This window comes from Xiphophorus hellerii, chromosome 12 (assembly GCF_003331165.1).
Source record: "Xiphophorus hellerii strain 12219 chromosome 12, Xiphophorus_hellerii-4.1, whole genome shotgun sequence".
NCBI classification, from domain to species: domain Eukaryota; kingdom Metazoa; phylum Chordata; class Actinopteri; order Cyprinodontiformes; family Poeciliidae; genus Xiphophorus; species Xiphophorus hellerii.
Window position 1 is genome coordinate 30,098,310 of NC_045683.1, and position 228,035 is coordinate 30,326,344.

Here is a 228,035-nt window from a genome sequence, read left to right on the forward strand (position 1 = left end):
TTCCATCATAACACTCCATTTTGTGTTGATCTATCCCACAAAACCTCAATAGATGTTTCTGACATTTGTGGCTGTATCAGGGTAAAAATGTCAAAAGACTTAAAATTTTTGCAACTACTGTGAACTACTACTACTACTCAACTACTCATGAACTACTGTGTTGTTTGTAGCTTAAACTCAATGATTCACTGTTACAAACATGGAAGATTTACACCTGGTAAGGAACAAGTGATTTTTACTCTTTCTTTTTATTTTTAAGTATTTGTAAACAGATAGATACATTTTTTGTGTAATGTTGACATTTGTGGATTAAGATGGAAAAAGATGGGAAAAAAACCCTTAAAAAATCTAATAAAGTTCTTTTCACGTGAAACTTCAAAGTAATTTGTTATTAGCAGCTGTATTTTAAACATTAATCGTTATTATTAGGCAAAGTTATTAAAAGCCATTGTGGCAGGTCCAAAGAGACTCATAGAACCTTCAAGCTATCAGTTATGTTTTTAAATATTGTTTTATCAATTAAATAAAGCCATTTTTATCTGTGTTACATCAATGTGAAACGGTCTTGAGTATTATTTAACTTTAAGAAGTTCTGATCAGATGCAGAGGCAGCTATTTATTCAGTTAACAGGCTGCTTTATCAATACTTTCCGGCCCTTTGAGGACATTTGTGATCTTGATGTGGCACAAAATGAAAATGAGATTGACACCCCCGGTCCAAAACGAAGAGCTAAAAAGCAGAAATGACATATAATGAGGCGAATAGTAAAGTGAATAATGTTCCCAGCTAACGTTTCCCACAGTGCAGCATGCTGTTTATGACCTGGTGTTATTGGGGCTCAGCGAGCTTTAGCTAACAGTTCCGTTTAGTGGGCTACTCAGAAGCAGAGCCTCTCCCGGGTCCATTGCGGACCACTAACAGGACAGACAGCTGGATGATGGACCCCATCAAGTGCAGCTGTCAGTCACAAAACACAACTGTCCTTCCCAGGCCAGAGCTATGTCCTGTTGTTATTCTGGGGCCTCAGTAATGGGGGTATGTGCGTTTGGCTATTATCCCTAAATCTCATGAACTCAGACAATGGAGGCCGATGGCAGGGAGAGAATAGTCCTCTTTACCTGCGCCGCTGCCTAAACAAGGCATGGAGTATTTATAGTGCATAAGCATGCACCGTTATATATCAGAGGGGAAAGCGGTCAGCATATCTATCCATTGTTTCGTGTGCTGCTCCGTCACAGAGCAGCAAGGACACCGCTTGGTCGTCGGCTAGCCACAAGGCAACATGGTGAGTAGATGCACATTTAGTTAGCATCGCTTCGCAGGCTGTCTGGGGGAAGTGGCCAGATCTGCTAGATCAGTGCTACCTCAAACAAAAGACAGGAGGAATTTGGAGACAGGAAAAGAAAAGAAAAAAACCCCAGAAGACACAGACAAAAGATGGGAGATGACAAGATGGGAAAACACATTGAAAAGAGAGAACACTGGTGTTAAAAGAAGACATTGATATATAAAAAAATTACTTAACCAAAATATTTGTTGGTATTACAACTGCCATGCTTTTTGTGTAGCTAGATTACAATCGGTAGAAGCTTAAGTAAGAAAATACTCAAATCCTGAAGTCATATTCGAAGAATTAAGGCTATTTTACTCTTTTAATGTGTCATTTATGTTTAAAAGAAACAAAAAAATAAGTTGTGGTTAGGGAATGAAGCATTCCTGAAAACATTTTATCCAAAGATTTTTTAAAAAGTGGTATATAAAGTTTTCCCCCTGATAACAAAGGTGGCAATTTGCCATCCGTTAGCAATGTCTGGCTCAGGGCTAAAAACCAGAGTTTGACTTCTATCACCAAACCACTGAAAACTGAAGATAAATTTTAATTCTTGCTTCGACGTGGAAACTTTATCAAGTCTTATGACAGTTCTTTACAGTTATAATCAAAGGTTCAGCAGTATTTAACACTGTAAAAAAAATAAGCATTTTTAATCAACACATTATCAAACTAGTATATTCGGTCAGAAATTTAATTAACTTAACTGCAAGAATTTAATGTCCTTCAAAATTCAATTACAGTGTTGTAGAGAGGACACTTAGGAGAAGAGATAAATAGGCAAGCGCCAATTTTGACCAACAAAATTGGTGCTCAGCAGCAAACTGTATCATTTCATGTTTAACCATCTTAAGAAAAAAGACAAGGCAACAATTTTGGGGCGCCAGTGGTCCTGTCTGAGGGATATCCGAGCGCCCCAGAGCTGATCCACAGTAAGCATTAGACCTCAGCTGTCGAAAGGCATGCGAATCCAAAATTATGTCATGGCGCTGCATTCCCTCACAACGTTTTTTTTTTTTTTTTAACAGTTCCTTGGCAGTCATGTAAATAGCTCAACATAATCCCTCCCTGTGAGGGTTTTCTGATCAAACAGGACTCAGAGTAGCATCCTGTCATCGTCCAGGCCCTGTGGAATAATCCCTCGTGTGATCCTGGAACTATGGAAGTGCAGGCAGGGCACTAGACCCCCGCCACCTCCTTCCTCACAAAACAGTAAATAATATTTCCACGACCAACTGACAGAGTCCGTAATCCTTCTTAAGTAAATGTCTGCCCCACTGGAAGTGCCCCTACGGCCTCTCACTCATCTTTGGCTTGTCTTAAAGGCACAGTTGACAGCAAAAAAAACAACAGTGAGTCAAGTTAAAGAAGGCAACCTGGTGCAGGGGCAAATCTAGAAAGTTTTTAAAAGGGAGGTCTTGATGGGGGCCTGCTAGTAATCCTGGGATGGAACACAAAAACCAAAAGCAATGAGCAAATTTGCTCATATAGCCCAGAATTGACATATATAGTCCAGTGGTGAAAGGTTAAGTGATAGGATAGAAATATCCTTTACCACTGTGGAGAAATTCAGGTTTATCAGCAGCAAGTTTAAAGCAAACGGATAAATACATAAACTAAGGTAAGAAAAAAAAGAGGACGAAAGTAATAAGAGGCTTTACAGTAAGGGGAAAAAGTTGTTAAAAGTAGCATACTCAAATTATAAGAAATCTCCTCAATGCATAGATGTAAACATGAGTTTGTTGGGAGCAGGGATGCTTAGGACGTCTATCCTGGGAGGAAGGATCTGTGTTAACGCTCCTTTTGGTAGGATTGTCAGCAATAATTAATCCTTTAAAAAAGTGGCACTAACTTCACCATTTAAAACATTTAAATTGCAAACAGGCACATTAGTTTGCGAGCGTAAATTTGGATAGTCAATCATGTTTTTGTTTCGTTTTTTTTACTTTTGATCCTCTAAGCTAGAATTTAACTAAATTTGGTTGTTCTCTTTCACAGTGTGCTGTCAGGAGGCTGCTGTGTTTATGTTGGCTCTACAGTGAATAAAAGAATCAACTTGAACTGTGATAAGACTTTTGGTAGAGAAAGTTTCTGTGTTGGGCCGACAATTTAAGCCTGTAACCATATCCAGCTTTAGCTAGCTTAGCGAGAGTGCTAATGCGAAAGTCCAAACTTGCTAGCCTGAGCCTGTTAGCCACACCTTAGTTGCGGGCGTGAAAGGTTTACCACTGACCTGCTGCTGCTGGTAGTAGGAGGTAGTTTTGGGTTTAATCTCGGTGTTGTGGTGAAACCCTGCAGTCTCCAAAGAAAGCCAAGAAGAGAGCGGATGGAGCGAGCTCCAACGTGTTCTCCATGTTCGAGCAGGCCCAGATCCAGGAGTTCAAAGAGGTGAGCAAACCCGAACCCGGGCTCTGCACCCCGCAGGGACCGCTTGCTGTGCCCACTCGAGTCACGCAGGGTGTTTTTGAATCCCCTGCAGGCTTTCACCATCATGGATCAAAACAGAGACGGATTCATAGACAAGAACGACCTGAGGGACACGTTTGCAGCTTTAGGTGAGAGAAAACGGGGTGTTGTGGGGCGCCTTTTGTAAAGTTACAGAGTTAAAAAAAATAATAATAACAGTAACATTTAGGGTTATTGAACCTGTCATCGAGAGAAATAAAGTGCATGAGTTCATTTTTCAAAGTCATGTTTTCACAATGTTATTCATAAATGTCAGAATTAAATTCACAGGCTTAATATTTAGTTTGAAACACAAATTCTTAATTTGAAAATTTAAAAGTTCAGTTTAGAAATAAATATTTTGTTTGGGAAATACATTTTTGGTTTGGAACTGACTAAGTCTGGAAAATAAATATTTAGTGTGAAACCAAATATTTAGTTAGCAAAATAAATATTTCATTTGGAACCACACATAGTTTGACAGTAAACTATGTACATTAGTTCAGACTTAATGTATTTGGGAACTGCATATAGTTTGCGAGCTAAATAGTTTCCTAGCTAAATATATACAGTAGTTTGTAAACTAAATATTTAGCTAATAAATATTTCATTTGGAACCACACATAGTTTGAAAACTAAATATTTAGTTCAGACTTAACAATTTATTTGGGAACTAAATATAGTTTGCAAGCTAAATAGTTTCCTAGCTAAATATATATAGTTTGTAAACTAAATATGTAGCTAATAAATAATTCCATTTGGAACGCTGACATCTACAAATGTATGACTAACATTTGTTACTCATACAAAGTGATGAATATAAAATTTTGAAAAATTAACACTCATAATTTTTTCTTTATGACACACTAAACAAACTAAATAGCCAGAGCCCCACGCTTCACTCCACCCTGACCTCTGACCTCCTTCCTCCCTCAGGTCGGCTAAACGTCAAACAGGAAGAGATTGACGATATGCTGAAGGAGGCTCCGGGTCCGGTCAACTTTACAGTCTTTCTCACCATGTTTGGGGAAAAACTAAAAGGTAATCCAGGATCATTATCATCATCATCATTCATGCAAATAAAGTTGTGTTTTTTTTGAATCCTAAAACAAAAAAACTATTTACATTTTCATCAGGTGCTGACCCAGAGGAGACCATCCTGAATGCTTTCAAAGTCTTTGACCCTGAGGGAACAGGAACACTAAAGAAAGATTAGTGAGTATTAATATGAAGCCAACATTTTAGACGAAGCGGCCGGCTGATTTTCTCACCTTCCCTGCTCGCTTTCGCAGCGTGACGGAGATGTTGACGACCCAGGCGGACAGATTCTCGGCTGAAGAGGTCAGTGCTCTACCTCGGACGATCATCCTGTGACTTTTTGAGCAGTTTGAACTCGACTGAACTTTAAAGGAGAAAATAAATAAATTTTGAATCTCATTTTCTGTCCACAGATGGAACAGATGTTTGTAGCGTTTCCTCCTGATGTAGCGGGGAACCTGGACTACAAGAACCTGGTCCACATCATAACACACGGTGAAGAGAAGGACCAGGAATAGATGGAGTCAGCCTCACGGGTCCAGCTGGTGTCCAGTTACGTCGGCACACAAACCATCGTCTGAATAAAAAAGTTGAAAAAGAAATTTGGTCTCGGTTTCGCTAACTGTCCTAATTAAAGTTCAGTCACGTGCTAAGGGTGGGCATTTATCACATTGTTTATCATTTATTGCGATACATTTCTTGTCATGATAAGAATTTTGATTTATCATTGTCACTATAAATTCTAATTAATGTTTAAAAAAAATGTCCATATTGTCTGCATTGTTATTTTTGCTATTTTCTCCAGTGTTTTCTCAATGAAACCACCCATAAATATCAATAAATGAGAAAATATGATAATATGCAGTTAATGTGATACATACAAATCACACTTTTCTATGCGAGTAGTGTCCTAAAGAAGCATATTGCAAAGGGGTGAGTTTTTCAAGAACTCTATTTGTGGGGCTATGATTCCTGTGTAAACCATACAGTTACCTAAAAAAAAGTAGCAATTGTCACTTTTATCATTATTACAAAATATTGTGATAAAACTAAGTCGCCCGCACCTGTCATATTGCCTGCCTATCTACTTATGTATTGTAATTTTTACCAGTAAAATAATTGTTCTGCAGCTGATAGGGCACCAAAACCGACTCTAACCCCGGAGCCCACATATTTTGTAAATTCGGCCCTGTGTGCACAGAAAGACTATTCATGAGGTTACTTTAGAAAGAAGCTGCTTACACTGGATTTTATTCATAGGTATGGGAGTACAAAGGGTTGCATTGTACTGTACATCATCATTTTCCCACTTTTAAATTTAAACAGATATTTGATGTGCATCATTTCCCATCCACTTTAAAAATGTGCAACTCTCTGTGTTGGTCTTTAACATAAAATCATGTGTGGTCTGTGTTTGTGTCATTATTTCACATAAGTATTCCTATAGGCATTTAAATACATCTGAAAGGTTCGTGTTTGTATTGTTCCTATGTATATTTTTAACTCCTATTCATGAATTGTGACTATAGAACAACATCCATGTAAAAAATATATATATCTTTTAAGTGAATGAATAAAGAGGGAGGGTTTGATATGCATCAACACAACAACAGAATAGAAAGCATGCACGAGGGTCCAACTAACACCAAATATAACTGCGACATGCACCATGCCAGCCCCACAAATCCCTGTGTCCTGTTTTAGAGACGTATGTGTGGTTCGGCCTCCTATTGTTGCAGCTGGAACACATTGCCAGTGATGATATCTAATCTATAATTAGATATGTATCTAATTATAGCCGCGTGTAGTCATTTAACTTTTAATCCCGTGCTGACAGTGGGGCAGTAAAAAGAGGCAGTGGGACCACCGGCAGCATCCCGAATCCTAATGTCACTGCAAGCTTCTTTTGAGCTCCTAAATATAACGGAGGGCTGAGCTATGTATCCTTAAAAGGTTTCTGTCAGAAGGTTTATTAGCTAGAATGAGAAGCTTCAGCTCATTAAACAGGAAGTGGCCGCCGGCTGCTTTAAGCTGAGTTCTTACAGAGCTCATTTCAGAGACAATAAAATGTCTGTTCAGGGGATTCTTCCTTAAGCTTTCAAACTCCCAACATTAAGCTACATACAGGCCCGTCTGCAGCCGACAGGACGTAATAAACTAGGCAGTCTGAAGCAGTCTGGACTAGAAATGATTATTTATGACATTTGCTATTGGAAGGAATACAGGTCCGTTTATGTTTTAGCTTCTTTTCAGCTACTGCTTTTGATTGTGATTCCTCCAATAGAGGAATCTAGAATAATTGCAAAAATATTTGCTATTTCAGTTGCTTATGAGAACTACCAAAAATAGTTGGCATATGAATCACGGAAAAGAAATATAACCTTTGGAACTTTGTATGTGATCTGATTCTGCTGTCTGTATTTCCTCTGTGGGATAATAATGCTATTTCTATTCTATTCTATTCTATTCTATTTACCCCCTATGGCTATAATTTCCTGTTGAAAATATCAATGAGTCAAGTCAAAGTTTTCATTAATATGAGCATGATAAACACATTTTAGGAATCCGTTTGATTTTTTATCATCCCAGTTGAAAATTAATAGTTTGGGGTTTTCTTCAAACTCCATTTCTTCCAAAGGCCACATAAATAAACTAGAAAGCATTAAGAATAGTCCTGACCCAAACACAAAATTTAATGTTGTTTTGTAGGGATTTTATGTGATAGACTAACATAAAGTGGTGCAGAAGGTTATTTTTTTAAAATGTTGCTTGAAATAAAACAAAATGAGGAAGAAAAAAAATCAAGGAGTATAAAATGATTTCACAAGGCACTGTAAATGTCTGAAAATCCCAAAAGACTCAGTCTAGGTATAACTGCACTTTTGAAGCTAAAGATTTTCTCATCTTGAAAAGGGGAAATTAAAAATGGAGACGTCAGTTTTAGTCGATGTAAATTCAAAAATGTAAAAAGAATTTGTCTCAAGTTGTCCAGTTCGTAACTCCGGATGCTTTTTCCTCCACCCGGAGCGGTAGAGGGCAGCAGTGGCGCAGCAGCGGCCCCATCCTCCCAGGAGCTTGGCTGGTTAGCTCTTCAAGGTGCGGCAGAGCGAAAACAGAGACACCATCGCTAGCTAACAGCTAGTTCGATTGGCGTTTTTTTTTTTATGCCCCGGTTTTTTAAAACAAAGGCCGTGACTGTGTTTCGTGTTTTTTTTTTTTTATGAAAACGGGGATGTAAGGTAGCTGATAAATTTTCACCAAAAAAATCGTCAGCGAGCCTACAAGCCGAACTGGGGCTCAGTAACATTCTTTTTACGCTCAGTCGGAAAATTCACGGAGCTAAGCTAAGCTAATAGGCTGTAGCTAATGCTAGGGTAGCTAGCGAGCTAGCTTTCGCAAGTGTACTAACGCCGAGATCTTACCGAATCGATTTTTTTTTATATAGAAACAGAAAATGGCTGATGTTGACAAGCTCAACATAGACAGTATTATTCAACGTCTTTTAGAAGGTAAGTACGATCTCAAATAAAATACAATGGCAATTTCGATGCTGTTGTGACAATAACAGATGTAAATGGAAAGCTAGCTTCATTTTCTCATCTTTAGTTATCATTTCCTTGCATTTATTCCTCCTAGGGGATAACCACAGGTTATCACTAAACGTGTTTAATGATTAGTTATCTCAGTATTCCCAAAGGTAAAGAAAACCACACTGTTCCTCTACACAGACATTGCGCATACCGGTGTAACGTCACTTTCTGTCACCCTTAGATGTGTGACCTGATTAGATTGTCAGCGGCCGCTAAGCGTATTGTCTGTATTGAGTTACTGTTCGCAAAGAAGAATGCACAGTACCCATCTTTATGAGGTGCCATAAAGTGATTTATGCTCAATTTGCGAACTTTACCCCCAGTTAGTTTCAATGTCGCTAAAATAACATTAGTCTGACAAACAGACTAATGTTATACCTGCTTTTCTTTTACGTTAATTCTTAAAATTAGCCACTCTTTATAAATACTACTATGAATTCTTCCTTACGTTTGGGTACACGGGTTGCTGCTCTCCTGTTCCACCCAACCTGCCCATCCAGATTCTGCGCTAGGTGTTGCTGACTTGGCAGCCAGTGTGCTAAGTTGTCACCTTTGCTTATGGTTGTTTGTTGCAGTCCGAGGAGCAAAGCCTGGCAAGAATGTGCAACTGCAGGAGAACGAGATCCGTGGACTGTGCCTGAAGTCCAGGGAGATCTTTCTCAGTCAACCCATTCTGTTGGAGCTTGAGGCCCCCCTCAAAATTTGTGGTGAGCGAAAATTGTGTGTCGCTAATTCTGAATCTTAAAACGGCTACGAAATCACAGGGCAGAATACGATTCAGAGGCCAAAACATTAATTATATCCAGTAATCCCTCCCCCACACACCTCTGTCTGGCAGGTGACATCCATGGGCAATACTATGACCTCCTGAGGCTTTTTGAGTATGGGGGCTTCCCTCCAGAGAGCAACTACCTGTTCCTGGGTGACTATGTGGACAGGGGGAAGCAGTCTCTTGAAACAATCTGTCTTCTTCTGGCCTACAAAATCAAATACCCGGAGAACTTCTTCCTGCTGAGGGGAAACCACGAATGTGCTTCAATCAACAGAATATATGGTTTCTACGATGAGTGTGAGTATTTTTTAGTTGACCCGAATTTGAGATGTGTTTTGTGTTCAAAGAGAATTTAGCAGCTAAATAGGATTCAGGCGTTGACACACGATTTCTCTGGCAGGGTATAGGCTGTTTGAAGGACACTGACTCGTGTAAGATTACAAAAGGAGGAAATCTAAAATAGAGGGGAGAAAAAAAGTAAATGAGCGCTGGGTTCTGAAGAACTACATAAACTCCAAAATTATGCAAAGGTTTTAATAAGGTTTAATAACAAAAATCAAGACGAAAGCTTGCGATGACGTGAAGCCAAAACACATTTTCACAACTTTGATTATTCCCATTTTTTTGTCATACTATAAAAGCATCTCTTATATTTTAGCTACATGAAAGAGGTGCACTAATCTGGCTTTTACAGACCAATCCATCCATCTTCTTACACCCTTATCCCATTGGGTCGGCAGGGGTGCTGGTGCCTATCTCCAGCTGTCAACGAGCGAAAGGCGGGGTCACCCTGGACAGGTCGCCAGTCCATCGCAGAACGATTATAACCCATAAAAGAGAAAATGTGCCACAAGTACCAGCAGACAATGAAGGCGTTTCATTGTCTGTCCCTGTTTTTTATTTTGATTTACTTCTTTTTTTCTAACTGAAATGAAAAAATAGGCCATTTGTTGAATAGGTTGTGATTGAAACTAGTGGGAGAAATTAGTTTTGATGCATTTAATAAGCATGGGGGAAAAAATCGGATTTTTCTGTGTTCAACCTGTCGTCATAGTTTAGTCCGAACCCAAGGAAACATCTGGTAGGTTTCCGCCTCTGGCTATTTCTCTAGTGTATGTTTATCACACAATGACAAATTAAAGCATCCTTTGTTGTTGTCATAATTTAGGTAAACGAAGGTACAACATCAAGCTCTGGAAGACCTTCACAGATTGTTTTAACTGCCTCCCTATTGCTGCGATTGTGGACGAGAAGATCTTTTGCTGCCATGGAGGTAGGTTCTTGTTTTCACTAGTTCTCTGTACACAGTGTTATGTTTTTTTGTGTGTATTATTTTCACAACTGTGGCTTATTAGAAAACTTGATGCGTCTTTGACGTGTGCTGCTCTTATTTGTCTTTGTCAAACGCTTCCTCTGCAGTTTGTCGTTCCGTTTGGACTGACCCACATGTAACAGGTCGTGTCCCCTGTATTTGTTTGTTTATTGGTATCGGTGCCTTGTTTTTGCATCAAGGACTGTCACCCGACCTTCAGTCCATGGAGCAGATCAGACGCATCATGCGTCCCACTGACGTGCCCGACCAGGGCCTGCTGTGCGACTTGCTGTGGTCCGACCCGGACAAGGACGTTTTGGGCTGGGGGGAGAACGACAGGGGCGTCTCCTTTACCTTCGGCTCCGAAGTGGTAGCCAAGTTCCTGCACAAGCATGACCTGGATCTGATCTGCCGCGCCCACCAGGTAACTCCAGCGTCCCAAGTCTTTAGCAAACAGAAACGAGAGCGCATTTGTACAAGGACATCGCATCTAGCGCAGGGAGTTGGCAGGCTTACTGCACAGACTGACGTCGTGTTCCCAGTCGTTTTGTTTTCGTATACCTTTTTCCTATTTTTTTGTATGTTAACGTTTGTGCCCAGTACAGCAAAATGTTTTTTTTTCTTTCTTGGTTTTAAAATAACATCAATTAAAAATACTGAAATGTGTAGGTTTCAGGAAAACCTCAAAAAACGAAATCCCCCCCCCCCAAAAAAAAACAAGGTTTTTGTTGGTCACCATCTAAAGATAGAAGTCAATAAATAACTATTCATAATTTACTAGAGCTGCATGATATTAGCAAGACATGCAATAATGCTTAATGTTGGTGAATGTCACATGGCTAAATGACTTGCCGTAAATAAACAGTAGCTGTGTTTCTATTAACCGTATAATTGCAGAACTTAACATTTTCAAAATAAATTTGCTGAACAGAAACACGATAATTAAAAAAAAAACATTTTTGATGAGGTGGATTTTTTTTTTATATCGAAATTGGTTTATTTCGCAAAACTGCAATGCAAACACTTTTTTCACATCACGCGAGTCACATGATCAACGAGCTGCTGCCACTGATGCAAACCATGAAGAAGACAACAGGAAGTAGTTGGAGGATGATGGCGCGGCAGGATTTTTAATAACTTGTCACGTGAATAAACGTATTCACGTGTGATTTTAATTGTGTTTCTTATTTAATGGAAACAACGCAATTGTGAAATTGTGTTCTTTTGACATTAGCGTCAGAACACAATTGGCGGAATATGGACAAAGTTTTGTGCACATTTGTAATGGAGACGCAGCTTGTGTTAATGTTGTTTTACTTTGGGCTCATTGCCACCTTAGACCTCATATAGTGATTTTTCTTACAGGAAAAAAAAAAATTTACCGTTATTTATTTTTTATTTTCTTGCAGGTTGTTGAGGATGGCTACGAATTCTTCGCAAAGAGGCAACTCGTCACATTGTTCTCGGCGCCGAATTATTGCGGGGAGTTCGACAACGCCGGTGCCATGATGAGCGTTGATGAGACTCTCATGTGCTCCTTTCAGGTATCCGGCTATTTTCTGCATAAACCATCAAAGCCAAATGACTTTTTTTTTTCTCTCTCCTTTCGGACTTCAGCAGTAAAAGCGTGTTCATATGAACAACAACAAAAAAATGGATTCATAATATTTACTGACATTGAGCTGTGCTCCATCCTACTTCAATCAGAATTCCTTGTTGGGAGGGAAAAATAAACAGGATGGCATTTTGAAGTCAGGATACCAATCAAAATCCAATATGGCCGTCAAACATTGAACTGTGACGTCATAATGTTTTATGTGAAATTGGATGGTTTTTGTCTCATTAGTCACACACTGTATTGTATCACATATTTAACGTATTTGATTCATGTTTGCATAAACTGAAAAAAAATTAATAGAATCTTATTGTTGTCGCCTCAGTAAAGCTGCAGTATGTAAATTTTTTTAATTGTTTTTTACACATTTGTTGAAACTGTCAATGCCATGACAGTACTGAATGAGACAAATAATCTATGAAAAAAATCAATCTTCTCTGCCTTCTCACAGTTCCAACTAGAAATAACCAATCAGAGCTAGGAGGAGGATCTTAGCGCTGTTAATCAAGCCCATGTGTGTGCTGAACCTAGGGAACTCTGGGAGTAGTATTGAAATGGTGATTTGCAGAGTTACTTTCTGAAAAGGTTTCTGCGTTGTGCTTCTCCTGCAGATTTTAAAACCAGCTGAGAAGAAAAAGCCCAACGGCAGCCGTCCTGTGACTCCCCCCCGCAACATGGTCACCAAGCAAGCCAAGAAATGAGGGGCCACACTGCTGGGGGGGACCAAATGGCCAGAGATGCATTCTTCCTGGTCTGCTTTCATGTTCTGCAGTCAAAGGATTGGTTATTTTTCACGCTGCCAATACCGCAAAGATATCCACTCCTACCTGATGAAAGCAAAGATATTTTATTGTTTTCCTGTCCACAGGGGTAAATTGATATGTCACCACGGAAAAACCTCAGGTGTTTTGCACTCCATTTTGCAGCTAGTCTTTGCCACATATGACTGTTCAATCAGGAAAATGTAATAATATGGCTACTTATGCACAGGAATGCCTTGTTTGAAGCTGTGCACACTTTGTTTTTATTCCAAGTTTATTTTATGTCTTTCCTTTGTCATTTCATTCACCTGTAATTGTTAATGGCTTATAAAAAGTTTGAGGAAAGCCACAGACACAAGTTTATGTCTGTAACCTTTATTTACAGTTAATTTACTCATAATTTCATAGAGAATTGACTACACTGCATCACATTTTTAAATAAGTCTTGTGCTAAATTAAAAACAATAAACAAGCACTATTGTAATGTCTAAATCTTTCTAATAAACTCCGGTGTGTTTTAGGATGGAAATTGATACCTGAATGTTGTTTGTTTCTAAGGCTTTTATTCCTCTTAAACCTAATAAACAGAAAATACAAAGAGAAGTTGTATACTGTAACGTACTGTGACCATCAAACTACGTTTTGCGGGTTTTCGCAAGGAGACAAATATTCTGCCAAATTATTTTAATTAGAAAAAAAGATTAAGTTTTTCTAAATTCTTTTTAATTGAACTTTTTATGCTTAAATTACCTTTCTTCAAAAAGTCTTATCGATTTCCAGTGTTATATTTGGTGTACATTTCGTCCAACAGAAGGACAGGACGTTGTGTTTCCGTATTAGGGAACGTTGATTTGGTAATAACCTCTGACGTCAGAGCAGTCACAAGACCGCGCGCTCTGAGGCCACAGCAGCAGCTGCTGCTCCACAGTCTCTCTTACGCAGTGAGGCAAAGCGGCAGCATGGCCGTTCACAACCAACCCTCGCAGGACTTCAACAGAGGAAGAAACCAATTTCTTTGAATTTCTTTCTGCTTAAAACACCAAAAAAAAGGAAAGAAAACACCTTCGGGAGACTACTACCGTCGGCGACAATTCGTCTTTATGCGCGGCGGCTGTTTTCGGCGGCGGCGGCACTTCTCCAGCCTGGTTCGCCTGTCAAACATTGCGTGCTCACATCGACGCTAAGCTAGCTCAGCTGCTAGCTTGGCCGGTTTGTTTCGTACGGAGCTGGTGCGTAGGTGATGTTGTCCGTGCTGTCTTACGGTAGACTTGTTGCCAGAGCTGTCATCGGCGGGCTTTCTCAGACAGACGGCCGCGACTACAGCCTGGTGACGGCGAGCTGCGGCTTCGGCAAAGACTTCCGCAGAGGCATCCTGAAGAAAGGGATGTGTTATGGGGACGACGCGTGCTTCATCGCCCGGCACAGGTCCGCCGATGTTTTGGGTAAGTGTCTGCTCTTTTGTTTGCTCCAGAAATTATATTGCTACGCACGCAGCATCATTCTTCACTTAACAGCTTGTAGCTACAGGTTGAAATGTGCAGGGCCACTGTTCTTATTGATAAAGACTGGGTTAATTTGTGTAAAACCTGAACAGCATGAAAATCCAAACCTGCTGTTTGTGGAATCAGCACTGAGACACAGAAACCTTGATCTGTGTGGACAACCTGTCATTTAAGTCTCGTGGGACTCCCACCACCTAAGCTGATTGTATGTGCTGACACCCGCAGAGTAGATCAGGTTGCCAGATTTAACTTGCAAATTGGAACACCTTCAACACAAAATCGCATTGTTTTTGGACCCGCTTGCTTCATTTTTAAATTTTTTTTTTTTTAGGTTGCAGGCTGGTCTCTATTGTCTGACTCTGGGTGGGATGATGCAGTGGGACTGTCCTTGTATGGTCAGCAGAACAGATTCTGGCTTCTTGAGCCCAGGAACTTTCCTTTCTAGGCAAATCTTGGATTAAAGCTCTTATAAGGCAAAACTATAAAACCCAATAAACACAACATCTTCAGGTCTTAATAAACAAACTAAAATTTGAGTAATTTAATTGGATCTCTGCTCAAACGTTCAGGCCTGTTGAACTTTTTTCACCTTACTACCACAAGCCGAGATGTTTTGATTTTCATTTTTATGTGATCGCACAACACAAACCGAGTGAAGTAGAGGTAAAACGATGGTTTCGATTTTATAATGTGTGTCGCAAAACTGTATACATCGCAATGACCACACATGATGAAACATGGTGGTGGCAGAATGATGCTGCGAGTGCTTGATATGAACGCGGGTGGAGATTGGGTTGGAATGGGCCAATGTCTTTAGATGTGCAAAGCTAATAGACGCGCAACAAAAAACTTGCAGTATTTTCAGTAAACACTGTATAACCTAGCCACAGCTGTGGACTTTAACTGAGCCTGAGCAGAAATAATTTAAAAATGTTATAAATATTCACTGCTTCACAAATCTGTCTCCATCCAAACATCCATTTTTATTTCCTTGCATTTCAGTTCTTACATAACCGTCTCACCTGTTTGCTTTTTTGTTTGTAGGTGTAGCGGATGGAGTTGGTGGCTGGAGAGACTACGGTGTGGACCCGTCGCAGTTTTCCAGTACGCTGATGAAGACGTGCGAGAGGCTGGTGAAGGAAGGACGCTTTGTTCCCAGCAGCCCGGTGGGAGTCCTTACGACCAGCTACTACGAGCTACTACAGAACAAAGTGCCTCTACTGGGTAAACAGAAAAAACATTTATTTTGGTATCCTGCACATTATGTTATCTTGTATTGGCGCTTTTATTATTCTACAGAATAAGGACAAACCCCACCACGTAGAAGCAGGAAACCATTGGCATCAGTTGACAGGGGTTTAGACTGCTGTGTGCAGACATGCTGCGCCTTACAGTGAAAACGGCACATTTCCATGTGGTTTAGATCTGAGCTACATTATCCGGGCCTGGGCGGTTTTCATCTATTTGGTTTATTGCTGCCTGGGCTGGGATTTTTGCATTATGACTCACAACAGCCAGATCCCATTAAGAAGTCCTAGGAATGTCCCAACCAGTATCCCTTTCCTCCTGCGTGGTGTTGCCTCAAAACAAACCCAGCTCACGCGATCTAACATCGGCGAAGGAGCGTGACAAGGGAACGGATCTTTGTCTCAGCAAACTTCGGTAGTTTTCCACTGAGAACCCGGCAGCAGAGCCGGGGAAAACAAAAGTTTGGATTGTACCATCCTTTACACGGCCGGAGGAATGCCGTTGAGGCAGGCGGCGTGTGTAATTGTTTAGCTGCAGAGAAAAGTGAGAGGCAGAGGACTGAGTCACAGCGTGTACAGGCTGGGGAAGTTTGAAGGTTGATCCCAGAGAGAATATTTTGGTGCTCCGGATGAATCACCAGCAGGGTGTGGCCCCTCGTTGTCAGCCTGCTCCAACAGCTCCAGTTTCCTCCTTTTCATCTCTTCTGCTTAGGGGAGTTTACCAAAATGTGTCTAATATGAAAAAAAAAATTGTAAATTTTAGGGTGATTTAATTTGTCTCCTAAATGTATACATTGAGTAAGTTATTGTGGTACAGTTCAATTGTCAGGAAATTGTGCTGGAAAAAAAATGTTTGTATTCATCTTTGATGAGGAAAAAAGCTTTTGATAACTTTTGGTCTCAATGCCTCAAGACGGCTCCGTATGATTCTGTAGTGATGGTCAAACTTTTTGCCCCCGAGACCAAAACTGGCAAATGTAAACTACTTGCGGGATACAAAATTCATTCAATCTACAATGCAAAGATAAGTTTATCGTGATGTCTCTTTTTTTAGTTTCAACACTATTTCTTATGAAATCTAGAAGATCCAAAATGTGCAAAAACACTTCAGACTGTTTCATCATTTTCTATTTTCTTGCCCCATTTTACCAATCTTGATTTGTGGTCAGAGGGCCGAGCAAAGATAATTTCAAGGGCCACAGTTTGGACAGACCTGACCTGCAGCCAATAGAGTTTATTTTCATCTCGTTTTAGGAGCGGTCGCAATGCTGGTCAACATTTTGGTTTGTAAATTCTAAAGAAGTGAATTTGTGTGCGATTATGTCTGTAGGTAGCAGCACCGCCTGCATTGTGGTGTTGGACAGGCAGAGTCACCAGCTTCACACAGCCAACCTGGGAGACTCGGGTTTCCTGGTGGTCCGGGGCGGGGAGGTGGTCCACCGCTCAGACGAACAGCAGCACTACTTTAACACACCCTTCCAGCTGTCCATCGCTCCTCCCGGGGCGGAGGGAGCCGTGCTCAGCGACAGGTGAGCCGCCCAGCAGAACCTGCACTTCACCTGTGTCCATTATGTGCTGCTCAAAAAGATCTACAGTCAGATTGACTGATAAAGAATTCTTAGCTTTTTGTTTTGTTTTGTAAAAATAAACTGGATAAAAGATTATTGCATATTGCTTCATGATTTTTTTTTTTTTTCGTCAATCATAATTTAACCATAGTTTCACTTACATAAAAACGGTTAAACACAGTCAGCACAGATTTTCTCTGCACTAATATTAATAGTAGCACTGACAATTGAGATTCCTTCTATGTCTCTGATCTGTATTTTGGGGACTGATGAGGAATCATTTGCACATGTTACTCTGGATTTTGGTTTACTTGGAGGACCGAAACTTCAGCTTAGCAGTTTTGCTAACAAGAAAATCGCTCTGCTCAGTGAATAATGCCGTGGGGAATATTTTTGCAAAACGGTGTGTTTTCCTTTAGTTTTTAACTCCTGGTTTTCTCCTTTCTTACTGGTTGCAGCACCATGTTGTTTTTATGCTGCGTTTTAACATGGATTTGTAAAAAGTGAGAACTGTAAGGCGTTGGCACTTTTTCAAGACTTGTTGGGACTTTTCTGCACAGCTGCTGCAGCGCGGCCTTCGACACCCTGCTAACTAATAGGCGGTCTGCGTTACAAACGCGACAAAAGAGATTATCTGAACGGAACCGCTCTGCAGAGCTTTTCAGTCTGGCCTGCGCGTCCCACATGTAGCGCCGTAGCGGCGGGTCAGGGGCCACGTGCTGCCGGGTCTCGTTGCTGTGGCGTGCCAAGCAGCAGCGCTGCAGACGTCAGCGGAGATCAGGATGTTTGCCAAGCTTTCCCTCTTACCCAGGTCAAAGTCTGTGTGGGCTGATGAGGGGCAAAACGAAGAGTCCAGAGTCGGTCCTGCTGCCAGCGGATTCGGCTCCCGTTTCACTTGTTCATCTTTGATCCACCAGATTATTTTTAAGACTCTTAAAAGGTGATTCTTAGAAAACTGGCAAAACATGAAGCACGGATAGAGGTGGGCTGCATGGCTCTACTGGAGCTGAATTTAGTTTCTGCCAGTCTGCTTTTTGTTCTGCTAGGGCTGGATGATACGGCTGAAAAGCTGATATAAGCGTTTCATATCAGTCCATCAATATTTGTTGATTAGTTTGTTTTAAATATTTGAAATATTCCCAAACTTTCCAGTTTTCACTCCATGCTGTTTTTAATTATTTTATTATTATTATTATTATTTTTAAGCAGTTTTGAAACTGTTGGACTGCTGCCGTGCATGTTACTTAACAAGTTGTTGCTAGGTAACCAGAGAGTAAGTAAGTTGATGTCACTCACCTTGCTTGTCTGTTAATGAGAGGTTCAGTGGCTCAAGTCTTTCCTCCGCCTACATCCCCCAGAATGCTATGCGGTTCTGGATCGGAGTTCAGTGAATATTGTATATATATCATCACCTTCCTAAAATAATGGTCCAAGTCATTTATTGCCAATATCTTCTTTTTATTTGTTTTTTTGACCACAATCACTTCGGGGAAGGACAGGAGGGGATTGTCCTATGATCTGGAAATTTCAGTCTTACTGAAGATTTAATCAGCAGCTTACAGAATACAACAGCAGATCAAACCTCTAGTTGAGTAACAGCAGCAGCTCGAAGAAGACAAACGTCAAAGCTGAAATACATAAACATGAAGATCCGCTGAATTAAAGTCAGACTTGACATTAAACCGTGACGTTTATATCAACCATTTTTCCTTCGATGAGGAAACGGTGCACACTGCTCTCTGAATGTCGCAGGTTTGCGGTTACAGTTTCTGCTTCATGATGATTTTATCTGCATGAGGATCGAGTTAATGTGGTTTGTTCTTCCTGGCTTCATGAAAACTGGCTTGCCCTTAAAGAGTATTTGTAAAATGAGAATAATCAGGTTGGTTTTTTTTTTCATATCCATCCATTGCTGCCAACACTGAATATCCCAACATCTCCTTCTGAGCCTATTTTTCCAGCCACTTCATAGATAATACAGCACAAGGCAGGTTGTTCCTGGGAGCCATGTCTCACTGTGTCCTGACGCAGTCCAGACACCTTTTATATTGAATCATATTCATAACTGTGGGGCGGGTTTGCAGCAGAGTGGAGGCATCTTCCAAGAAGCAAACATGAGACCACTCTGGCAACCGAAGCACTTAATGTTGTACTAGACCACACTGTTCTTTCTAAGATCCTTGAATACACTTTACTTTTAAAGTGAGATTATGTTTTCATAACCGAGGTGAATCTGTGTAATTCCATATGATGCAACTGGATTTATTTATTTTTTCCAGGATAGAAGACAAGCTATGTTGCAGGTGTAAATAAACTAAAACTAGTTTGCGGTACTCTTTATGAAACTCAGTTTTTCATCAAGGACTAAACTGACAGTGCTCCTTATCTGAATCTGTGTGTTTACAGCCCAGAATCTGCTGACAGCTCCTCCTTTGACGTGCAGCTGGGTGACATAATCCTCACCGCCACCGATGGGCTGTTCGACAACATGCCTGATTATATGATCCTCCAAGAGCTGAAAAAACTGAAGGTAAGTGACAAACATTACTGCTGCTGCTGAGTCTGAATCCAAAAGAAAAACATAACGTTCACTTCTTCTTCTTTTTTTTCCCCCCTTTCTTTTTGTTTGTTTTTTTTGCTTCCTCAGAACTCAAACTATGAGAGCATTCAGCAGACCGCCCGCAGCATCGCAGAGCAAGCTCATGTACTGGCATATGACCCCAACTACATGTCACCTTTTGCACAGTTTGCATGCGACAACGGACTGAATGTCAGAGGTAGGTTTCTTTGTACCTAGTTTAAAGCTACACTACATACAGCATTGCAACCGACTACACAGTGTAACAGGAAGACTGCTTGGAGACAGTGTTGGTTGGGTTATTATATTTCATGAGTCAGGCAATAAAACTCATGTCAACCAATCAGATTGCTTCAAAACAACCTCACCTTCCTGTAAGGAATAAAAAATAGAATGAGAAGATCAAATGAAAGTTGGTGAATTGCCTACAGACTAGATGAAGAAGAAAAATGGGAGCGGTACAGGAGTCATTTTACCAGGAGTAGGATGAGACAGGAATTTTTGTTTTTACTTTGGACCGGGATTTAAATGGGACAGGTGTTGTTTTTTGGTTTTTTTTCTGTAGGAGTGGGATTGGACAGGAATCTCTCTGCCAAAAATGCATCTAAAAGTTAAATAATACTGGCCGTTGAGGCCTGGAGTTTGAGGCCCTCTGATCTAGATTACTACATTAACTGAGATGTCCAATCACTGCTGGCGTTTCCAAACCATTCATAACAAAAGCTCGAAAGCACCTTTGCTACACTCCGTACAGCCTTCCTGTTGTCTGCTAAACTCTGTAGCTCCTCCAGTCTAAATGAACTACAGTTGTTTCGCTACGTCGTAGAAAACAGTTACTTACTTAAAACATCTTGCCAAATCTAAAAATAAAATTTTTCACATTCACACTGAAGAGTGTTGTTGACACTGCTTAGTATTGCACGTTTACTTTCACCAGTCAGGTCAAACTGAAATTGGCCGATTTCGGTCCTCTGCTGATTTCTGCGTGCAACATGATTCGTGTCTTTTCCAGAGAAATGACACAACGTTAACCTTTGCTCTTTGTGATGGCTTAGACATATTTTTTTCTACCACCATCCTAGCTGTTTTTTTTGTTTTGTTTATTTTTGCAGGAGGGAAGCCAGACGACATCACAGTACTATTGTCCATCGTGGCAGAATACACAGACTAGAACCTGCTTGCCGGGACGTCGCTAATCTGCCTCTGGAAGTAATGAACTGCTTCAATTCCTGCTGGCCAGGATGTAGGTTTGACATCTGATGCTTCCTCCACATCTACAGGATCCACTCTGCTGAAGAACCGCCCCAACGCCCTTTCTGTTCTCCCTACCGCCAGCGAGAGGTCAAAATATGCAAACGAGAGGCCTAAAACACACTTCTGTCTCAGTTGGACTTTTGGCATCTTTGTAGTTTTCCACTGCTCACTTGCTAATCCCATTGCCAAGGATCAGTAGTCACTGGTTGGAGATGAAGCATCCAGTTTGAGGTCAAGTCCCTCTCTTTCCTGATGGGAGGCTGGGGTGAGGAGAAAGTCAAGGCCCGAGTCTCCATAAGGGAATAAAAAGTTCTTAGGCATACAGAAGAGACTGGCGGCTTTAGGGCTCAATAACCAAGCTGCAGTTTGTAGATGTTTCAAGACCTTCAAGGAAAGTTTTGGAGTGTTTTCCAGGAGCATGGAGCAAAAGTTAAACAAGACGGTGTGTTCAGAGTCTACCAAAAAAAATAAAAAAAGACCCAGCTAATGTGACGATGGCACACCTGTCGGCAGGCTTGTCTTTAAAGATTTCACATCGACGAGCGGCAGCTGCCTTTTTCTCACTGGTGCGATTGGAGTCCAGCGCATGTTTTGTTACTGAGCGGGACGGAGTATTTACAGTCGGAAAGCCTCTTTGGATGTATGCGACGCACATTATTTATCAAACCGATGTTCTCCCTTTAATCTTAGAGCTGCTGGTGAAGTTTTGACAGTAATTTTGTGTGAAGCGTGTATGGATGCGAGTGTGACGAATGACTGGTGTTGTTGAGTTGGATGTCAAGGCGCTGGACTGACTCCACATCCACTGGACTTAATGGGTCTGGCAGCCTTAAACGCACACAGCTAAAAAAAAAGAAAAGCTGAAGTTGGTCGGGTGACCAAAACGTATTTTTGTAACTTTGTTCGGTGTGATTGTTTGCTGCTTCAGGGTAGCTTAAGCTGTCGTTCAGTTTCCCCCTCCTCCCTTCTGCTGTAGGTTTTAATAGTGATGGTCGTTGTGTTTCCATTACACCACAAAGATTTGCACTAGGTGTGTTTCTGCGACTTTCTACCTACACTTAGTAAGATGTCACTGTAAGGTTGAGATGTTATTATGACGTGCCTTGTATCAGGAGATGTTGATACTGGCAGACATGTCCTCTGTTAGTCACCCAACTGAGCACAGAGCCCTAAAACTGTAAAGTAGCCATAGAGATGAAACAGCTCTGCTGTCTAAAGATATTCTTTTTTGTTTTGTTTCCTTAAAATCGACCACTGTGTTTAGGTCAGGACGTTGGGACTAGTGGTGATCCCTGCTTCAGAAAACCGTCCCTGTGAATTTCTTTGTCATTGTTTACAATCTGCACTAATGAAACAAATTTTTTTTATTTCTCCTCCCCATACGCTGGGGCTGACGATAAGGGCTGCAGAGTCGGGTGTATTAAGATGGCGACAGAGGTGGATCCAAGTGTGAAAGTATAAATGTTGGACAATCTCAGCAGCATCGGCTCAAGCTGTTCAGTTCTCCCAGTCATCTGGCTCATGACTCACACCTGCACCATCGCTTTTCCTCTTAGTCTCATATTTCAAACACACTTGGGCTACCGGAGCGTGTATATACGGCGTACAGTTAAATGCAGATCTGAGTTCTGTGCGGAAAATTTGAAATCTGTAAAATATTTAAATAAAGATGATATTTATTTATAATGTTTCCGACTGCATTCTGTTTACAAAAGTTGTTTGTTTACTAGTATTTCTGTTTTTTGTAAACCTGCTGGCTGATGCTGTGGCTCAACAGGATAACATCAAATTCAGGAAACATTTTGTACAACACGCATCCTCCCCAACAGTCCACAGGTGGCTGGTTTTTCAATGTGTGGCAGCTTCATGTTGGCATGTTTTCACAGACAAAGCTAAGAGCAGCTGCCATGTCGACGACATCAGGTACCAGAAAAGAATCTTAGTAGAAACTGTTAATATAACACTAAATATCTTAGATTAATACTCAGTCTAGCATTCTGATTCTGTGAAAATATTGCCTTGTTTCAAACAGAAATCACAAGTTCAGAAGAATGACTTGTGTAATCTCTCACAGTGAAGGGCTTCTCAGGTGGTTGTTGTCAGTGTCTTCCTCATCGCTGTAACATGCCAGGACAGGCAGCTGGGCAGCACAACCATCTTCATCTTGCTGAGAGGACAAGGCGTTGAACAGCAGGGAACAGACCTGACGGCGGGGGGGAGGGGGATAAAACCATTAGCTGGTAACATGTTGGAGAATGTCCTCAAAATGCTTCTAAAACTGCAAAACGAATTCTGCCACTTGCATTACAAAAACACTCAAAAGTGACAAAAAAAAAAAAAAAGATCCAGGCTTTTACCACATTTTGCCAGTCAGTGTAGCAGTTTGATTTTATCGTAGATTGTTTAAATGTATTGACAGCCACAGTCTACATATGGGAGCTGCAGAGAGTACGTTCAGAAGACGAGAGGCATGTAAAAATGGCTCCTAGCCACAACTTTACATAAGAGCACAAGAGGGAAGTCGGTGGTTTGGGCCTTGCATGTCTCTAAATGATCCTGATTTGCATCTGTCAGAGCTTTGACGTTTTAGGACCAGAAAAGCTACAAATTCTGATTTTGGGTTATTAAAGTTTGGAAACGTGAAGAAGCCTCTCCGACTTCCTTCTCTGATCTTCCAAACAAATTAGCTGCAAATGCAGCTTTTCATAAGCCTCAGGTTGAGCTCTGCACATTAAAAGTTGTTGATCAGCCATTGTTTAGTGACTAAGTTTACTTAACTTGTAACAATTATATAATTACGAAAGAAACTTTTTTTTTTAAATGGGTGTGTGGATTAATACTGAAATTGTGATAGAGCATGTTAAACAAAAAAAAGCTTTTTTGTAGTACTCTACAAATAGAACCTTATAATAGAATCGAATCACCACAGTTTTATCTGTAAACGGCCAAATTACATGAAGATGAAAATATGTTATTCAATTCCAAATAAGTTCTCTTTGAATGCAGGGACGTATTCATACTTTTTCATATTTTAACAGTTTTATGAATAGTTTTTTTTTATTTTTTAATCAACACATTATGCCACAGCCGGCCCTTTAAAGGGGCAGTTTCATGTCAAAATCTTTTTTGAGCTTTACATCATGTTATACAGTTATTCCCTCATCGAAAACACGCTGGGGAGTGTCGCTTTGAGTCTTTCATGCATATTTAAGAAATCCTTTAATCCCCATGGCAACTGTTCAGCTGTTCAAAACGCCTTGGTGGACCTAGTGAGACGCAGCTCCTCAGAGCTGCAGCAATTAGCAAAAACCTGGTAGAACTGAGCCTCTGCTGAGCTGATTATAGGAACGACAGTACTTCTCAGTGAAACACAGAGCAGGAGTTTCTTAAAGGGACAGAGGCCCAATTTCAAGGTGTTAAATCAGGAATGCCTCTTTTAAGTTATATTTGACATAAACAGCATTTTTGTAACAACTGAAGGTAACAGTTACTTGACTATGTTATAAAATAGCACTATGTGGCTGGACAACACATAGTGCTGCCCCTTTAAAGACTTTCTTGATCTTGATGTGGCCCATGACAAAAAAAGAGTTTGACTTCTCCAGGACAGAGGAATAAAGCAAGGCATCAGAGTAAATGTAGGAGAGAAAATTGGACAGAGGTGAGGTGAGGAATTACAGCCATAGGTACAGGAAGAGCTCGTCACCTTAGTGGATGCAGGGCTTGAGGCGGAGCTGGTACATTCCTGGCTGTCTACACTGAGGCAGGTCGACTCCCTGATCTCAGGGAGGCGCGTTGCACCGGGACAGCTGATTACAGGACGGCGCTGGCTGGATGGAATCAGCTCATCAGGAACGGTGTAACTCCTGCTGCCTGGTCCCTGAGACACGGCCACAGGTTGAGCTGGGGAGCTTACGCACCTGAAAACACCACAGGATACATTTAACTCTCACTAAACAGTCTGTCTCGCTGCGGAACTGCTAAATCACTGCTTTTACGGAGAACAGTCGTGTGTCAGTGAAGTCTGACTCGTGAGCATGTGGATCATCACTGAGCCCGGTGAGGACAGGCGCTTGTTAAACTGGGAAAGTGTGACGAGGTATGTGGAAAATAAAGAAGATGTCCAACAAGTTAATGACAGAGTAGAGCCGACAAGAAACCACTGACCTCTGACTGTGTTGAAGTACAGCAGTTTAAATAGTGCAAGAAATAAAACAACCCTCCGCATAGTGAAACTTGTAACTGCGATATTGTTGCTGAATAATCTGACATCAATACTGATTTAGCCACATTCACCCAAATTTGCTAGAAAAACTGAAGAAATTTTGAGATTAACCTTAAGTTTCATGGTTTGGAAAGTCGAAAGTTTCCTAAAAAAAAATAAATAAATTTTGAGATTAATCTCTGAAATTTCCTAGAAAAAAAATTACTATCTGGAAATTTCCAAGTCAAAAAAAAATTATAGCAAATTTTCTACTGTTCAAACTCAGAAATGTTCTTTTTTTTTTTGAAAAATTTCTGAAGTTGACCTCAAAACTTCTACGTTTTTTGGCAGAAATTTACTCTTAAATTTTTTTTTCTATCTCCAATGGCCCAAATTCGCTATCGTAGAAGACCTGAATTAGATGTTGCGTAATAACAACCAGCTGGAGTTAGAAAAGACTGAGGCGGCTGCCGGCAGAGCGGGCTAGCGTAGAGGAGCTGAGCGGATTACAGAGCATCTCACTGGCAGGCTTCTAACCTACGCTTTGCCCTAGTTTCTCACTCACTGACACTAGACCGGCTGCAGTAACGCCACACCCTATTAGGGGGCTAAAAACAGCCAATGAGGGCAACGAGACTTGGTGGAACGCCAAGAGGGAAGGTCAGATACAAAGAGTGAAGACTGATTTACAGAATCTGGCAAAAGTGTTCAAACCCCTTCAAAGTCACATTTTATCCCTTTGCAGTCACAAATTTGAACATAATTTTATTGTTACATCAATATAGGGTTGTAGTAATGATGAAGTAGACAGAAAAAAAGTTCTTAAAATATTCTGGAACATGTGGCATCCATTTGTATTCAGCCCCTTTTTGCTCTTATACCCTAAAAAATAAATTTCAAGGTGTGAGATTAGTTTTGCGACTACTGTATGTTCTCTAGGACGTACAGATTTTGAAAACCAGCAAGCGGCGCAGATGTGATGAGGACAGAATCTGGCCAGAATAATGTCAAAAACACAAATCTGATGGATACTGATGGAGTTCAGTCAGTGGTTTTACTGACACTATTAGAACCTGGAGCTTGTTACCTGGATATTTTTGGGGTCAGGGATTCGGTTGGTTGAGAATGGTCCCTGCTGTCAGAGTCCGTCACAGTTGCCAGCAGCACAGTGGCCTCAAGGACCACGTCCTCCACAGAGAAGCACACAGGTCTGCAGACAGGGACAACTTTACCACAGCAAATAGTGAGAAAACCGCTGAAACGCCCACATTCAGCAGTCAGAGAGAAAGAGGTTTTTGAAATGGCCTAGTAGTATATGGTAATACCTATAGTAATAGGTATTACTATTCCACCTAGTAATACCTAGAAGATACAATACAGGTGTCGTATCTTCAGATATGGTTGGAAATTAATCTAAACAGCATGATGAGACTTACTTTCCTGCTGCATCGAGGAAAACCGACACTGGAAGGCTGCGAGACTCAGCAAAGGACAGTATCCCCTGAAAAACAGAACGATCGACTCAGACACGCTCCTCTGTGCTTGAAATTGTGATTAACTCAGACTCAAAGCTTAGTTTTCCAGATTCCAGAAGATGTTGAGGCTGGATAACGAGGAGAGACTCCCAGCGGGGGGGTTCAGCAAACATTCCAAGACATTAGGGGTCAAGAGTGGTGAAGGGTAATGCAGGTCAGGCCTCACTAACTGGACCAGAACAAAGAATGTCCCTTCAAATTCTCAGATGAAACATGAACAGTTACTCATTCATAAAAAATAAAAAAAACCCAACTATGACAGACCAAGCCATGTTTTTAGATTTTCCTGTTTAGGAAATCTAGAAATTTCCTAGATTCTGTGTTTTATAGTTAACTCAAATTACTGAGACAACAGTTTGAGTTTAGTCGGTTTGGATTGAAGAACTGGATCGTGCAACTGATTGCTTTTGTCAATGTTCAGTGAGGTGGTGCGTCACTATAGCATCTCTGTTTGAGCTAAAACTACAGTGAATGGAACATTTTGCTACTTGATTACCGTCTATGTCCTGAAGCAAGAACTACTGCCACCTGCAGGTGTGAGTCAGTATCTCTTAAGCCGACTGTTTTTGATCATTTTTGAGAAAAATTTGCAATAAATTCACAATTATGCCTTAGCGCAAGGGACACTAGAAATATCACCTCTGACACAGAGAAGCCCCTGATGAGCCAGACACACACATGCTGTAACTATGCAGCACATAAACACACAGATCCAAGCTACACACGATATACTCAGGTGACAAAATAAAACCGTACTAAAATAGCTCAGTTACCCTCAGCTCCTTCAGACAGAACGTTATGTCAGAGTCCAGCCCGATCTGGAAGTAGTCAAACTCGTTTGGGTGTAAGGACATCTCTGTGTACGTCGTCTTCATTGGACCTGTCACACAAACACATCCAAGTCCTCCAGTTGCACATTAAAGAAACTGGAAGAGGCAAGCCCTTCCTGTCTGTGGAACAGCTTGCACATGTAACTTTGTCTCGATGATCCTATGGATGCTTATAAAAAACTATTTAAAACTTAAAGGAGCAGCTTTTTTTTTTTAAGATTTACATCACATTGTAAAGTTATTCCCTCATCACAGACATTCCTGGAGTGATTTTTTTCATGCATGTTGGAGAAATCCTATAATCTCCCATGGCAACCATTCAGTTGTGCAAAACAACCTAGGTCCGCCTTCAAGAATGAAGTTCCTCCTCCAAGCTGCAGTTTCCAAACTTCCGGGCTTCTGCCTCACGGAGCAGCCCTCCCCCACTCAGCTCCTTCAGACTAGCCAGCAGCAATTAGCAAACACCTGGTGGAACTGCGTATTTGCTGAGCTCATCATAAGAGCTACTTCTGAGGGAAACACTGGTAAAAACTCTGTTAAATAGTTAATAGGAGGAGCCATGTTGTGATGACTTCCTAAGGCAGAGCTTCAGAAAGAGAAGGAGATTCTTAAAGAGACAGAGGCCCAATTTGAAGGTGTTAAATGACAAAGTCAAATTTCTTTTAAGTCATATTTGACATATAGCATTTTTATAACAACTGAAGCTAACTACTTGATTGTACTATAAAAATTACACTATTTAGCTAGAAAGCACATTGTACTGCCTCTTTAAACTGCTCTTTCATTTCAGTAGCATAATCCTACACTGAACATTTCTGATCAGAATCATCCCTGACAACTATTGCTACCACTTGCTGTCAATCGTTACTTCATTTAACCCACAACTTCATCCTTCGTTTCACATCAAACCCACTTGGAGTGTTTGTTACAGTCATATTTTCTTTTGACCAAAGCACATGATTCCTGCTAAGAGAAGGCCAAATGTTAATGTTTGTCATGGTAGGACTGAAAAGCCCTCTTCCCGGTGAGCCTCCCAAAACAACCAGCTGGCATGTAAATAGAGTCTAATGGTCGTCATGGAGATGTGGTAACCCAAGATGCCAGTCCTTGCTGTGGTTCTCTTAACAGTGAACTTAGGTGAACTTTGGTAATTTTACATCCTTTACTGTCCTTCTCACTCTGGGTGGTGGCGAGAAAAACACGGATCTTCATTTAGGCTAAGAGAAATTAGCTTCTTTTTCCAAGACATATTTCTTCTACAATGAAAAAGAAAATTATAAATTAGTAAGTAGAAGTTCACAGAAAGTCTGAATAACTTAAAAAATTAATTCAATTTTTAAAAAAAAGCTAGATGAATTTATTATGGGGGGGGGAGCAATTGTCCATGTTTGTATATATATATATATATATATATATATATATATATATATATATATATATATATATATATATATATATTAAATCATCATGCCAAAACTGTTGCAACTTTTATCACATTCTGTCATTTTTTGAATTTAAAGTAAACGACATGACAAAGTCAGCACACCTTTTCCGTCCTGCTGGTAATTTCTGACAGTGACTTTCAATGGAGTGATGGACAGAGTGATTTCTTCCTGAAACAGGGGAAAGTGCACCACCATGTCCGCAAGAAGCCTGCAGGAGCAAAGAGCAAAGCAGATGCAAAAATCACACAGCTTCTGTTCAATTGATTTATTGCCAATTTCCATATTGTGTGTACTTTAAGCAGTTTCAAGTGTATTTTAGGACATATTCAGATTACCAACAGGTGGTAATAGACCTATATTTTTTCTATTACACTGACCAATAAAAGGGTCTAATGAAAAAAAAAAATCTTTGGAACCTAATGAAAATGAGAGGATTAAAACTAATTTTAATGGTTTTGAATTAGTTTAGTCACAGATTTATTAATGTCAACTCTTCTGTGCTGATTTCAAAGTAAAAAGTAGCATAAACTGTGTAATAGAGAGCTAGGTATAAACGTGGCCTGCAGCCATTGACTGATGAATGGATCCAAAGGGATAGACTGATAAATGATCCAGTGCTAACCTGGCAGGAGCCTTCAGCACATTGGGACAGAGATGTGAGTCAAACACAGCCTGCAGAGCCTCACTTTCCTGGAAATGTATGTTGTGGGTTTTAATGATACCTAGAACAGCAGACACAAGGTGAAAGGAGCACACTGCCACCAGGCGTCCACAACATGCAACACGTCATGTGCAGCAAAAGGAAGAGGTTCAGCACACCTTTTGAATTCTCTTAATAGCAATTAAACAAATACAGATAGGTTTTCTTTTATTTGAGTAGAATTGGATTATTGTCCCCAAACGCAGTGTTTCCTACCATGTCTGCAGAAAAACTGGATTATCACTCGGTCGGTGGCAGTGCTGACTGATATGTGACATCGTTCCACACTGCGTTCAATGGAGGTCAAACACCGAAACAGTGGCAGCACCGACTTCAAAACAAACAAGAGGAGTTCAAATTTTCATCTTCTTGATCATAGAACTACAAAATTGTTATGACATTTACAGAATAAACCCCATTTAAAGTGCTGGTTATCCTAAAGAGACTATGACATTTTTGTATTCACACAATTTTATGGGTAAAAAGCTACACAAATTAAAAAAAACAAAACATTACAAAGGTGTTGTCAAATAATACAGTCCTCGTTTGACTTGTCTAAGAACAACAGCTTCTTTTAAAGTTGTGGAAATGGTAATGAAACATTAAAATAGCTCGTTTAGTACTTTCACAAATCACAATTATTAAGCAGACTGGATTTACCTTCATAACCAGTTTGCATTTGATTGCTTTGCTGCCCTGCTTTGATCCTGACTCCAAGCTGTACTGCTTGAAGAACATGGGTGAGAACAGGAAGCAGCCATAAGCCGAATGAGCAGCATTGACTGATCTCAGTGCCAGCTTTGGAAAGAGAGACAAAGACAACATGATGAGGACAAAATGTGAAACTCATCTAAAATAACCTGAAAGGAAAACTGGTCAGAAATGGTCCAGGGAATGTACAATGCGTTATGTGAAGCTTCCCCATACTACACTTTTTAGGAATAGCTTAAGTAAAACCTCTAAAGTTTGAGCCTAGTTTTAGTATTTCTCACCCCTTTGACCATGGGGTCCAGCCAAAGCTCATTTCCAATCCGTGACAGCGCATGAATAGCCTTACCAAGGGCTGTGAAACAAACACAGTTTATAGTTAGCACTATACTCCCATACAGTTTTAGAAAGAAAAATAAAATCACAATTTTAATGCTTTTTTTTTTTCTTTAACGACCCCCGGCAACTGCGATGTTAAAATACGTGATTAAGATATAACTTTAGCAAAGTTAAGTTCAACTTCGCCAGGCTAATGCTTCAATAAAATTTATGAAAATTCCTGTTGAAATAAGTAATTTTTTTTTTTTTTTATTAAATTTACATATATTTTTCCGTGTTATTACGACCTTTCACAGAGTTCCTTTCAATGACGCAGTTCATATTTACGAACAGATAAGCTAACTGGCTAACTATTTCTAAAAGCGTGAAGACGTAAAGAACTCCTGAGGCGCGTGAACCACAGACTGTGCTTCGTAGACATCCTAAATCTGAAACACAAACTAAAAATGTACTTAATGTAGTCACAAACCAAATAATGACAGTCAATGCAGAAGACGCACATATTTTAGATTAACACACACGTCATCATTAACTCTATATCTTAGCATTATTTCAACACATTCGGTCAGTTTAAAATTAGCCCGTAGCATAAATTTATATGAATAACATTGAAAGAGACCAGGAGAATCTGTGGCATAAATTTAGGGGTTTTAGTAACACAAATCAATAACAACACCCACTACTATATATCATAAACAGCGTGTTAAATTCTAGTATTTGCCATTTGTTCATAATTTTTGGAACAGAAGAATGGAGACAGCTCTGAATCAACAATACAGCTGATAAAGCAAAGGCAGTTATAAGTGTATAAGAAGTGTAGTTTAATTTCTCAAGACATCAAAATGAAGGATTGTCATAATATTCTTCGTATCCGAAAACAGCACCTTTCACATCACAACAACTTTTTCACATCACAACAAATTTTATTGTATTTTATTGGGATTTTACCCTATACAATTTTGAAGTGAAAGAAAAAGATGTTTTTCAGTTTCTTTGAGTAAAACCCTGAAATGTAGGCCGTCCATGTACAGGTAAATCTCAAAAATATTAGAATGTCCTGAAAAATTACATTATGGAAATATATTCATACATATATAATTCTATACACAAATATAATGAATCATTTAGATATACCATAATTTAAATCAAATCTATTAAAAAATAATTTAAGCACCGTTTTAAGCGATTCTAACTTTAATAAAAATCTAAATATATCAGTAGACCAGTTAAACTCTTCCATTTTTTATCTAAGCAGTGGTTAACATGTGGGGATACAGCAGACTAGTCCTTTGTAACTTGGAGGTCTGAGCGTTACATTTTAAGTCAGTCTACAAATACATATTTGACTCACCCTCTGCACATCTGTTATATTCAGCAGACATGCAAATGAGCTTAATGAGAAATCGGTTTCAAATAGTAGAGAACTTACATCAACTCAGGGAAGATGCTGCTGGGTCACCTTATCAAAATGCCACCAGACTTGTTTTTTAACAGATGATTCTTTTTCCAGGTGCTTCATAAGTGCAACTTGCTTCCTCAACATAAGAAACAATCCCAACGGTTCCCGTCAGAGGTCGTCGATATCTGCTCCTGAAACGTGACTCTTTTTAACCAGCTTCTAATTACCAAGCAGCTTTCACCCCCCCCCCCCGATGTGTTGGCATTCCTAATGTGAAGCAAAAAGTACCACAAGGGCCACTCGGTTTACACACTTTATTGAGCAACATGTCCAATATACATTGCATTGACACAAAATGGAACAAAACACTAAAAAAGAAAAAGAAAGATAGAAGAAGAAAAAAAAAAAAACGGCAACCTACAAGAAACAAATAGCGGCGCCCTTGGTGGCTTACCTGGACACATTACCATTTTCAGAGGGTATTGCTTAATGAATGACGTTTCAAAACGCACCGCATCTGTGCCAATACAGTGAACACCGGTCAGAGGAGGTCATGGTGGGTCGGAAAGGTTCTCAAGTGAAAATGGTAATGTCGACATCAGTGACGTGACCATTATGTCTGCATAAATGTATGAACTATACATGTCATGAGCGGCCAGAGCGCACCAACGGAGGTTCCCTATTTTAAACATAACCTTAACTGCTTGACATCTGGTCAGCTGTCTGAAGTGTTCCTCACAACTGATGTTAATCATGTTACCAACCAGAATATGCTTTTTGAAGTCTTTTTTCTAGGTTGTGCTCAGTGAAATATGGAGAACGTGTCTAAACTTTACCGGATTTTAACGTCTCCAATCGTGGAACCCAACAATGTTCCATGATGACAATAGAAACTTTAGACAGAAGAAAGGAAAAGAGATTTATTCAAGAATCTAAATCCAGATGTGAATGCAATTTAATCTGAACACTAATAAAACCAAAAGCGCCATGGAAAAACACAACCACTAATCCAACGGAACAATGGAGCCTCTAAAAGCACGAGCCTTTCATCAACAGATCAAGAACTCGACCATAAACCCGCTCAAATTAGCTGTGTGTCAAGCATGAGGTAAGAACCAGTTCACCACATGTGGAATATTCACAATCTAAGCTACTTCTTTTTTCAAATCTGGCCATGATTTATTCCAAATCTGAGTTTATACTCACGGACGACTCTAGGGATCCACAAACTGATGTGTGATGTGGTCATCACCGCATCAGTTTGCTGATGTGGTGATGACACCACATCAGCAAACTTGATGTGGTGTCATCAAGTTTGCTGATGACACCACAGTGGTGGGGCTCATCTCAGGAGGCGACGAGTCCGCCTACAGGGGTGAGGTGGAGCGGCTGTTGCAGTGGTTCAGGGAGAACAATCTGCTCCTCAACAACTCAAAGACAAAAGAACTCATAATAGATTACAGGAGGAATAAAACAGACATTACACCACTAACCATTGGGGGAAAATGTGTGGAGAGGGTAGCTGATTTCCGTTTCCTGGGGGTCCACATTGAGCAGGGCCTCACATGGAACATGAACACCTTCGAGCTGATAAAAAAGGCCCAGCAAAGACTGCACTTCCTGAGGGTTCTCAGGAGGAACAACATCAAGGAGAAGCTGCTGGTGTCCTTCTACAAGTGCTCCATAGAGAGCATACTGACCTACTGTATCTGCGTATGGTACAACAGCAGCACTACGGCTCAAAGGAAAGCTCTCCAAAGGGTTGTGAATACAGCCCAAAAAAATCACTGGCTGCCCTCTCCCCTCACTGGAGGACCTGCACAGCGACCGCTGTCTAAGAAAAGCACAACACATCACAAAGGACACTTCTCACCCCGGACATTCTCTGTTCACACTGCTGCCTTCAGGCAGAAGATACAGAGCAACCAGAACAAGAACCAACCGTCTCAGAGACAGTTTCTACCCGATAGCAAAAACAAAACTAAATGCAATCAAAAACAACCATTAATCATCATAAATGATGTATGTGAGAATGTGGCTGCTCTTACTTATTAGTTTTTTTTTGTTTTTTTTTAACCAGTTATTTGTTAATTCTTACATTGTGTGTGAATTGTGAGACAGTTATTTTTTGTTTTTAAGCATATGCACTGACTGATGGCACCTTTTAAATTTCGTTGTCCTTGTGACAATGACAATAAAGATTTATCTTATCTTATCTTATCCACCTTACTGACCGCCTATCGACACCTTCATGAAGCCTGATCCTGAGAAGTTGGCACAAACCTTCCTGTACCATCTGCTACACCTCACCGAGTTAACATATCATTAAAAAGAAGAACTCAAATTAATGTGTAGGTTGTACAAAAAAAAAAAAGATCCCAACAAAGAATGAACAACAATAGAGCTATCTAAATGGACTATGCACATTGGAGGGGCATGGCTTTGAACATCTCTAACATGCGCCGGTATTAGAAGAAAAACACCATCGGGAGGCAGTTTCTCAGGAAACACGTACAAACCCCTAAGGTCGCACTAAAACTTCTCCTGTTTCTTTAAACAAAGAGCCAACTGTGAAAAAGTGACGCCAACAAAAAGGCAACGGTGATTCGATGACAGGTTGGAAAAAAAATAAACCACACCCACTGACAAAACGTGTCGGATCGACGACAATCGGGGCGGGGTTGGTGAAAGGAGGACGGACGGGCGACCTAATGAGGACAGGCTTTTGTTTTCGGTCTACACAATCTAAATTGCATAAGAAACCTGGTATAAAGTAGAAACTGTTCAGCAGCAGATAAAAAAGCAAGTTCATTTACAGTAGTGACATATCTTACATCATTCTTTTTTTGTTTTTCCAAAAATAAATTAAATTAAATATACAATTCCAGGTAGGAAACAGGATAATTTCGCTGGTAGTGTTCTCAAATTGGCTCATCTGGCAGACCGTTCACAGAAACGTGGTTGGGGTCCAACCGAATCCTTTGACTGGCAAAACAAAGGGTGCAAAAGCCTTTTTGCTGAAGTTTTCCCGCTGAAGGCATTTCCTTTAACTGCACAGAAGCAATTGTTAAGAGATTATTATTACTTTTTGATGTCATGATTTATGCAAGACTCTTGCTAAACAGTTTGCTCACCCTGGAATTTACAGCAGACCCCCTAATCAAACGCCATCTCTTGACTTTTCCTTACGCAGCGAGCCACCTTCTTCTTGAATTCTCCGTTAGGATCCTCCCTCCATTCTTTCTGTGGGAGCAACATTGCATTATTGAGACGACAACGCATCAGTTCTCCTTGATGACAGAGATTGTGAGATTTTGAAGACGAATACCGATGCGGGGGTAAGGGGAAGGAAATGTAGCGCGACTCACCGCAGCATCCACGTTAGCTGGTGAATCACTGTTTGGGTCTGCGAGCATGGAGATAACGCTGATCATGATTGTCTCTACAGTGTGGATCGGAAGCCAGCGCTCCTCTGGCTTTTCGTAACCAAACTTGTCTTCTCCTGGCTCGTGCAGAATTGAGATGCAAACGTCCCCGTTCTTTGCAACTGTGAGGGAGCAAGAGATGAGAACTGTTAAAGCTGTAGTATATATATATATATCTTTTTTATGCATTTGTTAAAACTGTCACCATGTCGTGACAGTATATGAGATGGACAATCTGTGAAAACGTCGATCTCCTCCACCTCCTCCCTGAGTTATTACTGCCGTCTAAAGAAATGCACCGCTCCCGACCAAAAACAACCAATAAAAGCCAGGAGGAGGGTCTCAGCACTGTCAATGTACCTTGTGCACTCGCTGCTAAATGTGCTGATGGTACAGAAACAACTTACAGTTACACGAAAACCGTTTATTCCGCCGTCATTGGTAGTCGTGCTACCTAACCTAAGGATTCACAACAGGATCTGCTAACTGTAAAGCAGCAGAGAGCAAAGGGGGGGTGAGCAGAGCTAAGTCCCGCCTCCTGGCTCTCATTGGTTGTTTCTATCTAGACCTGGTAGAAGACTGAGGAGCTAGAATTTTTTTAACAGATTACTTGTTTAATACCATACTGTCACAACATGGTGACAGTCTCAACAAATATGAAATAAAAAAAGTAAGCGTTACACACTGCAGCTTTAAATAAGGAAAATTGTTTGGATCCACAAACCACACAATGATATCTTGAGAGATGTGTTTACCATTTGGATGCCAAATTTCTGTGATGAATTTCATCTTTGGTGGCCGTAGCGGATAATCATAGGGAAAGGTTAGGTATGCCTTGAAAAATCCTCCTTCACTGCAAAACGAAAGGAAAAAAAGCAAAGTAAAATAAATAATTCTGTCAGATCCTCTCCCCCCCCCATTTCAATATTTTCTCACTTACAAAAGAGTATCTTGTGGACCAATTATCACAACTTCCCACTTGTATATGTCGTCATCGTCTATCAGACCAGCTGAAAAGCCCTCCACTGGGTTCTTGTTGAGCTCTGGCAGGACATGGAAAAGTTTAGTTATGAAAAGAGTCCGCAAAAAGATAACAGCAAACTTGTATGGCTTTACTGTGAAAGTTTAAAAAGAGGATTTTATCGCAGCCAAGTATTAACTTCACACCACACCAAACTCTTTCAAAATGATAGTCAGCTTGTGAATGCTAAATATGGATGCTGTGATTAATTGACTAAAGACTTAAGACTCTGCTAGATTATCAGTAGGTCAGATAAGGACAAAACAGATTTTTTTTCCCCCTCATTAAATGCATCAAAACTACTTAAAATTAAATTTGGTAAGTCAGATCTCAAAGGCAACCTTGAAGGATGAGTATGAGCATAAAACATCAGCCAAATATTTAAAAAAAATTAAAATGGTAATCAGTGTTGAGGTGATATACAGATGTGCACAATAGTGAAGAGATCTACGTCAACTCACTGATTAATACAGTAAAATTTAGGGGTGCACTCATTGCAGTTCTCTTACCGATTCCGATTTTGGTCGATACCAGCTTTTTGTTTGAAATATTGCGCCAATATATCAAGTTGCTGAATTGGCAACAATGGGGTGACTATTGTTAACTGTAAATGTGCAGACATGACCTGGTCGGCCGGTTTGTCAGTCAAACCTCTCTCACAGGAGAAAAGAAACCACAGTGGTTGGTTTTTAGGCCTTTGCCAAGGTTGATGACATTGGTGGATAAGATCGGCTTCACATGTAAAAATCGGCCGATCACCGATCTCCCAAAATTAAGAAAATCGGCGCACCCCTAGTAAAATTATAATAAAAGTATATCTTAACATACTGGGCAATGAGGGGAAAAATACATCAATCCTTAAAACCGATGATTCTAGCTTGAATTAAAACCCATTTCTATAATCTCTGCAAAAATATAGCAAAAATAACCCCCAGCCCAAAACAGAAATTAAATCAGTATGCTATTGATCTATAAACCTTGCCCTGGGTACCCTATATTTGAAACAGAGTTTAAACAGCCTGCTAACTCATGAGAAATATAGATGTTTTTCTATAGATGTTACCCAGCTCCATTCCAGTAGAGATCCAAATGTTCGGCATCATCATGAAAAATCACATGCCCTTCCAAATAAACTGGTTACAAGAATACCAAGCGTCAAACTAATACATTTAACAGCATCATAGCTCCAGACTAGTACATGGAATAACCTTAAATATGTAAAATAAGAGTCTGTATGGATTTCTATTAATTGTTTACAGAAGTAGTAACGTGGGCCCCGATAGAAGAATCGGACTGCTTGCAACTATAATTAGCCTTATTAGTGATCAAGGCATGAGATGTTCTTGGATTGGTTATTCCTTTGTTCTATCTGACAACTAATACCAAACTAGCTAGCAGCTAGCAGGGTTCTCGGTACGACTATGTACTAGTGTAGGTGGTTATCTTTTCATTTTTAGTTCTAAATTGATGTGATGAATCGTAAAAGTGATTAGCTAACCAAAGCAGCTTAGCAACACGCTGAGGTGTATTGATAAAGGCACCCTTCATGCTGCTGTGTTAGCTCCCCGAGCTCAGTCCTATGGCGTAAACAGCGTTCCTTGTAGCTTACAGAAAAAAAGCTAACGTTAGCGCAGCGGTTACACACATAACCTTTGTTTCGTCGACTAGACTAATGGGAATATTACCTGCTAATTGTTTTCGAAGAAGTAATGCTGATTGTTCGGTCATGGTACGCGAACGGAACCGAGGGAAAACACTGTCTGTAGACAAACACCTTCGGAAAACCAGAGCTAAAACTGGGACAGGAACGAGGAGCTGCGCTGCCAACTGCTGGCTATTTAGACACAACATTCATCTGCTGGATGGGAAGTGTGCGCATGCGCATCTTTATACGCCCAGAAAATGTTTTCTGAAAAAATGTACAAGTTTTTGTCTGAAAGCGTGTTTTCTACACATCCTAAACCAGCTCTCTTAAACCGTTCCGACTCCTGATTCGTATGCAGGTTTGGGCAAAGTCATTAGCATTGTTCATCGTGTTCATATTTTTGGCTGTTTGCATTTACTGCTGGGTACAAAAATAAATGACTTTCAACTCAACACGAGATAAAATGTACATAGTAGAACATATAATTATTTTCTCGCGAGGAGATAAAATTCACTTATTTTTGTACTCACAACTAAACGTGTACTTTGAAATTAAAAAATAAAAAATTAGACATGTCACCAAATAAACATAGATATCATACATAATAAAAATAGGATAGAAAAAAATTGAATTTCTTTCGGAGCATTTTACATTTTATTAGCCTTTAAGATGCGTTCAAATATATCGGAAAGATCACACAAAACCTCAACTCAAATACTAAAGCATTAATAAAAACACAAAACCTTAAAACTTTAAGAAAACGGTAGTAAAATGCAGTCAATAAAAATAGTTTGCACTGCAGTCAACAAAATACTTAGGACGTTATATGTATATTTTGCGGCTGTAGAAAAAGACGAGCTACTGAGGTGTACCAGAAGGCAGCAGTAAACGGAAGGAAGGCTGTGCGGCGCCATATTTAATACATCCGATGCTAGCCACCTTTAGCTGTTTACTGACAGAAACTTTAAACTGCACACGGAAAGGTTCAACAAGCCCTTGTTTTTCTCCAAAATGAATGCAGTGGATCATGTTCGGGATATGGCTGCAGCCGGCCTTTACTCCAATGTCCGCATATTGAGCAGTTTGTTGCTGACGATGAGTAATAATAACCCGTGAGTAATGTCAGTGTGGGGCCCGTCTAGTTCCTGATGAGTGTACTTCAACACTAATATCACCATGTTTTCTCTCCCTGGTGGTGACAGTCTAACGCCAACTAGTCAACAACGGTTAACAGTAATGATTGTGTCGTTCACAGAGTTGTGTTTTTATTATAACCTCACAAAATTAGGTCGGAAAATGATTCTAAATCACGGAGGCGCATGTAGGTCCCAAGATATAGTCGTATGTAGGTTCTGAAACGTAACGACGTTTCCAGCAGTTAAAACAACCGTGGTCGTTTAACATTTATTCTGTTGATATTTTTCCATCTTCCTCCTTTAGTCCTTATATTTTACGGTGGATTATTTTAACGCCAACTGATTTGAACAATTATTTACCAAGACAGACAGTAGTAAAACAATAAAAATAACTTTTACTCTCTGCTACTGTATTTATTATGCTGGCAGCATCTTCCATAGACCTAATTGGTTGCTTTTCTCCTATGTCATATAAATATATAGTCGGTTTTAATTGTTTAAAATGTATTCTAGTATATTGTTTTGATCCATTGCTAAAATAATCTGTGTGTGTATAATTCCAGAGAGCTGTTCTCACCGGCCCAGAAGTACCAGCTGCTGGTTTACCATGCTGATGCCATCTTCCATGACAAGGAATACCGCAATGCTGCCTGTAAATACAGCATGGCTCTGCAGCAGAAGAAGGTGCTCAACAAAACATCCAAAGTTCGAACCTCAACTGGTGGAGCTGCTGCCAACATCCAGGCACAGGTTAGTTTAGTTTTGTTGGCACCTTATCGTGTATTGTTCAGGGTTTCCCCCCAGTGTATTATAAGCCTGGCGGGCCACCAGGCTTTACTTGTGTCCCACCAGACTAGGCATTATTTATTTACCTAAGTCTTTTTAAAACATTTGCACTTTTTAAGACTTTATAGTTGTTGTTCAGGTATTACTATTCTAATCTTTCAGTAGCACATAATTATCAAGTGATATTTTCAAATTTCCTGTCAACTGAAAAACACGGCGGACCGCTGGATGAATGAATGTACAACCTTTGGGCTTAGCAAGTTTTCTGGGGGGGGAACCTTGTTGTTACCACATCTGATGTCCAGGATGTTGTTATAATTATGGGTAAAAGATGTAATGTACGAGTTAGTCACTGAAATTTGCCATTTTTATGTCAGCTTGATCCTCCATCAGGCCAAATTGGAAGGTCAAAAAATCTATTGTTTTTCATACCAGTCAATGTATTTGAAATGGAATAAGAAGGATTAATTATTTTAAATAAATGAAATATGTTATTTTGAAAGAAATTGTATTTTCCGTGGAGGCATTCTGACACGGAGCAAAACGTTCACATAACAGGAATGGTGAAAGGAGTTCAGTGGATTTGCGCCGTTTTATTCTTTTGAGCTTTTAAATGAACCTCTCTGTCATGGAACATGCTGCATTTATACATCTCATCTTAAACCTCTTAATTAAATTATTACAGCTGTATCGGGTGCTGTGACCTTCAGCAGACACTTATTAGTTGCATTTTTTTTTTTTCCCCTTTCAGAGTTTGCCGTCAGAAATCGAGGTAAAGTACAAGATAGCTGAATGCTACACCATACTGAAACTGGATAAAGACGCTATCGCTGTTCTGGACGGGATCCCATCAAGACAAAGGACTCCAAAGGTGGAGTTTTTCCTTCATGAATGGAGAAGCGACTGTGAACAAGCAGAATCCCAACAAGGATACGTCTTTGTGTCTTTTAATCGAGCTTCTTATTTAACGGAAGCATCGCAATTGTGAAATTGTTTTTATTTTCTTGGCATTTGTGGAATGTCGACAAGCATCGACACGTTTGTAACGGAAACGCAGCGACGGGCAGAGCAGTGTGACTCCAGGCTTGGAAAGTTTGCGCGGCAGAAACCCAGACTTGAACTTATAATCTAAAGTTCAGCTGGATCTACTGACAAAAGCAGCGTTTTATCTAAACACCGTTGTTGTCAGAAATGCAGTCGCATAACAGGAAATGCTGCAGAGCTCATGATATGAACGATTAATAAATTGAGTGTATTTTTTGCCTTAACGTTTTTGTGGAGTACTGTCTAATATTGTTGTGATTCTGTTGTTTTTTGGGGGGTTTTTCTGTCCTCAGATCAACATGATGCTGGCTAACCTGTACAGGAAAGCCGGTCAGGAACGTTCGGCCGTGACCAGCTACAAAGAGGTGCTCAGACAGTGTCCGCTCGCCTTGGACGCCATAATCGGTACGCACAGACATTCACGTGCACAGGCTCGGCTTCATGTCAGTGACATTTCCAGTTTGGTCAGGATGATAAAAATCATTCTTATTGGCTGTAAACATACCACAACAAGGAGCAGTTTTTATTCATTCATTTTTCTCTCTCTCATTACTTTGTTAAAACGTAATGCGATTCTACTGTCGGCCACATGGAGGAATACTTGTGGACAGATTTTAAGGCAACAGCTGGAACACACCAGCTGTGTGAGCTCCACACGTTTCCAAATCCAAACAAAACTGTTGATGTTAAAAAGTTGTGTCTACAGTGTTGTGTGAAGGTTTTTCTGTAAAGGAGACAAACCTTTGTTTCATATTTACTTCTCTACGCTCAAAGTTTTCACCCTGATCCAACTGCTTGGATTTAGTCGAGTTGATGTTGAAAATCAAATCAAAGCGTCTCTCTCTCTCTCTCTCTCTCTCCAGGTCTTCTCTCTCTGTCGGTGAAAGGAGCGGAGGTCTCCTCCATGACCATGGATGTGATCCAGAATCTCCCCAACCTGGACTGGCTCTCTGTGTGGATCAAAGCGTACGCCTTCATCCACGCCGGGGACAACCAGAGAGCCATCAACACCATCTGGTGAGAACGGGTTTGATGTTTCCTCCCAGCTGGCCGCCTTCCCTCCGCTTCCCTAAAATAAACCGTTCCCCTTCAGCTCTCTGGAGAAGAAGTCGCTGCTGCGGGACAACGTGGACCTCCTGGTGAGCCTGGCCGACGTCTATTTCAGGGCAGGCGACACCAAGAACGCCATTCTGAAATTTGAACAAGCTCAGATGCTGGACCCGTACCTCATCAAAGGTGTGAAACGTTCCATCTTGATTTTATTCACAATCAGCTCAAACAATTAATCGACTATTGAAATAATTGTCAACTAATTTAGTAATTGATTAATCACTAACTGGAGTATGCCAAAAAAAAAAAAAAGCCAAAAATGTCTGAAAATATCTACATTTTGCATTTAAGATGAAAAAAAGACACTTTTTCTATAAATACGTTCTACCCAAAATTCCTCAATGACAACGTTATAGCAACACCTGGTTCAAATTCTGTGGGAAACAAAAACACCTTTTGCTATCCATTTATTAATTGGTTAATTCAAAAATAGTCCAAATCTAGCCCTACGTTGCATTCATGTTAAGCAAAGTAGAAATATTGGTTTTTTTAGCTGCATCCTTTTGCTATAAATGATCAACGGTTCACTACTGGAATGCTGCGTTGCTGCACTTTAGGCAATAAGATGTTTATTTTCTTATTTAAAAATGAATTGAATTGTTTATTTGCATCTATTAATGCCTTTCTAATATTCCATTTAAAAAAAGGCTTAAATAAAAAATCTGCAGAATGTGGCAATTTCTTTTTTTTACCCGATTAATCGTCAGAATAATCGATTAATTGAAACGATCGTTAGTTGCAGTCCTAAGCAGCTGCTTCTTCGGACTTGCAGGTATGGATGTTTACGGCTACCTGATGGCCCGGGAGGGACACCTGGAAGACGTGGAGGTCCTGGGAGGACGGTTGTTTAATATTTCCGACCAACACGCTGAACCCTGGGTGATCTCTGGGTGAGTCTTTGAACGCACCGTCTTCTCTTATATCAACATAAGTGTTTTCTGCTTGACTGGTGTAGGTTTTCACATGTGTATGTGTTGTTCAGCTGCCACAGCTTTTACAGCAAGCGCTACTCCAGAGCCCTCTACCTGGGGGCCAAAGCCATCCAGCTGAACAGCAACAGCGTCCAGGCCCTCCTCCTGAAGGGGGCAGCACTGAGGAACATGGGCCGAGTTCAGGAGGCCATCATCCACTTCAGAGAGGCCATGCGGTTAGCGCCTTGCAGGCTGGACTGCTATGAAGGTACGGCTCGTTTGTCTTAACTACCATCAGACGGTCGGGTGTTTTGGGAGGAAAGTATTTCTGATCTGCTTTCGTTCAACACCTTCAGGTCTGATCGACTGCTACCTGGCGTCCAATGGGATTCGAGAAGCGATGGGGATGGCGAACAATATCTATAAGACTCTGGGGGCCAACGCACAGACTCTGACCATCCTGGCCACGGTGTGCCTGGAAGACCCGGTGACTCAGGAGAAAGCCAAAGCTCTGCTGGACAAGGCCCTCGCTCAGAGGCCCGACTACACCAAGGCTGTGGTGAAGAAGGCTGAGCTGCTCAGTGCGTACCGGTTGCTACACAAACCTTAGATCGCACGTAGGACGCTAAATCAGTTTAGAACACGACAGCATCGTCTGCACACTAATGGAATGAATCTCTGTTTGTGAAGATCGGGAACAGAAATACGAAGAAGGGATCGCGCTCCTGCGGAATGCGCTGGCCAATCAAAGCGACTGCGTCCTGCACAGAATGCTGGGAGATTTCCTGGTGGCAGTCAATGATTATCAAGAGGCTATGGACCAGTACAGCATCGCTTTGAGGTAAATTATTTATTTATTTTTTTTATCCCTCGCAAAATGTTTAATTGTGTAGCACATTTCATCAACAAGACAGTTCAAAGTGCTTCACACCATTAAAGACATAATATAGTAACCTACTAGAACATTTTTGAAGAAATTTAAAGGGGCCTGACGAAGTGTGTGTGGTTCTCCGACCCGAATCTCAAGCTGTGTTGAAGAGTTTGGTCTAGCAGGCCTCAACTTTGAGCTTTAAATGATAAAAAGCAAAAACATTTTTGCAGAATTGGGTAAAAACGTATGGTTAGCTAACATGCAGTCAGTAGCATGTGGGCTATCATTAACATCTTGACTTGCAGTAATGCCCTCCGTGTAGCCTTTAGACAGTAGTGTATGAGCTAAAATTACCCCCAAAAATGCTAACATTAGCTAAAATGATGTAATAACATGGGGGCTATTGCTATCATTTGGCTAATCTCAGTTAGCTCAAATGCTATCATTAGCATGCTTACCTTCATTAATGTTCTCCATCCAGACATTACAGATATTAAAACTCAGAGCTGTGTATTTTTAACTCTTAATGTTGTTCTTCCAGCTTGGATCCTAATGACCAGAAGTCGTTGGAAGGCATGCAGAAAATGGAGAAGGAGGAGAGCCCCACGGACGCCACGGTGGAGCTGGACGGCGACGACATGGAGGGCAGCGGGGAGGACGGCGATCTGGAGGGCAGCGACAGCGAAGCGGCTCAGTGGGCCGACCAGGAACAGTGGTTCGGGATGCAGTGACCCCCGGGGCACAGAGAAGGGGCCCTCAGTTAGCACACCAGAAGCCTTCAGCCGCTGCAGCAGTTAAACTCCCACCCCGCCCCCTGGTGGTACCCTGGAGGTGGTGCAGCTGCTGGTTTGAAGCAGTTTGCAGAGAATAAAACACTGAGCAACCTTTAAACTCTGGGGTTTCTGTTGCTGTACTTTACTTTATAGAGCTGCTACTCACTTCTATTGAGATTCTGCTTAATGCAGAGCTGAAGCCAAAACCGTTTCCCCATCATTCTGCCAACGTCACCAGCTTCAGTCAGAGGCTATTTGAGCTTTATTTACCCGTTCCAGTCACTGCAGCGGTTTCATAAAAGCACCCGGCCTCCAACCGCACAGAAAATCAGCACATCCTTCAGTTTGTAGCGAGAAATGTAAAGAAAAAAAAAGAGTGACATCATGTCTTTAGTCTCTAAATGATTATCTGTACTGTACAAAACAAAAGCTAACTATTAAACTGCAGTCTGCTCTACTCAGCAGTGTTTTCAGGTCGTTAAGCGAAAGACATGTATGTTCTAAAAAGATGAATTTGTTTCATCATCTGACCTGATGTCCACAGTGCCACACCAAGACATGTGAATATGCCTGGACTTTGTGACAGTTAATATTTTGGCTGCTTTTTATACATTTTTTTTGTGACTAATATTCATTTTAGATATTTTATGGGTTTTGCCATAATGAACATGCTTTGTGTGTTTTGACTGTACTAAGAATAAAAAGGAAAATAAACCCATAGTCAGCTGATTACATTGTAAAGTTTCCCTTAGCAAGCATATAAGTGAACTGTTTATATTTTTGTACATATTTTAATAAATGTATAATAAACCTTGTAAAGATTCTGGCATGCACTTAACCGTCTTGTTTCTTGTGTTGGCTCTCATGAAATCTAAAATCTGTCTGGAGCCTAAAGCTATAAGTAAAACCTAGCAGGAGTTTTTGATTCAGCTCAAAGATCTTTTCTCCTTTTTGTCAGTTTGAGATCTCAGTCCAGCCGAGGTTAGCAAAGCAGCACAGAGAGCGTAGACACGGAGATTCTCACAGCGGGGTTAAGAGGGAACGATAGTCTGAAAGACTCTGAACCAGGCTCCAAATGGACCCGATCCATGAAGCTCACTGTACTGTTGCTTGCCAGATGAAACGGCTCCTGTAACTATTCATTCTATAAGTAACCAGTTCAAATTGAACGACTGAATTGGGACTGAGGCGTTAATCTTAGCTCTCATTCCTTCCTCTTAATTATGCTTTTATTTAATCAGAGGCACATAGTAACTACTGACGAGCAACTATTTTGAAAAAAATAGCACTTTTAGGAATATTTTCACTGTGCTGGACTTTTTATGTTTGAGTAAAATTTCTGGCTGCTCGACCCACTGTGACTAACTTCACTGAATGAAAACTGAATGAAAATCAAGCTTGTTTTGACCAAAAACAAACCAGATACGGACACAAATTTAGAATTTATGTAGAAGTGAGACCTCATATATATATATATATAATCTACTGTAGCAAAAGATAAATTGAGATTTTTTTTTTCTGGTTGAATTTGACATTTTGTAATTATTTGTATGTCTTTTTTTATCTTAGTCTTGCACATAAAATGACGTTTTTCCATCTGATGACATCATCAGTTACTCAGTACTTAAGCAGCCTTTCCAGGAATGCTTTTTTACTGGACGGCTACTTTTTTACTCGAGTAAAAATATGTTGAAGCAGTGCTACTCTTCAGTATAATTTCTGGCGTCTCTCCCCACCTGTGAATTTCAGGATTCTGATATCAGATGGTTGCGTTGCTGCTGTGCTGGGTTCAAATCCCAGCCTGGAGTCTTTCTGTGTGAAGCTGTAATTCGTTGATCCTCATTAACGGAAAGCAAAGTTTCAAAGTAACCAGGACAAACGTGAGTAAATTCCTCATGTATGACAGTAATTTTTTTTTATTTACCTGAAACGGTCCATGTGATACATCGTACAATTATCTGAAAATACAGTACAGCAGTTTGGCAACGAAACGCCAGTGCCTGACGTACTTACAGTAAAACATTATGCATCACTGCACAGCCGCCCTTTCCAGATATGGCACAAAAAAAAAAATCCTCCCAACATGTTGCACGTCTCAGTGCAAAGCAAACAAAAACGCCCCAAAAAATGCAAGGTTTTTGTTTTGCTAAATGTCCCATCAAAGTATTTCCTTAGAAAAAAAAAAAATCTTTTAAGCTTTATAACATTTGTAGTAATCTGACGAATGTCTAATCGATTGTTTTACTACTACTACACACTGTTGATTAGAAGGTTCTGATGAAGCAGCTGACATGCAGCATGAAGAAATGAATGACCTGTACAGTGTTTTCTATCAGCTTCCAAAGATGGAGGGAGAAATCTTTCATCTGAGGCTCCTCATGCAGGAAGACGGGGCCGACTGCTTTCTGACCGACGTTCGTTTATAGCCACGGACTTCACGTCGCAGCTGCAGGCAGCTCTTTGTAAAGACGCGCTACCCCAAAACACACATGCACACTACAAAAACCAAACCCAAAGTTTCTGGAAAGATAAAACAAAAAAAAATAAAATAATAAAAGCGTAGAGGAGGGCTTATTGGGCCTTTCCTGTGAAAGGAAACAAGAAGAAAAGGAGGAATCAGACGGCAGAAATCATGTGTGGGAAGCTCAGATAGGATGGGACCCAATGCAGGTCACGACAAAAACACACACACAAAAAAAGTGTATCAAAGTTATATCCTGTATTAATATATGGGCACTTGTTTCTGCCAGTCTACAATCAAAAACAACCAGCACCAGCGACACTGAGCCTGGAAACAGAAAAGGTTTCCAGTCAGTGTGGCGCTGGCACTTGGTGGCACTGATGGCATTTCACAATACAATCTCAGTTTTCACTCTCCCTCTGTACTTGTTGAACCTTAATATACATACAGCAGTAACGAACAGACAGGTTTTTTTTCTGAAGATGAGCTGGTAGTCGGCATGCTGATTAGAGAGTTCTCACTCTGCGGGTAAAACTCCCGACGGTTGATCTAAAAAAAAAAACAAAACAAAACAAAACCACAACCAGCGCTGGAGTGAAGCAGGCATGCAGAGAGGCGCTAACCGTCCCCACCGGAAGGAGACTCTAGTGTCGCTGCTTTATGACATCGACAAATAAAATATACATACACTCTACTTTGTATGTTATGTACAGATATACATCAACTGTTTCAGTCTTACGAGTCCTTTTTTTTTTTTTTTTGGTCTTTTTTTCTTAAAATGTTCATGTTGTGCTATGGTCATAAGACTAACAGCTTCTTGGTGCTTTTTTTTCCTTTTACATATTCAAGTACAGTATGTGCGGGATACTCACATATTAAAATCATAACAGTAGGATTAAAGGAAGAATCTAAAGAAAAGCTGAAGATGACAAAAAGTTTTCTTCAGGTATATACAGACAGAATAATGTGTTGGTACTTTGGTGAGGAGGTGTGGAAAAACATTCTAATGCAGTGGTTCCCAAAGTGGGTCCTGGAGGGCCGGCATCCTGCACGTTCTAGTTCTCTCCCTGGTTGTAGTAACAACCTTTTCAGCATGTCAGTGTTCTTCTTAGGTCTTTAATGAGCCATCATTTGAGCCAGGTGTGTTAAACCAGGGAGAGAACTGAAACATGTAGGATGCCGGCCCTCCAGGAGCCACTTTGGGAACCACTGATGAATTTTACTTTTACTGTAGCAACGTGGGAGGTGTTGGGCATTTTTGAAAATTCTAACCTTTAATTTGAGTACATTTGTTCAGCAGGAAGTTCTTTAACGCTCCTGAGGTCTTAGCGCAACGCTCAGGAGGAATGCGGCAGATGTCACGGTTGGACCGTCGGTTCCCAAAACGACACACAAAAGAAAAAAGTTTGTAAGAAGGTACGTGGGGGCAGTGTGACCCCGCCGGGCCGCACACAACTTCAACAGTCCACGTGTTAGCTCTTAACCATCCTGCTCACCGTTTGTGGTGGCCAGTCAAAGCAAGTATCCTCATTCAGCCTATTGGCTAAAAGAAATACGCCACTTTGTTGCTATATTTAGCAACAATGCAGAAAAAAAATTGGTATCAGCCAAAACCGGCACCGTCAGGTCAGTCTTTTTAAAGATCGCTGATTGGCCAAAAAACTGCAAAGCGGTGCACCTCTAATTAATTTATGTACAAAACTAAAATAAAGTGTAAATTCACATCAAGTGTAAATTAAAATAATGCCTCAGATAGATTTATTCTGAAGGGATTGGTAAGCGGAACTTTGCCCAAAAATATTTCTTAACATGATATCCCACTGAATAAATGTACTCAAATGAAATGAATTCATTTTAAGGCTTTTCAAAGGGGCAGTGTTATATACTTTCCAGACATACAGCATCATTTCATAGGAATGACATTTCACAAAATTTGACTTCGCCAATTAACACCTTGAAAATGGGCCTATGTCTCTTTAAGAAGCTCCAGCTCTTTCCGGCACTACGCATTCAGGAAGTCATCAAAACAATGTTTCTCTATTAACCCTTTATGAACCCCTTAACATTTTTTTTTCAGTGCTAGCTCCTATGATGAGCTTAGCAGACGTGCAGTTCTGCCAGGTGTTTGCTAATTGCTGCTGGCTAGTCTGAAGGAGCCGAGATGAGACTAGGCATTTTGCAAACCAGAATGGTTGCCACGGGAGATTAAAGTATTCTTCAAAACATGCATGAAAGAATTAAAGCAACACTCCAGGTGTGTTTTTGAATAATATTGTAACATGATGTAAAGCTCAAAAAAGTTGATTTCACATCATACTGGCCCTTTAAACATCTTTACCACGGGTACCAACTATATTGTCTGCGTCTGTATATTTAACAACAGGCTGTATCAAAAGTTGCTGTGTAATAAACTTGTAACACGTTTTTGTCCTTTTCTCCATAAAATAGAACAGAAAAATAAATTTAAACAAATATATATATATATAAAAAAAGATTAAGTTGTGTGAGCATGTGCGCCGCAAAACAAAGTGGTACGTACCTCAACACTTTTAGTGATAACCTTTGAAATGGTGTTTAGACAAAACGGGTACTTCTGGTCATAATAACAGCATTGAGGTAGCTGCGCTCTGCCTGGTGCAGAAAAATAATGAAGGTGTACAGAGTTCAATAATAACTGAGATTCATATATTGCAAGACTTTGCCCTCCTTTCAGCTCTGCACTTTTCAGGTGTTACAATCACACGTCCTCTTCACACACCGAGACTCTTTGTTCCCTCCCTAAAAATTACAAAACATTAATAGAAAATAGTGTAAATTCTCTGTACAGCTAAAACACAAAGCTCCAACATCACAGGCTTCTCTAACTGGTCACTATGGCGCTCGAAGATGGGAGAAGCCTGGTAGGAAAATAGCAGATGTAATATCAGTCATTAAAATATGACTAAATACCAACCCCTCGCCCCGCAAAAAAAACAAAACAAAAAAATTATCAGTGGAAATGTAAATAGAACATATCTGACAGTGGTCAGAGCAGGTGCAGATGTCTACGATGAGTTATTCAGAGTTAATGTAACTGTTAGGTGTGTGTTAACGTCCACTTCACACTGGTGTGCAGGAGGGGTAGTGTGCCGGAGTCAGTCAGGGCCACAACATGGCGGACACGTTAGTGTCTGTGCTGTAGATCCACAGCACCAGGGGCAGGGCGACGGCCACGAAGGGCCAGGAAACGCCCTCAGCGCATGCAGACAGGGGGCAGCCTCCCTGGGACGGCTTCTCCAGCTGTTTACCCAGCTCCAGGTAGTTCCGGGCGGCGAACTTCAGCAGCTCGTCCAGCAGGATGACAGGAAGTGAGATCTTCAGCACCATCATCCACTGGGTGGTGTCCAGAGGGGTGATCTGGAAGATGACCTGGGCGCAGTACAGAAACAATGGTTGGCAAGAAATCACGTAGTCGTCGTGGGATGACTGCACGGTGGTGGCCAACAGGGGCGTAGCGGTACACAACTACATAAGGGAGCTTCCACTTCTCATTTTATTTTGAAAATGTCTTACAAACTGGCCAAACATGTCAGCATTGGTGTAGGGCTGAAACAATTAATCGAACCAACCGTGATTAATTGATTTCTGAAATAATCGTAATCCTACTCCTGACTTAATCAATACTTTAGTAATTAAGTAACTATGCAGACTGAAAGAAGCACATTTACTGAAAGAACAAGAGACAGAGCAATAACAAAGCCTAAAATGTATAAGAAATAAAGACATTTTGCATTTAAGGTACATAAAACACCCAGTACAAACTCGGTTTTAAGTATGTTACATAGAAAGTAATTAACTAACCAACTAACCTGGATTTATGCTAATTATCGACAGAAGTTAGATTCTAAACAATCCCTTTAAACTAAAGAGGAATAGGGCCACAAAAAAAGAAGAAATTCTGACTTTTGAGCTCAGAAAATTTAAGTCAATTCTATGAAAAAGAGTCAGAATTAATTTTTTTCAGTGGCTCTAATTCTCTTCTGTATAAAGTTCCTTTTTCTTTAGCTTAAAATTGAATTAACTTTACTGTAACAACAGCATATGACCACTAGAGGGTCCCACAATGACTCCACCTGTGTTTGGGAATAAACTGCTTGCTTAAAATGTCGACACAAGGAGAAGTTTATCACAGAATAATCTCACGGGAAGAGGCTCCACGTAGAGGATGAGGAAGTGGAGGGACATGGAGAGACAGATGGCCCCCAGCAGCCAAATGTTCTCCCAGGGAGGCATCCGCAGCAGGGACTGGTTCTCTGACAGACTGCAGTGAGGACAGAATGCAAATGGTTTGTTTCAGTGACACAGCAGGTACTCGTCCTCCTCCTCCTCCTCCTGACAGCAAATGCTCCTTCTCTAATGACAAAGAAAAAAGTGGAGCCACCTGTTCAGAGCGTTGCACATCTCGATGGTGACGAGCACGGAGAGAGCCATGGTCATCGGATAAGGCGACTCGAACACGTGGCAGTCCAAGCCTTCGAATTCGGGGTTATCAGGGCTGCACTGCAGGAAGTGGCTCTGTGGAGAGAGGAAAAATAAGACGAAGGTGAGAGAACCTGAAAACTTTGCCAGAGCAGCTGCGTTTCCATTACAAATGTGTGTAAATCTTTGTCAATATTTTGCTGTCAAAAGACCCCACAATTTAGCAATTGCTGTGTGTCTATTAGGAAATTACATAAAAAAATCACATCTGAGTAAGCTTGTTCACACGACAACTCATTAAAAGTCAATGGCAGTGATGGATGTAAACAGCTACATGATATACTATATATTCATAATTCAGCTAGTGCTCATCATCTATCAGAGGAGGCGTCTTAGGGTGTGTTCACACCAGTCTTGTTTAGACCGCTTTAATCGAACTCCAGTTCGTTTAGGGAGGTGTGAACACGCAATCAACTAAAAATGCAAACTCTGCCACGCCTGAAAACCGCATTTAGGTTTTCAGGCGTGGCAGAGATCATCTCTGAAAAAATCCTACAGCTGCTAAAATGTGACAATGCTCCATTTTTGTTTACATTTTGCAAAGACGGAAGTTGCGCTCGGTGTCTTCTTCAGAGATTTTTGTGTAATGTCCTTCAGTTGTTCTTGGTGCAGCGCCACCACAGGCGAGACGGGAAACAAAAGGGTTGGTTGGTTTGACTCAGCACAGTGTGAAAGAGAACAGCATCGGCTGGAAATGTAACAAACGTTGCAATTTTGGTCCCAAACAAACCTGGCGCAACAAGACCCTTATACTTGGGAGCAGCAACGTATGCAGCATTTTGAGTTTTACAAAATGATACACAGCTTTTTATGAACTGTGTGATACTGTGTAGCAACATCCTGTTGATCAGGTGACTCGTTTAATGCATAAAAATTATTTCGATGTAGTTGAAAAACCACCTCGTCCTAGCGCAAAAACCTTTTACTGATAATATGAGGGTTTTTTTCAAAATTGGCATGTTTCCTTTCAGCAAATTTATTTTCATAATTTCAATTTGCACAATTTTATGGTGAGTGGAAACAGCTATTGTTGGGACATTTACCAGCTGGTAGAGAGTGAGCTGTGGGCCGTCCTCTGAGACTGTAAACCACCAGGCAGCAGCTCCCACAGTGGCAGCGCCCACATAACCTGGGAGCAGAGACAGAAAAAAACATTCCCTTCACACAGAACATAAAGATTAATAAAGCTAAAAGAAGGTAGCAGCAGTGGTGACTGGTGCAGCTTTTCTCTGGTTTAATCAGCTAACCTCCAATAGCCAGGTATCTGAAGAAGAGCCAGCCAGAGATCAGCGGCTCCTTGGCGTTACGGGGCGGCTTTTCCATGATGTCCAGATCCGGGGGGTTGAAGCCCAGCGCGGTGGCGGGGAGGCCGTCTGTCACCAGATTGACCCACAGCAGCTGAACTGGGATCAGAGCCTCGGGGAAACCCAGAGCGGCGGTCAGGAAGATGCTGACAGGAGGAGAAACGCTGTCAGAAACAAGCCGGAACTACTCTGCACTCAAGGATGAATCGCTACCATTGCTTCTCGGGATGCACCAATAAACTTTTTTTACTTCTTATACCGTTGTCTGAGATTTAGTATCGCCCAATACCGAGCTGAACTGACATAAAACGTTTCTTTTTTTTAAACAGACATAAATGTGACAACTCAATTACAAATTTATTTTTATTTTATTTACCAGAACAGCATACTTAAACATGCCAGTAGCTTCACAGGCTTGGATAAACGTAAAAATAACTTTAATTTGTGCAATTAGGAGTAGAACAGCCAACGTAAAATTAGTCATAAAGAAATTGAAACTGACTGACTGACCTGTCAAACATGTCAAAATAAACCTCAACAAATCTTCTTTCAAATGGTTCTGAAAGTGCAATAAGAAATTCTAAATATAATGTAAAATAAATAATGAACTCCGTGCATAAAACATAGAAGTAGACTGAATAGATCTGCCCTTGTTGATTGAGCACATTGTCACTAATACCAGCTCTAGAATTTTTTTCAACATCAAGACCGATACAGATATTGATATCAGATTGGTGCGTCTCTACTTACTTCACATTTACCCTGATTCACTGCACCTTGCAACAGCATTTGGTCAAGTTACAAAAAAAACAAACTTCAATGTATTATGTTACAATTTTATGTGATAACCAACACAAAGTAGTGCATATTAGAGGTAGTGGCTGTAAAGAAAATGATACATGGCTTTTTATGTGATTTGAACAAAAAAAAAAAAAAAAAAGAATCTAAAAATGTGGAATGTATTTGTTTCCAGTACCCTTTACTCTGATACCCCTCATCCAGTGTGTAAAAACAGCCACCAGGAGTCCTGTTCAAAGTTTGCCACAAGATAAAAAAGACAAGCTGGTATATTTTGAGGGTAATCCTGATTGAAAACCTGTGAGGGAATGCAAAAGATTTCAAATTGGGTGGGGCTTCTCCTTCTAGTAGAGCAATGGATCTAAACACACAGAGTTAACAAGGAATGATTCAAACCAAAGTACATCCATGTGTTAATAAAACGACTTGGAGAAGGTTCAGCACTAAATCCTATTGAAAATCTGTGACAACACTAGCAAAAATACTCTTAAAGCTGCTATGGTAACTTTAATAAAAATATGCATTTGTTAAACATATTTTCACACATTATCTGTCTTGTATATTTTGTCAGGACATAGTGACAGTTTTAACAAATATGGAAAAAACATATTTTTCATAAAATGTACCAACTGGAGCTTTAACAGAAGCTCCAGTTGAATCTTTATGAAAGAGGAATGAGAAAAACTTTCAGCCTGAAAAAGGCAAAAATGGGCTAGAACAGTAAACCATGTACAAAATTCCCTCTAGCTCACAATTCTGCACTACAATGTTTTGGATTATGACATAACATGCATTGAAGTGTATGGTTGTAGCATAACAAAATATGAGGAGGTACGAGAGGGATTAATTTGTTTCCAAAGCAACACATAGTTTTTATTTAATAGAAGCTATTTCTCTTTCTAAACAGAGCACTGAAAAATGAGAAAACATCAGTAGCTGCCAGAGGAAACTCACCAGACAACCTCACCCACGTTGGAGGAGATAAGGTATCTGATAAACTGCTTCATGTTATTGTAGATGGCTCGGCCCTCTTCCACAGCAGCCACTATGGAGGAGAAGTTGTCGTCTGCCAGGACCATCTCTGAGGCCGACTTGGCCACGGCCGTGCCGGACCCCATGGCGATGCCGATCTCTGCCTTCTTCAGAGCGGGTGCGTCGTTCACTCCATCCCCCGTCTGGAGGTAAACACGTCACAGTGAGGTACTGCAACGCCAGCAGGAGCTGCGTTTCCATTCACCATGTAATTCCTCAATTTGACATTTCGAAAATAAATCTACTTAATGGAAACGTGCCACTTTCAAAAACTCTGGTTTTTCGATAAAAAGTTTTGACGCTCAGATGAGGTGTTTTTCGGCCGTATCAAAATTGGTTTATTTCACAAAGCTTCAATGGAAACACTTTTTTCACATCACACGAGACGCGTGATCAAGAAGAAGATGCTGCCACTGGTACAAACAGGAAATAGTTGGAGGATAATGGAGTGGCGTGTTTTTTAATGACTTATCATGTGAGCTAACTTATTCAAGAGTAGGTCTGTCACAGTAAGCAATAAATCAATTAATTGCATGATAAATTAAAATAAGCTCAATAATTTTCATTTGTATGATTTAGCATTTTTCTCTTTCTACCAGAAGTCTGGCGTTTTGGTCTCAACTAGCCCTTTTTGTTGAAGGACAATTTTGCAGAGACTTCATAGCTCTTTATTTGTGGTTTCTGTTATTTTATTTATCTATTTTAGATATTTAAAATATCTTCCAGTGTTGGATGTTGATTAGAATTTAAAGTTTATTGATCTTTGAGAATGTGTTATTGCACTATGATATCATTTCCATTATGTTACATGAAAATGCTCTCAAAACGACAATATCATTGCAATAAATTCTGGAACAATTTATCGTCCAGCAAACTTTGTTATCGTGGCAGGCCCATTCACGTACGATTTTAATTGTGTGTTTTATATAATCGAAACACCGCAATTGCAAAAAATTTTTTTTTTGACATCAGCAGAATATCAACAAAGCTGGTGACTTCCTTCCTATGGCTGCTTACCATGGCGGTTATTTCATCGAATCCTTGCAGGAACTCGACGATCTTGGACTTGTGGGAGGGCTCGACGCGGGCGAAGCACCGAGCCTTGGTCACGGCCTCCCGCTGGGCGTAGGGGGTCAGTTCGTCAAACTCCCGCCCGGTGAAGGCCATGTGCTCTATGTCGTCGTCTTCCATCAGGATGCCGATGCGCCGGCAAATGGCCACGGCTGTGCCCTTGTTGTCACCCGTGATCATGATGACCCGGATGCCGGCCTGGCGGCACAGCTTGATGGAAGCGGCCACCTCCTGCCTGGGCGGGTCCAACATGCCCACACAGCCAACGAAGGTGAGGTCGGACTGGGGAGGCGGGAAGGGACACGAGTGTCAAGAGGATTTAGTTTCACCCCACTGTTCAAGTTTGCTTTTAAAAATGGAGCAATGCGCATCAATGAACACTGACATGTAAATACATGAGATTATAGCCAGGTGGCTAATTTCCATCTCCAGTCCTATTGGCAGGTTGATGTTAAAGCACAAAACATCCACAAAATAACACCTTAAAATCCATACATCTTTGCTTAAAATCACAATAGGGCAACAACTAATGATTATTTTAGTACACATATGTATGAAGACAGCTGACCCATTCATTATTAACTAATGGGCCTCCCAGCGGGACACAGGCGCTGCTGGATAGAAATACTGGGGTGGACTAAATGCTGGAGGGGAGCGCTTCTATTTTTTTGAGTACTAGAATTACTGTCAGTATTTTTAAGTTTTGGATGAATTAAGACATAAATGAGATCTCTGCAACCAATCATTAACTTTACACATAGCCGCTGTCCATTTTTTTATATGGTAAACAAGACAACACTTTCTGCGTATATCTGGCAGGTTACATTTGATGGGCAACATTCTGGAAAATCATCATTGAATAAGCTAAAAAGCAAAAGGTCCCAACACAGAACAATTATTTTCAATCGCCCCATTCAAAGCTACTGAGTGAAAATGACAAATATTCACCTCATACTCTGAGAATTTAGTGGTGTCGGACAGGAGCATGTCCTCTGTTTTAGGGGGGCTGTCTCGTGTGGCCAGAGCCAGACACCTCAGCGTGTCCCGACCTGTCCCATACTCGCGAATAACGGACATGATCTTTTCCTTGATGCCTTGAGTGAGGGGGACTTTAGTGTTGCCCACTCGGACGTGAGTGCATCTGTCGATGACGCCCTCCGGGGCCCCCTGGGAAGCACAACGGGGATGTTAATTATTCCCACTGAACCAAACGCCGCAGACCGATTCTCAGCACTTTTTCCCTTCCTCTCTACCTTCACGAACATCTTGCCGACGGAGGAGCGGGACTTGTTGGGGGTGCAGTAGACGGACATGGACTTTCTGTCCCGGGAGAACTCGAGGGTGAACTCCTTCCTCATCAGCTGTTTGATCACCTGAGGCGATGAAAGGCACGGTCAGTGAGAAAAACCTGCTGAGTGGCAGCAACTCAGTGAGTGGGCGGCTGCCACTCACCGAGTTGCAAGCGTTGGCTCTGTCGATCTTGGACAGGTTGTGGACTTCTGTGTCGAAGACGTTCATCTTCTCCACCAGACATGTCAGCGCCGTCTCTGTGGCCTCGCCCACCTTCTCGTACACACCCTTCACCTGATCGATCAAACACAATCCAGGTTACTCATTTCCCTCTTTGTCATCCTGAAAATGAAATGTGTTTATCATTGTTTTTTGATCATCTCAAAAAGCAAGCTGTTCCGACCTCATTGAAGTCCAGAGAGGAGTCATTACACAGCGCGCAGATGGTGGCCAGTTCCACCAGAGCCTCATACTGGGAGCATTTCACTGGTTTGCTATCGTGGTAACTGTGAAGAGGTGTATTAGTCTGAAGTGTGCTTTTTTTTACACTGTAAAAAGTTGATTTGTCTCCTGTATTTGTCCGTTATACTCACACTTCTCCTTCAGGTGCGTAGGTTGAACCTGTGATGGTGAATTCTGACAGAGAGCAGCTTTCTCCTTCTGCTTTGTTGAGTATGAACATCTGAGAATCAAAGAAGTTGAAATCATGAAGACTGATCAGAGTCTGTTTCTTCACTGGGACAGCAGGGGGCAGCATCGTTCGAACAGCGAGCTGCCTGCAGTGCTACAAAGTGTGTCTTTGGTAGCTCCAGGCTGGGAGGCAGAAATAAGTGTTTCTTTGCAGAAGTAAACAAAAGAGACTGCCAGGAGGCCTGAGTAAAGAGTAAAGCTGTGTCCAAAAGGAAGAAGTCACAGTGCCAGGCAGACCTGGCGGTTTGTAACTCAAGCAGATCAGATATTCCTTCTTATTGCATCAACTAAACACGGAATCCAAAAACTATCTTAACCTAGTCCAAGCCTTTGACCAAGTCAACCTATTTTTTAGTCAGTTTCAGTTTCTCCACATTTGTTCTCTTTAATGTGTTTATAGTTCTTAGGAAAAGAGAAAAAATGAATTCCATCAAAATCATAATCTGAAGGTTCAGAACTAGCGTCTTTCTAATTTGATCATGTAATTCCCAGCTAAACTTGTCACAATAAGCAATTACAAATTTCATGCTAAATTAAAATGAGCTCAATAATTTCTGTTCTGATGATTAATATGTTTTGAAGGGCACTTTTGTTTACAAAGACTTCATAATCCATTTTTCTATGGTTTTGATTGTTTCATTTTGGATATTTATAACATGTTTCACTGTTAAGGTTTATCAGTCTGAGAGAGAAAATTTGCACTGTTATGCCATTATTGATACAGTATTTGAAAAATGGTCTCAAAACAAGAATATTATCGTTTACTGAAATAATTTCTGGGACAAATTTTTTATTGTGACAGGCCAACAGCAACCTACAGAACAAAAGTGTGATATAAAAAATGTAAAGAAAAGGATTAAACATTACTGACAGCCAAAATGTCCTTTTCCATAAAGCATGGTCAAGGAGCTGCGTGGTGCTGATTAATACAGAGAGATAAACAGCAACCACAGACTGGCTGGCTTGCTGCTTTGTGACGCAAGGTCAGTTATGCAACAGCAGCTCTGCAAGTCGTCAGCTGCGTGTAGATAAGAGGAGCAGCAGCACATTATCCGCTTGTTAAAACCCTGGATACCTGATCATAAGGAAAACAGTCTTAATTCTGACAACATCCTCAGGCTGCAGGCAGGAAGTAAAAAGATGAAAAGACACCGATCACAGAGCTGCTTAGTAATGCACCAAGAGAGGGAGTGTGTGAGTGTGTGTGTTTCTGTGAGCCTCACCCTGCAGACAGACATCTGGTTGGTGGTCAAAGTGCCGGTTTTGTCCGAACAGATGACGGAGGTGCAGCCCAGGGTCTCCACAGAGGGCAGGCTGCGGACGATGGCGTTCTTTTTGGCCATGCGGCGGGTGCCCAGGGCGAGGCAGGTGGTGATCACGGCAGGCAGGCCCTCAGGGATGGCGGCGACGGCTAGCGCCACAGCAATCTTGAAGTAGTAGACCGCCCCGCGGATCCAGGAGCCACCGTGGACGGGATCGTTGAAGTGGCCGATGTTGATGATCCACACGGCGATGCAGATGAGGGAGATGACCTTGGATAGCTGCTCGCCGAACTCGTCCAGCTTCTGCTGCAGCGGCGTCTTCTCCTGCTCCGTGGCCGCCATCTCGTCGCGGATCTTCCCGATCTCCGTGTTGACGCCCGTGGCCACGACAACGCCCACGGCCTTCCCGGCGGCGATGTTGGTGCCCTAAAACGGCGGGTCACACACACACCTGATAGCATTACACACACCTTGAAACGACCAAACAATCTATATATGTACTACAACGTTTTTACGAATATGTTTGAAAGAAAGTAAGACTTGACAATAAATCAACGTATGTGATAGACACATGACCAATATCAATAGATAATACGTCTGAACCACACTGCATTCTGGGGGATGTATGCAGAGAAAAGGCTTCAGCCGCTCAAGCTCTCATGACAAACTAAACTAACTCGCTCGCTCTTTGGTTACCTAGCAACAACCTGTAACATGCGCAGCAGCAAATTCATGTTTGCCATTGAGCCTCATAACAACGGAAAACTGTGGCTAAAACAGGAAAGGCCACTGCTGAATTCCAGATATTTAAAACTAAAAACAAAAAAAATAATTATCAATATCGGCTGATATGAATGCTTTTAACATGTTTTCAGCTGCATCGTCCAGCCCTAGAAGAAAGTAGTGTAGATTTTCTCTTACAGAGAAGAGCATGTTCTTTTTGTCTTGATTGACGGCTCGAGGGTCCGGGACGGGGTCGGTGTGCTTGATGACAGACACAGATTCACCTACGAGGAAAACACAGAACAAAAAAGGGTTTCTTCAATTGAAAATGTTGCTTACTTTGTTGACACATGGTTTTTGATCAGAATGTGATTAACTCAACAAAAAAAAAATGGATCGTCACTAGATTTTATATATTTGTTTTAAATTCTTGTGCTAATATCACAAGAATGTGGCGTTTTTCCTAAAGGTTGTCATACCAGGAGAATCTTATACTGATCCCTGCCTAGTTGTCAGGGAACTGTTCTGTCGCCAAGCAGACAGTGAACTACTCTTTAATCACTTCATAGTGATGCAAAAGGTCAAACAAAACAGAGTAAAAGCAATAGTGCTGTGAGATAGAACTGAATAAAAAACCTCCAGGACAGTGTTTGGCATCTGCCTTGTTGTGGGCCTCACCTGTCAGGATGGACTGGTCTACCCTCAGAGTCGTTGACTTGATTGAACAGATGCGGATGTCGGCAGGCACTTTGTCTCCAACTACAAACAAACATGGCCCAGTTAGAGAGAGTACACAAACAAATAAGACAGGAGACAGAAACATAATCAGAACAATGGCATTAAACTGATTCATAGAGGACTGCGGCTGTAGCATTTGCATATCAGTGATAAATTTTTATCACCAGTTGAGTAGCTCCTCATCGCGTGACTGTCTTTGTCTGTCTTGGCCAAATGAAGGCTGAACAAATGAGACGCCTGCGCTGTGTAGGCAGTTACTTAGCTTCACTGTAAACTGGAATGATAAAGTGCCGCTCATTACAAAATGTTTGCTGTACCACCCAACAGGAAAACAGTGCAGCAATCACTGTCAGGAGAAGAAAGGGAGAACCAAAGAGAGAGAAAAAAGGAGGAAATGAAGAACTTGTGAGCCATAAACGGCCAATCTCAAAGGAAAAGGCTCATCTTGATGGACAGAATTGCTGTGACCCAATTCAACATCCTAATGGTACATAAAAGGTGTGGAAACTGGGGAAATGGTTCACGGTACGGCACAGTTCCACAGGCAAAATCCACATATAGACCTAGGAACTGTGTCAGAGTATCACAAAACATCCTACAACAATAGCGGAGTAAGAATCAAGGAAACAGCAGGAGCTTGCCAAATATCTAATTTTCTAAAAAATATCAAAACAAAGTGAGTTGAAATTCTCGCCTCTAACTCATTTGTCATCACGACAGCACATCATTCCTTGTGTTTTCTTCAGGTTAACTTTTTTAAAGGGGCAGTGGTTTTTAAAAAAATGTTCTTTTAATCTCCATGGCAAAACACCTGGTTGCACCTAGCAGCTAGACGCAGCTTCTTCTCAGAGTTGCAGTTTCCAAGCTTTCACCTCACAGAGCAGCCTTCCCCACTCAGCTCCTTCAGACTAGCCAGAAGCAATTAGTAAACACCTGGTAGAAATGAGTTCATTATACAAGCTACTTCTAAGTGCAATGCTGGTAAAAATGTTAATGGGTTAAAAGAGGAGCCAAAATAAAGCAGCACTACATTATTTTTACTCAAGTAAAAATAAAAAGTATCTTTCCATGAAATTACTCAAGTAAGAGTAAAAAGGTACTTGGTAAAAAGATTACTCAAGTTCTAATCATAACATCTGATTCAATGCTTTAAAATGCTGACATCAAACGGACAAAATATGTGCAAATTTTGTCATTTTATAGACTAAAATAATTTTAAAATTACTATAAATACAACACACTTTCAGGCAGAACACTTTTTCAAACCAGGTTTTCGCCACATAAAATGAATATTTACAGTAGGTAATTTAGAACAGACCAATGTTTTTAAATGGCAATATGTAGTGTTTGCTCTATCTTAGTCCTCAAATGCTACTACAGGCTGAGCTGATAGAAAACAACATTAGAACAACAAGCTGGTGTTAAAGCAACACTGAGTATGAACACAGTCTGGAACAAATGTTTAGTTAGGTCAGCATTCCTTTCTTCAGTGCCACTTTTAACGATTGTGACTAGACTGTGCCTTCAAATCGATCAACATATACTATTCATTGCCAGGAGGCAGAGAGGGTAATATTTAAAATCAAACTGCAAGTCACTCATTTTTTTAGCCTTACATTTGTTTGCTGTGTGTGCCATCCTTAACAACCAGGTTCTACCACTGTATTTAAAGTGGCGGTATTATATGTTTTCCAGTCACATAGCGTCATTTTATAGCACGATTAAGCAACTAGTTACCTGTAGTCATTGTAAAAATGCAATATATATCAAATACAACTTAAAAGAAATTTGACTTTGTAATTTAATGCCTTGAAATTGGGCCTCTGTCTCTTTAAGAACCTCCTGCTCTTTCTGAAAAGCTGCCATCAGGAAGTCATCACCACATGTTTATTCTTTAACGTTTTTACCACTAATGAGCTCAGCAGATGCACAGTTCCACCAGGTGTTTGCTAATTGCTGCTGGCTAGTCCGAAGGAGCTGAGAGGAGGCATCTCTTGTGACCACCAGCTGAATGGTTGCCATGGGAGATTAGAGGATTTCTCAAACACACATGAAAGAATCAAGGCAACACTCCAGCTATATTTTTACATCATAACATGATATAAAGCTCTAAAAAAGTTGATTTTATTTAATATAGTACCTTTAAAAAGAAAAAGCTAACTTGAGGGACACAAAAGGAATGATGTGCAGTTTTGATGGAGCGAGTGAACAGAATGAGTGGAAAGGAAAAGAGTCATACAGTGAAACAGGCTTTAACTGTGGTTATTGTTTCATTTTTAATGTTTTATATCACAGGAACAAAATGTACAAATACATCTCACACAGATGACCAAAGAAGTAGAAAGTGACACATCCTACTTCTTTTTTTTTGTTGTAGTTTTTGATTGCATGCACCTTGTTAAAAATCTGCAACTCTATTAAAAGCCAGAAGTGTTCAGATCGTCCCACTGCAGACCTGCATTCATGACGCATGTGTATATCCTCTGTCCTTCTATGTCAACATCCTCTTTGGTTGCTGTCCAAGCATCTTGTGCTGGTTTATGTCTACTTGCCAACGCATCTCTGACTCCAGCAATCGCAGATACGCTGAACTGAGTTCACACCTGGTGATGCATTAAGCCCGCTGCGACTCCCCAAGGTGCTTTTTAAACAGACCTTTAAATAGCAGGTGAGGCTGGGACTGAACGCATCCAGCTTTGAGTGACAGCTGCACCTGCTGTATGTTAGGGGCGACAGCGGTCCAGGCTTCGTCAGAGACAGCCTGGAGGCTCCATGTGCCGATGGCGGCAGAACAAAGGCTGTCACGTTGAGTGGGCCGTTTCACATCAACAGGCTTCCCGACACATCTCCCACTGACTAAGTCATCAGCTCCATTTACTGTATGTGTGTGTGCAAAAGGCACGATTCAAATTCAGAAATCAACAGTGTTTGAGAAATGCAAATGACAAGTCAATACAGCGAAGAAACCTAAACGTGTTGTTTTGCAAGTTGGTTTCACTGTGACCGTTCAGCCTCGACTCCGGACGCCAGTGTTCGTTTCCCCTGGCAACAGCGCTAGCAGAAGCGTGATGTTTAGTTAACAGTTTGCTGATGGGAAAGATAAATCAATATTTAACAGGTCGCTGGTTTCTTGGCTCCCTATTTCTAATGTAAACATGTCAGCTTTAACAAGGGGTTAGTTCTCTTATAAAAGCGTTGTCTCTACATTGTTTTCTCAGGATTTCAGAGTTTTCTGTCTTAAAACAGCAGCAGATAGCTGCCACATGATGCAACATAATGCTGTTTCCGTTACCTAGGGCAACCGCAAGAGACACAGGAGGAGATTCATCTTTTTCGAGAGCAGATTGGTTACTTTTGTATTGCTTAGCCCCTAGCTATTAAAATTCTTCGCACATTTTTATTTAAATACGTTATAATTGATTGTACTAATTTTTCATGAGAATGATTTTCTGGCGCCCTCATGGGTGCTGCTTGTCTGAAATCAAAAATACATTTTACACAGTACACACACTTTGTCACTGATCTCCACTACACTGGTTTCTTCAAAAGCACATCATCTTTCAAAAGTATTCATGCACCTCAAACTGATTTTACTTTTTGTAACACAGCAACGACAAATTTCAATGTGTTTTACTGGGATTTGAAGTAATAGACCAACACATATCAGTGCATAATTGTAGGGCTCCGACTAACGATTATTTTAGTAATGGATTATTCTGGCGGTAAATTGATTAATCGGATGAAATAATTGGCACAGTCTGCAGATTTTTCATTTAAGTCTTCTTTTATACAATAGATATTAAAAGACATAAATCATAAAAAATAAACAATACAATTATTTTCTTTAAGTATGAAAAAACATGTTATTGCCTAAAATGTAACAACACAGCATTCCTTTAGTGAACGTTTGATCATTTGTAGCAAAAGATGCATCTGCAGCTAAAGAAATGCTTCGAACATCAACATGTGAAAAGCTCAGCGCTTTCTGCTTGACTTGGCATCAACACACTGATCCATTCACTCATTTTTACCTTAACTGATAAAAAAGCTAAATGTGATTTATGAGACTTTTTTTTCTTTTACAGAATTTGAACCAGGTGAAGCTGTAACTATGTCATTGACGAGTTTTTGTAATTGTAACGTCTACAGGGTTTTTTTATCTTAAATGCAAAATGTATATATTTTTTTGCACATTGTTGGTGCGTGTGTTGTTTCATCAAATTGCTTTTTTTCGGTCTGTACACTCCAATTAACGGTTAATTTATTATTAAATTAGTTGATGATTACTTCAATAATCGATTCGTCATGATTGATCCAATTAATCGGTTATGTCCTACACAATTATGATGCAATAAATTACACTTGGGTAGAGTATTTCCTAATTAGGTGATTTCTGAAGGAATCTGGATGTTATTAAGGGTATCTACGTGAAAGGGGCTGAATAGCAAACAATCCACACTTTAGATTTTTGTTTGCAAAAACACTCAAATTTGCATAAAATCCCTACTAATAATTTAAAGTGGTGTGTGGAAGATGAATTAGCTGCAGCTGCATTAAAATGCCAATGTGAAGACGCTTCTATCGGTTGAAGTACAGACGCACCAACAGCAGGCATTCCTCTCATGTGCCTAGTGTGTGCCTCCTCTCTTCAGACTGACATCTCAGCGTCTCGCCTGTCACTGGAGACCATAGCACGGATACCAAGCAGTCACCACAGTAAGAAGAGCTAACGAGGCTCGTGCGGTCGGCGGACCGTTCGTGGTAAAGAATCTGTATACATCTTTGCCAGAATATTACTGCTGTTAACGACATAACATTCCTGTAACACTTTGCATTTAGAGTAAATGTAAAAACACAAAATGAAAATTTCTATCCAGACTATATACAGTCCTACTGAAACAAGCTGCGGTTCTGCAGATCGGTCAGAGCCAGATGAGAAGCTCCGCCTCGCCTCCGTCTGCACCTCTGACCCCCTGAGGTTGTGTTTCTGTCCGTCTCCCCGGTCGGGCTAAATGAGAGCGCTTCTATCTTGCTGACAAGTGAGAACCTTTGGCCAAAAGACCGTCCCTCGGTGACAACGGACACTTGCCAGACCCCAGTAAATGCCACATACTCTCCATGGTGTCTGGAATCTCAGCGGCGGGTGCTGATGGGTACAGTAGCTGCAGAGCACAGAGCCCAGCGGGGTGGGACGGTTATCTGCAGTAGTGCTTCCCTATAAGGTCATCGCTCTCTCTCCAACTCTCTGTCCGGTAGAATAGGAGCGCTCCTCTCTCACACGCATACACACAAGCAGACTCCACAACAAGAACATCCAAACTAGCAAACCCTCAAAACCAAACAGCAAACTGGCAGCTGACAGAGTGCACTGTTATGACAAGGACTTAAATCCAAACAAAGCTTGTAAACTAACTTTATTAGCCGTGTCATAAAACCATAAACTATTATTTATGGCAAATCTTTAAATAATCACACGTACTGATATATAAAAAAATAAATGCAGAGAATGAAATGGGCTGACGTTGATGAAGGTCCGAATTAAAACTGTAACAGTGAGGCTGTGTTCAGGCATGAGAAAATGGAAACACTGAAAGCAGCAGCTGGGAGATGCAGGACAGGCTTTCTGGCTGTTCTTCCTCAGTGGAGGAAACCACGGAGGACTCATCTCTGCATCCTCCATCTCAGCCACCCGGCCAGCTTCTGCATCATCATCATCACACTCCGCCTCCACATGGCACGGGTCACTTTGAAGCTCGGGTAGGAGAGGGCAGGGGGGAATAGTAGGACGGGAGCCATTGTAAGAGATATGAGGAGGATTTAGAATGCATGCACAGCTGACGAGTTTGTCCCGACCACGGGATAAAACGTCCGCTCTTTGCTGCCTGCTGGGATGCTCTTTTTAAGAAAGCCTCATGCTGCTGACAGGGCGGCATCCGGCTGCTTTCATCAAGAGCTTTCTGCAGGAGGGGAGTGCGCATCTCACTACTAGCTACAAATGTCCGCAAAACATTGTAAATATTAAGCTAATGTTTTAAAAAAAAAAAACAACCAAAATTTTCCACGTGCAGTGTTTCCATTTAATAAGAAATGCAAAACAAAGTGTTTCGGGCGTGTCGTGGTGGCGTAGGGCGTAGCGCGACCCGTATTTGGAGGCCTTGAGTCCTCGACACGGCCGTCGCGGGTTTGACTCCCGGACCCGACGACATTTGCCGCATGTCTTCCCCCCTCTCCTTCCCTGTTTCCTGTCAGCCCACTATCACATAAGGGACACTAGAGCCCACAAAAAGTCCCCCTGGAGGGGTAAAAAAAAAAAAGTGTTTCCACTAAAGTTTTGCGAAATACATACATTTCGATACTGCTGGAAAACCACCTAATTTTACCACAACAACAAAAAAGTTTGATTTTTTTTCCGAAATTGGCGTGTTATGCAAATATATTTATTTTCATAATTCTGGTTTGTGCAATTTTATGGTCAACAGCTACTAGTTCTCATCAATGTTTTTACGCACATTTTGAAGTATCGCATTAGAAAAGATTGACAGAAAGGGCAAAATTCGAAAGACTTTACATTTAGGGTTAGGTTTCAGGTCGTTTTTGGATTTTCCAAAAAGAAAATTAATGCAGAAAACGGGAGATGGAAATACATTTGCCAAAAAGCGAATAGTGGGTTTGTGCCTTACCAGAGGCAGGAAACTCAAGAGAAATTTCTACATTGATTTTATTTAAGATCCCCTTCATATCTCAGGCTGAAATCTCAAAGGGAACATTCACACACTGATGATGGAAAACTACTGGATTATAGCTACAGCTGCCCTGGGGCAGGCAGACAGAAGGCAGACTGCCATTTTGCCCCATGGGCCTTTCTGACCAACACAAGCAGGTAAGGTCGGTGAATTGTCTTCTCCAGGGACTGAAACGATGAGGGCTGACAGATCGAACCAGTGATCCACCGATTGCTGGGCAAACTCTTACAGTCGTTGATGGTTGATTCGCTTCAAACCCGTAGATGGAAATGCTAAATCACCTGTACTTGTATAGCGCTCCATCAAGTCCAGAGGAGTCCAACGCCCTTCTCACATTTAGTCACCAACATCGTTGACACCATTGACTATTCTCTATGTCTCTGTTTAAGTTTGAACCAAACATTTAAGCAGTCAGTTTCTTTTTGAAAGAGAAAATCCCAAACATTAAGACTAAATCTATTTGTCCGTGTCAAGGTTAGCATGAAGTCCCTCTGTAGCTATGTTCCATGATCAGGAGAGGCTCGAGGTGGGACCAGGCACCTGTCATTTTCATGACTGTCAGTGCCTCTATGAATACAGCATTCCATAATCTAAACAGCCAATGAAGGCTAAAAATAAAACCTTCCGTTATCCACACAAACTCTGACCATCGCTTCATCGACTTGGGTGATACTGAGCACGAGATGGAGCCGCTGTTTCTGAGGACATTCCTCGGCATGCCGGTTTCCACTCATCCCTCTGCAGAATTATATAAGTGAGTGGGCACTTTCAAAACCAGAGCTGTACATCCTGAGGATTTTCTAGCTGCTGAAATACGCTGACTGGCCCTTGCCAGGAAGAATTACTCCCTCGCTACTCACTCAATTCATTGACAGCACAGTGGGAAAAACGTCATAGCGGATCGGGAGGATGCAGGAGATGAATTTAAAGTAGGCGTGTGTGTGTGGAGAAGTACAAACAAAAAGGACAAGTGAGTGTTACTTTTTTTGTTTTACCCATCCCTTAAAGACAATGGGTTAATAGGAACATCTCAAAGTACCGGTACATCACTTTTGGAGGGTGAGTCACCTCTGCAGTAGCTCTTAGCGTTGGACAGACGTGAGCTTGTTGCTAAATGTAAATCGTGACCTTCGAGCAATTATAGGATTTATCTGCAGCAGACAAATACGTTCACAAACTCTCCCAAGAAAACAAAAGGTTTCTGTCTAAATATCCAGAAAAGGTTTATAATATGAAATATTTAAAAGTGGTTTTGGTCTCAAGTAGTTTTAAAGGGGCAGAATTATGTGTTTTCCACCCACACAGTGTCATTTTGTAGCACAATCAAGTCACTATGTTACCAAGAGAGATTCAAGGATTTCTCAAACATGCATAAAAGAATCAAGGCAACACTGCAGGTGTGTTTTTGACGAGGGAATAAAAGTATCACATCATGTAAAGCTCAAAAAAGTTGATTTTACATAGTAATGCTCCTTTAAATTTTTTCCATATTATATCAATATATGGGCTTTTGCAAGACAGGAAGTCAAATGAGTTAAAGTAAAAAGTGGAATGCAGGGAAACCTACCAGCCACTTCCACAATGTCGCCCGGTACGATATCTCTGGCCTTGATCCTCTGCACGGTCTTCCTGTCCTGCCGGTACACCTTCCCCATCTCTGGCTCGTACTCTTTCAGAGCCTCGATGGCGTCCTCGGCATTGCGTTCCTGATGAGGAAGACCAGAGTTTGGTCCAACATCTGTATTCGCTACTGATGCGAGCCACATCAGCAGCTGAGGTGCCAAGCAAAAGCATTCATATCTGTAGGACTTCTTCAGTTTATTTCACTGGGATTTAGTGTAATAGACCAACATGGTAGTTCATAATTGTGAAGTTTTTAAACATTTTTACCACTTAGACATCTGAATACTGGGTCAGTACAATCTTTTTTAGTTTTTGCTAGATGAGTAAACAGAGTCCACACTGTATGTAACTCAATTTTAGTATTAATCCAGATGTTTTGTGAAGGCCCCAGAGGTTTGTTAGAGAATATTGGTGAACAAACAGCATCATGAAGACCACGAAATCTGGTCAGAGTTGATGGATGGAGCTAAACACAGGAACATTTCTTGAAGAAGACTTGCAAAAAACCAGATGCTGAGTAGGAGGTTCAACTAAACATGGAGCCAGAGCTGAAATGGTTTAGATTAAAGCAGATTTGTCTGTCAGAAACTTTAGCAAACCTTGAAAACTGATGTTCACAGAAGCTTCCCCTCCACTATGAGTAAATGTAAATGTGCAAAACTGAGAATAGGTTTTTACTCAGTTTTATTTTTTTCATTTTTATTTGAGATAAAATTTGAATAACCATCCATATTATTAATCTCACTTAAAAAATATTCACTGCTCTGTGTCGGTCTCCCACATAAAATCCGAATGTAACGTGAAATAAATCTGGAGAAGTTCTTGGGAATATGAATACATTTGCGAGCTACAGCATGTTTGTGTTCAGTATGTTGGTCACATTTAAGTTGTCTATAAACCTTTTCCTTTAGTCTTTTCCCAGTTTCCCTTCACCAGAATGTTCATCATTATCTAGCCAGGAGGCAAACATCACTCAGAATGGCCAGCCCACACAGATTTTTTTTATTATTCTTCAATGTGAAGCTTTTCTTTGAGACGAAAATAACTTCCAGTACACAGTGTTAATCTACAGTGCTGGCAAAATCTAACTAAAGGATGTAGACTATCATTTCTTACGTTAAAATGTTCTGCAACAGAATTATATTTGCACCCTTGATCATATAAACCTTTAATTACTTTCACCAGATTAGAATTTGGCTGATTATGATAACTCCATTTCACACAGATACACCTGACTTTTCAATATGTTTGAAGTTAGACAGTAAACTCTCAGGCAGCCCTGCAAAATGCCCAAGTGTTGCTGATTCTGAAACCACACAGACAAGACATGAGCTGTGTTACCATTACAAACTTGCGCAAAAACTTTATCAATATCCTGCTAATGTCAAAAATGCATCATTTTGCAATTGCATATGAGACGCATACAAGTCATTAAAAATCATGCCGCTGATACCATCCTCCAACTACTTCCTGTCGTCTTTTTCTTTGTGTTTTGCGGCAGTGGCAGCATTATTTGACTCGTGTGATGTGAAAAAAGTGTTTGTTTTTTTGCAGTTTTGCAAAGTTAGCCAGTTTCAAAAACACCACCTCATCCGACTCTTAAAATTTTTTTATCGACAAACATGCTTTTTTTCAAACTGGCATGTTTCCATTAAGCAAACTTATTTTCGAAATAATGCAATCATGTGGTCAGTGGAAACGCAGCTATTTAAAGTACGAGAGCTTCCCAGTGTCTGACACGCCGTCTCACCTGCCACACTCCCACGATGGCGTTGGCGATGAGAATAAGTAAAATTACAAAAGGCTCCACAAACGCTGTGATTGTTTCTTCTCCCTCCTCGAACCAAGCCAGGACCTGAAAACACAATTATCTGAAATTAGCTGAAAAGGTTTTTGGAGACTTTCACCAAAGTACATTTAAGAAATGCATTAATTCTGACCCTTATACTACGGGCTTTATACACGGTACAGACATAAATCTGCCTGAAAAGAACAAAAAAAAAAAAGCCCAAGTGTGTTGACCTGCAAGCTCATAAAGCCCATTAAAACCTGCAGCAGAGTGTTGTGTGTCATCAGGTCGTAATGACTTAATTAGGTGTTCCTGCAAAAGAAATGGTTCTAAAAGTATCCTGTGCGTCACAAGCTATTAGCTCATTTTCCATAATGTAATGAAACAATCAATTTTACAAAGAGCTATGTATCTTACTGCTCAGGAAGTGAAAATTTAGAGCCTAAAAGTTGACAAAAGATGTCTGTGTCTTCGCCACGCCCAACAGAGAACAGCCGGCAATGAAACTAGACATGAGCCCGTTTCCTCCATCCAGGTGGAAGAAGGCAGTGAAACGTTTTGCTTTCGAAACTGGCACAGTTTGCTACAATAGTGTTGACAGAGATGCTAGAAGAACTGCTGGAATGAGTCATGTTTTTTCCCCCAGCTGGTGCTGTGCACTGCTTGTCAGCTGGCTGAGTGAAGGCTCTTACACTTTCCTTTCTGTACCATTATGTAATCTCCCCAAGACTCTACATGAGCGTGTAACTATCCTGTCTGGGCATTAAAAGCAGCTTATCCAGCTGTGTAGCTGTATAGTCAGTAACTAGATAATCAGAATATTGAAATACAATATCATACCAAATGTAGCATCCAGTCAGCCCATTGTAATTTCATTATGTCCTGAAACTTAAGATGATGCATTAGGTGAGTTTTTGTACTTTTAAATTGGCTTTTTGCGATTTTAAAAATATCACATAATGGTCTTAGTTCATCATCCAGGCCAGCAGGATCAGCGTTACGTTACTATTTAACCTGAGGTTTAGCCAATACTTTAGAGCAAACCTTAAACTTATTTATAAGTCTGGCTTTGAGTTGACGTTTACTAAGCTGTTGCCATATTGCATTGCCTGTTTAATTTATTTAATAATTTGATCAAATTTCATATTCTTATGCATTTGATTTACATATATCTTTTGCTATTAATTTACATTTCATACATTTCTGTGTTTACAGTTTGTATTATCCTGGAAAGCTGGATTTCTGATATGGTTTTATCTGGTTCTAATGTTTCCTCTGCATTTCCTCAGTTCTCTGTACTCTATCATTTTACAAAGTATTTCACATTTTTTCCACTTATTTTGATCAAACTGAGAATTTTTTATTTCCGATTGTTCTTAATCTCTGTTCAGCAGTTTGTGTTACATTTCTGAAAAAGGCCAAATAAAGTTTGACTGATTCAATCTTTTATTGATTCTACCAGCAATAATTGGTAGAATTATTAATTAATTCTGTCCCATTAAAGCTATTAGGTCATGTAATATATACTTTATGCATTAAACCAGTGAAACTGTGCAATTTTTATCTGTAAATGCCTGAAACAAATACGTTTGTTGTAGCTCAGTGGATATATAACTATAACTACTATATAAATATAAAACAGAAACCGTTGAGGAGACTGTTGTAGTCAGTCTTCCAAAACAATCAGCAACCATCTCCTGATCAACAAATCCACAAAGTAACTATCCGATTAATCCCCGAACATACGAACTATTCATAGAATATCTAATCGCTTCCAGCTATCCTTCATTTTCACAGCAAAATAAAGTCATCGTAAAACGACTGAAAACGTTTCGAGGGACGATTCAGGGAAGCTGCTACAGGAGTGAGCTGACGACGGTGAAAGTGTCTAAACTGGTCTGAGATGAAGTGCATGTGGAGCTGGGCATTAGCTGAATGGAGAGCCCTCCCTGGGTAGTGAGAGCCCAAATTTGGTCTGGAGTGATGCTCTGTTCCCCTGTCAGACAACAGCCACCAACACCTCTGTATCACTTGACAGACACGGCGAACTGCATATCAGCCCACAGGCAGACGCAGAGGGAGGTCCGCCTATCGCTGCACAGCTCTGCTAATTGTTCATCTGGACAAATAATCACTGCGGTATTAAAGGGGCAATATTATGTAAAATTGACATTTTTTAGCTTTGTTATGTTATTCCCTCATGAAAAATATACCTGGACTGTTGCTCTGATTCTTTCATGCATGTTTGAGAAATCTTTTAAATCTCCCGTGGCAACCATTCAGCTGTGCAAAATGCCTGGATGTACCTAGCTCCGCCTTCAAGGATGAATCTCCCCCCTTGAGCTGCTGTTTCAGAGCAGCCCTCCCCTCTGCCTCCCCTACTCAGCTCCTTCAGACTAGCCAGCAGTAATTAGCAACCACCTGGAGGGACTGCACATCAGCTGAGTTCAGTATAGGAGCTACTTCTCAGTGCAATGCTGGTAAAATCGTTGTGAAAGGGTTAACAGAGGAGCCGTGCTGTGATGACTTCCTGAAGGTGGAGTTTCAGAAAGAGCAGGAGTTTTTAAAGAGACAGAGGTCCAATTTCAATTTATTTTGTAAATTTCGAAGTAAAATGTCTTTCAAGTCATATTTCTATATAGCATTTTTGTAACAACTTAAGTTAACATATTCATTTGATTATGCTATAAAGTGGCAAAATGTGCCTGGAAAATACATAATTCTGCCCCTTAAACAGTTCATTTCTGCTTGGGAAAACATTCCTTTATACAATCTAAGTTCCTTCGAAAGTACTAAAAGGAAAAATAATAAAGAGGATTGAACCGGTTTTTACACTTTGTGAAGATGTCATTACATAATTACTGTTCACTCGCTATTAAACACTGAAAGTCAGCAGCAGCCCAGACGAGATCAGCTTGAGTCATTCCAAAGCGGTTCTGCTTGGCGTCTCATCAGTCTTACGGATCAGAGGAGCAGGGTGATAGTGACTCAGTGCTGCTACCGCTGTTGTCGCCATTCCTCAGATGAGCTGCGAGCCATCTCAGCTATTTAGCTCCTTCCTAAGTAAGCGTAAGCCCCGGCACAGCTATGCAAACCGAAGACATTCACACTTCAGCGCCATGCGCCACACTTGCATTCATCACCCCGGATTTATTCAAACCCGCACCAGTAGCTGGAGCTAAATGTAAACATTTGGTTGAAGGATGAAGTTAGTGAATCAGTTTTTTGAAATTCAGAGGAGACGGTATGAAGGAAGTGTTACATCTGATTTAAAATGTGTGATGAAACCAACGTGTAGACTTACAAAAGATATGCACGCAGCTAAGAGGAGGATTCGAACGAGCAGATCTTCAAACTGTTCCAGGACGAGCTCCCATAAAGATTTCCCTGCAGACAAGAGAGTACGGTTAAAAGAAATAACATCGTAGGAACTTATCAGGAACAAACGTCAGAGACAAGAGCGAGTACCTTCTTCTGCGGGTAACTCTGTGTGCAGAGATGTGCAGGTTGATCCAAGCAGGGGGAAAAAAGGAGAGAGGAGTTGTTTTATTAATTTTTGGGTCAAAAAATACCCGTACAGCCAGGTTTACTGCAGTCATTTCTAACTTTCTAGTAATTTCTGATTTTAAATCACTTAGTGTTAAACATTAAGGTAAAAGGCATTCAGGTTTTCCATTTGCGTAAAGGTCAGGAGGGATTTAGGAGAAGGGGAGAATGCTCTATGTGGCCCCCAGGTGATATTATTATAAGGCAGCTGTTAAAGTCTGGAACAACAGAGATTAACTCTGACACATGAGGGTTGCTTCAGTGACCCTGGGCCCATTTGCATGCCAGATCTCCGGGCACAAGAGATGAGGTGTTGTCTTTAGATAGAAACTTTCTTAAACTACTTTGAATAATTAACTGTACTGTTATATGACGTATGTGTTAATAAATTTAAATTATGTTTTTTGTAAAATGCCCCAAGGCGACATTTGTTGTGAATTGAAACTGTGTAAATAAATCAAACTGACTTTAACCATGCCACCAACACCATAATTTGGCCCTAGTTAACAGGCGCAACCTATTTACACACCACACACAAAAAAATTTGACACCTTACATAAGCCACACTCTCAGTAATGACCAATTTGTTACTATGGAAATGATGGGAAACCCTGGAGGTCAGCACTGGTGACGTCAGCCAAAATCCCTTTACAGAGCACCGGGTATCACCGATGATGTAGCTGACTTTTACCCCTGTACAGAACACGGAGCACGCCGCGTTCACGTTACAGTAGCATGCATGAAACGCGTCTCATTCACGGCACCAACCAGCCTCAGCGCCAGGCTGTGGGAACTAACGCTGTTCCTACCGTTTAGGCCCCATTTCTCCTTCTGCCGCTTCACATCGTCCAGAGAAAGTCCTGTGCTCTCATTGACACAGAAATAACTGTAAACTTCTTCTACAGTCTTCGTGTGAGTGTTCTCCATGGCGGACGGCTCCTTCCCACTGAGCTTCACCTGAATTAGTCTGAAGAAACCCGGTGGCTCTTGAAAGCTGTCAGTATTTTTCGGAGGAGTAATGAGTGTGCCAACTGAGAGCCGTACATTCACTCTCGCTTAGCTACCGTCGGCAGTGTTCCTCAAGATTATCTGCACGCGAATGACGCTTTCTTTCTTTCTTTCTTTCTTTCTTTCTTTCTTTCTTTCTTTCTTTCCTTTTTTCTTTTTCTTTCTAGCAAAGGTGAGCCGAACTTCTCCTTCTTGTCCGGGTGAAGGTTAGTGTGAGGCTCCGCTGGTCTCCGCTGTTGGTGGGGACGTGTCTGCGGCAGTGCTCTGTGTTCGGGACTGCATTCGGTCCAGTCCTCCCGGTGCCGCTTCCTGCCTCACCGTGGCGCAGCTCTCTGTGCTCCCACTCGGTCTTCTCAGTCTGCTTTTATGAAAGCGAAGCGCCTCTCTGCTGCCTCTCTTCCCTGTGCTGCATGTGGACTCCTATCATTGGAGGAACGCTGGCAGCTGCGTTCAAACCAGGGCAGATGAAAGAACCCAGGAAGTCGCTGGGAAGCGCGAGGCTGGAATATTGTGTTTATCTGCTCTGCCGACTCAAATTGTTAGGATTACACGCCAAGGCTCGAGGGTTTTGTAACTGCTTGGATTTGCATGGAAGTAATAAAAAGCAAATAAACAAATCATGATCAACAAAACCCAGTTGAACAACTGTATGCAAATACTTAAGCCAAACAAATCAAATGCAAGCGTTTGTTTTTTTTGTATCATCTTTATCATGATCTGGTAGAAAACACTTTGCAGAAAATCCTGTTCTTTTCCGCATTTTTCTGACTTTTGATTTGATCTAATAGACCAATGCGGCATCACAAAACTGAATCGACAGCAAAATGATACATTGCTGACATTTTTCTGTACATGTCATACGTCAAATTGAGAATCTTACCATGACTTCTCGGTTGGATTTAGGTCTCTACTTTGACTAGGCCAGTGGTCTAAACCTGCATATAAACTACTCCCATTATTTTTGGACAATAAAAATAATGATACTTATACTTCCAACATTAATAGCAATATTATAAAAACTGAGAAGGATTCTGACATTAAATGGACCTAAGAAAGATTTTCATTAACTATTTGAAAAAGAAAAAAAAAGAAAAATAGAAGTGTTGATGGTAGCATCTTTTTTTTTTTTTTTTTTTGTCTTTTGGCTGTAAACAACTTATTTCCAGTGTCTTATTTTAAAAGTTTGACATTTTCTTTTAACTTTAAAATCTAAAATAAGTGACAGATTGTGGTTTCTAAATTGCACCACAAAAAACGAATTTTACATGCTGGCTTTTTATTCGATTAATTTCTCTACATTTAATAAATTCAACTGTATTTTTTTATTAAGCTATATATTTAAGGTATAAATTCTTAGTCCAAGCCATACTCATAGATTGAAAAGTGCCAAGCGAGATGTGTAGCATTTTGTATATTGTTAAATTAGAGACAGTCGCTGAACAGACGAACAGCAGCTCAGACCACAGAGAGATCATTAGCTCAGGATTACGTAACGTGATCTTAACAGAGTATTATTTTGCAGGCTCTATAAATCCAAATTATCAACAAAAACTGTTCAAGCTGTCAATTTGTTGAACAGGTAGCAGAGTATTATCTCAGCTTCGTCTCGGTTCTTCATTCAGCTGCTGGATGTTTCACAGGTCTGGCGTACATCAGCTGTTATCATGTCTTAATAAGGCGGCAAGAAGTTTCGATGTGGCGGAGCAACAACAGCGTGGCAATGCCCGGCCGCACACGAATGCACACCTCGTCTGTTGGATTGGAGAGCCTTGAACGCTGTCAGCAGCAGATTAAGTTTCTGTGGCAGGCAGAGTGCAACCCTGAAGCATCCGTGCAGATAGTTGGAGTGCTGTGAACACCGTGAGGCACTCAAACGCTCCAGAGGTTATAGGATTTCTCCAATAGTCATAGTAGAAGTTGGACAACAAAACACCAGATACTCGATCTCCCCACGTGAGTAAAAACTGTGGAAAGTGGGCAGACTTGTTCACAACTGCAAACTTTAATGCAATCAAACACATAGAAAACACAGTTAGGAACTGAGGATCGATCATTTGAATGTCGGTCAATGTTATCAACAATTAGAAATGGACAAAGGATTTAACAAGCACAGGAACCTCTTATCCCCCAGCGGTCCTGGTGGTCCCAGTGAAATCCAAAACTGGACCCCACAATCCCTGCACATGGTCATGCTTTGTGCTGCCAAAAATAGCTGACCGCTGTCACACCCCAAGTGCACCACTTTGTACGCCGATATGTTTGGACACGTTTGACTGGAAGAGTATCCTTAAAGGCGTGTAAAAAGGGATTGACAAAAGAGAAACCCCTTGACCAGAGACGTGTGTCCTTTAAGATGTGGTCATCGCCAGAGGTCAGAGGTCTCAAAATATAAGCTGTCAAGTGAAGCTCAATGTCTCCGGTCCAAGACACTTAAGAGAGGGAGAATTAACGCATTTTTTCTGGAAACAATCAAGTCTTCACAATGTTTTGGCCGTGTTACAGGAGGATGAAGAATGCAAAGTTTCATCTAGCGTAGTAAACAGACAGCGTGGGAGCATCACGTCTTCAGAGAACCAGCCTGTCCTCGCCTCCTTCCTGAATGACCTGACCAATAGAAACCTGGTTCTGAGCCTTTATGAAGCACTGCCTCTTGCACTCCATCAGCTGCTCCAGGTCCCGCCACATCTTCATCTGCTCCATGTTGGCGCTGTGGTTCTCCCTCACGACCTTCTGCTCCTCACGCAACTTCTGAAATACAAAGATACAAGTACAAAAATAAATAAAAGGCATAAAGTGACGCAAATTTAAGGTTTTAAAACCGGTGAGTAGATATCTTTTTCAAAAGTATATCATATCCAACATATCTTCACACACCTAATTAAACCTTAATAAAGTGTTCTATAATACAACTTTGTTTTTTTTTTATTGATGTTTTAATGAGAATATGGCTCCAGTGTATCATTTGTCTTCTTTTTCTCCAAAGGTGTAAGTGTTTGTTTAAAAAAAATCCACAAATAGATTTTCTCAATTGTAGGTTTGGTCCTTGCACCTTGATTTAAAGAACACCAACTAAAGTAGGGCTGGGCGATATGGCTTAAAAAATAAAATCTCAGATTTTTATTTCATACCAGATCCGATTTTATTTGATTTCTTTTCACTTTATTTTCTAAAAAAAAATTACAAGTGACAGAAAATATTTTCAAAAAGTGGCTTTTGTTCCAATCCCTTCTTCTGTCAGTCGTATGACGGATTTTTAGTGACAAGCTAAAATAATTTTTGCTTTATTACAAGAGTATGCTCATTATATTAGCAGAATGAAGACAGTTTTATCAGAAAAATGTCCTAAAATTATAAGAGAAAATAATTTTGATGAGAAAATAAAAAGCTTGTGGAGTTATCAGGATATGATATGACCAAACCATTGCATGTGGTTTTCTTCAAAATAAAGTCATAAATAAATGGCTTCAGAGTCCTGCAATCTGATGCAGATGTATTAGAAGATGAAGCATTTGCTTATATGTAAGATGGATCTCAAAATCTAATTTTACAAGATCCTCAGCAGTTTTCATTTTAATTTGGTGTTATTTGTTGTGTTGCAGTTATCATAAAATTACTACTTTATTCTTGTTAAATTATAACTTTGTTCTCATAACTAAAAAAAACAATCATAGCATTGGTGCTAATATTCTATCGTAGTGTTGACCTGAATTCATAGAAGCTGTAAAACACGCTTGTTAAACAAGATGGCCGCCCTGGACGGGCTGATGTCACTCTGAACTGTGGAAACCCAAAGAGTGCATTAACGGAAAAAAAAATATATCCAGATTTTCCAAAAGGTAAATCTTCAAAAATTCTATTAATTGATATAAAACAAAAGGTAAAATTCTAAACATGAGAATATCTGTAGCCTGAATCTGTAAGACTCCGGTGGCTGTGTGAGCTTCCCGTAAACCTTCGTTTCCAATCTGTCAGCCTTCAGACTGTTTTTGGCAGAATAAGGGAACATTTCCAAGTACAGATCCTCTGCTTCATCTTAGTCAGCGTTTAGATCGTCTCCTCTCACCTTGCCAAGTAATTCCTGTTCTGCAATGTTCTTCATGTACACTTCCCTGCAACAAAGTAGGAAAAAAAACCGGATGGGGTGAAAAAAGTAACTTTTCACCTGGTGATTTTTTGTTTAGAAAAGGTGTGGCACGTCAGCTTATCTTTATTCTGAAAGGTGTGGTAATCTGACTTTCTTCTGTACAGTCAGTAGGAAGTGTCAGCAGATTAATGCTTATATAATGAGAGTCTTGGGTAAAGAAAAACGGCGAGCAGCTGGCAGGCCAAGACCCACAGGCTCACCTGATGGTCTTCTTCTTCTCCTGTGGATCAGATGACACATAGGCCTTCATCTCTTCAGCAGCACGCTGAATTTGCATCTCAATGATCTGCAGATGACAGAGATGCAAAGATCACCGTTTTAATTGTGGTGTTTGGTAACCAAACACCCACCGCCACAGGTCTCTTGAAAAATGTTCCCACTGTAGATGGTACAATAACATTTTAATGGGGCAGTATTGTCTATTTTCCAGGCCGTTCTATAGCACAATCAAGTAACTATGTTAACTTCAGTTGTTATAAAAATGCTGTATATACCAAATATGACTTAAAAGAATTTTGACTTTGTAATTGAACACCTTAAAATTGGGCCTCTGTCTCTTTAAAAACGCCTGCTCTTTCTGAAACTCCGCCTTCAGGAAGTCAGCACAACATGGCTCCTGTATTAACCCTTTAACAGCATTTTACCAGCGTTTCACTGAGATGTAGATCCTATAATGAGCTCAGCTGGTGTTTGCTAATTGCTGCTGGCTAGTCTGAAGGAGCTGAGTGGGAGAGTCATGGGGGAGGACTGCTCTGTGAGGCTGCTCTGAAACTGCAGCTCTGAGGAGGAGCTTTGTTCTTGAAGGCGGAGCTAGGTTCACCCAGGTGTTTTGCACAACTAATAGTTGCCAAGGAGATTAAAGAATGCTCAAACATGCATGATAGAATCAAATCAACACTCCAGGTATGTTCATGATGAACGAATAACATTATACCATGATATAAAGCTAAAACAAATATTGATTTTACATAATACTGCCACTTTATATCTTTCTATATTTGTTTAAGGAATAACAAATCCAGTGTGGCAAACAGGTGCTTTTCTTCAGCAATAAACAATTATTTAGCAAAATCACTGGCCTCTGACATAGAGTTGATGTAATGGTATCGGTTTTCTTTCTGGGCCATCTCCTCCCTCAGCGCTTTCACCTCCTGTGATTTGACAAATGAGGACAATTTTCATCATAAGCAAAAAGGACGGAAAACATTTAATACTCTCATCAGCCATAAGAAGCGTGAAAAACAAAAAAGAACTAAAATGAACTTTACTTGTTCCAGTTTGGATCTGTTGCTCTCCAAACCAGCAGCGCAACTTTCATACTGGGCCTTCTTCTCCTCATACTCCTGATTCAGCTCCTGATGTGAATGCGTTCCCATGGATTGGGCAAAAGAAAAGAAGGAATAAAAACCAAAACAAAACATTACCAACAAGTAAATAGCAGGAAAACCAAGAAGCGCAGAAGTGCAGGATAATGTCTCAGCTGGTATTTTAGCGGTTTCATGTCCAACAGGCTCGAACTAAATCTATTTCTGTCTTCCTGTATTAGCAGACGTTAGCCATTAAGATGAAAGAGCAATTCTGGGAACACATGTAGGAAAATCTAATCCTCTACTCCCGCTCAGCAATGTGGGGGGTTGGGGAGGCTTTCCCATTGTGTATGTTATTCAAGGACTATGTAAATCGTCCCTAATGGACTTTATTCAAGATAACACACATTATGAGTTAAACCCCAATTTGTTTGCATGGGACGACGTTAAAATCCCTGCATTTGTTTTTACGTTAATGACAGATTTTGCTCCAAGACATTCCAGTGCACACTAAGAGCGTTAAGTGAAAAATCCTGATGTGTTATGGTTCTGGTATCTTGGTGGGATGAAATTATTACGTCCCATTCATATCCTGTTAGTCACCCAGGGGAGCTGTCAGCGACGGCCTGTTTTAGTTGAAGCTTTTTGTCGGAATCCGTTGCATATAAAGGAGTGACCGAATGGTTACGGCGGCAGAGCCTCGAGGTTTTGCTGACACTCACCGCTCGCCGCTGTCTCAGTGACCTCAGCTCTTTAATAATTGGTGCGAGAGCGGATTTCCTCTCCACAATCATCGAGTTCAACTTCTTCACCTGAAAAACCACATGGCAACAACGCAGACTGCATTACAGCAGGGAAAACGTGACAAATCTCAAAGTAAGACATCTTAAAAAATAGGCAAGGATAGAAGGGAGGTGGGGAAAAGGGCATAACTCAAATTGAAGGCCTTTTAAGACCCTTTAAAGATCATTATGAATGAAATTTAATTCCTATAACACGACAGAAACGTGCAAAAGAAAATTGCACAACTTATGTAGTAGTAGTCCAAGCTATTTAGCACAGAATGAGCATAGCATCATACGGATTGGCAGTTGAAGTGAGCCAGTGGCGAAGACGAACCACATCCAGCCAACTATCAATAAATTTACACTTAACCATACATGCAAAAAAAACTAGCTAGTAAGGGTATATTAGCAGCTGGTTAGCAGTAGCTTTTACTGCCTCAAGACACAGAACGCAGTGTGCAGCTCAAACGCTTGCCTGACAGAAAAGTAAACTACATAAAATATTCTAAATCAAATAGTCCTGCCATGACGAAAATGTAAGACCTGTGATTGACGTATTTAAGGTTAACTTACATTTTTCACATGAATTTAAGACATTTCAAAGCCTCAATTTTAGCCTGAATTTAAGACTTTTTAACGCTGTGCAGATGCCCTGTAGTCGCAAAGCCATACACTGCCAAATCAACATGTAAAAGGAGGATAATATGTTAATATGTTCAAAAGGTTCATTTGTAACAGTCCAAAGAACAAACTTCATAGTTAGATTGTTTTGTTAGCATAGCTACAATCTGATGCTATGAGTTTCATCTTTGAGTTTGAGCTCTGTTTGTTCACAAATACATCTCAGTAAATTGTAATGATAAATGATTGCTGTTGAGGTTGTATAATGAAACTCTCATAAATCTCTTAGATTTCTCTGAATCTACATTGAAATGCTGTTAGTGGTGCTGAAGGAAGAGAAGCCCCTAAATCAAACTCTCCCAGAAATAATTAGTGAAATGCTCAGTGCAGCAAAGACATTTTCAGTCGACTTATGTTAATAATAATTGAAAATTTTTTTTAAAAAGAAAACCAAGCAACAAAAGATTACTTTAAATCTGAATCAGTCAGGGTTCTGAATTAATTCGGACTCACTTTAAGAACCAAACACTTCTTCATAACTAAAGAAACTGCTGCTGAAGGTAAGTCCCGTTTCAATTAAAATAGGATTCTAAGTCAGTGTAGAAGCTTTTAATTGTCGATGTCTGTATCCAATGTGAGAAAAACTCCCGTGGTCTACATAAAAGTTGCCGTCTAGCTTGTTGTGACAAGTCGAAACGCGCCATGAGTCATGACACACTCACACAGTGAGCCAGCATGCACCTCTACACCACAGCTCTGAAACTGAAGCAGCCAAATATCCAGTTGTTCATTTTGTTAGGTCAACGTGTGCTACTCGCATGGTACCAATCCTATCTGCGCAGTAAAAAAAAAGAGAAGGAAAAATATAAAAAGAGTGACGATGATGATGTTGGCTCCAGTCTAGCAGGTTACAACCGTAGTAATAAAGTGAAACTGCTTATTGTGAGCAAAGCCCTCAGGCAGTACTAGTACCTTTTGAAAATGTTCCTTTCACAATTTTAATCCTGCACAACTTTGTATCACATGATACAACTTCACTATGTTAACATAACATAGTGAAGTTGAGAAAATGTGAACAAGTTCAAAGGCTATGAATACCTTTGTAACTGTGAGTAGGAGAATAAAAGAGGGTTGAAATAAACAATCCCCCACATTTACTTCCCCTTTATGTTAGCTATATTGTCTGTTTTAGTCTGGAGAAAATGGCAGCCAGAACTCAAAGCTCAAACATATGACAAGACATATGACATGTTTATTCTTATTCTTCCAAAGTGACAAACCTACACACTAATGATTTTGTTGCACCTCTGATTATCAACAGTAACTGTATCAGACTTTAAAATGTATAAGCTGTCCTTAAATTATGATAAAGTATTTATTTTGAATGACTTTTGATATTAATAAGGAAATAATGTTAGCTTTTGTGTCTAATGTAATTCAAAATTCCGTTATTTGGTTTAGGGAGGATGTTCTGGGAGTTTATGTGGAAATGTCTCCATTTTAATAAGACAGCCGAGGGTCACTCAAGAGTCCTTTGACAACATTAATGACTTTTTTTCTTCACCAAAGAGTGGAATCTGTACCGTAAAAAGAAACAAAACCAAAAAAAACCCCCATCATTCTCCAAATAAATAGAGAAGTCTTAGAAGCTGGCAGTCTCCATCAGTGTCCTCTCTTGTTTTGTTCTATAGTGAGCCAACTGGTTCCCACCGGTGAGCACTAGGCATACTCACCATTTCAGACATGTCATCCAGAGTGCGGCCCTTCTTCTCGTCTAGGTCGCTCTTGATGGCGGAGACCCTTTCCAGCTCCTCCTGAGTGTCGCTGTATCCAGAGATGCCCTTCTGGGCCTCCACGGTTTGCTGCGACACACAGAGTAGGGTAGCATTTTTAAAAAGGTCCTAATAAAATGACTCATATCCTGTATCGTACACAAACGCAGAAGGAACAGTCAGGAAAAGTGTCGCAACAAACAATAACAGATGGAATAATATATTATTCTATCGATGATTCTGACCATTTACCGGATTTGAAAGAATGGCACATTCTGCAGATTTTTCATTCAACCACTTAAGCCTTTTTATACAATATTAGAAGCAAGTTAAAAAATGCAAATAAACAAATAATTTAATTCATTTTATAAATAAGAAAATAAACATTGTATAAGCTAAAAAGCAATAGCGTAGCATTCCTTTAATATGTGCTTGATCATTCGTAGCTAAGGATGCTTTGTAGCTAAAAAATAATTTTAACATCTTTTAACAGAATTTGAACAGAGTGAAGCTAAAACTTTGTCACTTGAGGAGATCTGGGTAGAACATATCTACAGACAAGAAAAGATTTTTTTCTCTTAAATGTAAAATGTGTTTATATTTTGTACAGTTTTGCTTAATTACCGATTTGACTCTGTTGTTCTTTTAGCGAGTGGCCTTTTATTGAGTCTGTATGCCCCAGTTAACGATTAATTGATAACAAAATTAGTTGACAATAATTTCAATAATCGATTAATCATGACTAATCGTGACTAATCTGATTAATCGTTTCAGCCCTATGCAACTTAAATACTGAAAAACTAAAATATCGTTTTTTTAAATACAAAAGTTAAAACCTATTTTTTTTAAAAAGGAAGAACGCCATAATCAAGGGCAATAGAAGGTCATCTGTTACTTAATGTGGTGTCTAATTTAAAAAAGGCTGTGGAATGCAACAAGAATCCAGCTGAGGAAAAAAAAAGAAAAAGAAAAGCTAGCCCCTGTAAAGAAGAGGACGTGTTGCCAGCCTGCCATGTGATCAGAAGGGAAAATTTGCTTTAACAAATCCTAATGTGGGATGCAGACAGAGGAGGAGCAGCAGATGCAGCTGTCAGAAATAGCACCTTGGCCTGCGTCAGACAGGCCGTCAACAAGTCAGGTAATCTGACCGCGCGAAGGTGTGAAGCCATTTCCACGAAGCTTCTGTCACTTCACTGTAAAAACAAGCTGCAAATGGAGAGAAAACTGCGCATTTGGAGAAGCACACGGTCTGAATAATGCAAGGCAGAGGGATTGGTTGAGAAGGCTTTTCTGATCTAAAGGATCAAGGAAAGCAGTAGGGAGGACGCCATCTGGCTCTTTAGCATTTTGGCTAATTCAGCTGGTCAAACAAAGCAACAGTTCAAGGTTAGCGCTCAGTACAGAGTCAAAAACAATGAACACATCAAGAGAAATTTATAAGAGAGAATCCAAAAGTTTCTAATGAATTACAGATTTTTCCAAAGTGTGGGCCATTTCTAAAAGACAAAATATAGGTACTTATTCTCCTTTCTCCTCTTCACATACACATTTTTTATGAAGGCAGTTCTAGAATAAGTTTGGCCACCAGTGAGGATGAAACAATCAATCGGATTAATTGTGATTAATCAATTATTGAAATAATCATCAGCTAATTTAGTAATCCATTAATCGTTAACTGGAGTATATAAAATGAAAAAAAGTCATCTGCTGAAAGAACAACATACTCAGAAGCCAAAACTGCACAAAAAGTACAAAACCCTTAATCTGGAAATAGGCTCTACCGAAAACTCCTCAAGTGACAAGATTCAAATTCTGTGAAAAAAAATACATAAAAATGCGGTTATTAAATGGTTAATCTAAAAAATAATCAACCGATCAGCCCTACATTATTGATTCTAAGTTAGGCAGGAAGGCCTGAGTTTTTCACATGTTGATGTTAGTATATATTTTAGATGCAGATGCATTTTTTTTTCTACAAATGATCAAGCATTCACTGAAAGAATGCATGTTATTCTATTGTAGGCAACAAATGTTTATTTTCTTACATGAAATAAAGTCATTTAATTATTTGTTTGTTTGCATCTTTTGATGGCATTCTTATGTACAAAAAGCCTTAGGTAGTTACATGTAAAATCTGTAGAATGTGCCAATTCTTTTAAATCTGAAAAATCGATTAATCGTCAAAACAACCAATAGGGTAATGGATGACCACAGTAATCGTTAGCTACAGTCAGAGTTACCAGTTTCTGCTGGACGGCGTCGTGTCTCTGTCTGAGTATCTCCTCTGTCCGTTGGAGGACTCCATATTCTGCTCTCAGCTCAGCAATTTCCTGCCTCTTCTTCTTGTAGGTAGTTCCTTTGCTGCGCAATTTTGCCACTAAGCGTTTCAGCTAAACAAAAAAACAAAAGCAAAAAAAAAATAAAAGAAAAAATCTTAATAATTGTCTTAATGCAATGCAGTACATCAACAACATTTCAAAACTGTAGAAGAAAAGTGCACTTTAAGCAACAACAAATATTGCAGAAGGTTAAATTGTCTCAGAAATTATTGCAATAAATGATAATTTTGTCATTTTGAGAACATTTTCAACTAATATTAATAATAACAACAGTAATAATAATAGCATATTAATGCAAGAACACCCAGTCATAGATAAACACATAAACATTTTATTTCGGAAGAATATTTAACACTGGAACTGGAAAAACAACCAAAACAACAATAATTCAAACGGATTATGAAGTCTCTGCAACTAAAATTGCATTTCAAAATATATTAGGGGACGATTGTTGTTCAACTGGAAATTATCCAGCTCATTTTAATTTATTGTGCGGTTAATTGATTTATTGATTATTGTGACAGGCCCAACTGTGACCCTGTAAAACAATGAATATGGCAACAATACCAAAAACATCCACAGTTTGTATGGAAAATACAGGATGAAGTTGACAACAGCTGAGATAGTGAAAGGCCTCAGGAGGAACTGATGTGGGGAGCGAAGGGATTAGAGAACTACAGCGGGATAGTGGGAGCGAAGGGGATCCGTGTCACGATCCGGAAGTTTACGGTCGGCCGAGGACGGCAAAAAATCTCCATCGAACAAAACAACTTGTTTGGAGTGGATATTCGGTCAATCTCCACGCCGCAGTCTGCCGGGACGCGCTGAAACTCCTCCACAATGAAGAGCAGCTATAAATGACCACAGACACAGGAGAACAGCCCCAGAAATCACAGAATGTGCTTTGAGTCCCGCGGGCATCCATGAAGCCAGAACTCTGTGTGTGTGTGTGTGTGTGTGTAGGGGTGTGTGTGGGGGTGTGTGTGTAGGAGGAATGGCCGGCTGCGTGCAGTTGTGCATGCACGTTTTTTCTTTTGCGTATTTTGGGACGTCAAGGGCAGACGCGGGCGGTGAGAGGAGTTAACGCGGCAGACTAATCCAGCATGGCGTCCGCACGACATGGTGTCCCCAAACGCAACAACTGCTGTGAAACCGGACTGCAGCTCAGCCGGTGGTCGTAACTCGGACATGCAGCTCATTCACACCCAAGGTGTCCCGTGAAAACATTCACAGGAACGTCTACGCATGCTCGCATGTCTCCTGCAGCTTTGCTCTTTTTTGTTTTTTCTGTTTTTTGGGCTATTCTTTGTAAAATAGCTCAAGGTCAGTCACTTCCGCTGAACAGCTGTGAATGTCCTGCCACAGATTCTCTGTCGGCATTAGGTCAGGACTTTGACTGGGCCTTTGATCTAGGGTTGGGGGGAAAAAAAATCAATAACAATATGTGTCTTGATAGACACGTGATCAATATCAACACATAATACGTCCGAAAGAATGTTTAATCATTTCACTGAACTCCGAACCCCAACCGCACAGCATCCAGGAGGATGTAGGCAGAGGAAAGGGTTTAGCCGCAACTTCTCACAGCGAGCCACACAGGTGGCATCAACTAAATAACTCACTCTGGTTACCTAGCAACAACCTGTGTGTACAACACTCTGTACACACAGCTGAACCTTGTTAACTAATTAGGTGAATGGTAACAGTTATCGGAGTTAAGGGGCTAAATACAAATGCACACCACACCTTTAAGATTTTTATTTGTTCTCAATTTTGTACTACTGTGCAAAATTTTCCCTTTACATCAGATTAAAGGGGCGGTATTATGTGTTTTCCAGACATATATTGCCGTTTCACAGCACAATCAAGTAACTATGTTAACCACAGTTGTTACAAAAATGGTTTAAATATCAAATGTGATTTAAAAGAAACTCAAATTCATAATTTAACTCCTTGAAACTGGGCCTCTGTCTCTTTATAAAGCTCTGCTTTGAAAAACTCATCACAACATGGCTCCTCTGTAAACCATTAAACAATGTTGTTTTTTTTTTGTTGTTTTTTTACCAGCTTTGCACTGTGAAGTAGCTCATATGATGATCTCAGCATGCACAGTTCCAACAGGTGTTTGCTAATTGCTGCTGTCCAGTCAGAAGGAATCAAGGCAAGATCGCAAGTATATTTTTGATGAGGGAATAACTTTGTAACACGATGTAAAACAAAAAAAATAATTTATTTCACATAATACTGCCTCTTTAAAGAGAAAAAGTTAAGTGTGTGTTTGTAAAGTCAGAAGAGTGTGAAGAAGGCTTTAGCAAACCACTCCACTAATACAGAATAGTATATTTTTGATCAGATTGCATACCTTTCAGGTTCTCCACTTTACTATAAAAAACATTGTGACACAGATTTAAACAGCTGACGATGCATCTGATTTGAGACTTGCTTCCTGTTACCGGCCAAACATCGCCAAACAGATGCAGCGTTGGCCCTCAGAGGGTCCATGCAGTTGGCTGGAGGAATGCGATGACACACAGTCGTCAGAATGGAAAATACCTCTGATAAAGTGATCATCTCCCCTACGGCTGATGGCCCAAAATGACACAGCAGTCTGATAAGCAGAATCTGACCAAACATTTTCCACTAACTTCATTCATGCGACGCTTCCAAGGACATCTTTGTCTCTACAAACAGCTTCCACTTGTAGTTCAAGTTAGTTTTAGTCTGCCCATTTCAGTTTACTGACTAAAATATGAACGTGTGTCCTTGCAAAAGTTAGCTGACTTTTTAAAGCTGCAGGAAGTAACTTTTATGGAAACAATATTTTTCACATATTAGTTCTGAAAAAAGGTTAGGTTGTGAAAAAGGTTATTCACATATTACTCCTCTAATTTCTCCCAGCGCTAAGTAGAAACAACCAATCAGAGCCAGGAGGCGGGTCTTAACGCTACCAATCACAATCTGTGGCCAGGGGCGCGGTAGAAGGGGAAAAAGTTAGGACAATTCCAAAGGCCCCTGACCGACAGGGGGCCACCATAAATTATTATTTTTTTCTTCATAGAAATAAAAAAATGGGGCCCTGTCAACTACAAACTTAATGATATCATGTTTTGTAAATTGTTTTTCAAAGTAAAAAGTAAACGTTACCACCCCCAGACCAAAAAGCACATCCATATTTGTACTGAACCCCCCTGGATCTGCATGAAATGGTTCGTTACAGCTTAGCGGTGACGGTGCTCAGCAACAGTTAGAACAAAACAAGAACAACTGAAGTTACTAATGCTGCTAAGAAAAAAAATATAAAGTCAGGTTTTCAAAGAGAGAGAGAGAGAAAAGACAAGAGTGTCAATTTGGAGCCCAGTTTTTCTCCAAGCATAACCAGCATAACCCCACTCCTGTCCCAGTGAATAAGGTGAGCTGCATTGTGTTCAGTGATGAGCTAGTTAGCTTCATTCCAGGCAGTGATAGGGTTTTCTCTCACTTTGCCCTTTTTAGAATTACACAACAAAAATATATTTATTACTGACAGAAATTCAAATAATCTTTATAAAATAATTTTAAAAAAGCCTCCTGTCTGGACTGAAGCCAGTCCTGACAGTCCTACCTTAGCTTGCATTTAAATTACAGATATCTATTCCCACATAGATTACTATGCAGTTATCTACTGCATAGATAACTGCATAGTTATTTATGCTGCAGTTATATACGTCGCACTTGTCTATACGCCAAACTTTGGGGAATTTTTGTGACTGACACTTTTTCATAAGCTAAATATGCTTGTGCGGTGAGTAAAAATTATTTTTACAGACTTTTAAACAATTAGATTCAGTAAACAGCCAAGTATGAAACAGCCAGTTGAAGCCAATGGACCTTACCAAGCTCCGCCCACAACCGACCCACGTGACCGCAAGTCTCACAAACAAAGCCTCACAGCTCGTTGTTTCTACGTAAACATGACTCAATTAGTGCATCATTTCTACCGGATTTTCACAATATATCAGCTACTAAATGGACAGAGGAACTAACAAGTTCATGTCATCATCTGGGAGGAGGTTACTGGTTTCTCAGTCACAAGCTGGTTGCAAACCTGAGGCCAGCAGGTGTCAGTCAGTTATGGTAGATCTGACATTTGGTTTGATGACGTCAATATGAGAAGCTACAGACTGATAGGAGGAACCAAAGAGCTCTGTAAAGGTAAAGGCAAATCTTCTGAAGTTGGGATATAATTAATTTAATTTCACATAATTATCGCGGTAGAAGCCATTTGTTTGTTAAAATTTTATGAAATATATTTGTTCTATTTGATGTTTGTTATGAATGACGTAAACTCACAAAGGAACGAGGTAATTAGTCCAACGTTTAGAAACTACAGCGGCTGTAATGCGCCACAGCAAAGGTAAACAAAGGTAAAATAACCCGAACAGGTGATCAACTCAAAACCACTCCTACCTTTTTACTCTCTCTTTGTAGTTTAAGCACACCTGTTACCATGGCAACCGCCTGCGCCCCGCAAGACGAGCAAAGATTACGTTAAAAACATAACATTCGGTCCGTTACGATATCAAGTTTCCAGGCTTAATATTTATTTCTCGATTATTAATCAGCGCTTCTCTGAACACAGCGATGGTTGATTGACTAGCTGTACTTGGTGCTAGAGCGGCTAACACGAGTAACAGTTTAGTCCAAAGCCTTTTCTGCTAAAATAAAATCTTTAGTGTATGTTAGATACAGACACATTGCCTATTGATCTGTTTAGCTAACGTAAGACTGTGTAGCAGACAGGCTTCAAGGTGTAGAAGTTGTATCAGTTCTGCCATTACGCTGTACTTAGCTAACGGGAAGCTTGTGTTTGTGAGACGGCCACGCACGTGAAAAGTGGCTTTTCATTGGCTGATGCCCATTCTACGTGGTCACATGTGTGACCGTCTCACAAACACACTTAGCTACATACTGCAGCTTTAAGAAAAAGCTCTACATTTTCTAGACCATCTAATCTCATTTTTTCTGTCACAAGAGGATTTTTTGCTACGTGGTCAACTTTCCCCTCCTCTTCCTGAGCAGAATAAACATGCTCAAAGTAATTTTTCCACTGATATTTCACTGTTTCTATAACTGATGTGCAACAGTAAATGTTTTACTCTTGCTTTCCTCGTAAAGCCAAGTTTTGAAACTCACCTCTGCAGAAATCACAGTTCTCATCCCGCAGCCACGTACGTGTCAAACGCTGCCCCACTAAAAACCATCAGCATTTCTCCACTAACACAGAACCACGTACGGTCAGCTCTTTAACTGTGCGCAAAGACTTTCGGAGATACTTGTCAGGAAAGTTTAAAGGAGACCATGCTAGCAGGCTATGCAACAGGAGGGGTTAGCGGGTACATCCTCAACATAAAATATAAATAAAGACTAATGTTTCTGTAACCCAGCTCCACTTCACTAGTCAGAGATGACTTGGACAGAAGATTTGTTAGAGTGCAGATAAAGGAAAAAGGCCAACTCTCAGGAAGTTTGTCCAGCACAGTTCCTTGTTCTGGATATTCTCCCTTTTGTGTTCTATTTATGGCTTACATGAGAATGTGGGGGAAGAGTGGGAAAAAAGAAAGGGATAAGTAACGTTTGACAGTGAGCCTGTCTGTGTTTGGATAAGGGCAGAAATAGCCTCTCGAGTTTTCAGTGCTTTACTAATCTTCTTCAACGTACTTTGATAAAGCTGAAAGTGAAATGTCCTTTTCGCCTTTCGGTTGCCGACAGAAACATTCCCAGACGTCCAGCCTGGAAGCATCGATGCGGCTTCGCTGAAACTCGGGAGATGCCCCATCTTTGACTGATTGCGTCACCCTGTGACGGCTGCAACCGACGGAACCGTTTACCTCGTCACCGCGGATGACTTCTTCCCCGTTTGAGCCTTGTCCCTGGCTGCTCCTCTGCTTCAGCTCCCTCTCCGCGGCGGCCAGCTCCTCCCTCGCTTCCTGGAGCTCCTCTGCCTTTGACTCCTTCTTTCGAATGATGATAGAGGCCTACGAGAGACACGTTGCATCAGATAAACAAACATAACACGGAGTTTACATGGAGTCAAACAGAGGTTTTTGTTTAGAGACTTTTCAAACTCTGGGTCAATTTGTCCCCAAACAATCCCTGCATCCAAAAAAACCCCCTAAAAATAATGACAAAAATAAATAAAGTTAATTTTTCCATCGGTTTCCTTGGCAGATAAGTAATTCTGAAATAGACTTTTCAGAAATAAACAGAGCCTTCTGATGGTGACGCTGCGTTCAAGCCTGGCACTCTCTATTGCTGTTGTCAAAACCACCTTTGGGCAGTTAAATAGGTTGCATGATAGCTTGTGGTTGACACAAAAAAAAGGATATGGCTAGCTTGTTTTTTTTTTTTTATAACCAAAACATGAGCTACTCAGGAAACATGAGCTCAGTGGAAGTAAACACTGATATGGAAACAATCGAATTCTTGAATTTAAGGGAAAGGACAACCTGTGCAGGTCGAGCTGGGAGTAAACCGGCTACAAGTGTTGTTTCTAAGAATAATGTTCATCAGGTAAGAAAACACTTTCTGTAGCTTTAGCTTGACTGGACTTTCAGAAAACAACTTCTGGTGAGGAAATTAACCATAGATGAACTGGAAGAGTTCATGTGGTGAAACAGATTATATGTTTGGAGTTAAACACTGGCAATTTATGTGGAGAAAAAAACTGAGACCTACACAATCATGTCTATTGAGATCAGAATAACTATACAGGTCAGAGGCAGAGCAGAAATTGCAATATTGGAACCTGAATGTTAATAAAATATAAGTTTTATTAAATATAGTCTCTGTCGTACATTATGTTTTCCTGTTGTGAAAGGAGACTGGCACGTAGCGCTTTTAAATCCTTATGAAAGAAACCAGTTTGTTATGTTTCCAAACTAATAAGAAACATACGAATCAACCAAAACTGATTCGTATTGGTTGATGAAGGGGAAAAATTTACTGTATTGGATATTTTCATTCAGTAACGCTGTACTGACCATGACTGGAGGGAAAACAGGCCTACAATACAAGCTAGCTATAGCATAACACTACAGGTATAGCATAACACATAAGCTCTAACACTAAAAGAGTAGATTAAAGGCACGCTATAGGAAATGATTTTGTTGTGCTGTAACTCAAAAGAATATATTTAATTTTGAAATGATCTGATAGTCGTCACAACACTGAAAACAAAAAGAAACAATGAAATAAACATTATTAGAAATTTTACTAATAACACTGGTCAACAGCCAAAAAATTGTCTGGGTTTTTTTCAACTGTTTTACTGTCATTTTGATGAGCTAAATCCAACAATCCCATTGGTTTTACTCAATCAGGTCAACTTTCTGAACTATGGAGCAACATGAGCATCAAAACTCATGACTTGTTCTCACATCTGGATCGGTTTCCTGACAATCTGGATCAATGAGTGACGAGCAGGAGGAGAGACTCCATCAGGACAGAAAAGAGACATAATGTTCACTTCCCATGGACTTACCCTGATCAGTGTTTATTATTCAATTTATAGAAATCCAAGTTTGTAACATTTAATTATTAATACACTCTGTTAGAAAACAAGTTGTTTTTTTTTATCCTAAAACCTTTTTTGGGTGAGAAATATTAGTTTAGTCCAAAAATCAGATTTCTCTAAATCAAATTAGAATAAAAACCTGACCTGATTGAGAAAATTGGATGCCATTTTTGATTCAGTGGTGCAAAAATAGTCCTAATTCAATTAGTCCTGGGTTACAAAAAAATATTCTTTGTATAATATATCAAATTTTGAAAGCATATGAATGACTGATATTTGTCGGGAAGAGAACCTTTACAGATGGGATATTTTATAACATTTAACTGTGAAGGAACAATCCACTGGAACAAAATAGGCCCAAAATAAAAGACATCTAAAAAATGCACCTGTTGCCTATAGAGGGTCAGTTTGTCGTCCATGGGGTCATTTCTCATCATCTTCTTCTCAATCAGCTGGTTTATCTGAGAGTCGACTTCTTTAATCTGTGACAGTGAGCGTTAAAGAAAGTTGAACATTGACTACATCAGCACGTTGATGCATCAAAGCCATCAGACATCACATGCAGGTGCAGACCTTGCCCTCCATGTCCTGGAGGTCAGCCTGGCCCATTGCAGGCTCTGACGACACCTTCTGCATGTACTGCACTGTGCGCCGCAGGCCCTCCAGCTCTTTGGGGAGTTTTTCGGTGACCATGTAGGAGTTGATCTTTATTTCTTCTTCAAGTCGCTTCATCAAGCCTGAAAGAGACAGAGGTTTGATTTTTAACACTTTAGAGCCTTCACGGCATTTGGTTATTCGAAAAATAAAAGGCCTGCAACAAAACGACTATTTTAGTTATTGATTAATCATCAGAATAATCGTTAGAATAATCAAAAGATTAATCGATCATTAAAATAATTGTTCAGCTCTACATTATTTTTCGGATGTTAATATAATTTGTAACTCTTATACAGCATTAGAAATACAATACAATACTTTGCTTATTCTTTTGTAACACTGCGTTCAAATAAAGTCAAACTCAACTCAGCATTAAAAGATGTGAATAAATAGTTAATTTCCTTTCTAAATGAAGAAAATAAACATGTTATTGCCTAAAATTACATTCCTTTAGTGAACACTTGATCATTTGTAGCATGGGATGCATCTGAAACTAAAAAAAATAACTCTACTATCAACATGTAAAAAACTCAAGCCTTTCAGCTTGATTTAACATCAGCACAGGGTACAGCTAACCCATATTTTGGATTAGGGTTGGGGTCAAAGGGCGCTCAATAGGAGTTTTTGTTTTTACTGAATTTGGACCACATGAAGCTAAAGCTATGTTGCGAGAAGAGCTTTGGGTTTTTTTCATTTACAGAGAAAAGTTTTTCTAAATCAAATGCAAAATGTATAATTTTTTTGGTACAATTTTGGCTTAATTATTACTCTGAGTATATTGCTCTTTCAGCCAATTATAAGTCTGCATATTCCAGTTAACGATTAATCAATGACTAAATTCATTGACAAATGTTTCGTCAATGACAATTGTTTGTAAAGATGCACATGCAGGACTCCTGCTAAGCTATTTTAACAAAGCAGCCTGATCGCCGTCTGCAGAGCGAAGGTCAGCTTAGAAACTGAATGTGTAAATCTCTCCCGCCGCTTAAAAAGGCCAGAAAAAGTCAACATAGCAGCCAAATAGGATATATTATAGCACATCAAATTTCAATATTATCAGAGGATGAATGCATATGTTAGGTTAGAGATTCTGCGACAGACTGTCCAGGGTGTACCCCGCCTGTCGCCCGAAATGTTCGTTGGAGATAGGCACCAGCAGCCCTCCTGACCCCACTAGAGACAAGGGTGTTAGAAAATGGATGGATGGAAGGATGGATGTAGTTGAGAGATACCCGTCTGTCCTCATACACGCCGCCCAGCTCCCAGAGACAGCGGGATCACAGGGCTACTCACTCTCTGGGTGGGCGTCAGCCGCTGCTTGACGCAGATCCTTCAACTGTTGCTGTAACCTCAGGAGTCTCTGCTCGGCCTGAAACAGCTGATCACACAAAAGCAATGAGCAATAGCAACAGGTAGGACGCTGCTGAATGAACTGAATGCATTTTCCCCTTTCAAATTCCGATTAAATCAGTCCACTGCGAAGGCAAAACACAGCAGGCTCTCAGATAAACGATATTTTAAATATTATGACTTGCGTATAAATCTACTGCATAAGAGAAGAGAGCATGATTGGACCTCTATGATGGGACTATTATAGTTTATTTTACTTTAAGGGGAATATGTCATGTTTTGGAGCCAGATAACCCAAATATCTTCAGAGAATGAAACGTAAATAAATCTCAGCTGGCTTTTCCGCTGGTTTCTGAAGCATATATGTAATTTGTAAACAAATTTTTCTGAAGCAAAAAAAAAAAAAAAAGATTCCCACCCATTCAAACAGGAAGGATACAGATAACAATGTTAATGTTTTATCTGGAAATGCAATCTAAGTATAGATTGGATTAATGCACGGCTGCTTATTAGACACCCAGTGGAAGTGAACACAAGGAGAGACTTTTTCTTGCTTAATATTTTTACTGCTTAAATCACAAAGAAACTGTGGTTGCTGTTTATGAGGACATTTTATCTGGTACGAATTTGATTTTGTTGTTTGTTCTTCACGTCAAATTGTGAAGAGAACTTTGACTACAGGGACCCTATTACAAAGGATTCTGATGCTTTCAGAAAATGGTCAGAAACTGTAACATCTAACCTGAAAGTTGGCGGCATTAAATATTGTTGAATTGGAGTCGTTTTCACAACTGCGGACCACAGAGTGCTTTTAAACCCCTAAGTAGAGTGACAGTTTGTTAAGTCTCCGAGGTACCATGTTCCGTCATCTCTTTTTAGTTACATTTACGAAGGGCTTCTCCAGGACACCACTTACTTAAAAAGAAAAGTGAGATTTATATCACTAAACTGCAAGCACTTTATTGATATCAACTGAGGGTCTTGTGGAATAAACAGGGGAGAAAATAGCAAAAAATAACATTTGCGATAATACAAGAATCAACTTTGTTTTGTTTTTATTTACTACCAAAAACTGAAATTGATCATGACAGCGACAAATCAAAATTCCTGTCATGACATTTTTCAAAAGAAATGATAAACAATGCACCTCTAACCTCTATCAGATGTCCACTAAAAAAGGGAGCAGTTCCATTATACTTGTCACATATAAGCTTAAAAATGTCCTAAATGTACATACATATCTAAAAACGCATTAAAGACACGTTTAGATTTAAGAAGCGGATTAGAAGTGAATTTTTGGCTTAAAGAGAAGTTAAATTAAAAATCAGCAAATTCACTGCTAATAAATTCTCTCTCTCTCTTAACTGAAAGTAACTGATATAAGTTGCTCGGTTTGTAAAACTTGTAAACCTCTGGAATGGACATAGTTTCCGATGATTTAATCTTAAATTAGGCACATATGTGGTATGTATAATGTTCTTTTAGAGTAAAACTGCTGAAACAAACTCTATGCTGCACATCTGTGTTGTCCTATGCAGATATATTTAAAGTGTAGATAAACTTAAAGTGATCTGAAGGCTTCACCTGATTCTTCTGCTCTTGCTTCTGATGAGTGAGTGACTCCTCTCTCTCCTTCTCCACTCGCAGCTGCCTGGCCTGCTCCAACATTCGCTGATGGTTGGACACCGACTCCACCTAGAGGGAGCAGCAAGTTATAGAGGCGACGATGTTCATGACGCAAGGCGGCACCTCTGTCAGAGTCAGGTTTCGCCTTCCGGCAAGAGTCCATAAGTGAGACCCGTTAACTCAACACCTGGCTACTTCTCAGACGTGTTGAAGCAGCTGAGCAGCTTGTCAGAAGCCTCTCGAGTCCAATATGGAAGCTGATAATATACTATGTCTGAGGCGATGTTTTCATTCGGCGATTAATCTAAAGCCTTCCAGACTTTACTAAAGCAAACAGTCTGCCTTACCCTCCTCTTCAGCCTCTCCACACGTTTAAGGAGTTGATCTTTTTCTTCCTCCATGGCATTAATATCCTGTTGTAGCAGAAAAAAAAAATCATGTCAGTGAAGCAAGCATGAGGTGAATTGATGTCACTGATTCACAGTCTGTTTAAAAGTGTGGACACGAGTTGAACTTTTTTGTATTTCATGTTACAACAGCAAACTTCTATGCGGTAAAACGTTGCTTTACGAAATACCGACTTAGTGGGACTAAACGCAAATTCAAGCCACACATTTTAGATTTTTATCTCCAAAACATTTAAAAGACAGTGCACCTTTTCCCTTCTATTCCATAATTATGTAGGGACTAAAACGATTAATCAGATTAATCGTGATGAATTGATGATTGAAATAATTGTCAACCAATTTAGTAATATATTAATTGTTACCTGGAGTATACAAACTAAAAAAAAAGCCATTTGGTTGAAGAACAACACACTCAGAGCAGTAATCAAGCCCAAAACTGTACAAATATTTGAATTTAAGATAAAAGAAGCTTCATCTGTAAACATATTCAACCCAAAACTCCTCAAGTGGCACAGACTTAGATTCATCTGGTTTAAAAAAAAAAAAAAATATATATATATATATATATATATATATATATATATATATATTAGCACTCACTGAGAGCGTCTGTAATCAGAACTGTGACTATAATAATAATAATAATAATAATAATGGAGGAAGGGGGTTGCAGTCTAAGAGAGAAATTCAAAAGATTGACTTTTTTTTTTTTTTTTTACAATGCGATCAGCTTTATTGGAAGTGGATGGAAAACAGTGCACTAATGTACGATTTCCAGGCAAAACCAGAAATCTCAAAACAGAAAGAGAAGCGCTGGCACTTGTATTATATTAGCACCTTTTGCAATCCAGTGATTAAATGGTGAATCCAAAAATGAATCAACAGCTAGCCCTGCGCTGTTTTAATTCTAAGTCAAGCAGAAACGGCTGAGTTCCCAAATGTTGACATTAGAAGTATTTTTTTCCTGGTCCAGATGCATCCTTCACTACAAATGATCAAGTGTTCACTCGAGGAATGCTGCGTTGTTACATTTTAGTCTGTAAAATGTTATGTTTCTTGTTTAAAAAAAATAATTTCATTAATTCTTCAGAAATTTATCTTTTAATGCTTTTCTAATGCATAAAAAAAGACTTACATTAAAAAATCTGCATAACGTGCCGCTTTTCTCCGCTTAATTGATGAATCGTCAGAATAATCAACAGAGTAATCGATCACTAAAATAATTGTTAGTCGCAACCTTATATTTATATGCACTACTTTTTAGTGGGGAAATCACATGAGATCCCAACAAAATACATTGACGATTGGGATTGTCGTGTGTCAAAGTTCAACTGGTGTTAATACTTTACATTTAGCAGATAAAAAAACCACTCTTCTTTAACAATTTTTTTCACACAGCACAGCTTAACATCAAGCGCTATTAACAAACTGTCAACTTGATCTTTTTTTATTTTACCCTTCTGATTTCCGCCGTGGAGAAGCCTGAACTCCTCAGATGCTCACGCTCCTTATGGTACGTCTTAAATCCTTCCACCAGCTCTTCATACTGTGAACACAGACTGTTTGCTTTAGAACCTTTTGCGTCTACAAACACAAAAAATGACATGGCGACTGCTGCGTAGCTTCACAACACACCTGATGATAGGTGTCGTTGATGATATCATCCTGCAAAAACTCAGCGGGCACCTCCAGCTTCACCAGGAAACGGGCCAGGTAAGCCCTCTTCTTTAGCTCAGGGACTTTCTGCAGTAACCAGTGGAGGATTGGATGAACCACAGGTTTGCTGCCAGTCACCAGACCCTGTCTGAAGCTGCTTCTGTATAAGGAATGGAAAAGCCTTTCTGCATTAAATCAAAGACAAAACATGAAATAATAAAAACTATGGTCCGAATTCTGTCTATTGTAAAGACGCAAATACAAATGTGCTCAATATATACACGAGTGTGTAACTGTAACATGGATTATGAACAACTAAAGGGGACAAATTGCAAAGGCAGACATGGTAAAATAAGATTCTTATTATATCACACGCAAGGAAATTAAAATGTAGAATATGGGTTTGGATTTAATTGACAAAAAATAAATAAAAATAGACAAATAAGCACATAAACAACACCTGGTTCCCAATGTTATGGATTACTGAATTACTCGGGCAATAACAAAATTCTCTAATGTAAAATCATCACAGCAATAAGACCTGTTGACAGATTGTGATAAACAATAGTTATTCTAACTTGTTAGAATAATTGTTAGAAAACTTTTTTTTGTTTTGTTTTAGTTCAGTTTTTAGAAGGGCTGGACAATAAATCAATAACAGTTTACATCGCAATGTGATCAATAGAATATTCCATATGCTATTTATAGAATATTCACTGAACTCTGATCCAGAACTGCACTGCATTCTGGGGGATGCAGGCAGAGGAAAGGTTTTAGCTGCACAACTTCTCACAGCGAGCTAAGCAAGGTTGGTGGCATCGACTAATTTTCTGACTCCTTGGTTAAAGAGTGAGAGAACTGAGCAGGTGACTTGCGCAGCAGCAGTTTCATGTTGCCTCATAACTGCTTCAGAATAAATAATGTGGAGTAAAAACTGTGGATAAAACAGGAAAGTTCACACCACAAATTTGGCAGTATTTCAGATATTAACACACACACACACACAAAAATAATAGTTATCAATATCAACTGATATGAAATGCTTATATTGTGGTTTGTTTTCAGCCATATTGTTGAGCCGTAGTTCTTTTTTTATAGTACTATTAACATTTTAAGATAACACCAAATGAAAAAACATAAACGTGCCTTGCAAAAGGATTCACACCCTTGAACAAACATCTAGGTATTTTCTTGGGGTTTTTACATGGTAGACCAATAGAAAATGATGCTTCATTGGAAGGTGGAAGGAAAATGATACAAGATTTTAATTAAAAATGTGTTGTGTTTTTTATTTAGTCCACTGTGTTAGGACTTATGGCTGCACAGTGGCGCAGTTGGTAGCACTGTTGCCTTGCAGCAAGAAGGTCCTGGGTTCGATTCCCGGCCGGGGTCTTTCTGCATGGAGTTTGCATGTTCTCCCTGTGCATGCGTGGGTTCTCTCCGGGTACTCCGGCTTCCTCCCACAGTCCAAAAACATGACTGTCAGGTCAATTGGTTTCTCTAAATTCTCCCTAGGTGTGAGAGTGTGTGTGCATGGTTGTTTGTCCTGTATGTCTCTGTGTTGCCCTGCGACAGACTGGCGACCTGTCCAGGGTGTACCCCGCCTCTCGCCCGGAACGTAGCTGGAGATGGGCACCAGCAACCCTCCCGACCCCATTAGGGACAAGGGTGAACAGAAAATGGATGGATGGATGGATGGGTGTTAGGACTTTGTAGGACTACTTTTTTTTTGCAATTGCCTAAACATTTTCCCCAGTCTCATGTTCGTCTACGTAAAAGCAAGTCTTTGCACAAATTGAAACTGAAAATGTTGGGCATATTCACTCAAGTGAGTGTAGACTTTAACAATTTGATTGAATTTAATTAGAGCTATATCAGAGTAAAGCTAGTACTAATATATGCTATAGTTTCCAGATGTTTTTTTTTTGTGTAAATAAATAAATCTTATCTAAGAACCGCATATTCTTGTATTTACACTTCACAAATTACAAGTTGCAACTTGATTTTTAAAAAAAGTGTTAAGAAGTTCTAGAGGTATGAATAATTTTCCAAAATGCAAATAATGATTAACGTGGGTGTATTTGATGGATAACAACACTCACACGTCAGAGAGGTTCCCAGGAGGTTTGTATTTCAGCATCCCCAGCAGCGATGACATCCTCTTCACCGTTTGCTCAGGCATTTCTTCTCGGATATCCATGGCTTGCTACATGAATAATAAGACCAATCAAAGGTGTTAAATATAAACAATTAATTCACAAACGGACACAAACATTACACTGCCCATTTACCTTTGGGTCTATTTCAGCCAGAACATCGTTTAAAATCTGTAGTAGCTGCATAGGCTCTAGAGAATCAAACGTGATGAGGTTAAAGTTCTTCCTGAATGGCTCCATGTTCAGTTGTTGAACGATGAATTTCAGCTGTTCGCTCATAGTTGGAGTTTCGATGTGTGTTTCCTAGTTAGACGAGCTCTTCGTGTTGTGGATTAGCTAGCTAACCAGCTAACGCTAACGTTAAAAAAAAGCCCCCCTGTCGATAACAAAGTTAGCCTAGCTGGCCTGACCGACACAAAAGATTATTTAAAGGGTTTCTGGTAACGTCGGCACCGACTAACAAATCAGATTTTTTATGTCCTTTTCACGCGTTTCCGAATTGCTAAGTCAATTAAAAAAAGAGCAGAAACTGTTGTCATATACTCCATGGATACCGTACAGGCGTCATGACTTGGTTGCTAACAGGAAGTGCCATATTGGTTAGTTCAATAAAATTGGGTTTTCTATTATATCTTTGACTTAATACCAGAAGCAAAATGTATTTAAAAACATTCATTATTATTATTATTATTATTATTATTATTATTATTATTATTATTATTATTCATTCATTTACAAAATATTTAGTAAGGCACAGACATAGAATATTTCGAATGTATTTTAGTGCTGAAATTTACACTAAACATCAATATGACCCTGAAGTTAATATCGAAGTCGCAGCTACGTTTACATCGGACTATCTTTGACCTTCTTAAAACTTGTACTATTAATTCATAGTAAACCCGCTAAGTATTTACCTAAACGTGGTTTGTAATTTCGGAAGCAAAAATTAGGGTATCTTAAAGCTTTTTTCCCCAGGGCCCAGCTTGAATGCTCCAAAATCCAGAAAGCACAAACTTAATAGTGAGTTTGTACTTATTTATACATTTATCTAACTCCCGTTCACTTCTTTCATGACTTTTAGTTTTGTTGTGCTACCCCAAGAGAAAAAGAATCCCCCATTTGTCCACCCCATTGATAACTTTCTGGAGCTCACCTGACTAGACCAATTGAAAGGTTTTTCAGATTCACTGAGCAATGAAATGTCCCTTTTTTCGAGTGCCAAATTGGATGCCTGTAACCGTACAGCATTTTAAGCGTCGTTTATACATAAACGTGTGTACAAACCATTTCGAGCGTGAAAACTGAGAAGTTGGGATTGCATTTGAACGCAGCAGCTGACTCCGACTGAACCGTAAGGTGGCGATGTGTTCACGAGACAGCCACAGATGTAAACTGTAGCGCGGATTAAGCGGAGTTTGCAGAGCACACAACTGAAAGTGCACGGCTGCTGTGACTAAACTCACGTCTGGAGCTCCTGGAAAAGAGGAAAAAATTAGAACGACCCTGAGACATATTTAGTTTGAGGAACATGAAAGGTTCGTCTTTTTCTTTCTCTACCCACCTGACCTGGACTGTGGCCATTCGAAGCCACTTTTCACTTTAAGTGTTTCTCCTGTTTAACGCAAGCTGAGTCAAATTTACTATTTTAACTTGACTTGACATGTTTCGAAGGTGTGTTTCCCCTTTGGCTCTAACTGCTCACAGTTAGAAAACAGCCCATAGCGATTAAAGCTCGTCTTTTATGTATTTGAGGCATAAATCTGAACTGCATCCAGTGGCCCCTCCTCTTTGAGCTGCTACCAAACAGCAGAGAGCTGCGAGTCAGTCTGACACCAGACCCAGAGGCAGACAGAAGATCTCCAGAGACCGCACTGCCTCCTCTCGGGATCGAGCTGGAAAACTGGGAGAAACTCACATGTGTTGGACTTGGCGGTAATAAGATCGCACTCGTGATTTCTGCTTGACTTTATCTTTGTCTTAACCTGCTGCTAAACTATGGAAGTTGTGAGTTGTAAACACTCTGGTCCAGTAGAAGCTGTAGATCGGTGTATCCCTCTGTTATTGGTAGTTTGAGGCGTTTATATAGGAGTCTTCACAATGGTGGAACCGTTGGGGTTTGTGGAGGCATGGAGAGCCCAGTTCCCTGAGTCTGATCCGCCTAAAATGGACCTTGGCTCCCTGGGGCATATTGAACAGGAGTTGGACAAATGCAAGTCCTCCATCCGTCACTTGGAGAAAGAAGTCAACAAGGAGCGTTTTCGGATGATCTACCTTCAGACTCTTCTGGCTAAAGAGAGGAAATCCTATGATGGACAGAGATGGGGGTTTAAAAAGATGCCATCAATGAATGACAGAGATCTGCCCAGCGGTGGGTCAGAAGACAGGAGGTCGTACACTGAAGAGGCACCGAGAGATGAGGAGAAGCAGAGAGGCTCCTGCAAGACTCAGAGGAACACAGGACATCCAGAGGAGGTGGTGGATGGTTTGTGTCTGGCGAAACAGAAAGAAAGGATGTCGCCTGTTCGTCATGACCCCGAGCCCTCTGACTTCCCAGTTGGCACAGGGTCTGTGGCGGCTCTGAGATCCAACTTCGAGCGCATCAGGAGAGCCAACTCTCACACAGCCGGAGACAGCAGAGGGTTGTCGGTGATGGGGAGCCAGGAGAAGCCTTTCTACGTGAACATGGAGTACCATCACGAGCGAGGCCTGGTCAGGGTGAACGACAAGGAGGTCTCGGATAAGATCAGCACCCTGGGCAGCCAGGCCATGCAGATGGAGCGGAAGAGGTCCCTGCATTCCCTGCCAGGGAACCTGTCTGCTGCTGCGGGGGACCTTGCCAAGCCTGTCCAGAGAGGCAAGTCCACTGAAGGGAGCTACAGCTTCAATGGGTCGCCCGACGACCCGGAGGTCAGCCCACACTTCCTGAAAGCCGGGGCGATCAGGTCCGGCGAGGGGAGGCCGGACAGACAGCCGGTGGAGTGCCAGCCTTACACCAGCGTGTATGTCGGAGGAATTATGGGGGAAGGGGACACTCGGGTGATCCACATCAGGGACCGCAGCATGGACGAGGATCCTCACCTCACCTGGCCCAGGCGCTCCTACTCTCCCGGGAGCTTCGACGATGTCGGGGGCGGCTACACACCGGACTGCAGCTCCAATGAGAACCTGACCTCCAGCGAGGAGGACTTCTCCTCCGGCCAGTCCAGCCAAGTGTCTCCCAGCCCGACCACCTACCCTATGTTCAGGGAGAAGAGCCGCTCTCCCTCCCAACACTCCCAGCTGTCCATCGACAGTGGCAGCCCGCCCACCCCTCTGTCCCAGAAATGTCTGAAGCAGCAGGGCGTCCCCTCCATCGGTGTCCGTAAGAGGGGCCCCATGTGGCCCAGTGATGGGGACTCCACCACATCCAGCAGGACCTCCCATGACAACAGTGTTCAAGGAGATCTGGGTAGGTCGCTGCAGAACACACACACATTCTCTGACTCTTTTAGTTCACAGAAGTTAAAACACAAAAGTAGAAATGCATCAATCAGGCCTCACCTGCCCAGTATCGATTCTGGTATTCCTCACAATCTGGCCTGCTGGTGATGATTTTGATTGAATTATTAACTAGGGGTGCACTGATAAATCTGCCCTGATTTCCTTAATGTTGGGACACCAGTGATCAGCCGACACTTGTATGTGAAGCCACTTTTCCACCAATCTTACTTACCTTTGAAAAGGTCTAAAAATCAGCAGATGTTCTCTTTTGCTCTGCCTTGAGAGAAAGTTTGACTGATAGACATGCCACCAGCTCATGTCTGCACCCCAATGCTGCCAAGTCAGCAACTTTCTTGCTATATTTAGCAACATTCAGACAAAAAAAAAAAAATCTGTATCGGACAAAATCGGTTTCGGCAGGTCAGGCTTTGTAAAGATTGGTAATCGGTGCCCCCTTACTATTGAATACTATTATAAAAAACTTCAAATCAAATATGATGGGAACTCTTGCCTGAATATGTTGGGTGGAAGAAAATCTTTCCATATTTGACCTGCTGTTCACCGATCAGAGCCAGTCTGGGTGCATCTCTACAGTGGGTCTATTAGCAGAAGATGATAATGCAGCAGAAGTGACTTTAGGTTCTTGTGACTCTTCAGTTAATCAGAGATTTCAACCTTTTTTATTGGTCAAATACTGAAAATTCCAAATTTTACTTACCTGGTTGTGAACTATATCAAAAACAAGAACTTCCTCCACGTTTTGTTTAGAACTACATCAACCAATAGAGCTTCCCTGATGCCCTATGCTTTTGAGTTAGCATAGGGCATCAGAGAAGGTTATTCTTTTGAAACATAAATGGAGATAATCTTGTGGTTCTTGTCTTGTCTTTTGGAGCGACTACCTCCATCCCCGAGGTCACTGGTAACATCTTTATTAAAGAGACTCTTTAATCACTAAAATTAAACACGGCAGCTTGTGACAGAGAGTGAGTCACTGTTGCGTAAAATGCACCTGCAATCTCTTTAATGTTGTCCTCGTTTTTTGGGCCCCGACGTGTTTAAATCCATCCTAAAGTGTTTTCCTCTGGAGCTGGGATTAATATGCATTGACACAGTTTCTGAACAAACTTGAGGTTTTCAGATTGGGTTCACCAAAGGGGAGGGGGAAGTGTTTTACTCCATCGTATGTGGCCTACTAAAAAAAAGAAAATGAGGAGGACATGTCTGCTTAAAATTAATTTTACTTTTTTTTTTTTAATGAGAGTTTTATTTTCTCCTTCTGGCGTCTGTATTAACTCTTTCCTGGGAGGTTATCGTCGCCTATGAAAGGACGTTGGCTAGACGAGAAACGTGCTTTTGCATCCGTTGAAATCTCACAGTCTAAACAGAATCGCCCTCACTTTTTCACCCCCTTTTCTGCCCTTTTGCCCTCTGAGTGCCGCCTCACATTCAAGGGGACGCAGTGAGGCGGTGGGCGCCCCGGGCCTTCGCGGTCGCCCGGCCTGTCCACCCGGAGAGTTTTCGTGTCAGCTCACATCGGCGTTGTTGTCCTCGCCACAGAGTAATTAACTTAAAGGGGTTTGTCTAGCGTGATAAATTTAGGGAGGCCTTTTGTTAAAGGGGATGGGTGGAAAAGAGCCCAGACATGTTGGTGCTTTAAAAAAAGAGGATGGCTAAGCTCTAAGTGTGTCACGTGGCCTCTAATCAAAACGGCAGCCATCCGTGTTTCCTGGTGAGATGTGTGAACACAATAGAGGAATCAGTCATTAAGCGCCGGTATTGGCACGGTAACAATATAACCGTGTTAATTGTGATAAGGAAAGTGGCTTTTTAGTCCTGATGGAAGGTTTCCCTCCTTTGAGAAAGTTTGTTTAAGCCAGACATTTAGCTGAAGTCCATCACACTCACTTAGTCAGGTTTCCTGGCTGTTTTGCTCTCTACAAATCCATCAAGCCAAAAGCCATGCTCCAAATGCTCAGGACTTTTTTTTTTTTGCTGTTAGAAAGAAAACACTTCCAGTTAGCATCTTTAAGGTGAGAATTTCACACGGATGTGTTGTCACTGGCTGAAGCCACCCACTGCCCACTGTGGGTGTGATCTGGGCACCACCTCGCTTATATTAGATGACGGAAATGGGTAAGTGACCGCTTCACTGTGAAAGCGATCCACTGAGGATTGGGTTGAACAGATGAGCAGGATAGTGTTTTGTTTTTTTTTGGTCAGCCTAAAGCTTCTTGACTCGGAACATGTGACCAACAGGGTAGATATTCAGTGACACAATCAGCATTATGTGTGAACTAGCGTGATGCTTGCACGACTGTGTCGAGATCATTTATCAGACATTTCATTTCAAATACTGTAGAAGGAGGAGGAAAGTTTACATAAAATTAACTTGATTGGTCTACAAAGCAAACTCCTCTCAGTTGTCATAGCGATGAGGAGTGTGAAATACATCTGGCATTGAGTGGCTGTGATAGTTTTCTTTTGTCGACCATTTTTATGGTCAGCAGTGGGACTGAACGCTCACAGCTGTTATAGTAGGCAGCGGCTCATCCTGTCACCAGTCAGTCGACCTTCCCTGTGTAAAAAAAATAAATGAATAAATAAATTCTCCGCTTCCACACTTTCTGCGATGTCGTTCTCTTCCACTCACACACACTGAGTCGCCCTGTCTCGGAGCCTGGGGTTGCAGCTTTTGTTCCGGGTTTGTGACATAATGGCACAGCTGTCTCATGTGGACCTTGCTCTGTGGATTACCAGAAGTCTGGATTTACTTTGTGATTTTGTAACGACATTAGGGTGCACACTGCTGGATTAGGATTCAGGCTGGAGGTTAGGCCTTTTTTTTTTTTTTTTTTTTGGAGAAACTGCTCTTTGTTTGTGGCTTTGTAAGCAGCGTTTGGAATAGTTGATTTTATTGTTAAATGATGCAAAAATAAACTCTCAGTGCTGTAAGCATGCTTTTAAGCCTCATATATTGGACTGTTGCAAACAGTGAAATGAGCTGTGAGTATCCTGTCACAATAACACATTTTGCTGGACAAAATGCCAAATGTCGTAGGAATTGTTGCGATAAATGAAAATATTGTCATTCTCAACTAATATAGTAATAAAAATGGCATAATAACAATGCAAGTACACCCACTGAAAGATCAAACTAATTTTAATTTCTAAAGAACATGTAACACTGAAACCGGAAGACATTTTAAATATTCACAATAAAACAAAACGAGTGGGAACAACAATTAAAAATTGTTTTTCAAAACAATAGTTATTCAGCTTAGACAGGGAAAACAAGCAAAAGTGGCAGGAAGTGCAGGCTAACTACTTCGTACTGGGTATCAAATGTTTGCAGCGTTTCTCAAAATGGCAGCTTTTCAGCAATCTCTTTGACGATTGCTGTCCAAATGGAAGTTATTGTGCTTATTTTAATTCATCACACAATTAATTCACTTATTGTTTATTGTGTTGGATTTTGCTTTTAATATTCCAAAACACACAAATATGAGAGGAAAAAACCAAAAGCAACTGGCTGGACTCAGGTGGGAGGTTCTGCTGAAATCACATCTGCTAAGTCAAACTCTCTACAAAACTAGACTTTATAGAACACAAAGGCACATGAGACGATATTTATGTTTCTGCTCCTCATCTAAAGCTGGATGTGTGGTGGAAAACCAGCGCTGGACAATCCCTCCATAAACCAAAATATGGGTGTGTTATGGGTGTGTGGATGCACATGACAGCTGGGAAGATGGAGATAAATAATGCGCTGTTGGAAGAAAACATGCTGCTAAACTGCGAAAGAGTTGAGGTTGGAGCAGACGCTCAACTTCCTGGAAGAAAACAAACTTTGACATGGAACCAGAGCATAGTCATGTGTTAAAATGGCCTAGTAAAAGTCCACATCTCCAGCACGGGAAAAGATTATTGGATGGAGAAAGAGTCTCCATCCAATCTAACCGAGGTCAAAGTGTTGACTCAGGATGACTGAATCCAAACAATTTTCAGATTTTTTATCTTATTCTGTTTTATTTTATTTTGGAGAAACAAACATTAAAAACCATGTATTGTTTTTCTTCCACTTTCCAAAAACTATCCAGGTTATTAAAATTACAGCAAAATGTGTTCATGTTTGTTGTAACAAAAACAGAAAATGTGAGGTGTACTTGTGGAATACTCTAACCTTCATTTGGTTTAAAGGAAGAGAATGATTTGAAATCAACTTTTTTGAGATTTACATCATATTATAAAGTTATTCCCTCATCAAAAACACACCTGGAGTGTTTCTTTGATTCGTTCATGCATGTTTGAGAAATCCTTTAATAGACTAGCCATCTTGTGATGACTTCCTGAAGGTGTAGATTCAGAAAAGGGCAGAAGTTTTTAAAGAGATAGAGGTCCAATTTCAAGGTGTTAAATTATGAAGTGGTAATAATAACTGAAGTTATCATAGTTACTTGATGGTGCTATAAATTGGCACTATGTGCCCGGAAAATACATAATACTGCCCCTTTAAATTGATAATAGTCTCTATTATCAATAGAGATAATAGAGATGACTAGATGAGGGTTTTTGCTCTTGATAATCCACACTGCACCAGACAGAAGTGACATGGCTTCCTTAAGTGCAGATGATTCACTGTGCATCTGGTGTGGGGGCTGTTTCTGTCTTCAGCAAAAACGTGCGATAGTTTTTTTTTTTTTGTTGTTGGGTTTTTTTACCGTTGGCTACATCTCCTTGTTGCTGCAGACAAAGCCATGGTGTCTCTTGACTTTATTTTCCTGTTGTCTTCCCAAAATGGCTCGTCTGTAGAACCGACACATTTCAGCAGACTTTTACCCTGAGAGCAGTAGAAATGAGCGTTGTCTCCTGGTTTCTGGTTATCTAGGCCAATTGCCAACCCCAGCTGTGAACGTAGCTGCCAATTAGCTGTGGACTTTTAAAGAGGCCAACCCTCTGATGGGTTATTTTTGCCATAATTAATTATCATCATGACACAGCCATGCCTGTGGCTCTTAAGGAGTCCTACCGTGGCTGAGGAAAGGTCTTGGCTCTCTCAGGGTCAAAGCTGTATGTATGTAATTTTTATACGAAATGTGTGTTTGTTTGTTTTTTTACATATTTGTTGAAAATATCACCATGTTGCGACACAATAACTTAAGACAGATGAGATGTGAAAAGATCAATCTCCTCCAGACCCTCTCTGAGCTGCTGTGGCCGTCTGGAGAAATGCACCCCACCTGACCAAAAGCAACCAATCAGAGCCAAGAGGCAGGTCTTAATGCTGTCAATCAATCTAATGTACTTGCTGCTCAATATGTTAATGGTGTAGAAAGGACTTACTGTGACAGGAAATAGTTTATCCGCTATTATCGGTGGCCGTGCCGACTAGTCTGAGCATTCACAACAGGCTCTGCTAGCTAATGAAGGGTGATTGACAGCGCTAAGACCCGCCCCCTGGCTCTGATTGGTTGTTTCTAGTTATCACTGGGAGAAGGCAGAGAAGCTCATTTTTTTGTTGTTGTTGTTTTTTTACAGATTATCTCTTTCATGCCACACTTTCGCAACACGGTGACAGTTTCAACAAATATTAAAATATATATATTTTTCATAAAAGTTACATACTGCAGCTTTAATATATTACGTAAAAGACGCAGTCGGACAAAATGGGATAATAAACCTCCCATTAGGTTAATAATAAGGTTAATAATCCCCCCCCAAAAAACAATCAAAAAATAAAAACACCAATTTGTCTTTCAGATGCATTTATCAGGCAGCGCCTCGGTCAGGATGCTGTGGGGTTTGGCCTGTAAACGCGTCTGTCTGGGATGCTGTCTGTCTGCTTCAGACCGGAGGCTGGCTCAATCTGCTGCCTCAGCAGGAATCACGCCATCAAACCCAGTTAACTGCAGACTCGTGGATATTTGATGTCCCTTGTGGAAGCCCAGACAGACCTGTCGTTGTTACCTGGATGTGAACGTCTGAACTCCAGCGGTCGGGGCGGGGGGTCAGAGGGTGAGGAGCCAAAGAATTCAGCCTCTCCCTTTCCTGAAGTAAATGTGGGCGTACAAGAGGAAGTCCTACAGGGCAACTCTGTATTTGTGTGCGAATCAAGGCACCTGTTCTCCTTTTCAGCGCTCAGAAGCTGGCAGCTCATCAGTGCACCAGACCAGGCCTCCCCAGCTGCTCTGGCAGTGGAAGGCATGAATAGTCTTTGTGTTCCCCTTGTCGATCAGAAAGCACAACAGAAACGCTCGTTGGAACTGCTAATTCTGAACGCTGCTGTTCATCTCACACCGTTCACGTACGCAGCTTAACATACGACTCTCCGTAGATGATCTGTAGGGAAAACAAATGTGTGGCATGTTTTCGGAGGGCTGCAGGGCTCCCATCCCCTTTGCTCAGCCTCGGCCCTCTGGACCTGCAGGCTGGGCTCCCCTCCCTCGTCCCCTCGCTCAAAGGGCCCTCTGTGCTGCAGGCTGGCAGGCCAAGTGTTTATGGAATGTCTCAGCTGCTTGCGGGGTGTGGGGGGAAGTGGTTAATGAAATGTTAAGTGCTGTATGTGTTCACCTCCATTGTAGGGAGCTTGACCTGTTGAGCTTGTTTGTGTGATGCTAAGAGTTTTTTTTACATTTTTGGCTAAACATTGAACTCAAAGCAACTCAGTTGGTAATGAATACAAACGGACACGTATTCTGACGGATATGCCAACTTATTATTATTATTTTTTTAATTTTATCAACTTTTTGACATTTCATCATGAGCACAAAGTTAAATGTCTTCTGTTGTGATTTTATGTGACCGACCGACACAAAGCAGCGCATAACCAAGAAATCAGAAATATACGATTCATGGTTCTTCCACTTTGTTTACAAACAAAAATCTGAAAAGTGTGGTGTGTATGTGTATTTAGCTCACAGTCCACTGTAGTTACCTGAACCTCTGTCCCGGTTGCAAGCCTCCCACAGCCTCTAACATTTTCCTGTATTTAGCTCCAAACAATGTGGCCAATAGCTGCGTCTCCATTTGCTTAATGGAAACACACCAATTTCAAATAAACTGATTACTTCCAGCTGTCAGTATCGGCCGATAACCCGTATTGAGCCAATATGATATCAGCACGAAACATAAATACTCTTATTACTTATTCAGATTCAAATTTAAAAATACTTTAATTAATCCCAAAGGGAAATTAAATGTTGTTGTAACTCATTAATTTAGACTCTTCAAAGACTTATTGAAGATGGTGATGGCTGTTGGCAGGAAAGATCTGCAGCAGTCTGTACTGCACTGAGTCTGAAGAAGCCTCTGAAGATGCTCTGTAGTGTGAAATGTTAGAAAGGGTTTGATCAAGTGTTGTTATTCAGAGAACAATAGTCAACAACAACAGGTTTGAGAATAACTGACCCATATATTAATAACCAATAGACCTGAGATATTAGCTGCAGGCTAATATAATCAGATACTAATTTATTTGGCTGATATTGTCAATATTGGATCTCTATCAACAAGTGAACTCTTGACTTAATGAAGCTCATGTAACATCCAGAAACCTTTGCACAGATTTTGTGGAGTCTTATATTCTTAAATCTAACTGTTAAGCAAAGTGAATCTGAAATGTTTTCATTAATCCAGTCCTGGCCCGGTGCTCTGGTAAATGAAACACTGCGTTATATTCTCTGTTTCCAGGCAGATTATGACAGAGTCAACCACGTTGCAACACATCAGGTGAGCTTCGTTCACTAATATTTAATCCCTCTTAGACATTCACATGAATATTTCAGCGAACCAAGAGGTCGCCGATTTCTTCTCGTCTCACGTCAAAACAGTGATGTCGTCTGCCGATTTTAATTTAAACAAAATGGTTGACGCTATGCACCGCTTCTAGTGCAAATGATGAATTCAGAAAGTGAGTTCAGTAAGATTGATTCCTGTTTATGACACTCCTTTTGCATTTTCACACTCTTGTTTATTTTTCCAGATTGCAGCAGTTATCAGGCACCGTTTTCTTTTAATGTGTCGCGTTATGAGCTGATGTCTGACCACCCCAAGCTATTTCAATGTACCCTGATTAGTAGCTGATGGAGCTGGGCTGCTGCTCAGTACTGACCCTCACCGCTCAACGGCTGGTGATAATTTTAGGTTTTCTCACAGTGAATCTGAACCATGTGCTGGTGGACCTCAGCAGAACTCTGGTGCAGAGGGCCTTGTAGTTCAGCCGATTCTTTACGTAAGTCACAGGGGGCAACACTGTTACACTCTGCCTGTAGACACACAACTTGTCTCTGGATTTGGCATGTCAGATGGCCTGGTTACAGGACGAGGCAAAATGAGCTTTTACAGAGTTTACGTGTAAAAGTCAAGGCTGCATTCAACCAACAGTTTTAATCCAACTCCAGTTTGTTTTGGAAAGTTTGCTTTTTGTCAACCAAAAAAGCAAACTTTTGTTTGGTTGAAGTGAACTGTGGTGCAAATGTGAACGCCGAGTTCACCGGATACTGCTCTAAAAGCAGGAAGTGGACTACAATGCAAGGCATTCTGGGTAAACGCAACCAAAACAAACAAGAGGGTCTAGTGCTTACCGGGAGAAATTACTTGTGTTTTTTTTTTTTTTGTCAAAGGCAGAAGAGAAATCCTACACCTGCTAAAATCTGACGCTACTCCATTTTTGTTTACATTTTGTGAAGAAGGAAGTTGCTCTCATGTCTTCTTGAGAGGTTTTTGTGTCGTTTCCTTCAATGATTCTTGGAGCAGCGCCACCAGAGGAGAGGAGGAGAACAGCTTTTCTTTTTTTTTAAGGGTTTGTTTCATTTAACACAATACAGTGTAAAAGAGAGAAGTGCCAACTGAAAATATAACAAATCCAGCAACTTTTATCCACAATCAATCAAACCGAGTCCACCGGGCTGCCAGGTGTGAGAACACTCCAACACACTACATGCAGAATATCCTGATCAGAACAACTTCATTTCTGTGGATCATTCCTGAGATGTTTTTTTTTTTCCCCACGGCATAAGACAGATAAATACAGAGATTTAAATTTTGATAAACATTTTTTTATAATCATACATTTCTTTAAAGCCAAAGTTATAGTTTGAAGACATTAGTATCTGTTATTTTCCAACTTCTGCCAAAGATTTACTGTTGGATTTAAGACTAGACTTTGACTGGACCATTTTAAAACGAAAATATTGCTTGATCTAAATCATTCCACCAGGTCTTGAGGTCCTTTGGAAGTTTTATTAGTTTTTTTTTTTCCCCCCAAGGATTCTTCATCTTCATCCATATTTCCATAAACTCTCACCAGCTTCTCTGAGGAAAGGCATCCCTACATGTGATGTTACCACCACTGGAAGGGAGGGAGGGAGGAAGGGGGGTTTCAGAATGATGTGCTGTGTTGTTATTTCCTCCAAAGTGCTTTGCATTTAGGCTGAAATGTAATATTTAGAGCACGTTACCTCGTGTTTTCTGTGTCTCCGACATAATTTTCCCGCTGTTCTCGTCTGCCACAATCCAGATGAGAATCCATTTTCCGGACCCATAAAGCCGCGGCTCTTACCGAGCCTTCTGCAGGTTATTATATAAAAGTGTTATACTTTTCAGACAGGGACGACGTCCTTCACTGGACATTTCTTCTCTCCTGTGAGTTCTGAAGGCTTAAATTTAATTTTCAGACCTTTTCTGAGCTGCATAAATCAGACCTTGTTTATTCATAGGGACTTGTGATCAAATTTCCGTCCATCAGCCGGCTGTCCTCTGCGCGGGACGGTCAATATGTCCACAGCGGGGAGCGAGGAGTTTGCGTCGCACTTGTCTCTGTGCTCTCACGAGTTTGGGCTGCGTTCTGGTTTTCCTATTGGTGAACTGGGCCGGGTGGGGGAACATAGATGCTGCTATTCTGGTTCCAGCTGGGCTCGATCCATCGACCTTTTTGCTCCGTAGTGTTGTTACTCTTGGGAACTGGTGTCTGAAATTGATGCCATTAGTCGAACAAAATTGATATTTTCCCCCTGTGGTCCATGTTAAATCAGTGAGCAGATATTACACTGCAGCTTTTGACTCTTTTGTCCTCCAGCATGAATCAGCAGAAGCGTAGATCAGGGTTATAATATTTTTGGGTTTTTCATTATAGTTTAGTTTTACTTTGGTGCGACTTTTTGTCTAATTTACTTAGTTTGAGTTTTTAAGAGGTTGTCTGCTAGTTTTGCGCAATTATTAGTTAAATATTGTTTAGTTTCAATTACATTTTTATTAGTAGTTTTAGTTTTTCATACTTTGCTTAGTTTTTAGGTGCAAAATTAAAAAAAGTCAAAGTATTGTATTGCGACTATACATCGATTGGGTCATGAATACGCAACAAAAATATTATTTTAAAAGAAATTATTCAATTATTGTTGAAAAACCAACTGACTGGTGCTTATTTATTTATTTTTTGTGGACTAGCATAAGCACCGCCAAGGGGAGTATGTATTATCGGAATTTGCCGACAGCTGACCAAGATTATTATAATTAACTAAAGCGAATGTTATGACAAAAACTGAAATTGAGAAAACATTTTTGTTAACTGAAATAAGTGAGAATAGTAATTAATGGGGAAAAACTAACTGCACTGTGCTTTTATAAAACCAATAAAACATACTGAAATAATAGACGTAATATCCTATCTCTAATTTCAGTATGCTTAGTTAGTTTTAAAAACACATGATATAGTTCCAGTTAGTTTTTCCACATTAATTACTGTTTTTATTTATTTCAGTTAGCGAAAATGTTTTCACTATTTCAGTTTTGGTTATTTGTTTAGTTTTAGTTAACTATAATAACCTTCATATCGGTGCTGTGTTCTGAAACAGCTTTCATGCTAATTTCATTTTAAAACTAAGCACAGGCTGTTAGTTTTAATATAAGTAAAAACAGAAAATTCGAGTCTCTCAAAGGCCGCATTTTAGTGAAACAGGGGTACATAATTATTTAGGGTGATAGCGATGCTGTGGCACCGGCGACTTTATCTCTGCTGCACATCTGTCCCTGCCCCTCTTTCTGTTTTATCATAGTTCATCTGTATGGATTAGGATCAGGGCTTTCACCGTGGCTTCGCTTTGTCATGAGGGTCCTACGGTTACTGTTCTGAACGGGTCTCTTGTTCACATGCTGCAGGAAGGAAAAGTACTTCACGGTGACTAATTGTTCTCAGAAGCAAGGCTTGAAAGTTCGGACCCATTTTGTTTGGCAGAGGGGTTTGTATATTCCTCTGCGTCTATTTTTAAGTCTGGGTGTCAGTAAACTAAACAAAAGGAAAAAATATATTAAAAAATCTGCTTACTGCTGAATTATGCTCTCATATATGTATTTTTGTTTTGTTTTTGTATTACAATATATACCTGACTCATTGGAATAGGTTTAAATGAAATTCTTGAAAAACAAAATTACAGAGTTCAGTGACAGTCCAAAGCAAAACCAGCTCCTCCGTTATCCCCCGCTCTGCACGGCTCAAACCCACAGCTGTTAAGTCTTATGTAACGTCATTAGAATGTATTTATTACGTTTCGATTGCAGAGCTTGAAAGGGTTTTAAGCTGCGCATAGTTGGGTATTTGGGCAGACATGTCACGGTTATCACAGCCATCTTTACCACCCTCCAGCTTTTCGCCTAATACTGTGAGGTCACGCAAACGGAGGGCTGTCACAGTGGGTCCACCGTGGTGTTAAGGAGCGGTTCAATTCTTTAAGCCTCTAAGGGGGATTATATCTGTGAACATTATATTGGCTTTATTCTGTATGTATGTGTTTGACTGATTTACAGCAAATCCACTGAAGGCAGATGAGCCTGTTATGTAAAATAGAAAGAAAGCATTTTAGGTCGAGGTAATGCAAATCTGAAACACCAGGAAGCAACGCTGTCTTCTCTTTAATCTTCGTTAGAATATAGGGACTAAAATGAGATGAGCAGGTGTGTATATTCTATACATAGTCCTCATGTGGCGACACACTTCCAGGAGCTTTGTAGCTGACAGCCATCTTGGTAGGTATCTGTAACTAACTGTCAACTAACTAACTACTACTAGTTACAAACTGTAACTAACTGACAGTAACTCTGGAGTCGCTATGACACAAGCTTAGAACTATCGCTCACCTCGTTCCTGTCCATCTCAGAAACAATGTAAGTACATCACAACTGCTACTCGACTACACATTTTGAGTACTCTACCCTCCTCTATGTAATACTAACATAAATATCAGTGGTATTTACTGTAATACTTACTACTGAACTAGCAAAATTAGCTTAACTAATGTAGCTTTTATCCACAAACTAAGGCAAACATGTAGCCTACTTGTGTGCTACTGCATTTACTTACTCTGCCAGTCACCAGAACCTTGTTGTTCGCCTGAAGAGTTCGGACATCCTTTACAAATCTGTTGAAATACTGATTGTGTGCCTCCATGGATTACAGACCGCAAAACTCCTCCACAGTGCACGCACTCTTCGTGTTCACTAAGTAGTTAACTATGTCATAGTAGGAGATGGGAGGCAGACATGAGAGAAAAAAAATCTGTTTAATCAATTTCTTTTTGAGTTCATGTATATTGCTAAACAAAATTAGGCTAATTTTAAATTAAATGTAAGTAGCGTCTCATTTGACTCGATTTTAGTATCCCAACAATCCTGTCTAGACTATTAAGGTTTTGCATACTCTTAATGTAATATTAATAACACCATCAAGATTTCTTAGATTTAAAAACATCAAATTTCTCTCGGCACCGTTTAGAACTGGTGTCAAAGTTTGGGTTTGAGATTGAATGTTAGTAAAATCTGTGCAGAAACAACAACCTCTTGTCAAGAAGAGACTATGTTTCTAATCGCTCATGAGATTGTTCCAAATACATAACCTTGTGGGTCACCCTTTGAGTTGGCAGTAAAGATGACTGAGAATAATTTTGTGCTCTGAAACCATAACCAGCTACTGCTGTCTGAGGCGTAAGGGGGGGAAAGCTGTTGTAAAAACAGCCTGTTAAAGTGCTTGAAAAGCCATTTATTACAGTAGTTAAACTACGCATGCCCTTCAAAGTACGTGTGGGTGTGTGTGTGTGTGTGTAGGGGGTTGCTCTGTAAACACATAATGGCCGTGACTTCAGGAGGGGATGTGTTAGGAGTAGGAGTGAGGGGCTGTTTGTGCAGAGATGACCTTGTGTAGAAAGCCTGTTTCCTTTCTGGAGCAAAATGAATTACTGAATTTTCCGGGCAGACCTGCCTGGACATTTCCTCAGTAGGCGTCCTTGTGATCGCTACAACAACCGCTCTCGCTGAGGGTCTATTGTGATGTCGGCTTTCTCACACCGGCCGCAGCCAAGCGAGCGCCGTGTTTGAAACCCGTTTGCATGTGAGACAGAAACGATCAGGTTTCCGGGGTGTAAGAACACATTTTTAAATCCTCCTCCAGATGTACTTCTGGTACTAAATAGGTTCTGACAGTTACCTAGAGGAGGACGTGCTGCTGGTATTGACTAGGAAGCTGCTTGAACTACATTGGTGTCTTTTCTTTTTCCACCCTTGCCTCCTGAGGTTGGGTGTTTGTTGATCTTCATCCTTTCAGATTCACATCAAAAACACAAAATCTCACTGAGTATTTTTAGTCTAGTTTCTATATCTTAATACACTCAAAATAAGACAAAACTAACTTATAAGCAACTTTTCAACAAGAAATATGAGTTTAAGTCAATAATTTCTTAATATTGATGAAAAGGTTCTAGCTCCATTAGCAGATCATTTCCCTTACGGGACAAGACATTTTTCTCCTGTTATACATGAAATAATCTGCCAATGGAGCTAGTAATTTTCCATCAATATTAAGGAATTATTGACTCAAAACAAACTCGTACTTCCTGCTGAAAAGTTACTTATAAGTTAGTTTCATGAGCTAGTCTCATTTCAAGTATACAAAAGATACTTGCACTAGAAACTAGACCAAAGATACTCAGTAAGATCCTGTGTCTCTGCAGGGATCTCCAGGGTGACATGGCTCCGTCTTCCTCCTGTTTCCGGAATCCTTTATTTTCCTGTTTTCGTGCTGCGGTGAACCAAATTCACGGCCTCCTTAAAATACTCTAACAGTACAACAGATCTTAGACATCCTCTTTCTTTGGACTACCGTTTTAGATGCTTTTCTATTCTACCAGCGAGCTGCCAAGTCCTTGACAACAAGGCGATGATGATTATAGATGTTGGTGAGTCGGAGTGGCTGACAGTAATTACAGCACGCAGAAGGCTGCTTGTCTTAAAAAGACCCACTGACAAGTGTCACATATATTCCTAACATGTTTTTCCAGCCCAGGCTGGCTGCGAGCGTTTGTGTTGCAACACGACCCATCACACTCTGCTCTGCATTTTGCCTTTTTTAAAAAAAAACAAAACAGGATTCTGAAACAAATCTGTTGTTGTGCGAGTTTTGAGACTTCTCTAAATACGTGAATTATGAGTAAATATCACACCAAGCTACAAGATCTCGTTTCTTCACAACAACAACAACAACAAAAACAACTCGTGGATGAAGGGGGACTCTGTGTATATCCAGCGGGGCAAGTGAGTTTGCCTTGCCTTTTCACTTGTTTATCCACCCATTGACTTCACCTCGCTCACTGGGACAGGCTGGATTTAAGTAGGTCACAGGTTTATGGAGGTTAACAAAGGATTTAATATGAAAACAGAAGAGCATAATGCTGAGTTTATCGTCAACTGTTAACATCATAATGACTACTGTAGTCCATGTGAGGATTTTTCGTCACTTTTTTTGTATTTGAACTCGTTTTTTTCTGCACACAACTCAGTTTACCTCATTGTTTAGGGTGAAACATGAACAATAAATAACACAATTATTGATATTATCAATAGTTAGGGAGTTTCAATGTTGTACATGCTAATGCCTGTCATACATGAATGTGAATTTAATGCATTTGGTGTCTTCACGGCAAATTACAACTATGACAGGACCATTGCATGGTTTTGTAAAGTCGCACAAAGCTAACCGGACCCGCCCAAAGCAGCCATAAGTCACATGGTAACGCAGCAAACGTGGAACAAGGAGCTCCGGTCAAATGTATGGAAGCCCAAGTCATAAGTACAAGTTTTAAAGTCATCATTTCTAGTTTTAAGTTTAAAGTTACGGATTTAGAAGTCATAATTTCGATATTCAAATTAATTATTTTTGATTCAATTATGGGACGTTTGAATCATGGATTGAAAGTTATAATTATGAGATTCAAAGCTACAATTTTGACTTTCAAAGTGATAATTTTGAGATAGAAAATCACGCTGTTTATCTAAGGAGGCTTGTTCCAGTGTCTCATAATTATGACCTTGAATCTCAAAATTACAACTTTAGAAGTCAAAATTGTGACTTTTTATCTCAAAGTTATAATTTTGAATCTTGAAATTATGACTTTGTCTCAAAATGCTGACATTGAATTTTGAAATTATGACTTTAAAATTCATTCTATTTTTTCTTTCATGTCGCAAATAGGTTAGCCTCACAAATGAGACCAAAATTAAATTCTTGTAACACAATTTTTTTGTGTTACAAGAAAATTTTAGCGCCAGGGAGACATGGAGGTGGCAGCATCATGCTCTGTGCATGCTTTGTTTTCAGCTGGTCAGAAGTGAAGGGAATATGGAAGGAGCTAAATGCAGAAAAAACCTGGATGAAAACCTGTTAGAGGTTAATAAAGACTTGAGATTTGGATGGAGGTTCACCTTCAAGACCACAACCTTAAACATTTAGTCAGAGCTGCTGCAGAATGAGTTAAAAAAAACTGTAGAAACACAGAGAAATTGTTCCTCCGACACGCTTTGTCTCATTTGACTGAGTCGTTGTCCAAAGAAGAATGGACAAATATTTCAGGTTCAGCACCGATGTCATCCTGCAATGACTTTACGATTCTCATTCCAGCTGGAAGTGGTGCTCCGGCTTGATGCCTTGGCCGTAATAATGCGTGTCTGTGTTAACTCCATGACCTAGCAGCATCTCCAGCTCATCATGTGACTATTGTGCTTTGTCTGCCCATTTTCTCCTAGACATGGAAAACCCTCCGTCTTACGGCTACGACCTGGAGCTTTCCGAGGAGCACCCGCCTCGCCACGAGCCTCTGTCCTTCAGCGGCTCGCCGTCCTCCTCGCCGCGGCTCCGCTCCAAGAGCCGGAACAGCCGGGACACACAGTCGTCCGGTTCTCTGGAGTCCACGCAGTCGGTAAAGTTGCTGTGACCAACAACTCTGACACATTGCCCGTCAGCTCCTGCTGCCACCGCTTTCCCCCTCTCTGCAGCTGCGTTGTCCTTTGGTGTCCTCTGTCCACGCTCCAGTCCACAATGCTCGTTATCTGTGCTTCTTCCTTCTGCTCATAAAAGTTGTTGCTTTGCTTTTTCTGCTGTCTATGTTAACCGTTTCTTCTTCTTTTTTTTTCTTTTTTTGCTTAAAATTAGGCTCTTTCACACAGTTTATGATGTGTCTTGTTGTCTGCCTGACCATTTCCCACAACTTTTACACCAATCACCCAGCAAGTTCTCAGATTAAATATTCGAAGACAAAAAGCTGAAATAGGCCCTCCATAAACATTCTTGGTTTTTTTTGGTTTTTTAAATTATTATTATTTTTTATTAGGGGCTTGACAGTTTTTAAGAAATTAACCTGTAGAATAAACATAACTGCAAATGCTGTCACAGTATTATCACACATAAAAGGTTTTACATGGATTTTTATTTGACACACAAAGTAGTACTTGAATGGCAAGTGGGAAAAAAAAGAACACATGCTTTACATGTGGTCCAAAAATAAAAAACTGAAAAGTGTGGCATGCATTTATCGCACAATCATCCCCCCCTCTAACTCCTGAAACTCGTACACAAACATCAGCAACATGGAAATAAACATCAGTTGTGTCGACCCAGTTTTACTTATTGAACTGATACCGATATGTCAATAAATGACTAACATCAGCCGATGCCAATCTTAATGCCGATATATCGTGCATCCCTTGTGTTAAGACACAAATATGCTTTAAACTAAACTCTTCCACTGACTCTGACTGTACTGTGATAGCAATAAAGGCTATGAATAAAAACCCTATTTATTACTTTAAAGTTGTGTACTGGCTGTGACACCGTGACACAGCATTCATAGCGGCACAAACACAAATATTGTTTTTGAAAAATATTTTGATTTACAACAGGATTCTTTAAGACCCCAAAACTGCTCACAGTAACATCATTTAGTCTTTTTTTTCAAATTTGCTTATATTTATTGATGTTCTCATGAAACTGTGGAGAAAACAGCAAAAATAACATTTATCATAGAACCAGTCTTGTTTTTTTTATTTACCATCAATAACTGAAATTTACCATGATATTTATCGATGACAATAAATAGTTGTTTTTTTTAGATAAGATAAAAAAAATCACAATAAATGATGAGCAGTACGATAAATTCTCACCCCTGCTTTGTGTTGGATTTTTCAGAATGAATCCGTTAAAACCTGCAACATTTCTGGTTGTAGAAAATGTAAAAAGGTTCAAGAGGTATCAAAACTGCACCTCGTTAAACCCACACTACACCTTTAGGATGTCTTTAATTTAAGCCACTAACTAATTTTATTATGGGATTTGCTTAAATTCAGGTAAATATAGATGTATGTAAAAGCCAATTCTTTGTGTTATTTCAGTTTCCTTTTTGGTGAAATCAAATGATTTAATGAAGCAACATGTGAACAAATCTGTCTGATCATAAATCGATTCATTCAGTTTGTCACAGTTGCTGCAGCAAGCTCAGTTAAATCACATCTAACGGGTTATTTCTGACATGGTCCAAATAAATCTGCTTATATCAGATTTAATTGCTGAATTAAAAGGTGTCAGCGTGGCAAATTAAAATGGAAATAAAAGTACTTCATATATGTTTACATTGCTGTATTCTCTGTTTAATAGCTGAGCTGCTGTATAAAAGTAGAAATTTTAAAAAATGCCAGCCGATGCGCCCACATGCCACCAATTAAATGCAGAGCAGCATGTAGCTGCCAGATGGGGGAATGCTTTTCATTGTGAAGCGGGGCGTCGGTGAAAAGGCCGCACGCAGTCAGCAAACACACGGTAGCCAAGCAGATGTTTGAAAAAAACAAAAAAAACTTGCATCCCTGCCCATTTTTTTGCTCTGTTCCTCTCATATCTGCGGTATTCTTCTCTTCTGATGTGATTTTCAAAGCCTAAGTGACGGCGGTGGGTGGGGGAGGAGAGGGCTGGGCTTCGTTTTCACTCCAGCACACACACACAACAGCAGAGTTATTACTGACAGAGTTATTCCAACTGAAATGAGCGATATCTTTGACCCGCTTCAAACAACTTCTTGTGGAGAGAGAGAAAACAAACATTTGTCTTTTTTAAGAGGTCAGGAGTGTCGGCTGCTGGCCTCCTGGAATGTAAAACTCCTGCAGAGTGCGATAACGACTCCAGTTCCCACATTGCCCAACAGCTAGTTAAGGTTTTCTGCTTGTGGGCAAGTTTTTAAAGCTTATTTTGCGTTTCAAGTTGTTGTCATTAATCATCTCGGTTAAAAATTAAAAATGTCTTCATGTCTCAGAAGGTTTTTTTTCTTTCTTCTCTTTCCCCACCATTTCATGTTTGTATCAGGTGGAGCTGGAACAGGAAAAGGGGCAGGAGATGAGGAAGTGGGTTCTGTCTGGGATCCTGGCCAGCGAAGAAACATACCTCAGCCACCTGGAAGCCCTGCTGATAGTATGCAACAACTCTTTATGCTGAGATGTCATTGATCACATTCTGAAACGACTATAATATCCACTAGAGATGCAGCCAAATATTGTCCGGTCAAATTCTCAGATTGATTGATCACGTCGCTAGATGTTGAAACTACTGAGAGAATAATACATTTTACAGCTTAAATTAATAATTAATTGTCAAAATCTTCTAATAAGTACTGAGATAAGAATAATTAGACACATGCTAAGTTTAGATAATTGATATAATGTGCTTTTTCGATTTTCGAATCATTTTCTGCTACATTAGTGTGATTGTTTCTATAAACATGACAAATATTTAAGCTGTTTAGGCAAAAGGCACATAGCTAAGTTTTGTTGTGTTTTTCATTTATTTTTCCATACACAAGTCAGAAATAAAGAAAAAAAAATCACACAGTTCTTTAAAAAAAACCCCAAAAAAAAACTAATTGATGGATGACTAGCAGATGGCTCTATGTTGGTCCCAAAAGGATAATTTTCAGATATTTGAGTGTAGTTTAAATAAATAAAAATCCAAAATAAAAAAACCCCCACAATATCAAATGAGCCCATGATTTTAATATGAGGTGTAATATTTGTAAAACATTAACAATAGACACAAAAAACGTTGATTTTTTTGAGCCGCCCCGTACCACGGTGCCCTGAGCTACCGCCCCTTTAAGCCCTTTTTAATGTCTGGCTTAGCCTATAACTAAAATCTGGTTTTGCTGTCCTTAGTAGACAACAACTGGTCTAATGTGTTTTTATAACTGAATGAATCGTGAACTCTAACCTGTTGTGGGGGTTTTGTAACTTCCTGGATGAGACGTCAATGCCTCCTTGGAGTAACCTTGGCAACCAGCCATTCCAAAGGAGGCCTCCCTGCTGCTCCCAAAGTTACAAAGAAATGGCTTTGTAACCATTTGGAAATTGATTACATCATTTTCTCTTTTTCTCCTCATCCGTTCATGAATTTCTTTAGACCAGGACGTGATGTGTTTCCTTTTCAGATCTTTTAGCTCACTCCATGTTGTCAGACAAGTTTCTACATAACGGATTTCTTGTTCAAACAGGTTTAGAAGTAAAACGGGCCAACGTGTGGCTTGGGAAACGGACGATTAAAATGTGGTTAATCACAGTTAATTCATGGCTTAACAAGTGGAGGAGAGTATGATAACTTTTTCACATAGGGCCATGATAATTTGGTAGTTTTTTTTTATTTATTAATAAATAAAATCATCTGCTGTAATCTGAATGTTATATTTACTCACATTGTGTCTGTAGGAAATAATTTCTTTCAGGATTTAACACATGTACTGTAAGTAAAAACAAAAGAAATCATTGAGTTGTCAATTCCGTTTTCAGAGCATAGTGCCTTTTTAGGTTTTTGTTTTAGCATTCTTAAGAAATATATTAAGCATCTACTCTCTGTTTGATTATTCACTGACTTAAACCATTTAAATACCTAGAAGGAATTGTGCAAGATGGATCTAATTTGGGCTGCACCTCTTGTGTGAGAAGAGCCACGTCTGGGCAGATCCAGACATGGGATCTCTGTCTGAGCAAGACCGAAAGTCTAATTATGGAAGAAAAAAAATGTTCAGTTACATTCTACTTGCTCTAAAAATACCAATATTTGTTCGTCTAAAAGTTATTTTTCACCCTGCTGGTTAACAGCACTGATTTGACATTTAAAATTAACAGATGTTCTCCAGAAATGTATTTGAACTTTGAAAAAAAAAAAAGAATAATTACAAATCACAAGAGCAATTATTTAATTGAAGAAAAAAATCCAGCAGAAAAATGAATGTAAAATAAAATTTCTAATGACAATGTTTCTAGAAAATTATCCTATTAGCAAAATCCAAAGCACATTTGGTACTGCTATTAGATTAATAAAATAAAATGGACAGAAATCATTTAGAATATGATTTATGCTTCGGAAAATACTGATAAATCTGAACACATGAGCAATAAGAAATGTGTGAATTAACGTTTTCTGCATTCATAGAAACAAAGGCACTAATCAGTCAAAGCTTCAAAAAGTTAATAAATGAGTGATTTGAAGTACAGTATTTTAGAGTTTTGTCAATTATAATTTAACTTGTTTAGGGTTGATAGTCTGTGCTTGTCTCTTGTAGCCCATGAAGCCCCTGAAGGCGGCAGCCACCACCTCCCAGCCGATGCTGACCATCCAGCAGATAGAGACCATCTTCTTCAACGTGCCTGAGCTCCACGAGATCCACAAGGACTTCTACGACGCTCTGCTGCCCAGAGTCCAAGACTGGAGCCACCAGCAGTGTGTGGGCGACCTCTTCCAGAAGCTGGTACGCCGGTTTTGATTTCACTACACCGGAATCAGTTGTGTTGCTCTCTTGAGTCCTCGTAAAAATCAGAGGAAGTAGTGCCTTGTATTTTTATCTATTTTCTTTGGCATGGGTGATGACATCCAGGAGATAAGTCAACGTGTCTTGACAATGCTTCGACACGCAAAGCTTGTTTTTCCACTCACTTTGATCCAACTACTGTAGAAGGAAGTTGAGGCTAACGCATAAGAAAACCAAAACAGAAATAAAGGAAGCCCATGGGAAAATGGCTGGTATGAGTAAATGCTTGCAACAATCATCTTTTTTTTAGTTACATTTGACCAACATTTACTTACAGCTCCAAACCCCCCCTCCCCCCCAAAAAACCTTGTGATCTAAACCTTGTGAGTAAGAACGCTCTGCATTAAGAAAGGAGAAGCCCCGCATAGCGTGTGGGGGGGGGTTCCATCAAAGAGACCACCGTTTAGCACGTGAGCAACTTTCAACAAACTAATTACAGCTCTGCCTAAATGTCATAACTTTGATCGCTAATGATTGCTTAAAGAGCAGAAAACTTGCCGAGTGGAAAGGTGATGGTCTCTGGCTCTAATTGTAACGTTTTTGTGTTAATCTCGTTGGAACTCGTGTCTGATCCGAGTAGACTGCCTGGAGGCGTCCCCCGGCCAGATTAAAGAGCCGCTTCGCCACATTACGAGCAGTAAAGGAGTGCTCAAGGCTCCGTAGGAGGTTGAGCTACCTCGGCGAAGGCGAAAGATTAAAGGCACATACGTAAAGGGGTTTATGAACGCCGGCGAACGCTGAGTCAGACTCGGCTGGGTCGGCTAAGCGACGCATGGCGTGCTGCGCTCACCAATACTCTTTAGTAACGTGTAAGTCTCTCTCTGTGTTCACCGCAGGCCAGCCAGCTCGGGGTGTACCGGGCCTTCGTGGACAACTATAAGGTTGCCGTGGAGACGGCAGACAAGTGCTGCCAGGCCAACGCGCAGTTTGCAGAGATATCTGAGGTATGTGCAGTGGGGCCGCAGCGTTCGAGGTTCTGCTGCCTGAGACAAGTGATGACAGGGCAGTTTTCTCTAGTCCTTACAGCAGCTGCAGTCAGTCAAGCTCGCTGTGGATTAACCAGAGTGTTTGTTTTTTTCTTCTCCCTCTTATCTCAGGATCTCAAGGTTAAAAGCACAAAGGATTGCAAAGACCAGTCTGCCAAATATTCTCTGGAAAGTGAGTATTGAGTCAGATGAAATGTCAACTTTCCTGGTACTGGAATCCATTGTTTTTGTTCACTGTGACGACTCCTCGTCCACAGCTCTCCTCTACAAACCTGTGGACAGGGTGACACGCAGCACTCTTGTTCTCCATGTAAGTCCGTAATTGAAGCCACAATTTTGCACGGGGGAACCCTTTTCAAAACCGAATTCCTTTGATTTTTCTGTTTTCGCCTTTAGGACCTGCTGAAGCACACGCCCTCCGGTCATCCAGACTACCCGCTGTTGCAGGATGCCCTCCGCATCTCTCAGAACTTTTTGTCCAGTATTAATGAAGAGATCACCCCACGCAGACAGTCTATGACTGTTAAAAAGGGAGAGGTGAGTTTGTTTGGAAACTTGAAGAGTTTCTACTGCCTCAAGATTTGTTTATTATTATTATTTTATTTTGAATATGCAGATTAAACTTAGCATCCCCACTTATTACAAAATAATATACATTTCACAATATCAAATGAAATTTAAAGTGGCCGAATTATGTAAAATCAACCCTTTTCAGCTTTACATCTTATTATAGTGTTATTCCCTCATCAAAAACACACCTGGAGTGTTGCTCTGATTCTGTCATGTGTGTCGGAGAAATCCTTTAATCTTCCATGGCAACTATTCAACTGTGTAAGACACCTTCAATACACAGCTGCTCCTTGGAGTTACAGTTTTCAACCTTCTGAGCTTCAGCCTCATAGAGCCGCCCGTCCTCTTTGACTCCCCCATTTCAGCTCCTTCAGACTAACCAGCTACAATTAGCAAACATCTGGTGGAACTGAGCATCAGTTGATGTTTGCTATGAACCCAAAGCATAAAGACATTAAGACAGCTTAATTATTTGTTTATTCATTACAAGTCATACCTGATTAAATCAGCTTGATTTAATCAGCAAGCTAAAACATCTGGCTAGCTGTTAGCATCCATCACTCTGAAAAAGTATTGACCTTTCCAGTAACCTCACAATGATCTGAGATCTTTCTTCTTTCTTTTTTAAACATTATATTTATTGAATTTTATAAGATAATAACAAACAAGTGACAGTGATACGTTTGACATAAGATTCACATTAAACAACTTGGTCCCCAAAGTAAACAAATATAAATAATAAAGAAACAACAATAAAAAAAAAACAACTCAACAGTACATATATCAGGAAACAAAAACAGAGAAATAAAAAAACACGCAAAAAGACTCGGCAATCTGCACTGTTCTCTTAATTTCCTTTGTAGTGTTTCAGAAACTCGGTCAACGGTGTCAGAGGAAATTTTGCTCCCTTTCCTTTGACAATGTAAGTGAGTTGCTCCAGAGCCATTCATGATGTCATCTCCTTTACCCACCTGTGGTTTGACGATATGACCATTTATTTCCAGTGTAGAGATATTAATCTCTTGGCCTGCAGGAGTACAAAGTCAATCAATTTTAACTGTCTGGAACTAAAAACACAGTTCTCTGGATAAATACCTAATACACACATATTAGCTTCAGCAGGTACATTCACTCCAACAATCTTTGACAAAGTTTGCGTAACTGAGTTCCAATATTGCTGTAATTTTGGACACTCCAATACACAGTGAAAAAGAGTACCCTTTCCAACCAAACACTTACTGCAGCTGGCTGGGATGTTAGGTTCCCAGCGGTTCACTCTGACTGGAGTTAGGCAAGTTCTCATCAGCCACTTGTATTGAAGGAGTTTCATCCTTGTATTAATTGACTGCTATTGGGCTTTTAAGCATTGCAGTTTTCCAGTCCGCCTCTTGTATCTCTTCTCGGATGTCAGATCTCCACGCGTCCAATCTATCTGCGGTGGATTCCTCATCATGCATTAGTAAGGCTGCATGAAATAAAGAAATGTGACCTCTCGTCTAGATTTTCTAGTACAATATTCTCTAGGTTTGACAGTGGTGGTTTGGATTCAATCTGTTTGTGTTTTGACATAATGAAATGTTTAATTGGTAAATACTTATAAAAGTTACTTCTTACATTGTGTGTGAATTGTGAGACAGTTATTTTTTGTTTTTAAGCATATGCACTGACTGATGGCACCTTTTAAATTTCGTTGTCCTTGTGACAATGATAATAAAGATTTATCTTATCTTAGATCTTAACCAAGAGCCTCTTTCTGTGGGAGTTTGTATGTTCTCCCAGTGTTAGTGGGGGTTTTCTCTGGGTGCTCAGGTTCCCCATAGATTTCCAAAACCATATAAATTGGGGTTATTGACCAATGTAAACTGTCCTCAAGAAAGGCAGCATTAATTTCTAGAAAGTTTAATTTGTGAATGATTCAGATCAGAGAAAGAAACAAAAAAAGTCATTTGTGGTGAGAAAAGCAAGATGCTTGTTTTAGAGAACCAGTCCTGGTTTTAGAAGAACAGTAAAGCTACATATAGTTGTATTAAAAGTGAATGAGTTGAAGTATTTGGGGCTTCCCAAATGATGAAAGTCCACTTCATTTAATCCTCACTGAGCTAAACAGGAAATTGTCTGGGTTTTTACTGTAAATGTATCATATGTCGGGATAGCTTATCCAGAAAAAGCCAGACCCATTAGATGGGGGGGGAAAGATGTATAATAATTCCCCATGTGACTCCCAGGTTTACCGCACTGCATTTTATTTGAATTATTTATTTCTTTTTTTTAAATAAATCCTCCTTGTGGATTTCAGGATCACACCTATAATTTCCTCCCTGCCCTGACAGTTGACTGTAAAAAAAAAAGCTGAGAGCACACGGCGTCTGGAAGGCACAGTAAGACAGCAGCGTGAGTCAGGCTGCTGCTGACTCACTGGCCTGAATGCCTGTTGCGAAAACAAGTTCAGGAAGCGGCACAAACACAGGAGGCTAAGAGGTCTCCGTGTCGCACAACCAGACAAATCAGCCGATCTTTGCGCCGCGCTCACTCCCATCCTTCCCTGCTGTGGTGTCAAATGCTCTTCCCAGAAATCACCAGCGTGTTGCCTTATCGACCAGGCTGTCGGACGGAGCAACCTTTTGCACTGGGTGGGCGCGCTGACTTGTCTGTGTTTCCTGACTGCCTTTTCTACTCCCTTTTGTAGAGCACACATCTTATTGCTAGGATTCAGATGGTCTGACTGGGAACTTCCTCTGTCCTTTCCTGGGAACTTGTCTTGCCCAGAAGAACAGGATTCAAAGTTCCTAAGAAAAGTCTTTCGCATGTTGTCTAAGGAAGCCTGAAAGGCCACAAAGAGATTTACTGATAACAAGCCAAGCCTTGACAATTTGCTTTAAAATTACGAGGTGGTTGTTGCAAATGATGAGCTGTTGGCTAAGTTTGTATCTCTGCTAATGTTTTTGCTCCGTAAGTGCCTGTAATTACCCCAACCATTAAAACCATAAGAGTTTATTTAACTTTTCCTCTTGTGCATACCCCAGCGCTCGGTGTCTCCTCACTTGGGCAGAAAAAAAAGAAACAAAACAGACACGCAGTGTTTAAAGCTTGACATCTCGTGCAGCGATGGCTCCTATTTTTTTTTCCCATCGGCATTATTATTGACTTGCGGTCACGTTTGTGTCCCCAAAAACAATAAGCGGAAGTAACCCTGGCGCGGCGCTTTAAAAGCAGGACTCTGCCGCTGGATGCGCTTGATTCTCTCACCAGAGTGTTTGGAACGAGGCCGAGTTGAGCTGGAGCGTGCGGAGCGCGGCGGAGGAAAAGCTTTCCCTGTTTTTCTGCAGCTGTGGTTGGTATGCTCACATGAGCAGTGCCTTAGCGCAGGGGTCAGAGGGCAGTGGAAGAATTTAGGTGCACGCTCTTGCAGGATAAAAGCTCAATTCCATCATATCCGCCTTGAACCCCAGACTGTTTGGTTTGACTTTGAATAGAATGTCAAATACTAAAGTCTGTAATTGAATACAGACTCTCCTTACAAAGGTGCAGTATCATGTAAAATTTACTTTTTAGAGCTTTCCATCATGTTGTAATGTTATTCACTCATCAAAATCATACCTTGATTCGTTCATGAATGTTTGAAAAATCCTTTTATCTCCCATGGCAACCATTCAGCTGTGCAAAACTCCTAGTTGGACATAGCTCCACCTTTGGCTCCTCCTGCAGCTCCTCCTTAGAGCTGCAGTTTCCACGCTTCCTCCTCACAGGGCCCCACTCCCACGCATATTCTCCACTCAGCTCCTTCAGACTAGCCAGCAGCAATTAGCAAACGCCTGGTGGAATGTTGTATCAGCTGAGCTCGTTATAGGAACTACTTAGTGCAACGCTGGTAAAAACGTTGTTGAAGGGTTGAAAGAGAAGCCATGTTGTGACGACTTCCTGAAGGCGGCGTTTCAGAAAGAACAGAAGTTTTTCAAGATACAGAGGCCCAATTTCAAAGTGTTAAATTCTAAAGTAAAATTAATTTTAAGAAATATCTGATGTATTCAGCATTTTTATAACAACTGAAGGTAATATAGTTGCTTGATTGTGCTATAAAATGCCACTATGTGCCTGAGAAATACATAATACTGGGCCTTTAAATTCATGTATCTTAAATTAAGGCCTTAAAATGTCTGAAATGTATCTTTTAAAAAAATGTAAGTTGGCCTTATATACGCCAATTACAGGTCTTGTATTTTGTCGTGGCAGGTCTGTTTTATGTTGTATGTAGTTTTTTTTTCTTTTGAGACCTTTTTATCAGGCAAAAGATTGAGTCTCACACAGACATCTTCATTGCTTTTGGTAACTAGCTACTACTTTACTCTTGCTGGCTAGCTAACTAGCGTTTTATGCGTCTATATGGGTAAGTATAGATGTATCACCAGCTGGTTGGAAAATGTTTGTTTTTGCCACTTGCTCTCCTCCGTTGCCAGCCTATGTGACCTTCCGAACCACCCCAACAAAACAGGATGTGAGAGTCAATAAAATTAGTAAAATATTATAATGATTTCTCAAATGAAAACTTTTCACACAAATGACAATCTAGACATAAAGTGTATTACAAAATTTACTCTTACTGGAGTCAAATTTCTGGACACCGAGTAACTTCACTGAATGAAGATCAAACCTATTTTCACCAAAAATGCATCAGAAAGCATCAAAATAGGTAATTCATTTGTATTAATGCTATCATTTTAGTCTTCAAAATACCAGCGTTTGTGCATGATTTTATATTTTTAGTCCGTCTGATGACATTTTAAAATATCAAATTTGATTTTTTGCTTTAATTGCTTGGTAGTCTTTTTACAGACTACGTTTTTACTCTTTCTTGAGTAATTGTTTTTACTTCTACTTGAGTAAAGTTGAAGTAGTGCTGCTTTTACTTTAGTACACTTTTTGGGTACTCCTCTCAACACACTATGCTCACAAAAAACCACGGCAGTAGCAGCATTATGCTGTTCTGATGTTGGAACAGTCAGAAAAACATATTTTTTTTACTTCTGCACTAATCCTCCAGATTATTCCAGTCCAAGTTCAGATCTAAGTCCACTCTAGAATCTGTGGCCAGGCTAGAAAATTGAGCAATTTTTTTTAGCTATTCCAATCTCAACCTTCACCCCATTTTTTTTTAGCAAAAAATATAAACCTGTTTCTTCTGTCCTGCATTTTATTTCACAGTTATGAACAATTTGTGTCCTTTTCTTACTCGAAATCCTGTTGAAACACACGGAGGTTTGTTGTCCTCGATTGATTTGGTGTTTTTCTGTGGCAGAACCGGCAGCTGCTAAGGGATCGCTTCATGGTGGAGCTGGTGGAAGGGTCCAGGAAACTCCGTCACGTCTTCCTCTTCACCGACCTGCTGCTCTGCACCAAGCTGAAGAAACAGGCTGCAGGGTGAGTCCTGCTCAGAGACGCTCATGATCAGGCCTAAAACGATTAATCTGGTTAAACTCTAAGAACCGAGTCTAGAAATAATCGTCAACTGATTTTGTTATCGATGAATTGTTAACGGGAGTATACAGACTCAATAAAGAAAAAAGTACTTTGCTGAAAGAGTAACAAAGCCACAACTGTACAAAAGTATACACGTTACATTTAAGTTTAGCAAGAACATTGACCCAGAACTCTTAAAGTGACATCGTTTTAGCTCCACCTGGCTCAACTCCTGTTAAACAAAAACAACAACCATGTAAAGCACCAATTATTAATCAGTTAATCCAAACAATAATCACCAGATCAACTCTACACTGTATTACTGGTGTTAAGTCAAGCAGAAAGGAATGTGTTGTTAGAAGATTTTTTTTTTTATTTCTTTGCTACAAACAATTGAGTTTTCACCAAAGAATTGGTGTGCTATTGCATTTTTGGAAATGTCTATTTTATTTTTTTTAAAAGAAGAAATTGACTTGTTTAAGTCCATCTTTTAATGTATCTCTAATATTAAAAAAACCTGAGTTGTTAAAGATTAATCAGTCCTAATCAAGCTATTTTTCCTTCCAAAATCCTATTATAAGCTTTGAATCTTATTATTGTTACTATTTTTTTTGCATTGGTGAGTGAAAGATTATAACTCAAGCATCAGTTCAAAGCACATTTAATGAGACATAGAAACACATTATCATGATAGGGAGCCTTGAGAAGTTTTAATATGCGTGTCGTCTTAAAGAAAAGGGCAACAGTATGACTGCAAATGGTACATCCCGCTGGCCGACGTGACCTTCCAAACCATCGATGACTGTGAGTCCAGTCCCATCCCTCTGGTCCAAGACGAGGAGATCGATGCGATGAAGATCAAGATTTCCCAGATCAAGCATGAAATCCAGAGAGAGAGGGTGAGGATAATTCAACAAAAAAACACCAAAACACCAGCAGGTTTTGTGGAACAAAGGATTCAAAAATAGCATGAGGAACTTAAACAGTAGAGTGTGACTAGAGCAAAGCATCAAGTCTGTGACCCTGAAGAGTGATAACTCTCTTCCTTTTTTTTTTATCTGCAGAGGACGACGAAAGGAGCTAAAGCCATAGAGCGGCTGAAGAAGAAGTTGTCTGAGCAAGAGTCGCTGCTGCTGCTCATGTCCCCCAACATGGCGTTCAGAGTGGCCAACAGAAACGGCAAAGTGGGTCACACTAGCTACTAACCCATTAACCATGACGTTGCACCAATTTAAAAAACAAACTTTTTTTGATAAAAAGTTTTTGCGCGTAGTTGAATTTCACAAACCTGCAACAGGAACAACATTTTTATATATCACACTAGTCTACTGGCAGAAATGTTGAAGAAGACGATGGGAAGTGGAAGGACGACGATGGTTTGTTTTGGGAGTTTTTTTGGACATTGTGCAGCTGGCTCAACCAGAGCTCTTACTGCATCACACAGTTCATAAAAGTCGTGTCTCATTCCAACGTGATGAATCTTCAGCTCTACTGTAAAATTTCTGACTACAATTTCCCCAAAACGCTGCATAAGTAGCTACTTCCAAGTAGGCGGGGCTTGTCGCTAAAATGCCTGAATAAGACGTCGATGTCTCCTCTGATTGGCTGAGGGCCGTGGATGAATTATGAATATATATATAATTCTACTGTTTATTTCTGCCTCCACCACAATTTTTAATGACTTGTTGCGTGAACAAGCTTATTTACATATGATTATATTTACATTTCTTATTTAATGGAAACACTGCAATTTTGAAACGTTGTGTTTTCAACATTAGTAGAATATAGACAAAGTTTTCCACACATTTGTAAGGAAAGCAGCTACTGACTGGGTTTTAAAACACTATTGTGTTTATCTGTTGAGGATTTCAGGTGACAAGTTTGGCTTCTGCTGCCCTCTGTTGTTGATGGCAAAGAATTACCGGACCGAGCCATGACGATTGTTTTTCCTGCTTTTTGTCTTTCAGGGATTCACATTTCTGATCTCCTCTGATTACGAGCGGGCAGAGTGGAGGGAGATAATTCGCGAGCAGCAGAAGAAGTGTAAGTTTCATTCTGATTTTCAAACTTGTTTTTTCCTTCGTCTTTAGCAGCTGTGATCTCACTTCTCTCTCTCGCCCCAAAATGGCGTCTTTCAGGCTTTAAGAGCTTCTCCTTGACCTCTCTGGAGCTGCAGATGCTCACAAACTCATGTGTGAAGCTCCAGACTGTTCACTCTATCCCAATTACCATGAGTAAGGAAGGTGAGGCACCCACTTTGCCGCTTTTCATCCGGTTCATTTGAATAAACAACGCTTTGTATTTCAGTTGTTAACTTAAATTCCTTCTGCACAGATGACGAATCCTCTGGTCTGTACGGCTTCCTGAACGTCATCGTCCACTCTGCCTCTGGACTCAAACAAAGCTTAAGTAAGCAGTCCTTATCTTGTGTATTTGATCAGAGATCATGATCCCTGATGATTTTCGCTTTCCGTGTTGCTCTCTGTGCAACTGCCAGCTGGGAGGGGAACAAGTGGGATTAGTCAGGAACGCTGTGTACAAGCTGCCTTAGATATGTCTGTGGCCTCTCACATAACTTTACACTTTATATCACAAAGGCTATTTGTGATGTAAAATGTTTGTGTCAGAGATGCTGTCTGACACAAACCTTGATCAACAGAGACAGTGAGACTGAGAGTAGACGTGTAAAAACAAGACAGGAACAGAGATTGTTGTTTGTCCAGAGGCATCATGCTGCCTCAGAGACACTTCCCTTAAACAGTGTAGCACAGAGGCAGCAAACTCATTTTATTTTGGGTCATATCAAGATCATGACGGTTCTCAAAGTGCCAGTTGTGCCAGGATGTAATGATAAAACGTATTAATAAACTGCTAAAATATTGAGAAATAGTTTTGGTCTGCATTTGATAGCTTCTTTTTAAAATCAAATATAGTGAACATCTTTGGACATTGGTCAGTCCCTTCAGGATTTTGCAGTTGTTTGTGATTTTTTTCCTTTTTTTTGCAATCAGATTTTGTTGTACTATTTTGCTACGTTTGTGCTCACATATATAGCATATATTATTATTATAAATTATAATTCTAGTCTTGAGTTCAAGACAAGAATTCAAGTAAGGGTGAGGTAGGGCTGGACTATGGATGGATAACAATGTATATCACTATAGACACAGGATCAGTATGAATAGATAATACGCTGGATATAATATTCAATACTCAATTTATAGAATATTCACTGACCTGTGATCCAGAACTGCATTGCATTCTGGGGGATGTAGGAAGAAGAAAGGTTTTATCTGCTCAACTTCTTATGACTAGCTAAGCAAAGTTGGTGGCATTACCTAACTCAATCCCTCTTTGGTTGCCTAGCAACAACCTGTTAAGTAACTTGCGCCGCAGCAGTTTCAGGTTATCATAACTGCTTAAAAATGAAAAACAACGATGTGGAGTGAAAACTGTGGATAGAACAAGAAAGGTGATGACAGAAGTTTGGCAGTATTTCCGATATTTAAAACAAAAAAACAATTAATTATTGATTAATAATTAATCAATAATTAATTAGACCATATCAATATGGTCTGATATGAAATGCATATATCATGATATGTTTTTCAACCAGGTTGTCCAGCAATTGGCAAACTCCTGGTGGGATGGCACGCCTTCTGAGTTCATTATAGGAGCTAGTTCTCAGTAAAACGTTGGTAAAAACGTTAAAGGGTCAATAGAGGAGCCATGTTGTGGCAACTTCCTGGAGTCTCAGAAAGAGCAGGAGTTTCTTAAAGAGACAGAGTCCCAATTTCAAGGTGTTAAATTAGGAAGTAAATTTTCTTCTAAGTCATATTTGCATATGCAGCCTTTTTATAACTACTGAAGGGAACATAGTTACTGGATTATGCTGTAAAATGGCACAATCTGCCTGGGAAATGCGTAATACTTCCTCTTTAAGTTAATGTTCTGTTTGTTTACACTGTCTTTTCCTCTTGTCGATCACATCATTTAAAAAGAATCTCTAGACCGTTTTAATAGAAAAATTGATTTTGGAGCTAGAAATCATTTCTGAATTGAATCACTAAACACTTGAGATATTTCCATCTGTAACTTATGTGTCCCTATGGACATAGAGACCCACATAAAACATTATGGTGGGGCAGATTTGGCCCCCTGCGCCTTGAATTTGACACACGTGGTGTAGTGTGTGTCTCAGCCAGATGATTAAAACAGATCCTTAGTGCTTTAGTTTCACTTTGACGCTGTTCTGCTTTTAGATCTGTACTGCTCCCTGGAGGTGGACTCCTATGGCTACTTCGTCAACAAAGCCAAGACCCGTGTGCACAGAGACTCCACAGAGCCCAACTGGAACGAGGTGAGGCTGCTTTCCAGAAATGCATAGCAAGATCAGTCATTTAAGTAAACCTCATGAAAGGGGATAAGGTTTACGTAATTTGATTTGCACTGTTTCCACTGCAAGGAGTTTGAGATCGAGTTGGAGGGCTCTCAGACCCTGAGGCTGCTGTGCTACGAGAAGTGCTGCGCCAAAACCAAGCAGAGCAAAGAGGAGGGAGAGATGACGGATAAGATTGTGGCCAAAGGACAAATAAAGGTAGGAGAGAGTGATGTGAGTTACAGGAAGCAGTTTCAGTGATGTACTTGGGGTGCAGCTGGGGATTCAGACTGCACCGATTTTCTTCCAGTATATTTTGGGGAACTTAAGGAATCATAGATCCCCAAAATGTCTTCTAAATATTATTGAAATCCACCACACTTTATTCAAGGTTAGCTTGCAGTTTGATTTACCCATATGCATGTCGGACCACTTTTTTCAGTAACGAGAAATCTAACGCGCTGCTATTTCAAAACCAGTAGTCAGACTCCAGTTACTTATCAAAATCACTTTGCGTTACTGTGTGTTACTGTCTTCTTTTGGAATTTAATATTATTTCCTCTACGCGTCTTGGGGAGTGACCACCGTTTCTATGCGAGAGTTATCAGCAGCGACAGAAATGTAAACAATGGAGGGAGGAGGGAAATGTGGGCCGCAATTAGGATGCCCCTGCTCCAGTCTAGAGATGACAGTTGTTCTACGTTGGTGTCTTTGTCTGCTAATCGCCCCTTCAAGGGCCTTTTGCTGCTTTTGAAGAAGTGAGTCATGAGGCTACTGCTGGGTCAGCGGCGCTCGACCTCCTGATTGGGTGTTGTGACAGAGGCTGGATTAGACTTCGGGTCGACCAAATGTAGCTGCTGGCATCGCTCTGCTGAAGGGAGAGATAGTGGACGCTTGTTCATCAGCCGACAAAGGGATTTTCCTGCTGGGGACAGGTGGTTCAAACCACAGGAGAGCCTTCAAGGAGAGGAGCCTACGCGGGAACTTTCATTACCATATTTTGTGGTCCTGTTCGGATAGCGGAAAAAACAATAAGAAAAACTATTTATTGCTTCTTTTTCACTGCAACCTGTGAAAAAGAAGCAATTTTTCACAGATTACTATTTCACAGATTTTTCACAGGGGGTTTTAAACATTAATTGGAATTTATTGTAAAAATGATAACTCAAAATACTTAGCTTGAAAAAAAATCCTGATAAATGATAAACAATTCGATAAATGGCCACTGCTATGTAACATTCTTATTATTCAGCATTTGTTCACCCATAGTGTTGTTTTGAGCCTTTTTCTTGTGCTAACCTAATTGCAACTACAGTTCCTTGGCAAAATTGTTCAAACCTCTTGTACATTGTTACATTTTGTCACCTTGCAACCATAAGCTAAGACTAGCCCCTTCCTGACCTGTAGAATCAAGAGTGATATTGAACAGAACCTATCTGACAACATAAAGTAGGCTAAACGACATCAACACCAGCTCGTTGTACCCCGTCCTAAAGAAGGTCTAGCAGAAAATTGAACTGACGTTGTCTGACGCATTGAAGGCCTCGCTTGCCTCAGTTAAGCTCAATGTTTATGATTCTACAATATGAAAGAGAGAATCCATAGGATAGATCTAAGACCAGTACCAAGAAGAAAGCAGACCAGCTGATGATGATGATCCGAAGCACTCTGAAAGGTCCACCTATGAATGGCTAAAAAAACGCTCAATGCTTTGTAGTGGCCTAGTCAAAGTCTGGTTTTAAATCCAATGGAGAGGCTGTGATATGTCCGTGATGTAAAAGACTCATTAGCAGTTGTCACAAATACTTACTGGGAGTTTTTACAGCTATGGGAGACACAACCAGTTGTAAGGTTTAAATTAGGACTGAAACGATTAATCATGATGAATCGATTATTCAAATGATTGTCAACTAATTTAGTCATCAATTAATCGATAACTGTAGAATATAGACTCAAAACAAGGTGATGCAATTTGCTGAAAGAACACACTCAGAGCAGTAATTAAACCAAAACTGTGCAAAAAATTTATACATTTTTTTATTCAAAATGAAAAAAAAAACCTTCTTGTTTGTAAATGTTTTCTACCCAGAACTCATCTGGTTGTATAGTTGTAGCTTCACCCTGTTCAAAGTCTGTAAAAAAAATAAGAAAAAAGACAGAAAAATCTTTGCTATCCAATTATTAGCTGGCTAATATAATAATAAATCAGTGTACTGATGTTATATTAAGCTTTTCACATGGTGATGAAGTATTTTTTTAGCTATCGATTCATCCTTTGCTAAAAAAAAAAAAGTTCCAGTCTTCACTAAAGGAGTACTGTGTTATTGCATTTAGGAAGTGAAAAGTTTACAATTTTATAAATTAATTGAATTATTCCTTGTATTTTCATCTTTTAATGTATTTCTAATATTGCATTTAAAAGTCTTAAGTGGTTAAAAAAAAATCAGCATAATGTGTCATTCTGTTTTCTTTTTTTTAAAAATCTTCTATTAACCATCAGATTAATCGTTAGAATAATCAATTACCAAAATAATTGTTAGTTGCATCCCTAGTAGAGCTGGTGGGTTTACAGGGCATTTTTTTCCTTTTTCCCCTAAAAAATGCTAATTTAATGTTTAAAAGCTGGACTCAATGCAGTTCTTTAGATCTCTTAGAGATGGGGCACGTGCTCAAGGGTCAAAGGTCGCTCGTGCTAATACGTGCTCGGTCTAAGAGGATCCTGTTCAGCTACCTGAGATTCGTCCAGCCAGAAGTCTTCACAGCAGCAGGCGAGAGCACGTTGGTAAGAAGGGGTGGGAGAGGATTCTCCTCATTAATCCTACAAATCCATCTGGGAAGTAGAACAACACAGAGGCGAGCGTTGTTGGCCAGGCTGTGTGTTGCTTTGCTGAAAGAGGCGAAAGTCCAACGCCAGCTGGACAAGAGGGTGCCACTGAAAGTCGTGTCAAGAATCCAGGAAGACAATCGAGATTCATCTAGACCAAATCGATGGCTCGTTATTCAGGGATTAAGGCCTTTCTGCTCCTGTTAGCGCCACGGTTTACAGACTAGTTGGGTTTTATAGGGAAGTACCGCTTTCCTGTTGGTCGGTTGGAGACTAAACGTAAAACGGTAATGCCAGAAAAGATGCGTGAGAGTAATCTGAACGAAGGGGAAAGCTTGGACTGGGCCATCGGCGGGTTTGAAGACGAGGGAGACCCGGCGGTGAGGAAACCCCCGGGTTCAGGGTCGCGCCTGTGGGACAGGGTCCGCAACAGTCTGCTCAAACCAAAGGTAAAGAGCTGGAGGTGGGGTATATTATTACTGTGAACGGTGACTAGTTGTTTCCTGTTTGACCTCCATCAACGTTGTGTTTTTTTATTTCCTGGGTTTGATTATCTTTGAGGTTGAGCTGATAGCTCTGTATCGCCACTGATTGTTTTTTTTTTATGTTATGTAAGTGAATAGATTTTTTTCTCTGTGGGCAACGGATTATTGGAATGAGATTTGAAGGTTTCTTGGGTGAAAGAACATCTGCCACATTGCGCAGGCACAGAGCTTAGCAGCAGAGACATGATGGTCTCTCATTAGCGATTCTCCTGATTACTCATCATTTACATTCCCATGGCTAAATTACACCCAGGCATGGGTCGTTGTGTGAGATTGAGTGACTGATTCCATTGTACGACATTATTAATACAAGAATTGTTTTTGTTTTTTAAGTGGAACATAATCTAATCAATTTTGTACAAAGCTTTTCATACTGGTGTAAAAACTATACAACATATTGATTATGATGGTCATAATTTTATTTGTACAATGATTTTATCTTAATCTTGATACAAAGGAAAATATAGAATTACCTCCCAGTAAGTTTTTCCTAGATTTTGCGAGGTGTTTTTGCTCTTAACATAACACCTTTTTGCTGTTTTACTCTGCATAAATTAACAACTGATTACTGTATTTTTCGGACTATAAGCCGCTACTCTTTTCCCCACACTTTGAACCATGCGGCTTGTAGCCCGGTGCTGCTTTTCTGTGGATTTTTTCTTCAACCACCAGGGGGCTCTTTAGCAGGAAGTGAATCATTAGAAGTCAAAATAGGAAATCAAAGAAGAAAGTGCCGATTTTAATTTAAAACAAGCACATGCTAGCAGTAGGCATGGAGAAATGTTTTCAAACTCATACCCTCTCATCATAGAAACCACACGAAGAAGTTCATATGATGCCGCTTTTAAGTTAAAGGCTATCGATCAGATCGATAGCCACGTAAGCTCGGCGTGAACGAATCCATGGTTCAGCATTGGAGACGGAGGGCTGCGTCCTTAATTGCAGATTTATTCATTTATTTTCCTTTTGGAAAACCGAGAGCAGCGGAGATACCAGCGGCTTATATCCCGGTGTGGCTAATATATGTACGTTTCCAGTTGTTTTTTTGTTTGTTTGTTTTTTTTTTAAACAACTTTGTGGGTGCGGCTTATAGTGATGCGCACTCTCTATAGTCCGGAAAATACGGTAATTAGTATGGCTATCTGGTCAGTACTGAATAACTACTCCACTAAACAACTGTAGTTGCTCCGTCGTCTTCTCTTGCATTTCATGAAACATGATTTTAAACTGAAGGAACATTTTGACAGAAAATGTCTTAGAACCAATGGAGGTTTTAGAAACAAACTTTCTAAAACCTCAGTATACTATGAAATCTTCTGCCGGCTTAAGCAGGACAAGATTGTTGCGTTTGTATTGTATTATTTATGAACAAGATTTTACAAAATGCTTAAGAGGAAAATAAGGGATTTGGTTGGAGTGGTAAAGGTTTAAGCATCACATCAAAGAAGAAATGTTAGCTAGAACATTTCTGAAGAAATTTTAACGGGGCCTGCCAAAGTCTGCCTGTCGGTTGGCACACTTCGTGGGCGTTCTGATGCTACAAATTAGCATCAATGCTAAAGTAAGCTACAATGTACTCAATAGCATGTGGAGATTGACAAACATGTTGAGTAACATGGACTTATGCCATTCAGTATGTTGAAATTAGTGTACAAGTTAAAATGAGCCAAACTGCTAACATTAGCCAAAATGCTGTCAGTAGCATGTGGAGCATCACTCCATTCAGTGTACTAAGCATGGCTAATAAATAAGAAAAATAGCTAAAAACTTATTTTAGGGAAAAGGCTAATGCTAATGGGGGCAGTGAAATGCAAAGGTTTGTGCTAAGGTTAATTCACTGTCTTGTGCAGCAGGGCAGTGCAATAGATAAGAAAAAAAGATAGTAAAGGCTAATATTAGTTAGCACTACCCTGAGAGGAATATTTAGGCTTTTATTTTGAAATTCCGTTATAAAACTTAACGCGGTGTCACTGTTGCTCCCCGTGATTAAGCTCATAATTACAACCCTCTGTACTGAATATCTCTCTGATAGCAGACGGTGTCCATAAACAAGTTTACTAAATATTGTACAATAACTGAAAACAGAGATGTAACTTCTATCATGAATATAGATTAGCCAAAAACCCTCCAAATTACAATGAAGTATTTCTACTTCTGGTGGGCGACAGAAGTAACACCCTTAATCGTTTCCCCAGTAAGCCTCCCAGGAATAAGGTTGATAGAATGTTCAATTCCAATGGTATCAATGACATCAGAGGTTATGACGTCACTCTATGATACCACAAAGGAGTCTCTCTCTTGAATGTAGCTCACAGACAGCATTTTCTCAGACCTGTTCCACAGTTCTATCGCGACAGATCACTCTTCAGAGCACGTTCGAAATTAATTGAAACAAGCGGGATATCGATTCCAGATATTACACGCCTTTCAGAGAAGCAAGAATTTACCACAATATAGACATGAAGCAACAACAGATTGTTTGTGAAGATGAAGCTTTTCCAGCTGAGCTTTCATGGGTCGACATGATGGACCTCAACATCCAAGTCGACTACGACGCAGTCATTTCTTTTGAAGATGACAGCAACAGCCCCATTAAGCCGGAAGATGAATCAGCAGAGATCCAGGGGGAATCAGGTCCTTCTGGCAACTTTGAGAGTCCAACATCAGTGGAAGTCAAGCAGGAAACAACTCCCTCTGCTGGCTTCGAGATCACCCCCTCAGTGGAAGTTGTGGAAGAAACAAGCCAACACGTCATCGATCTCACAAAGCAGGTAGACGATCTTAAAAACGAGTTGCAGAGTAAGATTTTTGATCTCCATGAGGAAAGAGACCGAAGGATTGCATATCAGGCTGAAGTCAAATCACAGCAGGAGGAGATTGAGAAACTGCAAAAAATGGTGGTAAAAGAACATCACCTGCGAGTCAAACGTGAACATGAAAGAAACATGCCAGAGATTAAAGATGTGTCAAAGGTTTCTTACTCTTCCAAAGTTACAGCCGACAAGAGCATTCTTCAACAGCTGGATTATTTCAAGAGGGAGGCTGAAAAATATGCCTCCCGCAACAAAGGTCTGATAGAAGTCATGGTTGAAGAATACAGAGTGAGACTTAAATACGAGGAGCAGCTCAAAAGTCACACAGAGCAAGCTTCCAAATTCAAAGCACAGGAGGAAACGGTGAAATCTCTGCAGGGTCAGGTTGCAGACCTGAAGGTGAAGTTAAAACTTGCTCTGGAAAACAACCGTCCTAGAGTCTCCACCCAACCAGAGATCCCCCTGCAAATAGAAGGCTCCCTACGACCAGAGGAGTCCAAGGAAAGACAGACCTCCAATCAATCAGTGAGGTACGAGGAAAGACAGACCTCCAATCAATCAGGGAGGTACGAGGAAAGACAGACCTCCAATCAATCAGGGAGGTATGAGGAAAGACAGACCTCCAATCAATCAGTGAGGTACGAGGAAAGACAGACCTCCAATCAATCAGTGAGGTACGAGGAAAGACAGACCTCCAATCAATCAGTGAGGTACGAGGAAAGACAGACCTCCAATCAATCAGGGAGGTCTAACGAAATACAGACCTCCAATCAACCAGGGGTCTCCATGCATAGTCTGGCTCGGCCTTTGCACCGACCCACACCCAGGTTGCAATCAGAGGAGTCCACGCAAAGCCAAACCTCCACACAAACATGGAGGTCTGAGGAAAGACATACGTCCATGCGACCAACCTCCACTGGTTGCATGAAGGGGCTTCATGTTGGCGTTGGCGTGAAGGCCAATCTATGCCCGGCTCGGCCTTTACGCCGACCCACACCCAGGTGGCACTAACCTAGGTTTTGTTAACACTCGGCATTAATTGCTTGATTAATTGATCTCTCTAAATTGTCCTAAGGTGTGAATGTGTGTGTGCAAGGATAAGTGTTAGATGATGAATGAATATTTGTTAAAAGTGTCTGACAGTAGAATATGAAACAGAGAATCTGCAAAAATGCATCTAGCTCTGCTACTGTCCAGAAACATCCAATCAGAACCAAAAGGCAAACCTTTGGTTCTGATTGGTTTCTAATGCGTTGAATGTGTCTCAGCACATTCAACACATTAGACTACTAGTGTACTGCAGCTACACAATTGGCAGAAAAACACCCTAATATTATATCATCATTGTGTATAATGATTTAGAAAACAAAATGCTGTACAGGTTTATCAAAACTATTTCAATCCATATTAGAACTTTGCATTGATTTCCTTCATTTTAGTAGCTGCGATTTTGCCTAATCCACACATTTTCAATAACCCTACACAATACTAGCCTATTCCTAACCCTAACCCTATCTAAAACTTAATTAGCATCTTACCTCTAAATGTTACCCCTGACTCAAAGCAATGAGTCCATCATATTAGGACCAGGCTTTGGTCCTAATATGATGGAACTAACGCAGTGTTTCTCAATTCTGGTCCTCGGGCCCCCCTGCCCTTCATGTTTTAGATGTTCCCCTTCTGCCACACACCTGGATTGAATCTGTGGGTGATTAACATGCTACTGCAGTACTTGATGACTGCAGAAGAGGTCATGCTGTTCTGGAACAGCTGTTCTGAAACAGAGACACACCTAAAACATGCAGAGCAGGGGGTTTAAGGACTGGAATTGAGAAGCACTGACCTAATGTGACACTGGACATATAATGGTGCGTTGACACCAAATGCGTTTTGAGCATCAGGCACAGCTGGTTTGCATTCAAAGTCTATGTGGAGGCGTGTCGAGGGCTATTGCATCGCGCTTCAAGCCTCTAGCGCGGCGCGATTTGAACCATTTGGAGCGTTTGACACATCTAGCGCATCCAACGCTTCACATAGACTTTGAATATAAACCAGACTCGCCTGACGCTCAAAACGTGTTTGATGTTAATGCATCAGTAGAATGTTCAGTTCTACTGGTAACAATGACATCAGCAGTGATGACATCACTCTTTGATGCATCAAATGAATCTCTCTCTTGAGTGTAGCACACACGCTGTTTTTCAGACCTGTTCCTGTTTCAGAGTTATAAGTTATGAATCTTTTCTAGGAGTATTGTTCAAATTATTGGAAGGCACAGAATCAGCCCAGTACAGGTTCACATTCTCAGGTTAGAGAGACTCACCTGGTATAAAGTTAATTTTTTGGTACTGGAATCACACCGAAGATAAATTAGTTTAATCAAAGTATGTCATGAATATGTGTGCATGTACTCCATCTTAAGTCCAGAGCACATTAGATTTTTGTTGCTTTTGCCACCATTTGATGATATGCATATAAGATATAAACAGCAACATTCAGAGATGCAATGAGTTTATAGCAGTTGTTCCACCATGTCTGTAGTTCTGACGTTCTGCCATCACTGTGGTTCTAAAGAGCAGCTCAGAGAGGCAGACTAAATTCTGTTTATTTTGAGTCTAACTGACACTGTTTTGTGTCAGTTAGACTTTTGTTTTGAGTTAAATTTGACTCGTTTTTTGTTAATTATGTCGCCACAGTTACTCGAAATGCCAACAAAAGTAATAGCTCCCCTCACGGGATTGAGCCGCACGTTTTGATATATATATTGTGAGGGGGCACGCAGCGGTACGAGCCGCATTAACGGTAGTAGGAAGCGGCAATTATTTTGAGGTGCAGAACAATAGGGGCCTGCCATGCAATGCATAGGGATGTAATCCCTATGCATTGCTATGGGCAGGCCCCAAAAAGTATAAAATATCTGAGAGACATGAACAGATGAAGGAATACTTCATCTTTCCTTACTCTACCTTACTAGTCTTGGTAACACAAGGTTAAAAACTTTGTAAAGACTCATAAATGTATTTATTGTGATGTAGTACTCCATAACCAGAGTTACAGGGATAATGCATATTTTGAATGTTAGTGTTCAGAGACTTGAGGAATCCCAAATAGGATCTGTGTTTGCTCAGATTTACAATTACTAAATGGCACAAAGTAGTCCCAGTTCACCAGTTAACATATGAACCAGTTTAGCACAACACTAGACAACTCTGCTCCTTTTTCTGATAGTCAGTATGTAATGACCAGCTATGTTGAATGCAGCAGTGAGAACTAGTGAAACCAATGCAGAAGTTTTTTTCATTTTTTATGCATCACTTTTAAGACAACTGTCACGTTTCAGGCTTTATCACACCATCCACAAACTAAATTTGAATTTTGATCAGAATGCAATTTAAAATGAGCTAATCCTAATCTCATAGAATAAGTCCGTTTTGTTTCTCTTTTCGTAGTTGGATCCTCAAACTCTGCAGAATAAAGACTGGCAGAGGACGGTGATTGCCGTGAATGGGGTAAGTTGTAGTCCAGATGAGGATTATGAAAAGCTGGAGTTGACTTTGAATGTGGGCATTGTTTAGAAAATTGCAGTAATAATAAAATCATTTTATTTTAAATCGCCATGACTTCAGTCTTGCGATTCCTTAGAATAACCTTGAAGTAGCTAAGGGGGAAATGGTTAATGGTTAATGTTTGACCAGTAACCAAGGCGTTGCTACAGTTAGCAATCAGGAGCTACTTCAAATTAAATTATTGTTTATTATAAGAAATCTCTCCTTATATAAAAATCGATGGTCTTACTGATTTCCTGTGGCCTCGGTGAATGGAGTTCAGTGGAAGTTACTCAGGTCTGCCTTCATATTGCCAAATCGTCATCAGCTGCTTTCTCCGACCCGATGTAGATCGAGGTGAAGCTGTCGATGAGGTTCACCAGCAGGGAGTTCAGCTTGAAGCGAATGCCGTCACGGAAACAGTCTGGAGTCTTCGGAGTGAAAATCCACGTAGTCACAAAGTAGGTTTCTAATATGATGTTCAAATGATTTTCAGTTTGTTTATTTGAGAGGATCCCCATTGGACTCTACTACAGTAGAGACTATTCTTCCTGGGGCCACACTTCAAATGTTACAATAAGTCATATATTTACAAACATTACAAAAAAAGACAGAATAAATACTTTAAGACACAAGCAAAATCAAAAGACAAAATTCAAATGAACCTCCTCAACCATTTTGAGTTTTCACAAACATTGCAAAAAGACATCACATAAAACACAGAAACAAAATCAAACACAACATTTTGACAAGGAAAATTAAAAACAAACTGTGACAATCTTCGCTTTAAGGATAAATTCATCCAATCCATCAGTTGATCTTCCATGTGTCAGTGACTCGACATACACAAATTAAAAGAGATTTGCTATATTTTTATAATCTGCCTCGTAAAGCTTTGGGTTTTTCGTGCGTCTCTGTTGTGGTTAGGCGCGAACGCTCCAAAGTCCCGCTCATCGTTCGCCAGTGTGTGGAGGAGATCGAGAGACGTGGGATGGACGAAGTGGGGATATACAGAGTGTCCGGTGTTGCTACCGACATCCAGGCCTTGAAAGCCGCTTTTGACTCAAGTTAGTTTGGTTTAAGTTAAAATACAGACATTATGGCGGGATAAGAAGAAGCATTCTTTTTACACTACAACGAATTGTACGTTGGTCAAGTTGCAGCTTTTCTTGTGCGTTCCGCAGACAACAAGGACGTGTGCGTGATGATGAGGGAGATGGACGTGAACGCCATCGCTGGAACGCTGAAGCTGTATTTCCGCGAGCTGCCGGAGCCTCTCTTCACCGACGAGTTGTATCCCAACTTTGCCGGAGGGATCGGTCAGTCGTCACCTTGTTACGTTCTCACCACTCGTCGGTCGCTCCTAGATAAGTTTGTGTTCTGACGGCAGCAAATCCACCTTTGCTTCTGTCTTGCAGCTCTCTCAGACAGCGTGGCCAAGGAGAGCTGCATGCTCAACCTGCTGCTGTCTCTGCCAGAGCCAAATCTGGTGACGTTCGTCTTTCTGCTCGATCACCTGAAGAGGTAAATAAATGCCCGGTAAAATTAAGCCTTACCTTCTGTGTCTTTATTTATTCCTCAATCTGTACTAAAGAAGACATGCCAGTATGAGATTCTTAAAATAATTTTGGAAAATATGATATAATCACTTTTATTTACAACAAAAATGTGAAGAAGCCATTTATTTTAGCAAACTACTAGGCAGAGGAGAGGCTCTGTTGTATTACCAAATAAACACCAAATAAACTTCATAAATAAATACATAAACATGGGATTTCTGCCGCAGTTTTGACCAGCATTTGCCTTTAGGATCAATAAAGTATTTTTGAATGTGAATGTAATTGAATTGTTACTCTGAAGCGCAGACATATGCCACCATGTTCCTCCCAACAACTGTGTCATCATAAATATCCTACTTCACATTAGCGAGACATGCATGTCTCACCTTTTTCCACATAATCAGATTATGATTTATCAATGAGGATTTAGCTGCACTCCACTAACATGAGCTGTCATTTTGCAGACATTAATTGATATTTTGTACAGGGCATAAATAAAATGCTAAAACTGCTGGAAAGAAAGTAACCTGATAAACTTTATGCTCACAAACAACAGTGATTCCAGAAGTGACTGTTTTTGATGAGTGCAGCAAACATGCCTCATTTGGGATATTTTCTGTGTTGCTACTACTATTTTTATTTTTTTATATTGTTCTAATAAAGATTCTGTATTTTGAGGGGTTTTTTTAATGGTTTTTCATGTTTTAAAGTAAAATAAAGCCGTTTTGAATCATGTTACATTTATTTTTATTGTTGTCGATGTAAAGTTTCCTGTCTGGCAAAAAGACTGACTCACCTCACTGAAACCAAATCTACCTAGTGGCATAAATAAAACTGATTGATTGATTGATTGATTGATTGATTGATTGATTGATTGATTGAATCAACATATTCTCATTTTAAATAATTGTCGAGAAAACAATCCTTATATTTTTACAGTCATAGAGAGTGACAGATGTACCTTAACAGTTGAAATGTTGTCATTCAGATACAGTGGTAACGTCTTGTTTTAGTGACTCAAAAGACAATTTGTTGTCAGAAAAGTGGGTTTTATTTAATTATTTCTTTCGATTTTACTCTCTTTTATTGTATTTTTTAAATATATATAAGCAAAGGTGGATTTTAAAATTACTAATCTACTTTGACAACCAATGGAATTACAAACTGGGATGTGTTTGTGTCTCTAAAACCCGATGATGGCTTTGTCTGTACAGGGTGGCTGAAAATGAGAGCATCAACAAGATGTCTTTGCACAATCTGGCTACTGTTTTCGGTCCCACTTTGCTTCGACCTTCGGAAAAAGACAGCAAACTCCCGTCCACCTCCCAGCCCATCTCCATGAACGACAGCTGGTCTCTTGAGGTCATGGCTCAGGTAAAGCCCATTCCGAAGCGTCAAATCACGTCACTGTATGGTTTGGAATATTTGAGTGACCGTCTCCTTGTGTTTCTTTTTGAAGGTTCAGGTCCTTCTCTATTTCCTTCAGCTGGAGAGCATTCCAGCCCCCGACAGCAAGCGGCAAAGCCTCCTCTTCTCTACGGAAGTATGACAGGAACACGACAAACCTGGACCGTAACGACTCTGCTCTGAGGAAGAATGTCCGGCTCCCGTTGCCCGTACTTCTGTTAGCCACCAGGAGGCGCCATCAACCTCTGTTAAAACTGGAAACAACCACCGCAATCAAAGCCATTTCTTTGGGAGCTAAGCTTGTGGTCTGTTTACGTCAACCTGCTGTGTCAGAAAAAAAAAGACTTCCCTTTAAGATCTATAGGTGGAATATATCATTCCTTTATTTGTAAAATTTAATTTAAATCTGAAGAAGCAATATTTCCTGTGCTCTGTTCTGTCTGTGTGCACATTATCTCCATATTCACACTGGAGTTTTTTCTTTTCTTTTTGCTATTTCTGGATTTTTATAAGATTTATTTCTGGCTGTGGATGGCTTGATGAAGATATCTATATATATATCTATATCTATCTATCTATATATATATATATATATATAGATAGATAGATATAGATATATATATACCCCCACCCACCCCAGTTTAAATTCACCTGTGCCAACCTTCCCATCTGATGACCAATAGAGCTTTTCTGTCCTCCTTATGTTTACACCGTCTAAATTTTGTACAGAGACTAAAGCTGAAGGCAACATGCAGGCATGTTGAGTCAACCGGTCGACGTTTTGTGTTTTCTGTGAATTTCTGTTTCTCTTGTTTGTTTTCCCAGATGAGCTACAGGGTGGATATGAGTGTTTTTGTTTTTTCGTTGTTGTTTTTTTGAAAGGAAAATCACTCCAGAAAATCTACCCTAACACTTTACTCTGCCTAACATAGAATGTATACCATGCTGTGTGTAATGTCAACTACAAAGCCATCTTTCTGTCTGCATTCCAGAACTGTTCACCTTTCTTTTTTTTTCTTTAGATTGTGTCTGCAAGCTGAACTTCATATTATGTTGCATTCCTTCTTTGTAGTCTGCCACAGTTGTAGAAATAACGGCATTTTCTGAAAACACTATTTATCTGTAGGACAATCGAAGCGCAGTACTTCACTCACACCCAGCCTCCTTCACAGTTCTCACAGAAGTCTGTGGAAAAAAAAATGCAAATCTCTACAACTAGTCAAACACAAACTGTAATCTTAAAAGCTTTTGATTCATGTTAAACAAGCAATAATTCTTAGTGATGGTTAGGATTTCCTTGTACCATATGTTTGATTTGTGTAAATAAAAACTTCAAAACCTTTTTTTATTTTGCAGGTGTCTAAATGAATAAATGCACCACGTCATGTGTGAAATATCTGGGTGAACTCATAACAACCTTTCCCTCCTGAACGGTTTGCCAGCTTTTCCACCATCTTAAAATCCCAGTATGAAAGTTAAGCATTTTTTTTAATCAAGTAAATTTTGGGGGGGAATGTTTTCTATTTTGTTGGCCTAGAAAATTCTTGTAGTCTATTCTATATAATAACAAATTAGAAATTGTTTCAAAAAACTTTTATGCATTTAGCTAACTTTAATGAATGGATGTCTCCAAGTCTTCGCCCCACCCCCAAGTAAAACGCTGCTGAACTATTAAAGTAGAATATTCCACATTAACTTTGATGACACCATCAGTTATTGGGGAGCACTGCTGATCCACCTCATTTGCTTTTGCCGCTCCTCTTCAATAATGATCTTTGCCCATTATGAAGAGATGGTTTGAACTTTCTTCTCTTTGCTCTTTGGTCCTCCTCTGCATACATAAAGTTTCCTTTTCGCCTCCAATGGGATTTGGGGCTATAGTTCATATTATTTGGGGTTTTGATATCCTAATCAACTGCCTTCAGTTGTAAAAACAATACAGTGTTGCTGCATAACTGTATGAAAGTAAAAAAAAAAAAACAGGCCAAAAATCCTTCCAGCTACACAGCATCCAAAACTAGAGAGAACAAATTGGTGAAACTTGCAACTTTGCAAGTTTGAAATTCTCATTCCTCACTCAGTTGTGGTTATGTTGGTCAGACTGGCATGAACAGCACTCCCAAGCTGATCCCACCAGTGTTCAGAGAGGCTGAGGTCAGGATTGCAGGCAGGTCATTCCATCCCATCCACTCCCAAATACTGAAGTTAGTCTTTGATGAACCCCACTCTGCAGGTTGGGGCAGTGGCATTCTGGTGGGTAGAGTTCGATTACCAATAGTAGAGATATGGGACTTCCTCTGTTTGCAGAATCACATATCTCTGTTTCTGGAATTCAATTTTTTTTTCAGCCCTTAATGATGACAAATATTTTTTGTGAAGGAGATGATGCCACAAACCATAGCACTGCCTTCTCCAAAACCTGTTGGAACTGTCTTTCTAATGTTATATTTAATGTCAACACAATTGTTACAAAAAAGAAAAACACAAATTTCCTTACTTTTTATGTTAAATTTCATCATTTCAGATTGTAAATGAAATGTAGTTTTATGTTTATATATATATATTTTTTTTTCCAAGTGTCCAGAATATCTTCATCAATCCTTTTCCTCAGTTATGGATTTTTTTTTTTTTAACACTTTCAAATATATTTTACGGTAGTTGTTCCAAGTAGTATTATTATTAATTTAGTTGGTTGGTTGGTGAACATTTCTTGGTATGTGATTCAGTTGTTTTAACTATTACAAAAGCGCTGTGTCAGATTTCATGATGATGTTTGAGAGTCCGTCCTGTGCAGTGATGCTGAGCGGATGAAACCAGGGACCCGGAGGGAAGGAGGCAGGCAGGCAGGCGGAGAGAGGATCCTCCTGAAAGAAAGAGGAGAAGAGCCGAAGCACCGATGCTGCCTTCACAAGCGGTGGGACCCGTGGACTGTCAGCGGCTGCAAATGGATCTTCGTCGGGCTTTAATCAATTCGTCAAGTTGGAAGAAATAGGAGAACCAAAGGTAGGGTCTTTGTTTTGGTCAGTTTGCTAACAAGAAGGCTGTCTTTTTCACCCAGACTGTGCTAACACTGCTAGCATGATGTTAGCATCAACAACCTAAAGTTCTCCGTAACTCGCTCAAAAAACAACCACGTCCCTTCTATAAAATGCAGCAAACGTCACGAAAACACTACATTTCCACGTTCGTATCTTTTTGTTTTTAAAAAAAGAAAGTCGTTATATCTACTGGAGTGGCTCTTAATTCAGCTGTAAAGTTAGCCCATTTATTTCGAAGCTAACGCGTAAGAACTTCACAATAAGCGTGTGCTGCTGTCACGTAGCTTCTCCATGTGGAGAGTTTTGCTTTTAGGACTTTAGTGCGGACTGGTAGTGAACAAAGAGTTCACTCTTTGTTGACCTCTGCTGTGAAAGCAGCTTTAGCTTCAACTTTATTCGAAGTTTGTTGCTTGCTTTGCCTAAAGTCAAACCATGCGTCTTTATGTAAGCTTAAATTTTAATTTAATACTTCAATTGGTTGTAATTATCACATATACAGAATAAGTTTATAAGGGGTTTTTGCCTACGTGTCTTTCTTTGTGCTTTTATTTAGAAAGTAAAAAACCAAACAGGAAGTTTAACTCCTGCCTCACAGTAGAGCTAACTAGCTAGTGAGGTTCATCTTAAACAGCTTCTCCTGATGTTTTTCCTATCAACAGTGACCCTGTTGCCTTTACACATCACGTATGCACTGGTGATGAACATGTTTATACACTTCTGTGAGCTGCTGTTAGCTTGACGGCTAACTGTTTGCTGTGGTTCTTCTAATGTTTGTGTTGCCAACGTAAAGGTTTCACTGGTACCTCAGAAAACTCATCAGTGTCTTATTGGTGGCCTATAGACGCCCATCTGATGGAGCTTATTATTATGGAAATCCTGTCTCCTACTATCCAGTTCCTTTGCAGTACTTAAAGTATAAATAATTTATAATTTAAATTATTTACACTCCACAATACACACTTGGACTACACTTCCAGAAGATAACATTTTAACTCTACAGTATTCATCTTAAGACATTCTTTGATAAATTTGTAAGATTTTTATTTTGGAATCCACTAAAAGATGTGCTTTAAATTCTCCCACCTGAGCTGTAGATTTCTGCATCTCCTCCAGTTACCATGGACCTCTTGGCTTCTTCTCTGAATAGTGCAATCCTTGTGTTATGATTTCACATGATTTCATTAAAAGTGTCAGGGTTAGAGGGACTGAATGCAAACACACACTGCACTTTTCAGATTTTATTTGTGTAGCGTTTTGGCGACCGTGCGTCATTTTGAAACGTGAAAGTTGTGAAATGTGAATACTTTTCACAAACACGATATACCTTCCCCAGACGTCCTTACGCTCCAGCCGTAAGGCAGTGAAATGCCGGCGGCCGTCTCGTGACTCGAGGCTACATTGCGAGCAGAAACGTGACATTCCAGCCCCTCCTATTAATAACGCCATGTAAATTCAGTCTTGGACAACGTCTGCTCAGTCTCAGGCAGACCGATGCCGCCTTGTCCCTGCACAGTCGCCCCTGTAGAGTTGAAGCGTGAATTATTTTATTATATTTTTGGAGGCAGGGGGGAGACGCCGTCACAGGAAGCTGATGTTATGGCCAGGGCATGCCTCCCGCAGTTAAAGCATGAACACTACTCCTTCCCACCTCCACCTCCTCCTCCTCCTGGGCTGTTTTATTCCCTCTTTCCCCCCAGTCCCATGCTTTTGTTCAGCTGTCTGTAAGAGAACAGTGCTCTCTCTTGTTGCTTTGGAAGTCTTGAACCGGGCTCCATCGCATTCATTCAATACTTGGATCAGGTACTATTGATCTAAATTAGGTCAAGTGTGTGTGTTCTTCTGACCACAAACACTGGCCTGTAGATAGCTTACTGGTTACACACCTTTAGCGCATGTAAATAATCCTGCTGGGAACACTTCTGTCAAATCATGCTAGTCGACAGTAGAGATGCACCAATCTGATATTAATATCTGTATCGGTACCAATATTGTCAGAAATTGTAGATCTGGTATTGCTACGTGTCCGATTCATAAGGGCGGATCTATTCAGTCTAATTATATGCTTTGTGCTTTGAGCGACTACGCTTTATTATTTATTTTGACATTATATTTAGAATTTGTAATTGCACTTTCTGAACAATTTGAAAGAAAGTTTGTTGCACTTTATTTTTTATGTTTGACCAAGATAGTCGACTTGTCTTTCTTTTATTGTTACGTACTTATTTTACATTGGCCATAAAATTGCACAAATTGAAAGTATGAAAATAAAATTGCTTAATGGAATCGCTGCAATTTTGGAGAAAAAAAAAATGCATGTTTTTCAATTAAAAAGTTTTTGCTCTACAATGATTTAGTTTTTTCAGTCATATATATTTAGCTGTATTTCACAAAATGGCAACACTTTTTTTCTCATCACGAGTCACATGATCAACAGCCAGAAGTTACTACTGGAGAAAACAACAAAGAAGATGACAGGAAGTGGTAGGAGGATGATGGTTGATGATGGAAAAACATTGTCTAGTTTTTCCTAGACATTGCGCAGCTCACAGCATCATACAGTTCATAAAAAGTAGTGTGTCAATCCGATGTGTTGAATCCATAACTTTTTCTGTAAAATTGCCGCAGCAACGCCCGAGCAAGACCCCGACGTCTTCTCTGGTTGGCTGCTAGGTGATGAGCACTGAATTATAAATATATCATGTGACTGTTTACATCCATGGTTGTGTTACTCCTAATTGCACTGGCGGAACAAATTAAAGTTGTGTAGGTTTTACATGTTTGACCAAGCTTGTGAACCTGTTGGTGTATGTGAGTTTGCTGTACTGGTGCAGAGTTATCAAATACATTTGTAATTCAGTACATTTATGTTGGTTATAAAAAATTGAAGAATCATTTTAGACAGTTCAGCAATGTCTTTCAAGCCTCAGATATCGGTATTCATCGGTATTTGTATCGGAAGTGAAAAAAGTGGATCGGTGCATCCTTAGTTGATAGTTGTGGACATTTCGACGTTTAAGTAATCACAAATATCAGAACAGTAGATTCCTCATTACATGCATGTGGTTGTGCATTTACACATACTTGCATAAATACATATGTTTCCATGTAAAGCTTTGTGTTGATGGCCTAGCCCTGCAGGGTAAAGAGAGAGAGCGGAGCGTTTTGCAGTGTGGGAAGGGAAAAGCCTGCTCACTGCGCCTCATTTATCTGCTCTGTTGGTCCCCAGCGATCGCTCCCACGTCTTTTCAGGCCAAATCAAAAGGGCCGCGCTCCAGCTAACAGCTCTCCATTTCAGACATCTGCCTTGACACACATTCAGCTATTCAGAGAACTGGCTCGTTGTTCAGTGCACATGTCAGTACCTCTCTTTCCTGCCAAACTTGCGAATAAATTTGCAGATAATTGCAGGCGTAGAAGCATAACTGTAAACACAAGTGGAGCAATTAGATGCACAAAGACCGAGGAGGTCGTAAAGAAACAAACATGATGATGATGATGATGATGATGACTGGTTGTGTTGTGAACCAAGAGGCTATGAGGAAAAGCTACTGCAGCAGCTGCATTTTATATTAGCTATGTCCGACTTACTTTTTCCCACCTTATTTTCTTTTTTGATTTAGAGTAAAATAAATAGACGTCATGATTTCCTTTGTTCCTAAGACTTTGTAGATCTATTTTATAAGCTTTCTCTTGTAGTTTTAACCCTTTAAAAAAAAACGTTCCTCACAATAAATTATTATTTTTTTGGCTTGAATCCCAAGACTGTAAAAGAGTTTCAGCAAACGTGACTCAAATCCTCACTGAAAGCCACGGCTGCAGCGTTTCAGCTGTTGATCTTTCTAAATTCTTTAGGTTGGAATTTGCCGGCGATCTAATTGTTTTTCCTGAATATCTCCTTCTGATCTCACCCAACAAATCCTTCACTTCATTTCTACAAACAGAAATGGAGCCAGCAGTCATTTGTCCATGACAGCCCGAATATGGTAACTGGGGAAAAGGGATGACCAGTCTTCCAACACAAGGCTCTCTGAAGCACAATATTCTTTCCAGCAGATGACTGGTATTTTTTGTTAAATCATTCAAGTGAGTAGTGAGATCTTTAGCTATATGTCTGAAAGAGCCTTCCACAAATGCATAATTCCTTTCTAACATATGTTATTGGTGCTTTATTGCCAAGTTGAGCTATATGTGTTTTCATGAGACACAAACTCCAGTAGATAAATTCATATTTTATGTTTGGTAAAATGTTCTGGAAGTTTGCTGATTGTTTCACAGCCCAATTCACAAACTTTGTATTTGGACCTCAGTGGTGCTTTTTTTTCTTCTTTTTTTCTATGGCCTGTATAATGGTAACCACATGAACAGATTATTGGTAGGCGATATGGATTAAAAAGTTTTATCCCAATATTTTGTGATATTATTGTGATAACAATTTAAAGTGTCAACAAGAACTATTTATTATTTATTCACCAATTTGTTTTGGTCTAACATGAAATTCCACTAAAATACTTTAATGTTTGTGGTTGTAGCATGAGAAAAAAAAAAGTGGAAAAAGTTCCCTGTATGTATTTTGGTCTTTATAAAGCATTTGTTGCTTCATGTTCACAATAGATTGTCATAAGATCTAACACAGTGGGACTAGCGGGTTTGTTTCATGCTGCAGTTGAACGCCTAGCAGCTACATCCCCATTCTGATCATTTATAGAAAAAACAAATCTTATAACTGAAGAGTTTTGAGTATTAAAAGCAGACCACTGAATGCAGGAAGCACCTGGACTTCGGAGACGCATCTGAAATCCATCACTGCTTGTGGTTTTTAAGAAAAGTGCTTTTATCTGCTAAAGTTATTTCTGAATCTATTGGGAGAAAACGTTGGCAAGAAAATGGCAGATTTATTCCCGCGTTCACCAAAATTTGCAGAATTGCCACAACATTGGTGGCCTCGTCGGGATAAGTGGGCCAGCTTCCTGTCTTTCTGATTTAGTGCTCGTCTCATTTATATTTCTGTCCAAACAAACAATTCTTATTGAGGGGGAAACAACAACAACAGCACTGACTCAGATGTAGATTGTAGCCGAGTTTCCTCTGTTAAATAAATCATTTCAGCTCAGCTTTTCATCTTGAGGGAAATCTGAAACATTTTATGTTGATCTTCTTTGTCTTCTGTTGTGTCCTGGCTTACTTTTTCTTCCTTTTGTGGCATCAGCAACCAAGAACAACTTGCAGTGTTTCTGTTTTTTTTTTTTTTTTGTGGGTTTTTTTGTTGCACATGTTTAACAGCCCCAGCCAAAATCAACACCTTGCTCACCGCCAGATAAACTTTGTTTATTGGGGAAATGAAAAGCCCTCCGTCCAGGCGTTTGATTTGAATCATATGTTGCTAAACTAAAGCACATTTCTAATGAAGCCTAATTGCTCGATTTGCCCAGTTCAAATTGTTATTAGGAGCATTTCATCTTCTAAAGGTTTTACAATAATGGTATTGATAAATTCCTCACTCCTTGGCTGTCGGATGAAAATCAGTCGTTTTTTTTTTTTTTTACCTTCTGAAACTCACTGCCAGCCTCGCTGCTTTCAGCGTTCCATTTGATCTGTGGAGGAATCTGGATTTCCTTATTTGGTTCTGCTGATCTTTTAGAAGAAACACCAGAGAAATGCTTTTCTCCCTCATTTTCTTTTCATTGAAATGACCAGGTTGTCAATCTGACTTCTTCTGACATTTTGAACAGTAACTACTTTGAGGTTCCTGTGCTCAGTGCAATTGGTAATGCTGCTGACAGGAACGCGCCAGTCTGAACTGGATCAACTTGACACCTACATGAGAGCCATCTGGTGGAGGTCTGGGGAAGTCTTCTGCTGCTGTCAGACATCAAATGATCCTTGAATAAAGGCGGACTAATTAAGATAATTGTGCTCGACCCACTAACACTAAATGATTAGATTTGAATGGAAGCAGTTTTTATCACCGGCTTCAGATAATCACTGGAGTGACTGAAATAAAACGTTGCTGGTTTAAGTAACGTCAGCGACGTTACAACAAGGCCTGTCGCGATAACCCGTTTTGCTGGATGATAAATTGTTCCGGACGTTTTTGTGATAAACTACAACGTTGTTGTTTTGAGACCATTTTTAAAGTACTGTAATGGTGATGACGCAATGATAATAATTTTTTGAGATCAAAAAAGTTTAAATTCTAACGAACAATTAACACTGGAATATTAAATATCCAAAAAATAAATAAAGTAAACAACAGAAACAATGAATCAAATTAAATATAAAATCTCTGCAAACAAAATTGTCCTCCAAAAGAAGGGAGCGAAGCTCCAGACTGAAGACGTTTCTCATCCTATGTTTGGTAGAAGGAGATGAAAGTGAAAAATTAGAAAACATTCAAATGGAAATTATTGAGTTTGTTTTAATTGATCATTAACTGATGAGGTGAAATGAACTTATTGATAAGTTAAAACAAATTAGTTGATTAATTGCAGCAGGCCTGTCACAACCACAGAGTTCAACGCGTTTTATCAGGATTTTACCTAGTGAGTTAAAACAAAGTAAAGAATCACTTCAAGCTGGAAGGAAAATGGCGAATGTAAAACCTTTAAAAGAACAATAATCTGCAAAATACTGAAAAATAGCTACCCACAGCGTGATGTTGCCACCACAGAGGAAGCGTCTTCTTCCTCGTGTTTTTAATTGGAAGGATCTACGGCTGCAACTAACAATTATTTTACTCATTGATCTGTCGATTATTCTGTAAAATAAACTAGCCAGAAAAAGAAATTGGCATATTCTGCTAATTTTTCATTTCAGTATTTTTTGCAATGCATTAAAATATATATAATTAAACTAATACAAATTCTCTTTTAAATAAGAAATAAACATTTTATTGTCTAAAATGCAATAAAAACAAGCATGTATTTATGTATGTATGTATGATTTTTTAATATGTGTAATTTTTTTTTTAGTTCTGGCTTATTTGCTGCTGAGTGTTTTGTTCTTTCAGCAAATGGCCTTTTTTTCCTTCGTATACTCCAGTTATTGATTAATTAGTTGCTAAATTCATTGACAATTATTTCAATAATCTGTTCATCATAATTAAACTAATTAACTGTTTCAATACTAGAAGTGTCAGAGTATAAGGAGCTGAATACAAATGACACTTTGCACATGTCAATTTCCACTCATTTTTCAGCAGGTATAACTACTTTTACCAGTTCCGTATTTCGGGGGAGGAGATCCTGTAGTGGGAGTTGCTGTGGGGGATTTTGTCAGCTTCCAGAATTCCTTTCTGCTGGAAAACTGGAGCTGCCACTCTCCAGGCAGTCTTTGACTCCAGCTTTCTCCTCCCACCTTCCTTTTGTTTCAGCTTGAGCTGTAAATGTGTCAGCATCAGAGAACTCAGCATGAAGAAGTCGGCCCGGCCAGCGGCGAGTAAGGTCAGCGGGGAACGAGGGAAATCGGAGGCCGCCGGCGCCGGAAAGTCCTCAGCCAAAAGTGTCAGCGCCGCACCTCTGAATAAGGTGAAACTCGCCGTGTGATGAAGGACTTGGCTCCATGTAGCATCGTTGTTTGTTTTTTGGTGTGATGGTGTTGGTTTTGTTCTTTCAGGTGAAAAGCAATGATGATCTTTTAGCGCCCATGGCCGGAGGGAATCCTGTCACCAAGACCAAGAAGACTGGCTCCATTGGAAGTAGCTCTACCAACCAAGAAATCAAGCCAAAAACTACATCAGGTATCCCACAGTCAATGCAAGGGACAGTATAATGGAAGATCCCATTTTTAGAGCTTTACATCATGTTGTAATGGTATTCTCTCACCAAAAACATACCTGTTGTGTTGCCTTAATTCTTTAGTGCATGTTTGAGAAATCCTGTAGTCTCCCCGTGGCAACCGTTCAGGGTGCAGAAACACTTGGTCTCACTGGGCGTTGCCTTCAACGCAGCTTCTCCTCAGAGCTCAACCCTCACAGAGCAACTCATTCCCCAGTGATTCCCCCACTCAGCTCCTTCAGACTAGCCAGCAGCAATTAGCAAACACCTGGTGCCCAATTTCAAGCCGTTAAATTAGGAAGTCAAATTTCTTTCAAATCATGCTTGATATGTATAGCATTTTTATAACAATTAAAATAAATGTAGCTGCTTGATTGAGCTATAAAATGTCACAATGTGCCTAGAAAACGCATAATACTGCCCCTTCAATAAAGTCATCCAATAATTCATTATTACCTAGTCAGGTTTTCACATTTCCTGTCAATTTGGAAGATATTTTTAACCCAAAAACACAACGGGCTGCTGGTTGACTCCCCTAGCAACCTTATTGCTGGGAAAATCCTGGGTAGTCAACATCAGCAAAACGTCACAAAAATACATAATCCTGCCTCTAATTACCTGTACTACACGTTCCACGTCTTTCCCTTTCTGTCTTCAAAGGGTCTCTGTCCAAGCGTACATCAACGGCTTCCAAGGAACCAAATTCTTCGCGAGATCGCCTTCGGACATCAAGAGGTTCAGCTGCTAAGAAGCAGTCGGCGTTGGGCAGCGCATCGGGGGATGTATCCTCGGGAAAACGCTCCCGGAGCCAGACTGTGGCCGAATCAGACGGCCGCATGAGCAAGTCCAAATCAGACGGCCAGATCAGCGATAAGGTCGCTCTGGAAGCCAAGGTGAAAGATCTGGTGGGTCTGGCTAACAGCAAAGACGTGGAGATCCTCCACCTCCGCAGCGAGCTGAGGGACATGAGGGCACAGTTGAGCCTGGGGGGAAAGGAGGCGACGCCCCAGGAGCAGGAGGAAGAGGAGGCTGGGGAGGAAGAGAAGCCCCAGGTGTCAGCCATCACAGCCGCTGATGTGGAGTCCACTCTGATCCTCTTGCAAGAGCAAAACCGAGCCATCCGAGAGGAGCTGAACCTGCTGAAGAGCGAGAACCGCATGCTAAAGGACCGGCTCAACGCGCTGGGCTTCTCCCTGGAGCAGCGGCTGGACGGAACTGACAAGCTCTTCAGCTATTCGTCCTCCCTGAGCCCTGACCTGTCGGCCAGCGGCGCGCACGGCGACACGGCCAGCGCCGGCGCGCTGACATCCTCGGTGGAGGGCTCGGCCCCTGGCTCCCTGGAGGACCTGCTGACGGGTCACCAGCACGGCGGCTCGGCGGACAACCTGGACAGCGAGTCCAGCGAGGTCTACCAGGCCGTCACGTCCAGTGACGACGCCCTGGACGCCCCCTCCGGCGCGTCCTCCTCGTCCGAGTCGGAGTGCGCCCCGGGCGTGGTGGCGGCGCGCTCGCGCAGGGGCAGCAGCGGCGACACCAGCGAGGTGTCGGTGGCCTGCCTGACAGAGCGCATCCATCAAATGGAGGAGAACCAGCACAGCACGGCGGAGGAGCTGCAGGCCACGCTGCAGGAGCTGGCCGACCTGCAGCAGATCACCCAGGAGCTGAACGGGGAGAACGAGCGGCTCGGCGAGGAGAAGGTCATCCTCATGGACTCGCTGTGCCAGCAGAGCGACAAGCTGGAGCAGTACGGCAGGCAGATCGAGTACCTGCGCTCGCTGCTGGACGAGCACCACGTCGCCTACGCGCTGGAGGAGGACATCAAGAGCGGCCGATACCTGGAGCTGGAGCAGCGCTACGGGGACCTGGCCGACAACGCCCGCTTCGAGAGGGAGCAGCTGCTGGGCGTGCAGCAGCACCTGTCCAATACGCTCAAGATGGCCGAGCAGGACAACGCCGAGGCGCAGGAGATGATCGGCGCGCTGAAGGAGCGCAACCACCAGATGGAGCGCATCGTGGAGTCGGAGCGGCAGGACCGGGCGGCCCTGGAGGCGGCGCTGGACGAGTACAAGGCGGCGGTGAGCAGCGACCAGGCCGAGCTGGGCCGCTGCCGGGCGCAGCTGGAGCAGGAGAGGCAGCGGGTGGCGGAGCTGTACTCGCTGCACACGGCCGGCGACAAGAACGACATCTGCCAGCTGCTGGAGGGCGTGCGGCTGGGGAAGGAGGAGGCGGAGGCCAAGGCGGCCAAGACGCAGGAGGAGCTGGAGCGGGCGCACGGCGAGCTCGGCCGGCTGCAGGAGACTTTCTGCAAGGTTAGAGAGTACGAGGTCAAAGGTCAGGGAACGCGAATGGGGTCGATCTTATTTGGTTTTATTAGCGCTACAGTGGAAGGGCCAGAAAACAAATAACCAATTAATCGCATGATGAGTTAAAATGATCTCAATAATTTCCCTTCTGATTATTAATAACTGTTTGAATGGCAATTCTGTTTTCAGATTCTGTTTATTGGAATTTCATGTGATGAACTAATAGAAAGCAATTCTGTTTTCAGATTATAAAGTTATAATCTGTTATCTATGGATTTTTTTTGTGTGTGTATGTTTTATTTAATGCTTTTGGTTATGTTTTTTTGTTTTGTTTGTGCATATTTAAAATATCTTCCAGTTCTAGAGGTAAGTGTTCTTTTACAAGACTGAAGTTTATTGGTCTTTCAGAGTGTGAACCTGCGTTTTTATGGCATTACTTGAAAATGTTCTCAAAACAACAATTTTATTGTTTATCACAATGATAATTGTCTTACTTAGGGGGCTTACTATAAATACATACCGTTCTTACAATTTTAAAACTCCTTATAGTTCACTCCTCTATGCAACTTTCTATTAGTTCATCACATGAAATTCCAATAAAATACTTTAAGGATTGTGATTGTAAAGTGAAAAAATGTTTTTTAAAAAATCAAGAGCTATGAATATCACAATGATCCTCTGGAATGATTTTGTTAATCATTTTTGACGAAGGTTTCTGCTCTTCCTGCAGCTGGACGGTGAATACAGGGGCTTCCAGGAGCAGGCGCAGCGGCGGATCACCGAGCAGGAGGGCGCTCTGGAGAAGCGGCGCGTCGAGCTGCAGGAGAAGGAGACGGAGATCGGCGACATGAAGGAGACCATCTTTGAGCTGGAGGACGAAGTGGAGCAGCACCGAGCCCTGAAGCTCCATGACAACCTCATCATCTCGGACCTGGAGAGTAAGTGGCCTCACGTCAGACTGTAGTTATCTAGAGAATACTAGATATTGAGATATTGTAGTATTCTAGAATATCTGGCGTGTATTGATTTTCATACATAAAATCAATACATGGCAGTTTGATTTTATGTACGAATAAGTTAAACTTTTTACTGTACATATTCTCTGAAAACTATGGACTTCATAGCATTTCTGATAACCTTGTAGGCTTTAGTAAAAGGTATGTTGTTGTTTTTATTTCAGACTCTGTGAAAAAGCTGCAAGACCAGAAGCATGACATGGAGAGAGAGATCAAGACTCTTCATCGCAGACTCAGGGTAAGCACAAAGTTTGATCCTTGAACAGCAAATTGTTCCCCGAAGGCCTTTTGGAAAAACATTTCCGCTGTTTTTATGCATCACGACATGCGAAAGTTTCACATATCAGTTTTACATTGTATGAATTTATCAGCTTGAAATGCTGGCAGAAATACGTCTGCAGTTGTGGACAAACGGAGTTGAATCTCTCAAATAAGAAGCAATAAAATCGTTTTCACCTGGTGAACGTATTCATTAGGGTGTTCTCAGACTGTTTATATTCAAATACATTAATAATATCAGCTAACTTTAGTGGAAATATTAACTTAATTAAGTAAACGAAGCTTGGTGCCAGTGCTCATAAAAAGTACACCACCACAAAAAGTCAGTTTTGATTCAGTGATAACACTCTGCAAACTGCAATCTCAGCTGCTTTGTTCAGTGTTGACAGAAAGACATGAAGAGAATTCATCTGAGCTCGATGAATCGTGTAAATATTTACTCCAGCTCCTTTATCTTGTTGTGTGTGTTGGCGTGCAGGAGGAGTCGATGGAGTGGCGCCAGTTCCAGGCCGATCTGCAGACGGCCGTGGTCATCGCCAACGACATCAAGTCCGAGGCGCAGGAGGAGATAGGAGACCTGCGGCGCCGCCTGCAGGAGGCGCAGGAGAAGAACGAGAAGCTGAGCAAGGAGCTGGACGAGGTCAAGAGCCGCAAGTAAGTGAAAGCTCAGGAGCAAAAACTCCTCACAATGATCAGTCAAGTGGTGGCGCCCCCAAAAGGGGGCAGGGGTCCAGAGGTCCAGAGGTCCAGGTCCAGAGCCCCCTCTTGAAAAATGTTGGCCACTCGCTGACCCTCCAAGAGACTCCTGTTCAGGTCATAGAGAGGCATATAGTAATTTTCTTTGATTAGGACATAAATGGAAAGTAAAATAAATAAGTAAATGTATAAAATAAAAAATAAATATTAGGATTAGGGCCACTAAAAAAGAAATTCTGACTTTCATCTCAGAAAAAATTCTGTTTAAAAATATTTTATGTTTTAAGTCATTTCAGCGCTGTTTTTCTGTATCAGATTGTTTCTCTGAATTCTACCTTTTTTTTTCTTTTTTTGCCTGATGATGTTTTTGCAAATCCAGTCTTAAAACTCAAATCTACCAAATAAATCTGAGGCAGGCTTTCAAGAGTGGATAAAGTGCAGGTTTACAAATCCTATAACACAGAAAAATTCAAATTAATAAATGAAATGTTCTTGCAACTCATACTAATTCAAATTCTTCAACATTCACATGCGATTATGTGCATATGCTAAACACATAAATGACATATACCTAAGAATCTTTGGTTATTTATTTGGACTTTGACCCACAGATGGACACAGAAATAGAATTGAGAAAAAAGTCAGAATTCTTTTTCTTTTTTTTTAATGGTGTTGATTATCTTCCATAATAATTTCAATGTGAGTTTTTTACTTGCCCAGTCTGGCCATCCCTGTGAAATCTTTCTAGGTGTGGCCACTGTAATCATATCCGTCTGCTTCTTTGTCACATTCACTTCTGTTTTTCAAAGTGCTTGTGTGTGTGTGTGTGTGTGTGCGCGCATCGAGCTGAGCCCTGTTGGTTTTCCAGGCAAGAGGAGGAGAGAGGCCGAGTGTACAACTACATGAATGCGGTGGAGCGGGACCTGGCGGCCCTCAGACAGGGGATGGGTCTCAGTCGGAGATCGTCCACCTCCTCAGAGCCGTCGCCCACCGTGAAGACGCTCATCAAGAGCTTCGACAGCGCCTCGCAAGGTACCGCTGCGTCTGAACCTGCTTCGCTTTCCTCACTCCGTCCGACCGACGCAGTCGTCTAACGTTTGCATATCTCACGCTACGCACAGACACGTTGCCAAAGCAACACGCAACAATGCCACTATATGTCTCAAGATTCAACACCGGAAAAAAGAACAACTCAACCATTTCCCACACAAAGAACAGAGCATTCAGTCAATTACAGCTTTATGTTGTAGATTTGATGTTTATTTTGCGATTGTTAATAAGTGATTGCTGTGGTAGATTAGCTACAGCAGCTGCTAGCTAATCTACCACTGCAGTGGTTGATTAGCTGATTTAAACACCTGCTCTACTGATGATCTGTCAGAGTCGGTAGTCATCTCCCTTCTGGAGGCGTTTTGCCGCCAAAGAGAGGTGGGGGTGGAATCTTACGCGCACAACTTCATGCTGTAAGAGGTGTATAAGTTATTTTGTTTCTTTTTCATCTTCTTTCACAGATGTGAGGATGGATTCTAAAACTTTTTCTTTTTTTCTTTTGCCGTCCTCTGTGTTTTTGTAGGCCCGCCCTCTAACGGCGCCGCCGTCGCTCCGACTGCCTCCGCTCCGACTGCCGTCGCTCCGACTGCCGTCGCTCCCCCGTTACCTCGGACCCCCCTCAGCCCCAGCCCCATGAAGACCCCCCCAGCAGCTGCTGTTTCACCCATGCAGGTGTGGAAAACAGAAATGGTATTACTGTAGTGTTGACATAACAACAGCTTCACAAATACACCGACTGGCCCCTCATTTCAATGATATAGTTATTAGTTATTGAATATATCAACTCTATCTCTGTAAGCAATTTGTAAATCATGTTTGGTGTCTGGCTATACAATGAAACATTTTATTAAATAATAATAAAAATGGTAAATATTTAATTCAAAATTAAATAAATAAATATGGTTGATAAGACATAATTAATAAATACTCCACCAAATAAATAAATACATTTTTCCTACTTGGGAACAGTTTATTTTACCAATAGCACTTAACTTATTTATGGCATTTTATTTTCCAAAACTTTATTTTATTTTTATTATTTCATGGGCTTATTTGTATTTATTAAAAACTTCATTACTTATTAGCGTTTTTATTTCAGGCTCTTATTTCACTGTATCCTATTCGAACTCTCTGTGGGAGTGGTCTGCTCAGATTTCTATTAATGATGAATATCGTTGGTTATCATGAGCGGAAGGATGACACAACTTCAGTAATTAAAAAAAAAAAAAAAATTCCCAAAGTTTGAAATGATGATTTTTCATATTCGCATGAGTGAAATTTTTTTTACATACAAACTCAAATATACATAAAGACAAGTGAATAAATGTCCCTTAGCAAGATTCACTTGAGCAGCACAGGTTTTTTTTTTGGTTTTTTTTGTAGCCTTCAGTGATCTTTACTTTACTCTGAATGGATATCCGATCTTTGTAATTGGTCCACTTCTACTCTTGGCAGCCTTGTAAATCTACTAAAGTGCATGTTTTGGTATTTCAGAGACACTCCATTGCTGGGTCTATCGCGGCGACCAAACCCCTCTCATCGTTGAGTGACAAGAGACCCAGTTACACAGACATGACCATGCCAGGTAAATACGCTCTCCGCCCTGCAGAGTCATTCTTCTTCACAGCAACACCTCCAGAGATTCTGCAGTAGTTAATTGACTTTCTGTAGAATATTTTATGTAATATTCCAATGTTTTTGAGGCTCTACATTTTGGGTTTTTAACCATCTGTGACCCATAATTACGGAAAGGACATGAAATGAATTCCTGAAATACGAGTTTCACTTTCAAAACGAGCGGCAAAAAGTCTTCAACTTTTTCACAATTTAAGTTTTTTTTGTTGCAGCAAAAAACATTTTTTTAACTTTTAGGATACAGCAAAAAAAAAAAAAAAGTAAAAAAAATTCTCAAATCTTTTTGCACTTGTGAAGTGGAACAAAAACAATGCATCATTTTCAAAACATTTAACCACAAAAAAGCTTAAGAGATTAGCATGCATTAAATTAGCTTTCTAAAATAATGGCTTGTGTCATTTTTTTTTGTTGCCAAAAGATAATTTAGGCAAAAAAAAAAAAAAAAAAAAAATATCACTCTTAGCAAAAAATGACTTGGGTCATTATTTTAGGAAAGTGACAACACAAAATGCAGCAGCTAGAATAGTTATAATCTAATTGTATTGATATGCTTTAATGGCCTAATCAAAGTCTGCGGTAAGAGTACGAATGGCAGTCCGTGCTCACTATTCACCCAATGTGAACGAGACAAAGCCACACAGGAGAATGAACGAGACCTGAATAAGTGTTTAGCTATTAAGCTGATGATATGAAAAAATGGGAAGAGTGTGAATACTTCTGCAAGGCGCTGCAGGTGCAAATGTGAAAAAGCACTAAATACTGTGCTGTCAAGTAGCGTCACGTCATATGTTGTCATGGAAACAAGTCTGAATAGCTTGATCCCTCTTGTATGATACAAACGGGATCGCTTTTCTCCCGAGGCTCCAGTCGGGATTTATAAGGATTCTACGCAGAGCAGACGATGAGAGGGCAACATGAAGGACGACTCTGTCCCCTCCGTTCCCTCTGTCCACTCCATCCCCTCTGTCCCCTCCGTCCACTCTGTCCACTCCATGTGGACAGAGTCCGTCCACTCTTAACTGCAGCGAGCTCAAGTGTTTTCTGCGAACGTGCAATCTTGGCCGTAGTTTCCAACATTTGTTTACTTTTTCAGTGATTTATTGTTTTCTTGGTGAGGGAGGCGGCTTCGTGCCTCTGTATTCCCTGAACTCACAGGAACTGGAATGTGGCTCTTAGCTGACCCCCCCATCCTCCCCATGTCCCCGGTTACATCCACTTTTTGGGAGGAAGTTCGTCATGCAATCACTCAGCGGCGTCGATGTTGTCATGTACCCACAGCTGAGCACCTCCTTAGGGGAGCCCCGACCAGCCGACCGCCTCCCGTCCTGCAGAGGGTCTCCAACATCGACTCCACCAAGGCCATTTCAGGTTGGAGACGTCAATCAGAGTTAATGTGATATTTCAGAGCAGATCCGTTTGAATCCATGCTGTGATCTGTGTCCCGTAGTGTCGCGGAGGAGCAGTGAGGAGATGAAGAGGGACATATCGGTGTCGGACGGAGCCTCCTCCACCTCCCTCATGGCCATGAGCGCTGCTTCCTCCCCCCTCTCCCTCTCCTCCTCCTCCCCCACTGCCTCCGTCACGCCCACCACCCGCAGCCGCCTGAGGTACCGTCACAAATTGTGCTAAACGAGAAGGTTGTGCGAAGTTCCCGTATCTGTCCTGTCTCAGGCGTTCCTCGTCTGCGTGAAATCACCTGATAAGTACAGAAGCGTTGCACCCAAATCACAAAAACTCAAAAAGCGAAGGAAAGCTGAAGATGTTTGCCCTTTTGGACCTTGAAATCTTTTCCCTGCTTATGAGTCTCTTGTCTGTTTCTCTAACAGAGAGGAGAGAAAGGACCCTCTGTCAGCGCTGGCCAGGGAATATGGAGGCTCCAAGAGAAACGCTTTGCTCAAGTGGTGCCAAAAAAAGACTGAAGGTTATCAGGTATGAGAACCAACTTGATCTAAACGGAGGGTCCATTCACACCGTCCCTGTTTGTTCCGCTTTAATCAAACTCCAGTTTGTCTACCTTTAAAGTCTGGTTCGTTTGGGGAGGTGTGAACGCGTAGTGGAACTCTGATGCGGATCAAAAAAGTGAACTCTGCCTAAAAACCTTGGTCTCAATTCGGTTGAAGTGAATTTTGGCGCAGTACGAATGTATATGTGAACGCCAAGCGGACTGGGCGCAGACCACTCCAAAAGCAGGACGTGTTGTACGGCGCAGGGAATTCTGGGTAAATCCAACCAAAACAAACATACAAGTCTTGCTCTGGTTGGAGAACTGGCTCGCTGCCTTCCACCAACGACAACAGAGGAATCCTAAAACCGCTGAAATGTGACGCTTCTCCATTTTTGTTCACATTTTGTGAAGAAGGAAGTTGCGATCGGTGTCGTCTTTAGACGTTTTCTTCGTTTCCTTCAGTAGTTCTTGCTGCAGCGCCACCACAGGCAAGGAGGGGAACAGTATTTTCAAAGGTCCTGGGTCTTTTGACACAGTGCAGTGTGAAAGAGAACCACACCAGCTGAAAATGGAACAAATGTCCCCAATCGAACCAATTCTACCCAACTATCAGAGTGAAAACACCATAAAACAGCGTTAAATAAATACGTTCAGACGGCTGTAGGGAAACTCACAAACAGCACAACTCAACTCAAACCCCACAGGTTGTTAAACAGTCTGTTTACAAGGAGAATGTTGGAGAAAACTCTGTAAGGTTTCTCCAAAGAAAGCTGCTTGAAGCCAAACACATGTCAAGTTATTGCACCTTTGGTAGCTAAATTCTTATTCCTGCCCAAAACATCACCAGTGACAACTCTTTCCTTTCGTGTGTACCGAAAAGTTAAAAGATTATTTTTTTAAAAAAAGAAAAGATTAAATAAAATATGCAGCGCTTTTCCGTTGCATCTGTGGCAGACTCTTATCTTCTTTCCAGGACGTCACTTCCCCACATCGCTGGCTTCATGGTTTCTTAAGTCTGAATCTTTGTTAACCTTAACTTTTATCAACATTCATGTATGTAAAAGGTGTGGCAGTCGACACGTTGACACTCTTCTTTCAACCTGACAGTTTGACGGCGTTTCGGGGGAAAAAAAACCTGGGACGTAATTCTAGATGTTAAAAGTTGGTTGATGTGCCTCTAAGGATGGCAGCTGTAGCAGCAGTAAAACGTGGAGTTGATTCTGAGGTCTGAATCCAAATGCAGGTTGCGCTTTTTAAGTTCTTCTTCATCCACTCCACTGTTTTGTGTTTCTCTCACAAAAGAAGTCCCAGTAAAATTAGAGATGCAAATTATCGATTGATGAGTTAACCTAAAGTTTTCTCTTGTGTCAAGAAGACCCATAGTCTTTGCATAACATAAGATTTTTCATAATATACTGAATTAAAAATATATATATAAATTTTAAATTAAATTGTAACATTATTTTGTGACAGCTGTATTAAATACTGACTGAATAAACAGTTTCTCCTTCCCGTTCTAGTATGACCCCGCCATCTTTGTTTCTGCATCAGCCTGCTCCGCTTAAGGATGGCCAGTGGCGCCCTCTGCTGGATGGCGGCCACACTACAACAATAAAAACAGGCCGAAATGGATATTGGTTAAACGAGTGGAACTAATTTCAATCTAATAAACCATTAATCGACAATTAATTGTAAGTCGATTAATTTTTTGCACCCCTACCTAAAATAGGTTGATATTTCTTGGTTGTAATTTGATTAAAAAAGTAAAAGGGTGATTATTGTGTTTCCGAGGTATTTTTGTTTGTTGGTATGGATGGAGAACTGGCAGCAGGTTTGCCTCAGCAGTAAACAGGTTTGATTATGTGACTCAGAAAATGCCTGGGAAGTTGTCACAAGAGTCGTTTTCTTCCACATTGAAGGGACACAGGTCACGGTTACCATGGCTTCCTGCGTCTCTCCAGGAAGTGTGCAACATTAAGCACATTCTGCAAGTAACAAACGGACAAAACAGCGATGAGCCAGAGGGTGATGGGTTGTGATGTTGAGGAGATTGAAGCGTGCGATTACGGCGAATGTTTGCTGGAGGCTTTTATTTTTCCGTGTTTTTTTTTTTTAAAGGTTGAGGCGATGATCGATGGCGGATGAGTTCTGCCTGTGCCGTTCAGATCGAGTTGCCGTTTTCTGTCAATAAATCCTGAACTTTTCCAGTTGTTATGAGAATAATGTTTCCAGAATAACGCGGCACCGTTTAATCGCCGCGCCTCTTTCCAGAACATCGACATCACCAACTTCAGCAGCAGTTGGAACGACGGCCTGGCCTTCTGCGCCTTGCTGCACACCTACCTGCCCGCACACATCCCATACCAGGAGCTCAGCAGTCAGGACAAGGCGAGCAGCGCTCCCTTTACATGGCTCCATTTCTACATTTGTACTTGTGACCTAAAGATGTCTCCCTTTCTCTCTTCAGAGGAGAAACTTCACGTTAGCTTTCCAGGCTGCAGAGAGCGTTGGCATCAAATGCACATTGGTAAGCTCCGCAGACAAGCTGTTACTCCAAATCCACTCATACCTTTTTTTTTTGTTTGGTTGTTTGTTTTTTTGTATTTTTCCCGGGGACAGTGTGTAATCTTTACAAAAAGAAGAGATGCCTTACACCAGATTTAGCTCCCAGCTTCTCTCTGATAAGGATGCACCGATCTGCTTTTTATATCTCCGATGTCGATCCGGCACAGAAAAAAGCTGCGGAATTGACTTGAGACATTTCTTTTTTCTTTTTTTTTTTTTAAACAGAATTTATTCTGGGATTATAATCAGAATTCAAAGGAAAACTAAATCAGAACTCTGAGATCTATTTTAGTTCAAAATTAGATTGGAACAATTTCTCCACTATAAACATTGTTTGTAAGTTGATGAAAACAGTTTCCGCTTCACATTGTGCAGGAAACCATCTAGAGAAATGGTTCTGCCCACAGTTTTCACTTAGCAGATCCTTCTCTGGCAGGTGGAGAGAAAGCTTTACCTAGAGATAAAGAAATCCTCGTTCAGACGCTGCTGTTGCACGGAAACAGGTGCATCAGAAGACTTAGTTGCCTGGAAACCTCTCTTGCAGGGCGGATATGGTTTTAACCACTGAGTGCAACAAAAACAAACCCCAAACTAATCTCTGGTCTTGATCTGTCGTCTTTAAGGGCCACGCTTTCCCTCGGCCTCCGTCTGTTTCAAACTGCCTCCTTGTCTGTTGCAGGACATCAACGACATGGTCCACACGGAGCGGCCCGACTGGCAGAGCGTCATGACGTACGTCACCGCCATCTACAAATACTTCGAGACCTGACTCCCGACCGCAGCGCCTCGCACCCGCAGCAGCACAATCACAGTCGCGACGACGCGCCTGGCAACCGTTACACCTCACCGCCCCGACCCCACCACACGCTACTAGCTATTAGCTGAGCTTGGACCTCAAGCAGCTGGGGCTCGATCACACGTTTACCGTTGCACTAGTAAGCCATGAGAAGTAACCGATCGAAGCCGGGTCTGCGCAGAATCCGCTGGATCCCCTGGGAAAAGTCCAGAAGATCCGTGGATCAGGAGCTGCAAAAGAAAAATGTCAGTGCCTTCTGTTTTGGCTTGTGTTGTTTTTGTTTCCACGATGTTTATGAGGAAGTTGTTCCAACCCCAAATTCACTCGGAAATTCTCGAAATTTCTTTCGTTTGGTCGGAACGTTAAGCGGAGTTTACATTTCATGTGTGTTTTTTTTTAATGCCAGCCCGCAGCGTTGGTTGGTTGGTTGGTTGCCTAATCTTTTGAAATATTCCTTTGGACTTGTTTTGCACCAAGTCTTCCAGACATGACAGTACGATGCAGATGCCTCTCTTTCAGCGGATAAAGTGCCTGTGAGTTTAATGCAGGAAAACCAAGAAATGAGCTCTGTGTCGCTTTGTGAAGTTGCCAAATAAGTATCATAGACTTCTAGTTGTTTTTTGTTTTCGCCTGCTATAACCAGGATAAAGTGATGTTAGGTTCTCCAGCTCCATCACCCAGTATAAGCCACACTAACTCACTCTTTATAGATCTGTGAAAGTTGATTCATATTCATTTAAAGTTGCATAAATATCCTAAAGCTTTCCTGATGGCTGTGTAACTTGTCTCCACTGTTCTCACTCGGCACACGGAGCGCACGGCGTCATTCCTTCAGAACCAAAGCGTGAGCAGAGTGCCGTCCTCAGCGGAATGTGTTCTGTGGAAAAAAAATCAGGCCTCGAGTTTGAGGGAAACGTCTTGGAGTCATTTGGATTGATGCGCGTTTTTCTTTCCTAATAATTGGAAGGGATTATCTGCGCTTTGTTTGTGTGTGTTCTTAATGCGAGGTTCGGCGCCGGGTTCAGCGTAAACGCCTGACTCGGGCCAAAGGAAATAAAAAAAATCTGCATTCCAGCGCCTCTAATGATTAATAACATGCTTTGTTTTGTAGTCAGAGTAATCCCAGCTTGTTCTAGAAGGAGGGTGTGGGGGGGGGGGGGCAACAACTTTTCTTGGTTTTGCAGATAGTTGTGCGTTTCTCTTTGGCAGAGTCGTGTTGTAGCTGCAGAGGTTGTGTAAGTTACCAGCTGGCCGTCACCACACATTGCAGACTGACCTAATCCTGGATAGCGATTAAACCGCCCAAATATCAAATTCTTCTCTGAACGAGACGTTTCTTGTGCTTCTAAATGACACAAAGTGACTATATAATCCATTCTGCAACTAACTATCTGATTTTTTTTTCTTCTTTTCTTTATGTTTGTGTCTTTCCTTAGCATAACTATTGCACACTCGTGACGCTGTGTGCCGTTAGTTCACTCGAAATCCAGCCTGCAACCGTTTAGTCAGGCTGTCTGACTGCTGTGGGCTGCCTGTGCCTCACACACAAAGTTATTATTTTATTTATTTGCATAGTTTTCATGAAGTCATTACTTGAGTGTCTTACCTATCTATGAAGTTATTGCACACACAGCAAGTAGCTGCACTGAGATAAGCTTTTTTCTTTTTTTTTTTCTTTCTTTGTATGCCACACTAATGTTCTTGCCTTAAGAGTCGAGCCGAGGCCTGCGCTACTGACAGCTGGACACCAGATTGGAAAGGACGTCCTGAAACATGCGAGGCTTTGTCTTTTGCCTTATTGAGAAACTCTGACATTTACTGTGTAGAGGTTGAAATCTGTGACTGTGTATTAAGGTCGTTGTAAAGAGGAGAAAATAAAAGCTGTGTAAATTTCCGCCATAAAAGTTCTGAAATTTTCTAGGAAAAAATAAATAAAACAAGGACATTTCTGAGGTCCACAAGTCAAAACTTTGCTAGGAAAAACTCTGGAATCTTGAGATTAATCTCAGCAAAATTCTAGAAAAAGCAAGAAAATGTCTGTTTGAATAATTGAACATTTTCTAGGAAAAAAAACTAGAAATTTTTAGGATTCATTTTCTAGAAAAACTTTGAAATTTCACAGTTTGAAAACTCAAACTTGCTTGGAAAGTTTCGACAAACTCAGAAATCTCCACCGTTTCTTTCTTTCTAGAAATTTTCTGAGGTCAATCTCAAACTGTGAGTTTTTTGGTAGAAATGATCTCTCCCCTTTTTTCTGTCTACAACATCCCATCATAAGAACCACTCATCTGTCTCCCTGATATCAGAAGAAAGGGAGAGTACACACGGTGTCAGTCCACCTCCGCCAGCGGTATCAATAGCAACAAGGAAAAGCACTATTTTTGCCTCTCGGATGTGGAGGCTTGCCAGGTCTCATCGCCGCGGAGCGTACATCTGCTTTAGACATTCAGCGATTTAAAGATAGCACAAGAGCCTTCAACAATGGCTGCCTCTGCTCCGCGTACAAGATGGAGCGAGTTATTTACTGGCGTTGGAAGGAATTGGCTTCTTTTCACGAGCGGGGTGGGGGGAAAGTCGGGTGTGTGTGTGTGAGAGAGAGAGACAACGTGGTGCTGATTATCAGTCTAAACTCTAAAGTTTATTGCGGCGTGTTTTAATTCCACCGCCGGCGTTTTACTGCTCCTGACAGGAATCTGTGGGATTTGAAGCAGAATGTGTGTCTGGTCACGCTTTATTGGTGCTGGGACGCCTTCTTCTTTTCTTTCTTTTTTTTTTTTACGAGGTCCAGCATGTGCCGACGTGGAGTGATTGATGGACTCTGAGGCCCCGGCCTGCTGAGGAGGGAGCAGACAGCTGGCGAAAGCCGGGAAGCGCATTCCAGCTCCCCGCGATGCAGCAGCCGTCCGCGATGGGCGCGTCGCACAGCTTGGGGAACTTTAAACGGTTCCCTTTGCGGCGTATTGTTCTGAACAGGGAGGTGGATCCTGACAGGTCGTCTCACCACGTTTGTGTTCGTTTACTTGAAGAATCCTTTCGAGATTTCCACTGAACCTGCTCTAGTTTGCCTCCTTTGTTTCCCACGTTGCTTTCTGTCTTTCTTTTTTTTTCTTTCCAGTCACTGACATGTATTACTGAACATTACGTTTGTGAAAGTCAAAGCTGAAAGAATCAGAACTGAGTGTTTGTGCGAGTGTAAAAGCCACTAAGCTACAGTATTAAGGGCACACTATCATGAGTATGTAAGAAAATGTTATTCTGTTATTGTTTTATGTTGCTTTTTCTCCTGTAGCTATAAAAGAACGTTGAAAAGTACTTTTTTGTCATCTTTATTTTGTTTTAGTTGTTGATAACTTGGGACGGGTCAGAGTGTCGACATCTGGGCTGGATTTAGAAAAGGCTGCGGCCCCGGGCCCCAAACATGTAGCATGTTTTATTGTGTAATGTGTATAAAAGTCATAGAACATGGTAACACATTTCCCAAAATCATACGAGGTGTGTTGTTGTAATATCGTTACATTTTTATTTATGTGTACAATACTCTGATATCGTCACCTTATTATAATAACGGCATTAGTGTTTTTTTGTTTGTGTTTTTTGCCAAAGGTGCTTTTTTTTCCCCCTTTCTTTTTCTTTTCTTTTTTCCCCAAATCATCTGGCAATAAAAAGGTGTCTTTCCTTTTCTTTTATTATTATTATTATTCAAAAATAACTTTTGGCCCAAACAAAAGAGTCTTGGGTTCTTATTTTAGGAGGGTGGCGATATTTGAAAACTCCAAACATGTAATGCATCTTTCTGGGACCAAAATGGAGCCATCTGACTTGGGACATTTTAGACCTGGTGACCTGCCTATTAATGTACTGCTTTCGTTTAAATCATGTTTTTTTTTTTTTTTTTTTGGATAGGCCACCAAAACTGGCTCCAGCCCAGGGGCCCTTATCCTTCTAAAATCCTTCCTGGTCAACAATAAGAACAAAAAATATGGCAGTTATAGAGTATTGTCATAAAACAATCTAAATGCCATCCATCCATCCATCCATCCATCCATCCATCCATCCATCCATCCATCCATCTTCTTCCGTTTATCCGGGCTCGGGTCGCGGGGGTAGCAGCTTCAGAAGGGAGGCCCAGACTTCCCTCTCCCCGACCACTTCTTCCAGCTCTTCCGGGGGAATCCCGAGGCGTTCCCAGGCCAGCCGAGAGACATAGTCCCTCCAGCGTGTCCTGGGTCTTCCCCGGGGCCTCCTCCCGGTGGGACGTGCCCGGAACACCTCACCAGGGAGGCGTCCAGGAGGCATCCTGACCAGATGCCCGAGCCTCAACTGGCTCCTCTCCATGTGAAGCTGCTCTACTCTGAGTCCCTCCAGGATGACTGAGCTTCTCACCCTATCTCTAAGGGAGAGCCCAGCCACCCTACGGAGAAAACCCATTTCGGCCGCTTATATCCGCGACCTCGTTCTTTCGGTCGCCCACATTCAGGCGAGGGAACACTGTCCAATCACTCCATAAGGAGTCTGACCTCCAGTTGTAGTTAAAATCACTTGTGAATAAGCTTGTTCATGCGATGATGTTCATAAGTTTTTGCTTTTATCCTCTCAAGGCTACGTTTACACGTGGATCTTTTTTTTTCCAGACATTTTTTCCTTCCACTAAACTTACCAATACCACCAATACTCTGGGTGAAGGGCGTGAGTGACTCTGCAACAACAGTCAAGTCAGTAACATTTATGATTTTAAATCATGTTCTCTTTAATCTCATGTCATTAAAAAAAAAAAAAAAGTGAAACTGAATTTGCAATGAATCCATATAAAGATGTGAGTTTCACTTTTTGCGCCGGATTCCTAAAATACATGAACTTTTTTTTGTATTTATTTACTGAGATGCACCTGAATGTAGAGAGAAGCAGCGCCTATCAGCTGGGTGAGTTTTGGTGGGTGTGTGTGTGTGGTGGGAGGGTGTGGTGGGTGTGTGTGTGTGGGGGGCGGGGGGTCTACCATCATCTTTACAATGCTTTCTACGTGATCCGCCCCCGGAGAGGAAACAGCCACAATTCTGCAGAAAATGTTTTAGTGAGGGAGGGGAGAGTGAGAGACAAAGGCAGAAGAAAGGCGCTACATTCACTGAGGCACGAGAGCAACTTCTACACAGGAAGGCGGAAACACGGAGCTTTTCTTCTTCTTCTCCTTCTTGCTTTTTTAAAATTTATTTCCTGGACTCAGCTGCTACATGTCACTCTGAGCCGCAGCTCTCCTCTCAGTTTTTTTATTTTATTTTTATTTTCTTTTGAACCGAGTCTCCCGTTTTCTCTCTGAACGCGGTGGAGCGACGGTAAGTCAAATGAAACGATGTTTCCGTCATTCAGCTCTATAGATATTACCTCTGCGGTGAATTATCTGGTTATGAATATGGAAGTAGGAGCAGCTCGGCGTGATGTGTCCTCTCTGAAAGTTTGCGGGAGATACGTGTAGTCCCTGTTTTTTTGTTTTTCCTCACCTGTGAGGTGAAAAACATGCAGGAATGTCAGTTCGAGGCGCTTCAGTCCGCGAAGTCCGCAGTGACGGTGAGCATCTGTTTGGATGAAGGGCCACAGCTGCTCTGCTCTCCGGGGTCTGCATGTGTGTGCATGTGACTGGAACAGAAGTGGGTCCCCTCTAGAAATATGCGACAGAACCTTTTAGTTGATCAATTTATAGAACATGACGTGGTTTTAGTCAATACTGTTATTTTTTTTACGGTTAATATTGTTGGGTTTTTTTAAAAATATTATTTTTATCTAACCTTTGTCGACCTGCATTTCTAGTTCCAGTTTTATAAACTTTTATAGTTCATTTATTGCTCTCTCCTTCTCTTGTGCCATTCATTGGTTCCTTTTATTGCTCTAGGCTTTGCCATTGCTGAGACTCATTAGGTGTTTTATGAAGATATTTCTCTTGTTTATTGCTGTTTGTCCTGTGAACGGATCCAGGGCCGGATTCAGGAGATAATGGGTTTCAGGGCTGAGGCCAGCTTTGGTGCCCGGCCCAAACACGTTCCTGTTGCTTATACGTCCTGATCCCCGAGACGAAGCGATCCCAGACGTTGGGGGTTATGTGAAAGTGACAATATGAGATTTTCAAAGTACACAGAAGGCAGTTTGTTCAGCCGCTGCATCACGGCGGTCGGAGCGCCTCGCTGCAAAGCAAGAAGCGGGTTGGTGGACGTACGATGCAGGAGAACATCTGACGGTTCGTCTCTGCTCATCTGTCTTCATGACGGCATCTAGCCGACACACGAATACCGTTTAAAATAGGAGAAAGATAAACTGAGATGCGTTTTATTATTTAGTTAGTTTTTTTCCCACAGAGAGATCTTCAAATGAAAAGTGTAAGGCAGAAATTTTATTTATTTATCACCTTTTTGACTTTTGTTTTTTTTCTCCATTGGACGTGGGACCACAAACCCATTGACCCGTGTTCACTTTTGCTCTATCCGGACCAGCGAAATAAACAATAATTAACCCCCTCTAAAAAAATAAAAAATAAAAAAAAATGTGAAAAGTGCATCCTTGAATCGCCATGGCAACCACTCAGCTGTGCAAAATGCCCGGGTGGACCAAGTGGTTCTTTTAAGGATGAAGCTCCTCCCATGAGCTGCAGTTTCTCCCTCTCTCAGCTCCTTCAGACTAGCCAGCAGCAATTAGCAAACACCTGGTGGAACTGAGCATCAGCTGAGCTCATTATAGGAGCTACTTCTGAGTGAAACTCTGGTGGAACCATTCCTAAAGGGTTAATAATTTCAAGATGTTAAATTATGAAGTCAAAATTCTTTTAAGTCATATTTGATGTATGTAGCATTATTGTAACAACTGAAGGAAACGGTTACTTGGTTATGTGGCTGGAAAACACATAAAACTGCCCCTTTAATGTTAACACATGTCTATTTTCATCATCCAGTTTGTTTCTATTGCACATTTCAGCAACAAGGCGACTGAGCACGCCTTCCATAGTTTTACTACACGGTTAAAGTTATTCCACCTTATTTCTGGTGATTTCATCTTTATGGTTGAGAGACGTCCAACCAGTGAATCTGGAGGCTATAAAGTCATCTCTCAGCGGTACCGGGCCTTACAGGTGGGCGAGCTCTGTCTCACTGACGGTCCCTGGAGTGTCTCCGCTGAACTCTGTAGCTCCATTTTAGGTCAGTTTAATTCCGTAGGAAACATCGCCGTCGTGGGACCATCAGTGCCGTTTCAGATATTCATAACTCCCATTATCGTCCTCTGGGATTTATTTTGATTTATTTTTGTTTGTTTCACACTGCTGTGGCTGGACCGTACTTCCGTGCAATCATAAGAGACCAAAGAACAACAAGAACCTTGTCTGCAAGTCCAAAAGAATAAAAATACAAACGGATAACTGCGCTGAGTTACAAAACAACAAGTCTGTAGAAATGATGTGTCGTCCAACCCAGAGGGAAAAGTCTGACTGGGAGAGCAAAGACCTTTGAGTTGCAGTGCAGCAGGAAACCTTTGAAAACCTAAAGAAGCGTTCCCTCTGAGGGAAACGGCTCTATAGAAGCAGCAACTGTCTGAATCAGAAGGCTTGCAGATATCCAGGAGTCTAATTACGCCCTGGATTAATTATCCTCCATGATTCAGGTCCTGATAACAGCTTCAAAACGAACCCATCGAGAATCCACCAAACGTAGTCGCGTTAAAACAGATGTGAGCAAAGTTCTGCTCCGACGGACGGAAACCGAATGTCCCGACTCGCTCGAGTCAAGATTTGAACAAACAAACACAGCACGTAAATGCTCCCTGCTGAATGTTTTGTCTTTTTTTTTTTCTGACAGATGGGGTAGAAGTCCGGGCGACTCCATGAATTCGCTTTGCTCGCGAGTTCTGTGTGGTGGGGAAATAAATATTCTGACCCCCCGTTGATTATTGCTTTAAGTTTGCTTTCTTACAAGGTCATGAACAGTTTCTCATTTTTATGTTAGTTTTGTTTCTCTGTGAATTTACTGACAGTAAAAAGGGGAGAAAAAAAGTTATAAGAGCACATGATTAAGAAGTAGGAAAACATATTTGCAGGTCACAAAGTAAAACAAGTGACGGATTCCCCGTCAAGACATGTCTTCCCCATGAGACTTCTCCGTGAAATCTTTGCTGACAGGCACGGTTACTTTTTCTACTGCCGGTCACCAAGTTTACACACATCTCAGGAGGAATTGTCGTCCGCAGAAACATTTGAAGGCTCTCTGGTTTCTTGGCTGCTGTTTGGAAAACGTACTTTTCGGTGCCGGTCACAGATTTTCTGTATGCAGCGCATTGAATGGTCTGGTTGGGTCAGACCTGACCATAGCGATGATGCTCTTTAGAAGGGCAGTACTAAGTATTTTCCAGGAAAATAGTGCCATTTTATAGCACAATCAAATAACTATGTTAACTTCGGTTGTTGTAAAAATGCTGCATATATCAAATATGACTTAAAGAAAATTTCACTTTGTAATTTAAAGCCTTGAAATCAGGCCTCTGTCTCTTTAAAAACTCCTCCTCTTTCTGAAACTCCGCCTTCAGGAAGTCATCATAACATGGTTCCTCTATTAACCCTTTAGCAACATTTTTTACCAGCGTTGCATTGAGAAGTAGCTCCTATAATGAGCTCAGCTGATGTTCAGTTCCACCAGGTGTTTGCTAATTGCTGCTGGCTAGTCTGAAGGAGCTGAGTGGGGGAGTCACAGGAGACGGCTGCTCTGTGAGGCAGAAGCTTAAGGAGCTTCATCCTCAGAGGCAGCACTAGATCCACTCAGGCCTTTTTGCACAGCTAAATGGTTGCCATGGATATTAAAGGGCTGGATGAGACATTTAATTCTCTGACTTCACGATCAGCCTTTAAGTGACATATTTATTCTAGACTTTTGGGGGGCGATATTAGGTCTGTTAATCTTTAAATGAAATTACGCCCCCCAAACGTTCGAGCTCAGCGTGGCATCAGACGTTTTTTCCCCCCCAGACTCTGATTAGCAGAAGCTGGATGTCTGTGACCAGCTGTCAGACTCTGCTGAGCTAATGGGTGTTGTTCACACAGCCATCTGAAATGTGATTAATGGAGCATGCTCTTATCTGCCTCCATTGTAAAAGCACCCAGAATTTATTCTTGCCAAGCTAGACTTTTTTGTGGAAAGTTCATGTGACCACGTTGTAATTATCTAATGCAGAATGGTTCTTCAGTCATTCAGGATCTGTTGTTTCCTCTTCTTCGGCTGTCTTGGGCGCCCTCACATACCCACCGGTTCCTAAGTTGAGCCACTATGACACATGCATGCCCCACATATTGGGTAGGTGCCTTATCTTTTTTGCGAAACCCAGAATTCTGCCAAACTCTGTTGTTTCAGACATATAGCCATGTCTCTATGGACATTTTATGTGGAAAAGCTTGACTGACCCAAAACCGAAGGAGCACCTTTGGGATGAATTAGAGTGGAGACCTGGAGCTGGGTCTCCTCGTCCAACATCAGTGCCTGACCACACCAATGTGCCTCCTGTAGAATTGTCAAAACAATGACCTTAGACACAAACACACTCCTCCATCCAACAAGGCTTTAGAGCTTTTTTCCCTCCACTAAATGATGGTCTTAGTTTGTGATTAGTACTGCGACAGGTCAGAAAATCTAAATTAGAGTCATAAAGGTAATAAATCCTCCACTGGTCTGTATGAATAAACACTGTAGTTTGCTGTAAAATGATTTCAACGATCGCCTCATGTTTAATCGATCTCCTTTTATTTTTATTTCACATTTCAGCAACGAGACATTTCAAGTGCTTTACATCATGAAAACATAAAAACATCAGGAACACATCACGCAGTCACCAGTTCTGAAACCAGCAGCATTTCATTTTGTCGTGTCATCGTTAAAATCATCAATGTGCAACACATACAGTATGTTGGCCAATGTGCCAGAATGCTGCTGCTCCGAGTTCGGCAGACCTGTGAAGACACTGTTTCTGTAATCAACGCAAAGGTAAAGATAAACGCATGGATGAGTTTCTCTAGGTCTTGTTCGGACATCAGTCATTAGACTCTAAAGCCGGGAAATGTTCTGCAGGTGATAGATGGCCGGCTTTGCAACCGTCTTTATGTGTCTCTGAAGGTTCAGGTCAGAGTTCAGCCTGATCTCTGGTTTCCAGCTGTAATCACTGATGCTGTGTGCTGACTCTAGATCGTTCCTCTTTAGGTCCAGAGATAATAAATTAGTTTACAAATTGATATTGAAAATATGTTCAGAGAAGGTGGCATCACACACACATGTATCTGTAGAAACACAGATCATCATTTCATCATTACAATCATTTCATTCAACAAAATGTTGATTTATCCTGGGGAATTTTTCCTCGGTGGCAACCTTTCGCAGCGCGTTGCAACGTTTCGACCAACAGACTGCGCCTTTTGTCTGTGCAGCAGGAAGCAGCTTCCCCTCTGTCACCTCCATCGCTTCCCCATCTACATCAACAAGTGTTAGCTAACCGTCTGAGCTGATGTAAATCACACTGCACTGCACTCACAAGGCTGGAAATATTCGCTTCGGATCTGAAAAATCTGCAAAGCAGGAAAAATGGCCGGCCACCCTCTGCATCAACTGGGTTAGGAGGAGATGATTTTATATTGCTACATATGCAAAATGTATGTACCGTAGCTTTAAAAGTGAGTTTGGTTCTGTTCTAGTCATTTCCTCTAATAATGTAATGCAATTATGTGACGTGTTTTGAAATTCTAAATACATGTGAACAAGTGCGACAATTCATTTTTAAATATTTTTCATGCTTGTTTTGAAGTAAGTTAAAGTCAGTGTTGTCATTTCAGACCTTAAATTAATATCATAAATGATCACTGGCCTGAAAGAACTTCATATCAAGAACTTCATATTTACATATTTAAAACAACTGTTTTACTGAAAATAGATGTTTTTTTATACAAACTGCTCTCATATTGCTGCTCTGTTTATGAAACCATCAGCAACATCCCAGTAATCTGCATGGATTAGAACGAAGACCGATGTGTTTCTGGATGTCGATGTCAAAACTACGGTTAGTTTCGAAAACCGTATTTGAGTTTTTACCGTTTTTATGTCTGTACACACAGGAACCTGCGAGCCTCTGTGGTTCCTCTGCTTTTGCTAAATGTTCTTGATTATCAAGCAAAACCTTTAATATCCAGATAAACTGAGTAAATAGAAAATTAACCCAACTACGCCATTAAATCCCAGGTTTCATGTGTGCAGAATTGTTTTACTTCAGCCATATTGGAGTGTTTTCTAAGATGAGTTGTTTTACAGCAGTGTAAGCCTAGACTTTGACTAGTCCACCTGAAAACCTTTGATGTTTTTTGCATTAGGTTTTAGCTCCTGGTTTGCTTTTGCATCAAGTCCTGAAGCAGCAAAGCAGCTCAAGACCGTCACACTGTTACCACCATGTTTGTCTGCATGGTGTCCTTCTGTCTTAGTTTGATACCAAATTTAAAGTGACACACACTTTCCAAAAAGTCTGATGGATAGATACATCCTTTTCTCTCTGCAGAGGTTTTGGCTTCGGCACTCTCCTGTGGATTTTACCCCGTCGGTGTCTGATTGTTGATGATCATGTGGATGTTTCTCTGGGTTTGTGACGTTCTGGTCGAGCTATAGATGAGCTCCTGTTAGTAGTTTAGTCGTTTTTATCAGGCCGAACACTTGTGTGAATCTTGTGAATGGCTCTTACTGTAGTTTCTGGAGTCCCAACACTTCTGGAAGAAGATTTTCCAGATTGATAGACTTTCATCTGGTTTTGAATCTTCTTTTGACGATGCGTCGCCTTTTCAGACCCTTTGGTCTACTTCATGTTGTCAGACTGGTTCTATCAAAAGTTTTCTAAAATGATGTTAATCGTTATATATAAATGTCTTACGTTCAGCTAGCTTCGATGCTATACAAGTGTTTATTTCATTTCGGGGAACTTGATGTTTGTTTTTGCCCTTAAGCTGGTCTCATTATCAGTATGTAAAGTAACTTCCTGTAGAGTAACAGCACTTCCTCTTTCTGTTTTCTGTCGATCTTTTATCTCCAGCAGCATGATGTTCCCATGATGCCTCTCATCCCTTCCAGGATTCCTGGAAACGCAGCGCTGACGGGAAGGAGTTGAAACAGAGACAGAAGAGGAACTTTTCTTTTTCTTTGTTTTTATGTGGATTAGAGAGAGCCTCATGTGAAGCTGGATCAAACATCAGTTTTTCAGCCGTCCAGTTGTGAACTTGCCCTGGCTGGAGATTTTTTTTTCTTTTTTCTTTTGGATGCTTCTGTAAGCCGTGGAGGTGAGGAGGTGAGGAGGCCGGCGGGCTGCAGCTATGGACGTTGAGCGGTTCCCTCCCTCCTCATCAGCGGCCTCTCCTCCCGTGTCACCATGCTCAGCAGCGAGAGCATCCTCTACATCGTCCTGGAGCTGCTGATCGCCGTGTTCTCCGTCCTGGGGAACGTGCTGGTCTGCTGGGCCGTTTGCCTCAACAGCAACCTGCAGAGCATCACCAACTTCTTCGTGGTGTCGCTGGCCGTGGCCGACATCGCCGTGGGAGTCCTGGCCATCCCGTTCGCCATCGTCATCAGCACGGGATTCTGCTCCAACTTCTACGGCTGCCTGTTCATAGCGTGCTTCGTCCTGGTCCTCACCCAGAACTCCATCTTCAGCCTGCTCGCCATCGCCGTCGACCGCTACGTCGCCATCAAGATACCACTCAGGTGAGTGCACAAGAGGACGATCCTGTTGGTTAGTCACTGATGTGGTGTGTTCGTTTAGCTCCTATGTCTTGACGAGCAGCTTCAAGTCGTTTGGTTTGGACTGATGCTGCACGTTTCTTCACCGGGACAGGGCTGGTCTGTCAACCTTTCCAAACTACATGTGGCAGGGAGCCGGTGCACACAGGGAATACCCACACAGAGAGGGAAAAAATACCCAAACTCCACACAGCCCGGATTTAAGCCAGAGGCGAGAGACTTTACTACCACACTGCTCTGGATGTGAGAGCAAAAATACAGTTTCAGTGAGAAGTCTACACACACTCAGCATTGTTATGGATGCTGTGATCATTTTTTGTCTTTTACTGGTGCATTTCAACAATTCTTCTTTCAGTGGGAAATGAGTATGTGACAAGTCACTTCCAGGAGTTTCAATAAGAATCATAGGAAGAAGTTTGAATTTTTAGTTGTGGATTTTCTCATATTTATTTACTTTCCGGCTGGAAACTCACTAACATTTATTTAAAGAGGCAATATTGTATAAAATTGACTTTTTTTTGGCTTTGCGTCATGTTACAATTTTCATCCATGATCAAAAACAAACTTTGAGTTTGTTGCCTTGATTCTTTCATGCATCTTTGAGAAATCCATGATCCATTCAAACTGAGCAAAACGCCTGAGTGGACATAGCTCCGCCTTCGAGACGCAGCTCCTCCTCAGAGCTGCAGTTTCTGAGCTTCCATCTCACATAGCAGCTCTCCAAAACAAGTCCCCCACTCAGCTCCTTCAAACTAGCCAGCAGCAATTAGCAAACGCTGGTGCATCTGCTGAGCTCATCATAGGAGCCACTTCTTAGAGCAACCCTGGTGAAAACACTGCTAAAGGTTTAATAGAGGAGCCATGTTGTGGTGACTTCCTGAAGGCGGAGTTTCAGAAAGAGCAGGAGTTCTTAAAGAGACAGAGGCCCAATTTCAAGGCGTTAAATTATGAAGTCGAATTTATTTTAAGTCATATTTGATATCTATACAGCATTTTTATTACAACTGTAGGTGAGATAGTTACTGTTTTCTAAAGGACTTTTATCCAGTTAGTGGAAATGTGAGCCTGCGTGAATAAAACAGCTGAACAACCATTTCTGATTCTGTAACCACTGAAGCTGCTTGATGGACAATAATTGCTCTTTGAAAAGAGAAGAACTTCAGTGGATAAAGTCTAAACATATTTATATGACACTGATATGATAACTGTGTGAAGTAGAAGTCCAGTCAGCAGCTGCATCCTGCTGCTGTAACAGAAATGTTGCTTCCTTAAATTTCGGATGACTCACGATGCATCAACCAACAACATATTAGCAGTTTGCTGCGCTGGGTTGACATATTACAATGTTAGCAGCAGTGCAGGCGGTGAGATCAGAGATGCAACGTTTTCTGCTTGGAGTTCGATGCTGTTCTGGCATCTGCAGTGAGCGAGACGAACAACGTTTAATGCAACACGGACTGGACCAGGACAGGAAGCTGAGCACTTTGGTATTTCCTCACCAATAACAATACATCTAGACTTCTTCAATTTTAATACATCACTAAAATATAAGGACATATATCAGCACTAACCTCTTGTAAATCTCTGCAAGGAAGAAGGGAACAGATCAAATAAATGTCTGGTGATTTTACAAACACTTTAATCACAAAAATGAAATCAAAGCCCAAAACTTGTTGATACAGGTTTGAAACGCTACAGAAGTTTCTCTTTTTCTACTGGATCACTGTGAATCTAGCTTCTGGTCAGCTGTCATTAACAATGGAGTAGTTTGTTTCTCTTAACGGGGGTTAGAGAATTGGTTATGAGACGTCAGCGTCTTACCTCCAGCTAACAGCAGACACAGAGACCCCAGTTTAGAGAATCACAGGGAAGTTCTCATGAGCAAGCTAAGCTAAAAATAAACAATATTCTGGATATTAACATACAGCTTTGCCTCTGTCAGTTATTTACATGAGTGCTGTTTTCTGTACCAAGCATTGCGTATCAATATGCTCAGTTTGTTTGTTATAATTTGCTGTATGAGCCAGTGATATTCTGGCTCATACAGCTGTGCACATACTCAGAATTGCTGAGTAAGTTTTAAGTTAAGCACGTTATTTTAATAGTGAAAATGTGTACTTGATTTGATCCATTCACAGATATTTAATGAGTAAAGCCTCTCAAAGCAGTTTAACAAAAAGTATAAATAAATTTCTACATCCGACCCAGTGACTTTTTCTGGACTTCATTTATCTTTAACCTGTTAAATAGATTTCAAACAGAGGGTGCTCAAAAGTGGAAAATGTTCCTGTTGTCAAAATTCACGTAATTTAAAAGATTTCTTATTTTTACTGCAAAATCAACCCGGTTATCGGAGCAGATAAGGAATCTTGCTTTAATTAAAAAACAAAAACAAAAAAGAGGAATTCTCTCTATTTAAAAAATTATTTCCCCACCGTTTCTATAGTCTGGGGATGGTGATGGAGGATAAGACTTAATGTTTCATCTAAACCAGACAGCCTTTTGATTCTCGGGTTCCTCTAAAGACTTTCTTTACTCCAAACAGTAGAAGCCTCACGGTTGGAGTATAAATTTAATTCCTGTATATAAAGATGAGCCATTTGTACCAGAGGGTTTTGGACGTATAAGTGTCTCCAAAATTGGAGTTTCCCGTGGGACTGTGTCCCCCTGGCGCAATCAGTTAAATATTGCAATGATTGCTTATACAGACACTAATCCCACCCCCAGCGATTAGACTTCACTGTAAAAACCCGATCAGGCGTCCTGCCTGCCGGGCTTTTCGCTCCGCTCTGCGCCATCGGTGTCACTACCAGCCTTTTAGTTCCCTGAGTTCATGCCTTACCTCATGCTGTGGCGTGACCCTGAAACAATCAGCCTGACCTCAGCGACTCATTGAAGCGCTCTGCCTTCCTGTCCCACTGACTCACACAGACTGTTTTCACACAGCCTCTTCCTCCTGCTGAGGATGCTCTACGTGAGGGCTCCTCTGTGTTATTTTGTGCATCCCTGGCGGGACGGGGGGGGCTTGTTTTTGCAGCATTAACCTTTTGCACTTTAACATCTCAAGAATGTGATAGAAACAGTCTCAGCTGCTCTCCCACACTGCACAACAGGCAAACTCAAAATAGACTCCTTCCTTTGAGGAATCCCGCAAAAAACGTCGTAGTTTATCTTTGTCTCTTAGATTGGTTTCCGGGAGAAGAGGTGCTTATGCAGAAAAATAAGTAGATAATAAATCAGGCAAAAGTTCGTAAACGATGTGCTTGTTTATATATTATCCATGTCTGTGTTTAATTAAGCTTCAGACTGGATGATTTTGCAGTTTGTTCACATCAGCCCTTCAGAAACTTTTATTTGAGGCACACAGCCTGTTATTCTGTTGACAGTGGGGCTTTAACAATGAATCCAGCCACTGGTGATTTTTGACATGAGCAGTATGGTTGGGGCAGCATTTGAAAGGCTAGTACTTCTTTGGTTATGTAATCAAATGTTGCCTTTGTTTTTGACTCTGTCAACACTCAGAAACATTTCACACTCAAGTGAAGGATGTCTGAAAAAGCGCTACGGTTTGCTAGGTGTTGCTTTGCTAGCTGCGCCACACAGGCTGATGATTTCTGTAGAGTTTAAAGACTCTGCAGGAATATATTGGCAGATTAAGGTTGAGCAGTGATATGTGTGTGTGTGTGTGTGTGGGGGTGTGTGTGTGTGTGTGTGTGTGTGCCACCGGTCTAATACTATGGAAACTGTCTGACATGCTAACACTGCAAAAACACAAAATCTTGCAAAGTATATTTAGTGCAAACATCTTAGCACACTTGAAATAAAACAAAACAAATTTACAAGTAGCTTTTCAGCAAGACGAGTTACTTGCTATAATTGAAAAATACCTGGAATTAGTATTTTTTTAAATCAATGTTCAAGAAATATTGACTTAAAACAATCTCCTATATGTCTCGCTAAAAAGTTGCTCATATGTCAGTTTGTCTTATTTAAAGTGTGTAAAGATATTTGCAATAGAAACTTGACAAAAATACTTGGTAGGATTTTGTGTTTTTGTAGTGAACATGTTTCATACCTCCAGCTTTCTCTAAGTTTGATTTGCAGTCATATTGAATGTTGAATCTTAGGAGGTAGTCAAAGACCAGCAACTTTTAGCAGTCAAATCTGACAATATATATATTTTCAACTAGGAATTTGGATCAAAGGTCTACTTCTGTCTCCACAGACTCTCCATCGAATCCTCTTTTTCGGCTCTATAACCATTTGGGTCTGCTGTTTTACTCCATCCAATTTTTGCAGTGACGGCATTGTGAGAAGCCTTACTTGTGAAACGTACCTCAAAGACAGAAAGCCATCTTGCCTTTGCCGTCACATGAGAGAGACAGAGAGAGAGAATACCTTATAGAAAAAGATGTGGAAGCCAAATTTAAGCAAACTTTTCGGACTTTCCAAGCTGTTGTCACAAGGCCTTGGACTTTTGCCGCAGACAGACAACTTCTCATGACTGTTTTGATTTTATCCTTGACAAGGCTACAACCACACTGGAGACTGGAACTACAAGCGCCACTTCAGCCAAAGTTTTGAAATCAGTGAACATTTCTCTAATTGAAGTGACCAGCTCCTGGTCAGCGAGATGCATTGAGTAAGGTGTGCAGTTCTGAAACAATGCTCAGATGTTCTCATGGGGATCTTTTTTAATGGGTTTAAAAGTTGAAAACGTTTGCATGTCTGCACCAACTGGTCTGGTGTGTGAATCTATGAAAATGGCAGATGGTCACCGTTTGGTGCCAAATCTATTTTTATCTCTATTTTTGCATTTTGAAGCTCTGCTTACAACCTGGTTACAATCCAACCGCATCAAAGGCTAAATATTTTAAAAAGGTGTGTCACTAACTTTTAGCATTGCAACGTCTCCTGCCATGAGATCTTGTTACGCTGCTGGTTGGTATCATAGGACCAGACAGTCGGATCTTATACTTAATGTTTGCACTTTCTCTTTCCTCAGGTACAACAGCTTGGTGACAAGCCAGCGGGCTCGAGGCACCATCGCCTTTTGCTGGGCTCTGTCAATCATCATTGGTCTGACCCCCATGATGGGCTGGCACAAAGAGTTCAACAGTACCAAGACCAACAACAACAACAACAACACCTGCCAGCCGGACCAGATGAAGTGCCTGTTTGAGGCGGTAGTGAACATGGAGTACATGGTTTACTTCAACTTCTTTGCTTGTGTACTAATCCCCCTCCTGCTGATGCTGGCCATCTATCTGTGCATCTTCATGGCAGCTCGCCACCAGCTCAAGCTGATTGAAGTGGAGGCCTTTCGCGGAGAAAAGTCGCGCTCCACTCTGCAGAAGGAGGTCCAGGCCGCCAAGTCTCTGGCCATCATTGTTGGGCTGTTTGCCGTCTGCTGGCTGCCTCTGCACATCATCAACTGCTTCACCCTGTTCTGCCCCAAGTGCCGGCGCCCTCCCGGTTGGATCATGTACGTGGCCATCATCCTTTCCCACGCCAACTCCGTCATCAACCCCTTCATCTACGCCTACCGCATCCGAGAGTTCAGGCAGACCTTCCGAAAGATCATCCGGCGCCACATCCTGGGCTGGCATCCCGTGTTGGACAGCAGCGGCAGCGAGCGCAACTCCACACACAACGCCATCGCGGACTCCATCAGACTCAAAGCGAACGGCCTCAAGTTGGACCTCTTCGCCGAGCCCAGCACTAGCAGCAGCTGTGAAGACTCCAGCAGCCGCCCCGCTAGCATCTCTCCTGTAGGGGGCGGCCTGGTGGCGGTCTGCCACCCTCCTCTGTCAGTCATCATCTCCAATTGTCCTCAAGCTGGGACGCGCGCACTGCAAGCCCTCAGGCAGACTAAAATCCCGCAGGCCCGCCGTCTGAGCTTTGAGGAACGAGAGCATGGCTACGCGGGAGCGGAAAGTCTGGAGGATAAAGGCAAACGGAACGTCGGCTCGACCCAGGTCTCTCCTCTCTTCACCAACCAGAGCAGAAAGAATTGCTTTTGCGAGCCGCAAAGAGTGTCCTGACAAATACACAGGAAGGATGAGGGGGAACTAATTCAGGAGCCGAGCGATCAAATATCCTCCGGGGATTGGAGAGGAGATGGGAGCGGTTATAACGGATAACAGGCAATAAATGTCACAGAGATAAATTAAACACACTGACTTTTTTTATGTAAGCCGGAGGGAAGAATCTATAAAGCACCTCTTGTGGTCCGGAGCTCTCAAACTGCCTCTTGACTAGAGGACAATGATTTAAATCGATGAAGCAGCTGACACATCCGTCTTCAACCTCAAGGTCCTCTTGCAGTCAGAAACTGTTTGTTTTAGCAGACAAGACCGGCAAGCGCTTTTGTATTTACTTTACAAATAAGTTGTGGTTGTTGAAAATGCACTTTGTCTCGTATAAACTACCTGACTCAACGCAGGCTGTCAAGCTTTCTCGGGCCGTCTGTGGAAAACATCGCTTTTCAAAACTTCTGAAATAAGAATATATTGGGCTACACATGAATTTCACCTTTTCTGTACTTTTCCCTTCATCAATGCCAACATTTGTCACTGAGTCACAGACGTCCAGTTTTATTTTGCACCTCAGGGTTTCCAACAGTTCAGACTGGTTTCCTTCAGCTTAGTTTTGTTTTTTAAAGCCATAGTGGGGGAAATGGGATAATGCAATGCTGAAATGGAAACTGATGTTGGTGTTCGCTCAACGAGGCTTTGACATGTTGTAAAAATTTATTCAGATGTAAAATAAAAAAGTAATTTATCATTATAAACGATTGCATTTCGAATGTGTTACACTCTCAGTCTCTTTGCAACCTGAACAAACAGTTCGTGATGAGTTTGTTCCAGAAGAACCACTATTATATTGTTCTTGTGTGTAGGTTTGCATGACAGTCCTGCCTTTAAATAGATGCTCTGACAAAAGAATAACTAAACGCTACAATGGCCCCAAAGTGATCCCACGCATTATTCAGTGCAGCTCCAGGCTTTCCTGCCTTTTATCTGGAACATGTTTCATATCAGATTTGGAAGCCCAACAAACTGAGTCAGAGCTCTTCGCTTGCCTATGCTGGGAAACGGTTAGTTAGGGCCTCCAACTATCTCTGGACTTCTTTATTTTCCCAGCTTTTATCACGATTCCCCCGTGGGTTCAGGTTCCCACTTCTTTTTGAAAGCTTCTCCGGGATCTTTAGGACTTTTTTCTTCAATAAATCATTCATCAAGCCCTTTGAGACGTCATGCTCTGCTGCTGACCTGCAGAATCTCCTCAGCTGGATCATCTGAACGCCACACTGTCAATATCACACTTACTGGTTAATGGTTCTTTCTTTTTGTTAGAACAAAAACTGAACATAAGATACGTAGAGCAGAGATGCATAATATTGGATTTTTGGTCGATATACAATATGGTGATATACTAAAAATCATTTGGCTGATAATCGATATATTCCCGATTTTATTTTTCTATACCTACTTACTGAAAGTATATAACTTTCTCTACTGAGGAATTAAAGTACTACATTGTCTTTGATCATTCAGCCTGCTACCAAATGCAAATGCTAAAAATGATGCAACACTTTCAACTTGCATTATGTTTAATGTCAACATTTATTTATGACATCAGCTCTCTCTAAGACAACGACGACACTCACACCGCAAATTTGTGAATCTTCGCAAAACGAAACTCAACCTGCTCACAAGGAACAAGTGAAAAGCACATCAGTCGTGAATTAATACTTAACAGTTTCTTATGATGCTGTTCTGTGATGCAGGCACCATCGTCACTGGTCTGTCATATAAAAGTAACGCCTTTTATATCAGTGAATTATTTTGATGGAATGGCCGATATTAAATTCTACAGGAAGTATCGGCCGATACAGATACCATGCCGATGATATCGTGCATCCCTAATGTAGAGTCATGATAAGAAGAAAGCACATCGTGTCCTTAGAGGTTTTATGTATCAGGGGGAAATAACATCTAAGCTAAAGTGTAGAAAAGGCCAAAACGGAATTTTGTTCAAAAGCCACAACATGGGACACGGATCCAACTGAGGGATTCTTCATAAGCCACTCCCCAACCAGAGACAAAGTCTCTGACCTGGACTAAAGAGAACAGAGACTGGGTTATTACATAGTGGTCCAAAGTCCTATTTTCAAATTTAAAAAAAAACAACAACAAACAGTTTTGTCATTTTATTTAGAATTCAAGGTACCTGAGTCTGGAGGAAGAGTGGAGCTTCCCTCTGCTGACAAGCATTATTTTCATTTTCAAGCAGGACATGATACTCACCCACTCTGCCAAAAGTACAGACCTGCTTTACTGACCATGATTTCACAGCCATTGGTTGGGCATTGGCCTCAGCTCCACCCCTCAGTGGATGGAAGTGGTATTCAGCTCCGGGCCTCTGTAGGGCCGACGTCCTGCAGCTTTAAGATCCGTCTCTGGTCCAACATGCCTGAACCAAATGGCTGAATTACCTCCTCACTTTGCTCACACAAACAAAGAATTTGACTTCAGTTTAGTTTTTGCAAATAGCACCCTGTAGGCCTGAAGGTACAATTGAAACAGTTTGTGTCCAGGATATGTGGGGTCTGCAGAGATGTTAGGTGACCTTTTCTTGATCCTAGACAAGTCCTGGAAGAATGAAATGGTAAGATCTCCTCTCTGCAGACCTCATTGGTCATTGCATTCTGGTCCTGAAATGTTTTATGTTGAACTAAACCAAACTGGATAAACACAGAACTGACTAAATTATGGCAGAGCATATGATGAGGAAGCAAAGTCTCTGCTGGGCCTTCTTCTGTGTGTTAGGATCATCTCAGGTCAGGAGAAAAGCTTGGTTCCTCTGAACTGGAAGCGATCTACAGCAGACATGCCGTAGTTTAGGACTCTTGTAATGCTGTACGGACTGCACAACCTGCAAATACGGACTGGATTCTTTACCCAGCATGAGCAGCGAAACTATAAAGTCCATTCTTTCCCTCAGTCTTGGCATCACCGACCAGTAAACATCGACGAGAGGCAGAGAGCCAGACTTTCTGTTTGTAGAGACTCCATGGACACGAGCATCAGCAGGTCTTTGTCTCATTTACAAGACTGGAGCTTTGTGAAGGAAAAGAAGAGGTGAATTCAGGGAAGTGTGTGTGTGTGTAGTTAGCTGGGACATTCGTTCACTTTAGCACTGAGTTCGTAGGAAACAAAAAGCGCGCACCGCAAGAGGGAGCGGTTTTCTGTGTGGATTTGGTGTCTGTTCTGGACTCTGCGTTACATTTCAGCTCGTGGCTGAGTTGGTTGGAGCTGTGGAGCCGAAACACAGCCGGCGCTGGAGGATGTTTGTCACTGTCCTGTTTGGAGGTCAGAACATTTCCTGTACTCAGATTGCAACACTGTTGATTTCTGCTGTTGCTGGTTTGACGAAGGAGCTTATCTTGGCAGACGGCAGGATGGAAATGTTAAACCTAAACTGTAAACTGGTCAACTTCATTCATCACCTGAAGGAAAAGTGTGGCCTGGACTTCAAAGGTAACTGAACGGGTCAGTCATGGCTCCAAATTAAACTATTTAACATGAACGTTTAACCAAACAAACTTCTGTTTTCAAACTTTCATTTTCATTCATGCAGTAGTTTTTGAACTCCTTGGACTTTTTCTATTTTCTCATGTTACAGCCAAAACCTTCAATGCATACTGTTGGGATTAACGTGTAAAATAAACACCTGTTACGTGATGAAGAAAAATTATACATAGTAGAAAATTTGCGTTCGGCTCCCTGAGTCAATTGAATCTTATTTAACTGCAGTTTCTCCTCCAAGTCTGTCAACATCAGTGATCAAGTCTTGACACAAGTTTTCAAGGAGATTCAGGTCTGGACTTTGAAAATGCATCTGACAGGAGTTGACCTGTCAACAGATTCTTTCATCTGAGCGGCGGATCGCAGACATTTTCTAAAAATGTGGACATTTCTGAGTTTGAAAGGTTGGACATTTTCTAAAAAAAAAATTAAAAAAAATAAAAAAGGTATCATTTCAGAAATTTTCTTGGAAAAAACAAGAAAAAATTTTGTTCAAAAAGCTAAAAAAAAAATTACCGTTGCAAATTTTCTGAGTTTGTAAAAAACCTTTCAACTTTTGAAAATTTTATGAGAAATTGTATGAGATACAATTTCACACACACACACCCCCACAGACAGTTGGTAAGTCATTTCAGTTTATTAAGAGGAGTTACAGCATCACTACAGTTGATGCTACAGTCCGCATAAACCTCAGAAATGTACCGCTGCGCCCCTGACAGTCGTACATTTCAGTAACCTGAACTTAGAGTAACATTTGCACCATTTTTTGGACCTGTCCTCAGCCGAACCTTCCCTCCGTAGAGCGCGTGGAGCTGATGGACAGCGGGGGCCGCGTGATGAACCTGGAGCCGCTGCAGCACAGCGGGGCCCCGGCCGGCAGCGTGCTGGCAGCCAGGCGGCTCTACGTCCTCCTGCGGGTCTGCCGTGAGTCCGCCTCGCCCGCTCCGCTCCGTCAGCACGTCTTCAAAGGAGCAACTGCTCAGATCTGCAAAGCTTCCTCAAAGCGGGATCAAGTCTGAGCAGACTTATCAGATCCCATCGTTATCAGATCGAGAACACAAAACACAATTAGGATTAGAGGTTTCACAGGGAACCTGAAGTGAAATACTGCACATGTTGCTGCCCCGATGTTTTGTTTTTGAAGCCACGTGATGCTGAAGGGCAGCAGCTGACTGCTATGGGTGTTTATGATTTTTTTTTTTTTTTTTCCTAGAAGGAAATGAAGAATCGGGGGATTGCAAATATGTCTCTCTCCTGAACAACACCGAGAGCCACCCGGAGTTTACAGGTGATGAAAACTACTAGTGGCTCGTTAGGTCCCCCTGCTGGCCAAATCATTTTCTGACGCCTGTTGTGTTTATTGCAGAACTGCTGAGGAAACTATCAAATCCCAACCAAGAGACAGAGAGAAATGTCAGAAGGTTGCGGACACAGAGGAGTAAAAACATCTCAACTGACAGGAATAAGAAATCTTAAATATTTATAATTTCATTTCCTTATTGTTCCTTAGCTTGTAATGTTGGTTTTCACATCAAAAAGTGAACCGCCGTCTCTCACAGCATATTATTAATCAAAACCAACAGGTTAAATGTTTCCACTGTTAGTAATCGGCTCTGTCAACTGATATGTAACGTACCGATTTATGTAATGAAAGAAGTTTATATTAACACCAACCAAAGTGTAATGTCTACTTTTGCTTTCAAGACGCACTCTGTGTTACAGCCACTGTTAGATTTTCTAAACTCAGCACATCTCCAGTCACTGTAGTATATTAAAGTTTTCTGCTCTCCCTCTCCATTTGTGCATACGTTGTAAATTTCTGCTGCTGCTAAAATGAGTGTCTGGCTCCAGGTCGGTGCGTCTCCTTGTTGTCGTCTCATGACAACAAGAGACTAAGGTCCAGTGAATCTCACTGTGATCCATATGGAGTAACGTGACTGACCAGCAGCAAATAGAGCAGGACTGTGGTCTACCTAAAATATTCTGGTCGTCTAATTTTTTCTGTCACTGCAGCTTTAAATCATTTTCAATATGTCTGTACCAGCTTTGCATATCGAGGAAACAAATAGTAGAAGTTTTAGGAAGAAATATTGTAATTTGTTATTATTATTTATTTTCAACATGTCGCTAAACACAATTTGAAGAACATGAATTTTCAGACTATTAGGTTAACGCAGAAAAACAACAACAAAAACCCCTTAAGTTTCACCATAACAACAAATGTAAATAAACATCCAAATATTCTGGTATAGCTTTTACTATACCAGAAAAAGTATAGTGGAGCCACTCCGAGATTATCAATGCCCCCCCCCCATTGCAAAACTTTCTAGAGACGCCCCTGTCTGCGCATCCAGTTCGGCCAATGACCAGCTGCGGCTGCTGCTGGGAAAACACAGATAAGCTGCACAACGAGTGAAACACGAGCAAACAGAGACAGGAACCCCGAGGACACCAGGCGCTGCCGCGGAGGTGCAAGCGCAAAGAAGTCGCAAAAAATGTCCGCATGTGAGTTTGAGTCGCTGGAGAAATCTCTGGAGTCCCACCTTCCGGAGGCCGAGCTGGCGGAAGTGAAACGTCTCCTGTTCGGGAGAGAAACGCCGTGAGTTCTTCGTTCATTGCATTTCTGTTCATGTTGCTGATAGAGCTGTGATTTTTTTTTTTAACTCTCCGCTTGTTCCAGGTAAATTATTATTCTGCAGGGCGGACTTTGGTCAGGGCCCCTCGGGGCTGCGAAACAACACGCAGAGGGAGAATGAACAGCTGAAACGTTCAAACAATATTAAATCATAAGTAGGGCGAATGATTTGAACTCATTTGTTGGCGCCGCTGGTAAAAACGTGCAAAAACCCTTAAAAATAAAATGTCCACAAAATATGATTTGGTCCAGCTCAACATTTTCTTTCTTTTAATGCTGAAATTCAACCCTACATGTCAAAAATTCACTTTCGATGGCCGTGTCCCTAAAGTCAGCTGCAGATTCGTGAAGAACGAGTCAAATCTTACTCTGATTCTCCCAACATTTTGTTTAACTTGTGATATTTTTGGCATCTTTGACCTTCGAACCCTCTATGTAGCTTCATGCTCCATTACTGTCAACTGGGCATCTTTAAAAGGATCATTTCCCAGTTTTCTTGGCAGATCCATCGGAGTGATTAGGAAGTGTTTCTGACCAGCTTTGTTTTTTTCAAAGTTTTTTTCTGGCATCAAATCGTGTCAGATTTCTGTGATGCCAAGAGAGAGAGCATTTTTTTTCTTCTCAGCTCAAGTGACGTGTTTTGTCAAAGACACTTCATTCCTTTAGCCTGGGTTAATGTTCCAGTCAACCATTCCAACTCCTGGAAGAGCCTTTCTGTGCAGCATGATGCCGCCGTGCTTCCCTGCTGGGCTCAGGCAGGACTCTGATGTTTTCACAGGAAGTTGGCTCTCCCATCCTGCGCCGTGGAAGCTGCAGCCGAGCGCCGGTTTGAGCTGAAAGGCTACACGTTCGACGCTGCGCAGGAGCAGCTGAGGCCGCCCAGAAGAGTCCGAGTGGGCCTGGTTCAGCACCGCATCGTCCTGCCTACCGACGCCCCCATCCTGGACCAGGTCAGCACCACACGTTTCAGATCCAGACGCGGCCAAAGGCCGGCGGATCCGTTTCTCAGTGGTCCAGTGTGGAACGTGCTGGATTGCAGACATGAAATCCTCTCCTGCTGCTCGCAGGTCGGCGCCACGCACAGCCGCGTCGGGGAAATCGTGGAGGTAGCCGCCATGTGTGGCGTTAACGTCGTCTGCTTCCAGGAGACCTGGAGTGAGTTCACACGGCTAATACACTCACGGCCAGCGGTTGATCAATGAGTTAATCTAAAGCTGATTGAGCTTATCGATTGACTGACGACTAATTAGTAAGTGGCAATTTTCTTAAAGGGTTGAGTTTTCTCTTGTGTCAACAGAGCTGACTGTTGATGAAGGGCAACATTTTTATATTCTGAATTTAAAAAAAAAAAGAACAAAACATTATTTTGTGCTACCTGTATTAAACACTGACTGAATAAGCTTTTACTTATTTAAACAGTATAATAGGACAAGAATAAAGTGTAACACAGATAGAAGTGCCATCTGTGGTTACTCTTGAAGGAAGGCTAAAGACTTCGCTCCATGGAGAGCATTAAAACTGCATTATGTAACTTTTATTAAAAATAAACTTCATATTTGTTTCATATTCATATTTGTTCAGATTGCCACCGTGTCATGACGGCATGGTACAAGACAGATAATTTGTGATAACATCAGTCTCCTCCCTGAGCTCCCGACCAAAAACAACCAATCAGAGCCAGGAGGAGGGTCTTAGCGCTGTCAATCAACCTCATGTTCTCACTGCTAAATGTGCTAATGGTGGAGAAGCAACTTACCGTTAAAGGAAAACAAGGACATAGGTGGTCATCGCTGACAGAGAAACCAGGGGACTTGGGGTAAAGGGGGAAATAGAGGTCGTTTATTTCCAACTCCTGACTCTGATTGGCTGTTTCTGGTTAGCACTGGGAGAAAGCTTATCCGTCTCATACTATACTGTCACGACATGTTGACAGTTTTAACAAACATAAAAGCTAATTAAAAAAAAAAAAATTAATCTTACATTCTGCAGCGTTAGTTCATGACAGCCCTGTAAACCCACCTCACTTAGTGGTATGTTTTTTCCATCAATTTTTCTGCATTATCCCTTCTGCTTTTCTGTCATCCCATCCTTGCCTTCGTAGCACATCAGTAATTTGACGCTGCTCCGCCATGCAGTTCGGCCGAAGTGCCTCTGTTTAGTTATAAGCTTAAGGCGAGTGTTAATATTTTTCAAAACAGAACCGCATAAAACGTATTTTGCCTCCCACGCCAAATTCTGTTTGGATTGTGTCTCTTGCCCGTTCTGGTATGGCCCCGCCATCTTTATTTCTGTATCCACTGGCTCCGCTAAACGATGACCAACGGCTCCCTCTGCTGGTTGCCAAACTACAACACTAAAAGAAGGTCTGAGCGGACGGTATTAGTTAATCGACTGGAACTAACTTTAATCTAATAGACCATTAAGTGTTTGTAAAAATATTCATGACACATGAACCGGGTCTTTGTGTTTACAGCCATGCCGTTTGCTTTCTGCACTCGGGAGAAAGAGCCGTGGACGGAGTTTGCAGAGTCTGCAGAGGAAGGGAACACCACGCGGTTCTGCCAGGAGGTGAGATAACCCAACGTTGCTGGCGCTAAGGTAATACGACGCGCAACCCTTGCTCCTCTTTCTCATCCTGCCTGCTAGCTCGCCAAAAAATACAACATGGTGGTCATCTCCCCAATTCTTGAGCGAGAGGAGCTGCACAGCACTCTGTGGAACACAGCGGTGGTGATCTCCAATTCAGGAAGCGTGCTGGGGAAGAGTCGGAAGAACCACATTCCCAGGGTCGGAGACTTTAACGAGGTTAGCAGCAGGCACGCCATGAGCTCCCTGCAGCTGTGGAGCTCAGCAGAACACTTGTGTTTCGCTCCTCACCCTTAGTCCACGTATTACATGGAGGGCGACACGGGCCACACGGTGTTCCAGACGCAGTTCGGGAAGCTCGCTGTGAATATCTGCTACGGGCGCCACCACCCACTCAACTGGTTCATGTACAGCATGAACGGAGCGGAGATCATCTTCAACCCCTCTGCCACCGTTGGAGCTCTCAGGTAGGAAACGGGATGAGAGAGAGAGAGAGAAAAAGAAATTTATAAATAATGATTTGACTACGAGTTTCTGCTGCTCTGTGAGTTCTTCTTCCAAGAATCTATTTCAGCCTTCCCACGTGTTCTGATGTCAACGATGATTAAATGTTTATTTTGAACATGTGAAAAAGCAAATGTCATAGAAAAATGATAACTTAAATACGAATACAAATTTTCATTGAGGCTGGTCTCAAACTGGTTGATTCTCTTCAGAGTAACTTAATTAGTAAAATGGGTTTCCTATTTACAGTTTTAACAGTCCTTAAAAAGCCTCATCTGTCAATTCCAAATATGTCTGATACCGATTTTTTTTTTTGTGTGTGTGTGTGGAATGTTACTAAATATAGCAAGAAAGTCAACAAGTTGGCAGCGGTGGAGCAACTATTGTTGACCACATGTGCACACTGTCAGTAAGTCCTCTCTCACGGCAGAGGAAAACAGGACAGTGGCTGATTTTCAGACCTTAGCGGAGGTAGATTTACCATGGCGTATTAGGGTCATTGTCGATGGGAAACTAAAAGAAGTACATTTCTGCCAAAAAACTCAAATTCTCTAGAAAAAAACAAGGATATTTCTAAGCTCCAAAAGTTTAAAATTACCTAGAAATGTTGAGATTAAAAACCATGGTGGATAAACAGTTTCCCTGAAATAGCAAGTTGTTTCTCCGTCATTGGCACATTGAGTACACAACGTTGATTGACAGCGCTAAGACCCGCCTCCTTTCTTTGATTGGTTGGTTGTTGACCGGGAGCAGTACGTTTCGTCAGACGGCAGTAGCAGCTCAGGCAGGACGTGGACTAGCTTGATTTTGTTAGGGTTAGGGCTATATTTTGTGCAGCTTTAATGACATTTGAAAACCGAGTTTGTTCTTTATTGTTGCCAGTGATTGCCTCTGTTTGTGTACGGAAAGCTGTGTTTGTCCTCCACAGTGAGCCCATGTGGCCGATCGAGGCCAGGAACGCAGCGATAGCCAATCACTGCTTCACGTGTGCCATCAACCGTGTTGGGACAGTGAGTTTCTGCAGCACTAGCTGACGTTGACTCAGGAGAACAGATTTAATCATGTAGGAAAATGTGTTTTCAACAGGAACACTTCAAAAGTGAATTCACATCTGGAGATGGAAAGAAAGGTACAGTTCTCTCAAATTTAGAATGTTTTTGTGTTTTTCATAACATTTCAGCAACACGAAGTAGTTATAGCAGCTACCTCGAATGTTTTGTTGTAACCTTATAGGAAGCTGATACTTTATCACAAGTCTAGTCAAAGTATTTATATCTCTTTGACCTTCTCACATTTTATTTTATTCCACTCCGCAACTTCAGTATAATTTAGTTTGAATTTATGTGATAAACCAACCCAAAGCACGATCTATCGCATAAAATACAGCGAAGTTTGTTTTTGTAACCTGACAAAATGTGAGGAAATCTCCCACCAAAAGAAACGTTTATAAGACAACAACAACAACAACAGCTCTTGTGCTTTTCCTTCCAGCTCACCATGACTTTGGTCACTTCTATGGGTCCAGTTATGTGGCTGGTCCTGACGGCAGCCGCACCCCGGGCCTCTCCAGGACCCGTGACGGACTGCTGGTGGTGGAGCTGGATCTGAACCTCAACAGACAAGTCAGCGACAAATGGAGCTTTAAGGTAAAACATTCAGTCTCCTTCAGAGAGCTATCGATTTTTAGTTTAATAATTCAGTGCAGAAAGTGACAAAAAGTGAAAGTCGTATTAAAATGATCACTCAGACCGACGTATTCCAGACATTTTGTCTTGTTAATTTTTTGATGATTATGGCTTAGAGTTGACAGAAACTTAAAATTCAGTTTCTCAAATAATTTGATTACATCATACTAATAAAGTAAACTTTTAATAGAGAGGCGTCACTTGTAGAAAAACATATTCATGTACCGTACAGTGCTCTCAGTAGATCTGTGATCTGCTGGAAAATGAAATCTGCATCTCAGTTAGGAGTGGGCGATATGGACTTAAATGTTTTATAGATATCCTGTGGTACTATTGTGATAACAATAAAAGTGACACATCAGTCAAAGTCCCACAAAAGCAAATATGGTTGAGAAACATTACAATTTGTAATGCGCTTCTCTAGAACTCCGGTCACATTAAGACGTGTGATTTATATCACTAATCTGCAAACTGTAACAATCATGTTTTCAATTTTATTGATTTTTAATGATACACCTTAATTATACAATGAGGAAAAGTGGTTAAAATAAATAAATATAACAATCCAGACAATAAGGACAGGTTTACAACATTTTAAACTTCATTTATTGGAATTTATCTAAATCAAAATTGATCACAATAAAAGATAAACAATACGATAAATTCAGACCCCTGATCGCCACAAAACTGTTCAGGAGACGGAAGCAAGCTAAGAAAATTTGACAGAGGTTAGCACCGTCAGTCGCCCCAAGAGCTAAAACTGAAGGGAAATGAACTTCTCCTGTTTCACATCTCATCCAAAATCTGATCAGAAACAAGAGAAGTCCAGCCTCCGTCCAGAAAAGCACTAGTGGTTGTAAAGTCCTGGACAAACTTGCCTCATATGCAATCCATGTACATGTTGCATCTCAATTTTCTGGCAGTTCTTTCACACTTCATCCTTCCACTCAACTTTCCAATGACATGCTTGGTTGCAGCACTCAACAGGGAGTTTTTAGGATTTTTTTTTTTTTTTTAGCAGCGATGTTTTGTCATTTTCCCATCTTGTTGAAGGAAGTAATTGACCAACAGCAGCTGTCAACATACCTAAAACATGGCTTTAAGATTTTATTAATCAGAATCTTTTGGTGATATTTTGATTTCCTGATCGTCCAGGTGTTGGATTTCCATTAGATGAAAGTCATAATCATCAAAATGAACAGTACAGGCTGCAGGGAAGCAGATGAGCCACATATGGAGACTATGAGACTTCTGGCTGCCTCTTTCCAGCATAACATTTCATTAAAGGTCACTTATGCTACAAAAAAATGTAACACAAAAAATAAAAAACACTAGGAAATTATTTGAGTATATCTGTCTGTAATTAATCTAAATGTCTATACATTTTAAGACACGTCTTTTTGACCTCTAATACTAAATGGTTATTAGTATAATGACTGCATTCTCATCTACAGTTCAACTGATTCTGCTTCCTGTACCTTATTTTGCAGATGACTGGGCGGTATGCAGAGTACGCAGAAAAACTGGGAGAGGCTGTAAGACCTGACTTCAAACCCAAATTAATAAAGGAGTAGAACGCATTTCCTCACAAAGAGCAGCACCCTCTATGATCAAGTGATTGTTCAGTTCAGTAAAAATCTGCTTGGAGATTTAATGCAGTCACTTCTGATAGCAAGTAAAGGCACCCTGGTCACAACATATGCAAGTGTGTGGTAAATTAACTATAAGCTGGTAATTAATAAATTAAAGGGTCCACTTGGGTTGGACTAAATTAAAAAAAAAAATCTTTTCATAATTTATCCTCCTTTAGTTGGGTAAAAAATTATTTTTTTTAAAGGGGCAGTATTATGTTTTCCAAGCATATAAGTGTCATTTTATAGCAGAATCAAGTAACTGTGTTACCTTCAGTTGCTATAAAAAAGATATGTATAAATATCAAATATGACTCAAAAGAAATTTGACTTTGAAATTGAGCCTCTGTCTCTTTAAAAAGTCCTGCTCTGTCTGAAGCTCCGCCTTCAGGAAGTCATTCAGCTGTCTTGCCCAGCTGAATGGTTGCCAAGGGAGATTAAAGGATTTCTCAAAATGCATGAAATAATCAGAGCAACACTCCAGGCATGTTTTTGATGACATAACATAACCATCAAAAAAGTGAATTTTACATAACACTGCCCCTTTAAGATATTTTGTTGACTACCTAAAGAGACAGACTGAATGCAGCATGTGTGGAAATCTTTTAATTACAGCTCATAATAAATGCAGTTCTATGTTTTTAAAAAAAATAAAGATTGTGGTTTTAAAACGTGCTGTTTGTTTCCACCAGAGAGCACGAGCAGACGGCGCGGACATTTTGTAGCACTAGAAAAAGATTCACTTTTAAATAACACAATCGAGTCTGGTATGAAAAAACAAAACAAAAAGAAATGTAGTGCAAAGACGTATATACATTACCGCAACTTAAAAAAAATAAATAAATAAAATTGAGAGGCAATGAGGAAAATCACCTAGAGTTAGTAGAATCCATCCGATCGACATCGACCAGAGACAAATCGCTTTGACTCGTGTCGTTTCTCCAGTAAAGTTAGTGAACCCAACAAACCTTTGTCTCTCGGTGTCGCGCGGAGTCCGGCAGACAGAACACACTGTGTTGATCCAGAGCTGGTACGCTTCAGAACGTTGAATACCTGAGACGATCAAAACACCGCCACGCTCCGTTTTCCCTGTTCCTAGACTCTTGTGGATGAAAAGGGAGCGGTGGGGTCTTCCTAAAAGGCAGGTAGAGGCGAGGCTGGAGGGCAGAGGGGGTTAAAGGTGAGCAGCTTCACATCAATAACAAACACAACAAGTAGAGTAAATGCACAATACTCTCAGTCATGAAGAGAAGCCCTGAATATGCGCATGTCAGTCCCTGGTAATTCACATTCGACGCCCCGTTTTCCCCAAATAATTCCTCCAAACTCCGAGGAGTTTTAACGGCTCGACTGATCCGCTGAGCGGGAACGGTTGTAGACGTCAAAATTAAAATGAGTACAATTAGTACAGTAAAATACTGTACTATGTCACAGTAACACTCTGCTCATCTTACGCAGTGGAGTAGAAAAATAATTCATCTGAGATGAAGAGGTTTTGGCTTGTGAACATTTACATCCATCAGTGGGGTGAACTGTTGAGGTGTGGAGCGAGATGGGAAGAAAAAAACAAAAGCTGGCTGTAGTTCTGGCAGCAGACCAGAGGTGGCGCCGCTGGACCTGGGAGCTGCTGCGGTCAGGCTGATGATGAAGAGCCAAGGTCGTTATCGTTGTCCATCAGCTCTGTTTGAAGACGAAGAGGATGTCCTCATCTGTTCCGTAGCTCCGCCTGGCCTCCTCAAAGTTACCAACGCTGGTGCAACACACACCTGGATAACACACGCACACACACACACACACACGAAGGTTAAAAACAATAAGTGTTAGTAGGAGTTAGTATTAGTTTGAAAAACAGTATGAAGGCTGCAACTAATGATTATTTTAGTAATCGATTATTATATCAATACATTTTTAAAGCAAAAGAATATTTTCTTGCCTAAAACGCAGTAACATTTCTCTAGTGAATGTTTGCTCATTTGTAGCAAAGGATGCTTCAAACAACATGTGGAAAGCTCCTTTCTGCTTGACTTGTCACTACAGTGTGGAGCTGATTGTTTTTTCTATTAACTGAATAATAACTGGGTAGCAAAAGGTGCTTAACAACTGAAAATGAGCATTGCTTAAATGCTGCCTGCAGCCTAATGAAAATGAAAAAGTCGGATTTTAGAAGTTAAACTGTTCTATACAGTTTCACACAAGGAGGAAGCAGCAGTTTTTGATCAGTCTTATCAACGTCTGGTGAAAACTAAGCATGAACCGACACAGAACTGTGAAACCGCATTCCCCCTGTTGAACAAACTAGGTCACTCACGGTCGTTGTACGCAGGGTTGTTGTAGAAGACGCAGCCGGAGGTCCTGTTGAAGCCGCACACGACCACAAAGTGGCCCTGGTACTCCGGCTTCCTGCAGAAACACTTCTGCCCCACGGGCAGGAAGCAGCAGTATTTGACGGGCGAAGAGCACGACTCGCACGTCAGGACAACGGCGTTGACCAGCACGATGGCCACGTGACCCTGCTCCAGATGAGACTGGATTTCCTGAATGGTTACTGAGCTAGAAAAAAAAAAGAAAAGCAAAACTTGATTATTGAGCAAAAGCTGGCAGCGAAACTGTGGATGGAGAGAGAAGCTATAGACTCGACAGAATATGATAAACAGCCACAAAGGAAACTGAAAATCTGATATTTTCTAGTTAGAAACGCAGCAGTACTATGTCACAGTAACACTCTTCGGTGTGTATATGGTTACTGAAGGGAAAAACAAACAAACTCGTAACTCCTTTTAGAACCAGTGAGGTGTGACATTAAACCTACAGTTTACTGTTTTGTTTAATTGTTTTGAATAATCTAGTTACAGAACACACTGGATTGGGAAATTTCTCACATACAAATCCTCATCTAAGATGCTAAAGACAGTTTAAAATGTCAGCTGTCATTTGAAATTTGTTTTGGAATAAGAGTGAAAATCCTGCCGAGCATCACTGGCTGCTTTCTAACAAACACCACATATAAATGATGATGAATCAGAAATGCCTTTTCAGGTTCCTCTGTAAATATAGACATATTTAACAACTTAACACATCATTGATATCATATTTTATAGCTATTATTTATTCTGAAATAATCAGTTAAAGGCATTTTCATATGGCAAACTTCTACATTTTAAGGGATGCAAAAAATAAAGAAATTAGCTGTAATCCCCTCATATTTTATTTTTACTACTTTAAACATTTTTTTTTAATTTTTTTTACATTTGCTAAAACGTCACCATGTTCTGACAGAAATGCACCGCTCCCAGTCAATGACAACCAATCAGAGCCTAGAGGAGGGTCTTAGCGCTGTCAGTAACGCTAATGTATGAGCTACTCAACGTGCTAACGGCAGAGAAACAACTTAGTTACAGAAAAACTGTTTGTCCACCGTTATCGGTGGCTATGCTAACTAGCCTTAGCTTTCATGGGAGGCTCAGCTGACGGAGGGAGAAGATGTAGCGTAACAGGAGTTGGGCAGCGAATACATGAATGTTATTATTGCTAAAACCTTCCTCCTGCCTCTTATTGGTTCTTTCTGAATTTCTGTAGTTGGCACTCGGAGAAAGCTGAGGAGCTCAATTTGTTTCAAAGATTATCTGTCAGAAACAACACAGTGACAGTTTTAACAAATATGTAAAAAATAAAAGTTACATACTTTAAAAGGTCTTGAAGAGAGAATAAACAGAAAACTCACCACTTCTTCACCACCACACCTTTGCTTTCCGCCTTGAGGAACAGTCTGTTCACCCGGTCTTCCTCCGTATCGAAATGTTTCTTATAGAACGACTGTGAACCATACCAGAAGACATTCATTCGTGCACAGATCATAGAGAGATTTGAGTGTGCGCTCAGACTCTGGAGCATACCTGGTTTTTAAAGCCTTTATCTACACCAAGAGTCTGCGTGCAAAAGCAGTGTTTGACCCCTAGGTGACACATGAGGTAGGCCAGGTCAATTGTCCACACGCTCTCCGTCAGCCGCAGCTCCCAGCATGCTCTCTGGAACTCCTCATCACTCACCGGGTGCAGGTACCTGTCAGACAACACCCCGGGTTTCACCAAAAAATGACTGACTTTGTTCGTACCGGCAACCCTGAGGCGGTTTCACTTTTACTTTAAACATTTTTCCAGTAGGACAGCTCCGTTAGGTCTCTGATGTGTTCAGTGACTGGTTTCAAAGAATTAATAACAAAGCAAAACTTACTTCAGAACCATCCTGGAGCAGGCTAAGCCACAGTCCCAGTGGTACAGCTGCCGAATGACGGGTACATTCAGCAGGATGGCATCCTCTGAGAAAACCAGCCGTGTTAGTTTCCCTTAACAAAAGGCTCCAGAAAACCATAAAAACCTAAGAGCCCATTAAAGATGTAAAACTTGGTTCATATAAAAGAGTGTTGCTATCAGGTGTGTTTGTCTCACCTGTCATTCTGCTGGCTTCTGTCGTTGTTAGGAGGCCAGCTAAGTCAGGACGAGGTGGGGAGCCTTGTTTACCACACTGAAGGCGGGGTTAGCTTCCCTCATCGATGCTAACAAACTGAGCTGCCCAGCTGTTAGCTTAGCTCCCACTGTAACACCGCTGACATGCTAGCTGCTTACAAATTGAAGACAGCTACTAGACGAACTTCCAGAAAAACACTCAATTATCAACTACAGAAGCAAAACAACAAGAGGGAAGGACGTTACTTCTCCCTCTTTCTCCTGCCTCCCTTCCCAGCTGTTCGCTAGCTTACTCTGAAAAGCTTCTTGTGTTGTCCGGTAGTATTATACCGCCCCCTGCGGTGCGGCGGAGTCTCCCCAAAAGGTACGTAAACAATAATAAACATTTAATTTTTGGATTTTATGGAAAGAATGCGAACGCTGACAGAAAATAGACAATTAACCTAATCATTACATTTGGCAACTTTTATATTCACAAATTTAAGTTTTCATCATCTTCAACATTCATTTATTTTTACAGTTTTAAGAAAATGTAGCTATTTATCCACTATTTCAAAGAGTGCAAACACAAAAGTTGTAAACACATATAAACGTTGTAAGTCATTGACTATTTTTAATTTATCATAATTTCTGTAATGTCTGCTTTCTGTTTGTTAACTTTATTTTGTTTTTGTACCAATGTGTTTACTGTAGAATCCCGGAAAGGTTGCCCTCTTGTCAGTCACGCCGCTTTAGAATTGATCAAGATAGATTGAGGTAAAATGTTTGACCTTTTTAATATTATTTTAATTAATAGAGAACACTTTATCCTGACCAGAAGAGGCATGCCTTAAAATTTTAATAACTACGTATGACAGGAGGAATTACATCAGAACAATGTTACTGATTAATAAGTGACTCTGCAGATTGTGAAATCCTTATCTTAATTTTAAAAAATAGAAAAGAAAAAGAAAACTTGAACAGTAAAACTGAATCATATTATAAAACCTTTTTGTGTGCCCTGTTCAAACACACAAAGATGTACATACATCAGAATAAAAAAAATACATGAATGAATATGTATGCACTGTTGAATCTTCTTTACAGAGAAAATTTATTTGAGTTCTGTTTGTTAATACCTGCATGTGAAATATATTTGGAGTATTCTACAGCCTGATTTGAATTTTGAATGCAACACAATTTTTTAAAAAATGTAAAAGATTTTAAAGGATATTTTGAAAACAACATTTCATCATTTAGTTAGACTTGCTTTATTGTCGCAGGGTGAAGAGGCAGATGGAACAAAAAAAAAAATCACCAGCCTTCCCTTTACACACGTGAGCAGTTTTATTTAAGGCTTCTGACAGTCTATCTGTGACATTTTTAGAGCAAGAATGAATTTATATGAAGAAAATGAATTCTCCTGCTGACTCCAGGCTGCTACTGGGTTCCATATGTTGTGCTCAGTGATGCCTGGATTCAGAAAAAGAAAGAAGGAAAAATAAATCAGATGTTAAAAGTGATTCATACTTTAAGTATCGACACTCGCATACATGCATTTATTTAGTGGTTGGAAAACATTACATAGCTCCTCCGTGTTTAGTTTTAAACACGCAGGAGCTTAAAATGATTGTCATGTGTAATTATTATTATGTGTGTATTTTTATGTGTATGTTTACACTTATAACAATATGAACAAAAGTAAGAGGAATATGCTAAAGATGAAGCTGGTATAATGGAAGCTGGTTCTGCACCAGCCATTGTAGGAAGAAAAAAAGAGAAGAAATGTACACCAAAAAACTCTGGAATTTAGAAATTAATCTTGGAACTTTTGTAGAGAAACTGTGGAAATTTATATTTCAAAAGTAAAAAATGTTGACGTTTCAAACTCAGAAATGTTCATGTTTTTTTTCTTCTAAAAGGCAACACTCAGTTACACAACTTGTTCTCTTGATGAGGGAATAACATTATAACATGATGTAAAGCTCAAAAAAAGTTGATTTTACTTGATACTGCCGCTTTAAGACGTTCCAAAGATTTTTCAGTATGTGTACATGTCCTTATTTAACCATTTTAAGAGCAATATATTAAATACTCCAACTAACTGAAATAGTCACATGTTTCTGTCACTGCTTTTTTCATGGTTAGAGGCTGAAACACGCTAAAGTGCAAAGTATGAGAGAACACCTCTCACCGATTCGGCCTCAGATTCCTCAACCAGATACGTTGATTTCTGTCTGCTGTAAAGCTCTCTCTTCTTCATGCAGGTCAACAAGAACCAGTCTGCAACCATGGGAACCTAATGGGGACATATGAAGATGCTCACATTCTGCTTGTCGCCTATTTGCTGGGAGCAGCAACACACATCTTCACTCACCAAACTCAGAAAGGACAAAGCTGCACCCAGGTTCACAATGGTCGGTACAATTCCAAATTTCCCCGCCTGCAGCGACACAAATTCATCCAAATCAGTGGAAAGTGAACAGAAGCAAAGTTACTCAAGAGTCCTTCTAATTTCATAATCTGCTGAGCCTCACCGTTCCAAACACGATGACGTGAAAACGGATCCCGTACGCTTTGATCAACGTTCTCACTTCCTCTCCCTCTGCCGTCCTGTAGTACTTTGCAAACCTAAAGAAATGGGTTTTATTAGTTTGTTTCCCCAACGTTTGTTCTTTTCCGGAAAAAAAAGAAGGTGTCTATGGAAAACAGATTCACCTGAAGTTGTACCCCGGGGCCACATTGTTGACTGGATGTTTGTTGTCCAGCCTGCGGAAGGTGTACTTGGGATAACACTTCCTTGCCCACCAGTCCAGGTCGCAACTCCAGTCAATAAGAATACCCAGGACACCGCCCTTTAAAACATGCAACGCAAAAAAAAATGATAGAAAAAAAACACAAACACAGAGACAATCACACGACAACGATGGCAAAACAATAAAAAGGCTACGAAATATCCTTACAAATATTATTTAAAAAAATATCATTATCCAGGTACTTTTAAAATGTATCTGAATAATGGTGTAGTTAGCTGTAATTATGGTGCCTTGCAATTAGGCAATAAGCAATAAATCGATTAATGGAACAACATGATAAATTGAAATATGATCAGTTAAAACAAACTCAATAATTTCCAGTTGGGTGACTTATCATTTTTCTCTTTTCTCTCTCTCTCTCTGCTTGTACCAAAAACTGGATGACAAAAAGTCTCATATCTGGTGTTTCGGTCTCAACTAGCGCTTTTTTTTTTTTTAAGGACAATTCTGTTTACAGAAATGTCATAATTCATTTTATTTGTTGTTTTTGTTGTTTTGTTAATTTATTTTGGATATTTAAAATGTCTCCAGGTACAGTGTTAAATGAATTTAAAATGTATTGATCTTTGACAATGTGTTCTTGAATTATTATGACATTACCATAGTATGACATGAAAACAAATATATTTTCACTTATTGAGATAAATTCATGGGACGATTTGTCATGCAGTAAAACTTGTTATCATGACAGGCCTAGTTTCAACAGCTTAACATGTTGGCAGAAAAACTTTAATGTATTTATTTGTGTTTTTTGTGACAAACTAAAACAAAGTTGCACATAATTCTAAAGGGAAAGGAAAATGATTGTCAAAATCAAGTAAACCATATCTGTGAAATGGAAGGAAAACAACACGAGTTTCAAAAGTTGTTCACTTTGTGACGTTATGTTACGTTTAGTCCTTCCAAAGTAACTCAGTTTAGTCTTTTGCTGCAGTGACAGCAGCAGAGTTTTAGCAGACGCATTTACCAGCGCAGCACATCTGAAGACCGACACTGGATGGAGAGCATCAGTGAACAAGTCTGTTTTATTTCTTTGTGTTGCCACATGTTATGAAATGGACTAATGCACAGACTTTGACTGGGACATTCTAATACAAAGTTAGATTTAAATAACTGCACTGCAGATCTGGCTGCATGTTTAGGGTTGTGGTCCTGCTGGAAGGTGGATCTCCACCCAAAGTGTCACCGTCGTCTTTCAGAATTTGGTCTGTTTTCCTTTCTTTTCATACTTATGCACTTCTTTGTTTTGGTCTATTATGGAAAACTGCATTGAAATCCATTGAACTTTGAGTTTGCGGCATGATAAAAAAAAAAAGTGGAAAAAGTCAGAGGGAATGAATACTTTTGAATCCACTGTCAGTGGTAATTATTCTGAGTACCTTCACAGCCATGTCCTGGAAGTCCTCTCCGGCCTCAGAGACGATGTGCTTCAGGCGGAAGATGGGACAGTCGGGGTGCGTTTGGCGGTTGAACTCGCACGTCTTCAGATACGTGGAGTTAATGTGAGACAGTATGTTTCTTCTGGAGGAGGGAAGACAAGCATTTTTGCTAAAATCGCACTCAATAAAACCGCTTCCTGCAGGAGTTGTTTTCTTTCTACATTCAGATGCAGTATGCTCACTTGTGAAGGTTGAACTTTGGGTAGGTGATGCTGTTTTTGATCAGCACAGTGAAGTTTTCAGCCTCCGCCAGAAGTGCTCGCCTGTTCGGCAGGGAAACGGCACAGTTAGCCTCATCTTAAAAACCATAAACCATCCTATAAATCCTGCAGTATGACGTCGGCTCTCACTTGGGTAGGTTGGTGTCTATTTCCAGGGGACACCAGGAGAGAACCTCACAGGTCTTGACAGTGGAGGAATAGTTTTCACACAGTCCTGTCCGTATACCTGAGGGAGAAGGATCGTCATGGTGCATGATGTGATGCTTTGTAAAGCTGGTGTATGAAGGTATATTTGGGCCTGAGGCGTACCATTCCCTCGAGGATCATTATAACCCTCCACACAGTCACAGTCGTCCACACAGGTAGTGGAAGGGGTTGGAAGCTGGAAAGGAAATTTGCAGGGACAATGCTAAAGTTTTTTTTACGTTATTAGAGTTCATTTATGGTTTTCCATGCCTGCCTCCTTTACGGGGGATAAGAAGACAGACCTACAGGTCTTGACTTTAAAGGCTGACGCTGATTCAACAACCGGAGTTAGTTTTGCACTGCAACATAACATAATGTAACCTTTTCCCTGCAGTTTTCTCGAGTTCATTTTCCGTTTTCTCGAGATAATGAGAGAAAACATTTTCTAGAAAACGTTATCTAGTTAAGTTAATCTTCAGTTTTCAGTTAACTTAATTTCCCAATGGTTTTATTGAGATAAAGGGTTAATCTAAAAAAAAAAAAGGAAAATATACTCGTTATCTCAAGAAACGCTTAGAGAAAGAGTACACATGCGGGTACGATCGCTCTCGCCTTAAGTATCTGTAAACTCGTACGTGTGCTGAAAGCAGTTTTCAACAGGACTAACACCAAACACCAGATTGTTGAGATGGTGGGAAAATTTGACAGGGTATCACAGATTGGCTGAACATTACTACTTGGGACTTCCATGATCTGATGTACTGAGCCCTGATGACCAAAAAAGGCCAACCAGTTCAAATAGAAATGAATTACATGGAAATCATGCAAAAGTTTGAAGAACACTGTCCCCATGATTATAGAGATGAAAGTACCTGCAGTGCAAAGAGGGGGGAAAAAACCAGTATCCTTCATTATATTGCTGATAATAACTCAGTTAGAACATGCTCTGGTTGGTAATACATTTAAACACTCTAAACATCTAGTCCTACCTCAGCACAGCGTGACTGGGTTTGCCCGGGGGTCATGACCATGTTCGTCAACACGAAGAATGAATCATCTCCCTGTTGGACAGAGGTCCAAGACTCTAATCACAGTCATTTGGTAGCAAAACTTCAGGCAGAGCCCGGAACATTCCAGATACCTGCGGGGGGATGTTGTAATCCACCACGTCCCAAAAACGAGGCTGCATGTTGGAGATGTTGGTAAAGGCAAAGCCCTTCACTTTAGTCGTGACAGTACTGATGACAGATTCTCTGTCCTGGTACGCTTTCTGCACCACACACACATACCTGCAGCAGGCGGCAGCCATGGTCAAGCTCATAAAACCATAAAAAGTATGGCTATTGTTTTTTGTTTTTTAAAAATGTTCAGACTTACCCCACCACATACAGCAGCACCAAGAACTGCGTGAACCTGAAGACAAATCCGACACGTATGCTGGGAATAATCAGAGTTTTTGACGTTTCATAGTCAAACACATAATGTAGAAAGCCCTGGCAGCAGCCTGTCGACTTGCTCATCGCTGCACCACGTACAATAACGAACTGAGCGATCTCGATAAATGGACAGTTGCTGCCTTTATTCAAATCTTTATATTCAAATCATGCTGGACGTGGACACGTAACACCCAACAGTGGTGTGTTTGAGCAAACCCTTCACAGAAAGGACTGGATAGGTTTTCTTGTCTAGCTCTGTGCTAACAGCTTTCTTGGCATTGATAGATATGTTTGTGTTGCATTGTTTGGGTGAATTGGGTAATTTTGACTTTCATTCTGGTTTGATACTGAAATTGTGTCGCAATGATTTTTCATTGGGAAACGGTAAAACAATTGAAGCCATAAGACAAAACTCTCAAATGTGAAGTGTGGAAAGAGTAAAAAAGGTCAGAAGGCATGTTAAAAAAAACTGTCAGCCAACATATTGCAAGGTGTTTGTTTTTAGTTTCTGAGAGAGTTCTCAAAAAATGGATAACAAGCACTTGATTATCTATTTTTTCCCTTGGATGTTGGCAAGGTTTTGGCTGCATGTCGTCTTCAGCTCGACACCTGCACAGACCAGCCAATCAGAAGCAGACCAGACAATCACCCCCAAAAAGGAAACATCTACCTGGAGAGCTACCAATCTAAATCCAATCAGCAATGCTCAAAAAACAGCAATATACACACAATCTACAGAAATACATGCCATACTGCACCCCTATACAGGTGAAAACAATCTGTACGAAGAGATTTACTTGCTATACTAATTTGTAATATGACTCAAGAAAAGGGTTTTTGAAAACCAGAATATCCAGGCCAGGTCAAAAATTTCTGGTCTAGCATCCTGGAAAGAAAGCATTTGTTTCATCAGAGGTATCTGGAAAGTTATCAAGATTATCCAGGAGGAAAGACACACAAACACCTTGGAGGAGGCTGGTCTTCCTACCATCACTATATACACTTCCATTGATCGGAAAATTGTGCAAATTGGAATTACAAATTAAGTTTGGAATTAAGTTACATGTTTGACTTAACATGTAACTTAACTTAAATTAACTTAAATTTGCTTATATTGTCCAGTTCTGTGGGCAGGCTTGACGTTTCTCTCAGAGTGTATCTGAAGGTAACATGTAAATGTGTGGCGAGACATTGGAACAATGGTGTCATTGTGCATGCTGCACTTTGTCCAAGTCTCTAGAGTGGAGAACTTGTTGCATGACAGACAGACAGAGAGCCTCACTCTCCAGTCATGCATTGCTCACAGAGTGACATGGTCGGTGTGTTATATAATGGGCTGTATGCTGGGTCCTCAAATGGTGCATGTGTTGTTTTGCATAGGGGGTCTATAGTTAATGGTGGTCATGGTAAAGTCCAGCCAAGGTTGCTTGAATCTCTCAGCATCTTGTTTACAAAGTCATTTAGCTCCTTGGGAGATGCATCAGGAAATTCAATATTCTCTAATAGATGTTCCAGATCCATGGATTCAGGGTCATAAATGGTTTTTACAGGGATAGTGTAGTTTTCCCTGTTTGGTTCTTGATGCCTGGCCACTTTTCTTCTTGGAGGTCCTAGTTCATCTCTGTCTTGGAGCTCCGTTTTCAGATTTTCCAGCTCTGTTTTATAATTAACCTCACAGCTACAGTACCGTTGTTGGAGGACAGTGAGTTGCTTTTGGAGACTGTCCTTCTCGGCTCCAAGTTCACTGATGATCTTTTGGTTCCTCATCATTTTCAGTAGTGAGCTTTCATCTCTTTATCTACCTCCTGCTTAAATATTTCTGCTTGCTGTCTTAAAGCAGAAACATCTCCTTCATATGTCATTTTAAGTTCTTGGTAAGAAACTTTAACCTGCTCCAGTTCACTTTGGAGATGTTTTATGGTTTCTGTGGATTGCTGCTGCAGGAAAGAGAACTCTTGTGCCATTTTCTGATGCAGATTGTTCTTTTCAGCTCTAAGTTCATTGATAAGATGATGGTCATTCTTTGCTCTTTCCAAATTAGCTTCTTTCTCACAATTCACCTCATACTGATAAATGTCTGCTTTCTCTCTCAGGGCAGAAACATCTGCTTCATACCTCCTGTTTAATTCTTGGTATGAAATCTTATACAGCACCAGCTCACTCTGCAGACGGTTCTCTGTTTCCTGCAGGCAGGTAATCTCCTTGGACATTTTTTCTTGGAGATCATCCTTCTCAGCTTTCAGGTTTTCAAGGAGCTTTTGCTCATGCTTGATTTTTTCTTTATAAAACATCTGCATGTTGACCTGCAGGTTCTCCTCACCTGCAGCTTCATATTTCAATTGAAGCTCCTCGTAGCGAGTCTTGATTTGGTCCAGCTCTTGTTGGAGGGCGTCACTTTTCTCTTTTTCTGCCTGGATTTGTGACCTGAATGCTTCCTCACCGACAATATGAGCTACCTTCAATTGCTCAAATTTCTTCTGCAGCAGCCTTTTCGTCTTGTGTTTTATGTCGCTGTGCTCCCTGGAAGCGATGATACACTGCCTGGCCAAACAAAAAGTCGCCACCTGGATTTAACTAAGCAAATAGGTACAAGCCTCCTATTGGATAAGTACTGCATAGGCGATTATCTTTCAGCTGGCAACAAGTTATTTACCACAGCTCCATCACAGCTACCTGTCCACAGCAGCTCTGCTCTCACAGTAGAGGAGAGTGAGGTGAGGCAGGTGATGAGGAAGGTGAACCCAAGGAAGGCTGCGGGACCTGACGGTGTGTCAGGACGGGTGCTTAAAGACTGTGCAGACCAACTGGCTGGAATCTTCACAAAGATTTTTAACCAGTCCCTGTCTCAAGCCACTGTCCCTCCCTGCCTAAAGTCCTCTACCATTGTCCCCCTGCCGAAAAGAACCAACATCAACACCCTGAACGACTACCGCCCAGTGGCACTCACACCGATCATCATGAAGTGCTTCGAGAGACTGGTGCGGAGTCACATCCTCGCTGGCCTGCCTGCTGAGCTGGACCCTCTCCAATTTGCCTACAAAGCAAAAAGGTCCACAGAGGACGCTGTATCCACTGCACTTCATGCTGCCCTGACCCACTTAGAGAAGCAGGGGAGCTACGTCAGAATGCTCTTTGTGGACTTCAGCTCAGCATTTAATACTATACTTCCCCAACGTCTGGTGTCCAAGCTAGCAAACCTTGGGCTCCCATCAGCCACCTGCAGTTGGATCCTGGACTTCCTAACAGGTCGCTCTCAGAGGGTCAGACTGGGCCCCCACACCTCCACTGCTCTGAGCCTGAACACCGGATCGCCACAGGGTTGCGTGCTCAGCCCACTTCTCTACACCCTCTACACTCATGACTGTGTCTCCAACCACCTCAGCAACAAGATCATAAAGTTTACAGATGACACGACTGTTGTTGGTCTCATCTCAGGCGGGAAGGGGGAGCTGGAGTACAGGGATGAGGTGAAGCGGCTGTCAGAGTGGTACAAAGTCAATAACCTGCTCCTCAACGCCTCCAAAACGAAGGAGCTGGTGATCGACTTCAGGAAGAACAAAACAGACATCCAGCCTCTCACCATCAGTGGGACCTGTGTGGAGAGGGTCCCAATGTTCAGGTTTCTGGGCATGGAGTTGGAGGACAAGCTAACCTGGAGCACCAACACTGTTGAAGAAGGCTGTTGAAGAAGGCACAGCAGAGACTGTACTTTCTGAGAATACTCAAGAAGAACCGTCTCCCCTCAGACCTGCTGCAGGCCTCCTATCACTGCTCCATAGAGAGTGTGCTCACGTACAGTCTGTGTGTCTGGTACGGCAGCAGCACATCTGCGGACAAGAAGGCGCTCCAGAGGGTTGTTAGGGCAGCAGAGAGAACCATAGGCTGCCCCCTCCCCACTATGGAACAGATTTACACTTCCAGGCTCCACGAGAAAGTTTTGGACATTTTAAATGACTCTTCACACCCTGGCCATGGTCTCTTCCAGCTGCTGCCATCAGGCAAGAGATACAGAGCAATAAAAAGCAGGACAAATCTCCGGAAAAAAATCCTGAATGATCGTGATCGGCGATTACTTAAACGTTTGGTCAAATCAAATCGAAGAAAAACAACAGCAGAACTCAGGAGTATGTTTAATTGTGAACGCAAAAGCATTTCCACACGCACAATGCGAAGGGAACTCAAGGGGTTGGGATTGAACAGCTGTGTAGCCGTAAGAAAACCTCTAATCAGTAAGGCTAACCAGAAAAAGGGCTTCAGTTTGCTAGGGAGCATAAAGATTGGACTCTGGAGGAATGGAAGAGGGTCATGTGGTCTGATGAGTCCAGATTTATCCTGTTCCAGAGTGATGGGCGCATCAGGGTAAGAAGAGAGGCAGGTGAAGTGATGCACCCATCATGCCTAGTGCCTACTGTACAAGCCTGTGGGGGCAGTGCTATGATCTGGGGTTGCTGCAGTTGGTCAGGTCTAGGTTCAGCAACATTGTGTGCCCAAAGAATGAGGTCAGCTGACTACCTGAATATACTGAATGACCAGGTTATTCCATCAATGGATTTCGTCTTCCCAAATGGAACGGGCATATTCCAAGATGACAATGCCAGGATTCATCGGGCTCACATTGTGAAAGAGTGGTTCAGGGAGCATGAGACATCTTTTTCACACATGGATTGGCCACCACAGAGTCCAGACCTTAACCCCATTGAGAATCTTTGGGATGTGCTGGAGAAGGCTTTGCGCAGTGGTCAGACTCTCCCATCATCAATACAAGATCTTGGTGAAAGATTAATGCAACACTGGATGGAAATAAATCTTGTGACACTGCAGAAGCTTATTGAAACAATGCCACAGCGAATGCTGGCTGTAATCAAAGTTAAAGGCGGTCCAACAAAATATTAGAGAGTGTGACCATTTTTTGGTGGCGACTTTTTTTTTGGCCAGGCAGTGTATCTCGTCTGGGAGACTCTGAATCGGAAAACTCTTCTCCCGTCAGTAGTTCTCTCTTCATGTCATTGAGTCTTTTCTGTCCTTGTTACTTGGGTTTAGGGGGCGTGCTGTGGTGGCGCAGCGGGTTAGCACGCCCCATGTTTGGAGGCTTTAGACCCGCGGACGTCGCGGGTTCGACTCCGGGTCCCGACAACCTCTGCCGCATGTCCTCCTTCAAAAAATGGCGCCGGCTCAGCTGGCTGCCTGCAGACACAGCTCCTGTTGTGTGCTGTAACTGCGAAATAATTTCCCTGCTGGGATGAATAAAGTAAACATTATTATTATTTTGTTTTCTCCAGTTCTCTTTGCATGTAGACCAGCTTTTGGTTCTCCTCAAACCATCTTGCTCTCTCCTTTTCCAAAAGAGAGCCAAGTCTCTGGATCTCTCTCTGTAACTCAATGGGAGGCGTTCTGTTCTCAATCCAGCCTTGCAGATTTTGTCCAGCTCTCCATGCTCCATGCTGGGGTCTCATCTCACCGTTGGAGGAATGTGGCCTTTGGTTCAACATGTTTGGACAAAACAATGTTTGTTAAAATCCATTTTGATCTGCAAACAATCTCAATGTTCAACTTTGAAAGCGCTTTGCGAACGTCTGAACTTGTCAGTAGTGCAGCAAGCAATGACAAGAATGTAGAAGTTTGTTACATACATACAGTGCTGATGACATCACAAGCATGACTCTAGTTGTGACATCACAGAGTTTTCCTTCATCTTTGGAATGATGATGTGAGTGTTTGAGAAATCTACCACACTGACCAACCAACCTCCCCCATCATCCTTCTCCTCACCTTCCTACCCCCCATATTGGAATTGGGATGGTTATATAGTGTTAGGGTGACTCTGATTTATTATTTCTCTAGACTTTTGTTCATGGTTATTTTTGTTGAGGCATTGCATCTTAGGACAGTTGTCCCCTCTGGTTTTGGATGACATACAGTTGGAAGTTTTTTGCTCTTTCTCTTTTAGTTTTGGGTAGTTGGTATGATGGCGATACTTTTTTAGGTGTATTTTTACAACTGGGAGATGCTAATCATTATCTCAAAAGCTGAAATAGTGAACTAACTACTGCCACCTGTACTACAACCACCTTGGCTGTGCCAATGAACAGAACTGGTGACAAAGGGCAGCCTTGGTGGAGTTCACCCCTCACCAGAAACGAGCCCGACTTACTGTCGTAATGCAGACCAGACTCTGACACGGGTCATTCAGAGACCCAACAGCCAGTATAAAGAGCCCCCTGAGGGACACGGCGGAACATCATAATTCTGCTTTGTTTTTTTTCACCTGTTTTGGGGACAGATTCCCCCCCCCTCCATTGACTAACTTTATTCAAATTAAAGGTTGAAAATCTTTTAAAGTGTTCATTGTGAGATTATGCTACTGAAATAAGAACCTTTTAATGCATTTTGCAAATTTTTTTTTTTTTTTTTTTAAAGCAATGAATCTGTTTACGTCTGCAAATAAAACGTCTGATAAGAAGAGGCAATGTTTACAATTGTATTTTTTTCTGAGAACCTTTTATTTCATGGACAAAGAACAGAGACAATGTCATTTTGGTCCAATGTTACCTCTGATATTACGCCTACAGAAAACAGCTCATGTCATACAAACGGTCTCTAGCTCACAAACGACAGAAACATCCTGCAGTGCAACATTTTAGTACCAACGCTCCTTCAAGTTTCTTCTGTTAATGAATTTCCTGTTGTCATATTCATACAGATAATAACGAACAGCTACATATGTTAAGCACAATATACAGATACTGTACATTTGATTTTGCAGTGTTTATTTGTATTTTTTTTTAAGGTAACAGACCACACACAGGCCAGGATTCATTACCAGAAGATCTTCGGTCCTTTTTGTTTGCGGTTCAGTGTTTAAGTTTCAAGTATGACACAAAGGCATCTGCACTGTATTGTATTGTACACAGAAAAAAAAAAAACAGTCCACATTATTGAAGCCATGGTGAAGTGCAGATATGGTTGTTCTCTTCATTTTAAAGCACACAGCTGAAACCTGACGTTTACTTACATAGAATAAAAAGACACAAACATCATTTATTTTTTGTGTCGGAAGTTAAATTAGAACAAACTTATCTTGTTTTAGGTTAGTTAGAATTATCAACATTATTTCTATTTGCTAAATGCCAAAAAAAAGCAGCAAGACTATATTTTGGAGATTTAAAAAAAAACAAAAAAAACTTTGTTTGAACTCAGAAGTCAGAGGTTAGCATACATTTGGTCAATATCAGGGATAACTGTTTTCAAGGGTGTAACTTGGGTGGGGACAGAGGAGGGGGGGGGGGGGGGCAGACAGTCTTATTCAATAAATTATGATATGATGTGTCTTTAATATAGCAAATAATAAAGACGCAAAACCTTTTTTGGGCCTGGTAGGTGCAGTTGGTGAAAAGAGTTATTACTGGATCCTATCAAATGTGGCTTAAAGCTGAGATGCTGATGTTTGGATATGTAAAATACATATTCTCTCTGCTAATAAATCTATATGTCAGTGCTAGAAACAAGAGAGAACAAAGCGAATTTCTCTTTATAATGGCCCATAATCTAATTTTACTTAATAGGAGCCATGATTTAAAACGTAACAAACGTTGGCTCCTCGAAGCTTCACGAAATATTTCATCCTATTTGATGATTGCTCTGAATATCGCCACGTCCTGCGAACAAATGATGCAAGTTGTCCAGGGGAAAAAATGTAGAAAAACAGGCGGCTATATTATTTTTTTCTCACCGTCAGCTTAACGTCACGCGCAGACTCGTTGCCATGGCAACCAATATACAACAGCCCCGGGAACGCAGAGCAGAGGTTACGTTCAAATGCATCAGGAATTAACACTAAAAAAAAAAAAAAAAAACACACACAAAAACATTTAACACACAAAAACGGCCGTACAAACACCAAACTGAACATTCTGTCCGTTGCAGATTTATGTTTCTGAATTTCCATTTTGCGAACATTAGGAAGTGATCGCCTGAACACTGGCGGTGGTTGATTAGCTAATTTAAACACCTGCTCTTCTGATTATCCGTCAGGAAATCTATGTGGGTCGCCTTATTTTTGTGTTAACTGAACCGAAATACTCCGAACTGCGCAGCGAGAGTTCATGTTAAAGTGATTAAAGCTAAGCTAGCATGACTAACTTACTCTCCACTTTCTTTATATATATATATATATATATATATATATATATATATATATATATATATATATATATATATATATATATATATATATATATATATATATATATATTTTTTAAATTAAAGCTTTTTACTGACCTGTGAAATTTGATCCCTTTGGACCTTGATGTCTTGCTATCTTAGTGTTGACGATATCAAAACTTTGCGCCCCTTCTCAGATTCTTTGCTTAATTGTGTCATTTCCCTGACCACCGATATTCCGGACTCAATGCAAAGCAGCAGCTGCACGTGACTCACTGCCACGGCGCGCGCAGTGAGTCACGTGATGCCCAATCCACTAGACTTGCCATTTACGTTTTACAAGGGAATTTTAAAAAGCATTACCAGGCTGTTAATGCTTTGAATACGACGTTGCATAAAGAAAAAAAGATGGAGGAAATATTGGAGGGGACTGTCCTCTTCCTAACAAAGTTGGTGGGGACATGTCCACTCCGGTCCTTCAGGAAGTTACACCTGTGACTATTTTTTTAAACTGTATGAGTTGAGTTCAATCTTTTGGGGTTCCTTCCTCAAATGTCTCACAGCAGTTTGCTGGAGTTCTGGTTAGTTCCTCCTAACAGAACCGGTATAACGCATTCCCCCTAAAGCGCTTTGGGGTTCTCTGGGCTGAATAAGGAGCAGCGCAGGCCGTTCACCATGTACCACGAAAGCAGCATCTTCTAACATCTGCAAATTGTTCCCGAATTGAACCAGACGTTGGAAGCTCTACAGTTCTCTTCCTGACATCGTGGCTGATTTCTTACGACCTTCCAGACCTGCTGTACGAAGTGAAGTGTAGAACAAGGAGCGGGACTTTACCAGGCTACTGTCCAACAGGAAAGCAGCAGGTTTCCGACGTGGCCTTAAAATACATCCACATGTGTCTCCAAATAACTCAAATGTGTCAGCTCAGTTAATCTATTAGAGGCATGCAGAAGGAAACCCAAAAGGTTTGACTTAAGTCATGCAGCTAAAAAAAAAAAGGGATCCCTGATACTGATCAACTGTATTTAAACTTCTGTTTGAAAAAGGTTATGAAAAAAATCTTCTTGCCAAGTTTTTGTTGTTTAACTAATAGAAATAATTTAGGCAATTCTGCCTGACCTGAAACAAGAGACATTTGGTTTGATTTAACTTCAGACAGTAAGAAAAAAAACTGTCTGTGTCTTTTTATGCGGTGCAGGGTTTCCCCCAGTGTTTTATAAGCCTGGCGGGCCACCAGGCTTTACTTGTGCCCCCACCAGGCTAAGCATTGCTTATTTACTTAAGTATTTTTATAAGGTTTGCATTTTTTAAGACGTTATTGTTGCTGTTTTAACCTAGCTCCCAACCACCAGGCTTAGCAAGTTTTCTGGGGGAAACCTTGCGGTGTATGTAAACTTCTGCTGTCAACTGTACAGGCTGACCACAGTGAGGCTCTTTGAAAACTCAATCATCTTACTTGAAATACAAAAAACTTTACATTCGTCCAAAATCAAACTCCAGGCCGCCCTCGTGAAGACTGCCCTCATTTGCGTTGTCGAAGCTGTTCTTGCCGTGGATCTGTTTGAGGTGCTTGCGCAGCACGGGCTTGTGAGCGAACACCATTTCGCAGTAGTTGCAGCGGTGCGGCTTGTCCCCGCTGTGCAGGTTCAGGTGATCCAGCAGCGAGCACTTCTGGGTAAACGTCTTGCCGCAGATCTTGCACTGGAAGGGCTTGATGCCGGCGTGGACGCGCATGTGCCGGTGCAAGTTGCCCTTCTGCGTGAAGGTCTTCCCGCACAGCAGGCACATGAACAGCTTGTGCATCTTGAGGTGGTTGGCGTAGTTCTCCAGCTGCCGGAAGACCCGGGCGCACTTGGGGCACTGGTGGTACCACTGCAGAGGCTTGTCGTAGCTCCGCTGGTGTCCGACGTGCTTCTCGGCGAGCGGGGACGAGGGAGGCGGGCTGAGCGGGTAACCGGCCATGCCCGGCGGCGCCGCCATCTCGCTGCCACGGCTGTCCACGGTGGAGTTGATGAGCGAGTGCTGCGGCTCCGGGGAGTGCAGCGCGGCGGGGGGGCTGGCGGAGAAGTGGCCGGTGATGGTGTTCTCCGCTACGTCGGTCACAGACTCCACTTTCACTATGGTGATGTCGTTATCCACCAAACCGGGCCTCGGCCGCCTCCGCCACACCTGGAGGGGGCTCACGGACGGCTGGATTATGACATCGTCATCCTCGTCATCGTCGCTCTCGACGTTATTGTCCCTCTCAACCTGGCCCATCACCACCGCATCGTCCTCCTCCTCGTCTTCGTCCTCCTCCTCTCCCTCAGGTACAGTCCGCACCTGAGACCATTCCTGCTCCCTCTGAGCCTGGGAGGAAGGACCCTCACCTCCCTTCTCCCGCCGCAGGTCCAGATCCACCTCCAGCTGGCGTGAGGCCTGAGGTTTGATGAACTTGTTGAGGGCTTGGGTGCACTGCTCCACGATGTGGCCCATTTGGAGGAAGCTGGCCACCGTCAGGTAATGCACGAGCTCCAGCTCAGGAAACTCCAGCTGGCCGGTGTAGCAGGAGAGCAGCAGCTGCCGACCCACTTCCGCCTCCTGAATCATGGAGATCTGGACCTCCCTGGAGTCCTGCTGCAGGATGAACTGGTCCCTAAGGAAGGACGAGCCGGCAGCAAACACCACTTTGTGGCCGGGGACCTCCAGCTGGTTGATGCGGACGACGACGTCGCAGAAGCGTCTCTGGTGTCGGAGAAGGTTCATCTTCTGCAGCATGGAGTCCCCGAAAGTGGCGAATCGGAACTGCAGGATCACCTGGTTCTGGGCCATAGTGGACCACTGGGCAGCCGCAGCAGCGCACCTGGCCAGGACAGATTCAAACAGAGAATCAGCCCCACAATGACACTACTGTTGTCAACGGTCATTATTATTATTATGTCAGTCTGCAGTCTGAGAGGACTGTTTTCCATCATAATGTCCAACTATACAAAACCCATAAAATGTTGATTTCAGTCCAATGTTTTTCATTTATTTACAAGATGATGAATCGATATAAGAACTTCTCCCGTTTAGAGTCAGAAAATGACTAGACTTTTCACATCCAAACACCGACACCAGTTAAGAGGGTTAGCCTCTAACACACAATTACACTCTGTAAAAACAATAAACCATAAATAGAAAATTCTTGCTCTTCTCCTGGAAGACACCATGTTTGTCTAAGTTACATTAAAAATTAATTTATCTAAACATACATTTATTAGCTAACAGATGTAGTTAGATGTACCTTCAGCTACATTTTAATTAGCTGAATATGCATTTGGCTAACAAATGTCGCTAAATGTACATTTACATTTTATTAACCTGAAGTTAAATGTAGCTTAAACTTTAAGCTCCATTTCACATTTAGCTCCTTCACACATTTGTTTTTCAGTTAGGTTGTCAAAAACGTTTTTTGGGAAAAGTTTTCTGTTGATCATAGAAGGTTTTTGAATCCAAACAAACAAAATGCAATTTGATAGAGTGTACACCGTCGACATCCATTGTATATTGGATGGTTTTTCTGCAAAGCACTGCTGTTAATTCAATTCAATTTTATTTAATCAAGAAAACCGCATTAAACACTGTTACATTTCCAAAAGAGACTAATCACTGATCTGTACATTAGGTTTTCTAGTCACAAGACACTTTGCAAACCTAATCTTTGGGTGGATCTCTTTAAAAGACTGAAATGATATATTCTCTGGTTTTTACTATGGAGCCAGTTGGAAATTTCACGTTCTCCTCTTGTTTACACTCGCTTTCTAAATTGTGTTGTTTGTTTAGCACTGCTTTAAAATAACTGCCTGTCATTGTTAATAAAATTACCGATTTATCTAGCCATGTTACTGCCGCAATAATAATGATGAAGAGCTGCTTAGGAACTAAGAGAAAGAGTCGGTTCTTTTGGAGGGGGGGATGAGCCAAGTGGTCAGGATCTCGAAAAACCACCGCAATTCCCATCACTATGAGAACTAGCCACAGACATAAACATACTATTAAATATCGGCGAACAGAGCCAACAGCCAAAGGCTTTACTGCACTGAACGATAAAAATGAGTTAATTAGTACCGCAGTAACTTTATTGTTAATAGCTTGTGGCTTGCAGCTGAACATGTTCTTTCTGTAAAAGTGTCCATTTGTGAGCAAATTTCCACGTCCGTGGAAAATTAGCTCATCAGTCTGGCTAACGGACCGCTCGTGCACATCCCCTACTTAGGAAAACGG

General features: G+C 41.0%; 16 protein-coding genes across 18 annotated transcripts; 9 read left to right on the top strand and 7 right to left on the bottom strand.

The window, feature by feature from the left end:
- Nucleotides 1-1,157: 1,157 nt before the first annotated feature.
- Nucleotides 1,158-5,467, top strand: myl2b (myosin, light chain 2b, regulatory, cardiac, slow). Its single transcript, XM_032577848.1, has 7 exons — nucleotides 1,158-1,286; nucleotides 3,630-3,719; nucleotides 3,811-3,886; nucleotides 4,713-4,817; nucleotides 4,913-4,991; nucleotides 5,069-5,117; nucleotides 5,228-5,467. Exons 1-7 carry the CDS (start codon nucleotides 1,284-1,286, stop codon nucleotides 5,330-5,332), a joined length of 507 nt encoding a protein of 168 aa, XP_032433739.1. The 5' UTR covers nucleotides 1,158-1,283; the 3' UTR covers nucleotides 5,333-5,467.
- A 2,433-nt stretch (nucleotides 5,468-7,900) lies between these two features.
- Nucleotides 7,901-13,467, top strand: LOC116729364 (protein phosphatase 1, catalytic subunit, gamma isozyme). Its single transcript, XM_032577842.1, has 7 exons — nucleotides 7,901-8,323; nucleotides 8,980-9,111; nucleotides 9,243-9,473; nucleotides 10,345-10,449; nucleotides 10,689-10,912; nucleotides 11,898-12,032; nucleotides 12,715-13,467. Exons 1-7 carry the CDS (start codon nucleotides 8,269-8,271, stop codon nucleotides 12,802-12,804), a joined length of 972 nt encoding a protein of 323 aa, XP_032433733.1. The 5' UTR covers nucleotides 7,901-8,268; the 3' UTR covers nucleotides 12,805-13,467.
- Nucleotides 13,468-13,779: 312 nt separating this feature from the next.
- pptc7a (protein phosphatase targeting COQ7 a) lies at nucleotides 13,780-22,696 on the top strand. Its single transcript, XM_032577844.1, has 6 exons — nucleotides 13,780-14,306; nucleotides 15,411-15,590; nucleotides 16,944-17,142; nucleotides 19,588-19,711; nucleotides 19,829-19,958; nucleotides 20,872-22,696. The coding sequence occupies exons 1-6, from the start codon at nucleotides 14,105-14,107 to the stop codon at nucleotides 20,928-20,930; spliced, it is 894 nt and encodes a 297-aa protein (XP_032433735.1). The 5' UTR covers nucleotides 13,780-14,104; the 3' UTR covers nucleotides 20,931-22,696.
- Nucleotides 22,343-30,863, bottom strand: rad9b (RAD9 checkpoint clamp component B; the record flags this gene model as incomplete). The annotated part of the gene is made up of 10 exons (XM_032577849.1): nucleotides 22,343-23,216; nucleotides 24,720-24,933; nucleotides 26,305-26,427; nucleotides 26,654-26,718; nucleotides 27,526-27,632; nucleotides 29,129-29,235; nucleotides 29,650-29,749; nucleotides 29,944-30,058; nucleotides 30,388-30,525; nucleotides 30,720-30,863. Coding segments are annotated over 10 exons (1,248 nt in total), but the record flags the coding sequence as incomplete, so codon positions are not given.
- Nucleotides 30,864-34,968: 4,105 nt separating this feature from the next.
- Nucleotides 34,969-38,485, bottom strand: LOC116729366 (ubiquitin-conjugating enzyme E2 G1-like). Its single transcript, XM_032577845.1, has 6 exons — nucleotides 38,305-38,485; nucleotides 36,539-36,641; nucleotides 36,354-36,451; nucleotides 35,542-35,720; nucleotides 35,308-35,416; nucleotides 34,969-35,223 (listed from the first exon to the last, which is right to left on the bottom strand). Exons 1-5 carry the CDS (start codon nucleotides 38,468-38,470, stop codon nucleotides 35,330-35,332), a joined length of 633 nt encoding a protein of 210 aa, XP_032433736.1. The 5' UTR covers nucleotides 38,471-38,485; the 3' UTR covers nucleotides 34,969-35,223; nucleotides 35,308-35,329.
- A 679-nt stretch (nucleotides 38,486-39,164) lies between these two features.
- anapc7 (anaphase promoting complex subunit 7) lies at nucleotides 39,165-44,853 on the top strand. Its single transcript, XM_032577841.1, has 11 exons — nucleotides 39,165-39,376; nucleotides 39,964-40,150; nucleotides 40,938-41,057; nucleotides 41,524-41,635; nucleotides 42,094-42,247; nucleotides 42,324-42,466; nucleotides 43,113-43,230; nucleotides 43,323-43,519; nucleotides 43,608-43,832; nucleotides 43,942-44,092; nucleotides 44,664-44,853. Exons 1-11 carry the CDS (start codon nucleotides 39,276-39,278, stop codon nucleotides 44,851-44,853), a joined length of 1,698 nt encoding a protein of 565 aa, XP_032433732.1. The 5' UTR covers nucleotides 39,165-39,275.
- A 1,927-nt stretch (nucleotides 44,854-46,780) lies between these two features.
- Nucleotides 46,781-75,605, bottom strand: atp2a2a (ATPase sarcoplasmic/endoplasmic reticulum Ca2+ transporting 2a). 2 transcript variants are annotated; one of them, XM_032577837.1, is made up of 21 exons: nucleotides 75,293-75,605; nucleotides 74,406-74,423; nucleotides 74,242-74,324; nucleotides 70,899-71,003; nucleotides 69,093-69,231; nucleotides 60,723-60,803; nucleotides 60,243-60,328; nucleotides 59,283-59,747; nucleotides 57,963-58,051; nucleotides 57,773-57,875; nucleotides 57,532-57,663; nucleotides 57,333-57,452; nucleotides 57,028-57,246; nucleotides 56,026-56,361; nucleotides 54,931-55,151; nucleotides 53,122-53,324; nucleotides 52,918-53,003; nucleotides 51,777-51,910; nucleotides 51,539-51,656; nucleotides 50,644-50,764; nucleotides 46,781-47,480 (listed from the first exon to the last, which is right to left on the bottom strand). In XM_032577837.1, exons 1-21 carry the CDS (start codon nucleotides 75,408-75,410, stop codon nucleotides 47,467-47,469), a joined length of 2,991 nt encoding a protein of 996 aa, XP_032433728.1. In that variant the 5' UTR covers nucleotides 75,411-75,605; the 3' UTR covers nucleotides 46,781-47,466. The 2 variants fall into 2 exon arrangements, with proteins under 2 accessions (XP_032433728.1, XP_032433727.1); XM_032577836.1 differs by having other exon boundaries at nucleotides 46,789-50,764.
- A 1,866-nt stretch (nucleotides 75,606-77,471) lies between these two features.
- On the bottom strand, nucleotides 77,472-102,465 carry ift81 (intraflagellar transport 81 homolog). Its single transcript, XM_032577838.1, has 18 exons — nucleotides 101,999-102,465; nucleotides 101,810-101,913; nucleotides 99,687-99,867; nucleotides 99,508-99,597; nucleotides 97,992-98,057; nucleotides 97,603-97,713; nucleotides 95,962-96,046; nucleotides 94,585-94,748; nucleotides 94,398-94,493; nucleotides 92,327-92,473; nucleotides 86,361-86,510; nucleotides 84,082-84,210; nucleotides 81,665-81,754; nucleotides 80,904-80,990; nucleotides 80,715-80,786; nucleotides 79,836-79,921; nucleotides 79,555-79,600; nucleotides 77,472-78,239 (listed from the first exon to the last, which is right to left on the bottom strand). Exons 1-18 carry the CDS (start codon nucleotides 102,140-102,142, stop codon nucleotides 78,057-78,059), a joined length of 2,031 nt encoding a protein of 676 aa, XP_032433729.1. The 5' UTR covers nucleotides 102,143-102,465; the 3' UTR covers nucleotides 77,472-78,056.
- Nucleotides 102,466-103,206: 741 nt separating this feature from the next.
- On the top strand, nucleotides 103,207-151,925 carry LOC116729356 (breakpoint cluster region protein). The gene is made up of 23 exons (XM_032577830.1): nucleotides 103,207-105,314; nucleotides 121,409-121,581; nucleotides 124,011-124,115; nucleotides 126,256-126,441; nucleotides 127,338-127,445; nucleotides 127,599-127,659; nucleotides 127,745-127,797; nucleotides 127,884-128,024; nucleotides 133,351-133,472; nucleotides 134,245-134,410; nucleotides 134,576-134,695; nucleotides 135,479-135,554; nucleotides 135,650-135,754; nucleotides 135,846-135,920; nucleotides 137,774-137,871; nucleotides 137,977-138,108; nucleotides 147,521-147,580; nucleotides 147,968-148,077; nucleotides 148,544-148,683; nucleotides 148,801-148,935; nucleotides 149,035-149,140; nucleotides 150,390-150,549; nucleotides 150,635-151,925. Exons 1-23 carry the CDS (start codon nucleotides 103,964-103,966, stop codon nucleotides 150,722-150,724), a joined length of 3,873 nt encoding a protein of 1,290 aa, XP_032433721.1. The 5' UTR covers nucleotides 103,207-103,963; the 3' UTR covers nucleotides 150,725-151,925.
- A 1,310-nt stretch (nucleotides 151,926-153,235) lies between these two features.
- On the top strand, nucleotides 153,236-176,989 carry specc1la (sperm antigen with calponin homology and coiled-coil domains 1-like a). Its single transcript, XM_032578790.1, has 16 exons — nucleotides 153,236-153,585; nucleotides 160,990-161,143; nucleotides 161,232-161,355; nucleotides 162,053-163,701; nucleotides 164,426-164,633; nucleotides 164,876-164,949; nucleotides 165,469-165,644; nucleotides 166,555-166,718; nucleotides 167,260-167,408; nucleotides 168,231-168,321; nucleotides 169,650-169,739; nucleotides 169,819-169,978; nucleotides 170,198-170,300; nucleotides 172,588-172,704; nucleotides 172,784-172,843; nucleotides 173,561-176,989. Exons 2-16 carry the CDS (start codon nucleotides 161,027-161,029, stop codon nucleotides 173,648-173,650), a joined length of 3,372 nt encoding a protein of 1,123 aa, XP_032434681.1. The 5' UTR covers nucleotides 153,236-153,585; nucleotides 160,990-161,026; the 3' UTR covers nucleotides 173,651-176,989.
- A 1,717-nt stretch (nucleotides 176,990-178,706) lies between these two features.
- On the top strand, nucleotides 178,707-193,261 carry adora2aa (adenosine A2a receptor a). Of its 2 annotated transcripts, none has more exons than XM_032579761.1 (3): nucleotides 178,707-179,004; nucleotides 185,753-186,417; nucleotides 191,459-193,261. In XM_032579761.1, the coding sequence occupies exons 2-3, from the start codon at nucleotides 186,086-186,088 to the stop codon at nucleotides 192,495-192,497; spliced, it is 1,371 nt and encodes a 456-aa protein (XP_032435652.1). In that variant the 5' UTR covers nucleotides 178,707-179,004; nucleotides 185,753-186,085; the 3' UTR covers nucleotides 192,498-193,261. The 2 variants fall into 2 exon arrangements, with proteins under 2 accessions (XP_032435652.1, XP_032435653.1); XM_032579762.1 differs by having other exon boundaries at nucleotides 185,756-186,417.
- A 1,448-nt stretch (nucleotides 193,262-194,709) lies between these two features.
- c8h22orf15 (chromosome 8 C22orf15 homolog) lies at nucleotides 194,710-197,841 on the top strand. The gene is made up of 5 exons (XM_032577659.1): nucleotides 194,710-195,830; nucleotides 195,912-195,998; nucleotides 196,848-196,970; nucleotides 197,260-197,334; nucleotides 197,413-197,841. Exons 1-5 carry the CDS (start codon nucleotides 195,806-195,808, stop codon nucleotides 197,520-197,522), a joined length of 420 nt encoding a protein of 139 aa, XP_032433550.1. The 5' UTR covers nucleotides 194,710-195,805; the 3' UTR covers nucleotides 197,523-197,841.
- Nucleotides 197,842-198,409: 568 nt separating this feature from the next.
- On the top strand, nucleotides 198,410-205,228 carry upb1 (ureidopropionase, beta). The gene is made up of 10 exons (XM_032579800.1): nucleotides 198,410-198,645; nucleotides 199,460-199,631; nucleotides 199,749-199,836; nucleotides 201,155-201,249; nucleotides 201,328-201,486; nucleotides 201,565-201,734; nucleotides 202,700-202,781; nucleotides 202,858-202,900; nucleotides 203,263-203,417; nucleotides 204,947-205,228. Exons 1-10 carry the CDS (start codon nucleotides 198,542-198,544, stop codon nucleotides 205,028-205,030), a joined length of 1,152 nt encoding a protein of 383 aa, XP_032435691.1. The 5' UTR covers nucleotides 198,410-198,541; the 3' UTR covers nucleotides 205,031-205,228.
- Nucleotides 205,229-205,678: 450 nt separating this feature from the next.
- gucd1 (guanylyl cyclase domain containing 1) lies at nucleotides 205,679-209,862 on the bottom strand. The gene is made up of 6 exons (XM_032579505.1): nucleotides 209,533-209,862; nucleotides 209,318-209,402; nucleotides 208,981-209,146; nucleotides 208,809-208,900; nucleotides 207,396-207,637; nucleotides 205,679-206,853 (listed from the first exon to the last, which is right to left on the bottom strand). The coding sequence occupies exons 1-6, from the start codon at nucleotides 209,537-209,539 to the stop codon at nucleotides 206,762-206,764; spliced, it is 684 nt and encodes a 227-aa protein (XP_032435396.1). The 5' UTR covers nucleotides 209,540-209,862; the 3' UTR covers nucleotides 205,679-206,761.
- A 927-nt stretch (nucleotides 209,863-210,789) lies between these two features.
- Nucleotides 210,790-216,088, bottom strand: p2rx4b (purinergic receptor P2X, ligand-gated ion channel, 4b). The gene is made up of 12 exons (XM_032577709.1): nucleotides 215,569-216,088; nucleotides 215,333-215,480; nucleotides 215,181-215,252; nucleotides 214,315-214,387; nucleotides 214,135-214,231; nucleotides 213,967-214,047; nucleotides 213,725-213,866; nucleotides 212,248-212,384; nucleotides 212,067-212,160; nucleotides 211,907-211,972; nucleotides 211,724-211,828; nucleotides 210,790-211,002 (listed from the first exon to the last, which is right to left on the bottom strand). The coding sequence occupies exons 1-12, from the start codon at nucleotides 215,709-215,711 to the stop codon at nucleotides 210,970-210,972; spliced, it is 1,191 nt and encodes a 396-aa protein (XP_032433600.1). The 5' UTR covers nucleotides 215,712-216,088; the 3' UTR covers nucleotides 210,790-210,969.
- Nucleotides 216,089-225,263: 9,175 nt separating this feature from the next.
- zbtb26 (zinc finger and BTB domain containing 26) lies at nucleotides 225,264-226,601 on the bottom strand. Its single transcript, XM_032578366.1, has one exon. It carries the CDS (start codon nucleotides 226,599-226,601, stop codon nucleotides 225,264-225,266), a length of 1,338 nt encoding a protein of 445 aa, XP_032434257.1.
- Nucleotides 226,602-228,035: the final 1,434 nt, after the last annotated feature.

Coding starts and splice junctions, on each gene's coding strand:
- LOC116729364 (XM_032577842.1), top strand. CDS start 8,269: ATGGCTGATGTTGACAAGCTCAACATAGACAGTATTATTCAACGTCTT. Junction 9,474..10,344: donor ATATGGTTTCTACGATGAGT/GTGAGTATTTTT, acceptor GTCATAATTTAG/GTAAACGAAGGTACAACATC. Junction 10,450..10,688: donor GATCTTTTGCTGCCATGGAG/GTAGGTTCTTGT, acceptor TTTTGCATCAAG/GACTGTCACCCGACCTTCAG.
- anapc7 (XM_032577841.1), top strand. CDS start 39,276: ATGAATGCAGTGGATCATGTTCGGGATATGGCTGCAGCCGGCCTTTAC. Junction 43,231..43,322: donor GAACCCTGGGTGATCTCTGG/GTGAGTCTTTGA, acceptor TGTGTTGTTCAG/CTGCCACAGCTTTTACAGCA. Junction 44,093..44,663: donor CAGTACAGCATCGCTTTGAG/GTAAATTATTTA, acceptor TTGTTCTTCCAG/CTTGGATCCTAATGACCAGA.
- zbtb26 (XM_032578366.1), bottom strand. CDS start 226,601: ATGGCCCAGAACCAGGTGATCCTGCAGTTCCGATTCGCCACTTTCGGG.
- upb1 (XM_032579800.1), top strand. CDS start 198,542: ATGTCCGCATGTGAGTTTGAGTCGCTGGAGAAATCTCTGGAGTCCCAC. Junction 201,735..202,699: donor GCCACCGTTGGAGCTCTCAG/GTAGGAAACGGG, acceptor TGTCCTCCACAG/TGAGCCCATGTGGCCGATCG. Junction 202,782..202,857: donor CCATCAACCGTGTTGGGACA/GTGAGTTTCTGC, acceptor TGTTTTCAACAG/GAACACTTCAAAAGTGAATT.
- atp2a2a (XM_032577836.1), bottom strand. CDS start 75,410: ATGGAGAACACTCACACGAAGACTGTAGAAGAAGTTTACAGTTATTTC. Junction 71,004..74,241: donor TAGCTGCGTGCATATCTTTT/GTAAGTCTACAC, acceptor TTGTGTTTTCAG/GTCCTGGCTTGGTTCGAGGA. Junction 55,152..56,025: donor TCGATGAAATAACCGCCATG/GTAAGCAGCCAT, acceptor GTTTACCTCCAG/ACGGGGGATGGAGTGAACGA.
- LOC116729366 (XM_032577845.1), bottom strand. CDS start 38,470: ATGTTGTGTCTAAATAGCCAGCAGTTGGCAGCGCAGCTCCTCGTTCCT. Junction 36,642..38,304: donor TCTTCGAAAACAATTAGCAG/GTAATATTCCCA, acceptor ATGTCCTGCCAG/AGCTCAACAAGAACCCAGTG. Junction 35,417..35,541: donor CAGCTAACGTGGATGCTGCG/GTGAGTCGCGCT, acceptor TTGCTCCCACAG/AAAGAATGGAGGGAGGATCC.
- LOC116729356 (XM_032577830.1), top strand. CDS start 103,964: ATGGTGGAACCGTTGGGGTTTGTGGAGGCATGGAGAGCCCAGTTCCCT. Junction 127,660..127,744: donor TGCCAAATATTCTCTGGAAA/GTGAGTATTGAG, acceptor CCTCGTCCACAG/CTCTCCTCTACAAACCTGTG. Junction 134,696..135,478: donor TGGCCAACAGAAACGGCAAA/GTGGGTCACACT, acceptor TTTGTCTTTCAG/GGATTCACATTTCTGATCTC.
- specc1la (XM_032578790.1), top strand. CDS start 161,027: ATGAAGAAGTCGGCCCGGCCAGCGGCGAGTAAGGTCAGCGGGGAACGA. Junction 164,634..164,875: donor CATCATCTCGGACCTGGAGA/GTAAGTGGCCTC, acceptor TTTTTATTTCAG/ACTCTGTGAAAAAGCTGCAA. Junction 169,979..170,197: donor ACCACCCGCAGCCGCCTGAG/GTACCGTCACAA, acceptor TTTCTCTAACAG/AGAGGAGAGAAAGGACCCTC.
- c8h22orf15 (XM_032577659.1), top strand. CDS start 195,806: ATGTTTGTCACTGTCCTGTTTGGAG. Junction 195,831..195,911: donor TGTCACTGTCCTGTTTGGAG/GTCAGAACATTT, acceptor TTATCTTGGCAG/ACGGCAGGATGGAAATGTTA. Junction 197,335..197,412: donor GAGCCACCCGGAGTTTACAG/GTGATGAAAACT, acceptor TGTTTATTGCAG/AACTGCTGAGGAAACTATCA.
- gucd1 (XM_032579505.1), bottom strand. Junction 209,147..209,317: donor TGCTCCAGGATGGTTCTGAA/GTAAGTTTTGCT, acceptor GTTGTCTGACAG/GTACCTGCACCCGGTGAGTG. Junction 206,854..207,395: donor CAACCCTGCGTACAACGACC/GTGAGTGACCTA, acceptor TGTGTTATCCAG/GTGTGTGTTGCACCAGCGTT.
- myl2b (XM_032577848.1), top strand. Junction 3,720..3,810: donor AGATCCAGGAGTTCAAAGAG/GTGAGCAAACCC, acceptor AATCCCCTGCAG/GCTTTCACCATCATGGATCA. Junction 3,887..4,712: donor GGACACGTTTGCAGCTTTAG/GTGAGAGAAAAC, acceptor TTCCTCCCTCAG/GTCGGCTAAACGTCAAACAG.
- adora2aa (XM_032579761.1), top strand. CDS start 186,086: ATGCTCAGCAGCGAGAGCATCCTCTACATCGTCCTGGAGCTGCTGATC. Junction 186,418..191,458: donor GCCATCAAGATACCACTCAG/GTGAGTGCACAA, acceptor CTCTTTCCTCAG/GTACAACAGCTTGGTGACAA.
- pptc7a (XM_032577844.1), top strand. CDS start 14,105: ATGTTGTCCGTGCTGTCTTACGGTAGACTTGTTGCCAGAGCTGTCATC. Junction 14,307..15,410: donor CAGGTCCGCCGATGTTTTGG/GTAAGTGTCTGC, acceptor TTTTGTTTGTAG/GTGTAGCGGATGGAGTTGGT. Junction 17,143..19,587: donor GGAGCCGTGCTCAGCGACAG/GTGAGCCGCCCA, acceptor GTGTGTTTACAG/CCCAGAATCTGCTGACAGCT.
- p2rx4b (XM_032577709.1), bottom strand. CDS start 215,711: ATGAGCAAGTCGACAGGCTGCTGCCAGGGCTTTCTACATTATGTGTTT. Junction 214,232..214,314: donor TAATGATCCTCGAGGGAATG/GTACGCCTCAGG, acceptor CTTCTCCCTCAG/GTATACGGACAGGACTGTGT. Junction 212,385..213,724: donor TCCAGGACATGGCTGTGAAG/GTACTCAGAATA, acceptor CATGTTTTAAAG/GGCGGTGTCCTGGGTATTCT.
- ift81 (XM_032577838.1), bottom strand. CDS start 102,142: ATGAGCGAACAGCTGAAATTCATCGTTCAACAACTGAACATGGAGCCA. Junction 84,211..86,360: donor ACGCCGTCCAGCAGAAACTG/GTAACTCTGACT, acceptor TGTGTGTCGCAG/CAAACCGTGGAGGCCCAGAA. Junction 81,755..84,081: donor TGGATGACATGTCTGAAATG/GTGAGTATGCCT, acceptor GTGGTTTTTCAG/GTGAAGAAGTTGAACTCGAT.